Below are 288,358 nucleotides of genomic sequence, written 5' to 3' on the forward strand. Positions count from 1 at the left end.
AATTGGAAAAGGTGATCAGACTAGAGGTAATCTATTCTACCTTGATATAAAGGATGCTACTTGTTTAGTTGTAGAATTTGATGATGTGTGGCTATGGCACAAGAGGTTATGTCATGTTAATTTTGATAACTTGGTTAGTATTAGTAACATGAAAAGAGTCAAAGGTTTGCCTAAGTTGAAGAAACCTGACAATATAATTTGCAAATAATGTCAGTTAAGAAAAATAACAAAGTCAAGTTTTAAGAGCAAGAATCATACCTCTAAAGGAATATTAGATATTGTTGATACTAACTTGTGTGGACCAATTGAAGTGTAAAAAGCTACAAAGGAGATACATACATTATGTTTCTTATTGATGATTATTCTAGAACGATGACTATTATGTTTCTAAAACAAAAATATGATGCTTTCCAAATGTTTAAGTGGTACTTAGCAAGAGTTGATAAAGAAATAGGTAAAAGTTTAAAATGTTTGGAATTTGATAGAGGAGGAGAATTTACATCAAATAAGTTTGAGACATTTTGTAATGACAGAGGAATCAAAAGACAAACATCTACTCCTAGAACCCCTCCACAAAATAGAATTACTAAAAGTGTGCAAGGACACTCATGATGGAGAAAAATGTTGCTTTAAAACACTGGAAAGAAGCTATAAGTATAACTGACTATACCTTGAACCATGTGCAAGTGAAGAAAGGTACTCATCCAACACCTTTTAAGCAATGGTATGGATACTCATCCAATGTAAAATATTTTATTTGGAAGAAAGTGTTATATTCTCAAAGATTTCAGGAATGGTAAACTAGATGCAAAAGGTGAAGAAGGCATATTCCTTGGTTATTCCATAAGAAGTAAAGCCTATAAGTGTTTAAATACTAACACTAACAAATTTGTGGAAAGTGTATATATGTGAAATTTGATGAATATACAAAAGCATATGAGGAAGAACCTATGAAGAGACCAGAAGAATAAAAATCATTTGTATATTTTTATGAAGGTATGCCTGTTGATGAAGATGTTGTAAATCAAGTTGCAAATCAAAAACAAGTTTCAATGATTTCCAAGTCACATACCATGAATATTGAGTTACATTTTGAAATTGGCCCACATTCAAGTACTGGGTTACAGTGAAGTTGAGGCACATTCTAATTCTGAGATTAGTGTACATGAAAGAGATGTTGAACTATCTGATAGAGATGTACATAGTGATTCATAAGTTGAGAGACCAAATGAAGAAAATAGAGTTGAACCAAGATTGTCTAAGTAGGTCAAAAGACATCATCCTAATGCACAAATCATTGGAGATAAAGATGATAGACCAATGACAAGGAACAAGTTAAGAAATTATACATATTTGATGCAAGAACCTAAAACAGCGAAAGATGCCTTAGAGGATGTGGACTCGAGTAAAGCCATGGAAGAAGAGATTGAACAAACTAAGAAAAGTAAGACATGGGCTCTAGTTCCTAGACTTGAAGACAAAAATGTGATTGGTACCAAGTGGGTATATAGAAACAAGTTAGATGAAAATGGTGAATTCACAAGGAACAAGACAATTTAGTTTGTAAAGGATATGCACAAGAAGAAGGGATTGCCTATGGAAAAACATTTTCCCCTGTAGCAAGACTAGAAGGAGTAAGAACTCTGATTTCTTACGCTACATACAAAGGTTTCAAAGTTTATCAAATGGATGTTTTGTCTACATTTCTGAATGGTATATTAGAGGAAGAAGTTTATATAGAACAACCAAAAGGATTTATTGATATTGACAAGAAAAAAATGTTATGTAGACTACACAAAGCTTTATATGGTTTGAAGCAAGCACCAAGAGCATGGTATGAAAGGCTTCATACTTTTCTTGTGAAGATTAGATTTAAGAGGACTGATGATTACATCAATTTGTACTTGAAGAGAAAGAAAGGAAAAGGTATTTTGTTATCTAATTTTTTTGTTGATGATATCATATTTTGAGGTCAAGATACTTTATGTATGGCTTTTGCAAATGAAATGAAGAAAGAATTTGAGATGTTTATGTTTGGAGAGATCAAGTTCTTTGTGGGTTTGCAAGTACATTAGATGAAATATGATATATACATCACTCAGTCAAAGAATGTTAAGGAGATATCTAAAACTTTTGAATTGAAGGATTCCAAGCCAGTAAGTACACCTATGGTAATAGGACATAAATTGTCAAAGAATGATGATTCGGCTAAGGTGAATCAAACATTATACAAATCTATGATTAGCAAATTACAATATGTAGTACACAACATACATGATATTACATTGTTTTTAGGGATAGTTTCAAGATTCTCTACTAATTCCAGGGAGAATCATTTGATGTCTGTAAATAGAATAATTAGATATCTAAAAGGAATAGAGGACTATGGTCTCTGCTACAAGAAAAATGAGAAATTTGAATTGAGAGCCTACACTGATGCTGATTGGGCTGAAAATATTGATGATAGAAAGAGCACTAGTGGAGGAGAATTTTTCTTAGGAAAAAGGCTGGTTACATGGACTAGCAAAAAACAACACTGCATTTCTTAATCTACTATTGAAGTTGAATATGTTGTTACTATAGAAAATTGTACAAACATTGTATGGATCAAATAGCTACTCAAACGTATGAAGGAGGAAATCATTGAACCTATGATATTTTATTGTTATAAATATATCAAAGAATCCTTTGGTGCATACAAATACTAAGAACATTGCAATCAAGCATCATTACTTGAGAGAATTAGTTCAAGATAAAGAGGTGAAGATGGAATATGTTAACACAAAAGATCAAATAGTTGATATCTTCACAAAAGCATTACTTAAGGATGCTCATAAGTACCTAAGAGGTAAGCTAGGGGTGATACCCCTATCAAAGGCTATCTAAGAAGTATGAGGAGTGCCCTACATCAAATAATTTTATTGAAATATGTTACATATTGATGTAGTGGATCTTACATTAGGAGCTACCTAAAGTAATCAAAGAGCTAGTACTACAAATTAGTCACAAGCAACGTGACAGAGGGAGAAACTGAAAATATTCAATATATGCATATGAATATGACAAGTTTTTTCATTATTTTCAAAGAGGTAGATAAAGAATAAATACATTGAAATAAGAGGGATATAGAGTATCGAGGGAGAAAGACATAAAGAGGGAGAAATCTAGATAGAAGATACAGATAAAAGTGACATGGAATATCTACTCAAAGGGAGAAAGTGTACCTATTGATTACATCCACCTAGTAAGAGGGAGATAATTTTGAGCGAGATATAAGAAGTAATCAAGAGGGAGTCACAAGGATAAATTGATTGATTTTCTATCAATCAAAACATAATTTTGTAACCTATTCAAAAGATGAAAGTTGCTAATAGAGGGAGAGATTTCAATACAAGGAAAAAAAAAATTGGTATTTTTTTGGTCATACTAATTAAGTCTAGTCAATTTGGTTTTCCATCAATGCGAAAGAGGGAGATTGTTGAAAATAGATCGATACAAGTATGACAAACGTGTTCTAATCATTGTTTTTTCATTGATGTCAAACCTGCTACTTGTTGGTAAGACAATTGCTTATATGATTTAAATACTATCATTTATTTGATTGATGAAGAGGATTTGATCAAATAAGGTAACAATAGCACCTAGAGAAAAGGTTGAGTTATGATATGAAAAGGAGTATAAGGATCAGCTAAGACAATGATATTATAGTGCATTGATAACCTACTTAAGGTTGTAAAGGATGGTTGCACTGATTAAGTTCAGAAGAACAAGTTACATGAAGTTTGTCTACCAAGCTTTACATTATGTATAGTAGATGCCAACCAAAGTTAGTGTAAGCCAAGTAGAAAATTAGTTGGAGACAAGAAAAGTCAATTTCAGTGTAAGCCAAGTAATACAATGTAAGCCACGTAAAGTTTAGTTGATGTTGAGCACTAGTAAACTTTAGTTCATGTTGAGTGATTTAATAGAGGATGTCAAGAAATGTAGTATGTGCCAAGCATTAGAAGCCAATTAATGTCAAGTGTTAGCATTATGAGAAAGACCAAGAATTTGATGAATCTGAGCTAACAAGTTTGAATTCTTGAATTGTGTGAACTATGTGGAAGATAAGATTGATGAGTTGGTGGCACAAAATTCATAAAGAACCATTTTGAGGCTAATTCAAAGAGGGTTTCAAGAGAAGTTTCTAGAAGGGAATGAAATGAAATGAGGGGTAGACTCATTGAATCCTACCTAATCTAACCTAATCCTTAAATGGATGATGGGGGATGGATGCTAAAAGATCTTAATTCTCTATTTATAAAGATGGATGGTTAGAAGCAAAGGTTGTCATGTGCGAGAACCTAAGGAAGAAAAGGAGTCTAGGGCATTCCTTGATTCAGTGACCTAAGTAAAGAGACTACATTGGCAAGAAAAGCAAGAAGGCTTAAGGATTTGGATGCTTGAAGGATGAACAAGCTATCAAAGCCGAAGTGTGTGAAAGCCAAGCAAAATGAAGGATTGAAATAGAGATCTATAATTTGTGAGAGTGTTGTAAGTTGTTATCAGATTGAGCCTTACTATTATTTTCTAATCATTGTACCAGTCTAGGGTAAATCCTTTGGGTTAAGGTTTCCCTAAAAGTCATTTGTAAATCCTTTAATTGGGTGATATTCTAAGTGAATTGTCTAACGTTCTATAACAAGGCTCACTCCTAATAGGGTGATTGAAATCCTTTAACCGAGTCACATTTAATAGTGTGCATTGTAACCTTAAATAGGGTTGGCCTTTCATAGGATATCACTTTAGAAGAGTGAGAATGAGTAGCATGTTATTGATGGTTTTTCTCAAATTGGGTTTCCACGTTAAATCATTATGCAAATGTGTTATTGAAACTATTATGTCTCATGTTTACATTTTTGAAAGTTTATTTGGTAGTAACCTATAGGTTTAAATGATTGCATTATCTAATGGATGCGTGCATGATGAAATGTTTTATGGATATGGGTTCACTAAGCTCTATGAAAAATTTTAATTGTACATCTAGACCTTGGATAATTGATTAATCCCCCCCCCCTCTCAATTATTCTAAAGATTTCCAACACTTATACCCCTTAGAAAAGAAGGACGAATTAGATGATGTCTCAGAGAGCATGCAAGATCTCGAGGTTTCCTAAGTGTTAATGACCTCATCCATGTTGACCAGTAGGGAGTCCAATTCACAAGGTCTAATAATAGGATGGGAAACAACCTCGTCTATGTAAGACTTGATAGAGTGCTCATTTCTATGGGTTGGGATATACTATTGTATACTTCCCTCTAGGGATTTTTTAGATCTATCTCTAACCATTCTATGCTTCTATTCACATGATCTATCAAAAATTTCTATAGGAAGGCTGAAGCACCAAAATACAAGGGATGAATATGTTCCTCATAACTCGGAAGCTAGGAATAATAAGAAGGGAGGTTATCAAGTGGAGTAAAAACTACTTTGGAGATGTATTCAAACAAAAAAAAAAGATTGAAAGTAAGCTGGAGAAACTATAAGGGAGGATGGTAGAAGGAGACCTATTAGGGCATGTTTGGTTGTTGGAATAGGACTGGAATAGGAAGAGAAAATTAGAATATGTTTTATATTTGTTGTTTGGAAGGTTCAAGCAAAATTGGGAATAGGAAGATATATTCCAATTTTGTCCCTAAAATAAGTATGTGTCCATGCTAAAAAATATATGTTATTGGAATAGGCCATTCCCATTCTTAATCTGATTTTTTCAAATTACACAATTTTTCCAAATCTGTTGTCACATAATTTCTTAAGTATTATCATGGAGACTAATTTGTTTTAGTTTTCATATATAAAATGAACATATTTTACTAGTTTAATGAGTTTTTTTAAAAAAAAATTAACAATTTTTTATAACAATTTTTTTATTATATCTATCTATTTAAAAAAATGAAATAAATTATATTTCTCATTAACTTCAATGAATAAAATAAAAATGAAAATAATTAACATTTTTACCATTATTGAAACAATTAACCAAAAAACAATAAATTAAAACACAAAAATTTAAGGGAAATATTCTTTAAAATAGAAAACTTAACCTTATTCCTATTCCATTTTTGTACAACCAAACAATGGATTATCATATTCTTAATCAAATTCTAGGTGAACCAAATAGGATTGGAATTGAAGTTTTTCTATTCTCATTCCCCGTTTCCATTCTCAATCCATTTTTCTATTCTAATTTTCAATTCCTATGTCAGCAACCAAATGGGCCCTTAATGGCTACCCATTAAGAGGAATAGGGGTGGAGGAAATGGTACGAAGTGGTAGGAAGGGATGAAGTCTTCTAAAAACAAAGATCTAGGGTTCAATGGCTCTTGGAGAGAGATAGGAATACAACCTTTTTTCATCGGTTGACCTCTGAGAATAAGAAGAGAAACACTATCAGGAAGTTGATCAACAATCACAATTATGAACTGAATGAAGAGGAGGAGCTAAGGAGGTAGACTACTAGTTATTTTCATGATATATACAACCCACCAAAAACTCATGTTAGCTCCCAGACCAAGAAAAACTTCCTAAAGGTCCTACAACCAGTAGTTGATGATAGAACTAACTAGGACTTGGTTAGGAAGGTGACCAAGGAAGAAGTCAAGAGGGTGGTCTTTGCCATGGAAGCCCTTAGACCAGATGGTTTTCCTCCAACATTTTTCCAGTCTTGGAGATCATCAAGTATGATTTTTTTTTAATGTGGTGTGGGCTTTCATTAGAACTAGTAAGATCCTTAGAGAGTTGAACAAGACTTTTATAGTCTTGATTCCAAAAATTAACGATGCCACTCGACTGGAAGACTTCATACTGATAAGCCTTTGTAACACTATTTATAATATATTCTCCAAGGTGATGGTCAACATAATGAAGTCAATCATGAATTCTAATATTAGCTTGACCTCAAATGGATTTGTTCATGGGAGGAAGATCTGAGATGATGTGATCACCTCCCATTAGGTCCTACAATCCATGGAAAAAAGTTGTAATCCTACTATGGCTCTCAAGCTTGATATTTCTAAGGCCTATGATAAGGTGAGGAGGGAATTTTTTATTGAAATCATTAGGAAACTTGTATTTTAGGAGCATTTTTGTTGGAATATTCAAATATGGAAAGAGTACTTATGAGAGGGGGGGGGGTGAATCAAAAGTATCACACTTTAACTGATAAAACTTTTAGGTGGAAGTAAATTGCATGCATGTAAATACATCAAGTAATCATGAAACTAAGACATGCATCAACAACTCATAACACTGGAATTTGGTAAACCAGAAACCCTCCAGGAATAAGAAGGTAAAACTAAGGTGGGGATGATACCCACAAAAATTACTGCAGCAATATTGTTCAACCACTTCTGATGGTCTGCCCTGTTAAAGGCCTGCCTTGTTAAAGGCTTTACACTGTATTAATAGTGACCTGGTTAGAGGCTTTACAAACACTTTACATGAAGTGTCACCCTGTTAAAGGATTTAATCACCTATTTAAAGGATCTACGAAATAGATGTTAAGCTAACCTATCACCATAGGATTTTCATTCTAATACAATTGCTAGAAAGTATTAGGTACAATGAACTTGATAGATTACAATCCTTGATTATTGAATGTAGGCACCTGTTTTGCTTTCTCTAATCTTGATCCTTTGTGATCTGATAACCCTTGCTCTAAAAATAGATTTCCTTGTGCACCCTTGTATGTCCACTCATATTTTACAATGAAATTTCATCTTCCTTATAAAGACATTTGAGGATTTAGGGTTAGGTATAGATCTACAATCCATATTCAATCTCTATTTTTTGCTTATTATTTGCACTCCTTCCATTGGTTGCATGCCTTCATCATTTTTCTTATTGGCTGCATGTAGATTGCATAAGAAAGATAAAATATTTCATCTTATCATTAATCCTTTGAGATTTACCTTATGTCAGCTACAAAAACTGTTTACATCATAGTTTGTGCAATTACAAACTCTTATGTTGATATTCTGAGTTACTCGACACTTGTTGTTTCCTAATGCTCAGTACTTATAACAAAACTGGCTTACTCGGCATCATTTGTGACTCAGCACTTAAATATCACTTGGCACTTGTTTCATGCTCAGCAAATAAATATCACTCGGCACTTATACTTCACTCGGCACCTAATCTTCACTCAGCATCTGAAAACTACTTGGCACCTAAAGATCACTCGACACCTGAAGTCTTTCCTAACTCGGCGTTTGTTGTGGCTTGGCATCCATGGTGTACTCAGCTCCAATATAGAAAGTATGTAAGTGTATTGGTACTCAAGTGTCAAAAACCATTATGAAGTTAACACATTTTATCACATTGATTGGCGAAGTGAAAAACATTGTCTATTTCTCTGTTCTTTTTAATGGTTTCCTAGACCCTTTTATCCTAGTGAAGTGGGGGCTCAAATAGGGAGACCAACTATTGTCTTACCTCTTCATCATGGTTGTTGAGATCCTAGGTAGGAACCTTCTAGCCATGGTGTCTCAGTGCGAAATCATGGGGTTTAAACTCACTTCAACCCTCCCTCCCAAGGTTCTACAACAATTTTTTGATGACACTTTTCTCTACAGAATGTCCTCCATAAGGGAGGTGAAGGCTTGGAAAAAGACTCTAGATGGGTATGTGGAAGTATAGGGGCAACATATAAATTATCATAAAAGTAAAATTTACTTTTGCAATACTGAGATGGCTCTTCAACAAAGAATTATCAGCGAGTTGCAATGCCAGACTGCCAAACTCCTTGATACTATTATGGGTAATCTCGTCATGGTTAAGGAGGTGACCCCACAACTCTAGAATACAATGGTGGAGAGGATGCAATAGAAGTTAGTAGGTTGGGAGGGGAAGGTCTTGAGTAATGCGGGTAAACTTTAGCTTCTTTCAGGCTCCTTACAAGGAATTCCTATCTATTTCTCATCCCTATTTAAGATATCTAGTAAGTTTAGACAAACTATTAAGAAGATACAACAAAATTTCCTATGGATAAGATCAAAGGAAAAGAAATATCTAATCCTATTTAGTTGGGATAAGGTATTTAAATTTAAGTGTCAAGGAGGTTTGAAGCTCAAAAGAATTGAAGATCAAGTAATAAAGCCCTCATGATGAAGGTTGGTTGGAGGCTAGCTCAAAAATCTACCCCTTGGTGTCATATTATGAGTGATAAGTACTTGAACTCCTATACTTTTACCAAGGCTTTCTTTACTAATTGGTTGTTGATGGGGTCAAGGATATGGAATAATATCATTAGAATAAGTAAACACTTGAGAAGGGGCATAAGATGGAGTATTGGTGATGGAAACCAAACTCAACTATGGAAGGATAGATGGAATGGGGAAGTTCGCTTAGTTTAAATGAAGTTTTTTGTACTAAAAAGGAGGGTGGAGATTGAGATGGGGGAAATAGTGAAACACTACATACATCATAGTGAGTGGAAGACCTTTAACACTAGTGGGTGTGGAGGGAGATTTCAAATGGAAAAATTTTTGGCATTCCCACTTCCTCCCAAAAATTAAATTTTTACGGTGGTCAACCATGTATAATAGCATTCTCACCATTGACAACCATAAGAGGTGTAGCTTTCAAATGTGCAAAAGGTGTGTGTTGTGTTGCCATGATGAAGGGTCCATCCTTCACCTTTTCATTCACTATCCTTACTCTATCTAGGTTTGGCAATCTATTCTTAGCCACCTTCAAATATCATGGGTCTTTCATAATTATATCGTCTAATTTATTCTTGGATGACAGAGCCCTTTAAACCACCTTGATTAAAATGATTTGGAAGGCTATTCCCTCCTCTATCTATTGGAACATATGGAAAGAGTAGGATAATTTTATCTTTAGAAATACATGTACCTTGCCCCCTGGGGGTATTTGTATGTAAATGTATGGGAGGAATAAGTGAGGGGGCCCTAAACTAGTAATGGAAACCTCCTCCTCACTACCCCATACAAATCAAGCTGGACTGGGCGAATGTTTGGAACATCAACTAGGTTATTGAGAGAGTTGATAATTCTAAGGTCAATGAGAGATTGCAAAATAAATGGTAGCCACCCCCACCCCCACCCTTGATTTGGTTGAAATTGAACTATGATGGGTCAAAGCGTGCTAAGGGGGCTGATGCGAGAGGAATAATCCAAGATGTTCAAGGTAGTGGTATAAGGGGATACTCCAAAAAATGTGGTAACATTTTGAGCAATGAGGCAGAAGCACTTGGGCTCTTGTGAGGAGTGGAGTTATCTAGCAACATGGGAATTAAAAATTTGATTGTGGAGGGAGATTCTATGATAGTCATTAAAGATGCCAAGGGATATATCAATGTGAGTTGGAATTGCACATCAACCATTAGAGATGCCCAGTATATTCTAAATGGTCTTGATGACAACATGTCTAGGTGAGTGCACCCAGTTGGTGTACAAAAAAGTGGACACCCAAAAAAAGAAAAAATCTCAATAATTACAAAACCAGATTGGGTTATTTAAAATTGTGCTTCTTAAAACTTGATAGGGTTTGGGAAGCATAAATATTTTCCTGCTACCCTCATTTGAGGGCATTTTTCTACCATCATATGACAACAACAACATGAAGTGTAGAGGAGAAGGATAAAACCAATCAAGTTTGGGAGGAAAAGAAGTTTTTTATTGCATTTTCATCCATAGCACCCCGCAAATGAGGTAGGTCTTCATTCTTTTCATCATTTATGTATTTTTCCATCAAATTTTGTCATGTGGTTTTGTAAGTTATAAGTTTTGTAATTATTTTTCATAATTAGTAATTTTTTAAAAAAAATTTAGTATAGATGCATCAATGAATCTAAGAAAATGAGGGAGAGATGAAAGACCACATCCTACACAATCAAACTCTCCACCCATTATGGAACAACCACAAAACACTACACCTATTATGACACAAATACAAAACCCTTCACCCATAGTGACACAACCACAAAACCCTCCACTCAATGTTTTTTGTTCAATAACCACCACCTCCTATAAACCTTCTACACATACCATTACATCATTTAACTACTACACAAGAGGACCTTATAAACTACCTTATAGAAAATAGTGCTAACATTACCCAAATTATCAATAGGTTGCAATCATGTACACTTTCTCGCCACTCAACTCTAGCAAATACACTTGAACAAATGACCAAAAATGCGAATGAGATGTTTAGGGAGGTTACAAAATGGGATACATGGAGATATAGGTGTTGTGCATTTTATGCTTATGGGTTATCAAATCAACAAGTGAAAGATAAAGACATAAAGAAAGGTACTATATGTTCTCTTTTCATTGATCCTATATTTGACAACTCCCTATTAGACAACCAAAAAAATTCCTATGCATTGGTGCACTTATACTAGGATGAGTTCATGTTTTTGAGATAGGTGGTATATGGTATTTGATCTACCACCATGTAATAATTATTAGGTGCATCTATATTTTTTGAGAAAGCTATATTGTGAGTTCATCCTTGGTGAGAAGGAAAATTACTTTAACATCCATGAGTTCTAGGGTAGAGGGAGAGGCTCTACATAGGATAGACCTAGGGCTCATAGGGTGGCACCACAATTTGAGAGGAGATGTACAAAATGAAAAAACCATGCCTCATGTTGTCTTCCCATCAATTGTAAAGGAGTTTATTGATTTACAAAATCTTCATGCAGTTACATCATTGACAGATGTTATCATTGAGCATGGCTCATAGTTAGGTCATTTTCATTCACCTATGACACATTGACCATCATTAGATGCACCTTTAGGGTCATCACAACTTGTGACAACTCCATCACCATCACCTATAGTACCTCAGTCATCACAACCTATTACAGTTACATCAGCATCACCTGTACCACCAGTGTCATCTCCACTTGTGTCACCTCCGCTACCAATGTCATTATTGCTTGTGCCACCTGCATCATCATTGCATGCATCATTACCATCTTTGGGGCCCAATCAACACTTTTTCTTTATTTTTTAGTGCACGTGTGATGGGATGGATATTGAAGTGTCTGAGGATGGAGTTTTATATCATCCATGTGTACATTGTGCTCATACTTGTTATTCATATGAGCTGAAAATTTCACACTCATAGATGATTTGATGGTGATCGTCTTCAATGGATACGACACACAGGTTTTTTTGTTTGAGTTTAGACATCATATTATTTAATCACCTAAATATCATAAAAGAAAAAAAACTACAGATCATTCTCGATTGATATGTGAACAATATGCAATGTAGTGTGCAGCAAGCGGTACGAGAACATCATAGAGTACTCATTCTACTAGAGGTGTGACGCTAGGAGCAAAAACAACCAAGGTAAAAAAAAAAGTTAAATACTCTTAAAAGTACAATAATACATTGGCTTTAAAGAATTGTTTCTTAATTGGTATGACACTAACAACACAATGTTCCTAAATGTTGTTTCTTAATTGTTTTACAACGAACACCCAATCTCTAAAAAGTATTACAAGGAATCAAATAGAATATCCATGTCCAAGTTAAGTTGACAAGGAAATCTGATCTAATTACATCATGTGAAGTTGCTAGCATGCTAAAACCTTTCCATCTCCTGCACTCATCATTCCTCTTCCATGTCTCATAACTATCATCCCTCTTTCATCCAACCCTCTTATAGATCCTCTTCCATCTCCTACCATCATGGAAACCCTCCCATTCATCAAATCCATCCAATTCCCATTCAAATCTCTTGCTCCTAGCATTACCCAAACCCCATCTAATGAACCTCATGATTTTTGACATGATATTATTTAATCACCTAAATATCGTAAAAGTAAATATTTGTTTCTTTTATAGAGCACTTTAGATTGATATATGAACAATATGCAATGTAGAGTGCAACAAGTGGTATGAGAACACCATAGAGTACACATTCTACTAGAGGTGCGAGGCTAGGAGCAAGAACACCTGAGGTAAAGTTTTTAAAATATTCTTAAAATTACAATAATACATTGGCTTTAAAATATTGTTTATTAATTGGTATGACACTAACAACACAAAGTTTCCTAAATGTTGTTTCTTAATTTTTTTACAGTGACCACCCAATCTCTAAGAATCTTACTAGGAATCCAATAGAATATCCATGTCCAAGTTAAGTTGATTAGGACATCTCATCTAATTACATCATGTGAAGTTGCTAGCACATTGAAACCTTTCCATCTCTCGCACTCATCATTCCTCCTACATATCCCATAACTATCATTCCTCTTTAATCCAACTCGCTTATAGATCCTCTTCCATCTCCTACCATAATTTAAACCCCTCTTATAAATCCTCTTCCATCTCCTACCATCATTGAAACCCTCTCATTCATCAAATACATCCAACTCCCATCCACATCTCTTGTTCCTAGCATTACCCAAACCCCATCTAATGAACCTCATGAGTTTTGACATGATATTATTTAATCACCTAAATATCATAAAAGTAAATATTTTTTATTTTATAGAGAAATTTAGATTGATATGTGAACAATATGAAATGTAGGGTACAACAAGTAGTATGAGAATACCACATAGTCCTCGTTCTACTAGCAAGAACACTCAAGGAAAAGTTTTTTAAATATTCTTATAAGTACAATAATACATTGGCTTTGAAATACTATTTCTTTATTGGTATGACACTAACAACATAAATTTTTGTAAATGTTGTTTCTTAATTGTTTTACAATGAACACCCAGCCTCTAAGAAGTATTACAAGGAAGCCAATAGAATATACATGTCCAAGTTAAGTTGATGAGGACATCTCATCTAATTGCATCATGTGAAGTTTCTAGAACATTGAAACCTTTCCATCTCCCACACTCATCATTCCTCTTCCATGTCCTATAACTATCATCCCTCTTTCATCCAACCCACTTATAGATCCTCTTCCATCTCCTACCATCATTTAAACCCCTCTTATAAATCCTCTTTCATCTTCTACCATCATTGAAACCCTCCCATTCATCAAACCCATCCAATTCACATCCACATCTCTTTCTCTTAGCATTACCCAAATGCCATCTAATGAGCCTCATGAGTTTTGACATAATATTATTTAATCACCTAAATATTGTAAGAGTAAATATATTTTTATTTTATAGAGAACTTTAGATTGATGTGTGAACAATATGCAATGCAAGGTACAACAAGCTATATGAGAACACCACATAGTACTCTTTCTACTAGAGGTGCAAGGCTAGGAGCAAGAACACTCGAGGTAAAAAAATTTAAATATTCTTAAAAGTACAATAATATGTTGGCTTTGAAATATTGTTTCTTAATTGGTATGACACTAACAACACAAAGTTCCATAAATGTTGTTTCTTAATTATTTTACAACAAACACCTAGTCTCTAAGAAATCTTACAAGGAAGCCAATAGAATATTCATGTCCAAGTTAAGTTGACGAGGACATCTCATCTAATTGCATCATGTGAAGTTTCTAGCATGTTGAAACCTTTTCATCTCCCGAACTCATCATTCCTCTTCCATGCCCCATAACTATCATCCCTCTTTCATCCAACCCGCTTATAGATCCTCTTCCATCCCCTACCATCATTGAAACCCTCCCAAATTCATCAAACCCATCCTATTTCCATCCACATATCTTACTTCTAGCATACCCAAACTCCATCTAATGAACCTCATGAGTTCATCCTCCATATACCCATCCAAATTGAAGAACCTCCATATCACATAGGGTGTCTTGGAGGACTGTAGAGATCATGAATATCCACTTGTATTTCTTGACAAGGTGCCAATAGTTCATTCACATCTCTCTTTTCCTTCTTGGTCTCTTTGTTTTCAATTTAGACCTTGCAGCCTTTTTGAGCCCCAAATTTTCCTATATTTCCAATATCATCCTTCAAGTCCTTCTTATGTCTTCTTGCCCTCTTATGATCTTCTTGTTGTTATTGTGCCTTCTTTCCATTTACAACATTATCTCATATTTATAAAAATACTCTTTACTATTTTATAGGGCTTGTTGAGGGCTGAAATTTCTCAAGTTGATGATTCCACACTTTTTACCATTAACTTTGGCCTTGACAACTATGCGGTATCATAACTTGCACATCTATCAAGTTTACAATTTGAGTTGAACTCATGATGTTCTCTATTGATTCCTCTTAATGTATATTTGTTTATTCTTTATGATACTCCACATAGCTTAAGGTTTGGAGGAAAGAGAAGGAAATCAACAAGAACACCGAAACAAAAAAAGGTATTAAATACAAGTCAAGTTGATATTTTGAAATTTATTATGAATGAATGTATATACATGTACTCAATATTGATTAATGTGTGCTGACTTATTTGTTGAATATATGTAGAAACAATTAAGTTTTGTAGAGTTGATGAATGCATCTGAGACTGTCGATGTTGATGCAATGGAAGAGGTAAAATTTCATATTTTCCTTCTCATAAATTTTAGGTTATAGTATGCATTTGTTCTATATACATATTAAATAGTTGCATTTACAAATGAGTACATATTTTTAAAAAAAGTTTTATAGTAATTATCAATAATTTGTCTTATTAACATATGTTATTTATCTTTTACCTATTATAGCACTCTTTGAGACTTTGTGCCAATACTTTCCCATTTCATTTTTTTAGGAGTCTTGAGTGTCAAAGACAGGGTCAAACACAACAAAGACTAGAGGTATGTATGTAGATTCTTAGTTGAAGCCCTCTTGTGCTCTCAATTTGGATTGCTTGTATGTTTCATAGAAATCCCCAATGCCTACTCTACAACTTTAACATTTTATCACTTACCATATAGGTTGTGCCTCATACCAGCATTGATTCATCAGTTTTTGTACCTCCTACTAGCATGGAAGACCCAATTTAGGCCATAGTACATTTTTTGTTTTTTAACTCTATTTTGAATCCCTAATTCCACTCTATAATGCTAACACTTTATCAATTACCATATAGATTGTGCCTCATATCAACACTGATTCATTAGTGGTTGTACCTCCTTCTAGCATGAGAGATTTAGCTTAGGCTATAATATGTTTTCTATTTTTTTACTCTATTTGAAATCCCTAATGCCACTCTATAATGCTAACATTTTATTGCTTACCATACAAGTTGTGCCTCATACCAGCATTGATTCATCAATGTTGTACCTCTTGCTAGCATGGGAGATCTAGCTTAGGCTATAGTACATTTTTTTGTTTTTTATTCTATTTGGAACCCCTAATGCCACTCTATAATGCTAACATTTTATCACTTACCAAATAGGTTATGCTTCATACCAACAATGACTCATTAGTGGTTACACATCCTGCTAGCATGGGAGATCTAACTTAGGTTGTAGTACAATTTTTGTTTTTTTCACTCTATTGGGAATCCCTAATGCCGCTTTATTCTGCTAACATTTTATCACTTACCATACAATTTGTGCATCATACTTGCACTAATTCATTAGTGGTTATACCTCTTGCTAGCATGGGAGATCTAGCTCAGACTACAATACATTTTTTTGTTTTTTTACTCTATTTGGAATCCCTAATGTCACTCTATAATTCTAACATTTTATAGCTTACCATACATGTTGTGCCTCATACCAGCATCGATCCATCGGTGGTTGTGCCTCTCATGAGTGTTGATTTATCAATAGTTGTGTCCCCCATTGTCACTCTACCTCATCATTTTGTTAGGAGTCCCAGCCATCGATGAAGGAGCCCATTACCACTATCATTTAGTCCAACCATGGGACAAAGGGATAAGGTAATGAACAACTCAACTATCCACAATTTAGAACCTAATTTCTAGTTATTTTTGTATTATTTATAGATAAGATATTTGATAGTGTATTTTATTTTTTCTTTTGTAGACATTTGATGAACCACAAACTAAATCAAAGAGGTTCAAATTTGATGATCCTACATAGTCATAGATATTAATAGTGATATACATATGTAGTTGTGGTCATCACATGACATTGACATGTATTCAACTTGTGTATTGTACTGATGAGACATAACATCTTTTTGTAACTATATGATTGATATGCAATAATATATTATTCATTTTGATATACATTAAACTTGCATTTCCATCCAAATTATTTAGTGTGTGCATACAAACTTGTATTTCATCTTACTTTCTTACAAATAATCAAACACGTGAACTTTCATTATTTTATACAAAAACTATAACATGTTTATCAAATTCATAACATGTAATCAAACTCATATGTCACTTATTTTGATTTAATAATACATGAAAAGTAAAAATATGTCATGAGTTTTATATTTGTGTCAAAGAACTTAGCTTGATAGTACTTAGAGACCCTTAGGGACACTTCCATTCAGTGTGTTCACTACCATCAGTGGGACATTATGGCTGAAAAGAGGTTGGTCCTAGTCTAAACCTGACCAATCAGAGCTAATGAAGTACACAATTTGATCCTAGGACCAATAGTTTGAAATATACACAACCTTTCTAATTTGAGCTGATCAATAGTGCAACTTTTGGTAATAGGCGAGATATGAATGCCAAATCCAAACAAAGTCAAATCTCTAAAAACCCAGATAGGTCATTGAAGGCCTAGACAATGTAATCTTGTAGCACTTGACAATTTGTCAATACCTTGTATGCACTTGGAGACATTCCCAATCAAATATTGCAACTTGATGGTGCTTAAAGAACCTTAGGGATGCTTCTATTCAATGTGGTTGACACTGTCAGAGGGATGTTGTGTCTGAAACAAGGTTTTTCCTATCCTAAACTTGACTAATCAGAGCTAAAAGAGTAGACAATTCGATCCTAGGACTAATGGTTTGAAATATACACAACCTTGCTCATTTGAACTAAGAAACATTGAAACTTTTGGAAATAGGAGAGATACAAATGCCAAATCCAAAAAATTTGAATCTCTAAAAACTAAGAGAGGTTTTTATAGGCCTAGATAACATGATCTTGTAGCACTTAACAATTTGTCAATACCTCATACAAGCTCAGAGAAATGCCTGATCAAATATTGTAGCCAAATGGTGCTTAGAGACCCTTAGGGACACTTCTATTTAGTGTGGTCGATACTATCTGAGGGACATTGTGGCTTAAATGAGGTTTTTCCTAGCCTAAACCCAAGCAACTAGAGCCAACAAAGAAGCAATGGATTGCTAGGAATGTATTACAAGCTTGAAAACCCTATTTTGCTAGGAAAGCACAAAATGAAGGAAAATGAATGCAATTTATTGTTCTAATCTATTGTACTAATTCAAATCAATCTCTTGAGCATGTGAAAGCAATACAAGGACTAGATTCAATTAGCTCATCACACCAAAAAAAAATCTTCAAAAAGTATAGATCAGCACTCTAGAAGGCACAACAAATTGCTCCAAAACTTGTCTTCTTGATTCCAACCCAAAAATTTGGTGATCTCCAACATATATACACTTCTCTAGGTAATTTGGTCATTTCCCAACAAAAATTTTCACTTGGTTATGCATTCTTGACAACTTTTGCAAGAAATTGCAAAAATTGCACTTTGCAACTTTTTAAACAACTTTTTGCACTATTATGAAATTTGACTCCAACTAGCTATGAAATGATCCCAAATAATGTATAAAGACTAAAGATGACAAAAAATGATCAAATCTAACCTTGAGTCAACCCTTGACCAAATGTTGACTATGTTTGACCAACCTAGAACAACCTAGACAAACAAATACTAGGTGATCTTTTGGTCTCCAAATGAGTTCACCAACCTATAAGATATTACCACAAAGGTCTCTAGGCTCAACCTACCCAAGTTTTTTTTTTCTCTTAGAGTTTATTACACAAAAAAATTGATGATTGCACTAACTAGACCCCTTGTCTACCTTGTGCTCTTGCACCAACTGGTTGCTTTAGCAAACAAGATCATTTTAGGCTTGTTCTTAGATTTGTATGAACCAAAACATAGATTCAAGAAAATATGAGACCCAAATAGTGAACAAGTGGTAGTATGGATCTTTAACTCCTAACTACCTATTTTCATTCAAAACAAAGAAATTACTCACAAAATGCTTCAAGATGTTGACTACAGAAACACACAATCCAGAGGACTTCCAACTCTTCTCTTAGGTCTTCTCATGCTTTATATAGGGTGGTTGGGTGGTTATTCACCCTTTAGGATTCCTCTTCAACTCTTTGCAACTTTCTTGCCAAAATCTTCTCAAGCAACTTTTGAAAGTTGTAAAGTTGTACAATGCACTTTTACATTTTTTTTGCAACTTATCACTAATTTGGTCAAATGACCTTCCTATCTTCTCAAATTTAACCAAAAACCTTACCTATGGTAAAAACCTCACCTTTACTCTTCATAGACTCTATTCACCTTATGATGATGTCATCATCATCATATATTGTGCCAATTAGAGGGCTATTTTAAGCTTGAAAAGGCGTGCCATAGTGTGACAACAAGGGTATAGTCCTAAACAACCCTATCCAAAATTTTCATATGTTGTAGAGCAGCCAAATAGGTAACCAAATCTATAATTTATTTTCCTAATGTTTTGGAAAATTTGAGAGAAAATTCAAGAGGACAACCATCTAAATCCAAATAAGTTGAAGATAATTGAATGTTTTCTAAGGATGTCATCAAACCCATAAAAAAGAGTTCAAGAGACAAATCTATAAAAAAATTCATAATAATAATGTACAATATTTACATCTCTTAATGATTTTATATACAAAATTTGGCATCTACATATGCACATCACTGCAAAGTTGCAACATTTTGCATAACATATAAATGAAATTTTCAAAATTATTCTACCATATGTAGAATGGTTCAACTATACAGTACATAATCAATCAAGGGAACCTTCTCGATCAGCTCTAATCCATATTGTATCAAGTATTTCCTCATGATCAGATTCACATGCTTTCTACAACTTCTTGTTAAGAGGCCTACCATGATACAAGATCAATTGAATATTCATTGCAACAATAAGGTTAGAGTAATGAAGAATATGTCTGTGTGTCTCAAAATTTTCAAATAACCACGTGGTAGAATTCTTGATAGGGTACCTTCATTTAATTGTAAAGACAATTTAAAGTCAAAATTGATACATCATACATGACAATTTGACTTAAAGAGATCTTAATGACAAGGGACAAAAATATACTACCTTCCAAGCCATGTGCCTATCACAAGGATGGATCCTATTAGGTACACAATATCCTCACCATCAATGACTATAGCTATTAGTTTCTTTTTGGGCTCAATGCTTTGACATAAAAAGTAATATGTTCCTTCATCATTATTTTCATACACAATAACTATATATGCATGACCTGCATTATATAGAAGGACAAGTTAATGCCAAAATTGAAAGTAATATATTTTAACCAAGTATTAAATTGATAACTTAGTACCTGGTTCAACTAGGTCAGATACATGCTCAAAATCTATTGATTCTTCAATCTGGTTGAGTTGTAGTCTAGGAAGTTGATATGAATCAATTGGATGAAAAAGGTCTACAAGACCATTGGTCAACCCACTCTTTTGATTCACATTCATCCCATAAATGATGCATATAAGAAGAGAAAAAGCATGCAAGCTTTCTAGTATGAATAGCTAGTCACACTACATTTGAACTTTGAAATGAACGCACCAATGTTAGGTCACAAATCAACCAAAAATATCTAGAAACCATAGACTTACCTATATTACTTGGTCCCACTATAGAATTGCACTATTGTACAATTGTTTCAACATTTTCTAATATTGTTCCACCTTCATACTTTAATTCCTCTCTACTAAGGGCCATTTTCACACATGCTCTAGCACTATCATTCTTTATCTTTCCATGTCCTATCTCAATGAAATTCCAAAAATGTTGCACTCCACTTGTCACATGCATTGTACTCAACCAATAGAACATCTTTATATTCTTGAATTGTGCTGGGTAATTGTCTATCCATATAATGTGTTGATTGTATCTTTCATCTCTTTCCCTCAAATTATCATACAAAAATGTAAAACATCCTTGCAAAAACTCTGATGAATGTGTTCGATCATTGATGTCATAGAAGTGATACTCTCTTAATATTTTTCTATCATCCTCTATGCTATCATGTGCATGAATAAATGTTGTGTACAAAAATTGACACTTGTATAGAATTGTAATACATTGGTTGAACTTCATTTTGAGGTTTTAGTGTATAGTTTTCAGCAAAGTCAACAACTAACACAATCATAGCCAAGGGAAAAGTGTTCTTATGCAACTTAAATTGCTCATCTAACCATCTAGCTCTATGTGTATGATATATGTAGTCATAAACTATTTTCTCTTGAAACAATTTTATAAAATCAGCTACACATACATCACTTTTAACTAATTCACACCTCTTTAATTCTTTTCCATCTTTAACACCATATATAACTGACTTGTACTTTCTAAGATAAGCTAGTGTCTTACCAATTTCATGTGTGCTATGTAGATGTAGGCATCTATGCAACTTTTGAAAACCATGACATTGAGGGAAAAAACCTTTGAAACAAATGATCTTATAATAAATGCACCCATCATCTCACTTACATTGTATACTTGCAATAATTTTTTTCAGTGACCTAGGAGGTAATTGTAGACCACATTCCTACAATATTTCATTAGTATACAAAGTATAACATATATAATGATAAACATCATAATGCATGGAAAAATCAACATGAACCCTACAACAACATGTAGTGAGTGTATGATTTATCCTAACATAGAATAGTTTTTTCATATCAAAAAACCTTTGGCTGATTTTAATTTGATGGAAATTTTGAAGAAAAATTTCATAAAATTATGTTTTAGTCATATCCAAAAAATGTTTTGCATGTGGCTCATGGTTTGTTTTTCCAATTCATCTTTTGCCAACATCTTTGTGGTTTGGTGAAGCCCTTGTGTTGTCATGCCAAAAATTTTCTATTAATCTTCTTAGTGCATCAAGAATAACTTTATCCTTATGTGAGATTCTACCTTGGAATGGCAAAAAAGAAGTCTTATTATAATTTTCAACTAAAGTTTCTCGACTTATCCTTAATGATTTACTTTTTTTTCTTAACATACGAGTTTTTTCCATTTTCTTTCCCCTTATGGTTGATGTGAGGACCCATCAACTTGTATTAGCATCTAAGTTAGTACATGCTTTTAAACCAATAGATTGGTATGCATCAAAGAAATTTCTAACAATTCTTCTTCCACTACTATTTTCATATTTCCTTAACCCAAAAATTCTCATTGCCTCTCTAAATTTTAGATTTTTAACCATTTCAATAACAAGTTGATATCTTCCAATTTGATTTAAATTCTCAAAATAGTTATTCCAAATCTTTTGAACAATTCTACTACAATTTATTTCTGACATTTTATCATGCAATGGCTTCAAAATATTTTCATCAATGTCAATTAGAAACTTTGGTTTTCTATGAATTATTCTAGAAGATGTTGATGTACACACATGCTCTATATTTTCATTACTTACATTATGTGTATTCATCATTTCAACCTAAGATGTCGCATTAGAGGCATTAGGTGATGTAAGTGTATTTTTCATAATCATTTCAATTGGGGTATATTGAACATTTTGGTTTGTCAAATTAGGTGCATTTGCAACATCAATATCAATGGGTAGATTTTCATCACTTACATTGGAGGAATTTGATGATGTAACTTCATGTAATCTCCTCATGCATTCCCTTGTTTTTTCCTTTTTTGCCTCTTATTTTTCAATCATTCCTCTCTTGTTCTTTCCCATGATTGTAGATGCAAATTACCCTACAAACAATAACATGAATAAAATACAAAACTAAACAAATTTGCATGATTATTTTATGCTCAATCACAAGATACTAAAATAAAATAAGATGTTGGCACATGGAAAATATTAAATTTAGCATTTCCAAGCACAAAAAACCTTATGCTTGCATACCTAGTATAGGAATACATGTGAAACAATAGTAGAATCTGGTGGACTACACTGAAACAACATAATAACTGTTGATATGCTATTTTATTTATAGTTTTCAATAACCCAATTGGATTATTGAGTTTGACTGCATTATCCATATGGACTAATGACCTGATGGGGTTATATATTAGTACTACAAGAAGATTGAAAGAGGGAGGGAGTGATGGAGAGAATAAGAGAGAGAGAGAGAGATGGTAGGGATGAGATAAAGAGAGAGAATGGGATACATAGAGGGAGAGGGAGGGGTGACAGAGAGATAGAGAGAGATTAGGAGACATGATAGAAAGAGTGAGTGAGAGACAAAGAGAATAAGAGAGAGAGAGAAGGGGATAGGAGAAAGAGGGAGGGAGAGGATAATGAGAGAATTATATAGAGAGATAGAGGATGGGATAGAGAGAATGATTAGAGGATATGATAGAAAGAGTGAGAGAAAGAGAGAGGTGGATAGGATAAGAAGAGAGGGAGGGAGGGAGAGAGGGAGAGAGAGAGCGAGCGAGAGAGCGATGGAGGGAGGGAGGGAGGTAGGGGGGAGAGAGAGAGAGAGAGAGAGAGAGAGAGAGAGAGAGAGAGAGGATAGAAGAAAAAGAAAGAGGGGATGTGTTTGTGTGTGTGTGTGTGTGTGTGTGTGTGTGTGTGTGCGTGTGTGCGTGCGTGTGTGTGTGTGAGAGAGAGAGAGAATATGAATGAGATAGAAAGGGATAGGGGAGAGAGAGAGAGATTAGGGGATAGGATAAAATAGAAGGAATGAGAGAGGGAGAGAGAGGATGGGATAGAGAGAAGGATTAGGGGATATGATAGAAGAAAGAGAGAGAGGGGATGTGTGTGTGAGAGAGATAGAGAGAGATATTATGGGATATGATATAAATAGTGATAGAGAGATGGAGAGAATGAGAGAGAGAAGGGGATAGGAGAAAGAGGGAGGGATATGTGTGTGTGTGTGAGAGAGAGAGAGAGATAGATAGAGAGATTAGGGGATAGGATAAAGAGCAAGAATGTGAGAGAGAAGGATTATGGGATATGATAGAAAGAGAGAGGGAGATAGGATAAAGAGAGAGAATGAGAGTGAGAGAGAGACTGAGAGATAAATAGATAGATAGAGATAGAGAGAGAGAGAGAGATTAGGGCATGTGATAGAAACAATGAGAGAGAGATTAGGGGATATGATAGAAATAGTGATAGAGAGATGGAGAGAATGAGAGAGAAGGGGATGTGTGTGTGTGTGTGTGTGAGTGAGTGAGAGAGAGAGAGAGAGAGAGAGATTAGGGTATATGATAGAAAGAGTGAGAGAGATGAAGAGAATGAGTGAGATAGAAGGGGATGGGGAGGGGTGAGAGAGAGAGAGAGAGAGAGAGAGAGAGAGAGAGAGAGAGAGAAATTAGGGGATAGGATAAATAGAAATAATGAGAGGGAGGAGAGAGAGGATGGGATGGAGAGAAGGATTAGGGGATATGATAGAAAGAGAGAGAGGGATAAGATAAAGAGAGTGAATGAGAGAGAGATTGAGGATATGATAGAAAGAGTGTGTGTGAGAGTGAGAGAGAGAGTGAGATATATATATCTATATATATATATATATATATATATATATATATATATATATATATATATATATATATATATATATATATATATATATATATATATATATATATAAGGGGATATGATATAAAGAGTGAGAGATAGCAAGGGATATGATAAAGAGAGAGGGGGATAGGATAAAGAGAGAGAATGAGAGAGAGGCGGTGATTAAAGGATAGGATAAAGAGCCAAAATGAGAGAAAGGGAGTAATAGGATATAGAGAAAGAATGTAAGAGAAAGAGATTAGGGGATAGGATAAAGAGTAAACATGAGAGAGAGGGAGTGATGGAGAGAGAGAGAGGGGGGGATGGGATGTGATGAGATGGAGATAAGGATTAGGGGACATGATAGAAACTTATGTAGTATAATACATAACCCAATCTCTCAGACAAGGATTAGAGGACATGAAAGACACTTATGTAGTATAATACATAACCTTATCTCTCTCTCTCTCCCTCCCCCCCCTCTCTCTCTCTCTCTCACTCCCTCCCTCAATATACCCTTGTGTAGTAGTAATAACAAACCCAATCAAGTTCTAAATGTATTTTTTATTTTCATAACCCGATCAGATTATTTAAATCCAAAAAACCCATTCGGGTTATGGCTTGGTGATAGCCTAGGGAAACGACCCAAAGGCTTGTGAGACTATTTTCCTTCCATTTTTTTTCCTTTAGACATTTTTTCACCTTCTAAAATTTATTCTCATCTTTTTCTTCATCGGGAACACTAATGGTGAAGTGGGTATCTCTAAAATCATTACCATAATCTTACATATCTTGTTAGCTTTTTTAACCATATAATTGTTTTCTATTTTTGGACAACATTGACATTGCAAACTTTAATTACATTTACCAATGCCTTGACATTCCTCACAGACATATGTCTACCATTTTTTTAATAAATTTTGATACACTTAACCAAATTCAAAATAAATTACTTATTATTGTTCTAAACTTGATTATATACACATTTTAAAAAATCCATTTTTAATTATTTTGATTCAAGTTATGCTCAACACATGAATAGGTACAAAAAATTTAGGATGTAGTTTGTTCAATAATTCATAAAAAAAAAATACTCATTATAAAGTTACAAAAAAATACACAACTTCTAATATGACTCTTAACTATCATTCGGCCAAGGGATATGAAAAATTCTAAATATAACTATGTCTTTTGTGTTGCACACGAAAATAACTATGTTATGTTTTCTAAAAGAATTAAGAACTATTTTTCATGTGCTTAGAGTTTGAACCACCTGATCTTATGCATTTTTAAAAACTTCTAGTAGTTTAGAAAGTAGATTTAGAGTACTACAATTTATGTGTTTTACACATCTTGTCATTTTTAGTGGATGACTCTCAAATGTCTCATCCAAGTTCAAGTTTACTTGATTTCAAGAAAAAAAATTGTCCACTTATACCCCTTATTTTGTACACCATCTTGGTGCACTCACACATATATAGGGAAGGAAACTATGTGTCAGACAGCTTGGCAAGATACAAACACAAAGTCATCAATGTTCATGTCTAGCAAAATGGGGAAGATCTTTTGGTGGCAATAAAATTGCTCATTCATAAAGAATCCTTTAAATAATGGTGTAAAACTTGATGTATGATAGGGAGTGTCTTTTCACAATGGGCCTAGTGTTTTTTATTAAGTAAAAATAGACTTTGATAGGATCTAAAACCTTTTACAAAGAGAAAGTATATGAGAATTAAAAGTCCAAAGGAAACTAGGCATCAACACCCAAAGTAGTAGCCTCCACAATCAAAGAGCCCTCAACAAAAGAGAAAACAACTGAGACAACAAAAAAATGAAAGAAAGACATCAAAAGAACTAGTAGAATGTCTTCAACAGGTCCACAACCTAATCAGCTAGAATGTTCATTTCAACTATAGAAGCCCTTAGCTCATCAAGGTCTTTAGCTTCCATAGCCTTGGGTTTCTTTTAACTTGCCCTATTACATTTATTAGGTCCTTGATCATCCCTCAACTCCTTATTTCCATGGCCCTTTCTCCCTAGTTCTAGCTTCTCTAAAAGAATCTTAATATTTTCAATAGTGGCCTATAAAATTGAGTAGCTATGTTCAGAGACCTTTTTCATTGTATTCTCAATACCCATGACTTTGCTATCCAGCTTATCAACCCTTTTTTACAGATCTTTCACCATTTTGTTTGTATTTCTGACTATCTCCTCCAGGGGTGTAACTCTTTTCATCATATTTGTATCATCTTTAATAGTATCAATAAGATCAGTAAGTCTATCCAAGTGTTGGTCTAAAGTTCTCTCCCCCTATTGGTTTTAATGAGATTCTCAAACTCCCTTTAGATATCCTATATTTGATCCTTAATCAAATCAATATCCCTCCTCATCAGACATGGGTTGTTGATCACACTAGTCACATTCCCATAATATTTAGTATCAAAGCTTTGTCTCAGATTTTCCTCCCCCACATTCAAATTAACATTCTAAATGTTATCTTCTAGGTTCAAATTGACATCCCTTTTGGGCATCTTCTTCTTACACTTAATGTCCATATCCCCCATATAGGAGATAGGTTCCTCATCTAATGAAATATTCATACAACTATTAATATTCTTCTTTTTATTTTTAACTTTAGTTCTTTTACCATTAGTTTCCATAATTTTTCCTCCTTACCCTTCTTAAATTTTTTCTCCACAATCTCCTCATCAATACCCAAATCAGTATCATAATCCACCTCATCATTGTTCCTTTTCCTTCTCTTAAAAGATAAACCATGATGGACAGAAATCTTCCTCTTATTCTCCATCAATTGAAAGTCCTCATTCATCTCATCCTCGTAGACATCTTCAAACTCACTCCCTTTTGTATCATAGTCCTCTCGTAGGCTCACTAGATAATGGGCATAGTGTTGGAAAGGTTCATTATCACTAAATATTTTTCTTGTTTAGTGGGTCATGTTATGTTGGCAATAAATTTGGAGAAGGATTTTATTTATTATAGCATTACCTCTAGTAAAAAGTTAGCAATCATTATTTGTGATGGGAATTGGAAAGATGATATTCAATGTAATATTTAGAAAGATATTTTATGTCATCCAAGATGGATATACAAATCTTGAGACTGGGTTTCAAAAGGAAATCACACATATAATGTGATCTGGAAATTTTATTATTATTGTAACTTAATTTCTACGATACCTAAGTGGCCTTTATTCACTTGGGGTTTTCATAATTTCAAGCAACATTGCCTAGAGTGTAAGGGTTCAGATATATTTTTAAAAATTATGGTTGTCAATCTTAAGGAAGGGAAGAATATCTAGTTGTGGACCTTGACAATGATGAGGTCATGGAGGGAGCTAATTCGAGGATTGAACTATCAAGAATTGATAAAGACGTTCAAGAAGAAAAAGTAGTGTGGTCTCATTTGAAGGAAAGTGGTTTCATTCCCTTCATGAAAATCTTTGAGGGTCATGATGAGATGGTTACTTGGAATTTCATTGACTCTTGGAGGAAATGGTGGGTTACCATTGACAAAATCTCTTTTGAGATCAATGAAGAACTAATAGCTAATGCAACTGGCCTGTCCATGGAAGGAAAATCACGGAAAAAGAAGCTAGAGTTAAAGACAAGACAAGCCTCAAGAACTCCTTTCACACTGAAAAATCCCTTGTCTGCTTCCATGGCGATTTTGTGAGGGATAAGCTTCCTAAATTGTGGGATATGGTATGCTATGTCATTGTGCACTATGTTACTATGGAGGATAGAGTCAAGGTCTATTATTACTATCATTTTCCTATTCTAAATCACTTTTGGAACAAAGATTGTATTGCCTTCACTTTCTTTCTGTTACATTCTATTGATGATTGTGTGTGGAATATTAGAAAGAAACGAGAGGAGGGAAAAATAAATAAAAAATTCTACCATCAATCTTTGATTTTTTGTCTTTTTAAATTTTACAAAGCCCTTGACCCTCAAATTTTGAGCCTTAGCCCATCACCCTTGAAAATTACTGGCCATAGTTTCTTCCCCCTACCAATTTTGTTGAGAACCCCATTGTCTTGGCTAAGAAGATTAAGAAGGAAAATTTTGAAATTCTCGATGTTGAAAACCCTAGTACCACTTCTAGGAAGGGCATCAACCAGTCCAGTAAGATGTTGAGAGAGAAAAACTCCTTAATCAATCCTGGCACACCTAAGTCTAACAACCCGAGGAAAAGGTCTAGCCCTAGATCTAAACACATGGCCACTAGAAGGAATTATAGAGAACAAAATGAGGAAGAAATGGAGAGTAAGGATAAAAATGAGGATGTTATGGAGGAAGGTTAAGATAGTCCTTTTCCCTCTAATGTTTTAGATACTTTCAAAACTAAAACTATCACATTGGATTTTGGAAAATCTAATTATATTGAGGAATGGGGAGCGATCACTTTACTAGTCAGGATGGGTAATCTGGGTAGCCACACCCAAGAAGATATCATTGGGGGTGAAGGGGAGGACAAGGATAAGGCACAGGGGGAAGAGAACACTGAACAGAAAGAGGCCACAATGGAAACAAAGAGAAAACCTAGAGGTTAAAAAATTGGAAAGGTCCATTCTTGATCTAATCAAAAGGAATGTAGACCTAGAGGATAAATTTGACATGATAACCATTTCTCAATTTGTGTCATGGACTCAGTGGCCACTATGCTCTACCTCATCCAGACTAACAAGGAAGGTGCCACATATGATAAAGATGTGGAAACTACCCATGCACTTTAAAACTTCCTCACTGATGACTGACTTTGCCTGCTATTGGAGAACCTAAGGAACCAATGATTGGTCCTTTTGCTGGTGTGCTTTCTATTTCATTTTTTTTATTTTAGTTAATTACTCTCTAAGACTTTAGTTCCCCTTAGGTTTTTTTATGTTGGACTAGTATTATGTCCAATTTATATTCAATAGCCAAGTTTATGTCTAATGATAATACATTTGATGTTTTTGATAGTATTTACCTTACTACTATGCTTATGGGGGGGAGTTGCTTGAAATTTATTAAGGGGGTTAGGTAATTATATGGTAATTACTAACAAGTGATCTTTAGACAATTGTTTCTCTCTATACTAGGTTAGCCCTCATTTTGGTTGCTTCTTAATTTAAAAACAAGTGCTTTATTTATTGTTGAATTTACCAATAGTTCCAACAAATACTTCATCCACAATATTAGGAAGGAAAGTACTAGATATTATGCATCACTTGTTTTTCTATATTAACAAGCAACAAAAATGGTGGTATCCCTATACTCAACCCAAAGAGTGCAAATATAACAACATTAATAGCCAAATACTAATATAAAGAAAATAACCATCAACAACATCATAAGAAAGAATTACATCTAGAACTCTTATCCAATGAGCTATCTAATCTAAATATATCAAAGTCTTAACATAAGGCCATCTAGGATCATAAAGAAAATTAATATTTTGTTAACTATCAAAAGTACTGATGTAAGGATAAATCTTTCTCTTCAACCCTACCTTCTTTTAAGGTCTCCATTTGGCCACTTTTGTAGCCTATTAGGGTCCTTTACTAACCCTAAAGCTAGAGGATCCTATTCCCAATGCTCCACCTCTTCAACTTTTCCACACCAATGGTGAAATCCACTCAACCCCTAACATGCTCCATGGATGCCTTCTTGCTTTACCCACACTAAGTGATCAAATATGACCAAAACCAATCAGTAATGGAGAGGAAGCTTTTCCTCTAGATAATTGGGTCCATTACAATGTTCATCCAGCCAAAATACATTCAAATCCTCATTGATTTCAAGATTTTTCTTGAGACTAGGCCTAATAGGGCTACAAGGAATTAGGCCTTAAAACACTTTTTTGGCTTATAACTCAAAACTTTCTTAACAAGGTGGCAAAAAAAATTCATTCCAAGATACCATTGTAAAAATAGAAAGATTTCTTTCCAAGGCCCAAAGCTTTGAAAAATTATATTACAAGGATTCATCTCACACATTCCAAGGAATTGTATAAATACCATAGTGGGATTCTGAGTTATGACCCCATAGCCAAAAATTGTCTAGTTCAAACCAACGACAGTGTTCAAAAAAAAAGATTTTACAAAATGCAATGAAATGAAAATAAATGACCTATCTAACCACACACAAAATCTAGTATTTACATCCATCAATTCATGCATAGGTTATAGTTCATAGGTCAATCCATTAAATGGCCCAATGAAAGAAAAATGCATTGACTATAATAAAATTGCACAGAAAATAACTCAAACTTACTTCACAATGTCATCCAACCCTTCTCATAGGATGAGGGAAACCTTAAATAGGTCCAAAAAACACATCCCAATCATTTGAGGCATTTATTCAACTCCTTTCTCAAAGATGCACTCACAACAACAAAAGTTGTCATGATAACTTTTACAATTTTGCAAAGTTGTCATGCAACTTGACAATGTTTTGCATATTGTGATGTGAATATCAGGATTTAACTGTGTGATTTTGAGTCAAACTCGATGATCCATGTTTCATGAGTAGTGATTCAACATGAATCCATCTCTCATGAGAATAAATGGAACACTTAGCACTCATTGGATCTAGGTGATGCTCACAGGGGTGAAGCACCGGGACTTCCCGGGAGGTCACCCATCCCAGTACTACTCCAGCCTGAGCACGCTTAACTACAGAGTTTCCTCTACAGTTAAACCCAAAGCTTGCAACCCCATTTGCAACCCCATTTGCAAATGGGGTTGCAAGCTTTGGGTTTAACTGTAGAGGAAACTCTGTAGTTAAGCGCGCTCAGGCTGGAGTAGTACTGGGATGGGTGACCTCCCGGGAAGTCCCGGTGCTTCACCCCTGTGAGCATCACCTAGATCCAATGAGTGCTAAGTGTTCCATTTATTCTCATGAGAGATGGATTCATGTTGAATCACTACTCATGAAACATGGGTCATCGAGTTTGACTCAAAATCACACAGTTAAATCCTGATATTCACATCACAATTTGACTAGCTGTGGAAATCATGTCCTACTTATCAATGTTTTGCATAGTCAGACCAAACTTGGTTCAAACCTCTTGAAACTCTCCCAAATTCTTAAATATGAATCCTAGCACATGAAAACTCTATTACACCCTTTTTTTGTCCAATTTATCTCTTGAATGTACAAATGTCATGTTTGACTATAATGACAACATTTGTGCCATATTTAGAAATTCTGAACAAACAAGCAACATTGGATGTTTCTAATGACCCAAATTATACCTCCTAATAATTAACTCACACTCTAGGACTATTTCACCCCATTAGTGGGTTGGCTAAGACCACTACAAGCCAAAAAATTTCTAGAAACCCTATATTATAATGTAGCCTTGCCTAGGTACTCTTGCACCAAGTACCCATACCATAAACAAGAAACAAAGACCATAACTATAACTAATAGAAAAAACTAATGGTAATTTGATGAAGTGCAAGGTAGGAGAATCCCCAAAGGAGATGTCCCATTCCCCAACAAATAACCACACAACAAAAGAATAAATAATAATAGAGATAAGTAGATTCAAAATAATGCTAATTCTCATAATATAATCATAAGATTTACATCCAACATGCCTAGCTATAAGGCCTTCTGGGTTACAACCAAATACATTAGCAATTACAATAGTAATTATGCAAGATCCCTCAAGATCCAATCCCACTTCTAACTCTAGATAGTCTAGATCCACACTCTAGTAGAAACTTCCAAGGAAGATCTCAACTTGTGCTTGCAAGCCTACCAAGTAATCTCCTTATTTTTCAAGCCACAACTACTAACTCTTCTCAAACTTTATCCAAGATCTAAGTATAAACTACCTCACATTTAGTGCTCTATCCACACACTCTAGAAATCTTCTCTCACTTAGCTACTCTATCTTCCATGCTCTTCTCCAAGATGGATGATGAATAATGACATGACAAGGCCCTCTACTTATACCAAACCAAGCCACAAGTCAACCACTATCAAGTTACATTAAATAAACCCTCAAGCCACAAGTTGGCTTAGCAAGTTACATTAAATAGGCCCTCTGGCCAAAAGTTACATTTAATAATGCCACTTATTAAATTCCTTTTCCCTCTTTTCTCCATTTTTAAATTTTTTTTTATTATTTTTCTTCTAATTTTTTGTCACTTTCTCTCTCCTCCAATATATATATATATATATATATATATATATATATATATATATATATATATATATATATATATATAGTCTTTTTCCTTCTTCTTTTTTAAGAAAAAACAATATTTTTTTACTTTCCCCCTTTATTTTATGATGCAAGATGCTCCTGCATTAGACTTCCCAAGTAGATAGAAAAGTGTGTCCCGCATTTTGATGCCAAGAGAAATATTTACAACCATCTTCATCTTTACCAAAGGCTTCCACTCCAATAGGTACAAAAAAACCAACATGAAAATCATCTACATCTGCATCACTCTATCAAACACCAGAATCTCAACCATCCAATTAGCACACTCACTTCCAAGAGAAAACTGAACATAACACTTCATCAACATACCCTCATCCATGTTAGCAACTAGTGAATCCAAACTAGCAACAACAAGCTCCATATCAACAATAATATGTAGATTTCCACAAATACATTCCAAGCTCACAACACTAGTGGTCTTATTGCTCACAACAAGATGCTCTGCAACATACAAGTCACCAACAACATAAACCAGATCATACATAACTGAGTGCTCCACAATCTCCATGTTAGACTCAACAAACTAATCATGAAAACTAATATCCATCTCAGCATCAACAAGGTTAGGAATATCCTCAACAACAACATCTAGTTGCTTTGCAGGTTCTATATCAAACTCCACAAACTAACCAACAAAACTAACCTCTTCCACCTTGACCTTGTTATGTCATCTTCTCTCTCAAACAAGTCTCTTAACTGGCCAAACAACTCTCTTTCAGGTTGATAGAATCCAACTCCACAAACATCCATGGAATGACTTCCTCGCCTCTTCCTTAACTCGATCAGCCAAGCTAGCTTGAAACTAAGTAGACATCTTAGAAAACCTCCTCTCTACCACATCACGAAGATTTACAATCATCTCAGGGTCCAATCCTCTCAGAGCCATCATCCAACATTTTTGCAAACCCTTTACAAAAAATCACCAACAGATTAATCCTCTTGAACAAGATCAACCTTCCATCTTCGCAACCATATATCCATTTTGTTAGTGTAAATACATATTTACTATTTACACTTACTTAAGTTTACTTAGGTTAATGCATTATTTTATTATTTATTTTATGAGACACTTAGGAGTTTATGTACCTTTATGAGTTGTCATGTTGACAACATAGAAATATGCAACTCTAATTTAGCACATGGTGTCTACAACACTAGAGTTTACATCATTCACTGAGTTGTCATGTAGCAAATACAATTATTCACACTCCTAATTTAGCACATGTTGTCTACAATATAAATTTGTGTGCTACACCTTTGTAGGCTTATCCTCTCATCATGGCACTTACTCCTGTGCTTAATGGAGGATAACCCATATCTAGTGGACATGTGCCTGGTTCTATGACTTATCATGATGCTAATTCTTAGGCATTCTAGATGCATCTCAGAGGCCTTTACATATAGGCACTCCTAGTGTACTTTCATCACATTGAATTGAATACATATCAATATTCTAATCATAGTCTTTATGGTCTATAGTTGTGCTTGTGTTTAAGTTCTTTGTTCTTGGGTGAATTTTTCTCTAAGAAAAATTCTTACATGGTATCAAAGCTTGGAGGATCTCTCTTCTTAGAGCCATTTGAGACCATTGTTGCTTCATCTCCTTGACCCAAATCTGGAGTACTACAAAAATTGAGAGCTTCTAGAGCCAGATCTAACCTCATCATTGCGTCTAGAATGTCGATTTGGTGCAAATCAGCTATAAATTTGGCTATCCTAGTCCAAAGTTGATTGTGAGGCACCCGATTTACAAGTTTGGGTATGATCTTTTTTTAGATCTACAATTTTTTATTCAGATCTGGAACATTTTTCTTTGTCATTTTCATCTGTATATTTTCAAAAAAAAAAATTCCTTTTGGGCAGTAGAGAATTTTTTTTTGGGATAGGTACCGGGCAGTCACATCTCAGTCCTACACCCTAAATATTCCACAAAATATTCCTTAAGCATGTAGCTTACTAAATTGGTGGGCTTCAATCATCATTAATTTGGATGGGAACAAATCGGCAGTTTCCACTGGACAAATTCTGACAAAGCCACAACCTAGCCATCGCATTTTGGTTATCACCTTATGCAGGGTTTTTTTTTTTTTTTTACTACGGAGTTTAACTTCCCACCAATTTGGGATATTTCATTGGGATTCCTGGCATGCAAAACTTAATCCCAACAGTGACTGGTTCCACTTCCCAAAATGGCATTACCTCACGGCTTTGGCGACCATCACAAAACCAAACCCCAACACTATGATCTTACTTTGGCAATGACCCTAAAAAATTTGGCATCACCAAAAGAACTCCTAGATGCCCAGTCTGAATTTCAGCCACCATAGAAAGAAATTGGCCCTAGCCCCCAGCGAATAGGTCAACTTTTAGCATCACTACAAGCCTCCTGTGCCATGCGAACCATGTCTCTGCACACATAGGAGCATAGAACACTGACAATTTTCCATGTGGCCATTTCTACCTAGACTATGACAGACATGTGTCAAGCTTGGAAGTCACCATCTCAGCTGATGTAAGCTTGCCACATGGGTACAACTACCACCTCATCTGCCAACGAAGACCCAAACACATCATCTGTGACATGTAGGTTCCACGTGGAAATTTCTAAGCATTTTATAACTACTATGATGACCATTTGACCATAAAATTTAAGCTAGTAGTTTCCTACCCAGACCCCTCTTCAAATGCATTTTTGCTTTGGCAGTTTGACATTGAGAGGCCATAACTCTGTCATACATACCCCAAATCAGGTGCAATTTTTTATTTTTTTTGGGTAGAATTTTCTAAACTTTTCAATGGTGGTGTTCTTTTTTGGTTTTGATGCAAGAATTTTGTAGAAATTTCATTTTTTGGCAACTGTACCAATTCAATCCTGCATTTTACAACTTGAAACACTCTGTACAGGCTCATCTGGACACATTTCTAGGTTTCATTCTTTTTGAAAGTGCATTATTTTTTGTCTACTTTCTAGATCTATAGTTAGGTTCTAGGGTTGTATGGAAAAAATATCACTTTCAGACTTAGGGCCTTTTTTGCATTGTATTGCTTTGATTACTTTTCAAAATTGTTTTACATCTAAGCTACAATGCTTAGTGATAGATTTGGGCCTCGAAAAGCATTTGTAAAAATAAAAATCAAAATTCCACTTTGTACATTTTGACAAGTGGCCTATTATACACACACTACATATAAAGTGCCAAAAGCATCTTTTGCCGGGGGGGGTGGGGGTCTTTTGATTGAGTGAAAAGGGAGGGAGGGGGGGGGGGGGGGGGGGGGGGGGGGGTGTGTACTGTGTTCTTGTGTCTCTCTTTCATGCTTTTTTTCATTTTGTACATCATGGGTTCACCTAAAGGTCCACTTCTAACTTCACGCAATTATTCTACATGGAAAGATATTGTATGGAGTAGATTAATGGAAAAAAGGTCTAAATCTTTATGTTAATGGTACAATTCTAAAACCCACTAATGTTAAAGAGCTCATTGATTGGGAAATTATAGACCATCGGGCTTTAGGAATTATCAAGAGTTGTGTACATAGAGATCTCTTCTTTCACATTGCTAGTTTCAAGGAAGCCAAACCTACATGGGGCAAACTTGAATCATTGTATGGTAAGGTGGATGAGGAAAAGGGTTTTTAGATTGAGGACAGTCTACTTCTATTGGCTCCAAAGAACTTTGACACAATTCAAGATTATATCAACAAAGCTAATGAGTATAGGGCACTACTTAAAGATTGTGGAAATCCCATGAAGGATGACAAGTTGATTCATCATATCCTAAAGAGCCTACCTTCAGAGTATGCCTCCTTTGTTTCGAGTTATAATACTCATAGGTTGACCATGGGCAGTGCTTTCCAGAAGCCTACATTTGATGCATTTGTAAAGATGTTGATTCTTAAACAATCTCACTTGATAGATTTGGGACTTTTCACATCATTGAGGACCAAAGCATTGGTGGCTAGTAATGAGCACCAATCAAGTCAAGGAGGAAGAAGTTCTAACAACAACAACAACAACAAGTAGTGGAAGCAAAAATCACAATCTAAGACACAACAATCCTCCTCACAGCAAGGCAATTCTTCTTCCAACAAGAAGGGAAGTAATAAAAAGGACAAACTTTTTTGTGCATATTGCAAAAAGCCAAATCATGATGAGCATCTTCAACAACTTTTCTCCAAAAACATGATCAAAGATCTACCTAACATAAACTTTTCTAAGGGTGAGTGTTCATCATGTTCAATGGATATGCATCTTGAGGAGAAGTATGATAAAGGGAAGTCTTCAAGAGCACCAGTTATTCTTCAGTTGGTTCACATGGTATTAGCAAGTCCCTTTGCCATGACATTTGTCATCCAAGGTCGCTACATCCTTACTTTTGTTGATGACTTTTCATGATTCACATGGGTCTACTTTCTTCATCACATGAAGTGGTTAATAAGCTTCAAGCCTTCAAGAGTCATGTTGAACAAAAATCAAGGAAAGCCATCAAGGTTCTATGGATGGACAATGAAAGCAGATATGTGGCCAGAAGACTTAAAGACTTTTGCAAACTTGAGGGAATTGATCTTTAGAATCCACCAGCATTCAGTCTGCAGAAGACAAATGTTGCAACACTAAGGATTAGAACTCTTAAGACCATGGAAAGTTGCATGATTAAAGCCAAGTCTCTTGATCCAACACTTGAAATCAAAGCTATTAGTAGTGTCACTTACATACTTAATAGGTCTCCTCATAATGCCCCAGATGGGAAAACTCCTTTTGAGGTATGGTGTGGCAGAAAACTAGTTGTGAGTCTCTTCAGAGCCTTCAGTTGTCTAGCATGGGCAAACCTATTTGCTAGGGGATGCAAGGCACTAGCACCTAGGCATTGTACCTTCATCAAATATGAAGATGGTTTTAAGGCTTACTGACTTATGGATCCAAAGACTCATGAGATTTTTGTGGAGAAAGATGTTCATTTTGAGGAAAGTTCACCTAGCTTATCCTCTAATCCTCTCTACACTTCATACACTATGAAAATTGATAGTGACACTAGTGATAGTGCTTCAATAGATTTAGATATGTGGGGTTCTATTGAAAATTGTAGCAAGAGGTCATGGCATCAGTATAGTCCACATGCATATATTGCCACAGTGATAGCTCTAGCACAACAGGGTACACCTTGTCTTCCAACTCTAGCAATAGGAGATGACTACATGTTAGACATTGTAGGTTTGTTCATGGAGTCACACACCATAGATTTGGGAGATAGCCTTGATGATTTACATCTTCTCTTTGATGAAGATGATGCTTCTATAGTTTTTGAAAGGGCTCACTCTGACCCTCATGTCCATTCTCTACATGATCGATCTTTACAGGTTGATGTGATTGTGGATCCTTATGTACAACAATTTTCAGAGGTCTCTTTATCAGTTGTGGAGATTGTTGGTTCTTTGGAATAGGTTCTATAGACATCCTTGCCCGATCTATATTCATTATTTTCAGCACTTTTGGAAGGGGTGACCACCAGCATTGACACAGGGACACTTGAGCAAGTTTCAAGGCCACCATACATCTTCAAGATTATACCTTTGCCATTGTTTCTTCCAAAGGGTAGGAACATCATTTTGCACTCATGGACCAGCTTCTACCTTGGAGTAGCTTTCACTAGTCAGCATTCTTCATTAGGGGGGACTACCTTGTCTCTCTTCCTCTTCTCTCTTATGGGAGGGGACTTTTTCCTCTTATGAGGTCTTGTTCTTCTTATTCTTCACTATTGTATATACTTGATGTATATCGTAATGGGGGGGTCTTGATTACTCCATTCATCCATGCATCTAGTCTTTTCATCTCTCTTTTTGGGGGATGGTTTTTTGCATGAGGTTTTCTCCCTTTCTTTGATTTATGAGAGATTGCATTTCATTATGTGCATGGGTACCTAACATGGCCTAGTAGCTAGGACCCATCATGGATTTCATTCTAGTTTTCATAAGCTTAAGGGAATTCCCCTAAGTTGCACTTAAGAGGGGGTGTTGGTGTAAATACATATTTACTATTTACACTTACTTAAATTTACTTAGGTTAATGCATTATTTTATTATTTATTTTATGAGACACTTAGGAGTTTGTGTACCTTTATGAATTGTCATGTTGACAACATAGAAATATGCAACTCTAATTCAGCACATGGTGTCTACAACATTGGAGTTTGCATCATTCACTGAGTTGTCATGTAGACAACATAGTTATTCACACTCCTAATTTAGCACATGGTGTCTACAACATAAATTTGCATGCTACACTTTTGTAGGATTATCCTTTCATCATCACACTTACTCCTGTGCTTAATGGAGGATAACCCATATCTAGTGGACATATGCCTAGTTGTATGATTATCATGATGTTGATTCCTATGCATTCTAGATGCAACTTAGAGGCCTTTATATATAGGCACTTCTAGTGTGCTTTCATCACATTAAATTGAATACATATCAATATTCTAATCATACTCTTTTTGGTCTACAGTTGTGCTTGTGTTTGAGTTCTTTGTTCTTGGGTGAATTTTTTCAAGGTCCTAGTGCAAACTACCTTAACTTGAGCACTTGATCTACACACTGAGGAACAACCTTTTCTCTAATACCACTTGGTGCAATGCAAGGTAGGAGAATCTCCAAAGGAGATTTTCTAGCCTCCAACAAATAATCACACAATAGCAAAATTGTAAGAATTTGCCTTAGAAAAAAATTCACCCAAGACCAAGGAACTCAAACACAAGCACAAAATAGACCAGAGTATGGTCAAAATAACAATATCATATTCAATTCAATGTTGAAGTACACTAGGAGTGCCTATATATAAAGGCCTTTGGAATGCTTCTAGAATGCAAAGGAATCAACAACATGATAAGTCATACAACCAAGCACATGTCCACCAGAAATGGGTTATCCTTCATTAAGCACAAGAGTAAGTGTGATGATGAGAGGATAAGCCTACAAAGGTGTAGCATGCAAAATTATGTTGTAGACACCATGTGCTAAAATAGAAGTGCAAATAATTGTGTTCTTTACATGACAACTTAGTTAATTACGCAAACTCCAATGTTGTAGACACCATGCGCTGAATTAGAGTTGCTTACTTTTGTGTTGTCAACATGAAAACTCATAAAATTACATAAACTCCTAAGTGTCTCACCTAAGTATAATAAAATAATGCAATATAATAAAATAATGCATTAACCTAAGTAAACTTAAGTAAAGTGTAATAAGTAAATACTTATTTACACCAAAACCCCCCCTTAAGTGCAACTTAGGGGAATGCACTTAATCTTATGGAAGCTAGGATGAAATGCATAATTGGTCCCAGCTACTAGGCCATGTTAGGTACCATTGTACATAATTAAATGAAATCTCTCATAAAGTAGAGCCAGAGGGACAACCTCATGGAAAAAACCCTCACCCTAAAAAGAGAGATGAAAAAACAAGATGCATGGATGGATGGAGTAATCAAGAATCCCTATTATGACATACATCAAGTATATACAAAAGAGAAGTAGAAGGACAAAACCCCATAAGAGAAAAATGTCCCCCCAATAAAAGAGAAGAAGGAGACAAGGTAATCCCCCCCCCCCAAATGTAGTGTGTCACATAGTGATAGCTGCTCCAATGTAGAAGCTAATCCATGACCACTAAATGATGTTCCTCCCCTTCAAAAGAAACAATGGAAAAGGTACAAGTGAGATGCTTTCCCTATGTGTAGAAAGAATCTCAATGATGAAAGGTGTCTTTAAAACCTGCTCAACTATCCCTCTATCGATATTGCTGGCGGCTCCTTCCTGTTAGATTATGGTGACTGATCAGGAAAGTATTGTACATACTTTATAATTAGTTGGGCCATGACCAACGTTGTAGCCAACATATTATGGACAACATGTTGTAACCCTAAAACGGATAAAATACTTGTATAAAAGGGTTTAGGGTTAGGTATTTTCATTATGTTGTGATGCAAAATTACTTCTTGCGGTGGTATTGAGTTGTAAGGGATTATGGATTGTAATCAGGTTGTAATCACTGGATTGTAATAATATTGGACTTGCAGTTTGGTGGACTTAGCCCGGGGATTGGGTGAACCACATTAAATCTTGGTGCCTTGTGTTTATTTTTTGTGTGATCTATTATTTTTTGTGATTGGTTATATTTTCATGTAGTTTTTATTTCTGTCTGTGGTTTTTCCTAACAAGTGGTATCAGAGCCTAGTTGTTTTTCAGTTATCCTCTACAGAAAAGTTTCACAGTTGAGTGGGAGTCTCATGGTTGAGTGAGAGCAATGGTAGATGAGGGTAAGCTAAGGGTTGATATGTTTAATGGGTAGAACTTCCAGTTATGGAAGATGCAAATGGAAGACTATATGTATTAGAATGATTTATGGAAGTCATTGGAAGGCAAAGCCAAGAATTAGAGAACTATGTCAGATGCTAAATGGGATCTTTTAGATAGAAAGGCACTTGAAAGCATTTAGTTATGCTTAGCACCATCAGTCACATTTAATATTACAAAAGCAAAGACAACAAAAGAGTTGATGAAAACCCTAGTGACACTGTATGAAAAGCCCCCCGCTTCAAACAAGGTATTTCTCATGAAGCATTTATTTAATATGAAAATGGCAAAAGGTGGATCTGTTGTAGATCATTTAAATGAGTTTAATACAATTACTAGTCAGTTATCTTCTGTGGGTATCAATTTTGATGAAGAAATTAGGGCTCTCTTAATTTTGTGTTCTTTGTCTGAAAGTTGGAATGGCTTGGTAATGGCTGTGAGTAATTCTGTTCCTGGATCTAGTACCCTAAAATATGATGATGTGATCGATGTTGTTTTGAGTGAGAAAACTCGTAGGAAATCCTCAGGTAGATCTACATCAGGAAGTGCTTTGAATACGCAAAGCAGGGGCAGAACGACTGAGAGAGGAAGTAACTTAGTCAATCATGAGAAATCAAGAGGAAAGTCAAAAGAGAAGAGGTCTTAATCAAGAGGACCGAACGACTGCTGGTACTGTGTGAAACCAAGGCACAAAAAGAAAGATTTTTAGAATCGAAAGAAAAATGAAGGAGATAAATCAGATGGAGACAAGGAGGAAAATGTGGTAAGTAACAAATCCAAATAGGATGCTTTGCTTCTATCTTTAGAAAGTGTTGATGATTCGTGGGTTTTAGATTCTGGTGCTTCATTTCATGCTACACCTCATAGAGGTTATTTCATTAATTATGCCCAAGGAGATTTTGGGCTTGTTTATTTGGGGGATAATGAACCCTGTTAGATTGTTAGAAAGGGAAAAATTAAGATTAAGTTGCAGAATGAGAATCATTGGCTACTACATGAGGTAAGACATGTTCCAAGGTTGAGTAAGAATTTAATTTCAGTGAGGCAGCTCGGTGATGAGGGTTGTGTAGTTACTTTTAATGATAAAAATTGGAAGGTTTCAAAAGGTTCCCTTGTAGTAGAAAAAGGTGTGAAAGTAGGAACCTTATATCTTTGTACAGGTCATATTGTTCCTTCTACTTTGATTGTTTTAGAGAAAAATGAATGTTCAAGAACAATTGCTACAGTTGAGCAGGGAGGACAAATAGCTGCTGTAGATTTTGATACAACGATGTGGCACAATAGACTTGGGCACATGAGTGAGAAAGGTATGAAAGTACTTCATTCAAAGAAAGTTTTACCAGGTCTAAAATGTGTTGATATGGATTTCTGTGAAAGTTGTGTGTATGGAAAACAAAAGAGAGTGAGTTTTGTAAAGACTAGGAAGGAAAACAAAAAGGAAAAATTAGAGGTTGTGCATACAGATGTATGGGGACCAGCTCAGGTATCTTCCCTTGGTGGCTCTCATTATTATGTTACATTTATTGATGATGTAACTAGAAAAGTATGGGTTTATTTCCTTAGACAAAAATCTAATGTATTTCAAACTTTTAAGAAATGGAAATGCTTCGTTGAAAATGAGATTGGTAAGAAATTAAAATGTCTCAAATTTGATAATGGTGGTGAGTATTGCAGTCATGAATTTGAAGATTATTGCTCCACTAATGGTATTCGTAGATAGAAAACTATTCCAAGGACTCCACAGAAAAATGGAGTGGCTGAACACATGAACAGGACTATAATGGAGCGCGAAAGGAGCATGAGGTAACATGCTAGGTTGCCCTTACACATGTGGGTGGAGGCTATGAATACTACAGTATATTTGATTAATAGAGGTCCCTCTACTCCTTTGGGTTGTGGTATTCTAGAGTAGGCATGGACTGGTAAGAAGGTGAGTTATTCTTTTCTCAAGACCTTCAGTTGTAAATCTTTTGCTCATATAGACTCTGAAAATAGAACCAAGCTAGAAGCTAAATCAAAGAAATGTGTCTTTGTTGGATATGGAATTAATGAATTTTTTTATAGGCTTTGGGATTTTGAAAATCATAAAATTGCAAGAAGTCGGGATGTCATATTCAATGAGAAAGTGTTGTACAAAAATCTGTTGCAGCAACATGAGAAGAAAGAAGATGATTATGTAGTGTTGGATGATACTCCAAAAGCTGATGTTCCAACCATTCCTCATGATGTGCAACAACTGCAACAACAAATACCACACACACCAGTGAATGTTAGATGGTTAATGAGGAAAATTAGACCTCCACAAAGATTTTCTCCCTCTTTGTATTCTATTTTACTTACTGATGTTGGTGAACCTAAAAGTTATGATGAAGTTGTGCAAGTGAATACTAAGATTCAGTGGGAGTCTAAAATGAAAGATGAAATGGACTCTTTGCTGAAGAATAAGACATGGGATCTATGCAAGTTGCCTGCAGGTAAAAAGGCTTTACAGAATAAGTGGGTTTACAGGTTGAAAGAAGAGGAAGGAGGTCAGAAAATATTTAAGGTCAGGTTAGTTGTAAAAGGATTTTCACATAAAAAGGGAATTGATTTTGATGAGATATTTTCTCCTGTTGTTAAAATGACTTCTATTCGTATTGTTTTAAGTCTTGTGGCTATTGAAGATTTTCATTTAGAGTAGTTGGATGTTAAAATAGCCTTTCTTCATGGAGATTTGGATGAAAAAATATATATGGCTCAACCACAGGATTTTGAGGTCAAAGGTAAGGAGAACTTAGTGTGCAAATTGAAGAAAAGTTTATATGGCTTGAAGCAAACACCTCGGCAATGGTATCTAAAATTTGACAGTTTTATGCATTAGCATGGATAAAATAGGTGTCATTCAAATTACTATGTTTATTTTAAGAGGTTCGATGATGATATGCTTGTAGCTGGGTCTAACATGGATCATATTAAGGGGTTAAAATGCCAGTTAGCACATGCATTTTCTATGAAAGATTTGGGGGCAGCAAAACAAATCCTTGGTATGAAGATTTGCAGAGATAGGAAGAATAGAACATTAACACTATCTCAAGTTGATTATGTTGAGAAGGTGTTGCAACGTTTCTCTATGGAGAATGCTAAAGTTGTCAGCACACATTTACCTGGTCATTTCAAGTTGACTAAGGAGATGTGTCCTAAGACACAGGAAGAGGAGGATAAGACATCCAAGGTACCCTATGCTTCAGCTATAGGAAGCTTAATGTATGCTATGGTATGTACTAGGCTAGATATTGCACATACAGTGGGAGTCGTTAGCAGGTATATGAATCATCTAGGATTTGAGCATTAGAATGTTGTCAAGTGGATTCTTAGATATTTGAGAGGAACATCCAATAAGTGTTTACACTTTGGGGGCTCTACCACTGATTTACAGGGCTATGTTGACACAGGTTTGGCAGGGGATATCGATATCAAGAAAAGTACTACAGGTTATGTCTTTACTATTGGTGGGGCAGTCATGAGCTGGGTTTCTAGGTTACAAAAGATTAATGCTCTATCCACTATAGAGGCAGAGTATGTTGCTGCTACAGATGTAGCCAAGGAGATGAAATGGCTTCAGTTCTTCTTGGAAGAATTGGGACATCCTCAGAAGGATAATTATTTGTTCGCAGATAGTCAGAGTGCCATTCATCTTGCAAAGAATTCAGCTCTTCATTCTAAGACCAAACACATACAGTTGTGGTACCATTTCATTCGGTCAGTTTTGGAGGATGGATAGTTAAAGCTGGAGAAGATCCATACAAATGACAATCTAGTAGATATGTTGACAAAGATTGTAACAAGGGAGAAGCTAAATTCTTCTTCAGCTTCAGTTGGTCTTTTAGACTGAACATGAATCAAAAAACTATAGAGTCCAGGGTGGTTTGATCCAGTGGGAGCCCCATGTGGTAGTGGTATTGCTACATGATCAGTTTCCAAGTGGGAGATTGTTGTTTAGTGTGGAGCCTGATCAGCCCCCAAGTGGGAGATTTTTAGATTATGGTGACTGATCAGGAAAGTATTGTACATACTTCATAATTAGTGGGGTTTGAGGCATCGCCCTAGAAAAAAATTTTGGGCCATGGCCGACATGTTGTAACCCTAAAATGGATAAAATACTTGTATAAAAGGGTTTAGGGTTAGGTATTTTCATTATGTTGTGATGTGAAATTGCTTCTTGTAGTGGTATTGAGCTGTAAGGGATTACGGATTGTAATCAGGTTGTAATCACTGGATTGTAATAATATTAGACTTGCAATTTGGTGGACGTAGCCCAAGGATTAGGTGAACCACGTTAAATCTTAGTGTCTTGTGTTCATTTTTTGTGTGATCTATTATTTTCTGTTATTGGTTATATTTGCATGTAGTTTTTATTTATGTCCCTAGTTTATCCTAACACTTTCAATACTACTAAGAAGAAGTGCAAATCTAGCAAGGATATATGTAGAACATGTCCCAAAGAACAAAGTGTCTCCTTAAATGATAAAGAGACCTCTTGCAACTGTTGTACATAAGGATCCACAATCATATCAACCTATGAAGACTAATTATGTAGAGAATCAACAAGAGGGTCAAAGTGAGCCCTCATGACAATTGAAGAAGAGTAAAGAGAAGGTGTAAATCATCAATTATGTCTTCCAAATTTGCTAGGTGTGACTCCACAAACAAACCTTCAATTTCTGTTAAGAAGTCATCCACTAATGTTGGAGCTGGAAGACAAAGTGTACCTTGTTGTGCTAGATCTATCACTATGGAAAAGGATGAATTATTTGCCACAACAAAGAGAAGATGAATATCATCGATGATGTTTCCCACATCTTCAATGTGAGACTCCATGAATAGCTCTGCAATGTCTAGAAGGAAGTCGTCCCATGAAGCTAAAGTAGAAAGACATGGTGTTTCCTACTACACTGAATCAGAAGCATCGATGGCTTGAACTAGATTAGTAGTAGCAACAGGAGCATCAAGAGGTGTGATCTCATCTAGAGTTGAAGTAACCAATACTGAAGTCGCTAAGGATAGAATGTCATCTAGAAAAGGAAGAACTGTGGGATCTCCATATTCTTTCCAAAGAGTCATCCACATATCATACAGGTGAATAAGCTTTTTAATGACATGCCAAGGATTAGAACTGATATTCATTATAATAATATAAAAGAGTCTATTAATAGGTAGTTTTCTTTCAATGTCAGAGATCTATTTGTTGGAACATAAATAAGGAAATACTTCCTTATGCTCACTTCTTAGATGATCAATGACTAAAGCACTCCATTTTTTACAGTTCCTTTTTCTCAATGGGCGTCTAATCCCAAACTGACATGTGAAAAAAAACTCCTCCATGAGATCAATGCATGTAAGCACCCACCAAAATGTAGAAATATTCAATCAACCCTCCCTAATGTATGATTTGGCACTTTATACTTAATGTGATTACAATAGCCAATTTAGGGCCTATTTCTAAAAGAAGTATTTATGTCCACAGAAGCCTATAATCTAATTGAAGATATGAAAAGTAGACAAAAAATTATGAGCTTTCAAAAAAATAGAACCTGATTATGTGTCCAAATGAGCTCGTACTAAGAATTTGAAGTGGAAAAAATTGGGATTTGTGAGTTGCAAAAAATTCAGCAATAGAGATCTCAAACCACCTACACCACTGTGTAGATCACAAAATTCTACCTCAAAACAAAAAAAAATTGCTCGCAAAAAGGAGCCCATATGAGGGAGATATCGTTGTTTGAAAATTGTTGCTATAATTATTTTTCCTACTGGCCTGATGGCCAAAAATTTCCCAAAAAATAATGTAGATCCAAAAAAAAATAGCAGAGACTCAAATGATAAAATATGTAAATCTAAAATTTAAATTTAGAGATCTGACATGATCATACCAATTCTACAAATTGGGCCTTTGGGTTGCCGATTTGCAAAAAAAATGTTGCCTCAATTTTGACTATTGCCAGATTGACGAATTTATAGTCAAATTTCACCAAATCAATGTTTCGAATGCAATGGTGAGGTTCTCTTTAGCTCTAGACACTCTCAATATTTGTGGATTCTCCAAATTTGGGTCAAGGTGTCAAAGCAAGAATGGTCTTGAACAACTATGTGAAGAGAATATTCCCAAGCTCTAATACCATGTAAGAATTTGCCTTAGGGAAAAATTCACCCAAGACCAAGGAACTCGAACACAAGCACAAAATAGACCAGAGTATGATCAAAATAAAAATATCCTATTCAATTCAATACTGAAGTACACTAGGAGTTCCTATATATAAAGGCCCCTGGAATGTTTCTAGAATGCATAGAAATTAGCAACATGATAAGTCATACAACTAGGCACATGTCCACCAGATATGGGTTATCCTCCATTAAGCACAAGAGTAAGTGTGATGATGAGAGGATAAGCCTACAAAGGTGTAGCATGCAAAATTATGTTGTAGACACCATGTGTTGAATTAGAGTTGATTACTTCTATGTTTTCAACATGACAACTCATAAAAATACTCAAAATCCTAAGTGTCTCACTTAAGAAATAATAAAATAATGCAATAATTTAAAATAATGCATTAACCTAAGTAAACTTAAGTAAAGTGTAATAAGTAAATACTTATTTACACCAACAAAAATAAATAGTAACATAGATAATTAGATCCAAAATAATGCCAATTCTCATAATATAGTCATAAGATTTACATCCAACATGTCGGGCTATAAAGCCTTCTAGGTTATGGCCAAATACATAAGCAATTATAATAGTAATTTTGTAAGATCCCTCAAGATCCAATCCCAACTCTAGCTAGTCTAGATCCACACTCTAGTAGAAATCTTCAAGGAAGATCTCAACTTGTTCTCGCAAGCTCACCAAACAATCTCCTTATTTTCCAAGCCACAACTACTAGCTCTTCTCAAACTTTATCCAAGATCTAAGTGTAAAATGCCTCACATTTGGTGCTCTGTCCACACACTCTGGAAATCTTCTCACTTAGATACTTCATCTTCCATGTTCTTCTCCAAGTTGGATGATGAATAACGACAAGATGAGGCACTCTACTTATACTAAACCAAGCCACAAGTCGACCACTGGCAAGTCACATTAAATAAACCCTCAAGCCACAAGTTGGCTTAGCAAGTTACATTAAATAAACCCTCTAGCCACAAGTTAAACATAATAATGCCACCTATTAAATGCATTTTCCCTCTTTTCTCCGTTTTATTTATTTATTTATTATTTTTCTTCTAATTTTATGTCACTTTCTCTCTCCTCCAAAATTTTTTGTAAAATTTTTTTTTTTTGCCCTCTTTTTTTTGAGAAAAAAACAAAAACAAAAATATTTCCCCCTTTATTTTCTAATGCAAGATTCTCCTGCATCAGAATTTAACCCTATATAACATCCTTGAATTTGTAGCCAACTTAGTGGAGGACATTGGACATGGTTTCATATCTGGAAAAGGGAATTGTTAATTACAAATTATGTTATAGATGTTATGTGAAAATGAAAGTTAAATATTTTAATGGCATATATTGAATCTTTAATTTTTTCTATTATAAAACATTTATGATTTTCTTGCATGCCTTTTCTCTAAGAAAAAAAGGGAAAGAAAATATAACAATAGACATTACTCCTTTAAGTTGATTGGGTTCCAATTTTCTTTACTTGAGAGGGGCAAAGGAAAAGAAATGTTGAATTTTATTTGGGTACAACATAATAATTTGTTAAAAGAGAGTGTATTGGTAATGATTATGGGTCTCTGCTCTAATTTTCTTATGGAATGTGTTCTTTATTCCTTGGATTTTTTCACTTGATCTCCAGTGAGGAACTTGAGCAAGTCCTTGTAATTTCCTTCACTAGTCTTATCCACTCCCAAGAATTTTTTCTACAAGAGGCACAAGCAGCTAGTTGAAGTATGCATAAATCTCAAGGTAAAATTGGAAGTAATTCTAACTTTTCTTTCAGGTTTAGTGACCCTAATTTTAACCTTTTCCAACTCCTTATTAGTGTTCCTGCATTTAGAATAAGTTCCATCTTGTTGGGTTTTACAAGTCCTGTATATCCTTGGTTTTTCTACTTCCTCTTCTTTTGGCATCATGTCATTAGTGAAATCATTTGACCTTATTTTAATGCTCTTTTTGGAATATGGGTAGAGTTGTTTACTAATGTCAAAGTTTTCCCTCTTCTCTTGATTCTCTCCCTCTTTGTCTGCTTCCTCACTTTTCCTTGCCTCCTCATTATCATCACTTCTCCTCTTCTCATCCTCCTTAATATTATAGTCACTAGGTTATTTATATTTCCTTTCTCAGCAAAATAGTCAGCCAATCTATGTAACTTCCTAGGGTTTCTTTCATTCTTACTTATTCCTTCTGACATTTACTCCTCATTGACAATATCTTGAATGGTTGATTTTTTTAAACTAAAAATAAAAGTAAGGTTGTATCTTATTAAGTAATAAAATTAATAATGATTTTGAGAACCATTAGTATAAGTAATGGGCACTTTTAAAATATTGCAATGATAGTTGAAATATTACAATGTTACTAGAAACTCAAAAGAAGTTTGATTGAAAGTAGTGAATTGTAAAGGTATATCCAAATGAATAAAGGGATGACTCTATTTTACTATTCTATTAAGGTGAAATTTAAAAAAAAATTTATTAGAAAAGAAGGGATTGATAAACCCCTAAAACTTGTTAAAATAAGAATCTTAGTGTAGATACACAACTAACTAAAAAATTGGTTTAAAAGGCAAGCCTCCAAAGCCAAATCCAATGGGTTTTTGAAAGGAAACCAAAACCTTGTAGGGTTCTTAGAAGGACCCCAAATCTTCTAAGATTTTCCTAAGGATTATAAACCTTCTCAGAATGGGCCAAAACCACCTTGTCTTCCCTATCGAAAAAAACTACTAACTAGTAGATGTACTTTAAAATTGATAATAGACTCCTCCATGACACAAAAATATAACCAAAAGAAACAATATTCTCCTAAATAATTACCACATGATGCCTACACTAGTGGCCTAAAATGAAGATACAATACACATCCTAAAACTCAACCAAATAGACACAACAACAATAAACACTAAAAAAACCAAAAGAACTAGGGTACACCTCCCTAGTTCCAAGAAAGAGAGTGGATTGAAGTCAAGATAGATCCAAACAAGAACCAAGCTATAACTAAGAGGCCCAAACAAGAGAGAAACTACCAAAATCCACTCCTCATGTCCAAAGGCCAACAAAAAGCCTTCAAAATGATCTAAGTTTCCACTTTAGAAGGATCTTCCCCCTCATTAGGAAGTTTCCACAAGGAGGAAAGGAGTAATTAAGTCTTTCCTAGCTGCAAGGCCAAAAAGTGAGATTTCCCTTTAGGAGAAAAAAAAATCCATCATAAGGGGAGAGGGTCTAAGAAGGGCCCTTCCAAGAAAAAACACACTCTAATGAAAGATATCTAAAATAAATATAGTGAAACAAAATGCTAGAGGAAAGAATCTCCAAACTGAAACCATCAAAAGATGCAACCCCAACTATTATGTGGAAAGAAATCCTACCACAAAACTAGATCTACCACAACCAAGTAGTAGGGGCCAAAAGAGATAGGGAACTCCTAGAAACTATAGGAGACAAAGGGTGACAAACCCTCTTTCCTAAACCAAGACTAAATGCTTGACAAACCAACCAAAAAAGAGGGGCAAAAGTAGTTGGAGAAACTAGGTACTAAGGGTTCTATAAACATGCTTGAAGCCCTAAAAAAAAATGTAGAAAAAGGATCAAAGATCTGCCTTTACAAACACTATCACCCACAAAGTTGTCGCCAACACAACACCTCCAAAACCTAACTCCTCTAACTTCCCCAATTGTAGGCAAAGCCCCAATAAGAGGGTACTAGAAAAAATGCTCAGGAAAAGACACAAGGTTCCTCCTCACAAAGTAGCACTAGTCCAAGCTTAGAAGAGTGTCAACAACACTCATCTCCCACTTCAAATTCAACCAAGAAAGTTTTATTCTACATTGGGCATTGTCTGATACATCATAAAAATATGTGTAACAATTAACAATTGTAGAGGCACACATCCACCACCCACAACACCCATGAAAACCCCCTTTGAAATAAAGAGACCAACAAGAGTGAAAAGGTCCAACCAAAACATCATCCTCATCTGAATCCTCCTCCAGATCTCCTTCCAAACTTGAAATCCTAGTTATAGATCTAGCTCTGCATGCTCCGCTCATCACACTTGTTGTGATCTAATTTAAAATGTTGATGTATTAGTTAAATAGACTCTAAATGAAAGTGATGTGAACCAAACTACAATAAAAACTTAAGGTTCATTTCAATAGATTATACAAAATATTAAAATCAATCCCACATATTATAAAATTGTTAAATGCAAAATAAAGTGCCTCATATAAACCTAGCTAGAAAAGTGCATTAGGCATCCCAATGATCTCAAAATTGCCTCCAAACTTGGAACTCTTAAAACCCATGTGCCCCTTGTTACTAAGAATAACTTTGGGGACCTCAAATGTAAAGTCTCACTTTCTAACAAGAAAAAGAAGCTTTCCAGAATCCAAGTATAACTTTTTAACATTTCTAGATTTAAAATTAAGTTCAATTTAGGGAAAGTGTTGCATTAATGACATGATATCTATTACTATTGATCTTGGGGACTTATCATTGGGATCAGGTAATTTCTTAGGAGATCTTTCAAAGTGTTTGCCAATACTACCTTTTTAATTAAGGATTTAGATATCTATATACATGTTGGTTTGTAGGTATTGAAGGATATTACGAAGCATGTTTAATATTGTAAGTTAAAGTTCATTTCCAAGCAAGATTTAGATACACAATTTTGAAATCTAATACACACCATTTATGCAATTCGTAGAATCAAACTAGAAAATTCTAAAATGACTTAGTTTGATTGTTTCTCTTCTGGCACATATGAGGAACATTAGTAATGATTTTTTTTTTTAATAGTTTATGATAAAAGTAGTGGATAATTACTCAGATCGAGAAGTAAAACAATCAAATTTTTATATTTGGTCTAATTCTATCATAAGATCTATCACAAAGAGAGAGAGGGGAAGATGTAGGTAAACCCCCCGAGAAAGAGAGAGAGAGAGAGAGAGAGAGAGAGAGAGAGAGAGAGAGAGAGAGAGAAGGGGGGGTGGATTTTTTTCATAGTTTATGATAAAAGTAGTGGATAATTATTCAAATCAAGAAGTGATGCAAGAGCATCTAGAGGTATAAGGGCAATCTTGTGTCACCCAAAAAAATGTACTTAGACTTAGTTTCTGTTTCATGTCTTTACATTTTTGGATACCCATTTGGCTCAAATAAAGGTTCCAACTCTCATAGTTCAACTATCAGTGCATTTGAAAATCTCGAAAAAAAATAGGAGCATGTATTTGGGTCATCATTTCAGTAAACTAGAAGGTGTGAATTGGCCAGATGAATATAATTGTGATTTAGAGCATTCCAAAAAAAGAATCAGGTCAAAAGGCCCCACGGTTTGAAAGTTATTGCAGTTTTTCAGGTTTCGGAGACCTCCTAAGAATGCTTCAAAGTTAGGTTTGGGGCATTAAATGACCTCAAAAAGGGTCAAAAATGGGGGATAGGAGAAGCTTGTCCATAGGGCTATAGAGCGCTTCGAGAGCTTTCCGAAAATGTAAACGGTTCATCAATCGGAGCTACGGTTCAAAAGTTATGCCTCCCAGAAATTCGGCTATCGTTTCTGGATTCTTCTAGATTTGCACCGACTTCTAACGCAGCTTCTGGAACCTTCTATTTTGTCGGTGGATTCCTACTAGCACTTTCTAGAATGTACTCCTAGTCCTTAACCCTCCGGTGATGCAGGAGCATCCAGAGGTATAAGGGCAATCCTGTGTCACCCAAAAAAATGTACTTAGACTTAGTTTCTGTTTCATGTCTTTACATTTTTGGATACTGATGAAGGTACGCTCTACTACCACTAACAAATGTATGCTCTGATACCACTGATGACGGGCCACACCACTCGTACCAACTCACAACCAAAAATGCAACAAGATGGAGACAAAGAGATAACAAAAATGCTTCATAAAGCATCATCCATTAATACTTGAAATTCATTAGAATATTCTCCAAATGGAAAAACTCCAAATTCTTACAATATAAGAGAGATTGCTCGCTAAGAGCTTCTACAAGAAATTTCATCCAAAGAGCTTCTACTTGAAGAGCTTGTCTTGAAGAGCTTCTATTTCTCCAACTTCCATTAGAAGAGCTTCCATTTCTTGAACTTTTTTTTACAAATGATAATAGGCCTTTCTTAAATAGGCACTTACCACCCAAGGCATGATTTATCCACAACATTCTAGAATCTCTACAACCTTCTACAATATCTACAACCTTCTAGAATTTCCACCTAAATACAACTAAGCACCACTATGTGGCCCAATTAGAAAATTACATTTCTTTTTTGGATCACAAAAAATATTAAATGCATGATGCCACCTACACACCTCAATTAATGGAATAACAGCTATTTTTATTATTTTTCTATGCATGATGCCACCTACACACCTCAATTAATGGAATAACAGCTATTTTTATTATTTTTCCATGCATGATGCCACCTACACACCTCAATTAATGGAATAACAACTATTTTTATTATTTTTCTATTTACGCCACCTATGCATCTTGAAAATAGAAATTCCTCTTTTCTCCTTTTTCCCTTATTTTATTTTTAAATTATTTTTCCTTCTATTTTTGTCACTTTCTCTCTCCTCCACAATTTTTTTTATTTTTATTTTTTCATAATTTAATTTTCCCATGCAAGATGCTCCTGCATCAGATACCCATTTGGCTCAAATAAAGGTTCCAACTCTCATAGTTCAACTATCAGTGCATTCGAAAATCTTGAAAAAATAGGAGTATGTATTTGGGCCATCATTTTGGTAAACTAGAATGTGTGAATTGGCCAGATGAATTTAATTGTGATTTAGAGCATTCCAAAAAAAGAATCAGGTCAAAAGGCCCCATGGTTTGAAAGTTATTGCAGTTTTTCGGGTTTTGGAGACCTCCTAAGAACGCTTCAAAGTTAGGTTTGGGGCATTAAATGACCTCAAAAAGGGTCAAAAAATGGGGGATGAGTGAAGCTGGTCCATAAGGCTATAGAGCGCTTTGAGAGCTTTTCGAAAATGTAAACGGTTCGTCAATCGGAGCTACGGTTCAAAAGTTATGCCTCCCGAAAGTTCGGCTACCGTTTCTGAATTCTTCTAGATTTGCACCGACTTCTAACGTAGCTTCTGGAACCTTCTATTTTGTTGGTGGATGCCTACTAGCACTTTCTAGAATGTACTCCTAGTCCTTAACCCTCCGGGGTCTATTTAAGGAGATTTCTGGTATTGTAAAAGGCAGTTCGGGGTGGAGTTTGAGAGGGGGTGCTAAAAGGAGAAATATTCTCCAGAGTTATGCTATTGTAAGCCCTTAGGGCATGTTTTGAAGTTTGTTTTCTCTGCACTATTTGTACTAGCTTATTTTCTCAGTTAATATAATTTTCCCTTTTTGTTGGTTCCATTCTGTTCTTGGGTCATGTCCCCATCAAGAAGTAAAATAGCCAAGTTTTTGTATTTGTTCTAATTCTATCATACTTTTCATTTCTAGTGAAATTGAAATTCAATCTCCTCTACATTTGTTTTAGGGTTTTGAGTTTCTTTCTTTTCTAATATCTTATATCTAGTATATCTTATTATAAAAAAATTCAAATAAGATTTTTTTTTTTTTGGAGTTGAAATCTAACTTCAGACTTAAACAAGATGGAGAATCGACCAGGACGGAAGATCAATTTTCTCCCAAATGATAATGGTGCCATGATCAACAAAAAAGATGTCACACTCTATAAAATGATCATACCTCAAAATGCATGATGAAATCTCATTTTCCATGAAGGGGTTGTAGGGTCAAAAGATTTAATACCATGTTGACTTGTTGAGGAGTTTGACCTACAAACCAATGTTAGAGTAAATAATTAATTATTAATTAATTATTCTATTTACTTAAGCTTACTTAGGTTAATGCATTTATTTAATATTTGGTATTTAATAGTTGTAGTGGTTAGTTGTTGACAACACGGGAGTTTGTTCCCTTCTATCATGTTCCACCTTTTTGTGGAAGAGTGCTTAGTTCTCAACCTTATCTTCTACCACCTTCCAGCTTGTTCTACAAGCTTCCATGAGGCCTTTATAAGAAGCCTCTCTCTCATTGTATCTCAATATCACATTCTTATTGTAAATACATATTTTTTTTGTGTTTTCATGTTTTCTCTCTCATGTCCATTTAGGGTTTTTCCCTTACTCCATGCTCTTCCTTCCTTGGCTTCCCTTTGACAGGTTATTGCATGTAGGTGATCTTGAGAATATTCAAAGTTGGATTTCATCAACTCTAACATGGTATCAAAGCCTCCCTGTTGCTTCTTGGTTGAAGAATTTTGAAGTCGTGATTTGGAGTCACAAACCCTAGTTTTGTTTGTGAATTGTTTCTTCAAATTAGGGGTAGAGTGATTTTTTGGAGCACATTAGGCCCAAATGGATGCTACCATTGGATTTCAAAGGCCATTTACAATCAAGATTCATATAAAACTTTCTGATTTTGGAGATAGGGCTCCAGGAGGCAAAAAAATTTAGCTCGCAGGACTTTCCGTATAGACTGTACGAACGATTTGGCAAAAAAAAATTTAAAAATATATAAAACCACACTACCACTGCTGCACCACCATGGGGCCACCACCACACCACTAGCGCTCAACCCACGGGTTGCCGCAGTCGGCTGCGTGCCTGCTGAACCACTGCGGCTGCATCACGGCCAATGCGCCACTTCTTCTGGCAGTGCCCCCTGCTCTTTGCCACCACCACCGGTGGTTTCTACTGGTTCTACACACCTCTGCTATAGCTCTGCTCTTATAGTGCTCCTCCACCACTTAGCTCCAACTCAGCACCTAGTCAGCAGTTGCTGCCACTTGGCACCACGTGGGGGTGACACGTGGCATGTGCACCACATGGAAAATTGCCACATGGCCACTACCACATCATCTATCTACCACGTGGCTGCCACATGGCATGCCATGTGGCCTCTTTTTTTGTTGTGATGGCTGCTAGGCCATCAAATTTAAACCAGTGAAATGCTAACATCAGCATGATGTCAGTGTTGCATTACCTCTTGCACATCTCCTAGGTCCTTTTTGTAAGGAAACTCAAGTGCGAAAATAGCTTCCTACACTAATCTCATAAGGAAAGTATGATGCAAATCCTATTAAAATCTTCTACAGTTACAGATTCAATATCATGTAAATAACAATATTGCAGCCAACCATGCATACAGAAAATAGACAGAGAAAGGAACACATAACACAAGGATTTTCCAGTGGGGAAAAACCTTTTGGTAAAACAACCCCACCCCTTCAGAACCTGTACAATGTATTATCTTCAACACAAGGTTACAATACACTTGCAATGCAAGTTCAACATCAACAACAGAAGACTCCAGTAGCTACTCGCAGTACCAACAATACACCTTTTTCGTATCGCTTCTCTTTGCAACCTAAAAATGCTTATAACATGTGCTTCACTTTAGGGCTACTCCCAAAGGTAAACCGTATTAGGGTTTTACCATTCTCCGAGAAAATAGGAACCCCAAAAAAAATTTGGGGGTGATGCCCCGAACCCCACTATTGGGGTAGAGTGTACAGAACTCAAATATCTTAGTTGTCACATGTCTTCACCTGTCATTGAATCTTCCTAACATAGCTCTTACATGTCATAGGAATTCATCATAACTGTTTTAGTCATGATCTCTTTACACACAATTCAAGATGTCGACACATCAACATTATTTGCAAGAAATACATTTTACAAAACAAATAATAAGAATAGGAATTATACAAGGTTGAGACACCTTATTCCTAACACTTTTTGACCTACTTGCAATTTTTTTTTCATAACTTGAGCATACGGAGGTATTTTTCTGATCTGAAAGAAGTGTCAGAAAGCTAGTTCTAAGCCAGAGACATTGGTGTAAGTGTTTTTAGGTTTTGATGTAGTTTTATTGCCTTTTTTCAGTTAAAGTTTACAGTTTAATTTTTGACTTCGGCATGCATATCTTTTACGTCCCATGTCAATTTTTTGAAAACATTATATTTTTGGAAAGCTAGTTTTGTCATCTTTTCAGAGATGTGGTCCTTTTTCTTAGATTTTGGCCCATGCTCTTTCTATCATATTTTTGACATTTTTTCTCTATGGTGGATATCTTGGGTGTTTTAGGTCCAAGGATCATTTTCCTAGCATGGTTTCTTTTGTTTTGGGTTGTCCTCTCTTTTGTGTCAGCTTTTTCCTTGTTCTAATGATTGTAGACATCATTTGTAAGAACTTTTGTATATGCACTAAGATAAAGTGTCACTTTTGCATTTTGGGTTCATGAACATTGTTTTTGAGCTAGTTGTACATGCACTATTTTTATAAAGCACCATGAGAGGATAGTTGTTTGTTGTTTTAGGCCTTCTCCCTTTGTCAAGTGAGTGTCCCTTCCATGACATTAGCCCCATGCAGTGTCATTGTGACTGTGTCTTTATAGGTGTTTGTACCTCTTCCTCTCTCGTCGTTCTTGGTCCATCTGCAAGAGACTTTGGCCCATCTTCTCAGTTGCTTGTCATTTCACCCCGTCTACATTAAGGGGGGGTTATGCTATTTCTTTAATGCATCTGTGGTTTGATGGTTTGATAGTGTGAACTATGTATTTAGTAGTTGATCCTATATACAAGACAATTGCAGTGGCTGGCTACCTATGCATTTCAGTGAGATGGATCATCTACCATATAGACACGCTCAGTTCATGCCTTCTTCTTCCATGGAGGTTCTTTAGATTAGTAGTTTTCTTTCTGATGGAAAATTTTGTAGCTTTTTCATGCTTCAATAATGCTCTTCATGATCACTCTTTATTCCTATTTTAGGGGACATTTCCCTAAGTGGAGGCTTCTTCAGTTCTTCACTAGGTTTTTACCTCTTTTGGGGGAGGGCTTTTCCCATGTGGTTTTCTCTCTTTCCCTATTTATAGAGGTTGCATCTCTTTGTATTGTACATGGGTACCTAACATGGCCTCATTGTTGAGACCCATTTTGCATTTCTTAGTTTTGTGAGCTTAAGGCATTTCCCTAAGTTGCACTTAAGGGGGGGTGTTAGAGTAAATAATTTATTATTTATTATTTATTCTATTTACTTAAGCTTACTTAGGTTAATGCATTTATTTAATATTTAGTATTTAATAGTTGTAGTGGTTAGTTGTTGACAACACGGGATTTTGTTCCCTTCTAGCATGTTCCACCTTTTTGTGGAAGAGTGCTTAGTTGTCAACCTTATCTTCTACCACCTTCCAGCTTGTTTTACAAGCTTCTATGAGGCCTTTATAAGTAGCCTCTCTCTCATTGTATCTCAATATCATATCCTTATTGTAAATACATATTTTCTTGTGTTTGCATTTTTTCTCTCTCATGTCTGTTTAGGGTTTTTCCCTTGCTCCATGTTCTTCCTTCCTTGGCTTCCCTTTGACAGGTTATTGCATGCAGGTGATCTTGGGTGTCTTCGGAGTTGGATTTCATCAACTCCAACAACCAAAATAGACCTTCATAAGAACAACAACAAGAAACATCAAAATCACATTTGCATCAATGCAACTAGCTTATTAATTGGTAAAATTTCATTTTTTGTGTTGTTTCTCATTATTCTTGGGAAGGTTTTTTGGATCTATAGATCAAACTCCCAAATATGTCAATAGACTTGTCTTCATATTTTATTATTTTATTTTAATTAAAATTATAGATCTATAATGCTTAGTATATCTTTACTTACTACCATCCCATCCAAATTGATTGTGCTTCATATATTAGATATTGTATTAAAACATGTGATAATTAGCTACTTTGAATCATTCATATATATCTTTATGTATCTTCATTACTTGTAACATTGTATTACCATTTATATATCAAGTTCATTTTTATATATTTTCAATTTTCATAACATCCTATTCATTGATCCTTAAGACATCCTACCCATCAAATTACATTTCCTTTGTTTTCTTAATTTTTAATTTGATTATATTGACTAATTTAAGATTATAGACTTTTTATTTGTTTGTAAACAATGGTCCAAAAAAATGGATTTTGATCCTTAAATGTTTGATTAACTAGTTCTTGGAACTAGATCGATTGCCGACCTTTCCAAATCGATGAATTGGCTAATGCAATGATATTGAGAAGTCCACCATTTCTCGAAAATGATAAATATACCAAAAAAATGAAGATGATAAAGTTTGATGGCAAAAGATGAAGAATCAGACAATCATAAATAACCCAATAATAGATAATCAGATAATAGTCATTCTAGAAAACATATTAGCTCTCAAGTCTGGTGATATTTCTGACACTCTTGATTAATTAATATCTTGCCCTGATGAGGAGATAACAAAAACAAAGCCTATAATAGGCTCAATATTGGATGGAAAGAAGAAATTGAAAAAGACTACAGGGAAAGCACCAAATATGAACAACACCTTACAGGTTACATGTGTTCATTTATGGCAAGCACATAGGGATGTTGCCTTATCAAACACATGTTTCTTAAAACTATAGACCATTCCTAAAAATGACCATGAAGAAAGTAATGTGCATTCCTCCTACCTTCTCTCCACCACACTCAGGCCACTTCACATGGTGTTCATTCGAGCAAGAGGCATTTTTGCCCAAATTAACTTCCAGAGATTCTTGTGTGAGTCTAGCTTCCTTCAACAATAACTTCTACACAAAAAAAAAAAAATGCTACTACTACTTTATTTAGAAACCAATAGATATGATATGCATCCCTAATCAATTTGCAATGCGAACAAAATGAAACCAAAACCAAGTAGCAAGAAAGCACTACAGTATTATTTATTTCATCTGTTCAGGGTCGGGTAATAATCTTCACAACATCTCAATCCTTCTTCACACAGAAAAGAAAATTAAAATTAATCCTCTCTCCAACGATCAATTTGGAGAGAACATACAAACAAAGATAAATAGTTAAAACTATTTTTGGCAACCACCAGACCCGTACATGTTTTGTTCAATTCTTTAACAAAACATCAAACTATGCCTTAAAATATTAAAATGTGCCCTAAACATCAATTATGTACTAAGTGATAGAAAACTATTAAATTATACCCTAAAATGATAAAATATGCCCTAAAACATATAAGTACCCCCCATAAACAATATAGAAATAGTATTTATATAGTTGCTCCTGTAGCATACTCCCAGGGGTGAATTTTGTCTCAAGTCCTCTTGGAGACCAACTATTGTATATCCCCACCTTGCCTCAGAATTTCTATTTCCGACAACCAAGTAGCTTCAGAATCTAGAAGGCCCTTCCACTTAACCAAATACTCCATGTGTACTTTGTGTCTTGTCCTCATTGCTTCCCTACTAATAATGATACTTTCCATCAGGGGTGTCTCTTTAGATGGCAATTGTTGAATCCATTCATCAGATTCAAGTGTTGTTGCTTCTTCACCAACTACTTCATTTGAACCCTTATACAATGTGAGATCTAAGACATTAACTATAGGTGAAATAGCTACATTTGGAGGTAATGCTACCTTGTATGCATTTTCTCCATACTTTTCTAGGATTTCACATTGTCCAATCTTCTTCATCATCAACTTCGTATGGCTGCCCTGAGGTAACCGATATTTGTTCAAGTGTACCATAACTAGGTTTCCAACTTGGAACTATACATTTCTTCTTTTCAGATCTGCTTTAGCCTTCACCTTAAGGCTATTTTGCTACAACATTTTCCTCACATGCTCATGCACTTCCATCATTGCTTCAGTAAAGTCTTCTGCATGTCCACTCCTTTTCTCCAAACCATCCATATTTCTGAGTTCCAAAACTACCCTTGGATGTCTCCTATAAACAACTCCAAAAGAACTCATGCCTGTGCTATGATTCATTGATTCATTGTATGCAAACTCTTCCTGAGGTATGATGGCATCCTAGCTACCTCCATGTTCTTGTATCAAACATCTCAAAAGGTTTCCCAAGGATCTATTAACCACCTTAGTTTGCCCATCCATTTGAGGATGATAGGCTGAATTAAAAGATAAAGTTGTGCCCAACTTCTTCCATAGGGTTCTCCAAAAGTGACCCACAAACTTGCTATCCCTTTTAGATACAATGCTCAATGGAAAACCATGAATATGAACTATTTCTTTAAAGAATAGTCCTGCAATATAACTAGCATCATTAGTAGTTCTACATCTTTTCTCCAGGAGCTCTATATCTTAGAATCAAAACAAATTCAAAATTTAAGATCAATATATATATAGTGGCTTTTTCACTATTTTTTCAAAAAAAAAAAATTACCAAGAAACCCTCCAATGAGAAGGTAAAACTAGGGTGGGGATGACACCCACAAATCTTCACTACTATAGCTATAAAGTATAGCCAATTATGGTTACAATAAGTTTGATCATAAACTATGATCTACCCTATGAGGGGTCTTCCCTGTTAAAGGCTTACAAAGATGGTTAGGTCTCACCCTATTAAAGGATTTCAACACCTTGCTAAAAGTGTGCCTTGTTAGAGGACTTAAACTTACAATAAAGAAAGAACTCGGTTAAGAGATTTACACAATTTTATTAAGACTACTCTATTAAGATATTTACTCTATATCACCTATTAAAATGATTTAGCACCATGATCCTTGGGTTAGTACCTTACCGTTAGATGTCAAATCTTCTTTTTCCTAAAAGTGTACTTGATCTTCTTGCTCAGATATGTCTCCTTTGTCCTCTCTTTCCTTTCCTTTGTTCTCTCTAACTTATTTTGCAATTCATAACATTATCACAACCTCCATAGCCACCATGAATGTTCTCTCTGTACTTAGAATTCATCTCCTTCTACACATTAATTCATCATACAAATTTCTTAAGGTTTTCCTCCTTAAGTAAACATAGGTGGGCTAGGGTTAGGTAAGAATCAATGGCTATGGTTGATCCATATTGCCACTTAGAACATCCCTCAATTTGATTGATTTCATGTACTATAGAGGGATTCACAATATACATCCATCCTTATCTTCTATAATTGTAAAACAATCATTAGGTCAGCCCAAAAATGCTTTTCATAGAAGTTTATGCCATTACAAACAACTATGCCAAAAACTATTTTCTCAGCACCTAAAGTCTCTTATGCTTGGCATCCACTATATCTTCAATGCTATTACTCAGCTTCTAAACTACACGTCATCTACCATTTACTCAGCACCTAAATCACTTGTCATGTATATACTTTCTTGGCACTTGAGTGACTCAAAACTAAGTATATTTCTCGGTGTTGGTAAATAGATTGTGCTTTCCTTTTACTCTTTGGATGCCCAATATTTGTGAACAACAACTAATTATAACAGTTGGAAAGATGTTACTAAGTGACTAACTTCCCTCTAAATTTTTACGTACAGCTTCCTTTTGTATTCGTAATTTGCAATGAATTATGTTTGTTTCTAACTCTAAAATGGGGTATGTTCTTAACTCGAGAATAGGAAAGGTGAACCAAGTTAGGCCTAAACAAGAACCAACTTAGGTGAGGATTCAAATTTTTGGATTCACACATCTTATAAACTCACAAAGTTTAACAATTCAATAGTGAATATTAACTACAACTAAATTGATATCAATAAGATTCTATCTCTAGGAATGGAAAAGATTAACTTAAAAGGAAAGCACAAAAAAGAACCTCTCTTGAACTACCAATAACAATACTTATTATCTTTGGTTTGCTATTTCAAAATAGAGGAATAAAACTCTATTCATTCCTTGATTCAATTTAGACCCAAAAGAGAAACATAACACTAATACCAAAACCAATGGAACAGAAAATGATTGATACAAAATACCCTCAATTCGTCTCTACAACATCAAGTATTTCACACCAAAAATTAGCTGACCTTCTATTAATCTTTCAATTAGATACATATAAGATTCTAAGATGACCATTACAAAATGGGATTTAAATCAATTCATCTCCTCAAAAGTGACAAGTGGCATGGAGCTAATTGTTAGTTACAATCATTGCATCAAAATGTGAAAGGGCGGGATAAGAATCACTTTGCCTTCTTTCCTTTTTCTGACTTCACCCTATAGGCTTTGGCAATGACAAATATTGGAATCAAATCCTAATGTCTATGAACATGAAATTTAGTGTATCTTAAGAGCCACTTGGAATTCTCTCTAGCTAGATCCTTGACAGCATTCAACTGCTCTTGTATTTCCTCCATAGCCACGTGTATACACCTGCCAAGTTTCTAAAGCTTTGACACTTTTCTCTAGTGGTTAGAATATTTCTTTGTTAAGCTATCCAAGTAATTTGAAAAATTATTTTACATGACAAGAACTCCAATTATCCCTTTTCCTTGTCCACTAGACTGGGAATCTACATACAGACCTCTTAATAATTTATAGTCTCTATCTTGATCCTTTTTAACTTTATCTTTTGTTTCCTTCAATACTTCCTCTACCACTAGGATCATTTCAAATTTGAATTGCATGCTCTATAGCCATTCAAATAAGGTCTCATCTCCCCTAGGAAAAATATTTTCCTCTATAGATTCCTTACCCTTCACATGAATGATCATTTCAATAGGGAAATGCAATCTTCACTCTTGGCCTTCTCTACTACTAGGGTAGCTCAATTAGTTGAGATATTATCCTTCTCTATTTTGAACCTTAGTATTGTATTGTCAATTTTTTCTATGATTAGAAGTCCCTCAGACTTGAGTTTTTCACTCCACTCACTACCAATTTGTCTAAAGTGTTTGTCTTCCTATAACTGGGAGATGATATCCTGAATGTCAATGGTTGTAGGATCAGTGGAGGTTGACATTCTTGAGATGCTTGCCAGCAGGGTGACTAATTGTTTGATGAAGCAATTAAGTTTGTGGATCTTTGCCTTCATTTTGACTTTAGCTAGATTAAGGCTTTCAAGTTGTCCTTCTATCACATCATTCATTGACTTCCATAGGCCCACCTTGGTGTCATGTCTAACTTCTCCAAGATCCATAGAATGCAAGGTGAAATCATCCATTGACATGTCTTCAATCCTCCCTTCTTTAGTGGGCTTTGCAATCTCCATAGTCAGATGCCCTATGTCAGGATCTTGCCCAAGAATTGACATGGTCTTCTACTTTGATCCAAAATGAATAGCTAGAGATAGTGTTTCTTTGTTGGGAACTCCCTCTTCTTTACTCTTCCTCTTCTTGTCTAAGGTGTCTTCTAACCATGATTCTATGTCAATCACCTTGGATGTAGTCTCGAGTGTGTCTATATTGAACATCATTATTTTTCCCAGGGTCAATGCCTTTGTAGCTAGAGAAAAAGGATTCTTTGAGACTTGGGAGACGAGTTTTGAAGCTTCAGGACCTTTATCTATTTCTATGGTCTTCCTTGTAGCTTCATCAAACTTAGTAGACTCACTTTTACTACTTCCATCATCTCCAAGGTCCACCACTTGTACTTGGGGACTACTTGGTAGGAGTAGTTCAGCATTCACAAATGGGATTAGACTATTATAGGGTGAGAGAGCTACTATGAATGTATTGTCTTTCAATTCCTCTACCTTCTTCTTCTCAACTTCTATTTTAGTTTTGATTACTAGTAGAGAACTATCCTAACATGTTTTGGAAAGAGGAATGCTCTTATTGGGAGGTTGATCACCTCTACCTGATGGTTGTGTTAGCCCTTGCTTAATAGATAAGGTTGCACCTGATGCACCACCCTGAGAAGAGGAAGGTGCTGCAACTTTTGGGGAAGCCTAAATAGATGTGCCTTTTCTCTACCTCCTACAAGCTATGGTCCATTTGACCCATTTTTTGATCCTCTTGTAGATTCAAGACATCATTATTTCCAACTCTTCCTTGGTGTCTTCATACAGCTTCGAGCTTATGGGAGTTCTTTTGAGCTTGGTTAGGTATGTGTTGCTATACATATTTTGGTCATCATCTTCCACCCCTTCTACGTCAATTTTAACTTGGTACATCTTCACCTAATCAACTATTAATCTGGAAAAGGCTCGATCATGACTCTCAAACTCATCCTTATAGTCAGACCAATAATCCTCAATGGTGGTGATATGCTTTATTACAGTTCCTATCTACAAAACATCCCTAGCATACCCATTCGGGTTGAACATGGACCTCAATACTTTGTACATGTCTAGCTTATACTTCATCTCAAATACCTTCAACATATTCTTGGTGTTAGAGTGAGTGTCATAGCTAAAAGCCCCCACCTTCATGGGAAACTCATATCTTTTCTTCTTCAAGCTCGCACTCAATATGTTCACTTGAATGGCTTGCCACACAATCTCGATCAGCACAAGAAAGTCATTGGAATACCTTGATAGCTTCAAGGGGAAACCATTGAAAGTTGCAAGATGCAAATAAGAGAAATATGAGAATTGAATTAAATAACTCCCAAACTAGCTGATGGCTACCATGGTTTTAGGACTGAATATCCTTTCTAAACATCCCTATAGCTCCCTACAAATCCTCATAGTAAATGCACCATTTACTTTCACATACTCTGCATAACTATTCTGTAACTGTAAGCATGGATTACACTTATTAGATTTCACATCATCAGGAAAATTCTCTAGTCTTGGGAGACCTAGCCATAGTTGCAATGAGGCCAACATATAAATGAGGGGAGAGGACATATATAATTTATTATAAAATTTGGCCACATGGAGAGCATTGGACAAAATTTCGCTTATCGCTTGAGCCCATAATATATTGAGTGTTAGAGAAAATGAGTTGCACTAAAAAGAAATACTACTCAACAAAGTTTAAGGCTTCTACCTCACCTTTCAACCTATATAAGAGAACCAAAATATCAACAATTCCTAGTTTGAGGTTGGTCCCAGACAAGGTTTTAGGAACTTTACTCTTAGCACTCTATGGTTTTGGAACCATGTCTGTATGATTTCTTTCTTCTAGATCATCTTCTTTGCAGAGAACTTAGAAATGGCTCCCCCAAAGGTCAAGTTTGAGAATTCTTTCCATTATGGCTCATAGAGGAAATTAACCATAGTTTGTCTATCAATTAAAATCAACATTGTATTATTCGGTAGCACAATCTACCTTGTCTCCGAGCTATAATGATGTATGCATTTGTAGATTAGCTCCAGGGACTAAACTACAATCGAAAAACCAATTGCTCTGACCAACCCACATCCTCAAAGTTTATTAGTGATGGGGTTAATCCACTTAGAATTTACTCTCTTTTGAAAATCCTCCATGTCGTAGAAGCGAAGAGAAGTGTCTATGAAATTCTGCAATTGGGATTTGATCCCAGTCAATTTTTCGAAACCCATGAACCTAGTTGCCATGATTTTGAGAACAAGATTTGAATTAAGAAAGTGAAAGGAATGGCTAATGCAAAAATCACTGGCTTTTCAAAAAGCTATGCACATTAATAGAATAATAGTTCAAAGAAAGAGTGGTAGCTCATTCAACTATTTATGTTTCTATATATGGGAGCCTCAATTCATCCATTGATCTTCAAAATTCATGCCATGCAAATGAATTTAAGGAGATACCTGTTGAATAGTAAATGCAAGACTTTAATAGACATCTAGAGGTCTTTTCATTATTCTAATGAGCTCAACAGTGACTTTCTATATCTCCATAACTTACTTTCTCTTTTTCCTTTAACTTTCAAGAAGTTACCATTAGGGTACTCCGTTGGAGAATGTCTACCAAGTTAGATCCTAATTATCATTTCTTTTCCATAATGGTTAGGTTTTCTTTAGTATCATTATGAGATTTTCTAAGCATGACTTGTGAATTCAACCTAATAATTAACTTGATTTTATTTTTAATTTGGAAAACCGTCCTCATGGGTTGAAAACTCACCAAGGAGAAGACATTTTCTTCTTCTCCGTTAATGTTTCATTTCTTAGTCAAACTTTGGACAATCACCCCTCTTGAAGTTAGAAATGTCTAAATGAGATGTGAATACCTTCTCTAGGACCAATTAATATTCCTTTTCATTCCAAACTGCCTTTTCAGAAAACCAATTTCATGGGTTGAAAATCTGCTAAGGAGAAGTCAATTTTGAGCTTTCCACCAAGGATGATTATGAGGGCCATAACAAATCTGAACCATATTTGGGAGTCATAATCATAAATAAAATCATGATTCATTGTAGGATGCCTTGTTACTTGCATGTTTTTGATATATGTGTAACATTTAGTGCCTTTCACAAGAAATCATCCTCATGGGTAGGAAACCCATTAAGGAAAAGATGATTTCCAAATTTATGCTAGCATCAATTTTTCAAACAGTGATATGTCAAAAATGGATGTAAAAAGTTGTTGATCTCTAAATGAGTAAGAATGAATCTCTATCAGACTAGGAACTAACCTACCTATAAGATTACTTAGCTAATGAAAGCCCACCTAGCTATAAATGAGGAGAAGAAGAAAGGGAAAAATCTGATAAAGATCCGCCTAACCTAAAGGGACTTAGACCTAGAATCAAACTAGACTGAAATATCTCTCCTTTTACTCAAATACAAGAAGTCACTTTTGCCAATCGGTTAGAGAATGAAAAGTGGGGCAACACTCAACATGCACTAGCTAACCACTTATACTTAGGTTACTCTTTGCTCTTGGCTTGCACTATAATTCTACTAGAGTATGACTTAAGTATTTTGTCACTACTTTGTCAAAACCAATATGAGATCAACAATCTCGCCCTTTGACATGAGTGGAAAAAACACTTGGTCATGTATATATAACCTCAATATGAGTATAACTCAAATAGTCTATAATCTTTACTTGGCTTACATACAAAATTTTGAAACTTCAAAATTTTGCAAAATGGATGACTAACAATCATACCTCTCAAAAATTCATTACTCTATTCCTCCCCCTGAGTAAATGTTTCCTTTCTATATCTAAATCTAGTACTCCTACTGAGTAAATGAGTGCTCTTTTGTTGTCCCTTATTTTTGCATTAGTACTCCCTCTTACTCAAAATTGTTATTGTCCCAAAAACTTCACTATCCCCTTCACTTCATTATCTCCATTTTTTTGGCACTTATGTCATGGGTGGTACACTAATAGTGTGTTTTTCCATAAAAATGTATGGCCCTCCATTATTATTTTTAATGCTACATCCTAGTTATTGCATGCTATCTCTAAAGATTGGTATTGAATATCTAGCTTAGCAGCAAGGTCAACTAAGCCATCATGAGTAGAAAGTTGGTTATCTTTCTTCATCAATATCTCAGCAAAGGCTTGTTCCTTATGTGATACTTCCATGTGAGGGGTCAACATAGATTGGGTACTTATCAATGTAGATCTAATATTTGTATCATGTACTTGTAGCTCAGTAAGTCTTCCTTAGATGGACAGAAAATTCTAAAAACGGGATTAGCTTTGGCCAGGAGATAGTTTCAAAGTTGTACATGTGTGTTGTAGCACTCCTTGTAGTTGGCCAATAGCCCTTTTTACTTCCCATGTGAATTGATTTAAATCACATAACTTGGTTTAAAGAGAGAATATGTTCTCCAACACCTTCTTCACACACTCTACCTTGGTTGCTAAATGAACTTGTCTAAGTGCAATAACACTAGATATCTTGTCAAGTACTTTAGAGTGGAATTTCCTTCCAAAACATTCTAAAATTTTGACATTAGAATCTAGGTCTTCATCTCTAATCTGGTCAACAATGTTTACCAGTTGCTCAATGATTGGTTTGTTGTCATTTGGCTCTGGAAGGCTGAAAGAATCAAGAAATGTATCTTTAATGTCATGAAGCACTTTCTTCTGCCTATGCTCCCTTGTAAGCAACTCTTTATATTTCTTTTCTTGTAGAGCTTCCTATAGAATGCTCATCTACTCTATGGTAATTTTTTTAAGATCAAACTTTGGTAGTTCAATCACCTCATCTAAGCTCACATCTCTATAAGATGTATCATCTTGACTCCTAGATGTCTCTCCATTTGGCCTTGATACTTGCAATGGTGTAGCATCAATGCTTGGCCTCTAAAGAGCCTGACTACTGGTAGGAGTAATAGAAACTAGTAGAGTAACTAGAGTCTATATGGTTATTTGCTCCTCTGGTGCAGTAGTCACATTCAATTCTTTAGCCTTAATGTCTTCTTTTCTCACCTCTTCCTATGGTGTTTCACCTTCCACTTATGAAGTAGGTGTAGGACTAGCTTCTTGACCTATGTGAACCTCAATCCCATCTTTCTCAACAGTTAACATTTCTTGTTTTCTTGGAATGTCTATCAATAATGTGTTGGCATCCTGGTTCGTTGCATCCTTCATTTGAGATACCACTATAGGCATGGAAATTTGTGTCTTAGTAGTACCACTTGCATGTTTAGTGCTTTCATTGTAATCTTCTTTTTCTTTTCCCTTAGTAGATTGAGGGGGCACATTGGAAGTGTCTTTTGGTTGTTCACCTACAAATGCTTGTTCTTCCTTCTCAATCTCATCTACTCGTACCAACATAGGATTGCTGCATAATTTTGTTGTTGTGATGGAGTCTATCAAATTTTTCTTTAAGTCTTCTTCTATCAAGGGATTGATGTTCTGAGCTAAATTATTAGAAACATCCTTAATTTGCACTGAGTCCTGCTGACTCACTTGGTCTACATGTGGGGGGCTAACACTCAACACTTGTACATCACGTACATTCTGATCATTTTGTTGCTCATCAATAGTTTTATTCTCTTCTTCTGATGTCTATTCAATGTCTCCCACATCACCTTCCTTGACTAGTACCTCTTTTGCAATCTTTGTTGCCTCTTGTTCACCTTTCTCTATGATAGCCTTTGTGGATAACCCATAGATTGTTTTCTAGGTTTGTATACTCTTGGTTACCACATCTTCTATATTCTTCCTCAAAATATGAAATGTTGTGTATTTAGAAGTAAATTTTCCTTTATGCAATTCAATAGCCTTCTTAATCTTTTGTATTTTCAATTCAAGAATTACTTGGGTTAAAGTAGTTTCCCTTATTTGTCTTTTAGTGTGTAAATAGTATTATCATTTCTGCTCAACTCGATCATATAAACTCTTGGGTGGTGAGTTGGCAATCTCAAGATGAGTTGATTTGAATGTATCCATCATCTCATATATGGTTTCCTCTACCTTATTTTGATCAATTTTCTCTAACTTATCAAAATCAATGTCTACAAAACCAAATAAATTTGTATTTGATTTTACATTATCACACAGATTATCTATATCTAAGGAGGGATTATGACTTACAACTTTAAATTGACTTAAGTCATTTGACTCATTCTTCTCCTCATCTGACTCAACTGGTGCACTATACATTCTCCTTAACCTCTTGTAGGTCTTTTCTTCTAGCTAACTCTATTTAGCTATAGAAATAGATCTTTTGCCCTTTGGCTTTTTAGCTTCTTCCACTTTCTTGGTGGCTACCCTTGTGCTAAACATGGTAGTTGGTACTACAGGATTCTTTTAGAATATATATTCCACTGATATAACTGGGGGGTGGTGGGGAGGGGCGAATCAGTTATACAACTAGCATATCAATCATTAACTTTAAACAATCTTAACCATATGAGTGATGTTAACTAAAACCACAACAAGATACTCATACACAATTAACACCAAATATGTTAACTAGGAAAATCCTTGATTAAAAGGAAAACCCTGATGGGGATGGTACCCACAAGATGATGTATTAATATAAATATTCCTCATTAGAGGATAGACCCTGTTAGGAGTTTGTTACAATATTGAGTACATATGATTACTTGTTAGGAGACTTTGAATTCCTGTTAGGAATTGTGCCAACCCTTTTAGGAGTTGTGGAAGACATTTGGACCCACTACCCAAATAGCTTCAAGGTTAAGATTTGTTAGGAATAAGGTGTCTCGACCTTGGATAATTCCTATTCTTATTATTTGTTTTGTAAAATGTATTTCTTGCAAATAATGTTGATGTATTGGCATCTTGAATTGTGTATAAGAAGATCATGGCTAAAATGGCTATGACAAATTCCTATGACACGTAAGAGCTATGTCAGGAAGATTCAATGATAGGTGAAGACATGTGGCAACTGATAAATTTGAGTACTGTTACCTTTGGGAGTAGCCCTAAAGTGAAGCACGTTTTATAAGCATTTTAGGGTTGCAAAGAGATGCGATGCGAGAAAGTGTATTATTGGTATTGTGAGTTGCTACTGGAGTCTTCTGTTGTCACTATTGAACTTGCATTGCAAGTGTATTGTAACCTTGTATTGAAGATAATACATTGTGTAGGTTCTGGAGTGGTGGGGTTGTTTTACTAAAAGGTTTTTCCCTACCGACAAATCTTTGTGTTATGTGTTTCTTTCTCTATCTATTTTTTTTATTCTTGGTTGGCTGAAATATTGTTGTTTACATGATATTGAATCTGTAAGTGTAAAATATTTTAATAGGATTTGCATCATACTTCTCTTAAGAGATTAGTGTAGGAAGTTGTTTCTACACCTGAGTTTCCTTACAAGTGGTATCAGAGACTGATCAACTTTTGATCCTAGTTGTTGGGTAGGGTTTTTTGAGCTAATCTCAAGTTGAGTGGGAGTCTTATGCAAAGCATCCTGAATCTTATTTGTAGATTGAGATGGCAAGTTCATCATATGGAAGAATGAAGGTGGAGAAATTTAATGGCACTAATTTTGAGTTGTGGAAACTCAAGATGGAAGACATGTTGGAAGATCGTGACCTATGGGAAGCGACTTCAAGCACTAGAAAACCAGCAACTATAGCTCAAGCAAATTGGGATATCAAAGATCATAAAGCTAAGGGTCTCATAAGACTCTGTTTAACCGATGCAATTCTTCTGAATGTTCTAGATGAGAAAACCGCATATAGTTTGTGGGAAAGACTTGGGACCATGTCTCAAGCCAAATCTCTAGTGAACAAGTTGTTCTTGAGGAAGAAGTTGTACTCTTTGTGAATGGAGGAAGATGGATCCTTAACGGATCATTTAAATACATTTAATCTACTGGCTGCATAGTTGACATCATCTGGTGTCAAGTTAGAGGAGGAGGATCATTGCTACACACTTTTGTGTTCTTTACCGGATTCATGGGACCATCTTGTGATGGCTCTCAGAAGCACATTAGTCACCTTCAAAATGGATGATGTGGTGTCTTCGCTGCTATCAGAGGAGATGCGGAGAAAGGCTTCCATTTTGAAAAAAGAAGCCCTTGTTGTTCATGGGAGATCCACTGAAAGAGGGAAGAAAATTGACAATAAGTTTGACAATAAGGGTAGATCCAAATCCTGTGGGAAGTCAAAGACTTCCAATAAGTCCAAGGAAAAATGTTGGAACTGTGATAAATCTGGGCACTTTCATAAAGACTACAAAGAGCTAAAGAAGAAAAAGAAAGGTTTAGATTTAGCTTCAGAAAGATCTCAAGAAGATGGTGATGCATTCATCACAGCTTTGGCAGCCCATGCATCTGATGATGTGTGGTTGGTTGACTCAGGTGCATCTTTTCATATGACCTCTCATTGAAATTGGTTCTCAAAATATGAAGAGTTCAATGGTGGAAAGGTGTACTTGGGTGATGATTCTCACCTAAAGATAGTTGGACGTGGAAGGGTCACTATCAAATTTCCTGATGGACGAGTAAAGGGAATCAACGAAGTTATGCACATTCCAGGTTTGGCACAAATCCTACTATCTGTAAGTATGTTGAATGATGTAGGTGTACAAGTTGTTTTTTCGAAAGAAGGATGCAAGATGATGAGAGGATCGATAGTGCTTGCAAGGGATACTAGGAAAGGTAACTTATTTCAGCTAGATGCATGTATTCCTCTATGTAATAGTTCTTCATCCTCACCATCTAAATGAGCAGTGAAGAATTCTATTGTTATTGGTTTCTATGGCAATGCAAACACTTTGGAAGGTAAGCTTCCTACAGAAAAGATAATGTTGTGGCATATGAGATTTGGTCACATTGCTGAAAAGGGTCTCATAACCCTGAAAAATAAAAATCACGTTGAGGGGTTAAATGATTGCAATCTCGAGTTTGACTTCTATGAACACTGTGTCTATGGTAAACAAAATTGTATTCAGTTTTACTCTAGTTCTCAAAAATCTTTTGATGTTTTGGATCTTATTCATTCTGATGTATTTGGTCCTGTAAAAGTTCCTTCAATCTCCAAGTCTATATTTTTTGTATCTTTCATAGATGATTATAGTGGAAGGACATGGATTTATTTCATTAAAAGTAACACACAAGTCTTTAGTCGATTCAAGGAATTTAAAGCCCTTGTAGAGAATCAGACTAGTAAGAAGATTAAGTGTGTGAGAACTAACAATGGTGGTGAGTTTTTCTCAGTAGAGTTTGAACAATTCTATAAAGAACAAGGTATCGAGAGGCATAAGAAAAATCCTTATACCCCACAGCAAAATGGAGTTGCAGAGAGAATGAACAAGACACTGATGGAGAAGGCTAGGAGTATGCTTAGTGGAGCTGGTTTAGAACAAAGGTTTTGGGCCGAAGCTATGGCCAAGGCTTGCTATCTAGTGAATAGATCTCCTACATCAACCCTTGTTGGTAAGATACCTATGGAGGTGTGGTCTGGTAAGAAGCCTTCAATTAGACATCTTCGTGTGTTTTGTTCCAAAGGAGAAAAGATCTAAGTTGGAAAACAAAGTTGTTAAATGTATTTTCATTGGATATAGTGTTGGTGTGAAAGGATACAAGCTTTGGAATCTTGTGACTAGTAAGGTGTTGTATAGTAGAAATGTTATTTTTAGAGAGCTAACATCTTCTCCTATTGTGCTACAACCAGATGAAAAAGAAAAGGAAAAAGATGTTGTTTAGTTGCCTCTTGCCCCTGAGAAGACTGAATAGAGAGACCATGTTGGGTCTAATGATGAGGAGAGCTCTAGCAGCTTTGATAGTTTAGAAGAAGAGTAAGAACAACCTCAAACTCAACCCTTGAGGAGATCCATGAGAGAAAGAAAGCGACTAGAAAGGTTTGGTTATTCTATGTTAGATTTCAGTTGTACTTTTGCTTTGATTACTAACATTGATGAGCCTAGATCTATGAAAGAGGCTTTGGGCATGGAAGATGCAGGTTCTTGGATTGAGGCTATGGATGATGAGATGGATTTGTTAGAGAAAAACAAAACTTGGGACCTTGTACCTTTTCCTAAAGGGAGAAAATCTATTGGTTGTAAATGGGTGTTCAAGAAGAAATTATGTGCAGATGGTAGTGTTGAAAGGTACAAAGCTAGATTGGTTGCAAAGGGGTATTCACAAGTAGAGGGAGTAGATTATGGTGAAATATTCTCCCTTGTTGCAAAGTTGACATCCATTAGATTTATGTTATCTCTTGCTACATCATATGATTTGGAGATAGAAAAAATGGATATGAAGACAACTTTCCTTCATGGTGATTTGGAGGAAGAGATTTATATGTCACAGCCTAAGCACTACATTGTTAAAGGTAAAGAATCCTTAGTTTGTAGATTAAAGAAATCTCTATATGGTTTGAAGCAATCTCCTAGGATGTGGTACCTTAAGTTTGATGCCTTTTTGTTGTCAACTGGATTTGTAAGATTGAAATTAGATCATTGTGTTTATTTTAGAGTTGAAAATGATCGCCTTCTTATTGTTGCATTAAATGTTGATGATATGTTGTTGTTTGGGAAGGGTGAGGGTATGATTTCTGATTTTAAATCTCAATTGTCAGCACAGTTTGAGATGAAAGATCTTGGGGCAGCTAAGTACATCTTGGGTATGGAAATCAGTAGAGACAAGTCTAACAGAAAACTTTGGTTGAGTCAGAGTAAGTATGTGTAGTATGTGTTGGACAGGTTCAACATGGTAGATTGTAGACCACTATGTGTTCCTATTTCTGTGGGAACAAAGTTATCTATAGATGATTGTCCAAAATCTCCTAGTGAGATGGAGGACACGAGTAGAGTACCTTATGCTAGTGCAGTTGGCAGTCTTATGTATGCTATGGTCTGTACTAGACCAGACATTGCCCAAGCAGTGGGAGTCCTAAGTCAGTTTATGGCTAATCCTGGACGGGTTCATTGGGATGCAGTTAAGTGAGTATTCAGATATTTGAGGGGTACATCATATTACTCCATATGTTATCATGGTAACTCTTCTAGATCTCCGCATTTAGTTTGTATTTATGGGTTTGTGGATTCAGATTGGGTAGGTGATATTGACAGTAGGAGATCCACCAGTGCTTATGTGTTCACTATGTCTGGTGGTGCCATCAGTTGGATGAGCAAGCGACAACCTATGGTTGCTTTGTCCACTACATAAGCTAAGTACATGGTTGCTACTCATGCTTGTAAGGAAGCCATTTGGCTTAGGAGATTGTTTTCTGATGTTGGTGTTGATGCAGAACAGATTACTATTTGGTGTAACAATCAAAGCACTATTTGCCTTGCAAAGAGTCCAACTTTCCATGCCAGAACGAAGCACATTGATGTGTAGTTTCACTTTGTGAGAGATATGGTGGAAGATGGAAAGGTAAATTTGGGGAAGGTAGATACTGTAAAGAATGTTGCAGACACATTAACGAAACCAGTGGGCATTGAGAAGTTCAGATGGTGTTCGAAGACTATGGGCCTTTTGGCCTATAGCAGTTAGTTCCTGTTATGTTCTTATTGCTCTTATAAGGTGTTCGACAAGCGGGAGAATGTTAGAAATAAGGTGTCTCAACCTTGGATAATTCCTATTCTTATTATTTGTTTTGTAAAATATATTTCTTGCAAATAATGTTGATGTGTTGACATCTTGAATTGTGTATAAGGAGATCATGGCTAAAACGGCTATGATGGATTCCTATGACATGTAAGACCTATGTCAAGAAGATTCAATGATAGGTGAAGACATGTGGCAACTGATAAATTTGAGTACTATTACCTTTGGGAGTAGCCATAAACTGAAGCGCATGTTATAAGCATTTTTAGGGTTGCAAAGAGATGCGATGCGAGAAAGTGTATTGTTGGTACTATGAGTTGCTACTAGAGTCTTATGTTGTCACTGTTGACCTTGCATTGCAAGTGTATTGTAACCTTGTGTTGAAGATAATACATTGTGCAAGTTTTGGAGGGGTGGGGTTGTTTTATCGAAAGGTTTTTCCCCACCGAAAAATCTTTGTGTTATATGTTTCTTTCTCTATCTATTTTCTTTATGCTTGGTTGGCTGAAATATTGTTGTTTACATGATATTGAATCTATAAGTGTAAAAGATTTTAATAGGATTTGCACCATACTTATCTTAAGAGATTAGTGTAGGAAGTTGTTTCCGCACCTGAGTTTCCTTACAAGATCAAAGAACCCACTATCCAAATGATCTCTATATTATTCCTTGCAGAATAATAGAACTAAAATGTACTTGCTTCCTATATCTTTGTCCTATCAATCAAAATTTTGCTCCTTCAAATCTTGTAACTAAATCTCATACTATGTATCCAATGATCCCTTGGATCTCTTACATGCATTCAGTAAGCATTCTGCTCCTTCTTGCATTGCACACTAATACTTCACATTCCACTTGATCTTCTAATCCAAGTTCATACTACAAGCAAGGGAAACAATTTTCTTTTATATTGTATCTTCATAATAATTCCTTGAGTCAGTCTTGAGGCTTTCTCAATTAATTAAAATAACATAATTAATTAATTCACAATTATAATAGCACTGTCGACTCATAGTTTATACAAAACTTCATACGTGTGAAATCACGTCTTGCACACATGCTAGTGTCATCAAATGACTATCATCTCCTATGTAACTGCACATCTCTTTATTACATCTCAGATGAAAGATAGTGATAGATCATCAGCACTCTATTTTTCAATGCTCTTTTTTTGTACTGCTTCCAATAAATCAAGTGTAACTTGTTGGAAATCTGATTGAAAAGCTCATTTTTGAAGATCAAAGAGGGAGATTGTTGTGAAGAAGGAAGATTGTTGTTAAAATAATGTTTTCAATCATTGTTTTATCATTTATGTCAAACCTAATATTTGTAGGAATGACATTTTCTTATAAGATCCAAGTACTATCACTTAGTTTATTGATGAAGAGGATTTGATAAACAAGATTTTAAAAAAGCACCTAAGGAAAAGATTGAGTTATGATGTTGTAATGAAGTGCAAGGATTAGTTAAGACAATGGTTAGATGATGTATTGATAACATACTCTATGATACAGATGTTGGTCACACTTAGAAACATTGGAGGAAGAAGTTGTATCAAGGTTGACTCCAAAGCTTAAACTAAGATCATTAGTGGGTGTTAAGAAAGTTAGTTGAAGCTGAGAAAATTCTCAATTGGAGTCAAGTAACAGAAATTCTATTATGTGTCAAGTGATCTTCAGGTGTCAAGTGAAGATCAAGTGCCGACCATTAGAAAATCTTAGTTGGTGCCGAGTGATCTTCAAGTGCCAAGCATCAGGAAAAACACAGTTGATGTCAAGTAACACAGTATGTGCTGAGCACCAATAATTCAATAGTGTCAAGCTGCTGCATTATTTCAAATGAAGAAGATTCACCAAATTTGAGCTGACAAGGTAGTTGCCTTGAATTTTGTGAATAAGTTGAAAGATAAGGATAATGAGCTAGTGACAAAGAAATCTATGTAAACCATTTTTGGAAAAAATCAAGAGGATTATTCAGGAAGTTTCTAGAGGAAACAAAATATGGTTTAGATGCAATTAATCCTACCTAATCCATACGAATTGAAATTAAAGAATGGAAGAATTGAGCATGAAAAGGAACTCCAAGACTTATATTTAAGGAGTCATAGACCAAGAAGAAAATGTTGTTGATGCTATTGTTGTTGAAGTGCCAAATTGCAAAGTGCTAAGAAGGGTGTCAAGGAGAAGACATCTAGGAGAAGGAAGAGCATAGAGGCTCTGCTTCTATGAGTGGTCATGAAGTGATGATTGCACTAGTACATTGAGCATGGAGACTCAAGGAGACTGATCTTGAAAGGAGGGCAAGCTATCAAAAGTTGTAGAGATCGAAGGCCAAGCAATGGTATGAGCTTAGAAGTGATCTGAGATCTGCAAGTTTATTTGTATGTTGTAATCAGATCAAAGGTTTTCTAATACTTTCTAGCAATTGTATTAGATAAGGAAAAATCCTATGGACTTAGGTTGGCCTAATAGCCATTTGTAAATCCTTTAATAGGGTGGCATTCCAAGTGAATTTTCTAAAGTCCTTTAACCAAGCCCACTTCTAATAGGGTGGTTAAATCCTCTAACAAGGTCACATTTAATAGTGTGTTGTAAGCTTCTACTAGGGTAGACCTTTTGTAGGGAATCACTTCAAAAGAGTGAGAATTGAGTAGCATGTTACTGGTGGTTTTTCCCAAATTGGGTTTCCACATAAATCACTGTGTTATGTGTTGATTTCTTATGTGTTATGCTTGCATGTTGATTTATAGTAACTTGCTGGTTAGAAAGGTTAAAGCTTGGATTAATGAATGGTTGAATGGGCTCACTATACTTAGTGAAAAGTTTGAATAGGACATTTGGACCTTGAATAACTGATTCACCACCCACCACCCACCACCCACGCCCACCCCCCCCCCCCCCCCCCCCCCACTCTTAGTTATTCTAAAGCATTTCTAACATAACTTATGTACACCATTAACTCAGACTTATTTGTTTTAACCAAATCATTAGGACAACCTTAGGAACATATCCTCTACTGCACATCATCTAAAACTTTCTTAGCTTATACGCATCATAAGATCTCTAACTGTTATTCTTCTGGTCTTTACAGAATTAACATCAATGATAAATATAGTCATGAATGCAACATATCAATACTCTTCAATGCTTAAGATACTCCCCCAATGTAGTATCATCAGGATTCATGCTAACAATCTCCCCCTTTGGCATTGATGGCAACATATCTGAAAAACATCTAAGTCCCAAGAATACCAAATTATACTCTTTTGATGTTGTTGTTGTCATCTTCTCAAATCCTCTTTGTCAATCTAAAATCTTCCAGCTATAGTTCATGAATTGTTCATGGTGAACAACTTACAACTCTTTTCTAGCTACATATCTTCCTCATAGAGGTATCCTTATGCACACTAACATGAATCTTTCTAAATCTCCCTAAAGAGATAACACTCCCTTATTGACATCTTAACAGGTGCCTCTTTCATTTTTTCTTTCCCCATTGCTTAGGAGATTTTTTCATATACACATTCTCTCCCCCATTGACATTAATGTCAAAGGTATTAATACAAATATACAATTATACTTCTTCCAACTCTTTCAATTAGCTCAAGTGTCCAAAGACACCATTTAATACAAAATGCTAAAATACCAAGAGTCCTCAATGACTCGGTTTATACCAGATACTCCCCATACAGGAAGCATTAGCATTCAATCCAATCTAACCATGGTTCTCTATAACATTGGACTAATGTACTCCTTGTATCATCTACTCTAAATTAGGTAGGGGCATAACCCCTAGCATACCTCTTAAGTACTCAAAAAGTATCTTTAGCCAAAGGCATCGTAAAGATATTTGCAATTTGATCTTTAGTACTTACATACTCCAATCTTATTTCCTTTTCAGTTGCCTTTTCTCTCAAAACATGACACTTAATAGATATCTGCTTTGTCTTAGAATGCAATACTAGATTCTTAGACATACTATACTTGTTTTATCACAATAAATGGTTACATGTTTTTTAAACTCAATCCCAATATCCTTCAGCATTTGTTTCATCCACATGACTTGATTGCAGTTATTTCTTGCCACAACATACTCTACCTCAGCTATACTCTAAGATATAAAGTTGTAGACACCTAAAATTGTCCAAATACCCTTAACCTAACCAATTAAATAAATACTTATTATTTATTTAATTACCCTACCTTTAATTAAATAAATTCACATTTATTTGATTATATTTGCCTTCCCTTGATTTAAATAAACTAAGGTTTGTTTAAATCCTAGCCTTTCTTTTATTTATATAAACTAAGGTTTATTTAGATCCTAACCTATTCCCCTTGCATTCTAACCCATTCACTTTGATTAAGTACTTCATTTACTTAATTAATCCCTTTCCTAATCCCACTTGGAATTAAATATTAAATTTAATCCTATTTGAGCACATGGCTCCTACCTTTAACCCTCACCTAACCTCACTTTTCTAACCTAACCATCATGCTAAACCTACCCACTTCCTTAATCCCACTTGCTTTTCCTAATCACCTAGCTAATCACCTTTTAATCCTAAGTGTGTGCTCACACATGTGTGAGGAAAATTCACAATTCCCACACCCCTCATGCCTTCCACACCTCTTGCATATGTGTCCTCTTGCATGAGATTCAAGGTGTTTCACACATGTGGGAGAAGCCATGCCTTCTCACACCTCTTGCACACTTGTCCTCTTGCAAGAGAATCAAGTTGTCTCACACATGTGTGAGAAGTCATGCTTTTCACACCTCATTGATCATGTCACCATCAAAGGTTGCTCACACATGTGTGAGCATATTGCCCCCTTTGAATGGTCAAAATCCTAATCCATATGGAGTCTACTTGGCCTCCACCTCATGGACACCTCATTGATCCTAAGATATCCTAGCCTTTCATCTTGTCTTTAATCTCAATCGTCCATTGCATCTTTTTTCTTATAAAAGGAGAGCTCTCTCCTCATTTCCACAAGCACTATCTACCTCATTGTTATGTTGAAGGAATTGTGAGCAACCACATCTCACAACATTGAAATCATCTACATTTGGTGATTTCATGAAGTTTGCATTGGTGTTGTTTTCAATAGTTTAAGATCTTTTTTATTTCATGTCATTCTTAGTTACATGTTCTCTTGCATATTTTGAGGTTTCAATGATCATGTAGGAGTATGCATTAGTTGCTTAACGTTTATTATGTTTATTACATTTTTATGCAATACATTTTGGCACGCTCGGCGGGACCCACTTCACGGATTCGAACTAATCCTCTAATGTATTTTTGAGTGTTTTGTGAATTTTTAAGCTTGTAGGTTGAAAAAGCACTTGAAGATCAAATCCTACAAAGAGCCTCTAACCAAGCCATAAAGCCTATCATCGTGTTTGGAGAACATAAGGGAAGTTTTTTGACATAAAACACTATATTTCCTTATTGTTTTATTTCCTAGTTGTAGAGGTACATATGCATTAAATATACTCTTTGTTATTAGGAAAACTAGAAAAAAAATTTAAAAATACTCTTTCTTTGTTGATAAGTAACTATCTTAAAAAAAGGACGGTGTTGGTGTGTTTCGTTTTATCTTGTTTAGGCATTTTTTTTACGTTTTTTTTAATCATTTCTATATATATATATATATATATATATATATATATATATATATATATATATATTGCTAATATAAATATATATTTTATCATATATATTTATATATAATGCATATATAGAAATTGTTTTTGAAAAAAAAAAAAAAATCTTGTATACAGTTATATCATAATACATATATTGAAAAACTAAAAAAAATAAAAAATAAAAAATAAAAAACTAAAAATTTAAAAAATTTAAAAATAACATTTTTAACTGCAGGTTCGGCACCCGCAGGGGCCATCAGTGGCGGCGCCCGCAAGCGCTGCCCCCGAGTCATCACCCTCCCTCCTCTCCCCCTAGCTCGGCAGCTCCCCCTTCTCCCAGCCACCCCACTTCCCCTAGCAGCTCCACCTTGCTTCCTGCTCATGGCTCACCACTTACTTCTCGTTCACGGCTCACCTTGCACTGCTTCTCATCCACCGCTCGCTATTCCACCGCACACAAGTCTGCCTGTAACCCTCCGCCTGCGAGCGCCACCCTCCACTCATAGCCACCTACCTTGCATCTCTATATGCTAAGCCTCCCTGGCTTTATCTCTCCCTCTACGGCCAACACTCCACTGCAATTCCCTAGCCGAAACCCCACTCTGCATCATCACCCCCACCATGCCACTTCCTAGCGCTGCTGCCCTACAACATTCCCATCGCCACCCACTCAACTAACACCGATGCCCCTCCCTATGCCCCACGCGATGCCCGAAACCCTCTGTTGTGACCTCCTACCCGCGGCCACTGTAGACTCCCACCTCACCCTCCTCCACCCTCCCTTCCTCTGTCGCACCTCCGTTCCTCCCCACAACACCCTACATCTCCTCGCCTACTCCCGCCACCTCTGCTGCTCAGCACTTGACATCCCCTACTCGTCGCCCTTCAATCCGTGGCTCTGTGGCCACAACTCAACCCACAACCCTACATTGGCCACTGCTCAACCCAAAGCCCTCACCACCACCCATGGCCACCAGTCCTCCCCATCGCCACCCGACTTAAAACCCTTCCCCTACCACCATTCCTCCACGCCTGTGCCAAAACCCTTCCTCCACCCTCAACTCCACCATTCCTTTGCTCAATTTCTTTTTTTATTTATTTTGATATTCAATTTAAACTTAGAAGTATCAATGTTGTTATGAAATTTTTTTTTTTTAAATAATAAATAAAAACTTATCCTTTTAATAACATGATTTACATCTAACCCTTTTTTTTCAAATTTTTTATTTTTCTTAAAAAAAAGGTCAAAAAAAAAAAAAAAAAAATTGCTTGACATGCACCTAACCATCAAATTTAACCTCGCAAGTCATTGACATCATCACTACATCAGCATTCCACATGCCCTTCTAAGCCATAAGGAGCAGTCTTTGGTTTTTTGCTCATAACTTGAGCATACGAACTCCATTTTTGAAAAATAAAATATCACCGAAAAGCTGATTCCAAGCCTGTCATCATGGTGCTAGTTTCATGAAATTTTGATGCAATTTAGATATCTATTTTCTCTGTCAAAGACAAAAATTTTTGCTAACCTTTTCATTGCAGGGTTGTTTCACATTTGTTCTAACATTTTGTTGTACTAACTTGTGTTTTTTGCAAGAATATTTTCTCACTAACCATATTGCTTGCAATTTTTTCTTTAAATTTCTTTTGGGAATGAACTTGTATGATTAAACACTCATCTTTGAATGCATGGTTAAACATTAACACAATCCAACTCAATCTTGAATGCATGGTTAATTGAACAACACTTTTTCTTTGGAATGAATGACAACATAATTTTGCATGTCTCAGGATCAACGAACATTGCAATACACATTTAAATTTGGTGCTTAAAATGAACAATCACTCAATATTGAATGCATAATGAAATTGATTCTTTCCTTATCGAATTTTCTTATGTTGATGACGTTGAATTTACTTATGTTGGCAAACTCTCAATTTTTATGACATTGTCAAGTTGGAAAGAACATTGTATGCTATAAACACATGTGTCTTCAAAGTAGATTACAAAACCTAAAGTTTCATTAGGAAATTCAATGTTCAGCGGAAGAAGACTCTACATTGGTGCTTATGCTAATTGATCAACAATTACCTATCCTTTAATAGGTTTTCTCTCAACATATTGAATGTCAAACTCATTGAGTATCATGATCCACTTAGCTAACCTTCCTATTAGAGCCACCTTGCTTAGTAGTACTTCAATGGGTCAATTTTAGCAACCAGTCACGTAGTATGAGCGAGCATGTAGTGTCTCAGCTTTTGGGAAGGAAAGATGACTGCCAAGCATGCTTTTTTAATGATGTTATAGTTCATTTTGTACGAAATCAATGTGTGACTAAGATGGTAGATAGCTCCTTCCTTGTTATCATTGTCCTCTTGAGCTAGTGGGATACCAAGAGATGACTTTGTTGCTAAGATGTACAGAATGAGAGGCTTCCCTTAGATAGGAGGCATTAGAATCGGTGGATTAGAAAGGTATTGCTTTATCTATGTTAGACTCTTATCACAATCTTTGTTCCAGACATATTTCACACCTTTATATAGAGTCTTTGTAAAAGGTTGTGACCTATCTGATCATTGTGACAAAAATCTATGATCAAATTGAAGTCTTCCTTGCAAGCCCCTCATCTGACTGATATTATGGGGTGGAGGCATGTCCATGATTTCTTGAACTTTCTCGAGATCTACCTCAATTATTTTTGTAGAGACAATGTAGCCAATTAGTTTCCTAGAAGTGACCCTGAATGCACATTTCTTGGGATTGAGCCTACTATTGAAATTCTCCATATGATCCAAGCTGGGTTCCAAATCTTGAAGGTGAGTTACATTTTGTACTCTTAACCAAGGTATCATCAACATAGTCCTCCATTGTGTTATGCATCATATCATGGAAGATCATACTAACTGCCCTTTGATACGTGGCACTAGCATTTTTTAGACCAAATGGCATCACATTCCAATAGAAAGTTCCCCATGCACAGGTGAAAGAAGTTTTCTCCTAGTCTTCTAGTGCCATTTTGATTTGATTATAACCAAAAAACCATCCATGAGTGAGTACATTTCATATCCTGCTATCATAATCACTATCATATCAAGTTTGGGAAGTGGAAAATCATCCTTTAAACATGCTAAGTTCAAATCTCAGAAATTTGTACAAACTCTGATAGATTTTTCATGCTTGAAGACTAGAACAATGTTTGAAATCCATTCAACATAGTTGATAGCATGGATGAAACCCACTTTCAGAAGCTTTTCCAGTTCAGCTTTAAAAAGTAATACAACATGACAATGCATTATCCTGAGTTTCTGTTTGATCAGTTTAACTCCTGGTACGATAGATAAATAATGCATTATGAGAAAAAGATCCAAACCTAGCATGTCTAAGTATGTCCACACAAAATTTATCTTTTTCTCTTGGAAGAAGGCAATAAATTCCTCTCTGTCTTCTACAGATAAAGATTGTGCAAGGCATATCATATGAGACTCTGCAAGGTGTATCATATGAGGCTCTTTCTATCAATATTGATGATCTTCCCTAAAAATGACTAGGAAGTGCATCAAGTATCTCATCCTTAGGCACCTTAGGGAGGTTTTCCCTTTGGATACATGTTTCATTTTTACTATTTTAGGTTTTGATACTACCACAATGTGGTTTTCACTATCGAACCTTCTATTTCTCTTTTTTATTGTGTGACTGAGATATTTGGTGTTAGCTTTAGCCATGTTGATGCTCTATTTGGTAGTGGAAGATGTTACAGGTTTGATAGTGTTTAAGTAGTAGGCAAGAGTATAATCATTCTAGAATTTAGGGGCTTCACTAGATGCATTAGAATTGGATAGGTGAGTGAAAGAGATGTGGTAGGTTTGATGGTGTTCACAGTGTAATCATCAAATGCTTGGATGAGTAAGTCAAGACCTAGAGTGGTTTTGTCCGTAAGTGTGTTCCAATGCCTCTAATTTCTAACAACATTAATCAAAGAGTTGATGACACTAGTTCGATGATACTCATCTGACCTAACCCTAGACAATTCACCTACTTTGAGCTGATTTTCATAGACATGAACTTGATTTATGTCTTTGTCTGTAGTTTCTTCTGAGAGAGAGTTAAATTCATACTCTCGAGAGTTTGTGCTACCTAGAGACAGACTATAAAATTCCCCAATAGTAATAGGGACCCATTCTCCTTCATCATCTAGATTTTTACAAATTCACTCAATGACCATAATATGAATTGAATCTCCTTACTTCTCAGTGGTGTTGTCAAAAAAATCACTATCCATATCTGCAGTGTTGACAAATGGTACAAAGTCATCTGGTTCTATAAAGAATTTAGCAAGATCAAAAGGGATTGGATATGGATAAGGATCCTCATCCTCAACATTGTCCTCATGATCATCTGACTCACTTTATGATTGATGTTTAGATGAACTCTTAGGTTCTGGTATGAATTTGTTAATCCATAGATGGAAGGGAATCTTCTTGAAACCTAGGCCAGATGTATCTTGAGACCTTCTAGCTATCACTTTGACAGGATCAATCAAGCCATTATTGTTGCATCCAATTGGACCATTCCCTTTGTAGAAAAAGAATTTCATGAGTTTAAGACCTGGGCCATACTTTTTAGGAGTAATCTCACGAGATTATTTTGTGAGATCAACTGGAGTTTCCTTTCTGTATATTCATGCAGCAACGACTCTATTTTCATCTTCCTCCTCTAGAGGTACAATAGCTTTAACAAAGGTACCATTGTACTTAGTTTGAAGTGACAGCACAAAAGGTCTCTTCACTTCAGATGGTCTCTCATAATGACAAGGAGACTCAGGAAGAGATGTTAAAGCATTAGAACATTAGAGATGTACTATCTTGGCACGAGAACACATTATAGCATTGGCACAAGATTTTGATGGTTCTTTGTCAAATGCAGTAGATGTAGCACCCCTTAAGACAAATGGTGTCTTAGGTTTTGTGTTATCTTGTTTTCCCTTAATCACAATGATGTCACAATATTCAAAGTCCATAGGTTCAACCATGTTGATCACATCATCAACATTAGTGTATGTACAGTTGACCTTGTTATGAGTTTTTTGTTTGGAGTTTTCACCCTTCTCATAATGTGGAAATGACTCTTTAAAAGCCTTTTGGTTTGAATTCTTGTTATGTTCATCCACAAAAATCTCACCATTGTTGATTAAGTCTTGGACTTTATGATGCAGGTTGATGCAATTGCTAGTTTTGTGACCTTTCTTCTAATGGTATTCACAAAATATAGTCTCATTCCACCATGAAGGTCGTGGCTAAGGATCATAAGGATGAGAGTTTTCCAATGGAGTAATGATTTTGTTTTGAAACAACATTTTGTAAACCACATCTAGAGGTTCACCAAGATGTGTGTATTCTTATTTCAGATGTGTAACCCAAGATGATTTTTTAATTTTGTTTACAAACTTTTTTTATCAAGAGGAGAATTGTCAATATTCTTAGATGCGTTGAGGTTGTTTGTAAGATTGAAAGTCACTTTAGCAAGTTTAAGAGTAATGTTGTCAATGACTCCATCATGTACTACCTCTCAGTTCTTGTTCACATACTTAGATCTATCATTACTAGAGATTGATCCTTGTTTGGTGTCCTTTTGAAGGGTTATTTCACCCTTTTTGACCAGGAATTCCTCTTTTTGGATAGCTTGTCTAATCATGTCTTCAAAGGTGTGTGGACCTTTAAGTTGTATTTTATACCCAACATCAAGAAAAAGATTATCCAAGAAAATGTCAATTTTTTTTGTTTCAAGAATCTTTCATGAATATTTGGTATATAGTTGTCGCCACCACTGAAAGAATGTGAGGAAAGGTTCCTTGACTTTCTATTTGAGGTTACACAAGTCATGTATGTTAACTAGATATTGCATGTTGTACAAGTATTGTTGAACAAATAGGTTAGCAATCTCATTAAATGTTTTGATACCAATAGGCAACCATGAAAACCATTCCATAGCCTAACCACCTAGACTTTGTGGGAATAAACACATGAGATATGTTTGATTGTGTATAAGTTCCATAGAGAAAGAACCAAATTCCCTCAAATGATCTTGGGGATCAAAATTTATGAAGTATTTATTGTACTTGGGTAACTCAACTCCTATTGGAAAAGGAGGCATGTCTAGACTCTTGTCAAAAGGAAACAGACAAAGAGTGTCTAAGGTGTATGTTTTTTTTTATTTATCCTTATCATGCATCATTTGGGCCAAATGTTCTTGCATGATCTTTTTTTGTTTTTGCAACTTAGATTTTTTAGTTTCCTCTTCATGTGTGATGATTGTTTCAACATTAAAGTGGTGGGGTAGTTTTGCTCCTTCTTGAGCGAGTTTAAGAAAGTATTTCTCTTTCTCTTCGTTAAGAACGATCATCATGACTTCCAGGAAGTGTTTATCCTTGCGACATTTTTTGATGTCTTCAAGAGTTATTTCTTTAGTTTCATCATTCTCATCAGTGTGGTTGTAAGGTTCTCTTTGTCTTTCATTCCTTTGGTGATCTTGTCCTCTACTATGTTCTCTATTTTCTTGGTCTCAATCAGCCATTCTAGGAATGTGATAAGTTTTAGTGAATGTTGGTTGAATAGGTCTTTTGAATGAGAACTCAATTTTTTTGTGTGGAGACGTATGTGTTTTTCTAGTTTCATCATTCTCTTGATACAAGGGATTCCTAGTTTGTTGCAAGTTTATGGAAAACATTTGTTGAACCCAAGGTGGACTAACAGGTGAAGGAGATCGTGAGGACTCTTCACTAGATTCAGACTATGCATAAATTGGAAATCAACCTCTACTATGATTCTAACCTCTAGCTCTATCATGTCATGCTCTATAGAGAGAAAACAAGTTCCCACTCCTCGTGGCAATAGTCATAGACAAAGACTTAAAAAAAAGTCTAAATAGGGATCACACTAAAACTTTGTTTCAAAGTGAGATAAGCATGTTGTATATCTAGTTATGAGTCATCTAAGAAATGACTAGAATAGCCAAGAGTTATGGCTATCATGACACAAGATATGAAAAACACAAGAGAATGGAATAAGACAAATAATCAAGGGAGACTAGTTTGTGTGTAGATCTCAAGTTGTCAACTAAGCAAGAAGTAAGTGTTTGACACTGTTTATAGGTAGAGAAGTGGTCAAATGTTACAAACATATATTAGACTTGGAGAGCAGATAACTCTAACATAGCAATTTTATAGTTTTAGGACAAAACCTCGCAGGAAGATTCACAAAGAACCCCACAAGAAAGTACAAATAACAAGGCAAAATTTTAGAATAGCAATTTTTAGACCAGTTGTCTCGCATGAGAACTTGAATAGAGCTACATGAGGAAATGATATTTTGACAAACACAGATAGGATTTTGACTTGAAAAGATAGTTTTTTTGCAAAATCTTGCGCGAAGATGCACATAAAAGGGTGCAAGGAACTACAAAGAACCCCACGAGGAAGTGCAAAGAGATAGTTTTCTCGCATGAAATTTCATAGAACTAGACGTGAGAAAAGGACTAGACTAAAATGTTTTGACTGAACTTGAAGAGATTTTCAAAGGTTCTAACAATTTCTAAATAGAGGGTTGATAGTGTTTACAAGTTTCAGACAAATATCAGCATTGTTTTCAAATTTTAGACATCATTTTGGTTTACAAAGATAGTTGTTTCTAGACACAGAAAGCAAGCAGTAGTCGCAAACAATCCAACCAAGGACAAAGAAACTCAAAAGGATGGGGGAGTCTTGAACTTTGGTTTGTTTGAAATATTTGGACAAGTTTAAAGACTTGAAAAAAAAGGCACACTTTATCCCTATAACAAAAAATGGTAGAGGAAGAAAAAACTTTGTCTCACAACTTATGTGCATGTGTTCACCTCAGACAATTGTGTCACCCCACTACAGGGTACCCATGTTTTTGGTGTATTCCAAGGACTGAATAACATATTCGCTATATGATCACCCTTATGGTAGGGATCAAACATGTATGCCACCTTCCAACATCTAGGTACATGCCTATGGTGAGTATCTACAGGAGAGATTCTCCCCCCTCCTTGCAAAAAGATTATGCCCCCTTTTGGAGGTGAACCAGGTAGCAACTATCTAAAAAAATTTACTTAGCTTCCATTCACATTAATCCTCGATGGCTTTATGAATGAAGTTGGGCCAGAAACTCACACCAACATTTGAAAGTGCACCCACTTGAATAGAAAGACTGGGGGTGATGCCGCCCAATGCAACAGACAAAGCCTCCTATTGATATGTGATATCAAGAATCAAGAGGAAGAAATTAACATGGCTTTGGAGTCTTTCACTCTACAAAGCTTCTTTATTACAATGAGTTGGAATCATTGATGAAAGGTGTGTGCTCACTTGGTTCGTTCTTAGAGGTTGGATCGCTTTGGTAGGACTTCTAAAGGTTGAATCGGACTGGTGGTTCGGATCTAAGGGTCCAAGTTTCTGATTTCCCTCAAGGGGAAAGAGCATACTTCTCTACCTCATCACCTTACCCAAAAACGTTGAACACATTCATCACCGAGTTAGCTTATCAATCCCAACCTGTCTTTTCTCAAAATTTTAATTTCCTAAAAGGAAATCATCATCTCTTCATAAAAAATACTAATATAGGAGAACCACTAACTTTCTTGCCTCCCTCAGGTACCATCTTCCAAAGGCATCTAGTTTTCTGATTTACTCTTGGGCATAATTTTCAAGTAGCAAAGAGCATACTCCCCTATTCCTTTATCTAGAACCCTATGAAATTCACAAGCCCTATTAAACTATGTGTAAGAAGGCCATAAAAGAAGACACAACATTTTAGTGGGTTTGAATTGATTCTTTGACATGTGTATCTTTGACTAGGCATCCTACAATCAAACCATTAGTCTTGTTTAAGAGTTTGTGATAGGGTGTCTTCAACAAGTGATCTGCAAACCACTATTAAGCTATTGAAAATTAGAAAACCAAAAATAAAATTCTTCACAAACAAATATTAGTTAAATCATTATGATAAAAATAGAATCTGAAAATTTGCATTTTATGTTACTGATGCCAAATTTTGAGTGAAGTTTTGTAGGTCCCATGTGAAAAAATAGTGTGTACCACGTGAGAAACCACACAATTATACACTTTTTCACATGAGGAAGTGTAGAACAAGGAGTGAAACCTTAGTTTCTTCATGCAAGAATGAGATTTTTTGTGCAAGAAACTGAGAGACTATACAGACGAAAGTGACAGAACATTAAAAAATTGTAGAATAAAGAACAGGTTAGCCCAGAAACTTGATTTCTCAACCTCACGATGGGCACAAAAAATGTGAGTGGAAAATGTGGGCCTCTGTGTTCACACACACTTCAACATGATCCTTATTTGAAGAATCATCTCAAAATGAAGATGAGATTGTCCATCTGAAATGTCCAACAGGTCAATATGTTGCCTCCTAAACTATTATTTCTTAGGGGGCATTTTGTAATATTGGATTCATTTTATGCAGGAAGCAATGAGGACATTCTTGGATGTACCCCTGTTAGATGTATAGGAATCAGTAAAGAATTATGATGAATTGCTTGTGAGCAATGAAGATGGAATTCCCATGAGAGTAGCAGGAGGCGATGAGGAAATTCTAGGTACTTTAAAGATTGATCCTTTCTTAAAGAGTGTTAGATGTTAATGGGGAATTTAGATGTTAAGGGGGTGGGGCCAAATGAGCTTCCACCTTCACATGGTTGGCCCTAATTAGTAGAGAATATTAAACTATTCTCAAAACCAAGTGTAGCTCAACATTAACCTTATATGATTGCATGACAACTGTGTGAATCTCTTGGTTTCAAGCAATGTAGAAAGAGGCCATATTTCAATATGCAATCTCAATTCATATATATATGACATCAAGTGCAACGGAAAAATACAGCAAGTTTGCATTTTTTGTTAAAGGTCTTTAATTAGGTATTTTAAGTTATAGACCATCACGAACATTGTCTTGTCCATAGTAGCTATAGTTTTGATTTTCATGATGGTCTATAAATTTAAAAACTTAATAGACCTATTAAATAAATGTAATTGTATTGTGTTTTTTTCGATGCGCTTGTTGTCCATGCATATAGAATGCAATTGCACATGTATTCTCAACTAAGAGTGGCAGATTCTTATTTTGGATGTGACAAAAAAATGACATGCACTAAAAGATGGAAAAATGATGTCACTTTTATAGGTCTAGAAGCTTTTTTTGTACTATAAAGATTGATCCTTTCTTAAAGATTTTAGATGTTAACGGGAAATTTAGATGTTGGGGGGTGGGGCCAAATGAGCTTCCACATTCACGTGGTTGGCCCTGATTAGTAGAAAATATTACACTATTCTAAAAACCAAGTGAAGCCCAATATTAACCTATGGTTGCATGACAACTAACTAATGATAATAAAACTAATATTGTATCAAAGAGATGCATATCTTAGATTTGATTATGCCATATTTTTGCCTCAACATTTTAGATCACATTTAGTGATTTATTTCCTCTATCTCTTCACATCCTAATGATGGATCACACTTGATGCAAAAATATGGCACATAATCGAATCCAAAATATGCAACTCTCTACTATGACTGATTGTGAAAAATTGTTCATGTTAATATTGTATCAATTATCCTACTCTCTCTTTTTGGATTGCCACAATCAGAAATAGACATTGATCATGTTGGGTTGTGTCAGGAAGGATTACATTACTGAAAAATCATTGAGATTTGTCTCATGGATAGAAAGGAGAGTTTACCCATAACCAACCATGGTTAAGGTGTGATGTGACAATTTAAGAAAATAGTGCAAGCCTATTAGCTTAAATCTCCCTAGCCTTGCCCAACCACATTCAAAAAGGGATCTTAACTCATGCAATTCATTGCCACCTAGCACATAGATGAAACTACAAAGTGAATTGGAGTGCCAAAATAGCAATGGGATTTGTTTGCAACCAATTTTTTTTAATAATTCAACAAGTTGTCACAATTGCGACAAATTGTTCTGACGAATAGCAGTCACACTTATAGCATTGTTTGTTAGATACTCATCACAATTGTCACAATTAATCGTCACTTCCATAGCACATTTTTCACATAACCATCACAATTGTGATAGATAGATCTGATGGCTAGCCATCAGTCCAATGGCAGACTAGAAGCTTAGACTATCACAATTGTGATGGTCTACTATCGCAAGTGGGATAGAAAGAAGATGAACTCTTTCCCTTTCCTATTCCAACTTATGACTCCTTTATCCCTCGCAATTGTGATGGATGCCCTTGCCATCATAATTTTTGATAGCAAAAGTCTGACACATCTCCAATAGGAGCCAATTTGTGCTACTGTAACTTGGGCAATAGGTGGTCATCACAATCTGTCGTCGCAATTCAGGCCCAAATGTAGTAGTGCTATAATAGATATTAAATAACAAATACCTTAGAAGTCTTATAACATTCATCAAATACACTTAGAAAAAATAACCAAGACCCTATTGGTGGATAGATTTGTCTTTTGATAAAAAAAGATGAAAGAAAACTTCTATGCCCAAATTTACAAGACAAATGCAATTTTCCAACAGTTGAGGAATTTCAACTTCTTCAATTCCTCTCTGAATTTTGGTAAGGGTTAGCTTCCTTATTATATCTTCAATCAAAACTACCTTTTAAATGCAAACTACTTTTAACCAAAAAGTATTAAGGCTTCCCATCTATTCTTAGATAAGGGGATAATCTGATAAACAAGAGTTAAATAAATAAAAATACATACAACAGAGAGAACACATAGTTTTTCTATCAATCACCTCTTTAAAAACATTCAAAACTAATACTTATCTAACATGAAAAGAATTATCTAGCATCAAAGGAGTTTCAACGGTTCAATATTGATCCAATACTAAATCAATAACGAGTAAATTCAAAGCATAACATCTTCAAACATTCAAACATTTCCTTTCCAAAAGAACAATATTGTTCAGATACAATACTAGAAACTTAAAACATTTGCATAGCTATAAAAATTAGATAGAAATGGTCACAGTATGATAACCATAAAAAATTACCAAACCTAAACGCTATTGAGTTTTAGACTTAAATAGAGAACTATCCGAGAATCTCCTTGAAAACCCAATTCTTGGATAATTAAAAGTAGTTATAAAAACCAAAATAAGGGTATGCAGACCTAGAGTTTAACTTTTAAAAATAGAAACTAAGAGTCTTGAAATAATTTGAAAGATAACACTAATCATCTGCCAATTGGTCAAGCAGTTCTTCTTCCTCCTCATCTTCAGCATCACCCTATCCATGTACCAACTTCCACATCCTAAACGTGTTCATGAATTTGGTCATGGCAGTTGTATTCAAGCTCTTGATGCTCTGTAGTTGATTTTTCTAGATGTCTTTATCCAGCTTCATCTTATTCATGATATCCAAGTAATTAGGGAGTCACAGAGTGCACAAGCCTGACATTACCTCGCTTTTGGCCACTTTGGAGAAGTCAAATGATGTCAAATTAGTTTTATCTTTCACAAACTTCATGCGTTCTTCATATTGTTTGATCATGGTCTCCAACATCAAAACCTCCTTCCTTAAGAGGATTGGAAAAGGCTAAGTCGATGAATTGAAAATCCCTACCTACATGTTCATGCAATGCCTTGAATTCCTTTTCACATGATTGCATTCTAGAAATAGCAGAAGTGTAATTGGATACCCTCCAAGCTATATTATTTCCAAAACTTGAATGAATCCTACGTCCACATGTTGTAGCAGATTCTCTTTTAGAAACTTTTCTATCCTGAAGTCTTCTACTTCTACCAATTGGGTTGCCATGGCTGAAAATTTCTTGACTTCACTTTTCTAAATTGCTAACTGAATGCGAAATTCATCAAGTGTGGCCCCGGCAAGAGAAACAATCTCATGCATATTTTGCATGAGTTTAGTAACTTGATTTGTTACTAGGTCGATCCAACTAAGCATGGCAGACATCATCATCTTCCCTTTCTTTAAATTTTCTAGCAGTTGTTGATTTTTAGGAGCACTAGAGTCAATGGTAAGTTGTGATTGGTTGCCAGGAACCAAACTCTGACCTTTTAGTGAATTTATATATTTGTCCATTGCATTATTCTCAGCTTTCAATTTCTTCTTTTCAATCTCGTCTTTCTGTAACTGTAGCACAATTTGTTTGGTAGATGTCTCCACCTAGTGTTTTTTTGTTTCACGGTTCATTACCCCAAATCTATGTGTGTGATTTCAAAGTTTCTTAGGTCCAACTTATCAATTCCCTCTCTTTGATTATAGGTGTCTACCTCAACTATACTCCTCCCCATTGCACTATCAAAGGTTATCCTAGATGTGCTTTTAGTCCTCTTGGGGTTGGGGACCTTGTTGGTATATTTTCTCACAATGTCATTGACGAGGAAAGAAATTGAAACCAAACTCCTCTTCCTATAGACTGAAGCTACAAACTAGTTAGGAGTGGTAGCATCCTATTACAACTCAATACCTTTTTTAGGAGTGTTCACAACTTGCATCCTTGGGGGAGATGAACCCACAGTCATCTGAACTCTCTAGTTGTTATCAATAAGCTCATCACCTAGGTCTTTATCTAGCTCGCCATCTACCTGAATCACCTAGTAGAGCTTTACCGGTACTAACATTTTAGTTTTCTTGTTAGAATGAGCTTTTTGTACAAGAGGGGGATTATGGATCTTCTTCTGAGAGATCCTTGATGACCTTTTGTTACTTGTAATTATAAGACCAACATTAGAAATAGGGTCAATCTGGTCACTAATACGTGTCTTCTTGTTCATTCTCAACCAAAACTTTGTCTTTTCAATCACATTTGTTGTTCTTTCAAGAATATTATCCTCCTCTTTGGAGTTCCAATCTATAGCAATTGTGTTATAATTTATAGGTTCAATTTCTTGGGGAGCTAGGATATATGTTCTGTCTTCTTCTATGTATGTGATATCTACACCTAGTTTTAATTGAAAAAGATGGACTTGTGTAATAGTAAACATGGATAATCCCCTTCTTTTCACCTCCAAATCATCTATACAATCCTCCAAAGAATCTGCCACATTAGGGAATTGTACAATCCTTTTATGAATGTCAAATAGGCTATGAATAATTCTCTTGCTATCAAAATATGATCTAGCCTAATAGAAGCGAAAAACAAGTTTAACCAAGTCAGAGCTTATACATGTTGCATCTTCCATGCTTTCGCATATCAATTTTCCTAGCTTAAGTGGGAAAATAATATCACAAGCTTCTTCAGCTGAGAATTTGTTAACTATAGCAACTAATTGTCAAGCTACCTCTACCAGGACAAAGCAATCAAGGGCAAGCCTGGGAAGGCGTATAGGTTCTTCATCAAAACCTCCTACTCTCAAATAAGTAAATCTTGGGAATTAGATATATAGGCTACCGAAAGATTGAATGAGCTTTTGAGACTCAAGGGACAATCTATGGTGCAAGGGGCTTTTCATATTGAAACACAACTTTCCAGAAAAGACATCATGGACCCTTCTAAAATCTTTCAAAACTTTATCTTTGTGCAACAAGGGAAAATAGTTATATATAGTAATGTTCTCAATCCAGGGTTCATGTGATAAATGTTGTAAATCCTGAGTGGTAGCTAGCATGTACATCAAATAGGACGACATGAAAAATTTTGTTTTCAAATTTAGAGCCCCCTTCAACTAATCTCTGAGAGAGCTAGATATTAATTTTGCCCAGTCTAGAAATTGTGACCCCTTTAACACAATTTGAATATAAGAGTATATCCATTCTTCAAAAATAGAGACATCAAAAGACCCACAAAGTCTATGCAGTAGAACCATTATGTCCTGGACTTGAGTGGTCATTTGGCTTTTCTTCAAGGTTTTGGGTAACCTAGAACCACCTTTGTAGAAAGATTTAGTCCAGCTTTTTGCTATGGTGTTCTTATAGACATTTGCTTGTTCTAAAAATCTAGTCGTGGACAAGGTAGGAGTCAAGTCAGTAAATTGTTGCTCTTCCAGGTGGAATAATCTGGATACAATTTCCCTATTGACACTCAAGAAAATTCTTCCATCTTTCTTCAATATATTCCCTCTAGACACAGTATACATATGAATGCATTCTTGAATTAGTTATGGGCAAGGGTAAGCTGGTGGGACAGTGGAGGCCATGAGGAGGTTAGTATCCAACACTTTAGTGGACAAAGGTTTGACAAGTATTTCACACAATCTCTCTACAATACCTCCCAAATCAACCCCTAATTGGTTTGTGTCAGCTACTATAGGGGATTTACATTGTAAACTATGAGTATTCCCAAATAGGTGCAGTGTAGACTTCATGATTTAGGAGCTTTACATGTATATGAAAGCAAAGAAACAACCAAAAATATGCTTCACTCAACATGCAGGAGAAAAATAACCAAAAAGTAGAAGGGTTACCTGAAGAGCAATGACCATTGCAAATATGGAAGAAGGCTCGCTCTCTCCAATTTTCCTTCAACTGAGTATTTCGAACAAGAAAAGATGTTTAATGTCCTCTTTTTAAAGGCAAAACCCTCTTCATATGCATCTCAAAAATAGGAAATGATCATTAATTATGGGGAGGACAGAAATAATTTCTACATACTGCAAAGGTAAGGTGACAGGACAAATTAGTGACTAACATTAAACCAAGAGGCAAGTACTTCAAATGATTACTGCCCTTTACATGTGCCAAATCTTTATTTATGCACTCTTAAATCAAGGTTTCGGTGCAATCCTTTATGATGACCTTACTTCAACCATTAATTTCTTGCACTTACCTTTAAATCATGACATCACCCACTATCACATCATACATGACAAGGCATCCAGCTATTGCATGTTCTCCACACAACGTGTGTAGACGACATGTTGATTGAGACCACCGAGAAACATTGTCTTTGAGAACTAGACAAAGTGTTGAACTCATGAACTAGTTCATTTGGTACAAAGGGTTCACGAGGACTTCATGCTATCCAAACTTGGTACAAGGGGTACAAAAGGTTCAAGGGGTACAAAGAAGTTTACATTTTATACCAAGAAACTTTCAAACTTTTTGAAAGATGGTTTTGGGATAAATCACTCATGATCAAGGCTTTCTAAGGTAAAGACTTGGTCAACAATTATCTTGAGGGAAGGATGGATCGAAGAAATAAGGTTGCAGAAAGATGAAAATATTATCATACATCATTTTTTATTTGACTCTTGACAAAACCAATGTTTCAAATGAAAAACACTTAAAAACAAGAGTGAACCAAAAATAAAGAATAAAAATGATAACTCTAAAAAATCACGAACTAACAGACCCAAATAGGTCCACACAAACTCTCACGTCACAATCTCAATCCTCACACAATAAATGCAACAAGTCATCCAAGAAAATTAACGAGAACTCCATCCTACAAGCAATATTGTCTAGCATCAGCAAGCACCAACCAAGCACTTTTGTGCCCCTAAAAGAATTGTCGAGTTCCACGAGTGCTGAACAAACAACACATGACGAGCACTGTAGAGAGTATCGAGCAACATAGTATATGTCAAGCACCAGTGTAGATGCCAAGAAAACCTTTAGTGACTGAGCTCCTCGGCCAAAACTACACCTAGTAACAACCAAACACCACTCCTTTGGTGATTGAGTCCTCAACTCCAAAACCAAAATCCCTCCAACATGCAAGATTTCTAACTACCAAAGGATGTTCCTACATTAGACACCCCAAGTGTGAAAAGATGTTTTCATTAGCTAGAAGACCATCTTCTGGGATTCAACACATAAATCCCAAACTGATTCTTCACATACATATCCTCCAATTCTTCAACTTGCACACTCTTTCCCTTGTTCCATCTCTACTTCTTCAAATCTTTCCTTAGTGTGCCACAAGTTTTCTTTCCACGTTGATCTCTAACCCTCTCATTATCCTTCAACTAAAATCATTTACTAATACTCAAGTTCCTCCTACTGAGTTCTTTATTCTGCAAAGGAATCAAAGAATTCTTCCTACAACCTTTCTCAACACTAATCACATTCTTGACACAATCATGCATAGCCCTACAATCATACTACCAAGGTCTACCAAGAAATATGGGGCAACTATTCATGTCCATAATATCACACAACACTTGATCCTTATACTGCCCAACAAGACATTGCTCCCTTACTTCCAAAGCATGTTCATCTCGTAGCCAACCAATCCTATAAGGACAAGGATGTCTCATTTTCTTCAAACCAAGTATCTGAGCCATCTCCTCAGCAGTAAGGTTATCATTACTACCACCATCCACAATCACATTGCAAATTTTACCACTAGACTTACAATGAGTCATGAACAAATTAATCCTTTGACAAGGTTCCAATGCCCTCTTACCAAACAATACTCACCAAGCTAGCAAGCTCTCTCCCTACTCAGGTTCAATGAATAAACCCTCAATTTCATTCACAACAGTGGCTCTTCTATCACCAGCCTTCTGGGAAAATTCATAAGCTCGATGTTCTTCTTCACCACAACAAAAACAATTACCTTTAAAGGTAATCTTACATGTTCTCTTCCTTGTCTCAACAGGTTTTAGTTCATCTTTTGCATTCGATTTATCCTTTTTCAAGTGATCTTGCTTCTCTTTCCCTCAGGAACTACCTTGATTTATTATCTTCAACTTATCTTCTTCCTTCAGAGCATAATAATAAGAATCCTCAACCAAATCAAGCTTCAGCATACCAACCTCATCCTAAATATTGAATCTCAAACCATTAATATATTGAGCCACCTTCTCCTTAGACAGTTCTCTATGCCAAGACCAAATAGCCAACTTGTAGAAGTCTTCGGTATAATCTTTCATAAAAAAATCCTTTTGTTTTAGATTTTGCAACATCTTAAACAACTCAAGTTCATAATCAATAGGTATGAACTTAGCCTTCAATTTTGTCACCATTAATCTCTAACAAGTGATCCTCATCTCACCCTCCTCTTCCCTATCTCTTTGTAATTATTTCCACCATAAAGAAACATGTCCTTTCAACTTAGTATGTGCCAACCTCTCTCTAAGAGGATCTCCAGTATCCTCTAACTCAAAGTAGTCTTCCATTTCACCAATCCAATCAATTAGGTCTTCAAGATCCAAAGTACCCAAGAAATTAGAAATATCCATCTTATACTTTAGCTTCAACTAAGTGTCAGATCTATCTAGCCGACCAACTCTGTCTTTCCTATATCCCTCCACACAATAGGTTCTATCCTTTCCACTTGATCTAGCAACCTCAAATTCCTCAACAAGTTCCTCATAACCATTTTCAATACCCACATTCTATGGTACACTAGCTATAGCCCTCATGATATCATTCTTCATCAACTCCATCTAAGATCTAAAATTAGTTTTTGACCTTCTCTGAGATCCTTACTTCTACAACATCATAGAAATCTTCAATCTCCCTAGGGTCAAATCTTCTCAGAAGCATCTTCCAAGATCTTCAAAAACCCTCTACAACAAATCCACAAGAGCAACTCACTCTGATAATCTTCACCCCAAGTCATGGTGCAAACTACCTTGACCTCAATAGTCTATCTACATGCTTAGGAAATCTTGCTCTGATACCATCCAATGCAGTGCAAGGTAGGAGAATCCCCAAAGGATATATCCTAGCCCCTAGTAATAATCACAATACAAGATTTAATACCAAACACAACTCTTTATTTATAAATCAACCGATTACATGCAATGTATGGGGTTGTAAGGCCTTCCCAACTCTGGTCAAATATAAAGAAAGTAATAGTTCTGCAGGATCCCTCAAGATCCAACCAAATCCTAACTAGTTAGATCTGTAACACAACAGCACTCTGATACAAACCTCCAAGAAAGATTCAAATTTGTGTTCGCAAGTCACCCAACAATCTTCGTGTTTCCCAAGCCGCAACTACTAGCTCTTCTCAAATTTCACTCCTCTTCCACATCGTCTTCTCCACGATGGATGATTATGACTTAAGACTCTACAAGACCCCTTACTTATACCCAACTAAATCACAAGTCGTCTTAGAAAGTTACAAATTAAATAAACCCTTACATTAAATACATGTTGAGCCACAAGGCGGCCTACAATAGATATTAAATACCAAATGCCTTAGAAGGCTTACAACATTCATTGAATACACCTAGAACAAATAACCAAGACCCAAATAGGTCCACAAAAACTCCCACAATTGATCCACATCACAATCTCAATCCTCACACAATAGATGCACCAAGTCAGCTAATAAAATCCATGAGAACTCCATCTCGCAAGCCACATTGTTGAGTATCAGCAACCACTAGCCAAACATTTTCAAGCTCCTACAAGCATTGTCAAGTTCCACAGGTGCCAAACAAACAACACATGTCAAGCATTGGAGAGAGTGTTGAGCAACATAGTATATGTCAAGCACCAGTGTAGATGTCAAGTAAACCTTCAACAGTTGAGCAACTTCAATGACCGAGCTCCTCAGTAACAACTGAGCACCACTCCTTTGGTGACTGAGCCCCCAACTCCAAAACCAAAATCCCTCCAATATGTAGGATTGCTAACTACCCAAATATGCTCCTGCAATGCAAAGTGTCCTAATAGATAAGACAAGAATGAAAGAAAGGAAAGAAAGTATAAACACAAAAGAGATGATCAAGATGACATAAGAGACAAGGACTACAAAGATAAAGGTAAGAAACCTTGTTATATTGTTGAAGAAGAAACTGGAAATGAATCTAATAGTAATGATGAATAAGTTATCTATGTTTCTATAAAAGAAGATTATGATCAAGATGAGAAAATTGCATTAATTTCATATGTGAGTAATGGTGATAGATAGATAATTGATAGTGGTTTCTTATCACATGACTGGTGATAAAAGTAAGTTTGAAACTTTAGAACAATATAAAGGTACATGTGTTAAGTTTGGTAATGATGCACCATATCTTGTGAAAAGTAAAGGATCAAAGCAAACAGATTTCCACAATCCATGAATATTGAAATGATTTCTGGGGAAGATTGTAAAGGATCAATAAAATTGATTGATAAGCTCAGATGTGACAATGTTTATTGGGTTGAAGGGCTTAACTATAATTTTTTGAGTGTTTCAGAGTTGAACAAATCATGATGTAGAGTTGAATTCCATAACAAGAAGGCCAAAATATTTGATACTATTGGTAAACTAATTGGAAGTGGAGAACAGACGAGAGGTAACTTGTTCTATCTAGATTTATCTTATGAGACATGCTTGTTTGCACAATATGATGATATATGGTTATGTCATAAAAGGTTATGTCATGTGAACTTTGATAATTTGGTAAGCATTAGTAAGATGAAAAGAGTAAGAGGATTACCAAGATTAAAGAAACTTGATAATGCTATGTGTAAACAATGTTAGTTGGAAAAAATGACAAAGTTTACTTTCAAGAGCAAGACACACTCATCTAATGATATTTTGGAATTGGTTCATATTAACCTTTGTGGACCTATTATAGTGCAAAGCTACTATGGTGATAAATATTTTATTCTATTTGTTGATGACTATTCTAGAATGATGACTGTGATGTTTCTAAAAGAAAAATATGATGTTTTTAAATTAATTAAGTGGTATTTGGCAAGAGTTGAAAAGGAAATAAGTAAAATTATGAAGTGCTTGAGATCGAGGAGAGTTTATCTCTAATGAATTCAACATATTATACAATGATAGAGGAATCAAGAGACAAATGTGAACACCCAAAACCCCTCCACAAAATGGAATAGCTGAAAAAATAAATCAATCAATCATGGATTGTGCTAGAAAACTAATAATGGAAAAGAATGTGTCACAAAAATATTGGAGAGAAGCTATGAATACAACAATTTATACTTTGAACCAAGTACTAGTCAAGAAAGGTACAAACATTACACCTTTTGAGTTATGGTATGGGTATGCACCTAATGTGAAGTATTTCAAAGTCTTTGGAAGAAAAATTTATATATTGAAGGATAATAGAAATGGAAAATTTGAAGCTAAAAGTGATGAAGACATATTCTTAGGATATTCCACTAAAAGAAAAGCTTACAAGAGTTTGAATTCTAACACTAACAAAGTTATGGAAGTGCAAATGGGAAAGTTGATGAATATGTAGAAAAGAATGAAGTAAAATGCAAAAAGAAACTTGAAGATTACAACACATTCATATATGTCACTGAAGGTGTGTCATGCACCTTACCTGATCTAGAGAAAAAGGCTACCAAGAAACAACAAACTGTGAATGTTGAGTTGCAGCAACAAGTTCTCGAGCAATAGACTATAGGTGTCAAGCGTCAGCAGAATGATGCTGAGATACAAGAAGAGGTTGTCAAGCACCAAGAAACCAGTGCCAAGAAACCAGAAGCAGAAGCAGAGATACAAAATGAACTTGAAATAAATTTTCAAGATGAACTTGAAGAAGAAGAAAGAAGAAAAGATCCTACACTAGCGAAATATGTAAGAAGACACCATGCATCTAAACATATTGCTGGAAATTAAGACTCTAGAGTTATGGCAAGGAAAAGACTAACAAGTGATAAATGTTTACTTTGTGAGTTTTAGCCTAAATCAGTGAAGGAAGATTTGGATAATGAATATTGGATTCAAGCAATGAATGAAGAAATTGGACAAATAGAGAAGAACAAAACCTAGCCATTGTTTACTGTACAAGTAAAGGAAATGAACGCATACAGACAATGAACACGAACAGCAGAATTATATTAGCAATAGTAGATGATTGATGCTTTACAATGATCCCAGACGGGATATAAATACTACCGCTGAACCTTCCCAAAGGGGTCCGTCGGCCACAATTATTCTATTTGCTACAAATTATTTACCGCCAGACTGTCGGCTACAGAATACAAAACACCGTTGATCCGTCAGCTACAGAATACAAAACACCGCCAGACCCATACAGTCGGCAAGGAAATGAACGCATACAGACAATGAACACGAACAGCAGAATTATATTAGCAATAGTAGATGATTGATGCTTTACAATGATCCCAGACGGGATATAAATACTAACGTTGAACCTTTCCGAAGGGGTCTGTCGGCCACAATTATTCTATTCGCTACAAATTATTTACCGCCGAACCGTCAGCTACAGAATACAAAACATCGCTGGTCCGTCGGCTACAGAATACAAAACACCATCGAACCCATACAGTTGACTAACACCATCCCCCCCAAAAAAATAGTCTCCTTACGACTAACAAAATTAGGAGACAACTTACAGACCACAGAAGAAACTAGAGAGAAGGAGGTGTTCCAAAAGTGTGCTGCTGGTGACATAACTCATACACCTGCTCTGTCCTGATGCAGAGATCTGTCTGAATCTAAGAATTAACTTTGACTGCCTCCTTTAGAAGGAGTGTCGCGTCCATGGCTCGCGTCCTGGTTAACTGCATCTCGTGCTCAGCTGCATCCTTATCTCGAACCGCTGCCTTCGTACCTTGCTTAGCCATGTCCCTCTCGTGCACCGCTGCTGCCAAATCTACCAGTAGTGCTGCCCGCTCTGTGGCCCATGCTGCCTGCTAGTCAGCCAAGTCGGCGGCTAGCTTCTATCTAGCCTCAGTCTCAGCTGCCAATGATCTCTCTGGTGCAACCCTGTTCGCCTCTGCACGGTAATGACTGTAGTAAACATCTTTGTACAGTCCCACAATCTCATGTGCCAGCTTCATCATAGGGGTGTCACTGGGTCCCAACTCCGGCTCAGTAGCCCAATCTGCCAACATCTCAGCTGTCTCCGTTGCTGGCCAGCCCCTGTCTATAAAGCAAGTCTGAAATCGCCAAAGACAAATCCCACGGATATACGCTCTAATCAAATGCCACTCCCTCTGCCGAGTCAGAGCCTGAATTGCCACATTGTGGCCCTTCTTCAATGCAGACTTCATAGTCCCAAGGTAATCTCGGCACCTATCCTCATCTGACCCATAGTCCTCCTTGGTGAAGGCCTCCAATGACCATTTCGCATCACTATTTTCCTCCTCATCAGCGGGAGCCATGCCCACATCCGGTGTCGCCTTCTCTATTGTTGGCGCAACCACGGCATGTGGCATTTCCTCCTCCTGAAGCTGAGGCTTTGGTATCGCTAGCCATGTTCTTGAATGCCTAGGAGACTGAATGGACAGACCCCGCTTCGCCAGAGTGAGTCGGAACTGCTGCCTCAGAAACTCACTAGCTCTATCCATCACCTCTGGTTGGTCAAACTGCGCAAGGTCCATGTTCGCCTTCATTACTGGCTGGGCTGACTCGGCCTCTATTAAAAAGGATGATGAGATGGTGACCACTACATCACAATCAATGACCTCCAACCGAACCTGTGGCTCAGACTGTGGCGGTGGCGACTGTGCTCTTGATGTGACTGCGACAGTGACATCTGTTGGTACAACTAGAATCACCTCCACTATATCTATCGACAAAGACTCGACGACTATCCGTGGGACGGCATCCGTCACTATCTGTGGAACCACCTCCGTCACTGTCTGTGGGACATATGCCTCCGCTGGAGGAGTCATAAGAACTGGGGCACGGTGCTGACCAAACACCGAAATGACTGTCGAAAAGGTAGTCAAGTGCGCTGAAGTTGACAGCTGAGGAGGGGTAAAAAATGTGGGCCTACTACCTGCTGTCTCACCATCAACTTCAGCCGATGTGCTCTCCTCTTCTTCCACGGACTCAGCCCTATCACTCATCGAAGTGCCCTCCCGTCCACTATCTGTCTCTCCAGAAGGAGCCAATTCGCGGAGTGCTTTCTTGTGACCTATTGCTGATCCTCCTGTATCTAAGTGTCGCCAGTAGAATATGGGAGGCTCCCCGTCTGCCAACTTGCCCCTTGGAGGAGCCTCAAAGCCATCCATTGGAATCTAGCTAGCTGCAGCCTCTAGAAAAAACCCGATGGCATGGTGCGGCATGAAAAATGTTCGGTGCTGAAGCGTCATGAATTCCTCCATCCTGTCGGCAAGTAATGAAGCCCAATCATATACCACTCCCTGCATGATACCATTCATAAACACAATCTGCGGTAATGCGATATCTGAGGCCTGGGTGGCACCTGTCAACCTGCTCTTGATGACATCCATGATACAACGCCAATGACCCTCTCGAATAAAGTCTCTACGAAGCCCTCTGCACTTTGTCCCTTGAACCGCTGTCTCCTTTTCCATGGGTGTAAGGTCCCTACACACAAGAGCTATCCAATGCTCCTTCTATTCTCGTGACAGTTTATGATTGCTAATTTCCACTTTCCTCCCATCGGGGCCAGGGATGTCGAAAACCCTAGTGAAATCCCTCAGTTTAAAAGATACTGACATCTTATGCTCTTTGTATAAGAATGTACTCATTCTGCTCCGAGCACTATATGTTTTTATCATAGTGCGCAGTACTACTTCAAACAATCGGATGGAAAAAGTGGGAAGCTGAATAGCCCAATGTACCTATTCTCGAATCAAAATTTATTTAATTTGGTCTGCCTCGGGGGTCTCCTGCCACCACTTTCGGCATTCGCTTCCACTAAGACTCTCAAACTAGATAGTGAGATAGGTGAGTTCCTCTTTGGTTTTCTGTTTCTTGCTACTGGAATCGGAAGGGCCTGCAACTCGAATCCCTGATGCCAAAACTCTTGAATTCTTCTCCATATTTGCCGCCAACTAACTCTTCCACGGCTTCCGCTTGCCCGCTGACTCCATGCAACAATGACTTATTTCTTCTTATATAGATTTCCCCTTGTCTGTTACACATGCAATCTCACCCCACGGAGGAGGTAAAAGAATGTGTCGTAGCAAATTCGACTACACCAACACTCCTAGAAGGCAGCCAGTAACTTTCGAAATAATCTCAATCTTGGCGGAAAACCGAATGCGCTGGATGGAAACTGCGAAAAATAGCATGCTCCTGATGAGTCTCGTTCTACTACTTCCTCGACCTTCAGAAAGTTTGTGTTAGCTAGCAAGTTCAATAGATCAAAAGATTTGGCAAACTCCATTACGACATGAGTGCAGCATCAGAGAACAACCAACGATGAATCCACATCATTTCAAAGCAGAAGAAGGAAAAGATTGAAAATCAACTTTGAATGATTGTCATGCCCTCCCTTGAAGAGTTGCAGAGATCTTATAGCATGAAGACGAAAAAAGATGAGGCAATAATCACACACATTCGGCAGCGACGGACTTCGAACCAGTGTCCGATGAAAACATTTGTGTCTCACCCGCCTTTGTCGGATAACGATACAACCAGAGGGATGAATAAGAACCGATTACGTTTTATGCTGTGGATGCCTTCCTGTTACCCGTAGAGAGAGTTAAATGTTCGAAGAGACCATATGCCTGCGGACCATTCTTTCATTGGCGGCTTTCTGTGGCGAGGAGTTTATAAAATGTTGTTTGTTTTTCTTCTGCCGAAGGACAACTTTTTGCCCATGGACAGACTGTCCACGAGACCTTACACTCCCGCGGGGTTTCTCTGCCCGTGGGACTTTCAATGCCCGTGGACCTGCAGGACTTTAACTGCCTGCGGACAGGCAATTACCCGTGAGACTTTTCAGTCCGTGGGCCTCCTGTCTGCGAGGCGTCCCTTCTTCTTTTTTTTCTTTTTTTTTTTAATAAATTTTTTAAATTTTTTTTTATTATTTTTCTTTTTGAAATTCGAATACATCAAATAACAGCGGTACCTCCGAATGACGTCGCCACCAGGGAGTGTTGTACCGACGATGATGGCGGATTCAATAACGGCGAGAACTGCCTTGCACGATATGGTTTCAACTTGGATCCGTTAACTGATTGAGTCATCTACTGTCCGTCCAAGGTCGCCAGTTTGATTGCCCCATTCTAGTCGATTTCTTGAATCTTATATGGTCCAATCCATCACACTTTGAATTTTCCCGACTTGATTTCATTACGGCCATCATACTTCAATACTAACTATCCCGGCTGGAATCTGCTACGTTTCAGATGCTTATCATGCCAGAGTTTGCATCTTCTCTATGCCTCTTCTGTTGCCCACTGTGCCAAGAACCGTTTCTCCTCCAGTTTATTCAAATTATTCAATCGCTCTTGTAAGCTTCCGTCATCATCTAGTTTGTTTTCCAACGCTATTCAGAGACTCGAAATCATGAATTCTACTGGGACCACTGCTTCCTATCCAAACATTAACTGGAATGGTGTGTGCCCTGTCGTTACTTTGTATGTCGTATGGTACGCCCAAAGGGCAGCGGGTAAGTTCTCTTCCCAATCGACACCTTCCACCGCCCAGGATTTGTAGATGATGGATACCAGAATTTTATTGGTGGTCTCTGCCTGCCTCTTTGCTCTTGGATAGTAAGGACTTGACAGTGAATGATAAATCTTGAACTAAGTGGTGAGCAATCGAATAACATGATTAACAAAATGACCTCCCCCATCACTTGTTAATTGTAACAGGATTCCATACCTTGTGATGATCTGTTCATAAATAAATTTGGCGGTACTATCGGCCAAGTTATCTGGTAGCGCACGGGCCTCTACCCACTTGGTCGAGTACTCCGTTGCAACAATGATGTAGCGGCACCTTCGAGTCTTGCTCACCCTCAGTGGTCCAATGAAATCTACTCCCCATCTCTCAAAAAGTTCCTATGCATGAGAGGGTTGAAGTGGCATAAAATCTCTCTTCAACGGCTTCCCGGCCTGTTGGCAAGTGTCACATCCGACGACCCAGTCGCGTGTATCATTGTACACCGTCGGCCACTAAAGTCCTGCGAGTAATATCTTCCGTGCAGTGATGTCAGGTCCCATGTGTCCTCCCGCGGAACCCTCATGTGCTTCTTTTAACACCTGCGGTATCTCTTCTTCCAACACACACCGCCGAAGAATATGATCCGGCCCCATTTTGTAGAGAAACCCATTGATCAATTGAAATGTACGACTCCTGATTATCAACTTGCGCCTATCATTCGGTGACATCCTCGTGGGAAACTATCCTGTTGACAGGTACTCACCAATACTCCTGTACCATTCTGGCAATACGTCAATCTGAAACAGTTGTGCATCAGGGAAGTCGTCATTCACACCATCCGCTGGTTCCCCTGTTTTGATCCGCAACAGGTGGTCGGCACTGACGTGTTTCTTTCCTGGTCGGACAATGATTTTGAAAGTGAATTCCTGCAATAGTAGTAGCCATTTGCTGATCCTCCCTTGGATGACAGGTTTATTAATCATGTACAACAGGGCCTGGTGATCTACATAAAACACAAACGGTGTTGCAAGCAAATAATGGCAGAATTTTTGCATTGCATAAACCATTCCCAACGCTTCTCTTTCAGTCGTGCTGTAGTTCTGCTCGGCCTTTGAGAGCAACCGGCTAGCAAAGTAGGTGCCAAATGTTTACCATACAGGTAAAGGAAATGAACGCATACAGACAATGAACATGAATAGCAGAATTATATTAGCAATAGTAGATGATTGATGCTTTACAATGATCCCAGACAGGATATAAATACTACCGCCGAACCTTCCCGAAGGGGTCCATCGGCCACAATTATTCTATTCGTTACAAATTATTTACCGCCGGACCGTCAGCTACAGAATACAAAACACCGCCGGTCCATCGGCTATAGAGTACAAAACACCGTCGGACCCATACAATCGGCTAACAGCCATTGGTACCTAGACCACAGGAAAAGAATGTTATTAGAATCAAGTGGGTATTTAGGAATTACTTGAATGAGACAGGAGAAGTCACACGAAATAAGGCTAGATTGGTATGCAAAGGATGTGCACAAGAAGAAGGTATTGACTATGGGGAAACATTTTCCCCAATTGCAAGATTGGAAGAAGTTAGAACTTTACTTGCATATTTTGCTTACAAAGGATTTAAAGTATATCAAATGAATGTCAAAATTGCATTTTTTAATGGAATGCTACAAGAAGAGGTTTATGTTGAACAACTAGAAGGATTTGTTGATCCCACCAAAAGGAACATGGTATGTAAACTACACAAAGCACTATATGGATTAAAACAAGCCCCTAGAGCATGGTATGAAAGGTTGCACAACTATTTGGTAAAAATTGGTTTTGCAAGGACTAATGATAATAGTAATCTCTAATTGAAAATTGAAGGTGGTAAAGGGATACTATTAGTTGAAATATTTGTGAATGATATCATATTTTTAGGACAAGATGCACTATGCAAATCATTTGCTAACGAGATGTAGAAGGAATTTGAAATGTCTATGTTTGGGGAAATCAAATTCTTTGTTGATTTACAAGTATATCAGATGAAGGAAGGTATCTATATTACTCAATCAAAATATATCAAAGAGATATTAAAAACTTTTCGAATGCAAGATTCAAGACCAGTTAGTACACCTATGGCTATAGGACATAAGCTATCTAAGAATGATGATTCTACTTATGTGAACTAGACATTGTATAGATCAATGATTGGGAAACTAAAATATGTTGTTCACAACAGACAAGATATTGCATTAGCAGTTGAGATTGTTGCAATATTTTTTGCAAATCTTGGGGAGAATCATATGATGGCAGTGAAAAGAACGCTAAGATACCTGAATGGAATAGAGGATTGTGGATTGTATTACAAGAGGAATGAAAACTTTGAATTGAAAGTGTACACGGGTTTTGATTGGGTAGGAAATGTTGATGATAGAAAGAGTACAAGTGGTGGAGCTTTCTTTCTAGGAAAGAGACTAGTATCTTAGACAAGCAAGAAGCAAAACTGTATTTCATAATCAATATCAGAAGTTGAATATGTAGCAGCAGCAGGTAATTCATCTAACATTGTATGGATCAAGCGATTGTTGAAAGGAATGAAGGAAGAGATCACTGATCCAGCTATTATCTATGGTGATAATACAAGTTCTATAACTATATCAAAGAACACTGTGATGCACACGAAGTTCAAGCACATTGTTATCAAGTATCATTACTTAAGGGAACTAGTTCAAGACAAAGAAGTAAGATTGGACTATGTGAATACTAAGGAGCAAATAGATGATATTTTTACTAAATCCTGACCTAAGAATGCACGAGTATCTAAGAGGTACATTAGGGGTGAATCCCCTAGCTAAGGCTACTTAAGCTAAGATTGAACTCTGCATCAAATATGTTGATCATAATATCTTACAAGTTGATTCAAAAAATCATGCTTTAGGAACTGCCTAAAGTAGTGAAGGGAGAAGAACAATATGGTGTATAGGTCATAAGAAAAGTTGATAGATAGAGAATAAGATTTTGAAGTATTGACAAGAAGATATCTACATGGTGAAGATGTATGAGAAAGATGAATGGCATTGTTGTCAAAGAGGGAGATATTAAACAGTTACCATATGATATGAAGAAGCAAACAAATGTTGGAAAGAGGGATAATGTTATAAAGTTACCATCCAGAAGGATAATGTGACATAAAGAGGGAGATGCCATAGAGAGAGAGAGAGAGAGAGAGAGAGAGAGAGAGAGAGAGAGAGAGAGAGAGAGAAGTAAAGTGAATTTGTAAATCAATGTTAGGTGTTGCCAGCAATATAAGAGGGGACTGATTGATTTTGTGATCTGATACTGAACACAGAGGGAGCTGCTCGAAGAAATTAAATGTTTTGGATTGCATGGTAACTAGAGGTGTTTCCATCAATGTCAAAGAGGGATATGGTTGGAAACTACAATTAGAACAATTGTTATGTTATCATTGATGTCAAACCTTACTGGTAAGACAATTGTTATCTAAGTAGAGTGCCATATTAAGATTATTGATGAAGAGGATTTGAGAAGAAGAGATGAAAAGAGGACCTAGAGGAAAGGTTGAGTTATGAGAAACTATAATGGGCACTTGATCAGTTGGACTTTGACAAGATAATATGATTGTTTAATCATAACACAACTGGAGAAGATAGTTGTATTCAAGCCTAGAAGAAGTTATCAATAGAAGGCCAAATGCATATGCTTGATCTAGCAAAGGAGCAGAAGAATAAGGAACTAGAAGTTTATGTCGAGTGATGCTAGTGTTGACTAAGCGATAATATAAGCTGAGCAAAATACATTGTTGACCGAGCATCGAGGTTGACCGAGCATCAGAAAGTAGGTTGAACAAAATAATTAGTATCAATCGAGTAATTCAGTGATGACCAAATGTCAGAACCCAATGTTGGCTGAGTGACAACATTTTTAGTTTGTGAAGAAATCTTGATTTCCAGCTGACACGATTGAATTCTTGGGATATGGAAAGTGTGTTGAAGATAAGGATGGATGACCTGGAGCATTTAATTCAAAGAAAACCGTGTTTGAGTGTTTCTATCTATGGATTCAATTAGAAGTTTGGAGAATTTTCTAGAAGATAAAGGAGGAAATGAAAAGATGGAAGGATTCGATGAATCTGACCAAACCCTAAGATCTACAGTGATGTTTAAGCAACAAAAGATCAGTATTATCTATTTAAGGAGGCATAAGGGTGACCTAATCAAGGTTAAAAAGTAGATGTTTTGTTGATGTTATTGACTGGCGAACTTAAGCATGAGGCTGAGAAGAGTTATGAAGAGGTGAAGTGTGATCACTTGAAGGAGTGTCAAGTAGATCAGAGACAAAGATGATAATGGAGGTCATTTAGTGGATCAACATATGAACTACATTGTGATCTATATTTGCAAAGCGAGCTATATTGTGATACCATTGTATCAGTTTGAAATCCTTTAATTAAGTTTCACCTAACAGTCATTTATATTTTAATCAAGGTGGCATTCTAATGGAATGTTCTCTAACAAGGCCACTCCTAACAAAGTGATCAAATCCTTTAACAAAGTTACATTTAACAATGTATTTTATAACCTTTAATAGGGTTGGCTCCTAACAGAGCTCACTTTAAAGAGTGAAAAATTGGTGACATGTTACTGGTGGTTTTTCCCAAATTACATTTCCATGTTAAATCCTAGTGTCATACTTGTGTGGATGTTATTTGAGATGTTTTATTGTTAATGTTTTACATTCTGCAAGTTTGTTACTATTAGGACAATTGACTTCAAGTTTTATGTTGTTGATTATTTGCTATAGAGACCGAGCTCCTCAATGTTTAGATATGACGTGTTTGAAGTGATTAAAAGTTTAATTGGTACATCTAGACCTGAGGATAACTGATTCAACCACCCCATCTGCCAAAACTCCCCTTCTCGGTTATTCTAAATCATTCTAACATCAATTGCATACTATGAGAAGCCCAATTGTTGAATCAAACTATTGTACAAATGTTTAGCCCAATCAGATAAACCTATTATATAAAAGATATAATTTATATATGTATGTGCTCTTTATATTTGAGATATAAGGTTATATATATATATATATATATATATATATATATATATATATATATATATATATATATATATATATATATATATATATATATATATATATATATATATATATATATATATGAATGATTAAATTTGTTATTATATTAATTATCCAATTAATGAATAGAAATGTCCTATGAAGGGACATGTATATTCATGGCCTATTATGTATATATAAATCTAAGAGGATGTTGCATTTGGAATACACATACAAATCCGGTAGTGCTTAGTACATTTGCAAGAGATCGGAAAAACCAACATGGTATCAGAGCCAACTACAAATTTAATAAAGAAAAATATAGAATTTATCTTAGTAGATGGATAAAAGCATCGCATAGTGACATACCAATCAGTTACCTTAATTGTTTGATAGAGAGTATGAGAAGTGAATGAGTAGGCTTTGGGTTTGCCAAGGGTTATGAATATCACTGTTGATTTGACTTTGACAATAACTTCATCCTCTAATACTGGTTCTGACACAATGCGGAGACCATGCAAGTGTACCAAAACAAAGAATATAAAAATAATTATAATATAAAAGATGGGATGCGAGTCAGTCATCCAACACATTATTTGAGTAACAATCTACCTACTGATGACCTGTAACATCAGGTGACATGGCACATATAAAATGTTGATAAGGTCAACAACTAGGATTGACCAAGTCAAACCAATATCATCGTTATATAATAAGGAAGGGCGACTGAGGATAAAAAGAGGACAGAGGTATGAGGTTTTGCATTGAAAAGTGTGCAAAGAATTATATTGGAACGGGCTATCCAACAAATATTCATCGTCTCCAAGATAAATTTGAGGCATACGACAATGAACGCATTTGAGGCATTGATCATCAACCTATTAAAGGTGGGCATAGAGGTATGATTTAATGACATTCCTTTGATAAATATCGGATATTATAGTTCAAAACACAACAATTCTTAAAGGAATGGCATATAGTGTCCTTGTGTTTTGAAATCCTAAATGGCAGAGTTAAAATTAAATAATTAGGTTCTTAACGTAAATAAAGGTCATTAAAAGTACTCTTTAAAAGAATGTGATTATAATAAAGGCAAATGACCTGAATGAAAAAGTGTGATTATAATCCAAGAGAAGGTGTTATTCATTTTTAAAAGAGATATGGCTTATCAATTTGAAAAGTCAAATCCTCCATTTGATATAATATAAATGAGAGGTATTTTATTTTTAAATAAGGAAGAGTGAAGAATGTTTCTAAGAAGGAATTTAGAAAAAGAACAATTTTTATGAGCTTATGAAGACAAGTTAAACAATGTCATTAATTTCTTATTCAATGACATTATCCTTTGATTACATAAGTATTTTTTTCTTAAGTACAATTTCTAGGTAGTGTATTCTTAATCATTTTTTTATTTGTATCTCCATATATACTATAAAGAGCTATTTTTGTTGATCTTCTCCTTTGTATTGACGATATTCTTGCAGGAAAGGGAAGATTGATATCAGATTTAGAGAGAGATTGAGATTCAAAGGGAGTCTGACACTTTGTTAAAGGTGAGATTGGATAAGTAGCTAAGAAGATTGATGTTCATAGGGAACTTGATATTTCATTAGAGGCAACATCGAAAGAGAGGGAGCAAACAAAGGATGTAATTCAATCAACCTTCGATGATCTCAATCTTATTGATTCAGAGGGAGTAAACAATGTTGAGATGGATTCTCCAGTAATCAATAAATTTTAGTAGTCAAGAGGACTGTGATTTATAAATATACCTCATGACTATGATTTTAATGGGCCTACCCCCTATGTACATCATGAGTAGGTGATGACTCTCAAATGATGTCACTTGTATTTGCAGAACTTATTATAAGGTGATGATCTTACAATAACTTGTATTATGATATCAAACAAATTGAGTATATGGTGAATGTCTTGCATCTCAACATTCTGGAAGGCCATTACTCAAAGAATATTTGGTGAATAGCATTGATATTTTGAGAGGCCAATGCTCTTGATATCAAGTGTGATATCAAACCTTCGTTTGAGTACTTGGTAAATATCATTGATATTCTAGGAGACCAGTACTCTTGATATAAGATGTGATATCAAAACCTTTTAAGTACTTGGTGAATATCATGTGTTGATATTCTGGAAGACCAATACTCATGATATTGAATGCGATATCAAATGGTGGAAATATTCTGAGATATCAAATGAAATATCATTAAAATTGTTATTTGTAATATTGCATGTAGTTACCCTTCTAAGCTCAGAGGGAGTGTTGATTTTTGGTAGTTTCAGTTGGATAAACTTATTATATATAAAATATAATTATATGTGTGTGTTCTTTATATTTGAGATATAAGGTTATTGTTATATGAGAAAGATATATATATCTAAGAGGATGTTGCATTTGGAATACACATACCAATCTGGCAGTGCTTAGCACATTTGTAGTAGATTTGAAAGACTAACAAGGAAGGGATCCTTTTACACTTTGCGATAGTTGTTATTCTTGTGACTGTCCACCTCGATGGTGTAACTATCCATTAGGTCCTAGATAGCATGCTTCAATTTCATGCATTCATTTGTTTTGTGAGCTTTGTTTCTATGGTAATCATAGTAATGGTTATCATTCAACCACTTCAGTTTAATCTCTACTTCCCATGGTTTAGGGTTGTCTAGTAGTAAGATTATCTTGTTGGACAAGAGCATTTTCAATACAGCATCCAGAGATTCCCCTAAGGGAGTAAAGTTCCTCTTGGGACGTGGTACCCAAGCTAGTCTATTTTTGTTTGAGTCACCTTGTGACTTTAAGTAGTAGTAGTAGTTGTTGTTGTTGTTGTTGTTGTTGTTGTTGTTGTTAATAGCTTGAATATTGCTTGAAAGTCAAATATTGGTTCTTTGGGTTTGACATGAGCCAAGTCCACGACTCTATTAGTGACCATGTTCTTGTTTTGTTCCAATATTTACCTTTGTCTTTATTGTTGTTATTATTGGACCCATCAAAAGATTTGGTGTCCTTTGGAAAGGTAAGATCACATTTTTTGACTAAGACATCCTCAACTTTAATGGTGCTTTTGACTAGTTTATTGAAGGACTTGTGTTTGCATCTGTTTACCGCATAGGTTAATTAAGAAATGCACACAGATAATGAACACAAACAGCAATACTCTTTTATTCACATATGCCAACAGATTACATAACTGGTGATAAGATGCTTTACAATAACCCAAGAGGGTGTATAAATACTTTCCGCCGAACCTTCCAAAAGAGGTCCATCGGCTGCAAAACAATCCTAATCTACCCGTTAAGTTAATTAAGAAATGCACACAAATAATGAACACAAACAGCAGAACTCCTTAGATTATTCGCATATGCCAAAACATTACATTATGCCTCAGAAGATCAGATAAGATAATTTACAATGTACCCAGACGGGGTATAAATACTTTCTGTCGAACCTTCCGGAAAGGGTCCATCGACCACATACAATACTAATCTATTCGTCGGCTACAAATCTTTACCAACGACAACACCCTTTCAGCTACAATTTCTACCGACGACAGCATCTACAATGCATTCATGCCAAGAATCAGGTTGTTGAGAAAGATGTCCATTTTTTCTGATTCTGGGATTTGTCTTGGGTATCTACCAAGTACTTTCCTCCATCGTTGAAGAAATGTGACAAAAGGTTTGCAATTACGTTGTCTTGTGTTGCATAGGTCAAGAATTGTGATCATGTGCACTATGTTGTAGGAATATTGTTGTACGAACCTTCGGACTAGGTCTTCGATTTGAGCATCGAAGTCATTTTGGTGAACCACTCCATGACTTGGCCTATGAAACTCTGAGGAAAGAATCTCATGATATAGGTTTACTCATGCAAACTCCATGCTAAGGGCACAAAATTCGCTAATATGGTCCTACACGTCGTTGTTTCCATCATATTTGTCATATTTTGGCATTTTCTCTCTTGGAGGAAATGGTGTTACGTACAAATTCAGATGAAAGGGGAATGAGCATATAACCTCTAAAGAATATTTTTTCTCAAGTTGTTCCTTATCCCTTTTCATTTGCAATAATTTTGTTCTCAAATCCACAATCTATCAGTTGGGGGTTGATATGGGGGATTCTTCTTTTTCCATCAAGGCGTCCACATCAAATTCATGTGGAAGCTTTACCCCTTGGATGTGAGGTGTGCAAAGTATTTATCTTTGTTGTGCCTAAGCAACACATCCATTATTTTTTTGAAATGTTTTTTCTTTAGGTGAAAGCCAAGATTTCTTGTTCATTGAGTCCCTCATCTCTAGCTTTTATATGTTGGTTACCCTCTTTGTTAGGATTTTCTTCATGATTTACATTGTTTTGTAAATCTAGATCGTCGCCATTGTTGGTTACCTTCTTGGTTAGGATTTTCTTCATGATTTACATTGTTTTGTAAATTTGAATAGTCATCATTGTCTTGGTTCTGATTTTGGTTGCCCTCCCCGTCACAATTGAAGGGTTGTGTCCCAAATCCTTGCATGTTGGGATGTGAGTCTTGTGTTGGTGGTGAATTTGATTTAGATTTTGACTTTGACTTGGATCTCTCTCTACAAGCAGTAGGTTATCCAAAGTGTTATCAATACCCTTTCCCTTTCGAGTTCTCTTTCTGACTCCTACTTTCAACCGGCATAAAATCTAATGTGACCCAAGTAAACACCCAACTAGGTTTCTGACACTCCAAACATAGGCAATATAGTGTAGATGCATCTTCAAGATGAAGGAAAATTGATTATGAACTTGTTACAAGGTACCACAGCTAAGACATGAATGCCTGATGGTATGACACTTATGAACAAGGTTTAGACAGAACCCTAGTGGTCAAGAATTGGTGTTTTAGTTGTTTGTATTTTAAAGTTTGTTGTTTTGGTGACAAGGACCATGCAATAAATGAAGGGCATGATTATTGTAGGCAGGATGATATAATTGTCATTTAGATGCAATAAAACCCTAAATTAGGCGTGATATGATGTTATAACTAGTGATTTTCAAAGACAATAATTTATTGTCTCATGCAATAAAAAAATTGTCCTAGGTGCAATATGATGCATAGGCAGAATGATATGATGTCTAAATTGGGTGCGATAAGATGCAAAGTTGCACGATGAATACCTGGACTCAACACGATGAGATGTATGTCATCTTTCATCATGCAATAGTTTACCCAAGTTTGCTCAAGTTCAATGTTGCATGAAATTTGATTGCTTAAGCCTATGTTGAAGTTTTGAAATTTGTTGACTATGTATGACAAAGTTTAGGACATTTTCCAACAAGTGCACTCAAGCTTAAAGAGATTAACTCACTCAATAGTGTGTTTTCAAAATGTAGACAACAAGACTTGTCAATGCTAAGAAACACGCAAGAATGAAGTAATGTAATCCAAGCCTATAATGTTAGTTTCATTCATTTGATTTTAATATAGCAACTTGATTTTTGACATGTTTTGCAATCACAAAAAATACATGTGTCAAAAGCAATCAAACTGGGGACAAGGCTCAACCTTATAGGAATCATTGTGTAGGGGAGTTTGATGACTCAATAAACACACATTTTATCTCTGTTGAGAAAATTGGTAGAGGAAATTAAATCCTTTGCCTACAATTTATATGTATATGTGCAGCTCACACAGCCATGTCGCCCCCTAAAGGGCATCCATGTTTTGTCATTTCCAAGAGCTCAATAGAATATGTTCAAATGTTACCTCACAATGATAGTCAGTGTCATATTCCACCTTCAAACAGTCAAGTGGATAATCCAACATCAAATTGTACTTTTAATGTACCAAGGTGAGTGTTGGAGTTTTGGTATGTTATTCATCTATAAAGACTTCCTAAGTGAAAGATGATGTGTGAGCTTGTTATAGTTTATGCTGAAGTCTTTTATTAGAGACCGGTAAAACTTTAAGAGTGTAATTCAATAAATTGCAATGAGTTTCAACTACTACAATCTAAAATGAAAGATTATATTAGTTTAGTGTAGCTATAGACTTCACGACAAATCATTTGGAACTCGTAATCACATTTTTATCTAAATATTTACTAAAACATGTATGACAATACAAATACACAAGGGGAATTATTACACTGCATGAGATGAAGACTAAGGACATAGTTATGCTCAATGGTATTGAAAATGGCTAGAAACAATTAACTATTTGTCTCTACTTCCATAAGACCTAATTAATGTTTGATAATAGTACAAGAAGACAAGTACATGATTCAAGTTAGGTTAATCCAAACATGAATTTGAGTGTTCCAAATTACTAATTGCATGCACAATGTTTATTTGTGTGTTCCAAGATAAACATTGTGCATATATCATGGATTGTGGAAATCTGCTTACATTAAACTAATTATATGCAATGCTCATCCATGTGGAAAGGTCATGTTTGATATAATATGCAGCATGCTGAAATAAATGATAGTCATGTTTTTGCATTTGTCTATCGATAGTACATGTAGTAGATAGACAAATAGAGGATCAGAAATCTATGAAAAAGATATTCAATTGCTTAAACAAATGGAAAAGGTTGATCCTAGTTGTGCTGTACGCTAAAGGTTATGGACTTTTGTAGAGGGTATTCCCTTGTGTCTCATGTATATGTGATCTGCATACTATTGCACGTTCTTTCTATGAGAAAAAACTTGATTATAATCTTAATGGACTCCAATATGGATTATCATAGATGTGTAACTCTCAATTATAATGAAAACTGAATCAAATACAAATGCAACACATGTAGCCAGAGCTATGAATCCTATATAATCTAGCATCACTCCATCCTAGGACCTAAATATGGATTTGATAAATACTAAAACTTATCCAAAAGACTCAAAGATGCAAACTCACAACAGTGTAAAAGGGGGGAAGTTTGGCACCTCAAATAATTTAGACACGTTTCAACAGATAGATGAATCTGTGCTAGAGTACAGAGTTTTTCAAGGAAGTTTAATTACTTGAGAAACAGCATTGCCTTAACCATAGTTCATAAAAACGTTTTGGTGTGGAAATATTTATATGCATGGTTATGCTGCTACAGCAATAACAATTAGTCATAATGAAGCTATTAGTGCTAAAATCCTTTCCCAAACAAAATATACTTGCATATGTTTGTCCCAGCATGGAAAACTTCGAATTTTTGAGGGAATTATTACACAATTGGGATCTTTATGACAAGCATAGTTCCAATCAATTGAGATAAATTTCCCTAACACTTACATTCCACATAAATCCCCAAGTAGGATGTCTCCACGTGGGAAATCACCAAGTTCTTGAAACAGAGATAAATTTCTCAGACATTAATTATAGAAAAGAAAAATGAAAATCACGCTCCCTCGAAAATTCAGGTAGAAGTTGAAAAATACATTTAGTGAATAATGGTAATATTTTGCACTGTATGTTGCAAACATCTATTCATAGTGACATAGTTAAGAACCTCTTCCAATTATTTAGGGCCAAAATTCAGCCAAAGACAACATTATAATCAATGCCGGTGCCGCCGTTTGCTAACATAATACAGACTTCATGCAAAACTTCAGCTATGCATTCAAAAACATGGTAACTCGTGCATTCATATTTATATAAAACAGGCTGTCCAGAATCCTTATTCTAATTGGCAGTGCTCAGTTATGTGTTTCGACATAATCATTACCAAGAAAAGACTTGAGCCAACAAGATGTTCAAATTAGGAGATGCGACTCAACATTGCACCATACCCAAATTTAGAATTAAAGGGATTATTGTCAAAGATCAAAACACAAACAAACAAACAGCAGATGTTGTCAACGTTGTTATTAGTACTGAAACAAAATTTACCCCATTATTACTAAGAATATTTTGCCCAGTAATCCTCTTAACCGTTGGTCCTGGTTTTTCTACCACCTGTGCATATAAAGAATTATGAAAATTAATACATAGTCTAGAGCTGGACAAAAGAACATTTCAGGAAATAGGATATACAAGTTACCTTCTTTCGCACAGCACAAAACCCACTATATTGCACAGTAGCACCTAATATAGAATCAACTACACTGCCAAAAAGTCCTGCAAATGTTGCAAGTGGAAATGCTAATAATTGCTTTGATGCCAACTGGCCTTCACATCTTGCTGTGAATAAACCTGCCAATACAAAAGTCAACCCTATTACAGCACCTCCTGCTGCAGCAGCAAGAAGGCCTGTAACTGTCACTGCTCCATTTGTTCCATGTGGAACATGCTGCCAAGGAATGCAGAGAATGGACAAAACAAGATATGGTAGTAAGAAAACAAAAAAACAACTGGAAATATAGTATTGCAGGAGCAGAAATTCTAATTAAAATCATATGCATACACACAAACATAACCATACGGTGTCTTTCAATTGAATGTCTTTAAGACATTTTTTAATCACCCTTCCTTTAAAAGTTGATAACGGATATTATATATCAGTGGTACAAAATATGTATATTAGCTCATTGAGTAGAGCATGGATTAGGGAAAATCAACAACCAAAATAACTCTTGCACAACAACCCAAATTTATTTTTAGTGGGTGAGATGGGTCTATGGCATGGGTATACCCACATTTCTTTTTGTGGTGTAGACAACATAAGGTTTGTGCTTAATACACACTCATGCCATGACAAATGTACATGCTTTCATGTGGGCATTTTTATTTTTTAGCTTAATGGTTCTCTAAAACTCTGATTCAAAGTTGAGGACTCAATCCCTTCCCATTCCTTGGGCCCTGCTTATTCATCAGTAATTGGCTTCCCTGTTCACCTGTTTTCAGGAAAGGATAACAGAGGTAAATGATGAAAAAAAGACCAGTGGTCATGGAAAAGATTCCATCAATTTATGTTCCAAAAAAATGCCCTGTTTTAATGTATAGCAAGGCTTTAGAATATTTAAAGGTTTTGACATGAAGATTTATTTAATAGTTTATTGTGAACATATTTTATTGGATCCTAGTTCCCACTAATGGTGAAGTGAAAGAGTTAGGGTAAAATCCTATCACAGATTCACAACTAACCATCACTTTTTCCCAATTAAAATTTAATATCATGGGAAGAATGTATGTATATATATTCATTGTTGATATTTGCATCTAACCGAGATTCTGGTATCCATTCAAAACATTTTAGGGTTAAGATTATGGGCCAATTTCAACCCAGTGTAGGTGAGTTTCAACTACATTCTTAAAAATACTTTGGGCGATGCTTAAATGTATCCTCTAATCGTTACACTGCAACCTGGCTAACTGACCAGTGGAGTTATAAGCAGATATAATGCAATGAGGCTGATTTTTTACTAGGTACATTCTCTTATAAGCCCTCAATAATCACTACCCCACAACCCATGAGCTTATTGAGACTATTTGAGAGGCCTCATTTATTGGGAAGTCATTTCGGAGATTTCAGCTGTTTAGTCTATAACTCAACTGGTTTATACTTATAGCAAGCTGTGTGTAAAAGAATTTTCCAGATTTACAGTGTTACCAGCAGTTAAAGGAAGCAACCTTAGTAGGTAAGTCCCATGATATTAAAGAGGCTGATGAAGAAACACGTCACATTCATGAATTTTACCATGCCCACCTGACAAGGAAGCTTACACAATCAACTATCCATGCACCCAACAGAAGGATTCAAATGCCAAAATCTCAAGCAAGTATAATCCTAACTAAAAAGGCAAGTACCACTCTAAGGATTCTTCATCTTTATAAAGAAAACACGCACACTTATACTGAGAGCTGGGTGAATCAGTATAAAGAGGCCAGTCAATCAGTATAAAACCAACCTTTAGTTTACAATTTTAGCGATTTTAAAGCAATGAACAAAGCATCTACATAATTAAGATCTAACAAAAGGAACACAAGATGCACACATGATTTTACATGGAAACCCTTGCGAGAGAAAACCACGACAAAACATTGCTTTTATAAAGTACTTACAACTTGAAATTGCTGCCTAGACAACAACACCATATGCAATAAATTCATTAGAGTTGATGTTCTCATATATTTCCTTCCATTGAGGAAATATTGTAACAAATGTTGTACTTCTAGGGTTCAAGTGAAATCTCCAATAAGAACAACACCATTGATAATGTTGTTAAGATTAGAGAGACGGGAATAACAATTACAAGCAAATATAACCAATATCAAAAAAGAACAGAGTGCACAGAAGAAAACACAAGCAGCAAAGATTTAACATGTCTCACCCAATCCCAAGGCTACGTCCAACAAACATCAAGTCCAATATTATTATCCAGTGATTTCAATTTGATTACACTCTGCAATTCCTTGCAACTCAATACCATCACAAGAAGCTACTAAATCATCATACATTATAAAATCCATAACCCTAAGTCATTTTATACAAGACTTTTTGCTTACAAAATAAGGGCTAAAATATGTCGTTGAATAGAAAAAATTAACTCCCGACACATTTTACAATAGTAAATTCATTTTTGGCTTTGGAGGCGCTACCCCTTGACCCCTCCCTATATCGTGATAGGGGGCACCCTAGGGCCGCTGACCCTAGGACCCCACAAGGGGCATTACCCCTTGACCCCTAGCATGGGGGCGCTACCTCCAAACCCCCATAGAAAAAGCTACGGGGAAACTGCGCCAAATGAAGTGGGGTAAAACTAACCTCTAAGTCTGATTAGGCTCCACATAACAACAATCTCCCACTTGGAGACTGACCAGACTCCACAACAATAACCTCCCACTTGGAGATGATCATAACACTAATAAACCTGTAGCTCTCACTGGAATGTAAAAACCCTAGACTTTGTTGTTCTTTTATTTTGTTCAGTCTAGAAGACCAACTGAAGCTAAAGCATTCGGCTTCTCCCTTGTGCCTTTTGTAAACATGTATGTTGGATTATCATCTATATTTATCTTTTCCAACTGTAACTGTCCATCATCCAAAACCGACAGAATGAAATGGTACCGCAACTGTATGTGTTTTGTCTTTGAATGTAGAGTAGAATTCTTCTCAAGATGAATAGCATGCTGGCTATCTATAAACAAATAATTTTCTATATGTGGGTGCCCCAACTCTTCCATGAAGAATTGAAGTCATATCATCTCCTTGGTTGTTTATGTAGTAGTAACAAACTTTGCCTCTATAGTGGATAAAGCATTCACCTTCTGTAACCAAGATGTCCAACTCATTGTTGTGCCACTAACATTAAATACATATCCTGTAATAATCTGCCTAGTATTTAGATCCCCTACCAAATTTGAGTCAACATGGCCTTGCAAATCAATAGTAGAGCACCCAAAATGTAAACATTACTGGATGTACCTCTCAAATATCTAAGAATCCATTTGACTGCATTCCAATGCTCATTTCCAAGATGACTCATTTACCTGCTAACAACTCCCACAACATGTGCAATATCTAGTCTAATACATACCATAGCGTACATTAAACTTTTTGTAGCTAAAGCATAAGGTACCTTGGACATTTTATCCTCCTCTTCTTGTGTCTTTGAACACATCTCCTTAGTCAATTCCAAATGACCAAGCAAAGGTGTACTGACAACTTTGGCATTCTCCATACAAAAACGCTACAACATCTCAATATAATCAGCCTAAGATAATGTCAATTTTCTATTTTTCCTATCTCTACAATTTTCATACATAGGATTTGTTTTACTGCCCCGAAATCCTTCATAGTGAATAAATGTGTCAACTACTGTTTCAACCCTTTAATATGATCCATGTTAGACCCTACTACAACCATATCATAAACATATAAACATAAAATAATGTAGCTATCGTCATCCACCCTCATAAAATAAACACAAAGGTCTGAGTGACATCGTGTGTAACTATGCTCATTCATAAAACTATCAAATTTAAGATACCATGGACGAAGTGTTTGCTTTAAGCCATATAAACTTTTCTTCAATCTACATACTAAATTCTCCTTACCTTTAACCTCAAATCCATTGTTTCATATAGATTTCTTCATTCAAATCACTATGAAGAAAAGTTGTTTTAACATCAAACTGTTCCAAATGCAAATCTTCAACAAATACAACAATTAAAACATTACAAATAGAAATCCTTTTAACAACTGATGAAACTATCTCATCAAAATCAATACCCTTTTTCTATGCAAATCCTTTTACAACTAACCTGGCTTTAAATATTTTCTTACCTCCATCCTCTTCTTTAAGCCTATAAACTCATTTATTTTGTAAAGCCCTTTTACTTGTAGGTAACTTACATAATGCCCAAGTCTGATTTTTCATAAACGAGTCCATTTCTTCTTGCATTGCAGACTCCCACTAAATCTTTGTATCCACCCACATAGCTTCGTCATATCATTCTGGTTCACCAACATTTGTTAATAAAATAGAGTACAAAGAGGGAGAAAATCTTTCTAGAGATCTACTTAGCCTTGTTGACCATCTAACATTCACTACAGTTTGCGGTATTTGTTGTTGTTGTTGCAGAACATGAGGGATTGTTGGGACATCATCCTTTTGAGTATCATCTAGCACTACATAATCATTTTTTTCTTCTCATGTTGCTGCAACAGATTTTTGTACAACACTTTCTCATTGAAATATGACATTTATATTTCTTATAATTTTATGATTTTTTTTAAAATTCCAAAGTCTATAGCCAAATTCATCAATGTTATATCCAAAAAATACACATTTCTTAGCTTTCGCCTCCAACTTGATTCTACTTGCAAAATCTATATGTGCAAATGCTTCACAACCAAAGGTTCTGAGAAAAGAATAACTCACCTTCTTACTAGTCCAAGCTTCCTCTGGAAGACCACAATCCAAAGGAGGAGAGAGACCTCTATTGGTTAAATATATAGTAGTATTAACAGCCTTTGCCCACATATGTAAGGGTAGCCCAGCATACAACCTCATACTCCTTACACGCTCCACTATTGTCCTATTCAAGCACTCAACCACTCCATTTTCTTGTGGAGTCCTTTGAACAGTCTTCTGCCTTCAAATCTTTAGAGGAACAATAATTTTCATCCTCTTTGCTACAACACCCACCACCATTATCTGATCTGAGACATTTTAGTCTTTTACCAATCTCATTCTCAACCAAGGTTTTCCATTTCATAAAAGTTTTAAATACATGAAATTTCTAAAGAAATAAATTCATACTTTCCTAGTTGCATCATCAATGAATGTAACATAATACTAAGAGCCACCAAGGGAGGATACCTGAGCTGGTCCCTATAAATCTGTATGCACAAGCTCTAATTTCTCTTTTTTCTTTTCCTTCCCACTCTTTACCAAACTAACTCTCTTTTTGCTTTCCGTAAACACAACTTTCACAGAAATCCATATTAACACATCTTAAACCTGGTAAAACTTTCTTTGAATGAAGCAATTTCATACCTTTTTCACTCATGTGCCCAAGTTTGTTGTGTCATAGTGTTGTTTTAGAATCCACGACAATTGATTGATGTTCTTCCAGCTCAACCGTAGCAACTATTCCTAAACACTAATTTTTATCTAAAACAATACAAGTAGAAGGAATAGTATGACCTATACAAAGATATAAGGTGCCTACTTTTACACCTTTTGCTACTCCAAAGGAAACTTTTGAAACCTTCCAATTGTTATCATAAAAATAACTGTGCAACCCTCATAACCCAGTTGCCTTGTTGAAATCAAATTTTTACTACCTTGATACATGTCTTACCTCTTGTAGTAGCCAATGATTCTCATACTACAACTTAATCTTAATTCTTATTTTTTCAACAATATGGCAGGGTTCATTATCTCCCCAATAAACTAGCCCAAAATCCCCTTGGACATAATCAAGAAAATAACTTCCATAGGGTTAGCATGAAATGAAGCCCCTGAATCCAAAACCCATGAATCATCAACATTTTCTAAGGAAAGAAGCAAAGCACCCTCTTCGGATTTATTACTCACCACATTTGCCTCCTTGTTTTCTTTTTGTTTGTCCCCTTCATTGTTCTTCTAAAACCAGAAATCTTTCTTCTTGTGCCCCAGTTTCCCACAATACCAACAATCTCTTGGTCCTCTAGATTGAGACCTCTTTCCCTTTGATTTTCCTCTTGATTTCCCACAATTTCCCGAATTGTTTTCTCTCATTTGTTTTGCCTCTGCTTTGTGTGTTCAAGGCACTTCCTGATGTAGACCACATGAGTTTTTCCTACAAATTTCCTCGCTCGGAATGACACCAATCGCATCTTCAAATTTTAGGGTATTAAAACCAGAAATAGAGTTATTCACAGCCATGACTGAGTCATTCCAGCTTTCAAGCAAAGAACACAAAATCAAGAGAGTCTCAATTTCTTCATCAAAATTGATATTTTTAGAAGATAACTAGTTGGTAATTATGTTAAACTCATTTAAATGATCAACAACAAATCCACCTTCTGTTGTCTTCATATTAAATAAAAACTTCATGAGATATACCTTGTTTGAAGAGGAAGGCTTTTCATACAACCTTGCTAGAGTTTGCATCAACTCTTCATTTGTCTTCGCATGTGTAGTATTAAATGCCACTGATTGTGCCAGGCATAAAGGAATGCTTCCAAGTGTCTTTCTGTCTAAGATTTCTCAGTGTTCATCTAACACATTTGCGTCTTTCTTGGCCTTTCCTCCCAATGGTCACCATAAATCCTTCTGATAAAGAGAGTCCTCCATTTGAATTTTCACAACTGAAAGTTCTACCCATTAAACTTCTCAACCTTCAACTTACCCTCGTCTGCTATTGCTTTCACTAAACTGTGAGACCTTCCTACAAAGGATAACTAAAACAACCTCACTCTGATACCACTTGTTAAGATTAGAAAGACAAAAATAACAACTACATACAAGTATAACCAATATCAAAAAAGAACAAAGCACATAGAAGACAACACGACACAAATATTTAATGCGGTTCACCCAATCCCTAGGCTACATCCACCAAATAGCAAGTCCAATATTATTAGGTGATTTCAACTTGATAACAATCTGCAATCCCTTGCAACTCAATACCACCACAAGAAGCTACTAAATCATCATACATTATAAAATCCCCAACCCTTAGCCTTTTTATACAAGATGTTTTCCACTTACAAAATTAAGGCTAGACTATGTCGTTCAATAAAAAAAATAAACTCCTGACACCTTTTGCAATAGGAAATTCATTTTTGGCTTTAGGGGCGCTACCCCTTGACCCCACCTTGTATCACGACAGGGAGCGCGCTTAGGGTTGTTGACCTCGAGACCCCACAAGGGGCATTGCCTCTTGACCCCTAACATGGGGGCGCTACCCCAAACCCCCATAGAAAAAACTAGGGGGAAAACACACTAAATGAAGTGAGGAAAAATTAACCTCTAAGACTGATTAAGCTCCACATAACAACAAATGTTCTCATTCAACTTGACGTCCCTCAAATTCCTCTCAATAGGTTCCACAAAATGCTTGAACAAATCCACATTAACCTCCCCAATCCTAGCTCTTGTGATTGTAGGGTAGAAGTCAATACCTTCATACTTGGAATCAATCTCAATACTATTAGGTAGTTGAGTAATAAGATTAGATGTGTCATTTACCTTGCAAATCATGTCTTGATTAATTTTGTTTGTTCATGTAGATGATAAATGATGTATGATCTTTGAGATCATTTGAGAAAGAGTCAAAACATAGGACATGCATGTGAGAGTGAAGGTCATTTTTCGTTTATTATTATTTTCTATGGTACTTAGAATATTGTGCAAAAAAGAATTTGAATCTGATGCAGAGACTCACCTTGGAAAATTCAAGAGGAAATTAATCACTCGACTAAGTTGCTTCAAGGGGCACATACACTTTCTAGGAACAATTTTAAATCAATCTCAGATTGCTATCCAACTACTTTACTTCATATCAATTCAGAAAATGTCATGCAACAGGAACTATCTTGACCTCTTGTCGCCACATTTGGTTTCCTGCATCAACTTAATACAAACCGACCACTTCCCTATTTAAATTGAAATATATCAATGACTTGATCATTTGTGAATACAGAAAACTGAACATCAACCCGACTGCAAACAGATTATCAATCAACAATAAACTGTGATCAAATCCATACCACCTTTTTGCATACTTTATTCAAAAGCTGATAACAAACAACTCATCAAATATGAAATCCTCTGTCACTCTCCAAATCTGTAAATTTATGATTCGAACCAAACTTTACCATTCTCACATATTAGTTATGTGATTTCAGCATATTGGTGAATATATAAAGACATTCACCAAACTCAGAGATCTACTTTTGAACGGGCACGAGTAGGGTTAAATAAAACAATAAAACAAATGGAAATAAAAAGAATATGATACATGACTCCTATACGGTCCCAAAAACAAATCGCAGAGAGTTTAACAAACTTCCATAGATGAATGCGACTCTCAAAACAACAATGTTTACATTCTCGGATCAGAAAATCAAATCATGTTTCCTTCAACAACTTTCAAAACAACAAATTAAAATTTGATTCCAAAACTCAATCGATACGTTGTTGTTCTAAAACAAAAGCATTGCTAAAATCTTGGAATTTTGAATGTCAATTTAACAAAGGAAACAAACTAAACCACACATCCAAATTGTAAAACTCAAAAATCAAAGAAAAAACATAAACTTTTTCTATTCTTCTTGTTGTATCTCTCTCTTTTCAATTACAAAAATCTGCCTTAATAATACTTTCCCTTTTCCTCTATTGGGAATATGAAACGTCAGCCCAAAACAAGAAAAGAAAACCATTTTTGAATCATGATAAATCAAATATCTGAATCTGCAATCAACTTCCTGTAGTCATCGATTACATAGCTGGCCTAATTATTAAACACAAACAAAACACACTTAAATAAAACTGACTCAACATAAAACTAAAATTAACTTTGTCCTAAGTGGCTATATTTGGAGAGTTTATCAAATCACTATTCCATTTATGCCACCACATCATAGGACTTTATTACAAACATTAAAATTTAAAACATGACATTAACTATCTGCGTAACTTTCTATAGCATCTTTAATCCTATTAGTTCCTATAGCAGAAACTATCTGGTCTGCCACTGCAGCATACTCCCCTGTTGAATGAATCTCAAGTCCTCTTGAGATGAGATGTTGTAGTGATGAACCATGCTTGCTGATTTGTTTCTCATCCATCCAAATATCTTTTGTTGCAGGTTTGTTATTCCATTTAATTAAATACTAACTATATTGTCTCCTTTGAGTCTTCTTAGAAACACTTGCAAAAATAAATATTAGAAAGGAAAAACATTTCATCTTTACTTTAGGCTTATATTCATTTTCTAGTTGCAATCTTGTAATTTCTTGGCCTTGACTCCCTTGTATTTGTCTTTCCTTCTTCATCTTAATCTTTGGTTTGTCTCTTTTTCGTAACATGAAAACTATTTGTTGCTGATCATTAATTTCCAATAACAACTTTATCACATGTAAGACCTCTACAACTGCATACATTTGAAACTCCACCAAATACGTTTGCCAATGAAATTCCTCTTTCTTGTCCTTACAAACATGCCATATCTCCATACATAGAGAATGCACAAATACTTGATCCCTTTCATAAGCCATAACCAACTTTTCTATAGTCTCTTCTCTTGGAACCAAATCAAATTTCTCAATCTGAATTTCTTCAGCCTTGTTATAAACATAATCAGAATTTATTACCTTGTCATAAACATATTCGAAATTTGTTACCTTGTCATAAACATATTCACAATTTAATTTGTTACATTGTCATAAACATATTCAGCCTCATTTTCTTTTTCCATAACATCATCAGATCTCTCTTCTTTGGAAACTTCTTCATGCTGAGTCTCCATACTACCACCATGCTTTTGCCATTCTCCCATGATAGCTGTAAACACTTCCCATAAATCAGATTCTTCTTCATGACTTGCTGCTACACATTATTTATCTTCATCCTCATGCCATTCCTCTTGACATTTCACTACACCGTGCAATTCTAAGGCTTCATCATTTGCCTCCAAAATCTTTTTCATAGGAGTACCTTTCAGCATTGTACTCATCTCTATTTTGAAAGGACGCATTATTGTTCCAACCATAACTTTATCACACTCAAATCCCATAGGACTTTCCTCTTTATTGTTCTCATTAGAATTTACTTGTTGCACTTCGTGCTCTTGCTGCATTTTGTATTCTTTCCCTTCCAAAGGACAACTTACATCTATCATTATTGAAATTTCTGTCCCAACTTCACATACATCTGCACTCTTTATGGCCGCCTTCTCCACAGTTTCATTAGCCTCCATCAAAACTTCTTTCACTTCCTCTTTAATTTCATAATGCATTGGAAATGCTATCCTATCAATAAGGCCTAAACTTCTTGATTCCTTCCATGTTTCATCATCTTTCAATGGAAACAACACCATCTTGCCATTCTTGTTGATGGTGTATGTGTTCTCTCTACAATCATATACGGTTGACCTATCATATTGCCAAGCTCTTCCCAAAATCAAATGACAATCTTTTAAAGGCATAATATCACATTCAATGGTATCAAAATATGGTCCAATATTAAAAGAAACATATAATTTTTCAAACACATCAATCTACTGTTCATCTCCTAACACATTCTCTGTAAGGTAAATCATGAGGTACTCTTGGAAGATTAAGTTTCTCAACCATTTCTACTGAGATTATATTTTCAAAAGAACCACTGTTAACTACAACTTTCCATACCTTGTTCTTGCACTTGCACTTTGTCCAGAATATAGAATGTCTTTGAGGGTGTCTTGTTCTTGTTTCTTCAACTTCTTCAATTATGTTTTCAACTCTCATTTTTCAATCTGAAAAATTAGATTAACAAGGATCTACTAACTTTAGCTCTGATACCAAAAATGATGCAAAGCCTCACCTTGGAAAACTCAGGAGGAAATTAATCACTTAACTAAATTGCTTCAAGGGGCACATACACCTTCTAGGAACAATTTTAAATCAATCTCAGATTGCTATCCAACTACTTTACTTCATATCAATTCATAAACTGTCATGTGCCAAGAATTGTCTTGACCTCCTGTCGCCACATTTGGTTTCCTACGTCAACTTAATACAAACCGACCACTTCCCTAGTTAAATTGAAATATATCAATGAATTGATCATCTGTGAATACAGAAAACTTAACATCAACCCGTCTACAAACAGATTATCAATCAACAATAAACTGTGGTCAAATCCATACCACCTTTCTCCATACTTTATTTAAAATCCGATAATAAACTACTCATCAAATATGACATCCTCTGTCACTCTCCAAATCTGTAAATTTATGACTCGAACCAAACTTTACCATCCTCACATATTAGTTATGTGATTTCAGCATATTGGTGAATACATAAAGACATTCACCAAATTCAAAGATCTACTTCCGAACAGGCACGAGCAAGGTTTAACAAACTCGCAACGAGATCTATGATCCTAGAAACAGATCGCAAAGAGTTTAACAAACTCCCATAGATGAATGTGACTCTCAAAACAACAATGTTTATATTCACGGATTAGAAAATCGTGTTTCCTTCAACAACTTTCAAAACAACAAATTAAAATTTGATTCCAAAACTCAATCGATACGTTGCTGTTCTAAAACAAAAGAATTGCTAAAATCTTGGAACTTTGAATGTCGATTTAACAAAGGAAACAAACTGAACCACACATCCAAGTTGTAAAACTCAAAAATCAGAAAAAAAACATAAACTCTTTCTATTCTTCTTGCCATATCTCTCTCTTTTCGATTACAAAAATCGGCCTTAATAATACTTTCCCTTCTCCTCTATTGGCAATATGAAACGTCAGCCCAAAACAAGAAAAGAAAACCGTTTTTGAATCATGATAAATTAGATATCAAAATCTACCGTCAACTTCTTGTTGTCATCGATTACATAGCTGGCCTAATTATTAAACACACACAAAACACACTTATATAAAACTGACTCAACATAAAACTAAAATTAACTTTGTCCTAAGTGACTATTCCATTTATACCACCACATCATAGGACTTTATTACAAACATTAAAATTTAAAACATGACATTAACTTTCTGCATAACTTCCTGTAGCATATTTAATCCTGTTAGTTCCTGTAGCATATTTAATCCTGTTAGTTCCTGTAGCAGAAACTATATAGTCTGCCACTACAGCAGAATATACAGGTCATTTAAGAAAAAGTCAAAACAGGGAGTTGTTCTTCCCAAGATAGGTGCTATGATAAGGCATTCGTTGTCCTCATGGAATGCCTAAAATCTAAACACATGAAAAGTTGGCAAGAGATATCTGATAGTGCATGACATGCATGTTGCCATTGATGTCAACTATACACTTTACTCTTGGCCACCCTACAGATATTTTGTCTACCAATTGTTTTGGTAATGAAAACAGCTAAGTATGAAGAACAATGCAAAATATTGAGTTAGTACAGACAAAGGTTAAAGTGTCAAAAGCTGCGATATTGTATCTTGAAAGTAGACACCAAAATATATCTAATCCAATCATGGCAGATTTTTAAGTGACTGGATGTGAATTATTCTTAGCTTAGTATCAGGTTATTGGTAAATTGTCTGGGAAAGTAATGGTATTGTTTTGATCTATTGGTAAAATTGGTAAATCACTGATTATGTTTCTTTTAGTGATTAATCTTGGTAATGCCAACTATGGAGAATATTCCATTATCTTAGCAAGCTATTATGTGATGAATTGATTGAGATATAATGGAATCTTCTACATGTTTCATTATATACCTATTGGGCCGACTAAGATATGTTTTTGGCATGTATATAGTATCGAGTTTTGGATGTGATGATGTGGGATGGTTGGTTGACATGATATGCAAGGAGAATAATGTTTTATGATGTGATATTGATATAAGAGAAACAAAGCTTCATTGGAACTGTTTTGGCATAGTTAATGCTATTTGTCAATTTAGTCTTGAACTGTAAGTCCTATCTGATTTTGTAAGTGGCTTTATGCCTTAATGTATTTTGGATTTTGTATTGAGTTGTAAGCTCTATTACGAGGTAATTGGTAAATACTTGCTTGTTATTAACAGAGACTGAAAGGTCAATTTATACAAAAGAATGAGACGATGTTTCTTTAGGAAACCATCGGAAAGAATAGAAACATTCTATTCTAGAGAAAGCAAAAAACAAAAGCAAACTAAAGCTTAAGATATTTACAAGATAACCATTAACTAATAATAGACGACTTATCTATTATTGTAATAAGCTCTAGGAAGCCTGAAAGCATGTGCATTCTATTACGATAATAGATAACCATTAACTAATAATAGAAGCTTATCTATTATCGTAATACCCTCCCTTAATGGTCAATCTATCCACAACACCAAGTTGTCCTCTGAATGTGACAAACTTATCAGGACCAAGAGGCTCTATGAGAATGTCTGTAGTCTAATCCGTGGTAGGAACATATTGCAAGTCAATTGTCCCGTCTTCAACAAGCTATCATATGTAGTGACAATGAACATCCACATGCTTGGTTCGTTCATGGAAGACTGGATTCTGTGCTAATTTGATAACACCTTTGTTATCAACAGAGTGGTCAGTCCTATTAGTGACATTTGCATATCCTCATGCATTATTGCCTAGGTGTTGAGGTTTGACAACAATCTTCTGGTATATTCATCTCTTAGTCCAAATATGTCAGGGCTCTATTAGACAAATTGCGTATGCAGGATTGCAAGCCTGCATCTACACCCATGGAGAAAGGTCTCAAGTTATCAGCCAAGTCTAATTCTCCTTTCATTAATGATACCACATACAGGCAACTAGTAGGCAGCCTCAACTACCTCTCTGCTACTAGGCCTAATATTAGCTTCGCAATCAACTACATCTCATGTTTTATGACAGCTCCTAAGGCCGATCATTGGATGGCAGCAAAGCATGTGCTTCATTATGTGAAGGGCGCTTCAACTTATGGACTTCTTTACTCTCGAAGTTCTAATCCTAGACTCATTGCGTTCACAGATTAAGATTGAGCATGCTTTGTTGACAATAAAAAGTCAACTTCTGGATATGTGTTTGATTTGGGATCCGGTGCCATCACATGGACCAGTAAGAAGTAGCAGGCAGTTTCTCTCTCCTCTACAAAGGCTGAATATAAAGGGACAATCAAGGCAAGTTGTGAAGTTGTTTGGCTTTGCCGGATGCTTGAGGACATGCAAATGCCACCAGTAGGACTAACCACTTTGTTTGTTGATAACAAAGGCATTATCAAATTAGCACAAAATCTAGTCTTCCATGAACAAACCAAGCATGTAGATGTTCATTATCACTACATACGACAATTGGTTGAAGACGGGACAATAGACTTGCAGTATGTTCCTACCACGGATTAGACTGTAGACATTTTCACCAAGCCTCTTGGTCCTAATAAGTTTGTCAAATTCAAAGAACAACTTAGTGTTGTGGATAGATTAACCATTAAGGGAGGGTATTTCGATAATAGATAAACTTCTATTATTATTTAATGGTTATCTATTTGTAATCTATTGTAAATATTAAAATGTTTCTAATATTAGTTAGTTCGTAGTTCTCTGTTAACTTTCTTTAGCGTTATTTTAGCTAGAATAGAATGTTTCTTTCTTTACGATCATTTCCTAAGGAAACATCGTTCAATTCTTTTGTATATATATAGACCTCTCAGCCTCTGTTAATATTAAGCAAGTATTTTACCAATTATTTCGTAATACATTATGTTTCATATATACTATTACATTTAACAAGGTACTTAATATTGTAGTAGTAAGATATTTGTGGGTATCATCTCCACCAAAGTTTTTCCCTTAACAAGGTTTTTGCCAAAAATAAATTATGGTGCTATGATGGTATATGTGTTGATCATCTTGTTTAGTTTCATTCCAGTTACTTGTGGATTTAAAGTTTGGTTTTGGATCAATAAAATTATGAATACTATTGCACCAATTCCCTCCCCCCTACCCCTCTCAGTGCTCCCTGATTCTAACAAAAACAACAATTATGACAATTTATGATGTGTAAGAGCGTAAGAGTTACATATTATTCCCATTTCAAGATGTTTATATTTTGACATGAAGACTTGGGCGTTCTGCTTTTGAGTTCATAATATTAGTTTATTGTTTTAAAAATCATTTAAGATTTCTAGTTTTTCAATAGTGTATTCATATATTCTTTTAAATTTACCATCATAATGTTGGATTACTAAGTAAAACGGGCAAGAAATTTGTAATATTGTAATCTCTTGTTTGAGAAGAATACAATTTGGGCCTCTTAAGTGTGAAGTTTTACCCACAAGATTTTCTCCCTATATATATGGTGTCCATATGGTTTGTTGATTTGTACATTGTTCATGATGATTTATATTTGTTGTTGGGTATAACTGTATTGTTTTCATCAAATATGTTGTTAGATTGTTACTATACCTAAATGGTAGGCAGTTATGGGTCGCAACGGTTCACCTCACACCCCCTAGGGGTTTATATGTACTCTCCCTGATGCAATGTAATTAATGCATACTACAGATAGAAGAAATGTTTCAAAGACGATAAAGAACATTGAGATATTAGAATACTGCCAATTCTTCCATTAATATCATTCAAGTTTACATCTGACTATGACTTCATACATATTGCTAACCATAATGATGCTAATACATTTCATTCGGGAGAGTACATATAAACCCCTAGGGGCTGTGAGGTGAACCGTTGCAACCCATAACTGCCTGCCCCTCAAGGGCAATGTCGTATTATTTTTGGTGTATGATGGTTGTAGGTGTCTGTATACTCTGATAGTTGTAAACTTTGATTCTTGGCAGCTCACAAATTTATCTTTTTTGAGTGACAAATTCAGATTGTTCCGTTGAGTGAGTGGAGCAGCTTATTCTTGACAAAGATTGTGTAATGTCAGCATCGAAGAACCAATTTTTTTAAATTCTGAAGCAATTAATAAATAACTCAGACATTCCTTCCTTGTTTAGAGTTTATGGAGATGAGAATGTGTGTTGCATGTTAAGCTTTCCAAAATTATTTTTTTGCTGTTAATTGTTTACCCTACTGGGTAAAGAAAATAATGCATACAGAGAATAGATGAGAACCGCAGATAAGAATAGCCGAACTCATTATATTCGCATATGCCAAGATATTACATTATGCTTATGATGCTATGATGATTACAATGATCCCAAAGGGGGATATAAATACTATTCAAGGAACCTTCCCGAAGGTATCCGTCGGCCACATACAACATGTCGGCTACAATAGTAGAACCTTCCCGATACACACACCTTGTTGGCCGATACCGACGACATACATCCCGATACAGACGGAGTACATCCTAATACACCAACGGGATACATCCTAATACACCAACAGGATGCATCCTGATACACTAACGGGATGCATCCTGATACAATATTTACTGACGACATCATCCCCCCCAAAAAGAAAAGTCATCTCCCGACGACGACACAAAAAAAACCCAACAACTGACTAAATTATTCACAAAACAACAAAAACAACATGGACTTATACATCATGAACCCGAAGGCTGTGTCTCTGACTACGAAGACCGGCTGCGTCGAAGCTGATACACCTGATCTGTCTAGACCTTCAAATCAACTCTGATCTGAAAGTTCTCTTCCACTACTTCCTTCAACATCAATGCAACCTCCTGGCACTCAGCTTCCTTCTGATCATGAGCCTTCTTCGTTGTGTACTTCTGTTGAAGAGCTTCTACCAACTGTTGCTCTGTTGTTGCTAGCTGTTGTTCCACCTATTGCTTCCCTCATGCACTTTCCTCGAGCTGTGCTAACAGTGTTGTCCGCTCTACTTCCCACGCACTTTGCTGGGTGGCAAGTCAGTCGGCTATCTCCTCCTGAGCCTTCTCGGTCGTCTCCCAAGCTTCCTGCCCAGCCTCTGCCCGTCTTCTTTCTATAAGCACCAACTCTGCCAGGAACTTGCTCTGCTATGTGATGACAGCAAGGCGAGAATGAACATCCTTATCCTTCTCCACTTCGGGTAGAGGGCCCGTTGCCTGTACCCCTTTGTCTACTTTCCCTGCGGCTACTGCTGGAATTTGATCCTCCACCCTTGGTGATGCCGGTACCTCAACTACCTCGCTGCTCAAGCAAATGGCTTCCAACTACTTGTGCTCTCTCATAGGAGACTGAATGGAAGGACCTCTAGCAACAGGGGCAAGCAGCCGTCGCCTCAAGTACTCACTCACCTAACTTGCAGCACCCATCCAGTCCACTGCAGACACCTAGGGTTCCGCTTCCGGAATACTAAAATCAGCATCCTGATCCTCATCCAACAAAGTGTCCACTATGGTGACTACTGCATCCATCCCAATCACCTCTAGACAAACCTGCTCCTGAGCACCTCCGTAACAGACTCCTCCCTCTGCTACTGGCTCGGCTACAGGAAGTGGCTAAGGCAAACTCTCTGCTACAAGTATGGGATTCGATTCCTAAACCGTTGGCTGCAGCTGCAATCCCGCTAGCTGCGTACGCATAGTTGTGGCCGCTGTGATGCTGTCCTCTAGCTCACTCTAGGTTGGACAGGTGTTGAATGTGAGACTGATCCTGCCACTGCTGCTGCCCATGATCTAGAATGTAGAGTGACCGGGGTCATCACCACTGGACGCCGAAACTGTCTGAATCTTGGGATGTGGACATCCGCCATGGTGTGTATGTGTGGTGTTGGACCTACCTGAACTAAAGTAGTAGAAGTAGTAGTTACTGGTGCAGCCGTCAACTGACGTGGAAAGCGAAGTGGGACTGCTGAAACTACTCCGCCTTCCTCATCATCTTCCTCCTCATCCTGCTCCACCTCCATATCTTCAAAGTCATCCTCCTCACAAGATGTGTCCTAGCGGCCACCATCCGTATTGCCTGATTCCTCCATCTCCTGCCATGCCCACTTCTGGCCCACGCCTTTCTATCCTATAGGTGAATCCAAATGCTTCCATTGCATCACCAAAGGCTCGCCAGGTACTGCCAGACTTGGCTTAATTTCCAACTGCTCATGGGGTATCGTCCTCGCCGTAGCTTCCAAAAAGAGTCCGATGGCGTAGTGCGGCATATAGAATGTTTTGTGCTATAGGGTCATGAACTCATCCATGCGCGTGGCTAACAGAGAAGCCCAGTCGTACACCTTCCCGTTCATGATCTCGTTCATCATACTGACCAACGGAAAGGAAATGTCGGACACCCTGCTGGATCCTGTAAGCTTGCTTTTTACCACATCCATCAAGCACTTCCAATGGCCCTCTCGAATATCAGACTTCCGCAGCCCTCTTCCCTTCAAAGTGTCTATAAGGGTATCCATCTGTTGCTGTACCTGGTCGTTACACACCATCCGTATTAGCTGCAACTTTGTCTCCCTGCTCATCTTTTTGCGCTTACCATCAATCTTGGCTCCTCCTTGCGTTGCTCTCGGTATACCAAATACTCATAAAATCGGCTGGCTAAAATGATACCATGATGTCATACCCCAGATACAGAATTGAACACTTCTGAGAATGCCTGTCATAAGCCTCAATCATAGGCCACAAAACGCCCTCAAAATCTCCGATATAGAAAAGTGGCATCCAAATAGCCCATTCCACCTGTGCCTTTCTGATGCTTGCTTTAACCAGGTGAGTATCTTAATTTTCATCCCACCACTTCTGGCAATCCCATCCATTCAATCCTTCAAAAACTACAATCCATGGCGTTGCCTGCACATCCGGCTGAGTCTGCACTTTTGCTCTGTGCTTGCCCTTGTCCTTCCCCTTCGGCTGTGCGTGAGAGGGTCCTACCTGCACATCTTGGTTCATGGTCGAATCCTGCCCCAGTTGCTTCCTCCAAGCCCTCCTACGAGCTGATTGCATACTATGCCTTTTGCTGAAAAGAAAGCCGTTAGGTCAGTTACTTGTCCGTACGGCTTGCAAAAATTCCCTCCTTACTTGTACGGACATTGGCCTACTCCTGTTATGTCGTACAGCCGTACGGCTGCCCCTTTTTTTCCCTATGAATTACCGGCCTAAATAGAGATTGAATTCATTAGGTAGAATTCTGTATGGCTGCTCCTGCAGAATGAAAAAGAATCTGGAATGCCTAACTCCTCCCACGTTTTTAGTCACACTGCTAATCTTTGCTCAACAGTCCACCTACCCAATTCATGCCATACCCACGTACGGAATACCTCCTTATGCACAGTCGCCAACACTTTCTGAATTGGAGAGGGCTTCCTCAACGCAAAGATACCCCTTTCTTCCTTAGACGTTATCAACTAACATTTGTAGTTCACAAAATAAAGGCCGTACGGGTTCCTTGTAGTGCCTACAACTTGCCAGATTCAAAACGAATGTCTGATGCCGTACGTGACCTCTTAATATTTCCAAGTGGGAGCCGTATGGTGTCACTGCCTGAAGCCAGGTTTGACGCCTCCAGTATCCATATTTGGGAGCATAGAAAATGTTTATGAGAATGCCCGAGAACGAATGCAATGCCTTCAATGACTTGTATCCATCAGGTTTTGTTGATGCGGTATGGTAAATGCTGTTCCATTATAAAAAAATCTCCGTATGATGATGCCATGGCTCAATAATCAATGCGTTCAGAGCACGAAATACCTCCAGTAGACGCCTTCAATCATGAATGCTAAATGCCATAACCCTTCCATATTTCTGACACCAAGTCCGTACGGTGATAAGCCTGTAAAGTGATATGCCGTATGGTGACTATTAAAAATGCCGTACAGTGTATCAGTTGCTCCCAAAGCTGTACGGTATGCTTCACCTAGAATGTCGTACAGTACTCTCTGTGCATTCAAGAATGACTTATTGTTTGAAGGACCGTACAGGTTATATGTTGGACTTCCTACTGTACAGTGTTCTAGCAAACACCATACAGTGCTCAATTGCTTTTCCAAAATGTCGTACGATCCTTGACCGTACGGTGCTCTCTTTTTTTCTTTCTTTTTTCTTTTTTTTTCAATTATTTGAAACAAAATTCTGCTCCTTCCTATTCCTGGATGGCGATGGCTTACCGGGCATGCGATAAATTTTTAACTTGCACCCATTCACTATGTCCAAAACTTCCTATCCGTCCAACATCCACAACTTGATTGCTCCATTGTCGCCTACCTCTCGGATCTGATACGGCCCGACCCACTTAACTTTGAACTTATTTGGCTTGATCTCATTCCGGTCGTCATACTTCACCCACTGTCCAGCAAACACTGTGCGATAAATTTTTAACTTGCACCCATTCACTATGTCCAGAACTTCCTGTCCGTCCAACATCCACAACTTGATCGCTCCATTGTCGCCTACCTCTCGGATCTCATACGGCCTGACCCACTTAACTTTGAACTTACTTGGCTTGATCTCATTCTAGCAAACAACGTACAGTGCTCAATTGCTTTTCCAAAATGCCGTACAGTCCTTGACCGTACGGTGCTCTTTTTTTTTTCTTTTTTTTTCAATTATTTGAAACAAAATTCTGCTCCTTCCTATTCATGGATGGCGATGGCTTACCGGGTGTGTGATAAATTTTTAACTTGCACCCATTCACTATGTCCAGAACTTCCTGTCCATCCAACATCCACAACTTGATCGCTCCATTGTCGCCTACCTCTCGGATCTGATACGGCCCGACCCACTTAACTTTGAACTTACTTAGCTTGATCTCATTTCGGTCGTCGTACTTCACCCACTGTCCAGGTTGAAACCTGTTCAGTTTCAAGTGCTTATCATGCCATGCCTTTCGCCTATTCTGCGTTACCTCAGTCGCCCACTGCGCTAATAACCACTTTTCTTCCAACCTATTCAATTTGTACAGCCGCTCTCTTAAACTGTCCATGTCGCCTAACTTGTTTTCCAATGCAATCCTTAGGCTCGGAATCATGAATTCAGCTAGTACTACAGCCTCCTGTCCGAACATCAATTGAAATGGTGTGTCCTATTGTGACCTTATACGTCGTGCGGTAAGCCCAACGGGCAGAGGGTAATTTGTCCTCCCAATCCTCGCCTTCGACCGCACAGGATTTGTAGATAATCGATACCAATATTTTATTAGTGGCCTCGGCCTGTCCATTCGCTCTTGGGTAGTACGGGCTTGATAACGAATGGTAAACTCCGTGGTGAGCAGGCGGATAACATGGTTTACAAAATGTCTTCCCCTATCACTCGTTAGCTGCAATGGAATCCCATACCTAGTAAATTTGCTTATAAATAAATTTTTTTGTGCTTACCACCAAGTTATCTAGTAGTGCGCGTGCCTCCACCCATTTGGTCAAGTACTCCGTCGCTACGATGATGTATCGGCACCTTCTAGTTCTGCTCGCCTTCAAGGGTCCGATGAAGTCCAATCCCCATCATTCAAAAAATTCCTAAGCATGAGAGGGATTCAGAGGCATAAAGTCTCTCTTCAAAGGTTTCCCGGCTCGCTGACATGTATCACATGCGACGACCCACTCCCCGGCATCGTTGTGTACCGTTGGCCACCATAGTCCTACCAGAAGTATCTTTCGTGCAGTTGTGTCTGGCCCCATGTGTCCTATCAGTCCTTCATGTGCTTCCTTTAGTACCCTTGGGATCTCTTCCTCTAGGATGCATTGCCTTAGGATTTGATTGGGTCCCATTTTATATAACAGCCCATTAATTAGCTGAAATGTTCGGCTCCATAACACCAACTTCCATCTTTCATTCAATGACATGCTATTTGGAAACTGTCCCGTCGACAGGTACTCTCTGATGCTCGCGTACCACTTTGGCAATACAGCAATCTAGAACAGCTCTACGTCAAAGAAGTCATCATTTACATCGTCTAGCGGCTCTCCTGTTTTGAGGCATGATAGATGATCTACACTTACATGTTTCTTCCTCGACCGTACGATCATCTTGAAGGTAAACCCCTGCAACAAAAGTAACCAGCGGCTAATCCTTCCTTGAATGACAGGTTTGTTGATCATATACAGTAGAGCCTGATGGTCGACATAGAAGATAAATGGTGTCAACAACAAGTAATGACGAAATTTCTATACAGCGTAGACCATCCCCAAGGCTTACCGTTCAGTCATACTATAATTTTGTTCGGCTTTTGATAGCAGTCAACTACAAAGTAGATCGGGTGATCTAGCCTGTGGGTACTTGTCTATGCCAAGGTTGCTCCAATTGCATAGTTGGAGGCATCAACATGTACATGAAACTCTTTGCTCCAATCTGGATACGCCAAGATAGGTGCTGTAGCCAACCGTACTTTGAGCCCTTCAAATGCTTCATCCTTTTCCTTCTCCCATCGGAACAATCCTCCTTTGCACGTTAACTTGTCCAACGGGTATGCTATCTTGGCAAAAATTTTGATGAAGTGTCTATAATAGCCTATATGCCCGAGGAAAGATTTTACCTCTGATACATTGGTGGATGGCTGCATCTCCAATATGACCCTCACATTATCCAAATCTGTCTTCAATCCCTCCTTACAGACTGTGTCCGAGCAACCTTCCCTACGGAACCATAAACCTGCACTTCTTCGGGTTCAGGGCTAGGCGCGCACGTCAGCATCTCTCCATACACTCACCCAGAGCTGCTAGATGTTTGTCCTCGGCACTGAACACTGACCAATCATCCAGAAATGCCTTGAAGTTTCCGACAAACATCTTTTCGAAGATGTGCAGTATGATCCGCTGGAATGTAGCAAGCACATTGCACAAGCCGAACGACATCCGGTTATATGCATATAGTCCATCTTCTACAACAAATGTCGTCTTCAGTTTATCCTCCTCTACGATTGAAATTTGATTGTATCTGAAAAATCCATCCATGAACAAGTAGATCTCGTGTCCTGCTACCTCCTCCAGAATGTTGTCCACAAATGGAATCAGGAACGAATCCTTGATGGTGACTGCATTCAGGCATCTGAAATCGACGCATATCCAGATCTGGGTGGTGTCCTTTAGTGAAATTACTATCGGCGACACCCACTCACTGGTCTGCACCTTGAAGATAATGCCAGCCTCCAGCATGCGGTTGATTTCTTCCGTAACCCAAGCTGCATAGTTCTTGTTCATCCTGTACGGCCACTTTCGTACAGGTAGTGCTCTTTCAATCAACGTGATGCGGTGCACACACAACTCCGAGAGTACTCCTTTCAGGTCCTTGTATGTCCATGCAAACACATCCTTATACTCCAAAAATATCTTGAATGTCACTGCCTTCAGTACTGGGTCCCAGTTGTCTCCCACTAGTATCTTCCGTGGTTCGGCTTCATCTCCCAAATTCATGGTCTGTAGCGTGGCTTCATGATAGTTGATGGGTTCCCCTTCAGTGAACTTATGAGCGGGTGCTATATCCAATGGTGCATCTCCTTCCTTTATCTCGATGAATTCGCTTGGAAATTCTCCTTCGTTTCATCCTTACTCAATTGTCAAGACGTCGTTGGTCTAGAACAGCTCGTAGTCCTCCATTAGACAGTGGTAGAAACCACTCACCGAATCCAATTCGTCATCTGTTGATCCCCCTTCCAATCGCAGGACTCCCTCCTGATCTGGGTCCAGAAGTTGCGTGACTTCATCCTCTTCACCTTCAGAGTCTGATGACAAGGCTTCTTCCCTGACCATTTCAGTGTGCAGATCAATGACATATTTCCGCCTTTTGCTTTCAAGTGATAAGGTATTTTTCTTCCAATCATGTTTTGCCTTGGCTTGTATCAGCCACCCTCGGCCCAGAATGGCATCGTATCCTTTTCGCTTCAGTAGGATCACAATGAAATCCAACAAGAACGGCTGTGTTCCAATCGTCACTGGTTGCGCTGTCAGGACTCCCAATGGCTTGATTCCATGTTGATCGGCCGTTAGGAGCTGGAATGTAGGTGGCCACAATGTTGGTTGTCCTAACCTTTTCCAAGTATCTTCTGGTAGCACATTGACACCGGACCCTCCGTCCACGATCGTGTCAGTCAGCACAGTCCCAAGAATGCCCATTTCGACAACCGCCGAATAGCGTCTTGATGAAAGGGCTAACAGCATAGGGTCTTTCACACTTGTACCCCCTTGTTTCTCCTTTTCTTGCTCTACTAGTTGCTTAGCAATCGGAACTATATTCGTGAGTGGCGTACAGAGTTGAGACATAGTGAGTAATAGATCATTTATCCTGACGGGTACCTCGGTTTGCAATATTTGTCGTACGATGTTCTATTATGCGCAATTCCATACGGAGGTACCAAGCGTGTCCTTTAGGTGTGTCGTTTCTGCCTACGTTGCTTTTTGGATCTCGACCCACACTTCTTCCAGTCTCTTTGTTTCCTCTGTCGAGTCGGGGTACAGTTTCGCTTGCTTCCGAGTGATGGCCAGGACCTCTTCTTCATCCATCCTGACGATGATCAAATTTACTCCCGACTTTGGGCACTTAGCATTGTCATGATCGCCAGGTCCACACCATCTGCATAACAACTTCGGTGTATTCGCCATTGTGCACTCTCGGGCAAAGTGACCCCACAGATTGCATGCACGACATTGAACTATTGGCCGGCCATTCGCATCATACTAGATTCGACTCCTCTTGTCATTATTGTTGTTGCCGCTATTGTTTTTGTTTTGACCGCGCCGATTATTTTTGTATCCTCCCGACGTGGCACCCTCCGTATTGCTGTTCCCACTCCCTCCAGGCATGGACGCTTCCTGTGTCAAGAACACTTGCTGCGGTGTTCTTGTTTTCAGGTTGAAAGGGCATTCCTTTATCGAATGTCCCATAATCTAGCAAATTTCACAAAATTGATCTTTCGGGTAGGATCCCTTCGTATAGCCTTCTTTCTTGCACTCCGTGCACCATAGCTCATTGCCCTTAATCTCCTTGTTCATGTTCTTGAATTCCTTCATCATCCGAAACATGTCCTTCTGGAGGGTGCGAACCTTAGTGTTGCCTTCATCATCGCTGCAATCTTCTCCTAAAGACGTGTCATCATCTGAATCAGATGAACTATTCTTCTTCTTCTTCTTCTTCTTGGTCTTCTGCTCACTTTCTAGGTTCATTGCCCAGTTGTATGCTTCAGTGTATGTCGATGGTGGCACGATCTTCATCTTCTTTCGTAGCTTTGGGTGAAGGCCTTCAATGAACCATCTTTTTTGTAATCCATCAGCCGGCTTGTTCTCTGTCTTATTGATCAAGTCCTTCAACTTCCTCGCAAAGACTCGAACTGTTTCATTCTTCCCCTACTTCGTATTGAATATCTCCACTACAATTTCATTATCGTCATGCAAGAGTTGAAATTCTACGATAAACTCCTTTTTAATGTTATCCCAACTATTTAACTTTTGTGGATCGGTATCAATAAACCAATCAATTGCCACCTTCCGTAGGGTTGCCAAAAATTGCCTCATCCATTTGTTTGTATCTGTTATGCCATTGGCCCTCCAAATCGTTTCACAGGTTTTACAATGTTGGATGGGATCTGCTGCTCCATCACCATCAAATTTAGGCAACTTCTCCTTTGGTCCTGCCATCCAGACACCGACGCTTGGTATCCCGACACTGACACTTGGTATCCCGACAGCTATGTTGTTTGGTGAAGAAAGGTCTCCGTTCAGCGAATCTATCCCTTCTAGAAGTGTATCGTGGACGAAGAGGTCACTCCACGCTCTTACTCTCTCGACACTCCGAGCCATGTGAGTCAATTCTCTTCCGTTTGGATTCTCTTCTCTCGGCAAATACAAATTCAAAAACTCCTCCCTTGCTTCTTCCACCAATTCCACCCGCTGTCGAGTCTCTTCCAACAATTCCTCTGCACTTCTGTGTCCATCGGCAATCTTCTGGAACCTCCTATGGTTGACTTGCTGTGCTAAAATTATATTTCCTTGTGCTGTGTGTATTTAGTCATTTTCCTTCAGCTTGTTCTTATTCTTGTTCAGCTGATTCAGCATTACTCTTCATTCGCCTGCCTTTCCAGGTCCATTGGGCAACGGCACCAAATGTTTACCATACTGGGTAAAGAAAATAATGCATACAGACAATAGATGAGAACCGCAAATAAGAATAGCAGAACTCCTTATTATATTCGCATATGCCAAGATATTACATTATGCTTCTGATGCTATGATGATTACAACAATTCCGAAGGGGGATATAAATACTATCCGAGGAACCTTCCCGAAGGTATCTGTCGATTGTTTATCGTACTGGGTAAAGAAATCAACGCACAGACAATAGATATGAATAGCAGAACTTCTTATTATTATTCGCATATGCCAAACAGTACATTATGCTCGATAAGATCTGATCAATGATGAATTACAATGATCCCAGATGGGATATAAATACTATCCGTCAAACCTTCCTGAAGGAGTCCGTCCGCCACAAACATTATGTCCGCTACAAACTATTTACCCATCGGCTACAAAATACAGAAACACCGACGACAATCACCCCGTCGGCTACAGAAACACCGACGACAATCACTCTGTCGGCTGACACAGTTTCTACCGATGACATCATCCCCCCTAAAGAAAAAGTCGTCTCCAGACGACAATTACAAAATATCTGAGATAAATTAACAGCCAAAATACATTAACAGAGTGACTACAACAAAAAATCTGCTTCTGTCACATCACTTTCACATTCATCCAGTTACATCTGTAGCCTCTACTAACACAATACTGTCTCCTCAAGCTGACCTTGATAGCCACCCGTGCTGCTTTCTCTGCTTCCAATATTGGGTCCACTGAGCTAAGTGTCGCTGTACTGCCTTTTGGATGACCCACTCCTCCCAAGCTCTCTATGCATCCACCAAGACAGCCTCTCGACCAACACCTACTCCCAATGCCTCTGGTACACAGACACTCCATGCCTGCAGCAACTCCAAGTCTTCATCAACTGGTCATACGTCCCATGAATGATATCCGCAACGACTGGGGGTCTAGAGGGCAACGCCCCCGCGGGGTCCTGGGGCAATAGAACAATGTCCGTGGGAGGAAAAGAACATGACATGAAAAAACAAATTCTCAGCCCACGAGGCCGCAACAAGCATGTCCGCCCGCCGCCCACGGATAGGTACCTACGGAGCGAGTGCCCGCAGACAAGTGCCCGCGGAGCATTTCCCATGGACCTATCTGCGGGGCATCTTCCGCGGACAGATGCCCATGGGGCATCTTTCGTTGACAAACGCCCGTGGAGCACTCAGTTTTTTTTTTTTTTTTTTTTTTTGCGTTTTCAAATTTATTTATTTTTTTCTTCTTTTTTTTGCTTTTTTTAATAATAAAATAAATAAACAGCACCTCAATTTTGCCTTCGGGCGTCGCCATTCTGCAACGACAAGGGACTCAGCTGGCCATTCTGCGACAGTTTTCCTGGCACCATATATTTGCAATTTAGATCCGTTGACTACCGGAGGCACCTCTTGCTCGTCCAATGTCTCCAATTTTATCGATCCATTGTTGCCGACCTTCCGGTTCTGATATGTTCCAACCCATCTTGCCTTAAACCTTTCCTGATTGATTTCATTCCGACCATCGTACTTGAGTACCAACTGCCCCGGCTGAAACCTGTTGAGTTTGTCATGCCACACCTTATGTCTGTTTTGTGTCACCTCTGTTGCCCACCGTGCCTGCAGTCGTCGCGCATCTAGCTTATTTCCTTGCTGTTGGCACCCTTCGACCAATTTTATGGTGCGATCCATTCTTTTCTGCTTGTGCGGTCCGTTCACCGTGAACCGAACAATGAAATTTTTCTTTTTTTTGGGTTTGTATTGTATGTCATTCCCTTCTTCAGCCGTAACCTCCTTTATGTCATCTGCTTCTCTGTATTCCTTCGGACACTCATTTTCCTCTTTTTCCTCACCTTCATCAACCTTTAGCATATTACAACTCGGAAAGAGTTCGTAGTCTTCTATTTGCCAGTGGTAAAGGCCATTCACCGAGTCTAGGTCGTTGTCATTCGATCCTCCTAATGTTAATACTCCTTCATCTGGTTCCATTCTCCTCTTTCCTTCGTCGTCACTGTCGCCTTCACCTTCTGAGTCTAACGATGCTACCTTCTCACCTACTATTTGTGTGTGCAGGTCAATTATGAATCTTTTGTCTCCGTGCTCCATTGATAGGGTATTTCGTTTCCAATCATGTTTTACTTTTGCTTGCACCAAGTCCGTCCCAGAATAGCATCATATCCTTTTTTTTCAATGGAATGACCACGAAGTCCAATAAAAATGGTTGTGTTCCAATAGTTACCGGTTGCGCCCTTAAGGTTCCCAACGGTTTGATCCTGTGCTGGTCCGCCGTGAGCAACTCGAATATAGGTGGCCACAGCGTTGGCTTTCCCAACTTCTTCCAAGTATCCTCTGGCAAGACATTCACGCCGGAGCCTCCGTCAACAATTGTGTCTGTCAAAACATTTCCCAAGATCCCCATCTCGACACCCGCCGGATGTCTTCTCGTCGTAAGCGCCAGAAGCATTGGGTCTGTTGCAGTCGTTGGACTATTGTCCCTTCCTGTGTCCTCCGTTGCTTTCGAAAATGGTGTATGATTCAGAATGACCGTCCGTAACTGGGGCATTGTGAGAAGGTCACTTATCTTGACCGGTATCTCCGTTTGTAAGATCTGTCGTACAATGTTTTGTTCCGCGAAGTTCCTTGCCAAGGTGTCGATGAGGTCCTTCAACTGAGATGTCTCCGCCGACAATGCCTTTCCAATTTCCGCCTGTGCTTCCCCAAATTTCCTCTTTTCTTCTGCCGGATCCAAGTACTCTTTTGCTTGCCTCCGCGTAATTGCCAAAACCTCTTCTCCATCCGTCCGAACGGTGATCAAATTCACTCCAGACTTCGGGCACTTGGCATCTTCATGATCGTCGGGTCCACACCATCTACATAATAATTTTGGTGTGTTCACCGTTGTACAGTCCCGCGCAAAATGACCCCACAAATTACATGCTCAGCATTGAACAATCGGCCGTTCGTTTGCATCATACTGGATTCGACTTCGGTTGCCATTATTATTATTGTTCGCATTGCTATTGTTATTTTGCCCTCTGCTATTGTTATTTTGCCCTCTGCTATTATTCCTGTACCCACCCGGAGTGGCACCATCAATGTTTGCATTTCCGTTCCCTCCTGACGTGGAAGCTGCCTGTGTAAGAAGCACCTGTGGAGATCCTCTTGTCTTCATATTAAAGGGGCACTCCTTTGTCGAATGGCCCATGATCTAACAAATGTCACAGAATTGGTTCTTTGGACAGGACCCTTTAGTGTGACCGTTGGTCTTACACTTCGTGCACCACAGCTCACTGCCTTTTGGCTCCTGCATATTTTTAAACTCCATCATGCAGATCATGTCCTTCTGTAGGGCACAGACCTTCTTGCTACTGCCTTCATCGTCGCTGCTATCTTCGCCGGAAGGCTCGTCGTCATCAGAATCAGACAAACTAGTCTTCTTCTTCTTTGTCTTGTGCTCGCTTTCGAGATTCAATGCTCTGTTATAGGCTTCCGTGTATGATGACGGCGGCACAATTTTCATTTTCTTTCGCAGGTTTGGGCATAGACCTTCCACGAACCACCTTTTCTGAAGTCTGTCCGCCAGCTTATTCTCCATTTTGTTTATCAAATCTTTTAATTGCCTGGCGTAAACACGGACAGTTTCATTCTTTCCTTGCTTGGTATTGAAGATCTCTGCTACAATTTCATTATCGTCACGCAACAGTTGAAATTCGGCCAAAAACTCCTTTTTAATGTTATTCCAACTGTCCAGCTTCTGCGGATATGTACTAGTAAACCAGTCAATTGCCACACCCCGTAGGGTTGCTGGAAATTGTCTCATCCAGTCGTCTTCATCAGTTATGCCATTTGCCCTCCAGATCGTTTCACATGTCTTGCAGTGTCGAATGGGATTGGCCGTACCATCGCCATCGAACTTCGGTAGTTTCTCTTTTGTTCCTGCCATCACGATTGGTTTTTGTAAACAGGCGTTGCTCGGTCCTGCAACACTGGCACTGTTCACTTCCACATCGACGGACTGCTCTCCCACACCGGCGAACTGCACTCCCACACCAGCGGACTGATCTCCCACACCGGTGGACTACTCTCCCACACCAGCGGACTGGTTTCCCACACCGGCGGACTGCACTCCCACACCAACGGATTGGTCTCCTACACCGGTGGACTATTCTCCCACACCGGCAGACTGTTTTCCCACACCATCAGACTCAACAGCTACGAACCTTGGTGAAGAAGGGTGTTCTAAAGTTGTCCCTTGTGGAAGTATATCCTGGACGAAGAGTTCACTCCACACTCTTGCTCCGTCGGCACTCTGAGCCGTGCGAGTCAATGCTCTTCCGTCTGGATTCTCTTCCCTCGGCAAACACAAATTCAAAAACTCCTCCCGTGCTTCTTCCACCAATTCCACCCGCTGCCAAGTTTCCTCCAATAATTCCTCTATGCTCCGGTTTCCATCGGCAATCTTCTGGAATCTCCTTCGGCGTTCGGCTTGCTATGCCAGAATTAAATTTTCTTACGCAGTACGGATTCCATCTTTCCCCTTGGCCTTATTCCGATCCTTGTTCAGCTGATTTGGCATTAATCTTCATTCCTCCCACCTTCCAGGTTCATAAGGCAACGGCGCCAAATGTTTACCGTACTGGGTAAAGAAATCAACGCATAGACAATAGATATGAATAGCAGAACAACTTATTATTATTCGCATATACCAAACAGTACATTATGCTCGATAAGATCTGATCAATGATAAATTACAATGATCCCAGACGGGATATAAATACTATCCGCCAAACCTTCCCGAAGGAGTCCGTCGGCCACAAACATTATGTCCGCTACAAACTATTTACCCGTCGGCTACAGAATACAAAAACACCGACGACAATCACCCCGTCGGCTATAGAAACACCGACAACAATCACTCTGTCCGCTGACACAGTTTCTACCGACGACATCGGCCACAGACAACATGTCGGCTACAATAGTAGAACCTTCCTGATACACATCCCGATACACACCCTGTCGGCCGATACCGACGACATACATTCCGATACAGATGGAGTACATCCTAATACACCAAAGGGATGCATCTTGATACACTAACGGGATGCATCTTGATACCCTAACGGGATACATCCTGATACAGTATTTACTGATGACATTAATCGCTGTCTTCATTTTTGGTGTGGTATATATTTTGTTGTTTTTTCAACTTGCTGCAGATAAGAAGTCAAGAACTGTTTCAGCAGGATGTTTGTAGTTTTTGTATGGTGCTTGCATGCTATGTGTTATGAAAAGTGTTACTAAGTTTCAGTACATCTGAGTTGGTGCAAAAACTGGAGTCGGTGCTTCAAGGAGGCTTGGTGGTCTCTGTGAGTTGGTGCTCACTTATATAATCTAGGTTGTGACCATTTGTGTAATGAAAGCTATTGATCTGCCGTCGTTTTCTACCCAAAAGGGTTTAGAAGTTTTAAAATCACCCTCACCCCCATCCCCCCACCCCCCACTAACAAAAAAAAAAAATTATGTGTGCTCTTCAGTGGGCATACTTATTCTACCAAATATACCTCCAAAGATTATAAGACATGATTTTTTCTGATATTATTCCTCATTAGTCTTCTAATAATAATGTAGACCTATTGAGCCTACATTAACTACAGTTAATGTTGATATTTCTAAGATGCCATTTGGTATATTTGATAAGCCATCAATTGTCAAGTGGATTGAAGAATTGAATTGTCTTAAATGAAGAATGATTTTGCTATGCAATGTAATGAGTTAAGTATATTGGATATGCAATTTATGATGATGTCAGTCCTTACAAATCAATGTATTCCAATTATTTGGACTATGGAAATTACAATATTACTTTTGTTGATTCAGTATGGTATATCTCTCTACTATTTCTCGATTAGGGAGAACTAATTGGCACTTCACTTTCGCATCTATGAAGGGGTAATATTGTGTGTATGTCAGATTCAAGTGGTGACTTAGAGATCGTTAACAGTTTTGATTGATCTGATAATTACATTTGAAGTGTATTGTTATATCAAATATTATTTTCAATGAAGATGAAAAGTTGTTCTTGATTGGTACTTGGTGACTACTTATATCAGCCACTGCAGTTTGGTCCCGTTTCACAAATAATAGAATTGCAAATAGACTCGCTGCATTCATGATTGGAAAATGCAGATTCACCATAGATCAACCAAGTCCAAAGTTGAGAATTGTGAAAGCAAACATGGTCATTATCAAAATTTTGGACTTGTCAAAGCAACAAAATTATCCTCAAAATTTGAGACTGTCAAAACGGCAAGCTTATCCTCAAAATTTGAGACTTGCCAAAGCAACAGGCTCAGTATCAAATTTTGGACCTAGTCAAGATAACAAATTTAAGACCTGACACACTAACAAGCATTTTACAGAAGCTTCAAATTAACCAGCAGGTACTTTCACCAAAATGCTTGGCCAAGAGAATTTGAACAGTTCAAAGTACTGCTTGGTGTCATGATAAACCCTTCTAGTTAAGGGGAAGATGTTAATGTGTTAACCATTAGGGGTTGAAACATTTCTAATTTATTTTTCAGTTTAGATGCTTATGGCAGATAAACTGTTTTCCCTGCCTATAAATTTGAATGTCAATTGTCCTCTGAAATGTACAATTTATATGCAATAACATTAGTATACATTCTACCCCTCCTGGGTCTGACACGGGTATCTAACATACTAAATATCATCTTCATGTGAAAATAAAAAATAACTATTTGAACTTCAACTATTTACAGTACAGAAGATCTTACCTTGAAGGTAGTAATGAGTCGAGGTTGACTGCTACTAAGAACACCGATTTCTGAAGACCAGGTGTCACCATTACAGCAAGCATAGTGTCCAAGAATACCTCCAATAAGACCAGTCACCAATGATGCCTTTTCTGAGTCCAAACATATATCATTCCAGCCTGTTAAATGCGCAACTGCTAAAGCTAATGCTGTGGCAATCGAACTATTCATTAGCACTTGCAACCTGAGCCAAAGGCAAAATTAATCAACATCAAGACTGAATATCCATTTCACAATGCATGGTATTTTGGAATAAAGAGGAGGAAAAATAGGTCCAACTATCATGCCAGATATATTATGGAGAAAGTAACATCTCAGAAAGAAATAACGCTAATGAAATTATGAATCATTTGGGGTTTCTGTAGAAGGTTCCCTGTATCAAAACTTCACGGTACAAGGAGGTAACTTTATGAGTCAGTAAATCTACCATGAGTTATCAGATATGACACATTCAAATCTGCAATGATGTCAGATCTATCTCAAATACAGATACAAATACTGGTCCGACTAATTCTTGTAGGAAAGGGAAATATTCTTACCTTTACTGCAATATCCAGATCCACTTTTGACACAATAAGAAAATCATTTAATACAAATACTGAAGAAAAACCAATTACAGGGCTTAGAATCCTTTAAGATTTACATTGCACATTAATAATAGTAGCATATTCAGAATGTCTCAAGTATCTGATTCAATGATTAATTCGTTGAAGATGCCTTATCTGTAATTAGAATCCTTTAAGATTTACATTGCACATCAATAATAGTAGCATATTCAGAATGTCTCAAGTATCTGATTCAATGATTAATTCGTTGAAGATGCCTTATAATTATTTCATGTGTAATTATTTCTAGAGAACCATCTAAGTCCAGATAATAATCTCTAAGGACGCTGTGGTATCATGGCCACAAAAAATAGGTTGATTAAAACCTGTACTTGATATGTAAGTAAATTAGGCTTTCTGAAGATTATAAAAAATTTCCCAACTTGTAGGATCTATCCCCTGTAGTGGGGTTTCCTTAATGTAGGACCTTGACATAGGCAAGAGGTGAATAACTAGGGCCAAAGGCTCACTTGTCAGCCGACTGGATGGTCCCGGCGGTGTTTCTGTGCTCTCTGTGAGACTGCGACAGTGACATCTACTGGTACAACTGGAATCACCTCCGCTACAACCGTCGGCAATATCTCGGTGACTGTCTGCGGGACAACATCTGTCGCTGTCTGTGGGACCATCTCCGTCATTATCTGTGGGACGTCTGCCAGTCATGAGAACCGGGGCATGGCGCTGGCCAAACAGCGGAATGACTATCGGAAAGGTAGACAAGTGCGTCGAAGTTGACAGCTGAGGAGGGGTAAAGAATGTGGGCCCACTACCCGCTGCCTCACTGCCAACTTCCGCCGAAGTGCTCTCCTCTTCTTCCACGGACTCAACCCCGTCACTCACCAAAGTGCCCTCCCGTCCGCTATTTGTCTCTTCGGAAGCATCCAGTCTGTAGAGTACTTTCTTGTGGCCTGTTGCTGATCCTCCTATATCCAAGTGTCGCCAATAGAATATGGGAGGCTCCCCGTCTGCCAACTTGCCCCTTGGAGGAGCCTCAAAATCATCCAGTGGAATCTAGCTAGCTGTAGCCTCCAGAAACAGCCCGATGGCATGGTGCGGCATAAAAAATGTTCGCTGCTAAAGGGTCATAAACTCCTCCATCCTGTCAGCCAGGACTGAGGCCCAATCATATACCACTCCCTGCATGATACCATTCATAAACACAATCTGCAGCAATGCTATATCTGAAGCTCGAGTGGCACCTATCAACCTGCTCTTGATGACGTCCATGATACACCGCCAATGACCCTCTCGAAAAAAGTCCCTGCAAAGCCCTCTGCACTTTGACCCCTGAACCGCTGCCTCCCGCTCCACGGGTGTAAGGTCCCGGCACACTAAATCTATCCAATGCTCCTTCCGTTCCCGTGAGAGTTTATGGTTCTTGATTTCCACTTTCCTCCCTTCGGGGCCAGGGATGCCGAAAACCCTAGTGAAATCTCTAGGTTTAAAGGACACCGTCATCTGCTACTTCTTGTACAGGAATGTACTTGTTCTGCTCTGGGCACTATATGTCTTTATCATGGTGCGCAATACTGATTCGAACAATCGGATGGAAAAGATGGGAAACTAGATGGCCCAATGTACCTGTGCCCGCATCAGAATCTGTTTAATCTGGTCTGCCTCCAAGGTTTCCTACCACCACCTTCGGCATTCGCTCCCACTAAGACTCTCAAACTGGACGGTGAGATAAGTGAGTTCCTCTTTGGTCTTCTGCCTCTTGCTACTAGAACTCGAGGGGCCTACAACTCGAATCCCAGATGCCAAAACCCTTGAATTCTTTTCCATATTAGCCGCTAGCTGAGTCTTCCACGTCTTCCGCTTACCTGCTGATTCCATGTGTAAATGGCTTATTTCTCCTTATATATGTTTCATCCGTCCGTTACAAAAAATCTCACTGCCGATGCCGTAACCAACCCAGCTTTTCGCGGACAGGTAAGGCAGCAGATAACCACGGAAGGAATTTGACTTCCGCAACTAAAAAGAAATAATGTGAAGCGATCACGTCTCTTCCATTTAAATTAGGTTCAACTCTTGCTTGGCTAACCAAAGGTAAAACTTCAACTGGTGCCTCTAGTTTAGTGGATCTAACACCTCTACCCCTACCAGCAATCCTCTGTCTTCCACCACCACTAGCAAGCTATGCTTCGGCAACTTTTACAGCAGGCACATTCGAACCCCTTCCTCTTCCTACAGCTCATCTGGTCGCTCTGTTAGGAAGCTGCTCTGCTAAGGCCTGATCAATATTGGTTTCCGACAAATTTACCAAATTCTGAACCTGTTTCGATTTCAGTCGAGGTTGGCAAACTCCACTACGCAATTCTGGCATCCTTTCCCCATACAATTCATAGTGATATCAAATTTATCCACCTTTCCCAACCAAAGACCCTTTCCTCCCTTGGTTTTCTTCCCTTTGATAGTAGAACGATTGGCTTGAGAAGTCCGAATGAATCAAAAGCTCAAATTGTTCGAAAGCAAGAACCGCAAAAATTAAAAATTTGCAGGATCTGGATGCTAACAAGGAGGATCCTTCCAAACGAGGTTCTTGATTCTTCGTGTTCGCGTTACATTTACTACCTCCACGACTTATGTTTTACAAAAAATACCGCCGGATAATCTCCCACAGAGAGCTGCCCGCAGGGCAATCTCCCGCGGAGAGTTACCCGCGAGGTAGTCTCCCACGGGCAGTTTCCCACAGAGAGTTGTCCGCGAGCAGTCTCCCGTGGAGAGTTGCCTGCAAGGCAGTCTCCTGCGGCCTCTCTTTTTTTTCTTTTTTTCTTTTTCTTTTTTTCTTTTTCTTTTTCTGTGTTCAGAATGAGTTACAAATGATGTCAAAGGGAAGGGACGCATCAGAGGTTGCCAAAAAGAGTGTAGAATCGGCAGAAAATGATAGAAACAATGTGTTCCATGCAGTTTTGTGTGGGTTCCAGAGTGCTAATTTGGTCTTGGTGGCAAGGGGTGCTGCCCCTCGACCCCGCCCTGTACTGCAACAGGGAGCACACTTGGGGCGTTGCCCCAGGACCCCGCGGGGGCGCTGCCCCTCAATCCCGCTGGGGGCGCTGCCCCCTGGACCCCCAGTCGTTGCGGATATCAGTCGTGGGAGTCTAACCAGTTGAGAAGAGTTGAAGTTGCTGCACGCATGGACTTTCTATGTACCAGAGGCACTGGGAGTAGGTGTTGGCCGGGAGGCTGTCTTGGTGGATGCATAGAGAGCTCGGGAGGAGCTAATCATCCAATTGGAGGCAGTGCAGCGACACTTGGCTCAGGGTATCGAGGAATTGAAAACAGAGAAAGCAACACAGGTGGCTATCAAAGTCAACTTCATTGAGGAGGCAATGTTGTGTTAGCAGAGGCTACAAGCACGGGACGAAGGTGACAGTGATGTGTCAGAAGCAGATTTATCTTGTTGTAATTAGTCCGTTAATGTATTTTGTTTATTAATTTGTCTCAGATATTTTGTTAGTCGTCAGGAGATGACTTCTCTTTTTGGGGGGATGGTGTCAGCCGACTGGATGGTCCCGGCGGTGTTTCTGTAGCCGAGGGAATGATTGTCGTCGGTGTTTTGTATTTTGTAGCCGACGGGTAAATAGTTTGTAGCGGACATAATGTTGTGGCTGACGGACTCCTCCGGGAAGGTTCGGCGGATAGTATTTATATCCCGTCTAGGATCATTGTAACTCATCTTCTACTATCATTAATCATCTTCTATCATTCATCTGATGAAGCATAATGTAATGTCTGGCATATGCGAATATAATTCTGCTATTTCTGTTCCATTGTCTGCGTTGATTTCTTTACCAGTACGGTAAACATCACCCATCTATCCAAAACAACCTGCAAGAGTTAACACAACGGAAGTGAACACAAAGAATAGCAACCAAAGGAGGAAGAAGAGTGAAATACTTTTATTGATTCATCAAAATATCTTCATACATGCCCAACTGTAAGGCCTTCTGGGTTACGGCCAATTACAAATACATTCACATTTAGTGATCCAACTGCAAATTCGCACTTTCAATTCTGCTCTCTAATCTTCTTCCCAAAAACTTATCTAACTCTAAGCCTAAACACTCTATATATACTTGCCAAAATGGCTTACAGATTATTCTAGAACATTACATAAGAGGTAGGCTGACCCAACAACGGTCTAGACACATCCCAAGAAAATATCTTAACATAAATGTCGTGAACAAAATAAATCCCACAAGTCGGCTCGCAAAAATCACGTTCAAATGTTGACGCTCGGCGTACACTGGGTAACTCGATGAATGAAGAGTCGCTTGGCATACACTGGGTAACTCGGTTAATGAAGAATCACTTGGCGTACACTGGGTAACTCGGCGAATGAAGAATCACTTGGCATACACTGGGTAACTCGGTTAATGAAGAGTCAATCTGCAAACACTTGGTAACTAGGTTAATGAAGTCACTTGGCATACATTGGGTAACTCGGTTAATGAAGAGTCACTTGGCGAACACTAGGTGACTAGGTTAATGAAGAGTCACTTGGCGTACACTGGGTAACTCGATTAATGAAGAGTCACTTGGCGAACACTGGGTAACTAGGTTAATGAAGAGTCACTTGGCATACATTGGGTAATTCGATTAATGAAGAGTCACTTGGCGAACACTGGGTAACTAGGTTAATGAACAGTCACTTGGCGTACACTAGGTAACTCGGTTAATGAAGAGTGAACAAAATGGGCAGGATAACAAGGCAACCCAGGATGCTCCTGCATCAAACAACCGGGGTTGAAAGGAATGATTGTCCTGAATCATTGAGATGTCACAATCTGAGTGGAATCCAACTCAGATTGCGAAATCCATGAAGCATCTTCAATAGGCCTGTTCTTCCACTTTACCAAATATTCAGAGTAATCTTTTCCTCTTGTGCTCCTGCCAACTCTCTGATCCAATATCTGTTCAACTTCTTCAATCTGCTTCTTAGGATAATCTTCTAATACAACAACTTCATCATCTAACTCATGATACTTATACAAATCAGCACTATTGAATATAGGAGATATATCCATGTCATCAGGTAACTCAACTTCATAAGCATTACCACTATCAAACTTCTTCAAGATCTTACAAGGTCCAAATTTCTTCATCTTCAGCTTACTATATGTTCCAACTGGGAATCTTCCTTTTTTTAGATGAACCATCACCTCATCACCAACTTGAAAATCATAATGTCTTCTAGACTGATCAGCATTCTCCTTATACTTTTGATTACTTTGTTCCAACCTCAACTTCACTTCCTTATGCAAAAACTCCATAAAATCAGCAAATTCTTCTCCTGCAACGCTTTTCTTTTCTTCACCAGCAACATCTCTCAAATCTGATATACCTCTAGGATGCATTCTGGTAACAATCTCAAAAGGTGTCTTCCCTGTACTCCTATTCACAGAATTATTATATGCAAATTCAACTTGTGCCAATACCATCTCCCAATTACTTGGCTTATTCCCAACTAAACATCTTAGTAAATTTCCCAAGCTTCTATTCACAACCTCTGTCTGTCCATCTGTTTGTGGATGGAATGTAGAACTGAACTTTAGCTCAGTATCCATCTTCTTCCACAAAGTCTTCCAAAAATAACCAACAAACTTACTATTTCTGTCTGAAATAATACTTCTTGATAATCCATGCAATCTCACAATCTCTTTAAATAAAAATTCAGCAACATGCTCAGCATTTGATGTCTTCTTACATGGTATGAAATGAGCCCTCTTAGAAAATCTGTCCACTACAACAAATATAGAATCATACCCCTTCACTATTTTAGGCAATCCAAGAACAAAATCCATACTAATGTTAGTCCAAGGTTTCTCAGGAACAGTAATAGGTGTATACAAATCAGTATTTTGACTCACTCACTTTGCAACTTGACAAACTCCACAACTCTTTACAAATTTTTGAACATCCTTATACATTTGTGGCCAATAATACTTCTCTTTCAGGAAACTCAATTTCTTATCAATTCCAAAATGTCCAGCTAATCCACCACTATGCTTTTCCTTAATCAAATTCAACCTCATAGGACTTCTAGGAATACACAACTGAATACCTTTGAACAACATACCTTCTTGAATGAAATATTCATCGTACTTACTTATGTGGTCTGTCAGATTTGGTGCTCTACGCTCTCTCCACGCCTCAGAAAAATCAAGATCAGCATCATACAATTCTTTCATTTCATCAAAACCAAGAACTTCAACCTTTATTTCAGTCAACAAAGAACGTCTTCTACTCAATGCATCAGCAACAACTCTGTTAGTAACTCCACTCTTATTCTTGATCACGAATGTAAAACTTTGCAAGTACTCAACCCACTTCATATGTCTTTGATTCAATTTATGCTGACTTCCTGAGTATTGTAAAGCTTTATGATCAGTATATAACACAAACTCCTTAGGAATCAAATAATGTCTCCATTTCTTCAATGCTTGAACAATGGCGTAAAATTCTTGATCATACACAGAATACTTCTTTTTTTTCGTTGGTAGAAATTGTGTATCAGCCGACAGGTCCCTTCGGAAAGGTTCTTGTTATGTAGCCGACGGGTCCCTTTGGAAAGGTTTTTGTTATGTATCTGACATATGGTATGTGGCCGACGGATACCTTCGAGAAGGTTCCTCGGAAAGTATTTATACCTCCTTCGGGAAGCATTGTAATGATCTTATCATTCAAGCATAATGTAATGTCTTTGGCATATGCGAATAATAATAAGATTTCTGCTATTCGTGTTCGTGTTCATTGTCTGTGTGCAATTCTTAATTAACCTATGCGGTAAACATTTGGCGCCAAAAGTTTACCACATAGGTTAATTAAGAATTGCACACAGACAATGAACACGAACACGAACAGCAGAAATCTTCTTATTATTATTCGCATATGCCAAAGACATTACATTATGCTTGAATGATAAGATCATTACAATGCTTCCCGAAGGGGGTATAAATACTTTCCGAGGAACCTTCTCGAAGGTATCCGTCGGCCACATACCATATGTCAGATACATAACAAAAACCTTTCCGAAGGAACCCGTCGGCTACATAACAAGAATCTTTCCAAAGGGACCAGTCGGCTGATACACAATTTCCTTTCCGAAGGGACCCGTCGACTGATACACAATTTCTACCGACGTTTTTTTTAGCATCATTCAACTTTTCACTAAAGAAAGCTTACCTTCTTGACTTGATACAACTCCTATTGCATTGCCACTTGCATCACATTCAACTTGAAATACTTTGTTGAAATTAGGTAAAGCCAATATAGGTAATTCAGCAACCTTTTGTTTCAAAGTCTCAAAACTCTTGTCAACTCCATGTGTCCACTTGAATTCCTTTTTATCTCCCCTCATTGTTTCAGTCATAGCATTACAAACAGCACTGAAATTCTTTATAAATTTTTTGTAAAACTAGCCAAACCATAAAATGATCTTACCTCGCCCACATTCTCAGGTGTAGGCTATTCCAAAATTGCTTTAACCTTCTTAGGATCCATCCTCAATACATCAGCTGAAATCACAAATCCCAAATACACAATCTCCTCTTGCATAAAAGAACACTTTTTCAGATTAATCAGCAACTTTTCCTCTTTCAACCTCTACAATACTTGTCTAATATGCTCAAGATGTTCTTCCTTAGTGTTGTTGAATATCAGAATATCATCCAAATAAACAATCACAAACTTACTCAAGAATCTTTTCAGAACTTCATTCATCAACCTCATAAAAGTACTAGGTGCATAAGTCAAACCAAAAGGCATAACCAACCATTCATACAAACCATCTTTTGTCTTGAAAGCAGTCTTCCATTCATCACCTTCTCTGATTCTGATCTAATGATAGCCACTCTTCAAATCAATCTTGGTAAAATACTTTGCTCCACTCAAACAATCCATTATGTCATCCATCCTTGGCATAGGAAACCTATATTTCACTGTTATTATCTTGTTAATACTTCTGGAATCAATACACATTCTCCATTCTCCATTCTTTTTAGGTGTTAATACAACAGGTACAGCACATGGACTCAAGCTTTCTCTGATCAAACCTTTCTGCAACAGCTCATGCACTTGTCTATTAAGTTCTTCATTCTCTGCAGGTGTCAATCTATATGGTGCTTTGTTTGGCAAACTAGCTCCAGGGATCAGATCCATACAATGACTTATACTTCTTACTGGAGGTAAACCATCAGGAATATCATCAACAATAATTTCTTTCTACTCATTCAACAACTCTGCAATTTCTTCTGGAACTCGATCAATACTACCATCTGTCATTCGGTCACCACTGACTAGCACTCGATTAACACTATTCTCTTGCACTTGGTCTCCATTGACAAAACTCGGTTTTCTTGAAATTATAGCAAAACAATTAACCTCATCTGGACTTTCGATCAAAGAAAACAATGTTTGTTTCTTCCCATTTACCCAAAGAGTATATTGATTCAATCTTCTATCATGTACAGCATATCTATCATATTGCCAAGGTCTACCCAACAAAATATGACAACAATCCCAACAAAATATGACAACAATCCATGGGCATAATATCACACAAAACTTCATCAAAGTAATGTCCAATTTTGAACTTCACATGGCATTGCTCACTTACCAGTATCTTATGCTCATCTTTGATCCATGAAACATGATAAGGTTTGGGATGTTTCAGCCTCTGCAACTGCAACTTTGCAACCAGCTCTTCTAATGCGAGATTTGTAGAACTTCCATTGTCAATGATCACTTTACAACATTTTCCAGCCATCTTACATCTTGTCTTGAAAAGACTTCTCCTTAAAACAGGTTCCTCATCACCTCCCTTATTACATAAGGTTCTTCTCACCATCAAATTTTCTCCAGCCTCAGGTCCACTTGGTGAACCCTCATCATCTTCTTGAATCACAGCATTTCTGTTACCTTGCCTACTTTCAGAGGATCTACATTCAAAAGATCTACGTCCCTCTTTACCACATCTAAAACAATTACCATTAAATCCACCTCTAGAATAGGAATTACCTCTTCCTCGATAAGAACTAGTGCCTCCTCGGTAAGAATTACCACTTTTCCATTCGGTCTTGCCTTTGTCATCATTCTTCCATTCAGATTTGCCTTTATCCTGCACAGAACTTTCAGATCGGCCACCTTCACCATAAGCTCTACCTCTGCCTCTCTGGAATTTGCCACCTCTACCTCTTTGTCTTTGTTCATGCTTCTTTGTAAAGATCTCCTCAACCTTCAAGGCATACTGGTATGCTTCTTCTACACTTTCCAACTTCACAAAACTTATCTCATCTTGTATTCCAAATCTCAATCCATTAATGTACCTTGCAATTTTCTCAACATGATCATCCACATGTCCAAATCTGATGTCCAGTCTGTAGAATTCCTCAGTATACTCTTTCACAGTCATGTCTTTTTGCTTCAAATTTTGGATCTTTCTCAACAAGCTAACTTGGTAATCAGCAGGAAGGAATTTGTTCTTTACCTTGTTCACCATCTTTGGCCAAGTTCTGATCTTCTCCTTTCCTCTCCTTTGTCTATCAGTTTGCAAGTGCTCCCACCATAGTGATGCATGACCTTTCAACCTAGTGACTGCAATCTTCACCTTTCTATTATCAGGAGTGTTTTCATACTCAAAGAACTTCTCCATATCAGAGATCCAATCCAACACAGCATTGGTGTCCAATTTTCCATCATAAGGAACAACTTCTCAACAGGCTTTGAATTTGTCCTAAACAATATTTGCAACAATCTTTCCTCATCTTGATCTTCTTCAAGTTCTGGATTATGGTTTGCTGTTGCTGCTTCATCATCACTTACATCATCAAGATGTCCTCCTCTCCTCTAGGCTGTCTCCACAGCATCTAATCTGGCTGCAATTTGTCTCAACTGATCCAATAAAGCATTATCAACATTATTTCCTCTACCACGAACCATCTTTACAAATCAGGTTCCTACAAGATCGTAACCCTCTACAAGTTATAGGTCAAGTCCGCAGATCTGCCACCGTACAACCAAATCCAAATCAGGGTTCTACATGATCCAATCTCCACAAGGACGAACCTCAGGCTCTGATACCAACTGATGCAGGCAAAAGGTGAATAACTAGGGCCAAAGGCTCACCCAGCTATCCAAACCACCCTGCAAGAGTTAACACAACGGAAGTGAACACAAAGAACAGCAACCAAAGGAGGAAGAAGAGTGAAATACTTTTATTGATTCGTCAAAATATCTTCATACACACCCAGCTGTAAGGCCTTCTGGGTTACGACCAATTACAAATACATTCACATTCAGTGATCCAACTGCAAATTCGCACTTTCAGTTCTACTCTCTAATCTTCTTCCCAAAAACTTACCTAACTCTAAGCCTAAACACTCTATATATACTTGCCAAAATGGCTTACAGATTATTCTAGAACATTACATAAGAGGAAGGCCGACCCAACAACGGTCTAGACGCATCCCAAGAAAATATCTTAACATAAATGTCGCGAACAAAATAAATCCCACAAGTCGGCTCGCAAAAATCACGTTCAAATGTTGATGCTCGGTGTACACTGGGTAACTCTACGAATGAAGAGTCGCTTGGCGTACACTAGGTAACTCGGTTAATGAAGAATCACTTGGCGTACACTGGGTAACTCGGCGAATGAAGAATCACTTGGCGTACACTGGGTAACTCGGTTAATGAAAAGTCACAAGGCGAACACTGGGTAACTAGGTTAATGAAGAGTCAGTTGGCATACATTAGGTAACTCGGTTAATGAAGAGTCACTTGGCGAACAGTGAGTGACTAAGTTAATGAAGAGTCACTTGGCGTACACTGGGTAACTCGGTTAATGAAGAGTCACTTGGCGAACATTGGGTAACTAGGTTAATGAAGAGTCACTTGGCGAACACTAGGTAACTAGGTTAATGAAGAGTGAACAAAATGAGCAGGATAACAAGGCAACCCAAGATGCTCCTACATCAAACCTATATCTATTAAAGAAGGTTGAATGCCTTGAACTGGTCTATATTTATCTAGAGCAACCAAATAATCCAATTCAGGAGAATAATAAAAAGTGGGGTATACTGAAAAAAGGAACTGATACTGAAGAAACTATACAGTCTACTTGCACACTCATGACTTGCTCTAGAAAATAAGACATCTATATGGCAAGCATTAGCCTGAATTGTTCATTGTCCCAATGAAGTAAATATTCATAAGACCACTACAATAGCTAGTACAGACTGGCAAAAGGGAAAGAGGCCGAAATCAAATGATTCTATTTGTTGCAAATAAAATAGGTACAAGAAGTACTCCATAACATGGAAGTGCAAGAAAATGAGGTGCCAAATAAAGTGGAAGAGGCCAATGCAAGGGCACGAGTAGTAAAAGAACCATTTGGCAAACAAGAGTTGATAAAGAAGCAAGAAAAGAGTTAAATGATAAGAGGGAAGGAAAGGCAAAATAAATTATCAATTAAAATCATCTAAGGGCTGAAAAGACATGGAGAAGAGGTGACGAAAAACCTAGCAAGGGATTTCCTTTCAGATTGGTTAAAATGGAAAGGAAGGATCAAACAAGCAAGTGGCAAGAGACATGAAGAGATAGACATATCCAGGTTGTTGAACGGGTTGAATAACTGAGAAGGTGCGAGAGTGAATCAGTTATTCCAAAATACTTTTCAAAACTCTATTGAGCTGGTATAAACATAAACCATTCAGATAATTAAGATTGATATAAACTTGAAAGAGCAAGAGCAATAAACACGTCAACACCAGATATAACATGGAAAACCAAGATAGGAAAAACCATGGAGAAACTAATTCTCATGAACATAAACACCAATTAAGGTGACACCAGTTAAGGTGATTTTTACAGAAGGCTCACTGTCAATTTTCTCACAGCGAGTAGGCTCACTGTCAGTTGGGCTAACTGCCCTGATACAAAAGATTACAAAAAGATGTCTTACAGAGAAAATGTGAACTGATGAAATTGCAGCTGATAATGCATGAGATAGTTCCAGCTAGTAGCATAGCAACTGCTATCGACAACAGATCCAATTATAGATTACCTGCCAGTATCTTCACTCTTCTGCTACTCTGTATGCAAGGCTTCTCTTGATATCACAGTAATCCTTCGCACATCCTACTTCTGCTTACACACTTTATTGCCAAGTATTCACTTGCAAAATTATACTCATGCCACACTTCTTCAGCTTATACTCTCATAACATCGGACACATAACAATTGTTCTCTACATATACACCTGATAAGATAAATACATATGCTGACCTAGCCACAAAACATGTCAACTATCATTAGAAACGGTATTACAATATAATTTAACACACTAGCACCAAACACAAAAATAGGTCATACATATGAAGTCTTCAGACTGCGTTACCACAGGACCTAAAGATAGGTCACACATAAGATTAATACATTTCATGGCACAATTACCAAAAGATAAGTAAATTTTGAAACTGATTAAATGCCACAAAATCCCTGACTTGATCTACAAAAACTTCTGAACCAACCGATGGATAACCAGATAGAACTTGTCCAGAAACTGTTGTAGCAAAAACAATTGATATACTGCATGAATATCCAACTAACAAAAATACCCAAAAGAACTTTGAACACAGCAGTGAGAAAACTCCAACCAAAACTTCACGCTTCGGCAATCACTGCAGATTACAGATGTACAAGAAAGATGTATTTCAATAATAGGGACAAGGATATCCATCATCATAACCCAAATAGAATGAATTTGTTTTGTATGTAAAAGAAGCATAGAAAATCAATGGACAAACAACTGATATGGATATATAACCAGTATAAGAGTTTTGACATCAATGATCGTTGACAACAATGCCAACTTCTTCTCAATATTCTCAACAATCCCCCCCTTTGGCATTGATGGTGAAACAACAGAAACTGAAAAACTCCAAAAAGTTCAGAACACAAAGACTCCCCGAGTTAGGTATCTCTTTAGTTTTTTCTCTCCTTATTTTTTCTCCACCTGTTTGCCACAATGGCGAAGGGCCACTCAACATAATTCAGATAATCAAAGAATAGCATATCTTACGGTAAAAAGCTCTTGTACCTCTCCTTGATAATCAGAAGATTCCTCTTCCACTCAGCCACAGTTGCACCTGTCCAGGTGGACAAACTATCATAATGCACTACATATCAAATGATAAAGTCCAACCCAAAGACTAGAACCAACACTCATAGTCCTCTACATTGGAAAGAATACCAGAGACATGCTTTAGCCGAACCTTAACCATATCCTTCACAACCATAAGGTCTTCACCAAATGCTCTCTCTATCTCTGCAATTGTAACATCTCAACTTGAAGCTAACCAATTATAATTTTTTGTTTTCCTCCTTCGTCCCTAAAGAAATCATGTGTCTTACCCAATACATTTAGCTTTGTCTCAATAACCTTAATTATTCCTCTAAAATTATCAACAGTGGCAGACCACAAAAGACAATACTTGTAAATATCAAAAATTTCTTTTATGCATTCTTTTGTTTCACCTATTTGTTTTGACAATCTCAGTATAGCATTTTTACATTTCTTCTAAATAATCTCTTCGATTTTTATGTAATTTGCACTATACTATGGCAAACTCCTCTCAATAACCTTGACCGAATCATATTACACATTTGACACATTAAAAACAACAATCTTCTTAATGATCGAGTGATCAATCAACATATTCTCTATCCAAGTTCTGTTCACTGAAGAGCAATCAGACAACATATCACCAATTCGGTCAAACTCCCCATCTTCCAGCATTGTTTGTACTACATCAGAATCCACAGAGTTGGATTCCAATGAAGAAACCTCGTTCTTTTCAATTTCCTCTTCTTCCTTCACTTATGTTTCCTTCTCACTCTCTTCTTTTTCATCTTCAGAAATAGTAACAATCTCTTTTCCCTTTTTACCAATTTTTCTCCTCTTTGGTTTTGGAAGGGAACCACCAACTGCAGCATTCAAAACCTTCTTACTAAAGGAGGAGCCCTCCTCATTATATCTCACAGATACAACACCAGACACAATGATATGGGAACAAATACTTGTAATGGTGTAAAATATGCTTCACAAGCATCCTTCTTATTCTCCAGAAACCCTGGATAGATGTAACTTTGTTTTCCAACAGGGATGTTGGATCGCCACTCCATGTTATTTCTACCTGGTAGCGATCTCAAAAAATAGAACACCATACACGTGACCAAGGAACCAAACCAGAAGTCATAACCTTCTTCCAATGACATTTTGACATTTCAAGTAAATTATCCAACAATAGACTATGCAGATCAAATAAAATGCTTTCTTTAACCATTTTAAGTGCAATATAAACAGCTGCAGCGAATGTAGAACCTTCACAATTTCGAAAGAAAATTTTATATGTAATGTCATTGACAACATACCTCGCCACTGGTCCACAAGTGTGTTAACGAGAGAGTGCGTTGACCTTTGTCAATGCCAGTCAACTCCTGCACATCCTTGTACTTTACTGACTTCTTGCCTGGAAGAGCTCACACACTGCATAACCTAGTAATGTCCTCAATTATCTTCTTTAGGATTGTCCAACGCCAAGTTTCCATCCTTGAACCGACTCGGTAAAAACTGAATAGACTCCTTTTCGGTGAACCAAGGAAATTATTCCCCAAGTATCCAATCCCAAATTTTGGATTCTCTGCAACACTTCAGCAGAAAAACCAACTTCCATTTGTCTAAATTTACCACAATCAAAATCTTCTAATTCCATCCTCTTCAGCATTTTTGATACGGCGGCACCAGATTTACAAACAACCAATTGGGATTATTTTACCAGACCCTCACGAGCTCTGCTAGAACCTTGATTTCTCTTCTTTGCAACAGTGACAAACGATTTGAAAAATTTCACCTTTATAACATTGACTCTCAATGATTACTTTTCCTGACAAAAATTAATATCACCGATGCAATCAGTCACATAGTGCACATCGATCAACCTAAACAGATGCAATCATTAATTTACCATCCGAACACATCAGAGACAAACCAATTGCAACTGGTGTCACACCTGAACAAGGGAAGTGACAGATTTAGCATTTTTAATACTCCCCCTAAGCCAAATCATTAGGGTTCTTAATATAGTGGTATCACATTGGATTCCTGCCATCCTGTTGGGGAAGCTTCTTACATTCAAAAAAAAGGATTACTTTTGTTAAATTTTGAACAAGAATGAATAATAGAGCAAAGAACTAAAATTTAAAAACTCAAATAACAACAGGAACACAAAAACTTATCCTGGGAAAACCTTCCTCTTAGGGTGAAAAACCCAGCCCACAAAATGACAATCCTTTATTGAGTTCTCAAAACAAAACTCAAGCATTTGCTTATGATTGAGGATCTCAATTAGTGAATCAATAAGCTTATTTCAGATACATACTTAATCTCTAATTGAGAGAAACATGCAAAATCTATATTACGATCTTGCACAGATCAAATAGTTCATAATCAAATGTAACCCGGAAAAATCTTTCTATCTTTGTCTCACATGCATACAACAGAATTATTCAGAGTATTATACAATTTATACTTCTGAATTCCTGAGAATACACCAACACTGTATAAAAAAGTTGAAACACAAACACAGGCAGCTCTCAATAATGACACTATTAACTTTTTTTTTCATTGCTTCGGAAACTTTGGGCGATTGAAGAGACTCTTATAGCTGAAGAATCATGTGGTGGAACTCCAACAGTCTACCATTACAAATAACAATAATAAACACAGATATTAGAACATCAACTGTACATGCCACACATGAATCGATGATACCACAAGTGAACTAATGGCACCTTCAAACACAAACCATCACATACCAAAAACAATCTTACAAATGCCTGCCATCATATTCACAGTGCCAAGGCATAACCACGATCCTCCTCAACAAACTCTGAGCACGATGAATTGCATATAGCTGGAACACCATGAGAAGCAGCTGAATCATGATAACAGAACTCATGAAACAAGCCATTAACAAGAAACTTGAACCCAACATTCAAACATAATAAAGGAGCAGCTCGAAAGAACAAGTCCGTAAATTCACAGGAAGATGTCTCCAAATAGATGACAAGCAGCTCACATAGGTTCATGATAGAGAACCAATAAAACACACTTCCCCAAGTGCTCAAACCAAGAAATGAAAGATAAAGGTATGAAGGAACTATATCGCAACTTCCTTTCTCTAACAAGCTTGATGTAGTTATGAATTGTGGGTTCTGAAGGTGATGTTACAGTTTCTTAGAGAGAAACCCTTGCACTTCCACAGAAGATTAGAAATGATCTTTCCTTTGACTACTATACAGAATATCAGATGGATTGCGACAAGCAAAAAAGAGAATCAAAGAAATGTGAGCATCCAAGTGTTAAGAGCATCTTCAATAAAATCCAGCAAAATATTATGCTTTTGCAACAAAGATTAGCTTGTTGTTTGCAGCGGAATGAAGATTACATGCAAAGGTTAACCTATAACAGTTCTGATTTTTGCAACAGCAGTCAGAGTCCTTTGAGTTATCCTGAGGTAGAAGCCATTTCACTTAAGGAACATGCTTCTCGTTTGTTGCCACATGAGGGTACTCAGAATTTGGGTGCTAAAAATGAGATTGGTGACATAGATTCATGCTATGATGAGTCTGATTTTTCATATCAGGCGTTTGACTTAGATTTAATGGTTTCAACTCTTTCAAGTTGTTGGATTTTCTATTTGGAGACTCAGACAGAGGTCATGTTTATCACAACTTGAACATTTTTTTATTGGTAGAATGACATGGTTTCATCTATTGGTTTATCTTTATGCTCTATAGTGCTCTTTGCAACATAAAGATCATAATGGATTCAAAGTGACTAAGCTCGAAAGTTTATGAGTGCTTGTCCTTGGAAGTCTGCAAATCTGTGGATGGTTATTTGATGTTATATAAAAGATGATATATCCACATCATCTATGTTTTATGTACAGGAAAAAATGATATTAACTTTTTTGTAGATCTAATGAATGTGTGAATATACTCAAAGGATTAATTTGGAGACACCTATAATTTTTAATTATTTTGATTAGTTTAGTCAATTGCTGATGAGTTGTGGGTACTTTTCCCACTGTTATATGGCTTTTAGTAAACTTAACTATCTAAACTAAAGACTAGAGTTGATTATCTCATTTCTTGTTCGATTCTGGTTTATAGGAAAAAGCACAAAGATATTTAGACTTTACATTTCCAAGTCTTGTAGATACTTACTAGTGGAAGGTTGTCAATAGTAGTGTTGCCATGGTTCTTGTACCCGCTAAATTGCGAAAATTCCATCTATGTTTTGAGTCAAAACAAGTTCGAATGTATAACACTTCAAGTTTTGAAAGGACCAATTATCCATTGCATTTTTAATAGTTTTCTGACTTTGATGCATCCATGTTGTCTCCAGCTCTGTCCAGCACTTCAAATTTTTGAAATCTAGTTCCCGAGTCTCAAGTTATCAAAAGTTAATGAAGCATCCCAAAACACGTGTTCCATCTTAAAATCTTAACCTCTCCATCATAAAGGTTAAGATATGTTTCCAAAATATGTGTTTCCAAATAAATCATTAACCATTAACCTCATCTAAAAAGGTTAAGGTTCGGGGTCCAAAAAATGTGTTTCATTCATTAATCTTAACTTCTCCATCTAAAAAGGGTTAAGATAAACTTCCAAATTACGTATTTTCCACCCAATCATTAACCTTAACCTCTCATCTAAAAAGGTTAAGGTTAGAGACTCAAAATATGCATTTGCCAAAACGGTTATTAACCTCCTTTTTCTGAATGGTGAAAATCTAAAAGATATAGCATATCATCATGGCTTGATGCGATCCAAAGATCCAATGTGGGGAGTATAAGCCAGAAATACAATCTTTAAAATTTGTGAGAAGAAGTCTAAAATTTCATTCATTCAGACTATGGCTTGAAGTGTGATCAAAAGGGATTGTAAATATGCATTATCATAACTCTCCCAAATAATACCAGGTCATTGGTTATTACTGTGAAGGATATTGAAGGTGTAAGTCTTCATAATGAGAATAGCCACCACCCAGCCTGCATACCACACGGATTGGAAAACTAGTGAAGTCCATTTCAAGACATTATTATAGCAGTTGTAGCCATTCATGCAAACGATTTGATAGAACTCTACAGCTCCCAGTCGCAGCATATAACATGATTAAAGAAGGTTTTCCAATACATACCTTCTGAAGTGGGTTGCAAAAATGATCAAGGTGCTTACAACTACAAGGAAAACACAATAATGAGTGTGGCATAATGCTTTGAGTCTCTGTGCCAAGGTGGATAGGTTGACAGGACATTTTATTGACTAATCTAACCAATAACAAGGCATGTTAACCATTTGATAAAATGTGTGTGCATCAGCCTGATCATAGACAGTGCGTGAACTGTTTGACCAGCCTCCCTTCATCTTTCAGCCCAAATGCATGGAGATCAGTGACAGTTGCAAATGCAGATAAGGCACGAGAGCTATTTGATCTGAGGTCTCCATCCTCAACTTGATCATAGACAAGGCGCATGGTTTTTGTGACCAACTTTCCTTCATTTTCCTGCTGCAACATTCAGAATGGTAGTAGTATAACGGTAACAAAGCATGGGAACTGTTTGATATGATGTCCATTGACCAGTTCAACCATAACCAAGGTGTCACCTCCAATTCAGGATTGTGCACGGTATAAAGGAGAACATTGTCAATGCTGGAAGCATTGTGCGTCACACAGTTATAAAGAAGTGAAGTAATGAAAGGTGTTCTTCCAAAGGAGATTCAAAAACCATAGAAAAAGCACATGAGAGTGGATCTGACTTGTTTGATGAAATGCACAAATGGAATGTGATCACTAAACCCCTTAGAAGTGAGATGAAATTATGTAAACCACAAGTTACAATAATCATGTGCAGATGAAAGATTCAAAGCCTTCAGTGGCGGAGAGCTTGGAGTTTTGGAGGGCGTGCGCAATCTACACTTGAACTCCAGCTCACGCATAGGTGCCACTGCACTACTTGAATTCTCATTCACTTGTTTTGTCCACCTCACAGTGTGAGCGATAATTGCAAATACAGTAAAGAATTTGGGAATTAAGTTTGAAGGGAATGTGAAGTGTTTGATGAAATGTATGTCTTGCTTAAAGTCATCATAGAGAAGCCACATAATGCCAAGCATTCCAATATGTGCTCCTGTAATCTTGATTAAATGGGAGGTGATCCCCCAATACTATTAGGAATCCTAAGAGCTCAAAGTCAAATTCATCAAGTGGTTAGATATCCAAATCAAGGACTAGCAATACCAATCTTCGGGGAAGACTTGTTCCAATGTATAATGGTAGTGTGAATCAATTCAAGTATGGAGAAGAATTATCAAGAAGATCTAAAGTGTGGAAATAGACAACGAGCTTTGGGACATGTTTGCCGCCACTTGTGAATGCATCTTCCACCTAGATACTGAGTGCATAGAGAAGGATCCCATATGACATATATAGAGTTGTTTACTACTCTTTTACACAGAGGATGCTTGTGAGATATTTTACCAAATGCTATTGAAATGAAAAGTGACTATGGTTGTATTGAATAATCCCAATTGTGAAGTGATAATCATCAGCAAGTGGAAGCATAAAAGTGGTAGTTAAGAATAGTAGACAACATTGCCCTTGTCATAATGAAAATTGATAACTCTCGAAGATTTCATCAGTAGCTGAAGTCATCACTGGTCATGAACTTTGGACAGAGTGTCTATGAAGGTGATGAAATGGAAATCAAAACATGGCAATGCTGAACAGAGAGAAATGTGGATATACATTACAAATCTTGTTGGGGACTTAGCGATTATTTGATTGGGGCGTAATTATCTAACTTCTTTCTCAAAAGATATAAATATCATGTACTGTAAATCATGACTTTTGTCATTTTGGGGTTAATTTTGTAGAAGTTAATTAATCTCACCCAAATCATGTATTTGGGAAGTAGTTATTAACCACGAAGGAGTAGTTCTTAACCTCAATGCCTATATAAGGAATCATTTTGGCTTTGTAAAGGGACTTTTTGGACTTTGGAATAAGGGAACACTTATGCTAAAATTTTGATGAGAAGACATATTTTGGAAAGTATGTATAGATTTTGCCTTTGAAATTGAAAATCCCTGTTATGTTCTTGGTGCAAGAAAATAAAATGAGAAATGTGTTTGAGTTTTTTTTCTGAAATATAGATTGTTGCAGCATAAAACTATTGATTCTTTATGTAGTGAATGTTTTCACGGTATTGTGTGAATGTTTATGAATCATAAATCATCATGGTAATAATGATCGTTTTCAAGCGTAGTTCTTGATTGTCTTTATTATCCGTTTATATTAATTCAAGAAAGTTGTGAAGTCGTGTGGTGCATTCATCATCAATAACTTTCTCTCTATCTTTCAAACTTTTAATTCATTTATGTTGAAAAACCAAATACACCCATCATACGAGGTGTAATAACCCCAACAGGTTATAACTTCTTCAAATACCAAAAATCTTTATACTTCAGTGGTTTGACATTTCGCCAAACACTTTGCAAGCAAGCTCTGATACCACTGTACTGACCCTGCTCAAATCCAACCTTAAAATGCTGATTGAAGGCTCGAAGAATTTTGTCAAAAACTTTGCATACAAGGGGTCATATGACTGATATAACTTTTCAGATTGCTGCAATAACTCTTGTTTCGATTTGCATCAAAGAGAATGCTTACAAAAGACTCCAGATTGTCTAAAGTTAAACAATGACCTAACATGAATGTGCAACTAATTTTGGCAATATTCAATACAAATATGTGACTTAAACTACTTGCAATATGCAGCTACAGCAATTAGTAATTATGACAAATACTTTGGATGCAACCTAGGATGGCATTAATGCACTTACAACCAAGTGGCATTAATATAAACACTTAGTATGCAAAGTTATAACATTATTTATGCCAAAAAAAAAAACTTACAGCCAATTGACATTTTGCCAAACAATTGGCATGCAAACTAATAAGCTGATCATCAAACTCTAGGTTTGCAATATAGATAGTCTAAAAATTACAATGCTCTTTCAATTGCAAAATCCTAGCCTTCCTTTGATACCAATAATGCCAAATGGCAAACAAAGACAAGTACAATATGAAAATAGTGAAGTGCTGAAGCTATATTTTGTACTCAGCTGAAAACCTACATTTCTCAGAAAATATGCCAAATGAGAAGTGAAGAACCTGATTGTAGATGGCTGTAATAATTTTCTACAATGCTGCCCCTTCTGATTTGTTTTTCTTCGGACTGCTTTTTCCGCCTGCTTTTTTTTCAGATCTGCTTTTTCGGCCTGCTTTTTTCGGACTGCTTTTTTGGCCTGCTATTTTTTTCCGGTTCTGCTTTAAAATGGCTTACTATAATTTCGAACCTGCTAGAAATGACCTCCAATAATTTCGGCCCTGCTAAAATGCCTCCTGAAATGCTGAAATGCTGAAAATGGCCTTAGGCCCGATGATGCCCTAGCTGAAGTGACTGAATTATCACCTCCAAATGTGCAACCCTTCAGAAGATATTTCACTTCCTCGGTTATGCAAATCCAAGGGAGTTTTCGTTCCCAAAGATCAACTGACTATCTGAAACCACTTGGCTCCACAATAGACTATGTGACTGAATCACAATTTGATGTCAAGAGAGAAATAAACAATTGGATGATTAGAATGAAGCCCGGGGTGCCTATTTATTCTTTTTTCTCCACTTTCTCCAAAAGCTTCTAGAACATTATTTTATTTTATCTATTAAGTGACTTTATAAAAAATATTTTATAATTCAAGTCACTTTATTAAATTAATTAAATATAAAGTTACCTTTTAATATTTATTTATTTGATAACTTTATAAATAATTAACTTAATACCACTTATTTATTTAATTAAAATAATTAATTAGTCATCCTCATAAAATATTCATTATTTTGGACAACCTAATTAATTAAATTAATTAAATCAAATTGCCTCCAAAATGGGGACATGACAGTCCACCCTTCCTGAAATTGCTTGTCCCCAAGCAATGGCTGAACAATAAACCAATCAATCCGCCTAGATCCCAAATGTCATCATGAACTATACTACTGTCAATTAACACAGGCTCCTGTAATATCCTTTGCAATATAACCAATAGGAATCCATAATCAAACTGACAATTACAGCTCAACCAAACTCCAAAATCACAACTGCCACAGTCAGAAACCCACAAGACAAACTCTTAGAAAATCAAAACCCAAGTAAAGTGGACAAATCAAACTGCCAACACAGTAAATACCATCAACGCATCCCATTGGCCTATACGGAATGTACAATCCAACTCTACAACAATGGTGAACGCTCCCGAATGAAACTGTACCAAGTATGGAGAATCCACACATTGTACAACTCCTGCAGTCAACACAACTCTGCAGATCACCGGCCACTGTCTCATAACCATAACTCCCATGCACTGCTGATGGTGAAAAGACATCACAAGATAAACAGCAAGAAATGGAACCCGAACCAAATTTTCCTGCCATCAACTCCTCAACACAAGGATCAAATGCTAACTGATGTACATACCCTACAGTATAATGCTAATAAAAAGAACCAACCTCAGTCAACAGCTCACCATGAACAAGTGATACAACCCACTGTGACTGATCACCAGCTAAGTCAAGAGATGTCATAGCCAAAGGAGTAAAATCAATAACAACAACCGTTGAAGCATCACTCCCAAACTCCTTCTCTAAGTCATGTATTATCAAGCTATCAACCGCAGAACCTATCGCCATGTCATGCCCATCACAACTCTCATCCCGAGGTGTCAAACCGTCCCATAACTAATGACAAGCACTAGGAACCAAAGTACATCTCTGTATCATCATCTCATCAACATGGTCATCAAAGGTAAATTGATGAGCATACCTCGCAGTGTAATGCCGATAGAATGCGCCAATCTCAGTCAGTGGCTCAGACTGCAATCCAGACGTAACTAACTGCAATCGATCACTAACCAAGTTGGAACTGACTACTACCTCCGAAGACAACGCCAAGGGAGTAGTATTACTAGCAGGAACCATGCCAACTGCCATCTCACCAATATCACACATGATCTTTGATACAACATCTCTAGTCTTTGTGCCATCAATACTAGAGGCCACCACTATGTCAAGCATACCACAACAATCTGCTACAACACCCAACTCAACTGAACCTGACTCTAGTGAGAACGAACCCGATATGCCAATGTTAGTATCAAGGATGGATGCATCCCCATCTCCACTGTCTTTGACAATCTTGACCATGGACATCCTCGAATCACCAGACACCACAGCTTGTGACTGTACAGAATCTGGTAAAGACTGTAGTCGCTCTAACTCCACGGTCACCTTAGCCAAATGAAATTGTGACTCCTCGAAAGCCAACTGTGTACTCTCAAGAATCTCAGAAGTCACCTCGAGCTGCTAAGTAAGCTCACTCACCTCATCTTCCTTGGCCAATAATGCATCGTATGCTGTACTCCCCCACTCCATAAGATAATCTCTGTCGGCTACCAACTGCATATAATTCTGTCTCAGAATCCGGATAGCCTCCCATAAAGAGTGGAACTCTGTCAAGGAAAGATAACTGCCTCCCTGCTCATCACTAGTAGGAGAACCCCATCCATAAACTGCTAACAACTGACGAGCAGCATCGAAATGCTGGCAAGCTATAGCAATGTCTCGCTCACTAACTCTCAACTGACTAGACACATGATGGCACTGGCTAGACTATCTCCTACAAACCTCCTCTGACACACTGTCTAAGGGAGTATCCTCAAAGTTATTGGTCTCTAGAGTATTACCAACCATACCCTGCGAATCAACTCCAAAGCTCATATCAACATACGGAGTATCAAAAACTGTAGCACTGTTGTCCAACTCCTCTGTACCAAAAGAAACTGCCAAGGAAACTAAGTCTTCAAAACTGCCCACTGCATCCTCCTGGATGTCATCAATGCCAATATGATCCTGGGACTCATCTATACACACTGCTAAATATGAAAGATCATCAACACATTCCAACAAGAATGGTCAACTGGATATATGAACAAAGCCCAACACCGGTGTATAAAAACTAATACCAACATCGGACGAGCTGCTGGCACAAGAAAAGACAACACCGTTTACTCTGCTAATCAAATCCATGATAGCACCCAAACAATCACTGCTACCAAAAAGTGTTAAAGATCTCCAGTCAACTAAATCCCAAACGCCAATATAACAATCTCGAGTCCATATCCGTAAACTAGAATCAATTGGTAACTCAAGCAAACTCCTCACCTGAGTAATATGACCAATACCAACTAACTCCACATACCTGTCTGACATTGTCCCTGTATCCTGGATGTGAATGCAAGATGAATTCACAACATTATCAACGACCACATATGATTTACGTGCCGCAGAAAGCTGAGTATCAGGAGTGCAAGATGAAACTAAACTCAACTCCATGCCATGCTTATCCCCATGTCTCTCCCAATCCTGTAATGCCAATGGAGTATTCACCAAAGAAGCTCGAGTGTCCTCAAGCTCGCGAGAAAGCCTGTCAACTTCCTCCTCCTTCCTCCTCAAGGCATCTGAATAGTCTCCGACAAAGCTAAGAAGATGGTCACGATCTGATAGAAGATGTAAATAACTCAACTTCATCGTTCCCATTCCTTCCCTAATCGCCTGTAAGTCAACACAAGAAGAACCTGTTGTGACTCCTTTCTATCTCTCCTGCAGTTGAATCATCCAAATGTGATTCTCAATCAATCCATGCATCCTGTCATGATGAGATAAAGCCACGACAATATCCTTGTCCCTTGTCTTCAGCTAGCTTGCCAAACCAAGTGAAGAGCTACTAGCCTCTATCTCATGTGAAGAAGCATCCAATGTTTACCGTATGGATTAATTAAGCGACGCACACAAGCAAAGAATACGAACATAAACAGCAACCAGCAGAACTTCTATTATTATTCGCATATGCCAACAGTACATTATGCTTTTCTCCTATGATATGATAATGATAAGATAATGATAAGATAATGATAAGATGATTACAATGCTTCCCGAAGGGGTTATAAATACTTTCCGACGAACCTTCCCGAAGGTATCCGTCGGCTAAGTACATTATACCCGTTACAAACTGTTCACCGTCGGCTACATAACAAGAACTTTCCCGAAGGAACCTGTCGACCGATACAAAGAACTTTCCCGAAGGGACCCGTCGGCCGATACACAATTTCTACCGACGACATCATTCCCCCCAAAAAAGAAAAGTCGTCTCCCGACGACTATTACAAAATCTCTGAGACAAATCAACAACCAAAATATAACGACTGACCCAACACTGTCACTTTAGCCAATCTGACATCTGACCCTGATAGCCACCTGTGTCGCTTTCTGCCTTCCAATGCCGAGTACACTGAACCAAGTGTCGCTGCACTGCCGCCAACTGGATGATCAGCTCCTCCCGAGCTCTCTACACATCCACCAAGACAGCCTCATGGCCAACACCTACTCTCAGTGCCTCTGATACACAGACACTCCATGCCTACCGCAGCTCCAAATCTTCTCACTGGTCAGACTCCCACGACTGATATCCGCAACGACTGGGGGTCCAGGGGGCAACGCCCCCGGCGGGGTCGAGGGGCAGCGCCCTCGCAGGGTCCTGGGGCAGCGCCCCGGGTGCGCTCCCTGTCGCAGTCCAGGCCGGGGTCGAGGGGCAGCGCCCCTCGCCGCCAACACCAATTTAGCACTGTGAAACTCACACAAAACTGCACGGAACACACCATTTCTGTCATTTTCTGCCGATTCTACACTCTTTCTGGCAATTGCTGATTCTTCCTCTTCCCTATGGTATCATCTGATACTCATTCTGAGCATTCTCGATTTGTCGACGTTTTTTTCTTCTTTTTTTTTTTACAAAACCTCCTGTCACCCTTCTGTGATGAAATCCGTACACAAAAACCCCACTCTTCAACATTTGTAATCTTGCAATCCAAATCCCTACACATGATATGCTTGGAAAATCCGTACAATCACCTCGCATTCCTAGCTGCAATTTCCGTACGCTGCTTTTCTTTAAAAATCCGTACAAAAAAAAGGCTCTAAAATCCGTATGCTTAATATATGTGCTTTAAAATCCGTACGAAACACAAGCTTATAACAAGCCGTACGGTATCTTCCTCTAAAAATCCGTACAGCAGCCTCTTGCGAGCTCGTACAATTAATTTATTTGAAAAGCCTTACACCATTCTTCAAACATTGAGAACCGTAAGACAATTTTTTCTTGTGAAATCCGTACGGTGCTTGTGGAAACCGTACAATGCCCCTCACTATGAAATCCGTACCGTTGCAATAAAATCCGTACGGTGGCTTTAAAAATCGTACTACAACATGAAATCCGTACATTCTTAAAAAATTCTACTGCAATTTGGATTGTGTCGCCAATGGAAAAACCGTACGGCAACATAAAATCCGTACCTTGCTGATGGAAATCCGTACGGTAACATGAAATCCGTACGTTGCTGATGGAAAACTGTACGATGGTCTTCAAAATCTGCACTTTAGTTTCAAAATCCGTACTTCACTTCTGAAAAACCGTACGGCACTTCAAAATCCGTACGGTGCTTTACTTCACTTCTCTCTTCTTCTTCTTTTTTTTTTTCGTTTTTTTTTTTTTTTTTTTTTTTTTTTTTGAAAATCTCACTTCTGGAACAATTACCTACAATATTTACATATATACAGTACTTACAGTCTTCTCTCAGTTATTCGTCCATGGGGGTGCGTTACTTCTTTCATTGCAGACATTCAACTTCGACCTCTTCACTACATGGAATACTTCCTTTCGGTCTAGCATCCACTGTTTTATTGCTCTGCTATTGCTTACTTCCCTCATCTGGTACGGCCCGACCCATTTAATTTTGAACTTGCCTGGTTTGATCTCATTCCGATCGTCGTACAACACCCACTGTCCGAGTGGAAACCTGCTACGCTTGTTCTGTGTCATCTCCATATCGCCCTGTTTGTTCCCGAAGTCCCGTACCATGGACTTCGTCAACTGCCCCTTCTGTCCGTCAATAACACTTTCACTCCGTACTGCTGCAACTTTTATTAGACCCTTTTGCTTTGTTTCCTGTGCAGACCATATCGTGTGCCTTCCTTGCTGCCAGTACCTTTTTGTTATATTTGTGGTTCGACATAATACTTTCTTCCTGCGCAATCGTACAGTAGAATCTTTCCTTCTTTTCGGTTCGTACTGTATGTTCTGTCCTTCAGCTTCAATCATATCCGCGTTTTCTTCTTCGGCTTCTTTATGTTGCTTCGAACATTCATTTCTTCCTTCGGCTTCTCCATGTTCCTTCAGACACTCATTTCTTCCTTTCTTACCTTCGTCGATCCTTAGCATATTACAACTTGGAAAGAGCTCATAATCCTCTATCTGCCAGTGGTAAAGACCATTTACTGAATCCAGATCATCATCTCCTTCCAATTGTAGGACTCCCTCCTGATCGGGTTCCATACTCTGCCTCCTCTCATCATCTTCTCCTTCGGAATCTGACGATAGAGCTTCTTCTCCAACCATCTGAGTGTGTAGATCGATGACATACTTTCGGCCTTTGCTTTCGAGTGATAAAGTATTTTTCTTCCAATCGTGCTTTGCCTTGGCTTGTATCAGCCACCCCCGGCCCAGAATGGCATCATATCCTCTCCGCTTCAGTGGGATCACGACAAAGTCCAACAGGAACGGTTGTGTTCCAATCGTCACTGGTTGTGCTGTCAGGACTCCCAATGGCTTGATTCCATGTTGATCGGCCGTTAACAGCTGGAATGTAGGCGGCCATAATGTCGACTGTCCCAACTTTTTCCAAATGTCTTCAGGCAACACATTGACACCGGACCCTCCGTCCACAATTGTTTCCGTCAATACAGTCCCGAGAATTCCCATTTCGACGACTGCTGGATGGCGTCCGGATGAGAGGGCTAACAACATTGGATCTTCTGCACTTGCGCCACTTTCCTTCTCCTTTTTGTGTACTGTACTTGCTCCACGTTCTTGCTTCCTTCCATGTTCTCCTGGTAGTTGAGCAGCGGGAACAATGTTTGTGAGTGCCGATCGGAGCTGAGGCATAGTGAGCAACAGATCACTTATCCTGACAGGTATCTCGGCTTGCAAAATTTGCCGAACAATGTTCTGTTCTGCGCAGTTCCGTACGGAAGTACTCGGCGTGTCCTTCAGGTGTGTCGTTTCTGCCTGTGTTGCTTTCTGGATTTCTGCCCTTGCTTCCTCCAGTCTCCTCTTTTCTTCTGCTGGGTCAGGATAAAGCTTTGCTTGCTTCTGAGTGATGGCCAGAACTTCTTCCTCCTCTGTTCCTACAGTAATCAGATTTACTCCGGACTTTGGGCACTTGGTATCATCATGATCACCAGGTCCACACCAGCGGCATAGTAACTTCGGTGTATTTGTTGTGGTGCATTCGCGAGCGAAGTGACCCCACAGATTGCATGCGCGGCATTGAACAATTGGCCGACCATTTGCATCATACTGAATTTGACTCCTTCCGCCATTATTGTTGTTGCTGGTATTGTTGTTATTTTGACCGTGCCGGTTGTTTCGGTATCCACCCGATGTGGCACCTTCCGTAGTGGTGTTCCCATTCCCCCCGGACGGAGAGGCCTCCTATGTCAGGAACACTTGCTGCGGTGTTCTTGTTTTCAAATTGAAAGGGCATTCCTTTATTGAGTGTCCCATAATCTGGCAGATCTCGCAAAATTGCTCTTTCGGGCAAGATCCCTTCGTATGGCCTTCTTTCTTACATTCCGTGCACCATAAGTCATTGCCCTTAGGTTCCTTGTTCATGTTCTTGAATTCCTTCATCATCCGAAGCATGTCTTTCTGAAGGGCACGAACCTTCTTGTTGCTTCCTTCGTCATCGCTGCTATCATTTCCGGAGGATGCATCGTCATCTGAATCGGACGAGCTGGTCTTCTTCTTCTTCTTTGTTTTCTGGTCACTTTCGAGGTTCATTGCCCGGTTGTATGCTTCATTGTATGTGGATGGCGGCACGATCTTCATCTTCTTCTGCAGCTTCGGGTGAAGGCCGTCAATGAACCATCGTTTCTGTAACCCGTCAGCTGGCTTATTCTCCATCTTACTGATTAAGTCCTTCAACCTCCTGGCAAAGACCCGTACAGTTTCATTCTTCTTTTGCTTGGTATTGAATATTTCGGCGACAATTTCATTGTCATCACGCAAAAGTTGAAATTCTGCGATGAACTCCTTCTTAATGTTATCCCAACTATTCAATTTCTGTGGATCGGCATCAGTAAACCAATCAATGGCAACACCCCGTAGGGTTGCGGGAAATTGTCGGATCCATTCGTTTGTATCGGTTATGCCATTCGCCCTCCAGATCGTTTCACATGTTTTACAATGCCGAATGGGATCAGCTGCTTCATCACCATCAAATTTAGGCAATTTTTCCTTCGGACCCGCCATTATTACTGTATGTCGAGGGTTTTGTTGTGTACCTGCGCTGTTTTGCACTCCCGCGCTGTTTTGAGCACCCGCGCTGTTTTCTGCGTCCGCGCTGTTTTCTGCTTCCGCGCTGTTTTCAACACCCGCGCTGTTTTCTGCTTCCGCGCTGTTTTCAACACCCGCGCTGTTTTCTGCTTCCGCGCTGTTTTCAATACCCGCGTTGTTTTCTGCTTCCGCGCTGTTTTCAATACCCGCGCTGTTTTCTGCTTCCGCGCTGTTCGGTGAAGAAGAGGGTTTGTCAACCGTAGCTGTCCGTTCCGGAAGTATATCTCGGACGAAGAGGTCACTCCACGCTCGTGCTCCTTCTGCACTCCGAGCCGTGCGAGTCGATCTGCTTCCGTCAGGATTCTCTTCCCGTGGCGTATGCAGGTTCAGAAACTCCTCCCTCGCTTCTTCCACCAAATCAAGCCGTTGTCGAGTCTCTTTCAACAATCCTTCCGCACTCTTGCTTCCGTCGGAAATCTTCTGAAACCTCCTTCGACGCTCTATCTGCTGAGCCAAAATTAAATTTTCCTGCGCAACGCGTATGTCATCTTTTTCCTTTAGCTTACTCTTGTCTTTGTTCAACTGATTCGGCATTTAATTCATCTCCGCCTGCCTGCGTACCAGATCCATCGGGCAACGGCGCCAAATGTTTACCGTATGGATTAATTAAGCGACGCACACAAGCAAAGAATACGAACATAAACAGCAACCAGTAGAACTTCTATTATTATTCGCATATGCCAACAGTACATTATGCTTTTCTCCTATGATATGATAATGATAAGATAATGATAAGATAATGATAAGATGATTACAATGCTTCCCGAAGGGGTTATAAATACTTTCCGACGAACCTTCCCGAAGGTATCCGTCGGCTAAGTACATTATACCCGTTACAAACTGTTCACCGTCGGCTACATAACAAGAACTTTCCCGAAGGAACCTGTCGACCGATACAAAGAACTTTCCCGAAGGGACCCGTCGGCCGATACACAATTTCTACCGACGACATCCAACTGTGCCTGATACTCATTTTCTGCAAAGTCCTGAATGCTCACTTTTTGATCAACTGTACTATCCTCAACTACTGTAACTTCATCCAGCCCAATTGTACTGTAATCACTATCTGTGTCAATCACGCGATCCGGTGTGCTTGTGATATCACCTTCTGATTCAACTGGCTCAAACTGCACAACATCTGTAACCCCTTCTGCCTGTGAAGATGATGCAGATAAACCATTACCTGAAGATGTGCTAATGTCTCCCTGTATCGAATCCGCATGTCTGTTAAACTCCTCATACAAGTTTTTGCTTGTCATAGGGAAGGTACGATCCTTAGGCCTATCAATCAGGCTCTTTAACCACGTACGTGCCATAGGTGACAAATTCCTCTCTTTTGTCCAAGCATACCATAAGTCTTTTGCCAAAAGTTTAGAAATTTCATCCTTCTCCTCAAACAGGATTGTAAACATGATGGAGTGCATTGATGCCAATACCCTATTGGGATGAAACTCGTCCATAATATTCCAAAATGTATTAAACATCCTGCGAATGTCACCAATACAACCTATTGCCAGCATAATATTTTCAAATCTACACCTCGCAAATACTTCAAGTAATCTTGCCCTCTGTGTGAAATAAGGGTCTCGGATGTTGTCCAACTTTTCGAAGCTTTTTACCATGGCATGAAGTATCTCTCTCATAATTTGATCGTCATAAGAATCAAGGCCAGCTATTATCCTCATGATTTCACTAATGCAAGAGAGAGTTGTAAGTCTTATTACCTCATCATGATATCTCAATAATCGGGGCTTAACCAACGAACCAAATGCTGGAGATAAAGCTATTTGCATAGCATCGGGTCTTGACTGATCAAACTTGCCTAAATAAGTTTCCAACTCCTGCAAAGTTCTTAGAAGGTCCTCTGTTTGCTGAAATGGACAATCTAATTCCTTCTTTACATTGTGCATTCTTTATTCCAAATCCTTGTCTCCTGTGAAAGCCATACTGATAATTGAATTCAGTCTGAAATAACCCAATCAGGTTGGCAGGAAACCGCTCTGATACCACTGTAATAACCCCAACAGGTTATAACTTCTTCAAATACCAAAAATCTTTATACTTCAGTGGTTTGACATTTCGTCAAACACTTTGCAAGCAAGCTCTGATACCACTGTACTGACCCTGCTCAAATCCAACCTTAAAATGCTGATTGAAGGCTCGAAGAATTTTGTCAAAAACTTTGCATACAAGAGGTCATATGACTGATATGACTTTTCAGATTGCTACAATAACTCTTGTTTCGATTTGCATCAAAGAGAATGCTTACAAAAGACTCCAGATTGTCTAAACAATGACCTAACATGAATGTGCAACTAATTTTGGCAATATTCAATACAAATATGTGACTTAAACTACTTGCAATATGCAGCTACAGCAATTAGTAATTATGACAAATACTTTGGATGCAACCTAGGATGGCATTAATGCACTTACAACCAAGTGGCATTAATATAAACACTTAGTATGCAAAATTATAACATTATTTATGCCAAAAAAAAAAACCTTACAGCCAATTGACATTTTGTCAAACAATTGGCATGCAAACTAATAAGCTGATCATCAAACTCTAGGTTTGCAATATAGATAGTCTAAAAATTACAATGCTCTTTCAATTGCAAAATCCTAGCCTTCCTTCGATACCAATAATGCCAAATGGCAAACAAAGACAAGTACAATATGAAAATAGTGAAGTGTTGAAGCTATATTTTGTACTCAACTGAAAACCTACATTTCTCAGAAAATATGCCAAATGAGAAGTGAAGAACCTGATTGTAGATGGCTGTAATAATTTTCTACAATGCTGCCCCTTCTGATTTGCTTTTTTTCGGATTGCTTTTTCTGCCTGCTTTTTTTTTCGGGTCTGCTTTTTCGGCCTGCTTTTTTCGGACTGCTTTTTTGGCCTGCTTTTTTTTTCCAGTTCTGCTTTAAAATGGCTTACTATAATTTCGGACCTGCTAGAAATGACCTCCAATAATTTCGGCCCTACTAAAATGCCTCCTGAAATGCTGAAATGCTGAAAATGGCCTTAGGCCCGATGATGCCCTAGCTGAAGTGACTGAATTATCACCTCCAAATGTGCAACCCTTCAGAAGATATTTCACTTCCTCAGTTATGCAAATCCAAGGGAGTTTTCGTTCCCAAAGATCAACTGACTATCTGAAACCACTTGGCTCCACAATAGACTATGTGACTGAATCACAATTTGATGTCAAGAGAGAAATAAACAATTGGATGATTAGAATGAAGCCCGGGGTGCCTATTTATTCTTTTTTCTCCACTTTCTCCAGAAGCTTCTAGAACATTATTTTATTTTATCTATTAAGTGACTTTATAAAAAATATTTTATAATTCAAATCACTTTATTAAATTAATTAAATATAAAGTTACCTTTTAATATTTATTTATTTGATAACTTTATAAATAATTAACTTAATACCGATTATTTATTTAATTAAAATAATTAATTAGTCATCCTCATAAAATATTCATTATTTTGGACAACCTAATTAATTAAATTAATTAAATCAAATTGCCTCCAAAATGGGGACATGACACGAGGGAGCTGCCCCTCTCAAATGCAAAGGAAGATTGTTATCTAGTAATGATCGGTTTCAATCTCTCCAACTGTTCACAGGACAAACAGGGTCAGTTTTAGAAGTCACTATCACAGTGACAAATCTGTTTACCAACAAGTAGTAAGCAACAATGTGATAAAGTTTTATCTATATCAATGAATAATTTAACAATATGTACAGACGTAAATAGTTTTCTCTAAAAAATTAGAATAAGTACAATAAATAAAAAACTATTACAATTAATATATTGATATAAATTTATGATAGCTACAATATATGATGATTACTGAGATCCATATTTTGTCCACTAATGCAACTCATGGCTCCTACTAAACCAAAGGATTTAGCCAAATCTTAACTGGCTTCATCGTCCAGGCTTTGCATATGATTCCTATCGACTAATTAGTAGAATAACATATCATATAGCTGATCTAGAATATAGGACAGGTCTACAGCAATGCCTCCATCAACATATTGAAAAAATTGTGAATTGGATATTTTGATGGTTGGTCCATTTATGATGCCTCGCACATTTTTTCTAGGTATGGTTGGTTGGATGTTAGAATGATATGTCTATTTGTGATGTGTTAACCTATTTTTCAGTTATGTTTTGTTGGATATTTTGGTAATATGTTGACGAAAAATGAGATCTGTCATTTTTAATATCCATAGCTCATATGAAGCCAAAGGAATCAACAAAAACCTTACTGGCTTCATCTTGCTGCCTTTGATATGATTCACATTTGAAGGAAACATTCTGCCTGCTTGCTCACTGTTTGATTAAAAATCACACATTTAAATTAATATAATAATAATAATGCACTGTCAAGAGACAATAATGGCTCGACCATGGTCATATTGTAATTCTGATGATAGCTATATAAAGCATATATTCAACCTTGTAAGATACCATGCATTACTGATATCTAGTATAGTTTCTAGAGATTTTAAGAGATGTGGCATGTGAGTATTGTGGTAGAGTACTATTTAGCTTGCGCTATATGTGGCTTCTGCTCTCTCCCATAATGGTCAGAAATGTAGATGGGCATGTATGGAAGAAGCAACTTCCAAAACCATGTTGCAATTTGGCGTTGTAATTTCATGATATACTTTACAATGACAAAAAGTTTCAATATGTAATTGCTGCACTGGTTGCAGCCCCTGCGTGAGGCAATCTTACTGCTTTCGCTGACCCTTTCAAGTTTGGAGACATGGTTGTGTTTGACGATCCTATTACTCTTAACAATAATTTACACACTCCACCTGTGGCTAGAGCACAGGGATTTTATTTCTACAACAAGAAGACTACTTTTTTGGCTTCACATTTGTGCTGAATTCAACTGATTATAAAGGCACCATCACTTTTAATGGCGCAGACCCAGTGATGGCTCAGTACAGAGATATGTCTGCCGTGACTGGAACTGGAGATTTCTTAATGGCAAGAGGAATTGCAACCCTTTCTACCGATGCAATCAAGGGAGTACTTTATTTCCAGGCCAAGGTTAATATCACTCTATATGGCTGTTATTGACAGTTGTTAGTAAATAGAGAGACTTAATTTAAAGAATTAGGCGTTGAGTTGTTTACACTAGCGCTTGCACCAAAAGAAGGTCATTAGCCAATAGTAAAATATATTTTGAGTAATGAATTGCTCTTGCAGTTCTCAGGACCTTTTTTTGTCATTATGATCGTTGATGATATAGATTCAGTTGTTGAAAGGAGAAACTGTGCAGGCAAAGAAGGTTCAAATTGTAGGCATGCTGGCTCAACTACCCTGTCCAGATAATGATGTCAAGGGCTATAGCACCGAGTCTGCACATAAGAGTCGAAATTTCACAGTGGCTACTTCACAAGTTTTTCAGAGGTGAAATGCTGATCAGGTGCAAGTTGTGTCTTGTTTGCGTCATTAGTAGTTCGTAATCCCTCATGTTGGTTCTGTATTTGTCATTGCCTATTGAAATTCAACTTGTGCTAAGTTTTTGCTCTTTTGGTGAAATATATTTGTAACCTCACAATTGTTGTGAATTGGTTCCATAGTGCTAAAGCATTTGAGTGTGCAGTGTATAGAGGTTTTCCCATTACATGTGGTGATTGCACAAGGTCACCAATAGGGATAATGGATATTCCTCCAAAGCGTACAGTCCGGCAATTAGAATGTGTGTTGTTTTTCATGCCTTTTTGAAATGTTGTTAGTGCAAGCCCATGGAGTGGCTGCATTTCTTTGGTAGGGATATTGAGTGTCTAATGTATGGTTGCTGCATGTATATTAAATGCAACAACTCCAGTTGGTGCTAGCATTAGAATCTCGCTTTTGTGTTGCATAGTGTCATTATGTAGTGGTTTTTTTATGTGACTGATTAAATGCAATTTCCCTGTGCCTGTTGTTCCTTGAATAATCATGTGTAGTGCTTCCGGTTAGTAGCTATTACTATGCTCAAAAATTATTGTTAGTATTGTTTTTGGTCCAATGATACTGCACTATTTAGTATTTCATGCATCATCAATATGTAGTCCTTTTGGTCGTAATTTTGTTTGTGTTTATTAATTTTGTTGCAACCTCATGCAAATTTAAGGGACTTTCCAATGAATTATTAACAACTAAATCCTCTTACTTTGAAAATTTATTTTGGTTTATATATTTAATTTTATGATATTTTGAAGTTTTCTAATATGAAACTAATCCTTGTTTATAGTGGTTCAAAGGTGAATCTTTTCTGTATAATTCTACTGATGCTAACAATACAAAATATTCTTTTATTATGTCAAACTGTTTAAAACAGAATTTTAAACCATGTCCCCTTGGTAAGGCAAAATCGTTGCTATTTAGACATTTCTCATTACTTAAAGTCCTATCCTTTGAAAAAGAGGGAAAGAAAAGACAAAACAGTATTGCGAAAGACCCAAATTATATTAGTGCTGCTTATTTGCTGAATCTGGTTAACGCATATATCATATTTTCTCATTTCAAAGTCCACAAGAGCTGCATGTTCTTGATTTGATGTAATGGAGGGCATGCATTACCATTAATGGAAGCTCGAAAAGTGATTCAACCAGAGTTGCCGGAAACTCGTGTCTCCCTCCTTGGGCGCATGTATCCCCGTATCCAATTTGGAAATGTATCCAATACTGCCCGGATACACGTCGAATATTGTACTATGGGATTTGATTTATTTTTTAAGATTTGATGTAAATCTTCCCAAATCTAATTTAAAAAAAGCTTTGTTAAAGCAATTTGATTTTTAAAATAGTATAAACAAAATCAGCACCAAATGAGAAAGACAAATAAAATGTTTTTCTATTGCAACAACCAGTTTTTGGTTTATAACTTATCTTTTAATGCAAATCTACTATGTTTACATATTGTAAAGTGTTAAATTAATTTATAAATATTTATGTAGCATTTATGTGTCAATATTGATTTTGAAGTAATAAATATTTCCTATAATAGCTTAGAAAACAGTGTTAAATATATGTCTACGTGTTGTTTATTAATGTCATGTCCAGCCATATCCATATTGGGGGTCTTAAAAAATGGCGGTATCAGTACCCAATACCGTATCTGTATTTGTATCCGTATCCATATCCATGCAACTTTGGATTCAACCCTTCAGCTCTGTGCCCTGAAACTCACAGCAGTTTAAGGTAGATTCCGTGGTAAAACTGTACATGAACGACGGGATAGTAGTGGTGATTGTAAGCTTCGTGGATTAAGATAAGAACACTTCAACCATCTGATACCAATATCTATTGGATAAGAAAATCGTTCTGAAACAGATTGCCACTGTAGAATGCAATAGCCTCGAAGATACTAGCTTGTGCCACTTCACAAAAGCCATAAAAAAAATCCAATCTGTGGCTGCTGACTTTGCATGCTTATAACATCTGATTCATCTTCGTCAATAGTCAGATTTAGAACTCTCAACATATCAATTGATGCTTGCCTGGCGAGTATTGTTAGTTAACAAAGATGTGTGTGAGACAAACCCGAGGGAACTCCGAAGGCCCGCACTCCTCCAATGGCCAACTTGACAGCATTGTGCCAATGTCAAACTTTTTAGGCAAACGCGAAATATATTGGTGACAAACATTTCCAACAGTGTGAGACACTCGAGGTGGGTTGTGCCCACCATGTAAAAATCCTATCGGCTAAAAATTTATTTATTGGTAATAGGTTCCAGGATCATGACTTGGAGGACTTGCAGTTACATTGAAAGTGGAAATGGGTGTAGAGATGGTTAGAAGAGCAGCTTCCACTTTCATAGGTGAGCCATCTTTTGAGGTACATAGAAGCAATACCTTGGTTGGTGATGTGTACACTGATGATAACACACATGATGTTGATCATGAGGTGAGCATTGCAGATACAACCTCATATCATAGTGCAGATTTTGATTTAGAGAGCTTGCATGAGAATCAAGAATTTCAGAGACATCATTTGGTTGGGTATCATAAGGTCAATGATAGCATGATTGCCAAAGCCATAGAGCATTTTGATGTTACTCGCCAGATGTTGGCTACCTATTGTTGGTGCACTCCTATGACAGGTGAGCATTGTGATGGTGGCCTTTCCCTTACAAAGTTGCATACACTTCAGTAGGCCATTGGAATAATGAAACAAGTGGGATTGTATTTGCTACGATGCACTAAAGGGAAAGAAAGAGGAGGTTAACGAGCTCACTCATGAGGTTGATGTGACTATGGACTCATTGGAGAGCAACCAATAGCCCTTCAAGAGTCATAATCATGGTTAGAGGAGCTTACCGTGGAGTTGAGTTTGGCACAGCCTTCACCAGCTACAGATATAGTTCAGTCTTCTGCAATGGCAATTGGTGATGATCATATACCCACAGGTTGTAGTAGGTTGAGAATGTGGTCGCACTTGTCATAGTTATTGGTATAGATGATACAATTGGTATGAGTGCATTTGTAGAGAGTAGTGGATAACCACTTGTTGCATCAGGTTTTCCTACGGTTAGATCCACTGTAGGTGTTAGTGGTGGTGACTTAGATGACATAAGTTATATTCAGAGCAATGACGGTCAGTGCTTGATCGAGATGGGAGTTTTTTATCATAACTACATAGGGAGGAGTACTCATTACTACATTATGGATCCAGACACAGAGGATAGTGCATCAATGTGCATTGGTTCCAAGGTTTTACCATCCTTCGTGGGTTGGGTATTTGCCATATGCTATAGCAGGGATTAGTGACTGCAAGTTGGATTACCTGGAAAAAAAACGCATCCATGGGAGCTTAGCAAAGGATGGAGGTAGTAGTAGTGTTACAAACGCCTTTGAATATATTTATCTCCATAGTAAAAATGGATGTGAGCCCAGTGCGCTTTGCGCCCCAAGTGATAACAGAGTTAGCACTAGAGTTCATGCGGGTCTCATTGATTGGCTACACCACATTGGGCATGGTAAAGTTGAGTTCACTGTTAAGCAATGTAAGTTTGAGGATGTTCTTATTGGCAGGCTTCTAATCAGAGTTTGAGATACTTGTGCATCAGGATTTCAGCCAAACCTCATTGAGGAGTTTACATAGTAAGGAGTGCTTTTAGCTTTCCTTTTGATCCTCCTGTGCATGATCCCTTTCTAATGTACAGTTCAGTTGTGCATGTGTTGGACAGTGTACATGAAAACTCACCTTGGACAGGTTTGGGAAGCAAGCTTTGTCAGCCTTCCGAATTGCTTCCTTGTGAGATGTTTACTCATACAACATCTACAGTCAAATTTGTTTCAATTTGGCAGGTTATGTCAAATAGATTGATGATGATGTTACACCGTGGAGTTAAGTTTGGCACAGCCTTCACCAGCTATAGATACAGTTCAATCTTTTACAATGGCAGTTGGTGATGATCATATACCCACAGGTTGTAGTAGGTTGAGAATGTGGTCACACTTTTCATAGTTATCGGTATAGATGATACAATTGGTATGAGTGCATCTGTAGAGAGTAGTTGATAACCACTTGTTGCATCAGGTTTTCCTATGGTTAGATCCACTATAGGTGTTAGTGGTGGTGACTTAGATGACAGAAGTTATATTCAGAGTAATGACGGTCAGTGCTTGATCGAGATGGGAGTTTTTTATCCTAACTACATAGGGAGGAGTACTCATTACTATATTATGGATCCAGACATAGAGGATAGTGCATCAATGTGCATTGGTTCCAAGGTTTTACCATCCTTTGTGGGTTGGGTATTTGCCATATGCTATAGCAGGGATTAGTGACTGCAAGTTGGATTACCTGGAAAAAAAACACATCCATGGGAGCCTAGCAAAGGATGGAGGTAGTAGTAGTGTTACGAACACCTTTGAATATACTTATCTCCATAGTAAAAATGGATGTGAGCTCAGTGCGCTTTATGCCCCAAGTGATAACAGGGTTCGCACTAGAGTTCATGCGGGTCTCATTGATTGGCTACACCACATTGGGCATGGTAAAGTTGAGTTCACTGTTAAGCAACGTAAGTTTGAGGATGTTCTTATTGGCAGGCTTCTAATCAGAGTTTGAGATACTTGTGCATCAGGATTTCAGCCAAACCTCATTGAGGAGTTTACATAGTAAGGAGTGCTCTTAGCTTTCCTTTTGATCCTCCTGTGCATGACCCCTTTCTAATGTACAGTTCAGTTGTACATGTGTTGGACAGTGTACATGAAAACTCACCTTGCGCAGATTTGGGAAGCAAGCTTTGTTAGCCTTCCGAGTTGCTTCCTTGTGAGATGTTTACTCATACAACATCTACAGTCAGATTTGTTTCAATTTGGCAGGTTATGTCAAATAGATTGATGATGATGTTACATGAGCTATTTGGTGATCATGGGGGCATTACACAGTTCTACCCTTTGGATCTAGGTGGACTGGCGTGTTTTTTGTTTTTGAGATTGTTTGAGAACAAGCAATTATAGTTAGGGCAGTCTGTAATGTCCCGTTTTAAGCTCACCATAGTTGGTCGTTCAGATTAGCCTATCAATGGCCCTCATAGGCTAAGTCAATTAGAAGGTCTCAGTTGGCAGAGCCAGAGGCAAATCCACCCTCTAAAGGCTAAGGATGTTTAAGATTGTTCTTCATTTGGATCATTTTAGTAGACTTCCTGTTTACCGTATGGATTAATTAAGCAACGCACACAGGAAATAGACACGAACACCGAACAGCAAACAGCATAACTATTATTATTATTCGCATATGCCAACTGTACATTATGCTTCCATGATAAGATATGATGATCTGTGTTCCTTACAATGCTTCCCGAAGGGGTTATAAATACTTTCCGAAGAACCTTCCCGAAGGTATCCGTCGGCCAGATACATCATGTCCGCTACAAACTATTTACCGTCGGCTACATAACAAGAACTTTCCCAAAGGGACCCGTCGGCTGATACACAATTTCCTTTCCGAAGGAACCCGTCGGCCGATACACAATTTCCTTCCCGAAGGGACCCGTCGGCCGATACACAATTTCCTTCCCGAAGGGACCCGTCGGCCGATACACAATTTCCTTCCCGAAGGGACCCGTCGGCCGATACACAATTTCTACCAACGACATCATCCCCCCCAAAAAGAAAAGTCGTCTCCTGACGACTATTACAAAATCTCTGAGACAAATCAACAACCAAAATACATTGACTGACTAACTGGTCTTCAAAACTGTCACCTTAGCCAATCTGACATCTGACCTTGATATCCACCTGTGCCGCTTTCTGCTTTCCAATTCCGAGTACACTAAACCAAGTGTCGCTGCACTGCCTCCAACTGGATGATCAGCTCCTCCCGAGCTCTCTACGCATCCACCAAGACAGCCTCATGGCCAACACCTACTCTCAGTGCCTCTGATACACAGACACTCCATGCCTGCCGCAGCTCCAAGTCTTCTCAACTAGTCAGACTCCCACGACTGATATTCGCAACGACTAGGGGTCTAGGGGGCAACGCCCCCGGCGCTGCCCCTCGTCGCCAAGACCAAATTAGCACTTCGTAACCCACACAAAAATGCACGGAACACACCATTTCTGTCATTATCTGCCGATTCTACACTCTTTCTGGCAACCACGGATATGTCCCCTTCCCTTTGGCATCATTTGTCACTCATTCTGAACAACTTGATTCTGTCGTCGTTTTTTTTTTAGAAAACCTCCTATCATCCTTCTGTGATGAAATCCGTACGGCTTCCAACTTGACACAATCTGGATTCCAATCTGCTTAAAAAAACCGTTCTGCAATATCCCACCGTCTTGAAAAATCCGTACAATGAAAATAAACAAATTCTGGCTTCAGAAACCATACGTTAATCTTCTGAGGCTATCAAAATCCGTACCAAATTCCGTACGTTACCCTTCTGAGGCTATCAAAACCCGTACGGTGGTTTTAGTGTAACTTTTTAAAACCGTACAGTGCAAGAAAAATCCGTACCACAGCAAAACCGTACACCAACTTGAAGATGGAAACCGTACATTGTCTTTAAAATCCGTACGTTGGCTTTAAAAACCGTACTGTAAACATGAAATCCGTACGTTGTCTTTAAAAACCGTACACTTTTCCCTAAAAACCGTACGGTACATAAGGAAGCCGTACGGTATTCTTCTATTCACTGAGAATTCCGTACAGTGCCTATCTGATTGCATCTAATAAATTCGTATGGCCACACTGCATCTGAAAAGTCCGTACGGTGACTACATAAAATCCGTACATAGCCTGCCTGCACCAGAAGACCACAAATCCGTACAACAGTTTCCCTCCCTACCTCCGTATGGCAGGAATGATGGAAATCCGTACAGTGCATCACTTTAGCTCCTTTCAAAAACCGTACACCGTACGGATGCAAAATGATGAATTCCAAACTACATAAAATCCGTACTTTCCAAGGAAGGGAAAAACCGTACACTTGCTAGAAAGCCGTACCTCTCAGACTTTACAATCTGCAAAACCGTACTCTTCCTCCAAATTTCGTACGATGAGCAGGTTAAATCCGTACGGTGCTGTCTCCTGCAAATATGGAACCGTACGGCACTTTCCAGAATCCGTACGGTACTTCCCAGAAACTATACAGTGCTTTCCAGAAACCGTACAGTGCTTTACTTTACTCTCTTTTTTTTTTCTTTTTTTTTTTTGAAAATCTCACTTCTATATTTACATATATACAGTACTTACAGTCTTCTCTCAGTTATTCGTCCACGGGGGTGCATTACTTCTTTCATTGCAGACATTCAACTTCGACCTCTTCACTACATCGAATACTTCCTTTCGGTCTAGCATCCACTGTTTTATTGCTCTGTTATTGCTTACTTCCCGCATCTGGTACGGCCCGACCCATTTAATTTTGAACTTGCCTGGTTTGATCTCATTCCGATCGTCGTACTTCAACACCCACTGTCCGAGTTGAAACCTGCTACGCCTATTCTGTGTCATCTCCATATCGCCCAGTTTGTTCCCAAAGCTCCGTACCATGGACTCCGTCAACTGCCCCTTCTGTCCGTCAATAACACTTTCACTCTGTACTGCTCCAACTTTTATTGAGCCCTTCCTCTTTGTTGCCTGTGCAGACGGTATCGTGCGTCTTCCTTGCTGCCGGTACCTTTCTGCTATATTTGTGGTTCGACGTAATACTTTCTTCCGACGCAATCGTACAATAGAATCTTTCCTTCTTTTGGGTTCGTACTGTATGTTCTGTCCTTCAGCTTCAGTCATGCCCGCGTTTCCTTCTTTGGCTTCTCTATGTTGCTTCGAACATTCATTTCCTCCTTCGACTTCTCCATGTTCCTTCAGACATTCATTTCCTCCGTCGGCTTCTCTGTGTTCCTTCAGACATTCTTTTCCTCCTTCTGCTTCTCTGTGTTCCTTCGGACATTCATATCCTTCTTCTTTCTTACCTTCGTCGATCCTTAGCATATTACAACTCGGAAAGAGCTCATAATCCTCTATCTGCCAGTGGTAAAGACCATTTACTGAATCCAAATCGTCATCTCCTTCCAATCGTAGGACTCCCTCCTGATCGGGTTCCATACTCTGCCTCCTCTTATCGTCTTCTCCTTCAGAATCCGACGACAAAGCTTCTTCTCCAACCATCTGAGTGTGTAGATCGATGACATACTTGCGGCCTTTGCTTTCAAGTGATAAAGTATTTTTCTTCCAATCGTGCTTCGCCTTTGCTTGTATCAGCGACCCCCGACCCAAAATAGCATCGTATCCTCTTCGCTTCAGTGGGATCACGACAAAGTCCAACAGGAACGGTTGTGTTCCAATCGTCACTGGTTGCGCTGTGAGTACTCCCAATGGCTTGATTCCATGTTGATCGGCTGTTAACAATTGGAAGGTAGGTGGCCACAATGTCGGCTGTGCCAACTTTTTCCAAGTGTCTTCAGGCAACACATTGACACCAGACCCTCCGTCCACAATTGTTTCCGTCAATACAGTCCCGAGAATGCCCATTTCAACGACTGTCGGATAGCGTCCGGATGAAAGAGCTAACAGCATTGGATCTTCTGCACTTGCACCACTTTCCTTCTCCTTTTTGTCCGCTGCACTTGCTCCACTTTCCTGCTTCCTTCCATGTTCTCCTGGTAGTTGAGCAGCGGGAACGATGTTTGTGAGTGCCGATCGGAGCTGAGGCATAGTGAGCAACAGATCACTTATCCTGACGGGTATCTCGGCTTGCAAAATTTGCCGGACAATGTTTTGTTCTGCACAGTTCCGTACGGAAGTACTCGGCGTGTCCTTCAGGTGTGTCGTTTCTGCCTGTATTGCTTTCTGGATCTCTACCCGTGCTTCTTGCAATCTCTTCTTTTCTTCCGCCGGGTCGGGGTACACTTTTGCTTGCTTTCGTGTGATGGCCAAAACCTCTTCTTCGTTCGTCCCGACGGTGATCAAGTTTACTCCCGACTTCAGACACCTAGCATCTTCATGATCTCCAGGTCCACACCAACGGCATAGCAACTTCGGTGTGTTCGTCGTTGTGCACTCTCGGGCGAAGTGACCCCACAGATTGCATGTGCGGCATTAAACAATTGGCCGACCATTCGCATTGTACTGAATTCGACTCCTTCCTCCATTGTTGTTGCCACCATTGTTGTTATTGCTGCTGTTGTTTGGACCGCGCCGGTTGTTTCTATATCCGCCTGATGTGGCACCTTCCGCACTGGTGTTCCCGTTCCCTCCTGACAGGGATGCCTCCTGTGACAGGAACACTTGCTGTGGTGTCCTTGTTTTTAAATTGAAAGGGCACTCCTTTACCGAGTGTCCCAAGATCTGACAGATTTCACAAAATTGATCTTTCGGGCAGGATCCCTTCGTATGGCCTTCTTTCTTACATTTCGTGCACCATAGGCCATTGCCCTTAGTTTCCTTGTTCATGTTTTTGAATTCTTTCATCATCCGCATCATGTCCTTCTGGAGAGCACGGACTTTCTTGCCGCTTTCCTCGTCATCGTCGTTGCTATCTTCTCCTGAAGGCTCATCTGAATCCGACGAGCTAGTCTTCTTCTTCTTCTTTGTCTTCTGGTCACTTTCGAGGTTCATTGCTCGGTTATATGCTTCAATGTATGTCGATGGTGGCACGATCTTCATCTTCTTCCGCAGCTTCGGGTGAAGGCCTTCAATGAACCATCGTTTCTATAACCCGTCAGCTGGCTTATTCTCCATCTTACTGATTAAGTCCTTCAACCTCCTGGCAAAGACCCGTACAGTTTCATTCTTCTTTTGCTTGGTATTGAATATCTCTGCGACAATTTCATTGTCATCACACAAAAGTTGAAATTGTGCGATGAACTCCTTAATGTTATCCCAACTATTTAATTTCTGTGGATCGGCATCAGTAAACCAATCAATGGCAACACCCCGTAGGGTTGCGGGAAATTGTTGGATCCATTCGTTTGTGTCTGTTATGCCATTCGCCCTCCAGATCGTTTCACATGTTTTACAATGTCGAATGGGATCAGCTGCTTCATCACCATCAAATTTAGGTAATTTTTCCTTCGGACCTGCCATTATTACTGTATGTTGGAGGTTTTGTTGTGTACCTACGCTGTTTTGCACTCCCACGCTGTTTTGAGCACCCGCGCTGTTCTGCACACCCGCGCTGTTCTGCACACCGCGTTGTTTTCTGCTTCCGCGCTATTTTCAACACCCGCGCAGTTTTCTGCTTCCGCGCTGTTTTCAACACCCGCGCAGTTTTGGACTTCCGCGCTGTTTGGTGAAGAAGAGGGTTTGTCAACCGTAGCTGTCCATTCCGGAAGTATATCTCGGACGAAGAGGTCACTCTACGCTCGTGCTCCTTCTGCACTCCGAGCCGTGCGAGTCGATCTGCTTCCGTCAGGATTCTATTCCCGTGGCGTATGTAGGTTCAGAAACTCCTCCCTCGCTTCTTCCACCAAATCAAGCCGTTGTCGAGTCTCCTTCAACAATCCTTCCGCGCTCTTGCTTCCGTCGGAAATCTTCTGAAACCTCCTTCGACGCTCTATCTGCTGAGCCAAAATTAAATTTTCTTGCGCAACGCTTATGTCATCTTTTTCCTTCAGCTTACTCTTGTCTTTGTTCAACTGATTCAGCATTTAATTCGTCTCCGCCTGCCTGCATGCCAGATCCATCGGGCAACGGCGCCAAATGTTTACCGTATGGATTTAATCAAGCAACGCACACAGGAAATAGACACGAACACCGAACAGCAAACAGCAGAACTATTATTATTATTCGCATATGCCAACTGTACATTATGCTTCCATGATAAGATATGATGATCTGTGTTCCTTACAATGCTTCCCGAAGGGGTTATAAATACTTTCCAAAGAACCTTCCCGAAGGTATCCGTCGGCCAGATACATCATGTCCGCTACAAACTATTTACCGTCGGCTACATAACAAGAACTTTCCCAAAGGGACCCGTCGGCTGATACACAATTTCCTTTCCGAAGGGACCCGTCGGGCGATACACAATTTCCTTCCCGAATGGACCCGTCGGCCAATACACAATTTCTTTCTCGAAGGGACCCGTCGGCCAATACACAATTTCTACCGACGACACTTCCTATTTATATTAAGTGTCTAATTTAGGAAAGTCAGGGTTTCTATCTTTAGCAGGGCACCTAAACAACTTGGTGGCAGTGTTGAGATTCAGTATCATTGATTGAAGCAATCAAAGACTTAGTAATTATAGTAAGTCATTGTTGAAGAGTTGCCATATCAGGCAGGGACAGTTGGACTCATGGTATGCACAGTGATTGACTCATTTGTTAGTTGGCCCAGTTTGAGGGACTTACTATTTATAGTAAGTCAACTATGCCTATGTTGTTATTTTTGGCAATGCACCTGAACTTGGTATTAGCAAAGTGCAGTGGATTAAGTGGAATAAGTTTATTGGCTCCACTTCAAGGTATTAATTATTAATAAAGAATTCTTTATTAATAATTAATTATGAAAAGTTTATAATGGCATTAATTGTATTAATAATTGATGTTTATATTATAAAGTTATTATTTAACTTTATAAAGTGACTTTTAAGTGCGGGCCATTATAATTAAAAGTTACACCATTATAAAGCCATTTTAATGAAAGGGGCCAAATGAATTTGAGTAATGGCTTTTAAATTAAATTTATTAAGGGAAGCCAAGTATTTATATGTTTTCCTAAGTTAATGTGAGCACATGGAAAAATAAGTGCATTCAATGAATTAAAAACAAATGCAAATATTTTAAAAGCTAAGTGATGTTCAAGTTATTAGAAGTGTAAGAGCCCTGCTGGCTCACTCTGTAGCTATGCTGAAGAATTATATTCTTTTTTGGTTTTTGGAGTTTTTTTTAACTTTTTGTGTTTTTGAATATATATATTTTTGAAATGTATAGAAATGCTGGGAGACAAACTAACAAATTATTGAAATTCAGATTACATTATTGAAATTCAAATTGCAAAATTAACAATGCAATTCACACATAAGCAACAAGTTAATTGCAAATGAACCTGGAAACTGTTGTTCACCGCATAGGTTAATTAAGAATTGCACACAGATAATGGACACGAACACGAACAGCAAAACTCTTATTATTATTCGCATATGCCAAGATATTACATTAGGTTCTGATATGATGATTACAATGCTTCCCGAAGGGGTTATAAATACTTTCCGAGGAACCTTCCCAAAGGTATCCGTCGGCCAGATACATTATGTCCGCTACAAACTATTTTTCCGTCGGCTACGTAACAAGAACTTTCCTGAATGTACCCGTCAGCTGATACAAAAACTTTTCCGAAGGGTCCTGTCGGCTGATACAGAATTTCTACCGACGACAACTGTCACATGGCATTGATATAATCAATATGCAGCAGATAATGCAATTCCCATGCCACACATAACCAATCACAGCTCCTGATATAGACAAGCTGCCAGTAGATAATTGAACACAGCTATTTAGTGAATTAAATCGCTGCTACAGCCCAAATTCAACACTCAAACAGGTAAGGCTGGTCCCAATTAAATGCAGTCATGTGTGATTCAAACGCTGCTTCAACAGGTAGAAATTGCAGCTCATTCAAATGCCTCCCAGAGTCAGTATTGATGATGGAATTTGCACGAGATAATCAACGGCCAGTCTGAAAGGTACTTCCTTCTCTAATTGCAGCAGTAGAAAATACAATTCCTCTAAAAAACCCTTCTCTCTCAAATTCCAAAACGCAGATCAGATGTTAATTAAACGGGTATACATCAGCATCAATTTAATTATTGATGAAATTCAGCAATTCCACACAATTCACTGGCAATGAACCAGCTCAAAGTGCACTCACAATGGAGAAATCAGACTTCCCCAAATTCCAATGCAGAAACCCTTAAGGCTTCTTCAAATTTCATAAAAATGCAAATACAAGAGGATGAGTCGATTTTCATCATGAACTCCTTTATAATAATAAATGGAATGTGGCTTCACTCACACACCAAATGCCCAAAAGCTTCTCCAATACACTTTTCACTTAAGTATCATCAACAACACACCATCAAATTAGAATAGAGATGCCTAAGTTATTTATTAAGGGAAACTTAATAAACAACCAATAATGTGTAATTCATCAACAAAGCATCAGTCAAACACTGATGAAGCCAAGACCTCAAGGTGCCATAATTGCACTGCTAAAAATAGAAACTCCACATATCTAACTTACTATAAATAGCAAGTCACTCCACTGAGACCCTCAAAATACAATGTCAGTTCACGAGAGTCACGATGATGAACTAACATCACCAAGCTACTGGAACCTGTTAAATTGGGGGCACGACAACAGTGTGAGTTTTAAGCTAGCTGCTCGAATCCTATTGAGAGTTACAAAAAGCCTTTACATGGGGAAAAAAAGAATTCATTCATGATTTGGTATTTTGTTTTGTTTGTTGTTGGTAAATTCTATATTGTAGCCGACAGGTAGAATTGTATCCGAAAGGGCGCATGACGGTTGAGTCACCCCTTCGGGGAAGTATATGTACACCGTCTGGAAGGGACTTTGGAATATGATCATCATGATTGTAATCTGAATCATATTGTAAGCATTGGAGTGCATATTGCGTATATGAATAAAGTATCTATTCTATGTTATATCTTGCTATACTACATGTGATAAGTATCCTTTTACCCTGTACGGAAAACATTTGGCATCGTTGCTAGCCAAACTTGGAACGAAAGAAGTGTTATGAAGATTAATGCTGAATTTGCTTAACAAGGATAGGAATAAGATAAAAGATAAAGATGAAATACGCACAGCACAAGAAGTTTTAATTTTAGCACAACAGGCGAAGCGCAGACAGATGCTTTATCAGATTACCGACGGACACTGAGGGGATGAAGGAGCACAGACGAAAGGAGTGCATTCACCTAGCAAACCGAGGAGTGCCGAGGAATTGCTAGAAGAGACTCGATAGCAATTAAATTTGGTGGAAGAGACAAGGGAGGAGTCCCTTAACTTGTATACGCCGAGGGTAGAGAATCCGAATGGAAGAGAAGTAACTCACACGGCTCAAAGTGCCAAGGGAGTATGAGCGTGGAGTGAACTCTTCATTCCCGATACACCCAACAAACGGATACAGGCAGAGAATCAAACAACTTCACTTGAGGAAAATCTCTTCTCACTAGGTAATGCGGCTGTTGGACGTAGAACGGTTGTCTGAAGTAGCACGGTTGTGTAGAACAGTGTGGGTGCTCAAAACAACACGAGTACTCAAAACAATGAGGGTACTCAAAACAATGTGGATGCTTAGAACAGCGCAGGTACACAGCAGGTACCACAGAATCAGAAGAAAGCAACAATGGTAGGACCAAAGGAGAAATTGCCAAAGTTTAATGGTGACGAGACGGAAAATCCGATTAGACACTGCAGGACTTGTGAAACAATATGGACAACAAATGGTGTAACAGACGAGGATGATTGGGTTCGGCACATTTCCAGCAACCCTGCGGGGTGTGGCAATTGATTGGTTTGCGGATGTCAATTTTTAGAAATTGACTACATGGACAGACATCAAGGAGTTCATAGTAGAGTTCCGACTACTAAGGGACGATAACGAAATCGTAGCTGAAATATACAACACAAAGTAGGGAAAGAACGAGACAATCCGTGTCTATGCAAGAAGGCTAAAAGAGTTGTTGGGGAAGATGGAGAACCCACCAGCTAATGGATTAAAGAAACGATGGTTTGCTGAGGGGCTACGGCCGACTTTGAAGAAGAAAATGAAGATTGTACCTCTAGCATCGTATGCAGATGCATATAATTGGGCGATGGATCTGGAGAGTGAACCAAAAAAAAGCAAGAAGAAGCACAAATCGTCAGACTCAGACAATTCATTGTCTGAAAGTAGCAGCAATGACGAAGAATCAAGCAAGAAAGTTTGAGCATTACAAAAGGATATGCTACGAATGATGAAAGAATTTAAAAATTTGAAAAAGAATCCTAACTCGGTGAAGGGGGAATTGTGGTGTACGGACTGTAAAGAGGAAGGCCACACAAAGGGCTCGTGCCCGAAAAAACAATTCTGTGATATCTGCCAGGTTGTGGGACATTCCATAAAGGAATGCTCATTTAATATGAAGTCAAAAGGACACCAACAAGTGTTACTGACGCAAGAAGTGTTCGTCGAAACAAACACGAACAACAATGCAACCTCCAGAGGATATCACAACAATAACCAGTGTGGAAGGGGTGGTAATAATAATAACAATGGAGGGCAGAGTCGGATACAGTACGACACAAGTGGACGGCCAATGATATAGTGCCATGCATGCAACCTCTGGGCACTTCGCCAGAGATTGTACCACAAAGAAGACATTGTAGCTGTTATGCAGATGGTGTGGTCCGAGAGACCACGAAGATTCAAAATGCCCGTAAATTTGTTAAGCACCGAAACATGTGATGAGGAAACACTAGCCATTACACGTGGGCAAGCTAAGAAGGCAAAGTACCTTGATGAAGAGGAAGAAAAGAAGAGGTTGCAGCAAGCACAAACGGAGTTGAAAAAACAGATGGAAACCGAAAAGTTACAAGAGACACTATCGACACCTCGAAGAGGAACCTGGCTGAAAAAAACATGATAAGGCAGGTAATGCAAATAGAAGTTCCTATAAAATTAAACTACCTTATAATGCCTCAGTTGTGGACAGCGATACTGAACATGACACCCATTTCGAAAGCAATGGAAGAAATAGGAAAGGACAGTAGTGGAACAACTGCAGCAAACCCAATGCTTCTGGCACTCATGACAGGAAGGCATCCGGCAGTAGTTGAGATGGGTACCTAGGAACAATACTCACAGACACAATTGTGGATGGAGGGTCAAGCGTAAACGTTGTGGCCACCTACATTTCAATTACTCACTGCGGATCAACATAGAATCAAGCTATTGGGAACCCTAATGGCGCAACCGGTAACCATCAAAATGCAACCATTTTTGTTAGATCTCATGGTCATTCCACTAAAAAGAAAAGGATATGATGCTATCCTTGGACAAAGTTGGTTGGTGCAAGCAAAAGTGAAACATGATTGGAAATAAAATACCCTATCCATGGAACACAAAGGCCAAAGATTTGTAATTGACTTGCATACACAAATGATAGGTGAGGAGGCAGCGTCGTCGGATTCCGAAGGCAAAGGTGGAGGGGACGACGAGGGGAAGAAGAGAATGAAACCTGATGAAGAGGGAGTATTGAGACTGGAAGGAGGATCTAACGATGATGACTTAGACTCGGTGAATGGCCTACTCCATTGGCAGATGGAGGACTACAAGCTCTTTCCGAGCTATAATATGTTAAGGGTCAACGAAGGTAATAAAGGAGAGGAAAATGAATGTCCAAAGGAATACAAAGAAGCGAACGAAGGCAAAGCAGTTACGGTTGAAGCTAAAGGAAAGAACATACCGTATGAACCCAAAAAAAGGAAAAATTCCACCAACGGTACACAATGAACGAACCGCACGGAAAGAAAAGGTTACACCGCACCACGGATTTAGTAGAAAGGTACCGAAGGCAAGGAAAACACATTGTATGGTCTACACAATAAACAAAGAGGAAGGGCTTAATAAAAACTTAAGCAATACGGAGTGAAAGTTCTAGAATCAAGAATACAGTTATTGATGATAAGGAGTGGCAGCCAACGGAATTCATAGTACCAAGTTTAAGGATCATGATCAAAAACAAATTGGGAGATATGTAAAGTCTGAGAGAGAGATTATACAATTTAAATAAACTTGATGAGCGACGACTGCAGGCGCAATGGGCCACAAAGGTTACATAGAATAGGCGTAAAGCACAGCATGACAAGCACTTGAAGTTGAACAAATTTCAACCAGGCCAATTAGTTTTTAAATATAATGGATGGAACAAAATCAGACCAGGAAAATTCAAAGTGCAGTGGGTAGGACCATACAAGATACCCAAAGTTGGCGATAATGGGGCAATAAAATTATGGACGCTCGATGGGAAGGAAGTAGTCGATGTAGTGAATGGGTCGGAGCTAAAAGTCTATCATGAAAGAAATAACACACCTCCGTGGACGAGCAACTGAGAGAGTCTAAAAATAATAAATATTGGTGTATATAAGTAAAATAAGTGTAAATAATAACAAAGGATTAAAAATTTTCATAGTGGGCATAAGTAAGAATATGACAGAAGGCACCGTACAGTCATTGGGAGCCTTATATTACAGTACCGTATGGCCTAGAAAGATAGGAAAGCGAGGAAACATTAATTCAGCCATACGGAAAGCAATAAACAAAGAGGAAAGTGCATATAACTCATCCCGTACAGTCTACAGAAGAGAGAGAGAGTCGTACGGCAATATGCCAGTGCACAAGTGAAGCAACTTTAATCACCATACAATCACGAACAGGAAGTTGTAAGACTATTGTACCGTACGGCCACGCAAAAAGAAAGAAAATAAAGCACACCATACGGCTATGACATCCTAGGTTGGGGGCCATACAACAAGTTCAAAGATCAGAGAAATGTGAATATTGTGCAAATGCAAACAGGTGGGTGTAACGTACGACAAAATAAAAGGACTAAAGCACGTCATCCAGAAGACAAAAGAAGGATTCCATACGGCAGTCAATGAGCAGTGGAAGACTGTACGGATGACATATGTAGTGTGGAAGACCGTACAGTATAAAGTAGGGTGGAAGACAACAAAGGAAGCAACCCCATATGGATAGAAGGAATGCAACCATGAGCACAGCAGTGAGAAGGCAAGTGCCATATGGCTGTACGGCTATGAATGCGTATGGGTATTCCGTACGGATATGAGGGAACATCGTACGACGTACAACATACGGTTAAGAAAATAGGAAACTTGCATTGTGAAAGGATCATACGACAATACTTGAAGGACAAAGCCGTACGAACTGAAGGAAGAAAAAATTCTACGGATACCACCATCGACTGTACGGACAACACCAAAAACTCGACAATGAGGTGAGATCGCCATACAGTAGAAAAAACAGGAGGTGAGGTCACTATACAATAGAAGAAACAGCGCGGTACGACCCAAAAGGTTACCAGAGGGGCACACTGTACGGTAGTACAGTCAAAAAGCACATGAAGATTACGTGGGACCGTACGGCAAATATTTAGAACAAGAAGTACAAAGCTTCGGGAGGGAATAAGAGACAACCATACAGCCAATAGGAGATATATTAGACCACCATACGACTTTTTGAAATACGGAGCATACCAGAGTATGGCAAAAATGTTCAAAAAAAAAATGACGACAAATAAAAATGTTCACAATGAGTAACGTATGATACCAAAGGGAAGGGAAAGACATAAACAAGTAGTAAAACATTATCAGTTGGCAAAAAAAGAATGGGATTGGAAGAAAACCACAAAAATGGTGTGCTCCATGGACTTTTGTATGGGTTTGAGGGTGCTAATTTGGTTTTGGCGGCACCCCCGAGGCAGACCCTGCGGGGGCTACCCCTCAACCCCAGTGGGCAGACCCCCAATCAATGCAATTATCAGTCGTGGGAAGTGTGACCAGTTGATGAGACCTGGAACTGTTGCAAGCATAGAGTGTCTGTGTGCTAGAGGTGGAGAGAGCACTGGAGCAAGCCTTTCGAGAGGGATGCTATGCTTTGAGGCACTCAAAGTAGGTGTTGGTTGGACTTGAGGTTGTCTTGGTGGATGCATAGAGAGCTCGAGAGGAGCTAACCATCCAGTTGAAGGCAGTAGAGCAACACTTGGCTCAGTGTACCCAGGAGTTGGAAGTAGAGAAGGCCGCATGGGTGGCTATCAAGGTCAGCTTGGCTAAGGAGACAGTATTTTGTTAACAGAAGCTACAAATGCAACATGTTTTGGAGACCAGTTTGGTGCAGGCACAGGACGAATGTGAAAGTGATGTGAAGAAAAAAGATCTATCTTGTTATAGTTAGTCACAATTAATGTATTCCATTTTGTTAATCTGTCTCGGTAATTTTGTAATTGGCCTCTGGAGACAACTTTATTTTTTGGGGGGGATGATGTTGATAAATTCTATATTGTAGCCAACGGGTAGAATTGTATCCGAAAGGGCACATGACAGTTGAGTCACCCCTTCAGGGAGTTATATGTACACCATCCGGAAGGGACTTTGGAATATGGTCATCATGATTGTAATCATCTGAATCATATTGTAAGCATTCGAGTGCATATTGCATATATGAATAAAGTATCTATTCTGTGTTATATCTTGCTATACTACATGTGATAAGTATCCTTTTACCCTATACGATAAACATTGTTGTGTGGATAAAGAATTGAAATAGAGGTTTCAGATATTGAGAGCTTGGAAAATTGAGGATTCTGCAAAGTCTGTGCACATTCAATTGGTTGTGAGCATACCAGTGAATTGTGCTCAAAGGTGATTTCACTCAGAGCCAGCATAGTGCTTCAAATTGTGATTGAACTGCAAGGAGAGTTCAGCATCTGATTTCAGTAGTAGTTTGCTGAAATTGTGAGGTGATTATTTTGAATGCAGACCACAGCCTCTAGGAAGGTCAGCATTTGAATATTACAGAGCTGCTATCATCTGCAGGCAGCGGCGATAGGCTAGAAGCTGTATTTTTTTTGGTGAAGGCAGCGGTTGATATATGAAAGGGACAACTCCATTCCAAAGGCTGGATGTTAATTGCAGCAATTCACAGAAGGCTGTGATATCAGATTTGATGTCAATTATACAAGTTGCAACTACAGATTCCTTCAATAATATCAGATTTTATTGGTTGCATAAATGCATGGGAATTCATGTTTATCAGCATTGTAATTGATCATTGATAAGAATTGACACCTGCCAAGTGTTTGATGAATTGTTTGTATCTATGTTGCATGCCAAATGTTTGATTTTATGCCTATGAGCTGTAGGTACTCATTTCTCATGTGTTGGGCTTCTATTTGCATTGGAAAAACAATATGAATTGCATCTGCATTGTAGATATCAAGTACATATTCTAGCAATCATTCTAAGCACATTTGATATCATTTTAAGCAAGAACGATCAGATTGAAATCCGAAACAGCAAGCACAGAAGTTTCATGACAATTGTTTGACAATATTCCTTGAGGTTCTATTTGGCAACATATATTTAGTTTTTGTAAGGAATATTACAGTGGTTAAGTTAGAGCTCTGCATGGTGAAGTTAGAACCAGCAGGGTTCTTACAGTGCAAGAAATTAGAATTTAAGGCTACACAAAGGCACAAAAATGGAATAAAGCATTAGAAAATGACAGGGGGTGTGAAGGTATAATGGTGTTACTAAAGGAAGCAAGGGGTATAAGCATAAGAATAGAAATCTGAAAAACAAAGTAAAAATAAACAGTATTTTGGATACAAACCATATAAAATGGCACAGATATTAGCATACTATTTTGCACCCAAGCATTCCAAGTAGTATCAAATCTGTGACTTGGGTCATTAAAACCCATACTAATTCATAAAGAGGGACCTTTCAGCCTACAGTAAACTTGGGGAGATCTTATCTGAAGGGGAGATCAACTCAAGGAAGGCAGACAAACAAGCCAACATTCAAGTAAATAAAGTATATCCAGATATAGATCCTCCATGGATGGTGGAAGAAGAAAATCAGCGATGAGTCAGAGTATCAGATGATGCATAGTGATCCACCACGCACTCTAGAGAAGAGTAATTAGCTTTATGCAGCATATACAACTTGATCATATGTAAAGGTATAGAAATAGTAAAAGTCAGGAAACATTCATGTGAAACCTACAATGGGATATTAGAGTATAATCTCTTTAATTTTGTTTCTCTCTCTCTTCCGTAGATTTACTTCTATTTCTAATGGTCACTCTTCTTCTATGTTTCCATATTCTCTCTCTATTCAATATGGAAACTTTTGTTTACCGCATAAGTTAATTAAGAAACGCACACAGACAAGGAATACAAACATGAATAGCAACCAGCAGAACTCTCATTATTATTCGCATATGCCCACAGTGCATTATACTTCGATAATATGATCTATGATCTGATGATCCCCTCCATACAATGCTTCCCGAAGGGGTTATAAATACTTTCCGAAGAACTTTTCCGAAGGAGTCCGTCGGCCACATACAACATGTCGCTACATAACTATTTACCCGTCAGCTACATAACAAGAACTTTTCCAAAGGGACCCGTCGGCTGATACACAATTTCCTTTCCGAAGGGACCCGTTGGCCAATACACAATTTCTACCGACGACATCATCCCCCTCAAAAAGAAAAGTCGTCTCCTGACGACTACAGAACAAAACTCAAACAACTAATACAACAATATCACTTTCACATTCATCCCATTGCATCTATAGCCTTTGCTAACACAATACTGACTCTTCAAGCTGACCTTGATAGCCACCTATGCTGCTTTCTCTGCTTCCAACTCCTCGGTACCCTGAGCCAAATGTCGCTGCACTGCCTCCAACTGGATGATCAGCTCCTCCCGAGCTCTCTACGCATCCACCAAGACAGCCTCACAGCCAACACCTACTCCCACTACCTCTGGTACACAAAAAGTCCATGCCTGCAGCAACTTCAACTCTTCTCAACTGGTCAGACTCCCACTGTTAGCCGACTGGATGGTTCCGGCGGTATTTTGTATTCTGTAGCCGACGGTCCGGCGATGCTTCTGTAGCCAATGGTCCGGCGATGTTTCTATAGCCGACGGTCCGGCGGTGTTTCTGTATTCTGTAGCCGACGGTCCGGCAGTGTTTCGATATTCTGTAGCCGACGGACCGGCGGTAAATAGTTTGTAACGGATAGAATAATTGTGGCCGACGGACTCCTTCGGGAAGGTTCGGCAGTAGTATTTATATCCCGTCTGGGATCATTGTAAAGCATCATTCATCATTCATCTACTATTGCGAATATAATTCTGCTATTATTGTCTGTATGTGTTGACTTCTTTACCTGTACGGTAAACATTTGGCGATTCTGCTATTATTGTCTGTATGTGTTGACTTCTTTACCTGTACGGTAAACACCCACGACTGATATCCGCAACGACTGGGGGTCCAGGGGGCAACGCGGGGTCCTGGGGCAACGCCCTGGGTGCGCTCCCTGTCGCAGTACCATTTTCTGCCAATTCTACACTCTTTCTGGCAATCGCTGATGCTTCCCCTTCCCTATGGCATCATCTGATACTCATTTTGAGCAACTTGATTCTGTCGTCATTTTTTTTTTTTTCTTATAGAAAACCTCCTGTCACCCTTCTGTGATGAAATCCGTACGGCTTCAATTTGCTGATTGCATATGTATGCCTCCTTCCTGGAGCTGCCACGCACATCGGTTTTGATGAAACAATTCTGAAGGCGTCTTCACTATTTCAATCTTCTAGAAAAGCCGTACTTGTCTACAAAACCGTACTGCACATATTAATTTATTTGGAAAACCGTACATCATCCTTCAGATGTGAAAAACCGTAGGGCACTCTCTCCTTCAAGTATGAAGCCGTACGGTACTTTTCCTGAAATCCGTACGGCACTCCTTGCCCTAAACACCGTGTGGTACATAAGGAAGCCGTACGGTATTCTTCCATTCACTATGAAATCCGTACGGTGCCTATCTGATTGCATCTGATAAATTCGTACGGCCACACTACATCTGAAAGTTAGTACGGTGATAGGGACTCAAAAGCCGTACGACTGCATCTGATAAATCCGTACGGCCACACTGCATCTGAAAAGCCCGTACAGTGATAGGGACTCAAAAGCCGTACGACTGCATCTGATAAATCTGTATGGCCACACTGCATCTGAAAAGTCCGTACGGTGATAAAGATCAAAAGCCGTACGATGACTACATAAAATCCGTACATAGTCTGCCTGCACCAGAAGACCACAAATCCATACAACAGTTTCCCTCCCTGAATCCGTATGGCAGGAATGATGGAAATCCATACAGTGCATCACTGTTATAAAATCCGTACATCATACATTAAAACCCGTATTGTTCAAAGCTCAAAAATCTGTACATTGTCTTCACTTTAGCTCCTTTCAAAAACCTGCAAAATGATGAATTCCAAACTACATAAAATCCGTACTTTCCAGGGAAGGGAAAAACTGTACACTTGCTAGAAAGCTGTACCTCTCAGACTTTACAATCTGCAAAACCGTACTCTTCCTCCAAATTTCGTATGATGAGCAGGTTAAATCCATATGGTGCTTCAGCGTTTAATAAACCGTACACTAGTTCCCAACTTAAAAACCGTACAACTCAAAACCAAGTAAAAACCGTACGGTGAGCAAACAAAATCCGTACGGTACTTTTTTCTTTTTTTCTTTTTTTTTTTTTAAGTTTTTTTGAAAATCTCACTTCTGGAACAATTATGTACAATATTTACATATATACAGTACTTACAGTCTTCTCTCAGTTATTCATCCACAGGGGTGCGTTACTTCTTTCATTGCAAACATTCAACTTCGGCCTCTTCACTACATCGAATACTTCCTTTCGGTCTAGCATCCATTGTTTTATTGCTCCGTTATTGCTTACTTCCCGCATCTGGTACGGCCTGACCCATTTAATTTTGAACTTGCCTGGTTTGATCTCATTCCGATCGTCGTACTTCAACACCCACTATCCGAGTTGAAACCTGCTACGCCTGTTCTGTGTCATCTCCATATCGCCCAGTTTGTTCCCGAAGCTCCTTACCATGGACTCCGTCAACTGCCCCTTCTGTCCATCAATAACACTTTCACTCTGTACTGCTACAACTTTTATTGAGCCCTTCCTCTTTGTTGCCTGTGCAGACGGTATCGTATGTCTTCCTTGCTGCCGGTACCTTTCTGCTATATTTGTGGTTCGACGTAATACTTTCTTCCGGCACAGTCGTACAGTAGAATCTTTCCTTCTTTTGGGTTCGTACTGTATGTTATGTTCTTCAGCTTCAGTCATACCCGCGTTTCCTTCTTCGGCTTTTCTGTGTTGCTTTGAACATTCATTTCCTCCTTCGGCTTCTCCATGTTCCTTCAGACATTCATTTTCCCCGTCGGCTTCTCTGTGTTCCTTCGGACATTCATTTCCTTCTTTCTTACCTTCGTCGATCCTTAGCATATTACACCTTGGAAAGAGCTCGTAATCCTCTATCTACCAGTGGTAAAGACCATTTACTGAATCCAAATCGTCATCTCCTTCCAATCGTAGGACTCCCTCCTGATCGAGTTCCATACTCTGTCTCCTCTCATGGTCTTCTACTTCAGAATCCGACGATAGAGCTTCTTCTCCAACCATCTGAGTGTGTAGATCAATGACATACTTCCGGCCTTTGCTTTCAAGTGATAAAGTATTTTTCTTCCAATCGTGCTTCGCCTTGGCTTGTATCAGCCACCCCCGGCCCAAAATGGCATCATATCCTCTCCGCTTCAGTGGGTTCACGACGAAATCCAACAAGAATGGTTGTGTTCCAATCATCACCGGTTGTGCTGTCAGGACTCCCAATGGCTTGATTCCATGTTGATCGGCCGTTAGCAGCTGGAATGTAGGCGGCCATAATGTCGGCTGTCCCAACTTTTTCCAAGTGTCTTCAGGCAACACATTGACACCAGACCCTCCGTCCACAATTGTTTCTGTCAATACAGTCCTGAGAATTCCCATTTCAACGACTGCCGGATAGCGTCCAGATGAAAGAGCTAACAGCATCGGATCTTCTGCACTTGTGCCACTTTCCTTCTCCTTTTTGTCCGCTGCACTTGCTCCACTTTCCTGCTTCCTTCCATGTTCTCCTAGTAGTTGAGCAGCGGGAATGATGTTTGTGAGTGCCAATCGGAGCTGAGGCATAGTGAGCAACAGATCACTTATCCTGACGGGTATCTCGGCTTGCAATATTTGTCGTACAATGTTCTGTTCTGTACAATTCCGGACTGAGGTACTTGGCGGGTCCTTCAGGTGTGTCATTTCTACCTGTGTTGCTTTCTGGATCTCTGCCCTTGCTTCCTCCAGTCTCTTTTTTTCTTCCGGTGGGTCAGGGTATAGCTTCGCCTGCTTCCGAGTGATTGTCAGAACTTCTTCTTTGTCTGTCCCTACGGTAACCAAGTTTATTCCGGACTTCGGGCACTTAGTATCATCATGATCTTCAGGTCCACACCATCGGCATAGCAACTTCGGTGTGTTCGTCGTTGTACACTCTCGGGCGAAGTGACCCCACAAATTGCATACGCGGCATTGAACTATCGGCCGGCCATTGGCATCGTACTGGATTCGACTCCTCCCGCCATTATTGTTGTTGTTTTGACCGCGCTGATTGTTTCTATATCCTCCCAATGTGGCACCTTCAGTACTGGTATTCCCGTTCCCTCCTGACGGGGATGCCTCCTGCGTTAGGAACACTTGCTGCGGTGTTCTTGCTTTCAAATTGAAAGGGCATTCCTTTACCGAGTGTCCCAGAATCTGGCAAATCTCACAAAATTGATCTTTCGAGCAGGATCCCTTTGTATGGCCTTCTTTCTTGCACTCCGTGCACCATAGGTCATTGCCCTTAGTCTCCTTGTTCATGTTTTTGAATTCCTTCATCATCCGAATCATGTCCTTCTGGAGGGCACGGACCTTCCTGTTGCTTCCCTCGTCATTGCTGCTATCCTCTCCTGGAGATGCATCGTCATCTGAATCGAACGAGTTGTTCTTCTTCTTCTTCTTTGTCTTCTGGTCACTTTCGAGGTTCATTGCCCGATTGTACGCTTCATCGTATGTCGATGGTGGCACGATCTTCATCTTTTTCCGCAACTTCGGGTGAAGGCCTTCAATGAACCATCTTTTCTAGAGCCCATCTGCCCGCTTATTCTCCATTTTACTGATTAAGTCCTTCAACCTCCTGGCGAAGACCCGTACTGTTTCATTCTTCTTTTGCTTGGTATTGAATATCTCGGCTACAATTTCATTATCATCACGCAAAAGTTGAAATTCTGCGATGAACTCCTTCTTAATGTTATCCCAACTATTTAATTTCTATGGATCAGCATCAGTAAACCAATCAATCGCAACACCCCGTAGGGTAGTGGGAAATTGTCGGATCCGTTCGTTTGTATCCGTTATGCCATTAGCTCTCCAAATCGTTTCACAGGTTTTACAATGTCGAATGGGATCAGCTGCTTCATCACCATCAAATTTAGGCAATTTTTCCTTCGAACCTGCCATTACCACTATATGTTGGGGGTTTTGTTGTGTACCTGCGTTGTTTTGCACTCCCGCGCTATTTTGAGCACCCGCGGTGTTCTGAGCTACTGTGCTGTTTTGAACACCTGCGCTGTTCTGCACACCCGCGCTGTTTTCTGCACTGTTTTGAATACCCACGCTGTTTTCTGCTTCCGCGTTGTTTTCAACACCCGCGCTATTTGGTGAAGAAGAGGGTTCGTCAACCGAAGTTGTTCGTTCCGGAAGTATATCTCGGACGAAGAAGTCACTCCATGCTCGTGCTCCGTCGACACTCCGAGCCGTGCGAGTCGATCTCCTTCCGTCAGGATTCTCTTCCCGGGGCGTATGCAAGTTCAAAAACTCCTCCCTTGCTTCTTCCACCAAATCAAGCCGTTGTCGAGTCTCCCTCAACAATCCTTCCGTGCTCTTGTTTCCGTCGGCAATTTTTTGAAATCTCCTTCGACGCTCTATCTACTGAGCCAGAATTAAATTTTCCTGCGCAACACGTATGTCATATTTTTCTTTCAGCTTATTCTTATCTTTGTTCAACTGATTCGGCATTTAATTCATATCCGCCTGCCTGCGTACCAAGTCCATAGGGCAACGGCGCCAAATGTTTACCGCATAAGTTAATTAAGAAACGCACACAGACAAGGAATACGAACATAAACAGCAACCAGCAAAACTCTTATTATTATTCGCATATGCCCACAGTGCATTATACTTGGATAATATGATCTACGATCTGATGATCCCCTCCATACAATGCTTCCCGAAGGGGTTATAAATACTTTCCGAAGAACTTTCCCGAAGGAGTCCGTCGGCCACATACAACATGTCGCTACATAACTACTTACCCGTCAGCTACATAACAAGAACTTTTCCGAAGAGACCAGTCGGCTGATACACAATTTCCTTTCCAAAGGGACCCGTCGGCCGATACACAATTTCTACCGACGACAACTTTCTCTCTTCAGAATTTTTCTATTTCTCTCTTTTTGTTCGTTATAGAAACATTTTTGTGTATACTTGTATATAAAGATTATTTATGATCTCTGTTTAATATAAACATTCATTATTTTACCATAATATGGTATTAGAGCTATTTTTTCCAAAAATTAATAATTTCAATATTGAAATTTCTTGAATTATTTTTTGAGCTAGATTTTGAAAATCTTTAATTTCTTCTTGAAATTTTTTGACTCTTAAGATTTTTGAAAACCTTTGCCTGAGTGTGTTCATTTTGTTTTTTTCTCTTTCTTCTTTTTGCAGGAATTCGTTTCTTCCTCAAACCCAAGTAGGGTTTCTTAGCAATGTTTGTTTGGAAGAGAATCTACTCTATATTTAGCATGTTTTTTCTTTTGGGCATCATTGTTCTGAGCATTTTTGTTTTTGTTTTTGCAAATCCGTAGCTTTTTGGGTGTCTTTCTTAAACAGCAGCTGCCATTTTTGTTGTCCAAGGTTTCTTAAATTGATTCGCAACAAAGGCTTGCATTTTTCCACCATTTTTACAGTCACATCTGCCTTTTTTTAGGCTTTTTTCAAAAACAGATAGGGTTTCTTTTGAAACTCTCTTTTTCCATGTCGTTTTTAAAAACTTTTTGCTGCAGATATCAACAGGGTCAGTGTTTTTTTTTTCTAAATGCATCGTTTTCCATGCCTCGATTTTCCAGCCAATCGATACAGAATCTAATTTCTGATTCTTTCTAAGTTTTTCGAGCTCTCTTTTGGGTGTCCTTTTATTTTTTTCTATGTCTTCCATCAATCTACCTCAACTTTTGTGCATGTTCAGATATTCACATTTTTAAAGTCTCATGGCATCTCTCACCAATCTTCTCTTAGAAGGCAGTCAGCAATTCAATGAAAAGAACTACAACACCTAGAAGCAAAGAATGACAACAATCTTCGAGTACCGTCGCCTTGAGGCACTTGTTTTGGGTATCGAGACTCATCCTACCACAAGTTGATGCTACTCGAGAGAAGTTTGATGAGCGTAATCATGAAGCAGTTATGCTTATTAAGCTTTCAATTACTAAAGATCAACTGTCTCAAGTGTTGTCCGGCAAGACAGCTGCAGAGATCTGGAAAACACTGAAGGATCTCCACAAGACATTAGATAAAAGCAAAGCCTTCTTTCTAAAGAATCAGTTATTCTCTATTATTATGGATGAGCACATGTCCTTACAGGAACATCTTCTAAAGATTAAGGACATCAGAGATCAGCTTGAGGCCATTGGTCGTACAATGGATGAAGAGGATATGGTCTACCATCATCCTATGAGCACTTTATTCAGACGCTCAACATTACTGCAACTAATGTTGACCTCAAATTTCCAGATTTGTGCACCGAACTTCTACAACAGGACCATTGGAAACAACAGTTTGGCAGCAATGCTCCTTCATCCTCTAAACAAGGATTTTCAGCCCAATCCTTTCTCAAGGATAAAGGATAGCTCCAAGAAGAAGCAAATCCAGTGCAACCATTCCCAGAAATTTGGTCTTGTGATCCAAGAATGTAGGACTCGCATTGCTTCTGACCAACAGAAGCAAGGAAGGTCTTAGCCACAGGCCAATATTGCAGAACATGTAGAGCTCGTTGACAGCTCGAGTCTACCTTTTACGCCTTTTGAGGATTCTCCTACAATTTTTTTGTTTTGAAGTTAGATTGACCATTAAAGAAGGGTATTAGAGTAAAATCTCTATAATTTTGTTTCTCTCTCTTCCGTAGATTTACTTCTATTTCTAATGGTCGCTCTTCTTCTCTGTGTCCGTATTCTCTCTCTGTTCAATAAGGAGAGTTTCTCTTTCTCTCTTCATATGTTTCTATTTCTCTTTGTTTGTTCATTATAGAAACATTCTTGTGTATACTTGTATATATAGATCATTTATGATCTTTGTTTAATAACACATTGATTATTTTACCATAATAGTAATTGAATATGCAAAATGCTTACAAAATTGCATATCTAGAATAGAGAAGCTAGAAGTCAAAGATTCCCTTGTGGCGCTTAAATCAGATCAGAAACTAGTTTCTATGAAATTTTCAATTACAAAGGCACAAACAGCATGACAAGTACAAATGGATCAACCAAAATAAGCATTTATTCAAAGAAGACATCCTCTTGATAGGAGAAAATCAGCAAGCCTTCGGGGCTCATGATAGAAGAAAATCAGTAAGCCTTCAGGGCTGCCTTGAATACGAGCAAGAAGAAGAAAGTAGGAGAGCTCCCAGCATCATATAGTTTCCTAATTCTACTAAGAGAAAGCAGCTAATGCACACCATTCAAGAAACCCTAAACACATCCAAATGAGTTAAACCTGAAAATAAGAAAAAAATTATCTTTCCAATAAACCCATGGGATGAAGAAAAATGCAAGGGGATGTAGATATCACTAAAGAAACCAGCAGGAAGAACAAAGGAAAACCAAAAATAAAGCTGCATGATTTGTAAGAACAAAAATAGAAGAATGCACAAGAACTGGAAGGAAAAGAGATGATTTACCTGGGCAAGCATGAACAGAGAGATTTTGGAGGTAGCTACATTAGAAAAATACACAGACAGAGAACAGCACAACAGCCAGTCAATAGCTAGGCTATGCAAAATAGTTTTATGAGCATGAAAACGAAAAAGATGCACCTCCTACTATCATTGTGAGTGAGGATCTTTTCCTGACTAAAGGCATCATACAAAAGATTAAAAGACTAGCAACACGTAGAGATTGAGAAAAAAGAGAACCTACAAACAAAGAATCTAAAATGGGGAGATGAAATCCTAGCAATCAATAAAAATTTCAAAGAAATCAAATGAAAAGGTTTCCAACAGTTTAAACAACCACTTTAACCATACCATTGTTCAACAATGGAGAGCTAAAAAGTCATTCAATCCTCTCTTTGCTCTCTTTGAGAGTATGATAGAACATAGAATCGGTAGTTGGGTGGAGGAATGTAGAAAGAGAGCAAAGGAGCAAGCACATTTTAGACCCAAACACTCAACTTCAATCGTTATGTCATGCTCCAACACCTAGTTGAAAAGGTCTAGGATAAATTAAATGAGAAAATCAAAGCTCAAATCATAATACAAGGGTTGTCTAAAAGTTTGAATGATATAAGTGTCAAACAAGACTACTCTCCCCAACTTTTGGGCTATACATTGCTAAGCTAGAAGATTGGACAAACAAATCTGGAGCCAAAGGAGTCCACTTGGACAAGTATGCAATGAAACTCCTACTTTAATAATGATGCTCTAACTCTAACACCAGAGACAACCAAGATTTTAGAGGTCATCTACAGAATTTAGAGCTCTTCTGTGAAAAAATTGGAATGCAAGTGACCATTGGCAAAACCAAAATTCTGATTTTCTCATTGAAAAGGAACAAGAAGGATTTCGACTTTGAGTTTGAATGAAAGTCTATGTGACGTCGAATACAAAGAATACAAGCAGCTTAGCCTTAAATTTTCAGAACAAACTTAGCTGAAACATATGTACAATGAAAATAATACAAAGAGATTGGAAAGCTCTATGAAAACTCCACAATTGATGAAAGAAGATGAAATTATGGTATTGGGAGACCACCAAGGTCCTATTTTAGACACTTTGTCGCACTAGTAGTGTTGTACGGGTGAGAAGTTTAGGCTAGACGAATGTTGAGTTTCAAATGGGGGCAAATAAAAAGCATCCAAAGAATCTAATAAAAAAATAGATTTAAGATTCCAATTCCCTATGAAATTATCCTTATTGAGATAGGTACTTTCATGTTATAAGTGAATGCTATGACAGTTATTATGTCACTAGAAAGAAACATAAAACATGAAGACCAACAAGTGGATTTGGGCTAAAACTAAAAGAGATGAAGAGTTGCACAAAAGAACACATGAATGAATCACAAATAGATGTGAATTTGGAACATTCCCCTAAACAAATGCTCCAAACTTAACAACATTAAAACTTTGTGAATGAAAATTTTATACCAATGATGTTGAGGAATAACACAAGTACAAAATCACGACTCCATTACACAATTAAAACGACTTATAAGCATTGTGAAAGATTATTTATAAGGGTTGAACTCAAATGGAGGGAAATGATCTTGTTTGCTCAACAAAGGACTAGATCTCATATGTTTAGATGCAAGACAAGCAAATGGACAACACCTAAAGAACAGTGGGAGGAGAGGGTTTTATTTTTTGCACCATATGGGAGTAGAAATAGAGGTGGTGTGTGTGGAAGGTCATAGGGATTGTATTTTCTTCCTAGGGGTGCATCCAAATATGCTTAAGCACAATACATCTGGATGCACCCACAAGGAGAAAATGCAATCCCTGTGAGCATCTGCACACCCCAACTCCATTTCTACTCCCATATGGTAAGCACATCTGGATGCACCCCCAGGGAAAAAATGAGCTCCCTATGAGCGCAATGCATCTGGATGCACCCACAAGGGGAAAATGCAGTCCATGTGAGCATCCACACACCTCACCTCCATTTCTACTCCCATATGGTGCAAGGGAGAAAATGTGTTCCTTGTGAGCATCCACATGCACTCGGGCACATTCGGATGCCCAATGCCTAATTTTCACTTAAAAACTTTTTAAAAGTAAAATTTTGACTTATACCATGTGCTTAAAAAATAGCTTTTTATTATTCTACAAAACCCTAAAACAACTCTTTATGAGGTCATTCATTGTTAAAAATGTATCATTTTATTTGATATTTGCTCTCTTCTCATTTATCTCCATTTTGGCATTTCGAAGGGCAGGTGACTATTTTCCATGAGGATCATCCATGGGGTGCCAAATAGCTTCCACAAAGGAGATCTAAGCATCCAAGGTAACCATTTGACCCTATTCTTGAAGCTCCTAATGAATTGTTTTTAGATTCTAATGAGTTTTTTCAAGTTTGGGATGACATTTTTCAGGATTTTTTTCTTTATTTTTTTAAGAAATAAAGAACCAAATTTAACTCTGTTATAATGTTTTTGTATCTTTTGTTTTCACTTGTATACGTGTATTCCTTTTTTTTTAATTTAAATTTATTTTATGTCTTATAATGGCAAGAAATCAGATTGCAAGAATGATGTGTAGTGAAAATTCAATGGATGGGGAAGGAACTAATAAATTCAAAATTGATAAAGCACCTCCTTCGTGGAGGCATACCACAAGAATTTTAAAGTTTCCACGAAGTGGGGCATATGTTTGGTAAGTGTAATTATTGTAATACTAAGCCAAAAAATAGCTCATATTCTCAAGTACAACTTCACTTTATGGGCCTTGCTGGTGAAGGGACTGGAATGTGTCAAGACCCAGATAGCAAGATTTTTAAAAGAACAAGAGGCTGATAGATTGGTTCTAATATCAAAACAAACTGCTTATACAGGTGGAGCCAGGAAAAAAGGTATTTACCCACCGATTCAGTTGCAGCCTACAAACATCCATTTGTGCCTATACCAAGAGCGGAAGAACAAGATAAAGTACAAATTACCACCCACAAAAGAGGCATTCAAAGTGGAGCCAAGAGACATTGCTGAACAAGAAATTGCATGTTGCCTCTATGCCAATGATCTTCCTTAAACCTGGTGAGATCACCATGTTAGTGGAAAATGGTATTGGCAATCAATAGTGCACTGGCTGGTTTCACAAGTCCCAAGTTTGAAAAGGTATGTACCACCTTGTTGCAAAAAAAAGAAGAATGTTATAAAGACCTCCCTTCAACCAATTAGAGATTCTTGTATTGAATTAGGTATTTATATTGTTTTTGATGGATGGAAAGATATCAAAAACCGTCCATTTATTAATGTTATTGCAATGTCCCCCGAAGGGGCAATGTTTTTTAGGGCAGTTAATTGTGACTGGGAAATGAAAGATGCACAGTTTATTTCCAGAATTCTTACAGTTCATTTCCAGAATTCTCTCGAGTCCATAGAGATGGTGGGTAGTGAGAATGTGTGTGAGTAATCATGAAAAATGCAGAAAATTGACGGGGTGCAGGTGTTTTGGTTGAGGGCCGATATGAACACATGTTTTGGACACCAAGCACCATACACTCCCTCAACTTGGTGATGCAACAAACTAGCACTCAAATGGAGTGGGTGAAACAAATATACGAAGAGGGTGAAGAGATTCAGATGTTTGTGACGAATCACCAAATGTCACAATCAATATTCAAAATTTTCTCAAGATAGGAATTGTTGAAGGTAAATACTAAATTTATTTTGTTTATTTAGTTTTAATAAATTGTAGGTCATGTTCATTTATCAATTTGTATATAAATTTTCTTAATTTTTATTGTTCAAAGTGCTATTTACATATTGATATTGACATATTGTTATTAACTTACTTAGGTTGTTGAGGAACGATTTGCATCTCATACTGTGTTACGAGACGAATTCTCAAGGTGTGAGAAGCATTGTGCCAAATGGTTATTTGCAAGCAATGGTGTGTATGGAAGGCTTCACATTCAAAGAGGGCCCAAAAGGGAAAATCATTAGCCTTGGATGATAGTTGATGGACTAGTGTGGAATATGTATTAGAATTCACCGAGCCTATCATGACTATGCTTCGAGTTGTTTATACAAATGCATCTTGTTTGGGGAATGTCCGTGATAGCATGGACACAATGGTAGAGAAAGTAAAATTGGAAATACCAAAATATGAGAATGACCCCATAGAATGTAAAAATCTTATACAATAAGTTGGAATCAATCATCCATCATCCTTGGGAAGAGATGATCAACCCTTGCACCTCCTTGCATATGCCCTATCTCTAAGGTACTATAGAAAGAAAGCACTTCTATTTCAGAGAGATTAGCACAATATAGAGATGAAGAAGTTGCTGATGGGTACAAAAGGGCATTTGATAGACTCTTCCTAGATGAAGAAGTGCAAATATAAGTTAGGAAAGAACTTTGCTTGTTTGCTATCACAAGCTATTACATGTTAGTACCATGGTCAAAATTTTGGGTACCTCCAACCTCTTGCAATCAAGATCTTTTCATAGGTAGGTTAATTTTGTTTGTTTTTTTCCTAGTTGTATTCTATAATTTAGTACTTACATTCTTTAATTTACTTCGCATTTTTATTTTTATTTTTGTGAAAACCATGTAGGTTGCAAGTTTTTTTTCCATTGAATGGAATTGGGTTCAAAAATAGTTGAAGACTTGATTTTTATGCATTCCAATTTGCATCTTTTGTCATATAAGGAGGAAAACTACAAGGATGGGGCACTAAAGCTTTGCAATGTAGCCCCTGATTGTGCCAACTTGGATGCAACCATTGAGGGTCTTACTAGACTCAGTATAGCTTATGATGATAATGATTACATCCCTACACATGGTGCATCTAGTGTGAGTGGAACCACTTTGGATTCAAATGATGCTGAAACTGGAACAAGCAAAGATGATGCTGGTTTTTTGGATAACCCTTTGATGATCGATGAATCATGAACTACATTTTGAAATCGTAATGATTTCCTTATTTTCATTGGAATCATGAAGATAGACATATATGATACGGCTTATTTGAATGCTTGTGAACTATCAATTGGCATTTAATATTTATTTTCCATTTGACATTGGTAGTGATATTAAATGATCTAATTCTATATATTTCTTTAAAAAATTGGTCTATATTTATATAAATTTATAATATATATATACACATACCCAAACACATCGAAACCCCCAAAACAATCATGTATCCACGTACCAGGTACTCATCTCTGTATCCACATTCAAATTTGAACCGATAACTTAGGTTAACAGTATTTTTAGAAAGTGAAGTTACTTCTATAAAGCATAACTTTATCTATGTAAAGATAATAATTATAAATTTTTAAGCATAGATTTAATGCATTTTTTATAATCTCTTGAGTGAGGTTAAATATGACTTTTTTATGCTTCTGAAATAACTTTTTTTTTTGTCAAAATAAGAACATCACTAATAAGTGCGCAACTAATTTTTTTTTTTATTGCATATCATTCAAAAAAAATCTACTCATGCAAGTATTAGTATAAGACCAATCCAAGCCTTTTTATAAGAAAATGCCTTGCAAATCATCTATGGAAAACCAAGAGTCGCTACTTACAAATTCACTTTATTTAAAGACCACATCCATATTAGAAGCCAACTATGAAAGACCAAGAGTCACAACTTAGAATTTCACTTTAGATGTCCCTATAGAGATTAAAATTCTAGGTCTTCTCAATGAAAGCCCAACATTTCAACCAACTAAGCTCAACGCCTTGAATAATACACTATTTTTTTCAAAATTTAAAAAAAAAAATTCTTAATTTCCATTTGTCGAATTCAGACCTTACCAATTGCTGAAAAATTTATGTTTACTATAAAATGAAAAATAAATATAACAATCAACCTAAGTATATCACAGTAGAATCCTGATAGCAATATCACAATTTGACTTGATGTGGAATATATCTCCTGATTTCAACCTAAGTCAAAATTGTTTGGTGGAAAGCTTATTACAAGTGCTATGATCCTGCAAATTATCATGTCATAGTCATTCCATTTCTTGGTCTAACACAAGATTGCAAACAAAAACATATGAGGAAAATTTGTGGCCTAAGACGGAAAGATCAGTTCTAAGGCCCTTAATTGAAAGACCTTTGAATGAAAGTACCTTCATTCTAAGGTATTTGAGGTATTCAAGGACTTTTGAAGTTTGAACAAAGGTAACTTCATTCGAAGGCATTCAAGGACCTTTTATTCAAAGGTATGTCGATTTCAAAAACAAAAAGAAAAATTTAAAAACCTACCAATGGTAGGTGAATTCCATAAATGGAAAACTCTTTCTATTCCATAGATGGAAAGGTTTAAAAGCTCATATTTTTTCATTAATGAAAATCACCTTCATTTGAAGGCTTTTTTCACATTTTACACAATCCAACAAGGGTGATTTTTGACTCACCTTCAAATGAAGGTACCTTCATTCGAAGACAAACCTTTGAATGATGGCATTTCTTACTTTTCACCTCCATCAGATTTGAAAATTCTCATAAACCAAGCTTGGGACCCACTATTTTGAATTTACCTAGGAACATTTCATCCTTTAACGTCCAAGATATACAAACATCTAAGCCAAATAAAAGAATGCACTAAAAGTGAATTACATGGTACAGTTTTTGAAAACTGTTTTCGAGAATTGGGAGAGTTGCTGACTCAAATCGGCAAGAAAAAGAGCGACCTTTAAAATATGCCACTTGTCCTACCACTCATCTAACATTTGCAACGACCAACAATATGAGATCATTTGGTCTCGTGGACGTAGAAATCATTTCATTTATTCATTCTAGTTCTTCTATTTAAGAAAAGGACTCCTTGATATATACCAAAAGCTGTGATTCTTCTACAATTTTTCACAATTATATATAAATGAGTTCTAATCCTCTTCTGCCAAGGAAAAAACTGTTCGACCCTGAACAAGAAGCGGGTGCAAAGAATGAAAATAAGCTTCTTTGCATTTGCCAGGTTGGTACTACAGCTTAATACTACCCATATCAATTACTGAAATTTAATTGATACAGTCCTAATTAAAATCAATAGTTCTTGTGCAATCATCAATATTTCAGCCCAGATGGTTTCATAGAAATCGCAGACTTTCTAAGTTTCACAAAATAAAAACAAGAAAATGCATCCATTGAAACGTTAAAAAGAATACCAGTCGCGTTGGCCTCCCTCCTTGTACTCAGCATCACGTTTGCGCTTCCTTTCAGCACCAAGCTTTGTAAGCCTGGACGATGTGAAGAAAAATGCGAGGAGAAGAGCTCCAAACCTTCACGAAAACATGGGCCCGTTTTAGCTCGAGGTAAAAGAGTCTCATTAACAAATATACGAGATATTAATACCTGTAGGAAGCCATAATTGATGCTGCCATTACTACAAATCCAGCTAAACCACCCGAGAGATTTAGAGACTTCCGACGAACAGCCCATCCTGCTATAACTAGCGCAAGCGCCACACTTATGTAAGCTTTAATGACCAAAGCATCCATTTTGCCCTACTCTCTGCCTTACTCTGCTGTTCTGCTTAAACGCTCGAAAACTTTGGGGTCATTGGACACGTGAAAAAGTATAGAGAGTTCAGATAGATAGATAGATAAAATTTTAACGTCCACTTATGGATATAAAACAGATGCGATTCAAATTCCGTCAGAGCACGTTCCCTGGACGTATATGACATTGGAATCTCTCAATTTTTAACGAATTTTTAACTGATTGCCTTCTTTTTAATTGAGTTAGGTATGTCTTTCCATTTAAAACCCCAAAAAAATTATTGTCATAATCCTACTCTTTTCTTTTTAGTCTTATAGAGGGAACAAGTTAAAAGTTCACAATTATGATGATTTTTTTTCAATTACAATTTTTATAAATCTAATTACTAATTTTCATTTTATAAAAAAATAATTATCAATTTTAAGCTCTTCAAGTTATGTAGGCATTAAAAGGAGAAGTTGGTTAAAGTTTTATAGTTACAAGATTTGAAAAAATTACAATTTTTTTTCAAAGTTAAAAAGAAAGGAAAATATATATAATATAGGGAAAAAAATCAAATGGTATTGGAATCTTTTAAATTTTGATTAATTATGGTTTATTTTGCTCTTTCTAATGTTTATTTTAATTAGGTGGATCTTTTCATTTAAAAGTTTTGCTAATTGTATTTCCAAGTTTTAAATTATATGATCACATACATAATTAGGTAGGCTATTTTAGTTGTAATGTAAACTTCAAGTTGACATTTGAATCTCTTACAAATGTTTGATATAGTTAGGTGGTTTATTTTATCAAAAGGTTTCGATAATCACATTTTCAAACTCCTAAGTTCTATGATCACATGGAGGGGGCAAGCTAGTTCAAACTCCATTGTTATGATGTTAAAAATACTGCAAGCCTTGCAAAAGTTATTATTGGCTTTCATCTTACATATGTATGGTGCATATCTAAAATCAAAGATGTCTTTTTAATTTCTGTTGAAAGTTTGCGAACACAATTTTTGTTCCATTTGATCAATCATTCTTGAGGGAAAGATCATTCTTTATTTGCATAGTGCATCTTTTTTTGGCCCTTTAGGTTAACTTATTTGACAATTTGAGATCTAGGTACCCTTTATGGTCCAAGAATCTCTTACGTATCTCTCATCTCTTCTAGTTTTATTTAAAAACTCATTTTTTCTAAACAAAATCATGATTTTTCAAGCATACCAGGCTTAAGCCTTTTCTTGGCATATAGTCTTTTAAGAGATTGACATAGGATCTCTTACAAGTTATATGTATTCAAATAGTGCATGCTTCTAAAGTTTAAAATATTTTTTGTATTTGGAAAGAAAAAATGCAACGTTATTTTTTCTAGTTGTTTTATCGGTCATAATTGTTTATATTATTCTAAAGCTATGATTTTCTGTAATGTGCTTATGTAAAGTCAAGTATAAACTAATAAGGTTCCACTTAATATTACTCACCTCAAGTGTTGCTTAATAATTGGGGCAATGCCCTATTTGTATTATAAGGATTCCTATGACTTCTACCTCCAACAAAAGGTCACATCTCTCACTCATATAAAACAACAAGATCATAACCAATTTTCTTATGATAATCATGATAATCATTCATAAGCATCTCTACATCCTTTGATAATTGATCATGTACTCCATGAGGATGGTCATATCGAAGTTGTTGATGTGCTTCTCCATTGGCTTTTTGTTGTGTGACGCAATACAAGGCAAGAGAATCCCCAAAGGGGATTCCCTCACCCCTAGCAAGTAACCACACAATGAAATATAAACAATAGCATAGATATTTAGATTCAAAATAACACCAATTCACATAATAGAATCATAAGATTTACATCCAACATGCCTGACTGTAAGGCCTTTCAGGTTATGACCAAGTACAAAGCAATTATAGTAGTAATTCTACAAGACCTCGCAAGATTCAAACTCCTAGCTAGCCCAAATCCACAATCTGGTAGAAAATCACAAGAAGAATCTAAACTTGTGCTCGCAAGCCACCAAGCAACCTTCTTGTTTCCCAAGCCCACACTTACCTACTAACTCTGCTCAACTTTGCTCCTCTCATCTACTCCATGTTGAACTCCATGCTAAATGAATAATGATCACTCTAGACTCCACAAGACCGTCTGCTTATACTAAATTGTTGAGTCATCATTTTGCATGATGCTTAATGGCAGGAATCCTTTCGAACTCCTCTCTTGAAAAGCTGATATGGGATCAACTCCAAGGTTTTGAGCGATCTTGCGACCTACTGGAATCCGCTTAGTTGAAGATAAATGTATTTGTTCACAAAGAGGCATTTTTTGGTTCAAACCAATTTTGGATAAGATGGTAAATCTGCTTGTTGTTTCAAAATTAACCACACAAAAAGAGATATGTTTTTGGTATTTTCTATTTTTTTTTTTATGAATGCAATCTAACAATGCAACTATATGAATTCATAATTTAACCAAGGGTTAGCAAGGCAAATAGCAAAGATAAGGTAATGAGAGATAAAAGTAAATAGCGCAAAATGGAAATTCCTAACAGACAAAAAACATGGTAACAATATGCCTACGAGTTAAATTGTTGAAAAGATCAGGTAGGAAACCAATGAAAATAGGAGCAGGGCTTCCTCAAATCCACTGATGCAATTGTTGATGGAAACTTAGTATAATTGAAAGATGTTTCATTTCTTATCAAATTGTAGGGCCACAAAAAGTACACTCATGTGAGACGAGAAGCTATGTAGGAACAAAAATCTCTTCTCCAACTTTGTACGTCAATAGGATTCATCAACATGAGGCAAATACCATAACTAAAATATCACACAATCAAATCAACATGACAAAACTATTGGCTCCATTATAATTATGAACAAGTATCCACAAAAATAACACACTCTGGCAAGAATAACTACACTTAGAATGAGAGCACCAAAAGCATATATTATTGCATCAAAATATTAGCTTGGAATACATGTTACATTCCTAAATTTATAACAAATCATCTCCTCAATTTGTGTTGAGAATGAGAGATCTCTTCATGCAAATAATATGCTTAAAACTAATAAAACAAATCTAATTATGTACAAACTGACTCTCTAAATGGTGCTAAGTAGGACTCTGCCCTTGTTTATATCAATTAATGGGTGCATGAGCCTTTACATCTCTTAAAACAAAGAAAGAAATAGTAGATAAGAAGAAAGAAGTTGCAAGATGGTCTGGAAGTCACTAGAAGCTCTAAAAATGGAAGCTTGACCTTCTCTAAATGTTTCTAGGAGTTAAATTGTCGTAAGAATGCATTTCTGGTGCATGGAAAGCTCTAAATTAGGAATAAGTAGTTAACTGTCAGCACACCTATGACTTCTTCAAAAAATTTGGCGCACCTTTGGAGTAGCACACCTTTTGTAGCAGCACACCTTGTGCACCTTGCACCTTCAGGGAATTTGTGCAAGGTGCTTAATTTGCCAAAAAATCAAAGTTCTTACGTTTGAAAATGATTTATGGGATTTTCTTGGATGAGGTTTGGGAGCACTCTAGTGTACTTATTTTGCCCTTTTTTTAATGATTTATACCCTCTTTATAGCCAAAAAATTTCTTATATTTGAACTCCTTCTACTTCTTCTATCTAAAATCTCAAGGCACATGTGTTGAATCTTGTCATTAATAGTTGCATAAGACGAGGAACTTGTTTTGGTTCATGTGTCCAACCTCTGTATCTTTGATCTTTAGTGTAAATTCATGAATCAAAACTGTTGTGTGACTCCTTTGAAGGTGAAGGTTACCAACTTAGGTGAGATCTGCATTACTGCTAATAATGAAGATGTTATGATGATCTGTGCACATGCGCATTGTACGCCACACCTTTGTGTTATGTACACTTTGTGCACTGTGAAGTCTATTCCTTGATTTTTTTTTTCTCTCCGACTACCTGATCTTTCCTAGTCAGAGACTAGGTGATCCAAATTATCCAAAATGATCAAGTGTTTGAAACTTTTCATATCTTTTTTAACAAGCTTTTCTAGGTGTTTTTAAATGACTTTTTCAAAGGTCTTTTGCTCAAAATTTCAAGTTGAAACTTTCATCAGTCCCTAAAACTGGGTAGCCAAAGGCTTACTATTGTAGGGACTAAAATTAGTTTTTTAGTTCTTTCTAGTGGTGTAAACGGTTTTGAATTCCAAGCTCTAGGTCAAAGTTATCATCCCAACAAGTTAAGTATGCTTTTTTTAGCTACACAAAGAAGAACATAGTAGTTATCTTGTGTTGAAAAACCCAAAAGAGGACTCCCTAGGACTCAGACTAACAAAATTGGGTCAACACTAGTCAAAACAGTTAATCCCCCCCCCCCCCCCCCAAAAAAAGCTAGTTTTTGTGCACTAGTGCACCTTGGAAGGTGTGTTAGTGCGCTAATTTACCTTGGAAAACTAGTAAAGTGTGCATTTGCACACTAGCGCACATGCACACCTTGAGGGGTGGTGTGCATGTGTGAAACTGTGCACATGTGCATCTACACATTCCTGACTAGGGGTTTGGGAAACAAAAAAATTTACTAGGGGGTCCCCATTTCTAGGAGAAATGGAGCGTGCGTTGTGAAACCACAAACCACAACATAAACCAAGCCACAAGTTGACTTAGCATAATAGACATTAAATAAAAACTCTCATTAAATACACCATCAAGCCACATGTCATATTGGCTACAAACATTAAATGTAGAAAATAATTAAATACTTAGGACAAGACCCAAGTTTACAACACATAACTAACTCATATGACAACATAAGAGTGTACGTACACTTAGACATAGGTCCATGTGTTCTCCAATGATCCAAATCCAAGAGTGCACATGGTAATTCCCTCGGATGGAAGCTCATGAAAACAATCTCCAAAGTATGCCAGTAAATTAGGAACACGTGACCAACAGTCACCAAAATAGCTCTAACTTCAAGGTGATAACTCTAATCATTATGCGCACTTAGGAAAAGCTTGCCCAATATGTTCCAAACACAACCCCAACCACATAATCTATAACTCCACAAACCTAAGCTCAAAGCCCCTACATATAGGATCACTAACTATCCTAGGATGCTCCTGCATCATACACCCCAGGTGCAAAGAAAAGATGTTCTTAATAGCTGGAAGAACATCTTTTAGGGTTCAACACATAAACCTCAAACCAATTCTTCACATACATGTCCTCCACCATATCAACTTGCACACTCTTGCCTTTTTTTTTCTTCTACAAATCCTTTCATACAACTGTCATCTTTACAAGTATCTTTAGCATGCAACAGGTATGCTTTCCATGTTGATCTCTAACCCTTTCAAAATCTTTCAATTCAACTCAGCGACCAAAATTTGGGTTAATCCTACCAAGTTATGCATTCTGCAAAGGAATTAGTGAATGCTAACTACCACCCTTCTCAATAATAAACACATTCCTGAAACAATCATGCATAGCTCTGCAATCATACTACCAAGGACTATCGATAGTAATATGTGACAAGAACTCATGTCCTCAATACCACATAACACTTGATCAACATAGTGTCTAATATGGAAATTGATAAGACATTTCTCCCTTACTTCTAAAGCATGTTCGTCTTGTAAACAATTGATCCTATAAGGAAAGGGATGTCTCACTCTCTTCAAACCAAGTTTTTGAACCATGTCCTCAGCAACTAGGTTATCAATACTACCAACATCTATAATTACATTCCAGCATTTACCTCTAGAATTGCAATGAGTCCTGAACAAATTCCTCCTTTGACAAGGTTCCAACACCTTCTTTCCAAGTAGCACTTGTGGAACCAACAAGTTCTCCTCCACCTCAGCTTCATTCACTAGATCCACATTCTCTTTCATGACAACAACTCTTTTATCACTAGCCTTCTTATCAACATTGGGACATTCAAAATCTCTATGTCCTTCACCACATATGTAGCAAGTACCCTTAAATACACCGTTGTCTATTCTCTTCCTCTATTTAACAGGTTTTGGTTCATCTTCAGCAATCTATTTATTCTTCTCAAAATGATCCTTCTTATCTTTACCTTGATGTCTTTTCTTCAAATTTTTTTCCCTCAAAGCATATTGATAAGCATCTTCAACCGAAGTAATATTCAACATACCAATCTCATCCTAAATATTGAATCTCAAACCATTAATATATCTAACCACATTTTCTTTAGACAATTCATGTCTAGATCAAATAGTCATATTGTAGAACTCCTCAATGTAATCTTTCACACACAAATCCTTCTACTTCAAATTCTACAATCGTTTAAACAATTCAAGTTCATAATCAACATGAATGAACTTAGCCTTTAATTTTGTCACCATCATTCTCCACCTAGTGATCTTCATTTCACCTTCCTCTTCTCTATCTCATTGAAATTATTTCCACCATAAAGCAACATGTCCCTTCAACTTAGTTTGTGCCAACCTTACTCTATGAGGATCACCAATATTCTCTAGCTCAAAGTAGTCTTCTAATTTGAAAATTCAATCAATCAAGTCTTCAAAATCCAAAGTACATGAGAAATTAGAAACATCCATCTTATGCTTCAACTTCAAATGAGCTTCAGGTCTATAAAACCGACCAACCCTATCTTCCATAGGTTGCTCTAAGTGATCAATTTTGTCTTCATCACTAGATCTAGCAACTTCAAAGTCTTCAAAAGCTTCCTCATAACCATCTTCAGTACCCACATTCCTAAGTACACCAATAATATCTCTCATGATCTTATTCTTCATCAACTACATCTCAGGTTTAAAATCTGATCTAAGCTTCTTTAAAATCCTAGTATCCATGACATCATAGAGATTATCATTTGCTCAAGGATCTAATCTTCTTAGAGGCATCTTCCAAGATCTTCACAAACCTTAAGCAACAAATCCACAAGATCAACTAGCTTTGACCTTCACTTTGATACCACTTGATGCAATACAAGGCTAGAGAATCCCCAAAGGATATGTTGTAGCCCCCAACAAGTAAGCACACAGTGGATTATAAACAATAACACAGATATTTAGATTCAAAATAACACTAATTTGCATAATAGAATCACAAGATTTATATCTAACATGGTCAACTGTAAGGCCTTTCAATTTACAACCAAGCACAAAGAAATTATAGCATTAATTTTGCAAGACCTCACAAGATCCAAACTCCTAGCTAGCCCAGATCCACAATATGGTAGAAAACCTCAAGAAGAATATAAACGTGTTCTCACAAGCCACCAAGAAACCTTCTTGTTTCCCAAGCCCACACTTATCTACTAGCTCTTCTCAACTTCACTCCTCTCAGCTACTCCATGTTGAATGAATAATGATCACTCTAAACTCTACAAGACCCTCTACTTATACTAAACCAAGCCACAAGTCGACCTAGAATAATAGACATTAAATAAACACTCTCATTAAATACACCCTCAAGCCACAAGTTAGTTTGGTTACAAACATTAAATACATGACATAATTAAATACTTAGGACAAGCCCCAAGTTTACAATGCATAACTAACTCATATGAAAACATAAGATTATGTGCACTTAGACATACGATGATGTGTCATTTAATGATCCAAGTCCAAGAGCACACACACTAAGTCCCTCGGATTGAAGCTCACAAATATAATCTCCAAAGTCTACAAGTAAATCAAGAACATGAAACCATCAATCACCAAAATAGTTCTAACTTCAAGGAAATAACTCCAACCATTATACACATTGTTAGGATTAACCTCAAATAGAAATAACAATTACATGTAAATATAAATAATATCAAAAAATAATAAATTGCACATAAGAGAACACAAGACACCAAGATTTAACATGGTTCACCCAAACCTTGGGCTATGTCCACCAAACAACAAGTCCAATATTATTACGATCTAATGATTACAATCTGTAATCCCTTACAACTCAATACCATTGCAAGAATCAATTTTTGCATCACACATTATGAAACAATCCCTAACCCTAAGTCATTTTATACAAGTATTTTTTTGATTTAGGGTTAAAATTAGTTACAACATGTCAGCCATAAAATGTCGATAAAATAGCCCCAAAAAAAAATCTCCTGAGGAATTATGGAGTATGTATAATACTTCCCTAATCAGTCACCACAAACTAACACACAATTAGGACAAGGTTTCCCAATATGTCCCAAACACAACCCTAACTGTGCAAAATATAACTACACAAATATGAGCTTGAAGTCCCTATATGGGATCGTTGACTACCCTAGGATGCTCCTGCATCATTATGGAACTATTATAGGCCATACATGAGAAAGTTCCCTTAGCCATACTCTTGTTATTTCTCTTATTCATAGCATTGAAGATTAAAATTTTGATAATAAAAATAACAATGAGTGGGAACCTAGGGGAAATTTGTCAAAATAGGAGGAATTCTTGAGTATAGTGTTAATAACCAAGTTGCAAAGCTAGCAAGGTTACTCTCTATTACATCAATAATTTAGAGGATTAGTCGATCTTGTATCTTGATTAGTTTGCAAGATGTGAAGTGGTTTATTAATATTCCCATCAAGGGTACACACCTAGCTCAAGTATTTTAATGTGCATAAGAAAATAAGTGTGACAAAGAAGAGGTGGATAAGTTTTTCAATGTAGGTCTAATCCCATTTAGCATCCTCCAATCAGTAGATGTGAATATTTCAATATAGATATTGGTGTATGGTGCATATTTTAGTTGTATACTCTTACCAATTAGTGAATCTCATGGATCGAAAAATACAAATTGGAAAATCATATATGTGTCGAATATTAGTGCAACTGCCTAATTTTCATGCATTATTGGCTTAATGCCAGCTAGTTCTCCTCATTTTATTTGAAATAATCATGTGTAGTTCCTAATTTTTCCCATAATAGATTTGAGACAAATGGCTTTCTTAGGAAGAATATCAAATGTATAGGTCTTAGACAATTTTTTACAATTGGTATAGACTCAGTCATAACAGTAGAAAATTGGATCCTTTGGGACAAGTTTATGGTTTCTAAAACTAGATACAAAGTTAACACAGATGTTTCCTCTTACTTTGTAGCATCTCTCCTCAACATGGGAGAGGACAAGGATATAATGTTATAATTGAGCTAAGGATAAAAGAGACTTTTTAGGTGGTCTATATGATGTAGCGGCTGTGACCTAGCATGGACATGAGGACCTTTGACCCTAAGATATTAAAATATATGTTGAGACCTAGGCTCCACTACATTAGTATTAGCCCTTGGGAGGTTTCTAGAAAACTATCGTGACAATGTATTGTAGCAAAGCCCATAAGCTATGTTGCTTCCTGAAGATACTATTTATACTTGAGCTCATTAAAAATGAATAGTGAGTGGGGTATTCATGGCTCAAGTAATTTTAGAAGGAGGACATCTCTAATATTTCTTAATGTACTGTTAAGTATGTCTTTCTTATTGCCTTTTGGTCAATGGGCACTCTCTCAATTTCTCAATATTTGTCTTATTAATGCTCATAATTATTCATTAATTTTGATGAATAGTCCTTTCTCTATTAATTAAATATCAAAGTTACATATTCACAAATTATTCTTCATTAATTCTGTCTATTTTATCATATTTGGAATTTTAAATCTACTCACCAAATCTAAAAGAGATTAACTTAGCAACAAGAGAGAATGATTCACATAAATCAACTCCCTCTCTCAAGGAGTAGCCTTTAGCATGGGGTCTTTAGTAGCTAGGAAATATTATACATGCATTCATATTTTGTGATATTATATTCAAAAAATTTGATGTGGTATATTGGGAATATAACAAGGACGCTCTGGCTTTATAAATTTGAAAAAGGAATACAATATTCAAGGATTTTTTTATTCAACAATATCCAAAAGCATGTAAGAAGTAGTAGGAAAAATCATTGACAATTTGAAATTTTAAAAAAAAATTATGAGGAAATAACTAAGGAATGAGTTTAAAAAACCATTTTGATTTTCCAAATTTTAAAAACATGTGAAAACTAGCAGTAAAGTAGAAGGACCTGCAACTTCAAAACATTTATAGCTTTTAATCACTGCTACACAAAATTATAAACTTCCTTTTCTACTTATCATTTTTATTTCTTAGATTGTTGTGACAATCATTTTTAGCTTAAAGCACAAAACCCTAGTCTTTTATACTATTCAACTCATTTCTATGTGCATACATTGATAGAATATGCAACAATCTCATTTTGATATGTTATTTTTTTCCTTATGCAATATTAGATGGCTCTTGCACTATGCATTATCTTTTGCACATGGATTAGGTTTATTATTTTTAATGCATTCAAAGGGATTTTAGAAGGAAGATTATCTATTATTAATGAGAATTTGTATAATTATTTATTTATTTATTATTGGTTAACACTTTGTATATCCTAGGTTTGGCTCATACATTGACTCTAGAATGCCCAATGTGTGGATGAACAAAAGGATGTTACCAGCAAATGGGTTAGTGTATGGGTAATATCACTACCCTCTAAATTGAAAGGTACAACTCCCTTGAGTGCAAAGGTTTATGATAAAAGATTAGCGAGAATGCTCTTAACTAGAGAGTAGTAGAGGGAATATCTAGGTTACCCATAGCAACAAATAACCCACACAGAGAGAATGATTTGGACAACCCATAACACCCATGGATATGGCTATTATAAGCTATATTTCAACTCTTCTACATTACTTTTAACCTCTACTCCTACAACTACAACTACTGGATGTACGAAGTGCACAATGAGAATAAAGTATTCATGAAACCAATGACTCTCTAACTAGTCAAGATAGCCCAACAACAACCTCCTAGTTCACTAAGTTCCAAATCCCAAAGTACACAATGTAAATTTATACTATCTAGATGCAACAACAACAACAAAGTGGAATAAAACTCAATCATGTAGTGATACAAAGCTCACCCTATCAAATTGCATCAACTCATAGATTGCCCCTAACTTAATCAACTTCTCATTAAACCAACCCATCCCTATCCATTGGAATGAACAAGTAACTTACTATGAAATGTAATGCAGCCAAGAAAAAGAAACTAAATTGCACATGAAAGGCAATACACAGTTTTCTTGTATTGTTAACATTTCACTAATACCCAGATCAGATAAACATCAACAACTTCATTTATAATTGTCTTTCGATTCTAAGTACAACTAATCTAAAACTAAAATGAACAACAAATAATCAAAGAAAATATGGTAATCATAGCTACAATGCAAATTCACACCAAAAGTATGTCAATCCTTTATTCATCTTTGAAAGTTACATTTATAGGTCCTCATAAAGTTTGGCTAGTTGTATTTCCTCATTACATATTAGAGTAGTTTGAATAGGCATAGCCCAAAATTAGGATTGAGATATATTGTAAAAGTGCATACAAGGAGAATTGCCAAGAATGGCTACAACAAACAAAGGGAAACATAGAGGGAGTAACACTTGCCAAAATATAGACTGAAGAAGAATCTTTAGGAAGAGTGTAATGCCTCTGTTGTCATCAGCTAATTGTTCTTCTTGGGTGTTATAGTCTTGGCCTTGTGCACTCTCATGGCATCATTAACTACCCTTAATTATTTAACACTTGCGATGTAGATGTTATCAACTTGGACCACCCAATAGTCATGGTAATCTATCAAATCTTACACTGTGTCAATCTTGGATTTCAGCTTGTTTGATACCTTCTTTAGAATGCCATCTACAAAATCCAGTTCTGAGATCTTTGAATCCTAGTAATTGGTGGTACTGGTGTTTTCCTCAATGAATTGTAGGAATTTCATCTTCATGTGCTGAATGTCCACCAATTGACCATTTGAAGCCACTTGGGACTTAGTATGTAGATCCTTTAGGTACACATATATTTTCTCCATGATCTTCTTGACAGATTCACCTACACTATTCAACTCTTGCTCATATTTATTTAAGATTTCCTTCTTAAATTCTAGTGCCTACTTCTAATGAGGTAATGATTCTTTTCTAGTTCTAAGGATCCCATGATTGGTGGCCATATCATGTAGATTTTGCCATCATACCAGAAGCACGTACTTATGGGGAGAGAGATCTCATCGAGGATATAGTCACTATGCCAACACCCCTCCACACGATGGAGCTGGATACAACCATTTATCATGTGGGATTTGCACCCACTACATACCATGTTGATAATCCAAGCCTGCACGGATGAAGAGTCAAAGGGCTTGAGGGACTCAAACCAGTGACTTGCGCTCTGATACCATGTAGATTTTTCCATCACACCAAAAGCACATACTTATGGTGGAGAGGGATCTCATTGGGGATATAGTCGCTATGCCAACACATCATTCTTCATGTCACTCACTTTCTAGAGTAGTGCTAACTTCTCTGTCAAATGTTGAGCTTCTGATTTTATAGAGGCTTGGTGACTAGCCATTGGTTCTTTCATCTTATCCACATCTAATATCAAACTCCCAAGATTCTTGATGAGGGGAGGACCTCAAGTCTTGAAGTCTTCAATCCAAGCATGGCCAATTCATCCAAATTGTCTCTTTGATTGTAGCTTTACTAATAGATTCTTATTCTCTTCAACAATTACATCCAATGTAGTTGTAGTGGCACTATCTGCTAGTATAATTGCAAGTGGTCCAAGCATTTCCCTGATATAATCTTTTAGCTCCTTATTTGAGGCCTTCAAAGTTTCCCTAGCTACCATCAACTCCTCCAATCTATCCTCAATCTTCACACTAGATTACTTCCACACATTGAGCATGGTGTCATGCATTGAAGGTCCCATATCATGGGTCTTCACTTGGAAGTCACCTAGGGTTAACTCTTCTATTTTTCCTTCCTTCTAGAGCTCAAAAATTATCGTGATCATATGCCCTGTATTGACATTAGTGGCAAGGCCTACTAGTGTCTTTTGCTTCGTCAATTTGGGGCATGAAGCTAGTTGTTGCATAGCTTGTGCAATTAGATTCTTTGGAGGGGCACTATCCTTTACTCTTCTATTTTTCCTCTCAACGGTTTCCTCCAACCAAGACTCAGTTGTGAGGACATTAAGTGATGATTGGAGTGTTGATGGATCAAACAACTTCCTTTCAACTAGGAGTGTCTCCTACTTCCTGCTAGAGAAAGGAAATGTAACCCATTTAGTAATAGAACAAGTTGGATGATTACCTTGATTTGTGTCTCCTAGTTGCTATGGTGTAATTTGAGCTTGTCCATCTCCATTCGATTTGCCATTAGGTGGATTATCCTTAGCTAGTTATTGTCCCCATCAATATTAATCATAGGCATCATGGAGGAATCCTTGGTCATTGACTACTCTTAATATTTCTCCTTTCTTTCTTTATCTTTCTCTACCTTTGTATCACCAAATTTACCTGTGTTATGCAGAGAGCCTCATCTACAAGTAGGAGGGACTTGTACATTCTTTTCTCTAGAGGTTGGTCTCCTTCTCCTCCACCTAAAAACTATGATGAACCCATAAAAGTTGATGTAGTAGCTATAGTGTTATAGGTTCCTGTTGATGAAGTTTGGGCAGCTCTAGTTGCTACTCCACTAGTAGAACCTCTGGATCATGTCCTCTTTCTTCTAGCCCTTGTCCATTCTACTCACTTATTGGTCCACTTCATGATGTCTTCCATCATAATTTCCATCTTATCTCTTGTGGGACCTTCAGGAGGAGTTGACACTATAGGAGTGTCCTTAATTTCTTTTTCATAAGTAGATGACTTCATACATGATCCATCATTTTCTATATCTTCCATAGTGATATTCACTTTGTACAATTTAACTTGAGCCTAGACCAAAGCTTCTCTTACATTTGACCTTCAGTGTAGCAGTCAACCTAATAATCTTCTATATCTAGCACGTGCTTGTAATTGTAACCAAGTTGAAGATTATCCCTTATATAAATCACAAGATAAAATTGTAGCCTTATTACTTCATAATCTTTCATCTTATACTTACCCTCAAAGGCCCTTAAAAAATTCTTAGCATCATATTAGATGCACATGAATATGCTCTTATAAGAAGTGGGAAAGGGATTCCCACTTTCTTAACTATTGAGCATAGGGTATTAACTTCTAGCATTTGCCTACATAATTCAATCAACACTATCTTATCCTTGGGATACCTTGGTAACCTCCATGGGAATACATTGAATGCATTGATTATAATATAGGAGAAGGTTGGAAATTTTATGAAACAACATCTAAATGGGGTCACCATTGAAATAGCTTTAGGTAAAAATATTCTCCTTGGACACCCTTGGATAGATGTCATAGACCTTTATGGTTTTATCAAAATCTTCAATACACAACAAGACATGCCATAGAGGATGTGTTGCCAAGAGATATATGAGGTAGGAAGACATATAAAATTTCTTGAATGCCTTGGTCAAGCTCATCCATCTAGTAAATTCATCTCAAATGATTTGGGCTCAATTGATGAATTGGCCATTTGGATAGACTACTTGCGCCAGAAAGAAATGGTGCTTCATGAAATTCATAACTTCTTCATAGCCTTTTAGTCTGAGAAGTAGGGCCAGGATATCTACAATCCCCCTCTTGAGACTAGTTCTAAATAGGGTTTTTGGGAGCTTACTCTTGTTACTCTTTGGTGGTTAGAACCACATTGTCAAAATATCTCCTCACCTTAGAGTCTTCTTTTCATTGAACATGGAAGTGCTCAACCCAAAATCTATATCACATAATTCTACTCTCTCTGGGATCTTGAATGCACTCTACATTAAACCTCTGTCAAATGTGAGAAGGATAGTATCATCAAGAATCTTGATTTTCTTTGATTTCACATCGTTCCTAGCTATGCACTCTTAGATTGACTCTGGTGCTTGAACCACAATGGGAAAACCAACAGCCTCCACTAGCCCACTCTCCTTGAGTTTTTGAGTTATTGGATGAATAGGTTAGGCATTCAATCTCCTATTCAAGCCTCTAAGATTGTAAAATCTGAAAGACATGTATGTATAATTCTTCAACTCACTCTCAAGACTCGGTAATCTATTAGTACCCCCAATTCTCCCTACTATTCACTATACAACACAAAGCAAGATAAATTTTCACTTATAATGAAATTGTACCTGTTGCAAGATGAAGAAGTGAAACAAGCATGAATTTGATCTTATTGTATTCAAATTTGATCCTTGGGCATTGTATCTCCTACATCACATGAATGAAGAATGACCCATTAACTCAGATTTCTCCTTTAATGGTGCAACAATCAGATTCACATTTAATTTAATTGATTAATAGCTCCATTCCATATCAAGTTTTCCATTAAAGGGGATTCATACACTGGTTTTAAACTTGTAAATATTGGTGTAGCAAAAATCATAGTTTTCTAGTTCTCCTTAATATATAGGCTTTCTAAGGATTACCTCTTAAGCTGCTTTCTCAAAAGGCCTAAAACTGAACCAATTTCCCTTTGTCGAGATTGTAGTATTTTTAGGTGTGATTCTGATATTGGAGAAACCCATTTCTTAATTTTCTAAAAAGACCTTTGTACTTAGTCATTTTCACTTTGGCATAAAATCTCATGAGAATCTTTGGGTGAACATTCTTTCCTTCTTACCAAAAATACACTCAATTTGGCTTTGTCAGAGAAGTGACTTCTAGAGTGCTCCTCCAATGGAGGAGTAGCTGAAATGGCACAACTCCAACATAGCATGAATTTATATGGGATTCATTAATATGACTGTATATTTGGTTCAAAATTCATCTAAGTATCTTCTAAAAATGCATTCTTAATGCTCATACCTAATTTTCTTTCTCTAATCTATTGCTTAAAAAATTTGAGGTCTTGGGTACTCTAGTTCACTGGAAGTCATCAATTTCTAAAACCTCTCTTTTGACTTAGAAACACTCAAAAAATTGTTCTTATATGCTTAGAACTCCTTCAATCATCTTTAGGAAGCCAAATATTTGGAAATAAATCTTGCACACTTGGTCAAATAACCCTTTTAGAAAACTAGGATCAAAACTACTACAGGGGCCTTGGCTCAGTGAATATATGGGCAATTTTTGACTAATGATTTATGCCTTTGAGAGACTCAAGAAATGACTCATTTCTACTCAAGATACCTCCAAACATCTTTAGAATGTATATTTTCACATGTATAGCCCAAACAATAAGCAAATTTGCACTTTCAGAAAAGTGCCTTCTAGGGTGCTCCATGTGTGGATCCGTACTCGGAGAGATGATTTTTTGATGGAGGGAAAATCTCATCATTCTAGCTTAGAGGCTCCTCCCATATGTTTCCTTTTGGTTCAAATCCTTCCAAGCACCTCTGAATCACAAATTCTAGGTATTAGCTCCATAGAGTTATCCCATCTCTATGCTTTCAGAAAATGGTGTAAATGGCTTCGTTGCACATGTGAAATTGATCGTGATGGTCCTTGTCCAACCTTCTTACCTACTTTTCTTCTAACTTTGGTGTGCATGCAATCTCTCTTCCCTTCGTCCCTATATCTTTTGGTTAGTCAACATCTGCAACTCATTTTGTTTTGCATCTCTTGCTCTCTTGTCATCCTGATGATGGATCACGTAGCGTGATTCGAAATGTTGATGGTAAAAATCTTTACACAATCGAATCCAGAAACAAATCAATATTATTTCTTAACATTGTTTAACACTTTGTATTTGCTTCATCTTTGGGTCTTTGAGAACTTAATCTTCATTGAGCATGATGATAGAGAGTTCCCTTAACATATTCTTCATTTCTTATCACCAAAAATGGATTCCATCTTCCTCTATTAGAAAAGTATGTTCCCGACAACTCCTCTAAGCAAGTGAGTAGTCGTAGAGGTGAAACTATGACTCTACATAAAATTGAGTTGTGTCCACATTTATGTATCAATTTTAGGGGCTCCTTTTCTTTAAATACATTTCTCTAAACATTTTCATTCACATTCTTCACAATCCATGCTTCTAGAGGTTGTTTACATTCATGTATCAAAAACTCACTAGATGAGCTTCCCTTCTGGCAGAGGAGTAAGCATACATGCAAAACTTTGAAAGTGGCATCCTTGGGAAATTTTCTATTAATCCAATTGATTCTTGGTTTTCCTCTCATTAGGGGAAGACACTTAACAACAATCCCTCACAATCCTAGTCACTTAAGACCAAAATACTCTTGATTTGCATGAATCCTACAATGAAGGGTTGGGGAGAAGGCAGAGTAGGGAACTCCTAAAATCCTACATAGGAAATATTAATGATGAATGATGAGAAGAAAAGTCTCCTAATGGAAACCTAGACTTGGACTTTAACACAATTCAATTTAATAGTCTTTAGGCTAGAAGCTTAAAAAGGGGGAACTAAAAGTCTGGCAACAATTGGCTCTAATTCAGGACTTAGGCATGCAAGTGCCTAAGTAGGGATCTAATTTCTTTGGTTTCGCACAATAAGAATGGAAAACATGCATGAAAGGAAACTTAAACTAATCACATACAATAGAAAGCAAACTAAGTTAACAAAGTAGGAAAACAACTAAACTAAAACATATTGGAGGAAAGGAAACACACCTAACTACTAATGCATGGGTTGCCTACTTTCAATTTTGAATCTGATATAACTTTAGGTCATGGCCATTGTAGGAATATGATAGAACCTCTCCATTGGGATAGGCTAGCTGGAAAGCATTGTGTTGATTATCTTGAACAATTTTAAATGGCCCTTTCCAAATAGACTCAAACTTAGAGTTCATACCTTTTGGTTCATGTCTCTTATCCCACAACAAGATCATATCACCTTCCATGAATCTCCTTGGTCTTTCTCTCTTATCATATATGCCTTTCACTCAAATTTGATGTTGAGTGATTTAATCTATGAGCTCTTCTCTTTACTCTTGTAGGTGGGTAAGGTATACAATTCTCTTTTCTAGTTCATCCTTGAATGTGCCATCCTCAATTACAATCTTCAACTTGCAAATGGAAAGCTCCATAGGAAGAAGTAGATTGGCCTCAACTCCATATACCAACTCAAATGGTGAGATGCCAATTGCTTTCTTGGGTGTGGTTCTATTTTCCCATAATACATCATGAAGTTTTGTATGCTAGTTCCTCTGGCTATTTGAAACTAATTTCTTCATAACGCTGAACAAATTCTTGTTATTTGACTCATCCTTCCCATTTCCTTGGGGGTAATAATCAAACTAATGGTCCAATTAAATGCCATTGTCATAACAAAACTTGACAATCTCTGAAGATAAGAAGAAAGAAGCATTTTCCATGATCAACTTGAGTGGACACCAAACCTAAGAAATATATGTTCCTTAAGGAATTCACACACGGCTTCAGAGGTTATTTTTTTCATTGGCTTGGTCCCAACCCACTTGCTAAAGTAACTGTGAGGACATGCATATGTCCTTGGCTAGATGGTGGATTGATTGGGTCTATGAAGTCCAATGCCCACTACTGATATAGGTCTTCTATGACCACTGGCCTAAGAGGCAGAGCAATAAATTGTGGCTTCCCATAAATAATTTACATTTCTCACAATTCACTACCCATTTATAGGCATTTTGGATCATGCTAGGCTAGTAATAACATTGTCTCAATATTTTGAAAGTCATGACAAAGGAAGAGAAGTGTTCTTCACATGCCTCATCATGAAATGCTTTTAACAGCTTTACTTGTTGTCCCTTATCCACTTACCTTAGGAAGGTGTCATCTATAACCTTCTTGTATAGGATATCATCATGAATAACATACTTCAAGGCCTTATTCTTAAGATCTCTTCTTTCTTTTATAGTTAAACCTTCTAGACACTCACCATAAGTTAGAAAGTAAGCTATGTTAGAGAACCAGGGGTCCTAGAGACTTACCATGAGTGCTCTTTGAATATCATTTCCTTCAATTTTTTGTTAATTCTTCACCATTACTTTGAACAATCTATTTTTGTGCATGAGCTTGGTTGGCTTGATTTTAATATCACATCGTTAAAATTTTACAACCCAAGATCCCCTTGTATTGCATCCAATGTCTTGTTGAGTCAAAATGCTCTTTATTGCAGAGTTTGGTACATGCACAATAGAGTGGGAATGTAGAATGTAAAATCTAAAGTTCTTGAGTGCTCTAGGCATGCTTCTCCATCTGGGAATACTTCAGTTTGTGATCTTTCAGTGGCACACTTATGAAAGCAATAGGTTCATGTACTCCTTTATTTTCTTGTATGAGGATGGATGACAACATATGGCTTGATGCATAATAGTATATGATGAGTTTCTTTGTGTAATTTGGATGCATCATCATGGGGGCTTTTGCAATTGCACCCTTAATGTCTTCAAATGCCTTCTTCTCAAAATCACTCCATTTAAAGCTTTGACTCCATTTCATCATGTCCACTATGTATTTTTTAATTTATGAAAAGTTGGGGACAAAGCACCTCAAGAAATTCACTTGGCCAAAGAAAATTTTTACCCCAATTTTTCTTGATGGAAAATTCAAGATCACTTCTAATGCCTTCTTGGGACACAATATGGCCCAACAACTTACCTTCTATCACTTAGAAGACTAAATTCTTTGGATTCAATAAGATTCCATGCTCTCTGTACCTTTGTAGTTTTTTCTTCATGTCCTTAAGATGGTCTTTCCTCTTCTTTGAGAAAACTGTGATGTCATTCAGTTAGAAAACAATGATTTTGTCCTTCAAGTCTCCAAAAGATAGGTTTATGGCATGATGGAAGGTCACTCTTGCATTAATCAACCCGAATGGAATCTTATTATATGCAAATGTTCCCCAAGGAGTGGCGAACGTTGTCTTGTACTGGTCAACTTCATCAACTTCAATTGATCGAATCCTAAGAAGCCATCAAGCATAGACATCATTTCTGATCTAGCTATAGTCTACAAGAGGTGGTCCATGTTAGTAAGTGTGTAGTTGTCCTTGAGAGATGCCTAATTAAGGTTCTTGAAATCTACACATATCCTTATCTCTCCATTTTTCTTCCTAACAAGCACTATATTGGCATCTCAAGTAGAATGGTGGATGGGGTATATAATCCTATATTTTAACATCTTGTCAATATCTTTAAAGACTGCATCCTCTATCATAGGATTATAATTTCTTTTTTTTGTTGAAAGGCCATTACATTAGGCTTAAGGGGTATCTTGTGCTTGAACTTCCCATCCATGAAGTTCTTAAGGTTTTCATACCCCAAGCAAACACTTCTTGATAGTGATTAACAATTTCTCCACTTTAGCCCTTTCTTCATTAGTGAAATGCTTTCCAATGTTTACCATTTTAAGGCATAACTCACTTCCTATGTTTAGCCCATCATATTCACCATTGGTTCCTCCCTTCCTATCTCTTTCTCTTCTAATAAATGCACTATGCCTATTAAAGAGTTTTTCCAATGACACTAAGTGAGGAGGAATTTTGTCACCTTTCAATTAAATGATGTTTGAATCACACTCTTTCTTATTGTTTGGTAGTAGGTCATGACATGGATGAGTGTTTGCTTCAAAGTATTGTTTTGTGAAAGGCTCAACTCCTTTGAGGAAGTGATGGATATGCTTGTCATCATTAAACACTTTCCATGATTCTGCATTATCAGGCACATTGGGTCTAAAAAGGACTTCAACCTTGTAAAGTTGATCTTTGAAGTCTAGATGTGGTAGAAGAAGTGATGCCAAGACTCCTAGGGAGTCAACTCATGTGTTTTTCTCTCTGGGTACTGCTACAATGGAGAAAGTATTAGATCCTTCAATATCATCCTATACTCTATTATGATAGTTCCTCAATCTCTGGTTATTGAAAGAATATTGGCCTCTTACTTGCTTCACAATCAACTCAACATCACCTTTAACTTTGAGCACATTAACTCCTTTATGTTTTGTTGTTGCCATGCATAGGAGAAGGGCCTCATATTCAGCTATATTGTTAGTATTTTAAAACTCCAACTTGTAGGCTAGGTGAATCATTCTTCAATTAGGAGATACTAGTACTACGCCAATGTTAGATCTAGTGGATGCACAACTACCATAAAGTTCAAGGGTCCAAATTTGATCAGGTAGCTCTTCTTCCTCTTGTATGGATTCTTCATTAGTGAAGAACATGTAATTGTCAAATTGCATCTCTTGGTAGAGGATTTTCACTTTTGGATCATCTAACTTCATAATTGCAAACTTGTCTTTCTCCTCTAGTTCAAGCTTTATTTTCTTACTTCCAACTAGTATAATAGCATTAGACCAATCAAGCTTGATATCACCTTACAAAAGTTGCATCTTGGGAGCATGCCTTAATTGGGTGGTATGTCAACAAGTATGATTTTTAGCTTTATCCTTTTAGCAGGATGAGTAGCTAAGGCACCTTAGGCATCCTTGATTTGTACTACAAGGGGGACTTGCTTGAAATCCATGGAATAATAGTGCTCAAAAGTCTTAGTTAAAGGTATAACTAAGGCTCTAACACTAATAATAGGCATGAAATTGTCTAATGCTCTAGAGTCTATGAAGCAATTGTTAAGTTTATGGTTGTTTATGAAAAGGGAGACATAAAAGGGGTTTGGCTTCTAACCAGGGGAGGTAGCTAAAACAATAGAATCCTCTTCTTGGAATAACTTAGGTAACACATGCTCTTCTTTGAAAGGTTAGCTTACACTAGCACTAACATCATCATTCACATTAGCATTAACATCCATATTAGTATTATCCCTACTATCTCCTTTGCAAAATTCAACAAGCTTATGTAATTGGGATGGATTGGACTTAAGTTAATCAAGGGGATAAATATGGATTCTAACATCCTTGAAATATTGAACTATATCAAATGAGTCTGATGACTTAACACCTTGCTCCTTTTGAAAGGGTTAAGGTACATGATCACTAGCTTTTGTTGGAGTAGTCGTTGATGCATTATTCCAAACTGGGGTTGATGAAGAAGCATTCTTGTTCTTATGTCCTCTTGTCATCACTGTCATGTGGGTACCATTTAGGGTGGAAAAACAATCACCTTCCATTTCTAAATTTGACTCATACTTCAAATAATATGTTCCAGAGTTGCAATTAGGACTAAAGTCATCTTCACTTTCAGGATACTCCATTGATAGCTCCTTAGTGGTACTCATCTACACAAACTATGTCATCTTAGGGTAGGAGTCTCCATCATGATCAATTGTCAAGTGGATACACACATGTTCCCCTTCTTAGGAGAAACTTTAATTGCTAGCCTCTATTGAGAAGGTGATAGTTGCAAGACCTTTCCTACCTGGTTCTTCCTTGGTATGTCTTGATACAATTGTTGAAATAAAGGACTGGGCTTGCCAATTTGCCTCTTCAAGGAAATCACCTCATTTGATAGCTTTTGGAGTATGGCCTTTGTATTACTTGTGGTGTTAGAACTATTGCTAATGGATGCTCCAAATTAAATTTCACATTTCCACTTCCCAACAACAATGAGATCATCTTCAAGTTCAATCACCATAGTTTGGGTTGCTTTCAAATCAACTACATGCACCCTTCTAATGTTGAAGCTTATATTAGACAATGTGACATTGATGAAGAACATCTTCTAGTTGCCTACAATCATCCTACTAGTTGCAAGGATGTGATTGACTAGTTTTTTGAATCTGGCAATGAATTCTCTCATTGGAACACTCAACTCTTTCTTTATTTGAGTGGGATAAGATAACAAAGTGTGCTCATCCTCTACACTTTTGAAACATACCTCAAATTGCATTCTTATATCATCCTAGGTGGTCATACATCCCATTGGCAGGTGTTGGAAGTAATCAGTCATTCCTTCAACTAAAGTTTCCACAAATATACAAACCACAACATCTTCGTGTTATGAAGCCACAACACTACAGGCTATGAAGAATGAGGCAATGTGTTATTTAATGGACACCTTCCCATCATCATTGAATTTTGGGAAGTTCTTTCTTGAGGCTCTTGATAGATCATTATTTGTTATGAGGCATAGACGACCAATAACATTACCCCAAGATACTACCATGGTTGCTTGTAGAACAATAGGTAAAGGGTGAAAATTTATGCTTGTAGGTCTGACAATTTCGTGCAGAGTTAAGGCATTGCACACAAGTGGAGGTTGTGTCCTAAATACTAGAGGAGAAGAGGACTTGTTTTGTCTCTGCCAAGATGAATTAATAGGTGGGATCAGGTCTCTTTTGATATCTTCCAACACAGGGTATAATTTGGAATAATTCCTTCCAATTCTTAGGGTGTCCTCTAGGATAGGAAAATTAGATTTCCTTAGCTCTTCGCAGACTGAATAAATTTCACCACATCCCTTTGTGCTTTGTGCATACTTTGGATCCAGGATGGATCAACTTGTTATCAAATAGGTTCTTTAGGTTTGCCACAACCTTTGCTGCTAAGGAAACCTTTCCCAGTTCTCAACATTGGCTTCTTTATGCTCTAATACAAAGCTTACTCTTTTGTACTCATTTAGGGATCTTTTGATGTTCTAGGTGAGTGTGTTCAACCAATTCACAACATCCTCTTGCTCATCTTGAAAATCAACATTGGTCTATATAACTAGGATTAGGCCTTCATGGGGAAGCACCATCTTTCCTCATGACCTATAACTATATGTGACTCAAACATAATGTCAGAGTGCCAAAATCTATTGTGTTCCTTAGGTTGCCAAAAACTGGTGTGGAATTTTACAAACTAAGAAACCTAGGTAATTTGTATTTTGATAACAATGGGGACTCCATTTACATTCATCCATAATAGAGTTACCAAAAACTATTTGCTAATTGTTTTTCCCTCCTAGGTTTTTCTCATACCTTGACTCTTGATTGTGCAATGTGTGGAGGAACAAAAGGATGTTACCAAAAAATGGGTCAATGTATGGGAATTGAAAGGTACATATCCCTTGAGTGCAAAGATTTATGATATACACTATCTTTAGTTGATCAAGGGGTTTAGAGGGTATGTTGTTACCTAGAGAGTAGAAGAGGGAATATCCAAGTTACCCATAGAAATAAATAACCTAGGAAGAGAGAATGATTTGGATAGCCCATAATACCCACAAATATGGCTATTATAAGACACCTTTTAACTCTTCTACATTACTTTTAACCTCTACTCTACTTCTACTCCTACAACTACAACTATTGGATGCAAGAAGTGAATAATGAGAACTAAGCATTCATGAACCCAAGTAGCTCTCTAACCAATCAAGATATCCCAACAACAACCAGCTCACTTGCTTCTAAATCCCAAAGTACACAATGTAAATCTATACTATCTAGATGCAACAACAACAAGAAAATGGAGTAAAACTCAATGATGTAGTGATACAAAGCTCACCCTATCAAATTAAACTAGCTCATAGATTTCCCTTAACTTTATCAATTTCTCATTAAACCAACCCACCCCCAGCCACTAGAATGAGCATGCAACTTACTATGAAACACAATGAAGCCAAGAAAAATAAACTAAATTGTCCATGAAAAACAACACATAGTTTGCTTATACTATTAACATTGCAATATTGTTAACATTGCACTAATACCTAGATTAAAGAGATATCAACAACGCCATATACAAATGTCTTTCAATTCCAAGAACAACTAATATAAAACTAAAATGAATGACAAACACTCAAAGCAAATTTGGTAGTCATAACTACAATGCAAATTTACACCAAAAGTTTTTGATCCTTTATTCATCTTTGAAAGTTACATTTATACACCCACATAGAGTTTTGGCTAGTTATATTTCATCATTACATGTTAGAGTAGTTTGAATAAGTATAGCCCAAAATTAGGATTGACTACTAGTCATCCATTACAAAAGTGCATATGAGGAGAATCACCAAGAATGGCTACAACAAATAGAGAGAAATGAAGAGGGAGTAATACTTGCCCAAATATAGAATGAAGAAGAATTTTTAGGAAGAGTGTAATGCCTTTTCTATTGTTAGCTAATTGTTCTTCTTGGGCATTATAGTCTTGGCCTTGTGTGCTCTCATGACATCAACAATTATCCTTAGTTCTTTGACACTTGGGATGTAGACATTATCAACTCATACCACCCAATAGTCATGGTGTTCTATCAAATCTTCCACCGTGTCAATCTTGGATTTTAGCTTGTTTGATACCTTCTTTAGAATGCCATCTACAACAACCAATTATGAGATCTTTGAATCCTAGTAATTGGTGGTACTGGTGGTTTCCTCAATGAATTGTAGGAATTTCATTTTCATGTGTTGAATGTCCACCAATTGACCATTTGGAGCCACTCGAGACTTAGTATGTAGATCCTTTAGGTACACGTAGATTTTCTCCACAATCTTCTTGACTGATTCACCTACACTATTCAACTCTTGCTTAGATTTATCTAAGATTTCCTTCTTAAATTCTAGTGATTGCTTCCAATGAGGAAATGATTCTTTTCTAGTTGTAAGGATCCCATGATTGATTGCCACATCATTCTTCATGTCACTCACTTTCTGGAGTAGTACTAGCTCCTCTGTCAACTGTTGAGCTTTAGATTTTATAGAGGCTTGGTGACTAGCCACTGTTTCCTTCAACTTTTCTACATCTAATATCAAATTCCGAAGATTCTCTATAAAGGGAGGACCTCAGGTCTTCAAGTTTTCAATCCAAGAATGGTCAATTTGCCCAAAGTGTCTCTCTGATTGTAGCTTTACTACTAGATTCTTTTTCTTTTCAATAGTTGCATCAAATGTAGTTATAATAGCACTATTTGCTAGTACAATTTTAAGTTGTTCAAGAATTTCCCTAATATAATTTGTTAGCTCCTTATTTGAGACCTTCAAAGTCACCTTGGCTGTCATCAACTCCTCAAATCTATCCTTAATCCTCACATTGGAGTACTTTCACACATTGATCATGGTGTGCATTAGAGGTCCCATATCATGGGTCTTCACTTGGAAGTCACCCGGGGCTAACTCTTCTATTCTTTCTTCCTTTGGAGTCCCAAAAATTTACATGGTCATATGCCCTATATTGACATCAGTGGCAAGGGTTGCTAGTGTCTTTTGCTTCTTCAATTTGGGGCATGAAGTTGGTTGTTGCATAACTTGTGTAATTAGATGTTTTGGAGGGCACTATCCTCAACTCTTATCTTTTTCCTCTCAATTATTTCTTCCAACCAAGACTCAATTTTGAGGACATTAAGTACTTACTAGAGTGTTGATGGATCAAACAACTTCCTTGCAATTGAGGGTGTCTCCTTCTTCTTGTAAGAGAAAGGAAATATAATCATTTTAGTAACAGAATAAGCAAGAGGATTACCTTGATCTATGCCTCATGGTTGTTGTGGTATAATTTGGGATTGTCCATCTCCATTTAGGCTGCATTTAAGTGTATTGTCTTCAGGCTGGTTACTATACCCATCAAGATTAATCACTAGCACCATGGAGGAATCCTTGACCACTAACTGCTCTTTCTCTTTGTCCTTTTCCTACTCTTTATCTTTCTCCACTTTTGTATCACCAACTTTACCCGTGTTAGGCATAGATCCTCCTCCACAAGTAGGAGGCACTTGTAGATTCTTCTTTGGAGGTTGGTCTCCTCCTCCTCCACCTACAAACTATAATGGACCCATAGAAGTTGATGTAGTAGATGTAGTGATAGAGGTTATTTTTTATGAAGTTTGGGCAGCTCTAGTGTTACTCTGCTGGTAGAACCTTTGGCTCATATCCTCTTTCTTCTATCCCTTGTCCATTCTACCTACTTATCGGTCTGCTTGATGATGACATCCATTAAAATTTTCATCTTATCTATCATAGGACCTTTAGGTGTAGTTGACACTATAGGAGTGTCCTTGATTTCTTTTTTATAGGTAGAGGACCTCATACGCGATCTATCATCTTCTATATCTTCCACATTGATATTCACTTTGTACAATTTGACTTTCTCCACTATAAGCCTAGACCAAAACTTCTCCTACATTTGAACTTCAGTGTAGCGATCAACCCAATGATATTCTATATCTGACACATGCTTATAGCTTGAACCAAGATGAAGACTATCCCTTAGATAATTCGCATGATCAAACTGTGGCCTTATTACTTCATAATATTTTATCTTATACTTACCATCAAATGCCCTAACAAATTCTTAGCATCAGATCTAGATGCACATGAATATGTTCCTATAACAAGTGGGAAAGAGATTCCTACTTTCTTAACTACTGAGCACAAGGTATTAACTTCTAGCACTTATCTACATAATTCAATCTACACTATCTTATCCTTAGGATACCTTAGTAACCTCCATTGGAATTCATCGAAAGTACCGATTCTAATATAGGAGAAGGCTAGAAATTGTATGAAATAACATCTAAATTGGGTAAGTACTGAAATAGCTTTAGGTGAGAATATTATCTCTGGACATCCTTGAATCTCTCTACACAATCTCATAGTAAAGGCACAATTTATCTTTACATACTCTTTATAGCTCTTCTCTAGTTGCAAGCAGGGGTAAAAGTCATATACCTTTGTGGTTTCATCAAAATCTTCAATACATGACAAGCTAGGCCACACATGATGTGTTGTGAATACATATATAAGGTAGAGGGTAAAAGCACAAACCTGTGTCACCCTTTTATAAAGGAAAAGGGTAACAAAAGTATAACTATTCATCTTCAATGACATAAAAATGGTAGTATTATTTAGAATTTGATAATGAAGTAAACTAATAAAATGTGTAGAAATGGATGAATTTTAGGATTATAATTTTTAATAATTATTTGAAATAAGAATTGTTATATTTTCCTAATTTTTAAAGACAATTTTTTACTTGCTGAAAATTAGGAGTGTAGTTCCCACCACAAAATAATGTGGAAATAAACTTATTTCTATTCAATCTTAGATTATGTTATAGACAACATAGATAGCTAGAACAATCAAAAATAAAAATTGGCTTTAGACCTATATTTTATCTTTTATAACAATTCAAAATTAACTCATTTGAAATCGGTAATTTTTATCTCCCACCACATTTTTGAAAGCAAAATCTTCTAACCAAAACAAAAATTATACATTCTAGAAGAAGACTCTCTCCTCTAGAATGTCATGTGAATTTTAAATTTTTTTTATATGATTTAATATTTTTTCCTTTCTCAAACTTGACATCTTCTTGGGTGTTAAAATATGTACTTGTAGAATTTTTTAATTACAATATACTATATCTAATTAAAACACTTTAAACTCTATATGAGAATATTCTTGACTTTGAACTCTATAAAATGGTGTTTATATGTTATTAAAAAAAATAATTAAAAATAGTAAGAGTTATTGAAACATTAGTTTTCTAAAATAATTTTACTTCTTGAGTAATTGGATACAAACTAGTATAAAACATGCATTTAATAGACATTTCCAATTGGAAAAGTGGTAAAGTATATATATAACTTAGCTAGAGGGAATTTGTCTAGGTCACATGTTTGAATAAAATTGATTTACATATAGAAATACTCAAATTCAGTCATTTTGATAAGTCAGCCTGAAAGCTGACACAACTTTGTACTTTTACCCTAGAAAGATATATAAAATTGCTTAAGTCCCTTGGCTGAGCCCACCCAACTAGTAAATTCATCACAGATGATTTGGGCCTAGTCGATGAATTGGCAATTCTCACAAAACACTTGCAACAAGAAGAAATGATGCTCCATGAAATTCATAACTTCTTCATAGCCTTTTAGTCTAAAAAGTAGGGCCAGGATATCTACAATCTCCCTCTTCAAAACTAGTTCCGAATAGGGTCTTTGGGAGCTTACTCTTCTTGCTGTCTGGTGGCTAGAACCATTTTGTCAAAATATCTCTTCATCTCAGAGTATTATTTTCATTGAACATGGACGCACTCGACCCAAAATCTATGTCACAAAGTTCCACCCTCTTTGGGATCATGAATGCACTCTGCATTAAACCTCTATCAAACGCAAGAAGGACACAATCATCAAACATCTTAATTTTCTTTAATTTTGCATTGTGGCAAGTTATGCACTCTCGAACTAAATTTGACACTTGAACTACCATGGAAAAACCAATGACCTCTACTAGCCTACTCTCCTTGTGTTCCTGAGTTATTGGATGAATAGGTTGGGCATTCAATCTCTTGAGAAAGTCTTTGAGATTGTAAAATTTGAAAGACACATCTATATATTTCTTCAACTCACTCTCAAGACCTTGAAATCTATCAGTACCCCCAATTCTCCCTACCATTTTCTATATAACACAAAGAAAGATAAATTTGCACTTATCATGAAATTGTGCCCATTATAAGATGAACAAGTGAAACAAGCATGAATTTGATCTTATTGAATTCAAATCTGATCATTGGGCATTGGGTTACCCATGTCACACAGATGAATAATGACCCATTAACTCATATTTCTCCTTTGACGATGCAACAATCATATTCACATTTTAATTTAGTTGATTAATGACTCTATTCCAATCAAATTCATCATTAAAGGGGAGTCATATAATGGTTTTCATCTTGTAAACACTAGTGTAGTAGAAATTATGCTTTTTTGGATCTCCTTAATATATAGGCTTTCAGAGGAGTGCCTCTTTCACTGCTTTCCCAAAAGGCCTAAAAATCAAACAATTTCCCTTTGTTAGGATTGTAGCATTTTAGGTGCACTTTCGATAGTAGAGAACCCCATTTCTTACTTTTCTGAAAAGACCTTTTTACTTAGTCATTTTAACTTTAACGTAGCATCACTTAAGGATCTGTGAGAAAATATTCCTTCTTTCTTACCAAAAGATATGCCAAATTGTCAGAGAAGTGGCTTCTGAAGTGCTCCTCCGATGGAGGAGTAGCTGAAATGGTTTATTTCTAACATGACATGAATTTATACGGGATTTTATTATCTACCTATATCTTTTCCTTGTAATTCATCTATTTATCTTCTTAGAATGCATTCTTCATGTTTATACCTAATCTACTTCCTCCAATCTGTTGCTTGAGAAATTTGAAGTCATGGGTATTTTGGTGCACTATAAGTGATAACTTTCTAAAACCCCTCTTTTGAATTAGAAATACTCAAAAAATTATTCTTGTATGCTCAGAACTTGTTCAATCATCTTCATGAAGCTAAATATTTGGAAATAAATCTTGTACACTTGGTCAAATCACCCTTTTAGAAAACTAGATTTACAACTACTCCAGGGGCCTTGGTGCAATGACTATGAGCAATTTTTTACTAATGATTTCTGCCTTCGAGAGACTCCAAAAAATGGCTCATTTTTGCTCAAGTTACCTCCAAACATCTTTAGAATGTAGATTTGCATATTTAAAACCCACAATAGGTAGATTCATAGTTTCAAAAAAGTGCCTTCTGGGGTGCTCCGTGGGTTGATCCGCATTTGCAGAGATGATTTTCCAATTGAGGGAAAATCTTATCATTCTAGCTTCAAGACTCCTCACAAATGTTTCCTTTTGGTTTAGAATCCTTGCAAGCACCTCAGAATCACAAATTCTAGCCATTAGCTCCATAGAGTTGTCCCATCTCTATTCTTTTGAAAAATGGTGTAAATGGCTCGCTGCGAACCTAAAAAAGCCATTTCCCAACACTGTTTAACACTTTATATTTCCTTCATCTTTGGGGCTTTGGGCATTTAATCTTCATTGAGAATGATGATATAAATTTCCATTAGCATATTCTTCATTTCTTATCACTAGAAATGGACTTCATCTTCCTCTATTAGAAAAGTAGGTTCCAGACTACTCCTTTGGGTGAGGGAGTAGTTACAGAGGTAAAACTTTGACTCCACATAAAACTGAGATGTTTCCACATTAAGAATTTTATAACTCGCATAAAAAAGTAAAATAACTATGTTGAACAGTAAACATAACCATGGTATAAGAGAACTCATAACACCATATTTTGTTAACTAGGGAAACCCTAGCCAAGGGAAAATCCTAGTGCTTGGTACCAACAAAATGATCCACTAATCAAAAGTATCTTGTGAAAGATATCAACCCCTGTAGGAGTAGTGTCTCGATCCTTGTTAGAGGACTAGGCCTTGTTAGAAGCCTCAACCCTATTAGGAGTCATTATATACATTTACAAAACAGTGTGCAAGGTGAGTCTACTACCCAAACATGCAATGTACAATATAGTTCTTCAATACAAAGAAATAGATACACATGTTAGAATATATAGTCCACCAATATAATTGGGGGGGGGGGGGGGGGGGGGGGGGGGGGGGGTGAATTAGTTATCCAACTATTATCAATATTTTCAACCTTATTAAATATTAACCACATGAGCAATATAATCAAAAACCACAACAAGATACTTATGCACAATAACACCAGATATGTCAACTAGGGAAACCCTTGATTAGAGGGAAAACCTCAGTGAGGATGGTACCCACAAGATGATGTACTAAATATCCCTTGTTAGAGGATAGAACTTATTAAAGTCTATGAAATACATTAAGTACATATCAATCCTTGTAAGGAGACTTTGAATCCCTGTTAGGAGATTCCAATCCTATTAAGAGTTGTAGAAGGTAGATGGACCCACTATCCAAATAGCTTTAGGGCAAGACTAATGAACCCATTGTCCAAATGATCTCTATATTATTCTTTGTAGAATAATAGAATCGTATTGTACTACTTCTTCCTCTTTCTCCGTCTTATCAACCAGACCTCTACTCCTTTTGATCTCAATACCAAATCATGAACTTCACATCCAATAATCCCTTGGATCACTTACTTGCATTTACCAAATACTCTAGTTTTTATTCACACTTCCTTGAAAACTTCACATACAACATCATACTTACAAATAAGGAAAATACTTTCCTTTATACCATATTGTCAAAATAATTCCTTGAGTTTTATAATAAGATAATTAACTATTTCACAATTGCAATAGCACTATCGGCTTGTAGTCTATACAACCTCTCACACGTGTGGCTCTAGGACTTGTGCACTCATGGAAATCATTATGGAATGTTTAGAATAACTAAGAGGGGGGTGAATCGGTTATCTAAGGTCCAAATGTACAAATAAAACTTTTTAGTACTTCAACATGTGCATGCATTCATTAGATCATCCAATATCTTAAACTTATGCATATTGTTATCCCAAGTCAAAATAAATTTGTAGAATTGTAAACATAAGTTAACATAAAATCATTCAAACAATTTGACATAAGGATTTAACATGGAAACCCAATTTGGGAAAACTCACCAGTAACGTGCTACCAATTTTCACTCTTCTAAAGTGAGCCCTGTGAGGAGCCAACCCAAAACACAATGTTAAATGTGACCTAGTTAAAGGATTACAATCACTCTAATAGGAGTGAGCCTTGTTAGAGGATTTTAGAACATTCCATTAGAGTATCACCTTGTTAAAGGATTTACTCATGACTTTTAGGTCAACCTTAATCCAAAAGATTTATCTAAACTAATGCAGTTGTTAGAAAGTAACAACAGGGCTTGATTTGATAATAAAACAACTCACTTGTAGATTTCATATCTCATGTTCAGCTCACCATTCTATTTTGCCTTCATCCTCTTTGTCTCTAATAGCTTGTTCACCCTTCAAGCCTTCAACTTGTTAAGCCTCCTTGCTTAGTATGTCAATGGAAGATCCTTTCCTTCAGCCACCATATGAATCAACACCCTAGACTTGCTATCTTTCTTAGGTTTAGACTCTTCACCTCCTTGCTTCTAACTTGTTATCTCCTTATATAAAGGATTTCAATCTTTTGTTACTTCATCACAATCGTCCATCTTAGGGTTAGGTCAGATTCATTGAATCTACCCATCTTTCCATTTTGTTCCTCTAGAAACTTGTCTTATAATCCTCTTTAAATTCACCTCAAAATAGTTGATCTTGAATTTTGTGTCACCAACTCATCAAGCTTATCTTCCATATGCTTCACACAATTCAAGAAATCAACTATGTCAGCTCAGATTTGTCAAATATTCAACGAAACTCATTTTATTATCACTCAACAATAACATGTTGTTTGCTCGACAAACACGTCTTTTGATGCTCGATCAACACTAGGTTGCTCGGCATCAACTAAGTCTTCATTCAGTTGTTGGAATTATTTAGAATAGCTAAGAGGTTGGGGGGGGGGGGGGGGGGTGAATAAGTTATCCAAGGTCCATATATACAAATAAAAAATTTCACAGCTTAGTGAACCCATATTCATAAAACTTTTTCATCATGCATGCATGCATTAGATTATGCAAACACTCAAACTTGTAGGTTACTATCAAATCAATTTACAAAACTGTAAACATGAAACATAACAAATTTAATAAAACATTTGACATAATGATTTAATGTGGAAATCCAAGTTGGAAAAAACCACCAGTAACATGCTACTCATTCTTACTCTTCTAAAGTGATGCCTTGCAAAAGGCCAACCCTATTAAAGGTTACAATGTACACTATTAAATGTGACTTGGTTAAAGGATTCCAATCACCCTGTTAGGAATGAGCCTTGTTAGAGGACTTTAGATCATTCACTTGGAATGTCACCCAGTTAAAAGATTTACAAATGACTGTTAGGTCAACCTTAATCCAAAGGATTTACCCTAGACTGATACAATGATTAGAGAGTAACAATAAGGTTTGATTTGATAACAACTTACAACACACTTGCAGATTATAGATCTCTATTTCAGTCATCCATTCTACTTGCCTTTCATACACTTAAGCTCTAATAGCCTGTTCACCCTTCAAGCATCCATACCCTTAAGCCTTCTTACTTTGCTTGCCAATGTAGTCTCTTCTCTTAGGTCATTGAATGAAGTAATACCCTAGACTCCTTGTCTTCCTTAGGTTCTCACACATGAAAACCCTTGCTTCTGACTAGACATCTCTATAAATAGAGAATTAAGATATTTTTTTGTTCATCCTCCATTGTCCATTTTAGGGTTAGTTTAGATTAGGTAGGATTCAATGAATCTACCCCTCATTTAATTTCATTCTCTTCTAAAAACTTCTCCTTCAATCCTCTTTGAATTCACCTCAAAATAGTTTATCTTGAATTCTGTGCCACTAGCTCATCAATCTTATCTTCCACATGTTTCACAGAATCCAAAAAATCAAACTTGTCAGCTCAAATTCATCAAATTCTCGATCTTTCTCATAATGCTGACACTTGGCATTAACTGGCTTCTAATGCTCAACACATACTGTATTGCTTGGCATCTACTATCAAAACACTTGGCATGAACTAAAGCTTACTAGTGCTCGACATCAACTAAAATTTACTTGACTTATACTGTTTCACTTAGGTTACAATGAAATTGACTTTGCTTAGCTCCAACTAATTTTCTGGTCAGCTTGCACTAACTTTGCTCGGCACCTACTATCCACTCGATCAAGCTTGGTAGACAAACTTCCTTTAACTTGTTCTTCTAAACTTACTCAGTGTAACCAAACTTTGCAACCTTAAGTAGATTATCAATGCACTATAATATCACTATCTTAATTTATTCTTGTACTCCTTTTCATATCATAACTCAACCTTTCCTCTAGGTGCTATTGTTACCTCATTTGATCAAATCCTCTTCATCAATCAAATAAATGATAGTACTTAAATCATATAAGCACTTAAATCATATAAGCAATTGTCTTACCAGCAAGTAGCAAGTTTAACATCAATGACAAAGCAATGATTGAAACACATTTATCATACTTATATCAATCAATTTTCAACATTGGTCGCTATTGCCATTTATTGATGCTCGACACATACTATATTTCACTTGGTCACAACTGATAATCTTCTTTTCTCGACACCTATTGAATTTTGCTCGATCATAACTATTTTTTGCTCATCTTGAACTGAATGCTCAACTTCTATTGCTTGCTCACTCAGGCGTGGTAGACATCTTATTTTTTCTTAATCTTCTTATAGTCTTAGCTTAAGTATCCTTCTATTGTAGCCTTAAGTAAGTAAATAAAAAACTATATCATTAATGTCTTATCTAGTCTTACTGCTCTTTTTATACACCATATAACTCAACCTTTCTCTAGGTACTCTTGTTATCCTTTCTTTTTAAATCCTCTTCATCAATCAAACAAATGATAGTATTTAGACCAAATTAGAAATTGTCTCACCAACAAGTAGTAGATTTGACATAAGTGATAAAATAATGATTGTTCCATGATATGTTTCATCAATCTCCTTCATTTCTATACTTCAACAATCTTTTCTTTCTCAACAATCTCCCTCTTTGGCATTGATGGAAAACCAATACCAACAACATTACCAAAAAGAATATTCCCCTCTATCAATATTTGTCCTTTAATTCTCCCTCTTTCTAATCTCTCTCTATAATCTCTACCTATTCTCCCTCTCTGACAACAATCATTGTATATTTTCCATATTCTCTAATCTTGATATCTCCCTTATATGTTCTTTCTCTTTCTTGTATATTTCTCCCTTTGATTCTCCCTCTTTTTGATCTCTCTCTGTAATCTCTGCCTATTCTCTCTCTTTGACAAAAAATCACTATCTATTCTTCATATTCTCTAATCTTGTTATCTCCCTCATATGGTCTTTCTCTTTCTTGTATATTTATCCCTCGGATATCTTCCTCTTTGACAACAATGCCAAAGACTTTTCATCTTATCACACTAATATTTTCAATTTAGGTTCTCCCTCTATCACGTTGCATGTGACTGTAAAATCTTTTGTTGCAGCTCCTTCCTTACTTTAGGTAGCTTCTAAAGTAAGATCTACTGCATCAAGTTGTAAAGTATTGTCATTTAGCTCAATTGAGGTAGGGCACTACTCTACTTATTCAAGTAGCTTTAGATAGGGGTATCAACCCTATTTTACCTCTTAGATATTCATGTGCATCCTTAGGTGAAGCCTTTGTGAATATATCAACTATTTATTCCTTTGTATTCACATATTCCATTCTCACTTCTTTGTCTTGAACCAACTCTTTTAAGTAATGATACTTGATTGCAATTTATTTTGTCTTTTTATGCATCAAAGGGTTCTTAGATATGTTTATAGCACTTGTATTGTCACAGTAGATTACAAAAGGTTCAGTAATTTCTTCCTTCATTCCTTTGAGTAACTGTTTAATCCACACCATATTTGTGCAATTCACTGTAGCAACCACATATTAAGCTTCAACAGTAGATTGTAAAATACAATTCTATTTCTTACTAGTCCATGAGACTAATCTCTTTCCTAAGAAAAATGCTCCACCACTTGTGCTTTCTCTATCATCAATGTTTTTAGCCCAATCAACATCTATATAGGCTCTCAAGTCAAATTTATATTCTTCATGTAACATAGACCATTGTCTTCTATTCCTTTCAAGTATCTCATAATCCTTTTGACAACCATCAAGTGTTTTTCCTTAGGATTTGTAGAAAATCTTGCAACAATCCCAACAACTAGTGTTATATTAGGTCTTCTATGAACTACATATTGAAATTTTCCAATCATAGACCTATACAATGTTTGATTTACTTTAGGAGAATCATCAGTCTTTTATAGTTTGCATCTTTTCACCATGGGGGTACTAACTAGTTTTGAATCTTCCATACCAAAGGTCTTCAAGATTTCCTTCACATACTTAGACTGAGCAATGTAAATACCACATTTCATCTGATACACTTGCAATCCAACAAGGAACTTTATTTCTCTAAACACAGACATCTCAAACTCTTTGATCATTTTATTTGCAATGTCTTACACAATGCATTTTGTACCCCAAATATGATATCATCAACTAATATTTCAGCTAGTAATATTCCTTTACCTCCTTCAGTCTTCTCAAAACCAATCTTCACAAGATAATTCTGTAATCTTTTGTACCATGCTCTAGGAGCTTGCTTTAAACCATATAAAGCCTTATGCAATCTATGTACCTATTTCCATGGATCTTGTACCTGCCAAATGTTGGAAATCTGATTGAAAAGCTCATTGTTGAAGATCAAAGAGGGAGATTGTTGGAAAGAAGGAAGATTGTTGTTAAGAGAATGTTTTCAATCATTGTTTTGTCATTTATGTTAAACCTACTACTTGTAGGAATGACATTTTCTTATAAGATCCAAGTACTATCACTTAGTTGATTGATGAAGAGGATTTGATCAACAAGATGTAACAAGAGCACCTAAAGGAAAAGTTGAGTTATGATGTTGTAATGAAGTACAAGGATCAATTAAGAAAATGGTTAAATGATGTATTGATAGCATACTAAAAAATATAGAGGTTGGTCACACTTAGACACATTGGAGGAAGAAGTTGTAACAAGGTTGATTGCAAAGCTTAAACTAAGATCTTTAGTGGGTGCTGAGCAAGTTAGTTGAAGACGAGCAAATTCTCAGTAGGAGCCGAGTAACATAAAATTCTAGTGTGTGTGCTAAGTAAAGATCAAGTGTTGAGCATCAAAAAATTCTTAGTTGATGCTGAGTGATCTTTAGGTGTCGAGCATCGGGAAAAACACAGTTGATGCTGAGTAACATAGTATATGCTGAGCACTAGTATTTCAATAGTGCCGAGCTGTTGCATTATTTCAAATGATGAAGATTTACCAAATTTGAGTCGACATAGTGGTTACATTGAATTTTGTGAATGAGTTGGAGGATAAGGATGATGAGCTGGTGGCACAGAATCCATTGTAAACCATTTTTGTGAGAATTCTAAAGGATTATTCAAGAAGTTTCTAGAGGAAACAAAATATGGGTTAGATGCAATGAATCCTACTTAATCCATATGAATTGAAATTAAAGAATGGAAGAACCAAGCAGGAAAAGGAACTCCAAAACTTCTATTTAAGGAGTCATAGACCAAGAAGTAAAGAGTTGCTGATACTGTTGCTGCTAAAGAGCCAAATCTGCGAAGTGGTTGGAAGGGTGTCAAGGAGTTGACATCTAGGAGAAGAAAGAGCATAGAGGCTCCTGCTTCTACAAGTGATCATGAAGAAATGATTACATTGGTACATTGAGCATAGTGACTCGAGGAGACTAAGCTTGAAAGGAAAGCAAGCTGTCAGAATTGCAAAGATTGAAGGCCAAGCAAGGGTATGAGTTGAGAAGTGATATGAGATTTGCAAGATAAGTTGTATGTTGTAGTCAGGTCAAAGATTTTCTAATACTCTCTAGAAATTGTATTAGATTTGAAAATATTATGGACTTAGGTTGGTTTAATAGCGATTTGTAAATCCTTTAACAGAGTGGCATTCCAAGTGAATGTTCTAAAGTCCTCAAACCAGGCCCACTTCTAACAGGGTGGTTAAATCCTCTAACAAGGTCACATTTGACAGTGTGCTGTAAGCCTTTAACAAGGCATCACTTCAGAAGAGTGAGAATTGAGTAGCATGTTACTGGTGGTTTTTCCCAAATTGGGTTTCCACGTAAATCACTATGTCATGTGTTGATTTCTCATGTGTTATGCTTGCATGTTGATTTATAGTAACCTGCTGATTAGAAAAGTTAAAGTTTGGATGAATGATAAGTTGAATGGGCTCACTATACTTAGTGAAAAGTTTGAATAGGACATTTGGACCTTGAATAACTGATTCTCCCCCCCCCCCCCCCCTTCGTTATTCTAAAGCAATTCCAACACCAAATTGCAAAAATTCCATCTATATTTTGAGTGAAAATGAGTTCAAACGTATCAAACTTCAAGCTTTGAAAGGGATAATTATCTATTGTATTTTTAATGGATTCCTGATCTTGATGCATCCTTTTTGTCTCTAGCTCCATCCAACACTTAAAATTTTTGAAATATAGTTCTTGAGTCTTAAGTTATCAAAGGTTAATGAAGCATCCCAAAACATGTGTTTCATCTCAAAATCTTAACCTCTCCATAAAAAAAAAGTTTAAGATAAGTTTCCAAGATACTTGTTTTTAAATAAATTGTTAACCATTAACCTCATCTAAAAAGGTTAAGGTTTGAGCTCCAAAACATGTGTTTCATCTTAAAATCTTAACCTCTCCATAAAAAAAAAAGGTTAAGATAAATTTCCAAAACACATATTCTGAACCATTAACCTTAACTTCTCATCCAAAAAGGTTAAGGCTAGAGGCTCAAAACACATATTTCTAAAACAATTATTAACCTCATTTTTTTGAATGCTAAAAGGTAAGATTCAAAAGAGGATTCGTCTCAAAGGCCTCTCTATGATAGAAAATATGTCTCAGTCATGAAAGAAGGAAGATACTTCTTCAAGGTATTCAGTAGAGGCTTTAGAATTCTAAAAGCGAGATAATGTGCAGAGAAATCATTAGGGAGAGCAATGTTGAAATCCTAAGAGCACTTTTGGAAATATATTTCCCCCTCAATAAAAATCAACTGGTGAAGATCATTGATTTACAAGGTAAAGTGATATTACTTCTCCATACAAAACTCATGATGTGCATGATTCCAAGCTATTTGGCATTGGATGACATGTACACAAAGATGCAAGGTAGCAATGAAAATCGCATAGAAGTGGTTTGTGTTGGACTATGTGATGAAGGAGAAAGAACAATGTTTGAAATAATTTTTGCATATGCTCCTTGGCCAGTGCTCCCTAATCCATGGTTGATTAAACAATCATTTGAACATTTTTTTTACTTTACTAAATTTCCCACGGTTGTGTGCAAGGGTGATGGTGGTGGATGGAAAAGGAAGAATCTCCAACAAGAATGCTTTGTAGATGATAGAAAGGTGGAAACTTCAATGGTAAGAAGGAGCCATGAGAGAACCTCAAGGAGGAAGCTCAGGTAGGAGTTAGGGTGCAACCTGATATGTAGGAGGCATGATAGTAAAGCGTGAAGTTGGCTATTGAAGAGTTGGTTGTGTAAATCAATGAAGGAGACTAGAATTGGGTGCTAATGTATAGGAAGCCAATTATTATCAATCTTTGATAATAAGAGAAGGCTGGTGGCTTTCTTGCCTATTTAGACAAGGTTGTATGGAAATTGGTCCTCATACTTTCTATTTGATTGCAAATATCAACATGAGAAAAACTTGGTGAAGCCATATGCTAGTCTAAGGAGATCATTGGCCAAAGTATGAAGCTCATGACCTATTTGAAAAAATGCACTAAGATACAAACTTTCTACTCATAATTAGGCACTCCGTGTGACATGCCAATTATGTGGAAACACAAACAAGACATGGAAACTAGTTGATCGGTTGTCTCAAAATAATTTTATCCTCACAGCTTGGGTAGTATAGACAAGGCACATGAACTACTCGACCAAATTCTAGACTAAAGAGCGTTCATCATAATTGCAAATTTTTGTATACATTTGGAAAAATAGATGCAACTGCAGGTATTCAGATGGATTTCGTGATCAATAGTTGTCAAGATTCTACCAAGTGAAGCTGTTGACTTGTTTGATAAAGTACCAAGGCAATATACATCATTACACCAATGCAATGGATGTTTCTCAATGCTGATAGGTTGTTGTTAATCTAAGAATGTAATCTATTTGACATAATGACTATACCCATATGATAGCCTCCATAAGAAATCTTTAGTAGATAATGGAAACATGGAGGTGTTTGATGTGGAGTTCATTATTACGACTGACAAGTTGATGGGTGCCAAGAAAGCATCATTTGATAGTGGTAGACCAGGCTTTGACTAGATTCATTAGGAGCAATAACTAGAGTATGGTGGGTCATGGTTACAAATCTTTATAAGAAGACCAACACTATACATACACACTGAGAGGTGGAGGATAGAAACAAATATAAAATTATTCACCAATCTCCCTTTTCTTGTAATTGAGCCTCTACATAGCATTTCTAGAGCACCACGATATCAATCTTCATATACAGGTGAGGGATTACCTGATTTACAAATTAATTCAACATTCATCTCACAAATTTGTGAGAGGACAAGTACAGAGTAGATATAAGCACAATTGGAGAGATCGTTAACTTAAAGTCAATATTTGTTGCACTCATGTATGCCTCATGCTCTTGATCTCTTCATGAAAAGAGTATATATGTTCATTAATAAAGTGATATAACTCAAGAATAAATCATTCAAATATCAAAAGCAGATCTATAAGGATTGATTATTTAATCTTCCTCTCAAAAGATATAAGATCTAAGTTTTAGGTCATACTAGGTTAATTTTGTAGAGGATAATTAACCTCATCCAAATCACGTATTTGGAAAGTAGTTATTAACCACAGAAGGGTAGTTCTTAACCTCCATCTCTATATAAGGAATTGTCTAACCTTGTCTAGGGACTTTTTGGACTTTTGAATAGGAGAAGACTTAGGTTAGAATTTTGGTGATAAGATAATATTTGGAAAGTGTGTACACATTCTATCTTTGTAATAAAAAATTCCTCTTAGGTTCTTGGTGCAAGAAAATAAAGGAAAATGCTATTTGAGTTCTCTTCTTTCAAAATCTAAATTGTTAAAAATGTTGATTCTCTTTGTAGTGAGCATTTTCATGGTATTGTGCAGATGTTTATGAATCTTTGGATCAACATTGTGCTAGTGTTAATTCTCACACATAGATCTTGATTGTTGTTATTAGTGGTTTAAGTTAGTCTAGGAAAGATTTGAAGTCATGTGGTGCATTCGTCATCAATGGCTTTCTATTGATCTTTTAAAGTTTGATTTTATCTTTATTTGAAAAACTTCAAAATTATATCGTACGAGGGAGCTACCCCTCTAAACACAGAGGAAGGCCGCATATCAAGGGCCTATCCAACTGTTGTGAATAGTTTTTCACATACACTCCATTTGGCCATTTTTAAGTGACAAATCTGTTTACTAATAGATTTTTGGTGACTCCACTAGGGAGTCGAATGAGAAAGACTAATCAGTCACCTGTAATGAAGTAAGATGGTATTGCTGCATGATAATGTTATTCCAGTTCTACAACTGAATTTTGGCTTCCAGAACACACAAGAAGATATTATCTTAGATTTGAACACTCTAGCCTAGAGGTGTAGATGAACTGCTCAATAATACCATTAGGTCAACTGGAGAAGAAGAATAATTCGAGGAAATCTTACAAAGAGCTCCTATTGGTCAAAACATTGTGGTTGTTAAAAGAATATTTGCTATTCCAAGAAGAAACATGCAAAATCTTGGTCACATCCAAGATCAAGTGAAAAATAACTAGTAACATGGTTGATAAAAGGTACCTTCCCTTGAATGAAGGTTGGTGAATCTATTTAGAAGATTGAATATTGGAAACTCTATCTGAGGGTCGAATTTAAAACATGGTTTGGTACAAAGGGAAAGTGGAAAGTGATAGTGACAGTGACAATGACAAGGAATACTTTTCATACTCAAAGAAATAGATTCCTAATGAACCTCTGTAGGTAGATTTCTTGAAGAATTTCTATGGCGACAGGAGGCTAGATCCTAGAATGGTTCATCCTTACTTGCTTCAAATTTTTCAAAAGATCAAAGAAGATGATGGAAAAGATTACAGATTTCTTTCTCATGATCATGATTCTTTATTTGAAAAAGGTTCAACATATAACGATAAAGGTCTCTTTGCAAAATGTCTTTCATCTAAATCAGTAATAAAGAATAATGGGAATATCTCTCATTCACCTATCTCTCAAAAAAATCAGATTTTCATTGATCCTAAGTAAGGTAGCTTCTTGAAGAGTTTCTATGGTGGATAGAAACTAGATCCAAAAAAGATCCATCTATCTTTGCGTTGAACCTTGCAAAAGATAGATGAAGAATATGGTAAAGATACTCAATTTTTCTCTCACAAACCAAAATCATTTTGAGAAAGAAGTTCCACATACGAGTATAAGAAAGAATTTGATCAGAAAAATGATTCAAGTGAATCGAGGAATGGTGGTCAAAAATGTGTCCCAATGCCTACACCTATTTCTCATCAAAATCATACTTCCATTGACCCAATCAGGTTGAATTTTTAAAAAGATTTTATGGAAATGCATGCCTAGATCCTAACAAAGTACATCCTTCTTTTCTTCAAATGCTGCAAGAACTTGAGAAAGAAGACCCATGCAAGAATTATTTTCTTGATAACAAAACATCTCCTAATCCAAATGTTAGAAAGGATTCATCTAATTCTTCATGCATGAAAGAAGATAGTGATTCTATGTCTAATCAAGGTTATGGCCAAGAAATGGAGTGTATAGGAGAAGAAGGGTCTACTAAAGTATCAAGGCATCACTGTGAAAATTTCAAAACTGAGGAGAAAGTATTCAATCATCTTGATCATAATGAGAAAGAAAAAGAAATATAAAAATCTCAAGAAACTATGCAACATACGATTGAAGATGAGGGAAATATGGACCAAGGTGAATTTCATACTGCTTTTATTCCTACTTGGTGCCTCAAGGTTTCAGATGATGACTTCCTATATGGAAAAGATCTTCCTATTCATTCTTCCATGATCATTCAAGGTGATGAATTTATTAACAACATCAATACTTCAGTTATTATAGAACGATCTGAAACTACTACCATTGATGGAGATAAAAACACTAATGAACCTCTACAAATATCTACTTTCCCTATGGGAATGGAGACCTTTACATTTGATGACATTGATAAAATTGTGATTAAAATATTGGTTGATGAAAAAGCTAAAAATCAGCTTCAAAGACAAGAAGATGAACCATCTAGCCTTCATTCTTTATCATGCATGCCAACTTGCACATTTCATGAAAGATGTCTTGGAGAAGAATCTATGATTCAAAAGGATATAGATATCATTGAACGTATTGAAAATGAAAGCTATATGGATACAAAGAGAAGTTCCTCTAATACAATGGAAGTGCAATTAAAATCCTATGGATCATTCAAAGTTCAAGGAAATCCTCTTTTTGAGTCTTTTTATCAAATAGAAAATCCTATGCCAAAGAACTTCTATGAGAAGAATAACCATGACAAAAGAAGTAATGAGTTAGCAGAGGATCTGATGAAGGAAATTCTTATGATGTATTTACTCCAAGCTTGTGCTCGAAATCCTTGGATGGTAATTTCCTCTATGAAGAAAATATTTACTTTAATCCTTTATTCTTAGAGGAAGGCATTTTTATTGATGATTCTCAGGTTGGTATTCAAAGACAAGGTTTGATGGCTATAATTCCACAAGTGCGAGTCTTACTCTTAAAAGTAGATTTTGTGATTTTGACTATATGACATTGTTTGCAAATTACATTATCAGGTTTCTTTAGTTTTGGCAAACCTTTGACTTTCTTCATCTTATTGATACTAACTAGATTGTCAAAATTTACATAACATAACCTTTTGTGCCATAGCCACACATCATCAAATTATACAACAAGACAAGTATTTTCATTCATGTCAAGATAGAATAGATTACCTCTAGTCTGATCTCCACTACCAATAATTTTTCCATATGTGTCATAAATCTTGGCCTTCCTATTTCCAAATTCAACTTTACATCCTGAACTCTTCAATTGTGACACACTCAACATATTATAGTTAAGTCCTTCCACATAGTAAGCATTGCCGCACATGATCTTGTTTGTCAATCTTATTGATCGTTTTCCTTTTATCAAACAAGGTGCATCATTACCAAATCTAACAAAATTTTCATTATAATGCTCAAGGGTAATGAACTTACTTTTGTCTCCAATTATATGATGAGAACACCCACTGTCAATGATCCATCTATCACTTTTGGTTACATAAGACACCAATGTTTTTGCTTCATCTTCATCAAAATCATCCTTCATAGAAACATAGAAAACTTCATCATCATGCTCATCTGATCCATCATTAGATTCTTCCTCAATAATGTAGTAGGCTTTCTTTCCTTTATCTTTATAACCTTTATTGCTCTCATCCTTTTTGCCTCTATATTTGCCTTCATTTTTGTTGCATTTCTTCTTTGGACATCTTGCTACAATATGACCAACTTCATTAGAGTTAAAACATATGATAGGTAACTTACCTCTGTATTTTTCTTTTCCTCTATGAAATTTCCTATCCAACAGTGCTTCAAGTTCTTCAAAGCATTCATCATCTATATCACTATCACTAGCAACAATTTTAACCTTTTTCTTTTTCTTTTTCTAAGCTTATTTTAGTGTCACTTGAGCTTTGAAAGTAGAATCAATATTCACATATTTGAAATTTCAAAAGTAATGAGTCTACCAACCAGTTCTTCAAGGGTTAGATCACTACTAGGAGTACACCTTAGTTCTTGTATAGCATAGACTCTAATAACATAGATAGGCATCAGAGTTCTTAACACTTTTTTGATCACAGTCTCATCTTCAACCATTTGCTCCTCTAATTTCATTTACTTCTTTGATTCTTGCACAATACTATACTTTAGTCTCACTTTCTTACATTCTCATTTCATCAAACTTTCCTCTTAAAATTTTTGCTTTAGCTCTCATAACATTTTTGTCTCCTCCATAGATCTTTTTTAGGAAATCCCACATCCTCTTAGTAGTATTACATCCTTTAATGCCATCAAAATCTGAATAGCTTAAGGCAGTTGCAAGCTCCAACATTTCCTCATTATTTTCTTTCTTTTGTTTTAGTTGCTCAGTAGTTGGGGCCCAACTCGATCTACATGTTTAGTGGTGATAGTTGACTGTGCATAATCTCCAAGTCTTCCTAGGTTTAGCCTCATCAAACTTTTCCATGTAGGAAATTTTTCTTTGTTAAGCTTGAGACCTCCTTTCTGTACATCTTGTTTTAAAGCTTCTAGTACCTTCAAACTATTCCCTCACAAGCACCAAGAGCTCAAATACCAATTGTTGGAATGTCTAGAATAACTGGGGGGGCGGGGGGGTGAATCAGTTATCCAAGGTCCAAATGTATAAATAATTTTTTTTAGTACTTCAACATGTGCATGCATTCATTAGATCATCTAATATCTTAAACTTATGCATATTGTTGGCCTAGGTCAAAATAACTTGGTAGAATTGTAAATATAAGTTAACACAAAATCATTCAGACAATTTGACACAAGGATTTAATGTGGAAACCAAATTTGGGAAACACTACCAATAACATGCAGCCAATTTTCACTCTTTTGAAGTGAGCCCTGCAAGGAGCCAACCCTGTTAAAGGTTACAATACACACTATTAAATGTGACTTTGTTAAAGGATTTCAATCACTCTATTTGGAGTGAGCCTTGTTAGAGTACTTTAGAACATTCTATTAGGATTTACTCATGACTGTTAGGTCAAACTTAATTATGAGATGCCGAGGGCGAACAAGCAAGGCTAGACTAGAGGCGTTTCCATAGAATAGTAGTATGGGGCCCCTAGAATTTTATGCAAATTGATACAATTGTTAGAAAATAATAATAAGACTTGATATAATAATAAAACAACTCATTTGCAGATTTTAGATCCCATGTTTATCTCGCCATTTTGGTTGGCCTTCATCCTCTTTGTCTCTAGCAACTTTTTCACCCTTTAAGCCTTCAACACCTTAAGTGTCCTTGCTTAGTATGCCAACTATAGATCCATTCCTTCACCACCATATGAAGCAAAACCCTAGACTTGTTTTGTTTCTTAGGTTCAAACTCTTCACCTCCTTTCTTCTAGCCTATTATCTCCTTATATAGAGAATTTGAATATTTTTTCCACTTCATCACAATCATCTATCTTAGGGTTAGGTCAAATTCATTGAATCTACCCATCTTTCTATTTTGTTCCTCTAGAAACTTCTCTTACAATCCTCTTTGAATTTTCCTCAAAATGGTTTATTTTGAATTTTGTACCACCAACTCGTCAAGCTTATCTTCCACATGCTTCACATAATTCAAGAAATCAACTATTTTAGCTTAGAATCGTCAAATATTTGATCAAACTCATTTTACTGTCACTTGAAAATAACATGCTATTTGCTCAACAAACATTGTCTTCTGATGCTCAGTCAATAATAGATTGCTTGGCATGAACTGATTCTTCACTTAGTTACTATTGCCATTTACTGATGCTCAACACATACTATATTTCACTCGGTTGCAACTAATATTCTTCTTTTCTTGTCACCTATTGAATTTTTCTTGGTCATAACTATTTTATGCTTGGCCTAAACTAAATGCTCAACTTCTACTATTTGCTCAATCAGGCTTGGCATACATCTTCTTTTTTCTTAATCTTCTTCCTGTCTTAGCTTAGGTATCCTTCCATTGTAGCCTTAAGTAAGTAAACAAAACACTATATCATCAATGTCTTATATGGTCTTAGTGCTCCTTTTATACAACATATAACTCAACCTTTCTCTAGGTACTCTTGTTATCCTTTCTTTTCAAATCTTCTTCATCAATCAAACAAATGATATCATTTAGACCAAATTGGCAACTGTCTCACCAGAAAGTAGTAGGTTTGACATCAGTGGCAAAATAATTATTGTTCCATGATAAGTTTCATCAATCTCCTTCATTTCTATACTTCAACAATCTTTTCTTTCTCAACACATCATACTCTCCTTTGTTACTGTCTAACTGCACATCTCCAGATTATATCTATGGTAGAAGATATAATAAGATCATCAAAAACTTCTTTCTAGGCACTTTGTCTCTGTAGTGTTCTTTGAAAATCACATATAACTTTTGTATCTCTTCGACTTAGATTACACGCACTTAACCTCACTATTAAGACACAATGTGGAACATGTCCTTAACCACCCATCTCCAAATAATAAAAACATTGTTCGTATGACCACGATCTCTATCTGCTACTCTGCTACTCTTTGCAAAATTATTGCTATGTTGACATCAATGAAAAACATAGTCATACACACAACATGTCAATGCTCTCCAATGCTTAGGATACTCCCCCAAAGGAATAACGTCATCATTCATGCTAACAATAAAAACTTCTTTACATTGCTACTGATATCTTCAATATTTGATATTGCCTTTGCTTCTCACAATTCACATTCCTTTGATCATACATCATAATTCACATCACAAGAAATTACATCAATACCACATTCACTTTCATAATCACTTCATAAAACTTCTTATTAGCAATCTTCCTTTATACCTTGCTAATTATCAAATATTCACTATGTCGACCTTCATGCCTTTATACATTTATCAAAATACAACATTAACTCTTGTTGACTTAGGGTTAACATCTAGGATGTCATTCCTAATTAATTAAGTAATTATTTTGTAAAAATAATAATTCCTTAACCCAAATTTACCCATTTCCTTATTATACTCTATTATGCCTATAGACTCCTATAACTCATAAATTTGTCATAACTCTCTCCATATTGACCACACTGTCATGTAGTCTTGATTGTAGAATCTTCATACTCAATAGTATCTGTCCTTAAGTTCTCATGTGCTAATATAGCCTCTATAAACTGCATTGATTGAAACTTCATATATTATGATAGATAAACTATGTAACACTTAGATAATTTTCTAAGTATACATGTCATTACTTTATCTTCTCGCTCTGATCACTTAATATAGATGACATGTTTCCATAAATGACAACATAAAAATGTCTAACCTAGCCAAATCACCAACAATCTTCCCCTTTTGCATTGATGGCAACATATGGGAAAATCGGCTAAGTCCCAAAATAAAAAATTTAAAACTTTACAAAACTTGGCCTTTATAAAATTTCAAAAACTATGGATAATTATATATACCATCTTTTCCTTATATCTCCTAATTACATTATAAATATACTCATCTCTCCCTTATATATTGTAATATCCTCCCCTAATTTGGACTTTGACTTGTAGAAATTTAACTTAAGGAATATTGTCAAACACTTTGTATGCAAACTCATAAAGCTGATTTCCTCAATAAATTGCTTTCCAATGAGTAGATTTATGAACAACTATAAAGTGACATTAAAATGCATAATACCCATCATAACATTTTCACAAACACTTGGCACACATTCAACAATATATGAAAAATCTGGAAACTCTTTCAATCTGCTGATAAAGGGTGATTTTTAAATGTAGATGTGCACTTACAGCTGCCTTAAAGGCTGCAACAACTATTCAGACTTGTATTCAACAATTATTATGCAAAGTATCAAAATTTGACAGAAGAAACCTGGAATTAGTTGCCGTAGTATTTTGCAGATGTAGTCGGCAGCCTTCCAAACTTCTAATCAGTCAAAAAAACAAGTAAACTTGATACCAACACTGTTCACGCCATACTATAGCAAAATACTGTTCATGCTGACTGTAGCAAAAATATTGTTCATGCAGCACTATAGCAATAACTAACTTCAAACCTGCACCTCAAACCCTTGTAAATTTCTTTATGCGAACGCCCCAAATGAAACCCAGTGTGTTTCCTAAAGTGAAAACACCATTGATCCTCCTGACTGTGTCTTCCAACAGTGAAGAGAATGCTAGCAAAGAGGGATTTCATCCTCCAAGCCCGATAATCAGATATCCAACAACATAACATTAATCTTCATCCAAGCATACAAAAAAAAAAAAAGCTCTTCCATTTCTTTGATAGTGTTCTCACAAGAGCTCAATCCTTCATTTTCTCAATGTGGGATAAAACATAACTCCCTTTATGTACTTTATATCTCCAATGTGTTATAAAAATAAAGGGAACTCTTTTAATTTAAATATTTCCCACAAACTATAGTCTATGCATTAATAAAGTTAAATATTTAAATTTAACTTTATAAAATGGCTTTATCAATGCATAACAAATCTTATCAATGATAAATAAGTCTTCTTGTCGATTTTAAACAATTACCATCGACATACCACTGTGACTGAATGTCCGGCCATGTCCAAGATGACTTACTATAAATAGTAAGTATGCCCAAAGTTGCCTCAGAACCCCTCAGAAAGACCTGCAACTGAAACTGTCTAGGCCAAATGGCCTCTAAGCCCCTTTAATGTCCTAGTTAGCCTACGGGACTGTGGGGAAATAGGCTAATGACAACATCATGCTATGAATGCTAGAAAGGGGACATTACATATATATACACACACACACACACACACACACACACACACACACACACACACACACACACACACACACACACACACACACATTTCTTTATCTCTCCCTCTTTGACATCAATGAAAAAGATGTTAAAACTTATGTACAAGTCAAAATTGTATTACCTTCCTCTTTATGGTAAGTTTTCCATCCTGGAAATACAGTCTGGAAAGTTTGACTTAAGACTCTCAAAATATTTATTCAATGTGCCTTATGCTACCTCTAATATACTAAGAAGAGTGCATAATCCATATAACACTACTTTAACTGCATTAAGGTCAAAATACATAAATTTCTCATATGATGTCTTCACTGTAAGACACTCATCCAAGTGCTTTTGTACATTACTGATCTTCAAGGTCAAGTATTCTCTTAATAATGAGAAACTTTTTATTATTCTCTCCTTCTTCAACTCAATGATCTTTATATCATCATGTATAACTATTATAGCTACTTCAAGATTTTCAATCTTAGTGTCAAGCTACTAGAGTTTGCCCACAAGATTCTGCAATTCATTCAATTTTCCATTCATCTCATCATTTATGTTCTTGACATAATTGTATGATAGGGTGCATTATCCATAAAATGTCCTTCCTTCTATCAAGCATCTCCTTAGCTCCTTGATGGAAGCATCAAGTGTTAACAAACCATTCCTAATATTTATGCACACTGTAGCAATAGTTGTGGATCATGTTTGATCTATGCTTGTACCACTACCACTTCTGATAAATAAGTAAACTCATTATAAAATATTTTATCAATTATTTTTCTCTTAACTAGGGATCTGTCTCTGCTACCTTGATTGAGATGACATTTTGCAGTTTCTCAAAAACTTCTCCCAAAGTCTATTCTAGAATTTTCACCTTCTTATTTCTTTCAAACAATTTACTAAAAGATGATATCAAGCCTAACTAATCATCATCATCTCTAGAAAAATTCTCCAATACTAATTTAAATGGAGATTTAATCTTCTAAGGTGTCTACAATAGAATGTTTGCTTCATGCTTGAATTCAACTTGAAATTTTGTTTTAGTATGCTTTAGTTGAGGTAAGAATGCTAACTCATGCATTATCATCTTCCAATTCCTTCTAATCATCTTTTTTTTTTCCCCTTTCTTTCTTCCTCTCAAAATCATGTTTTTTTTCCCCCTTTGTTTCTTCCTCTCCTACTTTCTCCTTTTCTTCCTTTTCTTCTTCATCTCTTCTTCCTTCCTCTTTTTTTTTCCCTCTCTTGTCTTTTCTTCTACTCTCTTCTTCTCTTCGTCTTCTTTTATTTTCTTTTTCTCTTCTCTAATCTTTCTTTCTTCTAATATTTTCTTTTTCTCTAGTCCTTTCTTTCTTTCTTCCCCTTCTTTCTTACTCTTTTACGCTTCCTCATCTTCAAAACTACTGTAGCTCACCAAATTGCCAACAATGGATTGTCTTTAATCCTTAAATGGACCCTCTGCTATATCTAGGATAGTTCTTATACTTTCCATTTGCATGATATTAGTACCAATGGTTACTATTGACACAAAAGTCTACACCCTTGCTCAAGGTATGACCCTCAAACAACCTTGTGTAACATGGAAACAACCTCCAAGTGTAGGACTTGTGCTTTGAGGCTTAATCTTTGGAGAAGGCTAGCTTCCTTACTATTAGGATGCACCTACACTACCACTTGAGAGGAAAGGGAGAAGGAAACTAAAATTAAAATGTTGAAAGGGAAAGGGGGGTGATGCACTAGATAGAATAATGGTTACAACTCTATCTATAACTGCATAAAACATGAATAAATCACCTAAATACACTAGACTTGACTTCAATCTATCTCCCAAAGTGACATATAGGTTTGAAACTGGTGAAATGCTGAAAGGAAAGATAATTTTCACTTATGCAACAATTGCCAATAGATTAAACACAACATGCAAACTTAAGAAAATAGAAGGAAAACATTTACTACAAGGCATATACATGCACTAGACAACAAAATTTTAAGAGAAGGTAAGGATCAAAGATTTCATTAATGGAAGGCAAAAGTTGCAAAGCATAATGCTGCTACAACATACAAATAGAGAAGAACCTAGAAAAAGTATTTACAACAACCTTTTAAAGAGTTCAGGCATAAATCAGATCTAAACTCTAGAGTTCAAACCCCAACCCAAGGTGGAGTCAAGTTGCAGAGAGAAATAACTAAAGAGTCTGAACTAAATCTGATCATAAAATACAATCTGCTATAATGAAATGACAGAAGCAAAAAATAAATGCACCCAACCATAAGAAATCAAATCACATGAGATTTGATCATTATAATCATTAATGAGGCATGGAGATGCATAGATGTCATGCAAATAAGGCCAATGAATGTTAGTCAACATTAAATAATAGTCCTTGTAATATGTCATGGCCGCAATAAATAAATTCACACCGTTGTCAAAAAATACGAGATGTGATAACACACAATGTTAACCCGTCATGAAAATTACAAAGTTGACTTGCATGGAATAAATCTAATTTTCCTAGAAAAGGCATGAACCATTGATGTAGATCTTCATTTGAACATGAACAACCAAGATGTTGTAAAAATCTCCCCAACAGATGAATAAAATATAGTCATAGATCCAAGATCTTCTTCAAAAGAATGGACAACCTAGATGTATCCAGTAAATATCCAAAAAATTTCAACCCATCATAAGAAAGACCCACCAAATGGCATGAATCTATTGGTTGGCACAATTCTCAAATGTACGATTGAAGGGACACCAACAATGATTTCGCAGAAGCAAAAAGGTAAGCCTTTTGAAATAGCAAATTTCTCTATTTCTGAAAGAGCAGCAAAGTCATTCCCTTAAATGGAAAAAATGGTTAACATACCACAATAGAAAATGTGTGTTAACCCGCAACTTGACAAATGAAGGAAAATGAGCCAACTTGGTCAAAGAGAAAACTTAGCTAGCTTGGTCAATGAAGGAATCGAGCTAACTTGACTCATGAAGAGATCGAGTTAACACAAGATGTTAACCCCAACGAAAAAGTGTGTTATCAGTGATGGGCTAAATGGGGGGCAAAAATGGCCAACATTCTTGGCAACTCAAAGGGGGTGCTTTCCTGCTAAGTATAGATTAGTGGCCTTAATAAATCCATCGGGCATGGAATCACTACCAAGAATTGATGCATTATCCCACCTACAACTTTACAAAATCTACAACTAGTAAAAAAACAAAACAACTTCAGGGAGCTTCAAAAAGGGAGAAAATGTGCTCATGTACTTCTTGGAAAGAAGAAAACACCTACTCTACTATGTACAAGTATTTATGAACAAAAATGATCAAACAAAACCATTGACTGGCTTGTTGATGTAGCTGCCCTTCCTCACAAGTTGATTTCTTTTCCCATGCACATGGGCAGCTAAAAATGGTAGCAAGCATAATAAACATACTATTGTATGGAATACCTTCTTCCTAATGCTGAAAATAATGAAGCTTTCCAACATTGGGACACTCTCTTAATGAGAAAAACATTCTTTCTCTTCCTTATAGAACTCTCCCTCATGCTCAAGAGTAAGCATGACTGGGGGCAACTTGCTGATTTGTTGCAGAGATAGATACCTAATGGGGCACTCTCTTGATGGTTTTAGGTCCAAGTAATCAACCTTGACATTGTTATTATGCTTTGTAATGATGGAAGTGACAACTCCTCTTCTTGTGAAGAATTAATCTTCACATCTTGTTCATGCTACTCGCAAGCCATTTCCTTGGGAGGTACTGGTATTGTGTGGCTATCCATTTGTTGCTGATGTAGATTTGACATCTATAGAAGAGAAAATAGCATCAAACTCATCCAAGTGATCATCCTCATCATTGATCTCCTCCATTATAGTTGTAATAACATGCATAGGCTGAGGGGAAACCTCATGGATGTTAGCATGCTCTTCCTCAAGGATAGAGCTATCCTTGGGACTCTCTTCCTCATCCACCAAATCATGGAGGACTATCTGCTGTAGAAAATGATTCTCTTCTTGCTTATCTTGCAATAGATCTTCATCTTCTTTCAAAGGCTCAAAAGCCATGACTTGTTGCTCAAAAGAAGGAACAACCTTTTATTATTCTTCTTCTTCCTCAACAAAGGAGGGAAGATCTTTAGATAAGAGGATTGAATCCACTTCTTTCTTCTCAACTGCTACCTCCTTTGCCTCCTCAGCAGGTTGCAACTCCTCCCATGGTAGCTTTGTGGGCTTGTTTTCACCCTCCCAAAACTCCTTATTTGGACCATCAAGAGTCCATACTACCAATCTACCCTTAAAGAGTGAAATGGTGATAGGTTTGAGAGGCTCATGCCCAAGCCAATTTTCTCACATAGGGAGTAGAGGGGTTACAACAGTAGCCTCTTGCAATGGAGGAGGCTTCTTAAAGCTTGGAATGACATATTTTGGAGAACAGATTGCCTCTGCTTCCTTGGTTTCTTGGAGCCTCATTTCCTCCTCTCTTGCTACAGAAACTTGCTTTGCAATATTTTCCTCAAAATGTCTTTATGTCTCCCTCTCTTTCTCTTCTTTTTGGAGATAGGTCTTGTATGCCACCTCCTCCTATTGTTCCTCAAGTTCTTATTGCTTTTTAATCTCATCAAGCTACCTATCATAGGCCAACAACAACTCATCTCATTCACACAATCTCTAGTCTATCTTTCTACTACTCTCCTTGAACTTGCAATCAATTTTCCTTTACAACTCCAACATCATATCTTCAAGATTTTTATATTGGGATGTTGGAACTGGTGGAGCAGAGGTAGGAGGAGAGTAAAATTTTTGAGGATACTGGCTATAACCAGCTTGGGGTTGAGATTGAAATTGATAATATGAGGGCTGAGGAATAACATTATCATGATATGGGGGGAATAGTAGCTATTCTATGAAATGGGTCCATGGTTAGAGCTTCATAAAAACTACATTTTCATAGAAAACTTGAAATTAATGAAAAGATCATGAATGATCTTTACACACTAGCACTGTTTCATCTTGAAACCAGTAGATGTGCACAAGAGTAGTCATGGTGTCTGGGTGAATGCCTCCAAAAGCTCATGATATTGAGAAAAAACACCCAATTTCTCAATGGATAAAGATTACAATGGCTACCAACAGACTTATGTACTTGAATCTTCTTGTCCCACTCAGTGTGCCAAAAATTCTTGACATAAAAGTTTGCACCTTTGCTTGAGGTATGACTCTCAAGTGACCTTGTGTAACATGGAAATAACATTTAAGTGTGTCACTTTTACTTTGAGGCTGAATCTATGGAGAAGGCCAACTTCCTTACTATTAGGATGCACCTACACTACCACTTGAGAGGAAAAGGGAGAAGGAAACTGAAATTAAAATGTAGAAAGGGAAAGGGGGGTGATGCACTAGATAGAAATAATGGTGAGAACTCTATCTATAATTGCACAAAATATTAACAAATCACCTAAATACACTAGACATGACTTCAATCTATCTCCCAAAGTGACATGCAGGCCTGAAATTGGTGAAATGATGAAAGGAAAGATATTTTTAGTTATGCAACAATTGCCAACAGATTAAACACAACATGTAAAGTTAAGAAAATTAAAAGAAAACATTTAATACAAGGCATATACATGCACTAGACAACAAAATGGAAAGAGAAGGTAAGGAACATGGATTACATTAATGGATGGTAAAAGTTGTAGAGCATAATGTTGCTGCAACATAGAAATAAAGAAGAATCCAAAAAAAGTATTTACAATGACCTTCTAAATAGTTCAGGCATAACTTAAATCTAAACTCTGGAGTTCAAGCCCCAACCCAAGGTGGATTCAAGTTGTAGAGAGAAATAACTAAATAGTCAGAACTAAATTTGATCATAAAATAAAATATATTGTAATGAAATGACAGGAAGGGCAAAACAAATGCACCCAACTGTAAGAAATCAAATCCCATAAGATTTGATCATTACAATCATTAATGAGGCATGGATATGCATAGCTGTCATGCAAAGAAGGCCAGAGAATGTCACTCAACATTAAAGAATAGTCCTTGTAACATGTTATGGCCACAAAAAATAAATTCGCACCATTGTCAAAAAATGTGGGATGAGATAACATGCAATGCTAACTCACTGCAAAAATTATAGAGTTGACCCGTGTGGAATAAATTTTATTTACCCATAAAAGGTGTGAATCATTGATATAGATCTTCATTTGAACATGGACGACCAAGATGCTGCAAAAATCTCCCAACAAATGAATAAAACACAACTGTAGATCCAAGATCTTCTTCAAAAGAATGGACAACCCAGATGCATCCAAAAAAATCCAAATATTTGCATCCTAGCACAAGACAGATCCACCACGTGGCATGAATATATTAGTTGGCACAATTCGCAAATGTGTGGTTTAAGGGACAACAATAATGATTTTGCAAAAGCAAAATGGTAAGCCTTTTAGAATAGCGAATTTATCTATTTCGCAAAGAGCAACAAAGTCATTCTTTGAAATGGTGAAAATGGTTAAAACAAAATGTTAACCTTGGCAAAAAATGCATGTTAACCTGCAACTCAACAAATGAAGGAAAATGAGCCAACTCAGTCAAAGAACAAATTGAGATAGCTCAGTCAAAGAAGGAATTGAGCCAACTCAACTCATGAAGAGACCAAGTTAACACAAGATGTTAACCCCAACCAAAAAGCATGTTAACCCACATCAAAGAATCCAACCCATTGAAGATCTCTCAAAAATGGCCAATAGTTACCTATGGTGTAAACTGTGACATCACTGTGTCTTTACCAACTTTTGCAGATGGCAGTTTTGACTCTATTGGTATAACTTCATCCTTCTTCTCTGTTGGTTCTTCAATTATAGGGATTACTCCCCCGAAGTCTTTTCTTTCTTCTTCTTGACTAGGTACATAGGTCATGAAGGTAAGGAACATGGATTACATTAATGGAAGGAAAAAGTTGCAGAGCATAATGCTGTTGCAACATAGAAATAAAGAAGAACCTAGAAAATGTATTTACAATGACCTTTTAAAGAGTTTAGGTATAACTCAGATCTAAACTTTGGAGTTCAAACCCCTACCCAAGGTGGAGCCAAGTTGTAGAGAGAAATAATTGAAGAGTTAGAACTAAATTTGATCATAAATTACAATCTGTTGTAATGAAATGTCAGGAAGGGAAAAAAAATGCACCCAACTATAAGAAACCAAATCCCATAAGATTTGATCATTACAATCATTAATGAGGCATGGAGATGCATATATGTCATGCAAACAAGGCCAAAGAATGTCAATCAACATTAAAGAATAGTCCTTGTAACATGTTATGGCCACAACAAATAAATTTGCACCACTATCAAAAAATGTGGGATGAGATAACATGCAATGCTAACTCGCTATGAAAATTACAGAGTTGACCTGTGGAGAATAAATATGATTTGCCCAAAAAAGGTGTGAATCATTGATATAGATCTTCATTTGAACATGGACGACCAAGATGCTGCAAAAATTTCCCCAACAAATGAATAAGACACAATTGTAGATCCAAGATCTTCTTCAAAAGAATGGACAAGCTAGATGCATTCAAAAAATATCCAAATATTTGTAGCCTAGCACAAGAAAGATCCAACATGTGGCATGAATCTACTAGTTGGCACAATTCCCAAATGCATGGTTTAAGAGACAACAACAACGATTTTACAATTTTGCAGAAGCAAAATTGTAAGCCTTTTGAAATAGTAAATTTATGTATTTCAGAAAGAGCAAAAAAGTCATTCTTTGAAATGGTGAAAATGGTTAAAATGAAATGTTAACCTTGGCAGAAAATGCATGTTAACGCACAACTCAACAAATGAAGAAAAATGACCCAACTCGGTCAAAGAACAAATTGAGCTAGCTCAGTCAATGAAGGAATCAAGCCAACTCAGCTCATGAAGAGTCTAAGTTAACACAAGATGTTAACCCCAACCAAAAAGCATCTTAACCCACATCAAAGAATCCAACCCATTGAAGATCTCTAAAAAATGGCCAACAGTTACCTGTGGTGTAGACATGACATCACTATGTCTTTACCAACTTCTACAGATGGTGGTTTTGACTCTATTGGTGTTGTTTTTGCCTCAACTGAAGGTATAACTTCATCCTTCTTGTCTATTGGTTCTTCAATTATAAGGATTACTCCCCCTACGTCTTTTCTTTCTTCTTCTTGACTAGGTACATAGGTCATGAATTTTACAATTGCCTCTTTCGTTTCCTCATTAACCTCTTCATAGTTACCTCCTATTATTAAAATTTCTCTTCTTTTATGCCTCATTAAGGGCTCAATACCCTTCATTATGCTCTCAAAGTGTTCATCACTTTCTATTTCACATATTTTTGTATCATATTTTCTGTAATTTTCTTATCTTTATAAATCACTTTTCTCTTTCTATTTATCAATCTATTATACAAATCTTTAGGTATCTATTTTTGTATATCCTCAAACCTCTTATTTGAAAAAAAAACATATGTCTCACTACAATATTTTCTAACTTTAGTCTATCCATACTATCATACACTTCATAAAATTTATTCATCAATACAAAATTACCATTATTTATGATTGCAATGTTAAGAGTTTCTACCTTAGGCTTCCTTCACCTCTACCTTTGTATGTACCCTAAAATGGTCACCTAGACTATGGGCCCCTATTCTTCAATTTATCAAATGATGGAATCAATTTATCAATTTCCTGAATCAATGCCTTACAATATTTTCAATTCAAATCAATTTTCTTGATCAAATCATAATTAATTCAATTATTTCAATATTTCCTAAGGTTTGATAATTTCATCAATAATCTTATTTAATTAAAAGAAAACATCCCTTTTAAATAAATAAAATAATCTTATTTAAAATAAAAACTCTCTTTTAATTAAATAATTGTATCTTGTTTGATTAAAATCTATCTTTTAATTAAATAATTTTATCTTATTTAATTAAAAAATCTCTTTATTAAATAACCTTATCTTAACTAAAAGAAAATCCCTCTTTTAATTAAATAAATAATTCCCCACTTAAAGCTCTCTTTTGGATGGGAAAAAAAGAAATAAATTAAATAAATCAATTAAAAATAAATAAAGATACATTTTTTGCATATATTTCCAAGTGGTGGGATTTTTCCTCTCACTTTCCTTTTTATATATTTATTCCACATTTCTCTCAAGGATGCATTCCTCTCCATACTTTCCTTTATAAGTAGCTCTCTCCTTCTCATTTTGATAGATCGAGATTTTATTGTTATGCTGCAGGTTTGGAGAGTGATTTTGGAGGAGAGCTTGAGCACTTGAGCTTGAACACTGTAACTTCTCCTTTCTTATCTTCTTCTCTCATGCATCCATGACAATCCATTTAGATTACTCTTGCACTTTCATGTTAGATTAGATTTATATATTTTTTCATAGAATAATCTTGTATTTGCATTTCCTTTCATAGATTAGTTTTCTTTCATGCATTGTTATCATATATAATAGCTTCCATTTTCATTTGCATGCATATTTGATGACCATGGAGACTAGAACTCTTTCTTTTTCTCTTTTAATCTCTCTTTTTATGGTGTACTTGCATGGGCACAAACTAGGTCTAAACTGAGGGCCTCCATTATAAACCCTTGTACTCCATGAATAGAGAGCTATGAGTCGCCATTTGAGACCTCATTTTTGAGTAATCTTGGATATAATGATTTATAGAAGTGTGTCAACATTTTAGAACACATTTTTGGTGCCCACCGTGGGGCAACCCACCTTTACATGTTGGTTTTGGTTATTTTTGGAGCTAATCCCCTTGTGCAAATTTATTTGGAGATGAAAACCCTAGATTTTTAAAGATTTGATCATATCTACCAAATGACATGGAGGTTCAGTCTGATTTTTTTTTGTAGGTTGACGACATATTAGGGAAGCTTTGGTTAGAAATTCAAAAATTTCCAAGGTATAATTTCCAAGGTATTGTGAAACTTTTATAATTTTTTCTTTACTTTTCATAAAAAATTAATTTCAGGCGTAAATCAGTATGTTTTAAAAAAAAAAATACATTTTTGGAAAGATCTTTAAATTCTATAGGGGGTTCTTTCTTTTTGTTTTAAATTTGGATACAATATTATAGCTCATTTGATCGATTTATGAGAACTACTCTATTTTGGGAAAATGGCTCCCTAAGACACAAATGAAAAGATCTTCTTAAAATTCTAACATTTTTGGAAAGCTCTTCATTTTTTAATATCGGTCTCTTTTTTGCATTTAGGGTTTGGGATCCAAATTCATGTCATATAGGTCCAATCTTGTTGACTAGGTCAAAAATCAAAATTAAAAAAGGGCATTTAATGATTAGCTTGCATTTAATTTTCACATGGTTCAATGCATGATGTGAGTTTTCATTTGAGTTATTTTCTGGTTATTATTACTCCTAACAATCAGATTTTTAGATCTAACCTTACGGTTTGCATATGTCATATCTATCTTGTATTGGTTTACTTGTTGCTTACTTGGGGCACTTGCTTGGTTCATTAGATCAGTGGAGTGATACACAAATTGCAAGGATTAACAGGTATTTTGTTACATCTCTATAATATTTGGTTTCGAGCTATTAAAAAATGAACCTCTTGTATACTTTGTGTGAGTGTAAATTACATGTTTTCATAATTCACACTTCGATTTATGCTCTAAAAATGAACCTAGATTTGCTTTCATGTTTCACACATAGTAATTAGGCCCTATGAACACTATTTGGGATCTTGAGAGAGTGGGCTTCTAGCTCTTCTTGATGAAGGAACCCTTGTAGGTAGGGAAGGACTTTCTATTATCTCATTGTCCTGCTTGGTTTAGTCTTCAACATTTGATGGTACATTCTCTCTTGGTCACATTTAGAGAGATCAATAGTCATTGTTGTCGACATACAAACCTTGGTGAGGTAATTTCAACTTAGTGTGTAAATAATTTTGCTTGTTATGTCTGGGTGAGGTGAAGAGGCTAGAGGAGTATGCTCTGTTCCCTTTTGGGCACATCAAAAACTTGGAACACTTGAATCCGAGCTAAGTCCCCATGTGGTCCATGTTGTGAGTCTTCCTTGTTAGAGAGGGTTAATTATAGTGGACACTCCCTTTATTCAGTAAACCACATGGACAGAACCTCAAGTGGTATTAGCCATTCTTACTATGGAGACAAAAATGCTATATAAATATCCTTGTAGAAGAAATCTCCATAGGTTTGGTATCTTGCTGGGCTATCAAATCTCCTTAGCAGCTCGTGATTGATTAAATTCTTAGACTATGTCAAAACCTCAGTGCACTAGGATTGGATTTCACCCACTTGAGATTGCAAGAGTTGCAAAGTTGACCATTACCACAAACCATAGTGCAACCAAAATTTCTTTTCTAGGACTATGTGTGTAATTGAAAGACATTTTGAGAACATACACAAGTATAGTCCTTATGGAGTAGACTACTATGCCACTATTCTTGTTCATATGCAATGTTGCTTTATCCCTTTCTCATTGTTTGAAGATAATTGTTTGCTTTAACTCCTTGATTTTTGTCTTTATGTGCTTGATACATGATTAAAAATCTATTGATGAACGTAGTTGGTTAAATTAAACAAAAAAAATTGAGTTCTCAAGTGATAAAAATCAACTTTGTCAACCTTTTGTCTTGCGCTATTGTCTCATTATACAATTCTAGCTCATC

General features: G+C 37.1%; 1 protein-coding gene and 1 pseudogene across 1 annotated transcript; one reads left to right on the forward strand and one right to left on the reverse strand.

The window, feature by feature from the left end:
- Positions 1-120,345: 120,345 nt before the first annotated feature.
- On the reverse strand, positions 120,346-227,018 carry LOC149554702 (integral membrane protein (Protein of unknown function DUF92, transmembrane)). Its single transcript, XM_089828754.1, has 5 exons — positions 226,652-227,018; positions 226,465-226,578; positions 153,774-153,996; positions 120,971-121,219; positions 120,346-120,885 (listed from the first exon to the last, which is right to left on the reverse strand). Exons 1-5 carry the CDS (start codon positions 226,795-226,797, stop codon positions 120,754-120,756), a joined length of 864 nt encoding a protein of 287 aa, XP_089684880.1. The 5' UTR covers positions 226,798-227,018; the 3' UTR covers positions 120,346-120,753.
- LOC149554703 (dirigent protein-like) lies at positions 188,649-189,217 on the forward strand (annotated as a pseudogene).
- Positions 227,019-288,358: the final 61,340 nt, after the last annotated feature.

This window comes from Cupressus sempervirens, chromosome 5, assembly GCF_028749045.1.
Source record: "Cupressus sempervirens isolate cs-2001-9-10 chromosome 5, ASM2874904v1, whole genome shotgun sequence".
NCBI lineage: Eukaryota > Viridiplantae > Streptophyta > Pinopsida > Cupressales > Cupressaceae > Cupressus > Cupressus sempervirens.

What these genes read in the sequence shown, in the direction of transcription:
- LOC149554702 (XM_089828754.1), bottom strand. Translation starts at nt 226,797, where the DNA reads ATGGATGCTTTGGTCATTAAAGCTTACATAAGTGTGGCGCTTGCGCTA. An exon ending in GACTCATTACTACCTTCAAG is followed by an intron (nt 121,220 to 153,773) that starts GTAAGATCTTCT and finishes ATTCCTTGGCAG; the next exon opens with CATGTTCCACATGGAACAAA. An exon ending in TTTGTGCTGTGCGAAAGAAG is followed by an intron (nt 120,886 to 120,970) that starts GTAACTTGTATA and finishes TTATATGCACAG; the next exon opens with GTGGTAGAAAAACCAGGACC.